The sequence below is a fragment of the Drosophila gunungcola genome (genome assembly GCF_025200985.1).
Source record: "Drosophila gunungcola strain Sukarami chromosome 2R unlocalized genomic scaffold, Dgunungcola_SK_2 000006F, whole genome shotgun sequence".
NCBI classification, from domain to species: domain Eukaryota; kingdom Metazoa; phylum Arthropoda; class Insecta; order Diptera; family Drosophilidae; genus Drosophila; species Drosophila gunungcola.
In genome coordinates this window covers 4,878-286,752 of record NW_026453168.1, presented here as the reverse complement: position 1 = coordinate 286,752, position 281,875 = coordinate 4,878, and the positions used below count along the sequence as shown (strand labels likewise).

The 281,875-nt window shown below is 40.4% G+C and overlaps 31 protein-coding genes and 1 long non-coding RNA gene across 59 annotated transcripts in view; 16 read left to right on the top strand and 16 right to left on the bottom strand.

The window, feature by feature from the left end:
• The window catches only part of LOC128254901 (neogenin), a 35,908-nt gene extending 14,020 nt beyond the window's left edge, over window positions 1-21,888 (bottom strand). For 6 of the 8 annotated variants that reach the window (XM_052984257.1, XM_052984258.1, XM_052984259.1 and 3 more), the window contains exon 1: window positions 21,097-21,888. In XM_052984257.1, the coding sequence (XP_052840217.1) occupies window positions 21,097-21,364 (268 nt within the window). In that variant the 5' untranslated portion in view covers window positions 21,365-21,888. The remainder of the gene's footprint in view (window positions 1-21,096) is intronic. The other 2 variants (XM_052984261.1, XM_052984262.1) reach the window with 2 other exon arrangements.
• LOC128254912 (uncharacterized) lies at window positions 4,379-5,059 on the bottom strand. Of its 2 annotated transcripts, none has more exons than XM_052984276.1 (2): window positions 4,670-5,059; window positions 4,379-4,608 (listed from the first exon to the last, which is right to left on the bottom strand). In XM_052984276.1, exons 1-2 carry the CDS (start codon window positions 5,057-5,059, stop codon window positions 4,435-4,437), a joined length of 564 nt encoding a protein of 187 aa, XP_052840236.1. In that variant the 3' UTR covers window positions 4,379-4,434. The 2 variants fall into 2 exon arrangements, with proteins under 2 accessions (XP_052840236.1, XP_052840237.1); XM_052984277.1 differs by having other exon boundaries at window positions 4,679-5,024.
• Window positions 21,889-29,053: 7,165 nt separating the features above from the next.
• Window positions 29,054-31,524, bottom strand: LOC128254905 (uncharacterized). Its single transcript, XM_052984269.1, has 3 exons — window positions 31,243-31,524; window positions 30,104-31,182; window positions 29,054-29,896 (listed from the first exon to the last, which is right to left on the bottom strand). The coding sequence occupies exons 1-3, from the start codon at window positions 31,355-31,357 to the stop codon at window positions 29,240-29,242; spliced, it is 1,851 nt and encodes a 616-aa protein (XP_052840229.1). The 5' UTR covers window positions 31,358-31,524; the 3' UTR covers window positions 29,054-29,239.
• A 116-nt stretch (window positions 31,525-31,640) lies between these two features.
• On the top strand, window positions 31,641-32,280 carry LOC128254915 (NADH dehydrogenase [ubiquinone] 1 alpha subcomplex subunit 6). The gene is made up of 3 exons (XM_052984280.1): window positions 31,641-31,858; window positions 31,929-32,044; window positions 32,099-32,280. Exons 1-3 carry the CDS (start codon window positions 31,729-31,731, stop codon window positions 32,225-32,227), a joined length of 375 nt encoding a protein of 124 aa, XP_052840240.1. The 5' UTR covers window positions 31,641-31,728; the 3' UTR covers window positions 32,228-32,280.
• A 10-nt stretch (window positions 32,281-32,290) lies between these two features.
• Window positions 32,291-42,553, bottom strand: LOC128254960 (uncharacterized). Its single transcript, XM_052984356.1, has 19 exons — window positions 41,972-42,553; window positions 41,810-41,906; window positions 41,333-41,749; window positions 41,116-41,271; window positions 40,945-41,058; window positions 40,507-40,875; window positions 39,020-39,769; window positions 38,777-38,956; window positions 38,620-38,715; window positions 38,406-38,441; window positions 38,061-38,306; window positions 37,012-37,909; window positions 36,799-36,954; window positions 34,394-34,875; window positions 34,018-34,329; window positions 33,773-33,964; window positions 33,613-33,714; window positions 32,879-33,557; window positions 32,291-32,824 (listed from the first exon to the last, which is right to left on the bottom strand). Exons 1-19 carry the CDS (start codon window positions 42,371-42,373, stop codon window positions 32,569-32,571), a joined length of 5,940 nt encoding a protein of 1,979 aa, XP_052840316.1. The 5' UTR covers window positions 42,374-42,553; the 3' UTR covers window positions 32,291-32,568.
• LOC128254911 (tigger transposable element-derived protein 6) lies at window positions 35,144-36,264 on the top strand. The gene is given in 3 exon segments (XM_052984274.1): window positions 35,144-35,541; window positions 35,591-35,708; window positions 35,710-36,264. Coding segments are annotated over 3 exon segments (684 nt in total). The 5' UTR covers window positions 35,144-35,422; the 3' UTR covers window positions 36,157-36,264.
• Window positions 42,554-43,311: 758 nt separating the features above from the next.
• LOC128254910 (INO80 complex subunit E) lies at window positions 43,312-44,466 on the bottom strand. The gene is made up of 3 exons (XM_052984273.1): window positions 44,156-44,466; window positions 43,522-44,099; window positions 43,312-43,465 (listed from the first exon to the last, which is right to left on the bottom strand). Exons 1-3 carry the CDS (start codon window positions 44,387-44,389, stop codon window positions 43,369-43,371), a joined length of 909 nt encoding a protein of 302 aa, XP_052840233.1. The 5' UTR covers window positions 44,390-44,466; the 3' UTR covers window positions 43,312-43,368.
• Window positions 44,467-44,873: 407 nt separating this feature from the next.
• Window positions 44,874-46,117, bottom strand: LOC128254909 (uncharacterized). Its single transcript, XM_052984272.1, has 2 exons — window positions 45,703-46,117; window positions 44,874-45,645 (listed from the first exon to the last, which is right to left on the bottom strand). The coding sequence occupies exons 1-2, from the start codon at window positions 46,104-46,106 to the stop codon at window positions 44,949-44,951; spliced, it is 1,101 nt and encodes a 366-aa protein (XP_052840232.1). The 5' UTR covers window positions 46,107-46,117; the 3' UTR covers window positions 44,874-44,948.
• Window positions 46,118-46,442: 325 nt separating this feature from the next.
• LOC128254903 (peroxisomal ATPase PEX6) lies at window positions 46,443-49,868 on the bottom strand. 2 transcript variants are annotated; one of them, XM_052984267.1, is made up of 6 exons: window positions 49,780-49,868; window positions 49,546-49,675; window positions 48,976-49,488; window positions 48,102-48,857; window positions 46,610-48,044; window positions 46,443-46,558 (listed from the first exon to the last, which is right to left on the bottom strand). In XM_052984267.1, the coding sequence occupies exons 2-5, from the start codon at window positions 49,564-49,566 to the stop codon at window positions 46,641-46,643; spliced, it is 2,694 nt and encodes an 897-aa protein (XP_052840227.1). In that variant the 5' UTR covers window positions 49,567-49,675; window positions 49,780-49,868; the 3' UTR covers window positions 46,443-46,558; window positions 46,610-46,640. The 2 variants fall into 2 exon arrangements, with proteins under 2 accessions (XP_052840227.1, XP_052840226.1); XM_052984266.1 differs by lacking the exon at window positions 49,546-49,675 and having other exon boundaries at window positions 49,780-49,820.
• Window positions 49,869-50,124: 256 nt separating this feature from the next.
• LOC128254904 (transcription initiation factor TFIID subunit 5) lies at window positions 50,125-52,467 on the top strand. The gene has a single exon (XM_052984268.1). It carries the CDS (start codon window positions 50,179-50,181, stop codon window positions 52,291-52,293), a length of 2,115 nt encoding a protein of 704 aa, XP_052840228.1. The 5' UTR covers window positions 50,125-50,178; the 3' UTR covers window positions 52,294-52,467.
• On the bottom strand, window positions 52,464-54,016 carry LOC128254907 (periodic tryptophan protein 1 homolog). The gene has a single exon (XM_052984271.1). The coding sequence runs from the start codon at window positions 53,922-53,924 to the stop codon at window positions 52,545-52,547; it is 1,380 nt and encodes a 459-aa protein (XP_052840231.1). The 5' UTR covers window positions 53,925-54,016; the 3' UTR covers window positions 52,464-52,544.
• A 230-nt stretch (window positions 54,017-54,246) lies between these two features.
• Window positions 54,247-54,773, top strand: LOC128254744 (5-hydroxyisourate hydrolase). Its single transcript, XM_052984017.1, has one exon. It carries the CDS (start codon window positions 54,380-54,382, stop codon window positions 54,719-54,721), a length of 342 nt encoding a protein of 113 aa, XP_052839977.1. The 5' UTR covers window positions 54,247-54,379; the 3' UTR covers window positions 54,722-54,773.
• Window positions 54,774-55,118: 345 nt separating this feature from the next.
• On the top strand, window positions 55,119-94,253 carry LOC128255189 (uncharacterized). 4 transcript variants are annotated; one of them, XM_052984753.1, is made up of 8 exons: window positions 55,119-55,981; window positions 67,950-68,081; window positions 74,896-75,083; window positions 82,963-83,626; window positions 83,685-83,772; window positions 89,696-89,839; window positions 89,927-90,443; window positions 90,512-94,253. In XM_052984753.1, the coding sequence occupies exons 3-8, from the start codon at window positions 74,903-74,905 to the stop codon at window positions 93,478-93,480; spliced, it is 4,563 nt and encodes a 1,520-aa protein (XP_052840713.1). In that variant the 5' UTR covers window positions 55,119-55,981; window positions 67,950-68,081; window positions 74,896-74,902; the 3' UTR covers window positions 93,481-94,253. The 4 variants fall into 4 exon arrangements, with proteins under 4 accessions (XP_052840713.1, XP_052840711.1, XP_052840710.1 ...); XM_052984751.1 differs by lacking the exon at window positions 89,696-89,839 and having other exon boundaries at window positions 55,120-55,981; window positions 74,899-75,083; XM_052984750.1 differs by lacking the exon at window positions 89,696-89,839 and having other exon boundaries at window positions 55,120-55,981.
• A 75-nt stretch (window positions 94,254-94,328) lies between these two features.
• Window positions 94,329-95,924, bottom strand: LOC128255190 (caspase-7-like). Of its 2 annotated transcripts, XM_052984755.1 has the most exons (5): window positions 95,784-95,924; window positions 95,678-95,713; window positions 95,365-95,584; window positions 94,898-95,306; window positions 94,339-94,686 (listed from the first exon to the last, which is right to left on the bottom strand). In XM_052984755.1, exons 1-5 carry the CDS (start codon window positions 95,820-95,822, stop codon window positions 94,608-94,610), a joined length of 783 nt encoding a protein of 260 aa, XP_052840715.1. In that variant the 5' UTR covers window positions 95,823-95,924; the 3' UTR covers window positions 94,339-94,607. The 2 variants fall into 2 exon arrangements, with proteins under 2 accessions (XP_052840714.1, XP_052840715.1); XM_052984754.1 differs by having other exon boundaries at window positions 94,329-94,686; window positions 95,365-95,713.
• A 313-nt stretch (window positions 95,925-96,237) lies between these two features.
• LOC128254877 (protein LTV1 homolog) lies at window positions 96,238-97,965 on the top strand. The gene is made up of 2 exons (XM_052984226.1): window positions 96,238-96,328; window positions 96,388-97,965. The coding sequence occupies exons 1-2, from the start codon at window positions 96,326-96,328 to the stop codon at window positions 97,861-97,863; spliced, it is 1,479 nt and encodes a 492-aa protein (XP_052840186.1). The 5' UTR covers window positions 96,238-96,325; the 3' UTR covers window positions 97,864-97,965.
• Window positions 97,966-99,359: 1,394 nt separating this feature from the next.
• On the top strand, window positions 99,360-108,968 carry LOC128254610 (glycine receptor subunit alpha-2). Of its 11 annotated transcripts, none has more exons than XM_052983766.1 (12): window positions 99,434-99,667; window positions 101,391-101,488; window positions 101,599-101,751; window positions 102,320-102,396; window positions 103,815-103,914; window positions 103,993-104,147; window positions 104,452-104,541; window positions 106,380-106,535; window positions 106,628-106,992; window positions 107,354-107,482; window positions 107,561-107,665; window positions 107,845-108,968. In XM_052983766.1, exons 3-12 carry the CDS (start codon window positions 101,690-101,692, stop codon window positions 108,043-108,045), a joined length of 1,440 nt encoding a protein of 479 aa, XP_052839726.1. In that variant the 5' UTR covers window positions 99,434-99,667; window positions 101,391-101,488; window positions 101,599-101,689; the 3' UTR covers window positions 108,046-108,968. The 11 variants fall into 11 exon arrangements, with proteins under 11 accessions (XP_052839727.1, XP_052839726.1, XP_052839729.1 ...); XM_052983768.1 differs by having other exon boundaries at window positions 99,443-99,490; XM_052983770.1 differs by lacking the exon at window positions 99,434-99,667 and adding an exon at window positions 99,676-99,914.
• A 249-nt stretch (window positions 108,969-109,217) lies between these two features.
• On the bottom strand, window positions 109,218-113,095 carry LOC128254609 (periodic tryptophan protein 2 homolog). Its single transcript, XM_052983764.1, has 10 exons — window positions 112,982-113,095; window positions 112,816-112,928; window positions 111,495-112,760; window positions 111,093-111,432; window positions 110,895-111,040; window positions 110,686-110,833; window positions 110,388-110,622; window positions 110,166-110,327; window positions 109,602-109,818; window positions 109,218-109,540 (listed from the first exon to the last, which is right to left on the bottom strand). The coding sequence occupies exons 1-10, from the start codon at window positions 112,997-112,999 to the stop codon at window positions 109,339-109,341; spliced, it is 2,847 nt and encodes a 948-aa protein (XP_052839724.1). The 5' UTR covers window positions 113,000-113,095; the 3' UTR covers window positions 109,218-109,338.
• Window positions 113,096-113,379: 284 nt separating this feature from the next.
• LOC128254614 (pre-mRNA-splicing factor Syf2) lies at window positions 113,380-114,487 on the top strand. Its single transcript, XM_052983777.1, has one exon. The coding sequence runs from the start codon at window positions 113,501-113,503 to the stop codon at window positions 114,179-114,181; it is 681 nt and encodes a 226-aa protein (XP_052839737.1). The 5' UTR covers window positions 113,380-113,500; the 3' UTR covers window positions 114,182-114,487.
• Window positions 114,488-114,499: 12 nt separating this feature from the next.
• On the top strand, window positions 114,500-114,981 carry LOC128254615 (uncharacterized). The gene has a single exon (XM_052983778.1). It carries the CDS (start codon window positions 114,500-114,502, stop codon window positions 114,929-114,931), a length of 432 nt encoding a protein of 143 aa, XP_052839738.1. The 3' UTR covers window positions 114,932-114,981.
• Window positions 114,982-115,154: 173 nt separating this feature from the next.
• LOC128254612 (proteasome subunit beta type-5) lies at window positions 115,155-116,246 on the bottom strand. Its single transcript, XM_052983776.1, has 2 exons — window positions 116,001-116,246; window positions 115,155-115,938 (listed from the first exon to the last, which is right to left on the bottom strand). The coding sequence occupies exons 1-2, from the start codon at window positions 116,145-116,147 to the stop codon at window positions 115,234-115,236; spliced, it is 852 nt and encodes a 283-aa protein (XP_052839736.1). The 5' UTR covers window positions 116,148-116,246; the 3' UTR covers window positions 115,155-115,233.
• A 93-nt stretch (window positions 116,247-116,339) lies between these two features.
• LOC128254792 (uncharacterized) lies at window positions 116,340-120,460 on the top strand. The gene is given in 5 exon segments (XM_052984091.1): window positions 116,340-116,523; window positions 117,280-117,341; window positions 117,404-117,643; window positions 117,646-117,834; window positions 117,888-120,460. Coding segments are annotated over 4 exon segments (2,811 nt in total). The 5' UTR covers window positions 116,340-116,523; window positions 117,280-117,281; the 3' UTR covers window positions 120,210-120,460.
• A 65-nt stretch (window positions 120,461-120,525) lies between these two features.
• On the bottom strand, window positions 120,526-122,910 carry LOC128254793 (deubiquitinase DESI2). 2 transcript variants are annotated; one of them, XM_052984092.1, is made up of 5 exons: window positions 122,729-122,910; window positions 122,280-122,465; window positions 121,909-122,217; window positions 121,428-121,516; window positions 120,526-121,345 (listed from the first exon to the last, which is right to left on the bottom strand). In XM_052984092.1, exons 2-5 carry the CDS (start codon window positions 122,415-122,417, stop codon window positions 121,264-121,266), a joined length of 618 nt encoding a protein of 205 aa, XP_052840052.1. In that variant the 5' UTR covers window positions 122,418-122,465; window positions 122,729-122,910; the 3' UTR covers window positions 120,526-121,263. The 2 variants fall into 2 exon arrangements, with proteins under 2 accessions (XP_052840052.1, XP_052840053.1); XM_052984093.1 differs by lacking the exon at window positions 122,729-122,910 and adding an exon at window positions 122,532-122,695.
• A 226-nt stretch (window positions 122,911-123,136) lies between these two features.
• LOC128254834 (transmembrane protein 170B) lies at window positions 123,137-124,366 on the top strand. The gene is made up of 2 exons (XM_052984144.1): window positions 123,137-123,496; window positions 123,550-124,366. Exon 2 carries the CDS (start codon window positions 123,695-123,697, stop codon window positions 124,085-124,087), a length of 393 nt encoding a protein of 130 aa, XP_052840104.1. The 5' UTR covers window positions 123,137-123,496; window positions 123,550-123,694; the 3' UTR covers window positions 124,088-124,366.
• A 50-nt stretch (window positions 124,367-124,416) lies between these two features.
• Window positions 124,417-125,430, bottom strand: LOC128254832 (crossover junction endonuclease EME1). Its single transcript, XM_052984142.1, has one exon. The coding sequence runs from the start codon at window positions 125,367-125,369 to the stop codon at window positions 124,440-124,442; it is 930 nt and encodes a 309-aa protein (XP_052840102.1). The 5' UTR covers window positions 125,370-125,430; the 3' UTR covers window positions 124,417-124,439.
• Window positions 125,431-125,514: 84 nt separating this feature from the next.
• On the top strand, window positions 125,515-125,937 carry LOC128254835 (H/ACA ribonucleoprotein complex subunit 3). Its single transcript, XM_052984146.1, has 2 exons — window positions 125,515-125,670; window positions 125,732-125,937. Exons 1-2 carry the CDS (start codon window positions 125,617-125,619, stop codon window positions 125,870-125,872), a joined length of 195 nt encoding a protein of 64 aa, XP_052840106.1. The 5' UTR covers window positions 125,515-125,616; the 3' UTR covers window positions 125,873-125,937.
• On the bottom strand, window positions 125,880-126,823 carry LOC128254833 (transmembrane protein 223). The gene is made up of 2 exons (XM_052984143.1): window positions 126,305-126,823; window positions 125,880-126,238 (listed from the first exon to the last, which is right to left on the bottom strand). The coding sequence occupies exons 1-2, from the start codon at window positions 126,705-126,707 to the stop codon at window positions 125,946-125,948; spliced, it is 696 nt and encodes a 231-aa protein (XP_052840103.1). The 5' UTR covers window positions 126,708-126,823; the 3' UTR covers window positions 125,880-125,945.
• A 755-nt stretch (window positions 126,824-127,578) lies between these two features.
• On the top strand, window positions 127,579-136,870 carry LOC128254735 (activating transcription factor 7-interacting protein 1). Of its 4 annotated transcripts, none has more exons than XM_052984001.1 (5): window positions 127,581-127,779; window positions 130,889-131,052; window positions 131,115-134,430; window positions 135,541-135,998; window positions 136,066-136,870. In XM_052984001.1, the coding sequence occupies exons 2-5, from the start codon at window positions 130,941-130,943 to the stop codon at window positions 136,512-136,514; spliced, it is 4,335 nt and encodes a 1,444-aa protein (XP_052839961.1). In that variant the 5' UTR covers window positions 127,581-127,779; window positions 130,889-130,940; the 3' UTR covers window positions 136,515-136,870. The 4 variants fall into 4 exon arrangements, with proteins under 4 accessions (XP_052839963.1, XP_052839961.1, XP_052839959.1 ...); XM_052983999.1 differs by having other exon boundaries at window positions 130,886-131,052; XM_052984002.1 differs by lacking the exon at window positions 127,581-127,779 and adding an exon at window positions 129,771-129,986.
• A 2,290-nt stretch (window positions 136,871-139,160) lies between these two features.
• LOC128255188 (uncharacterized) lies at window positions 139,161-200,630 on the top strand. Its single transcript, XM_052984749.1, is given in 10 exon segments — window positions 139,161-139,492; window positions 143,942-144,322; window positions 178,136-178,188; window positions 181,130-182,138; window positions 182,653-184,176; window positions 198,431-198,593; window positions 198,647-198,852; window positions 198,854-198,928; window positions 199,182-199,385; window positions 199,448-200,630. Coding segments are annotated over 7 exon segments (3,345 nt in total). The 5' UTR covers window positions 139,161-139,492; window positions 143,942-144,322; window positions 178,136-178,188; window positions 181,130-181,223; the 3' UTR covers window positions 199,706-200,630.
• Window positions 200,631-201,595: 965 nt separating this feature from the next.
• LOC128254831 (uncharacterized) lies at window positions 201,596-202,222 on the top strand. Its single transcript, XR_008267581.1, has 2 exons — window positions 201,596-201,988; window positions 202,057-202,222. It is a non-coding gene; the product is annotated as an uncharacterized LOC128254831 (long non-coding RNA).
• Window positions 202,223-209,055: 6,833 nt separating this feature from the next.
• On the top strand, window positions 209,056-274,576 carry LOC128255128 (SH3 and multiple ankyrin repeat domains protein 1). Its single transcript, XM_052984658.1, is given in 15 exon segments — window positions 209,056-210,019; window positions 235,505-235,573; window positions 241,472-241,963; window positions 263,681-263,806; window positions 263,874-264,205; window positions 264,270-264,438; window positions 264,774-264,968; window positions 265,408-265,474; window positions 266,818-267,267; window positions 268,308-268,609; window positions 268,611-268,936; window positions 269,010-270,992; window positions 271,061-271,865; window positions 271,867-271,947; window positions 271,949-274,576. Coding segments are annotated over 13 exon segments (5,808 nt in total). The 5' UTR covers window positions 209,056-210,019; window positions 235,505-235,573; window positions 241,472-241,795; the 3' UTR covers window positions 272,753-274,576.
• On the bottom strand, window positions 242,102-243,035 carry LOC128255129 (uncharacterized). Its single transcript, XM_052984659.1, has 3 exons — window positions 242,753-243,035; window positions 242,405-242,528; window positions 242,102-242,345 (listed from the first exon to the last, which is right to left on the bottom strand). The coding sequence occupies exons 1-3, from the start codon at window positions 243,017-243,019 to the stop codon at window positions 242,254-242,256; spliced, it is 483 nt and encodes a 160-aa protein (XP_052840619.1). The 5' UTR covers window positions 243,020-243,035; the 3' UTR covers window positions 242,102-242,253.
• Window positions 243,213-243,867, bottom strand: LOC128255130 (uncharacterized). The gene is given in 4 exon segments (XM_052984660.1): window positions 243,213-243,308; window positions 243,366-243,449; window positions 243,452-243,500; window positions 243,561-243,867. Coding segments are annotated over 4 exon segments (435 nt in total). The 5' UTR covers window positions 243,783-243,867; the 3' UTR covers window positions 243,213-243,228.
• Window positions 274,577-281,875: the final 7,299 nt, after the last annotated feature.

Below are 281,875 nucleotides of genomic sequence, written 5' to 3'. Positions count from 1 at the left end.
AGTCAAAGCCGCATTGCCACATCCTGAATGTTGCCCAGATACCAGACAGTCGTCGTGGGTCCGAAATGCTGCACAAATATAATTATAAACGTCTGCCTGGCCATTAGGTGCTACGTTAAAAGCCCTCACCACCCCTGAAAGCCAACCTCCCCCCCCTTTTTCTGATCCAATTTGGCTTGGGGCGTGGCATGACCACACACTTAACCCCCCAATTGGTCTAAATTTAGTCGGGCCGGCTGGCTGTCTGGCAGGTTCATGCAAATTGTCGCATCAAGTGAAAACATCAATGGGGATTTTGGGCGGAGGAGGAAGCAGCAGCTTTGATTTTGATTCTATTTTTTATCTGCATGGCATTTGACATTTGCCAGTTCAGTTCAATGGCCAGGGAAAAGGCAATCAAATTGATGACTTTACTCCCCCACCCTGGTTTCTGTGGCTACATTTCAATTATGCTAATTACAAGCAGCCATCAAACACCTAATGGCCATGGGCGAGGAGGATTTATGTAAGTCCAACCCCCTTTTTCTCCCTTTCTCCAGCAAATCCAACTTCTGGCCGTCTCTTTGTTTTGTCATTGAGCTATTGCTACTGCGGTTTGGCTGCTAATTTATGGGCTTGTACTGAACCATTCCATAACCCCTGAGTGTACGCCTTCGCCGTCTGTAAATAAAACATAGAACTCGGAGTCCGGAGCCCGGAGTAAAGTAGTTTTTACCCCTCTGAGGTTGTAAACATGCCGCACACAAAAGATTCCCAGTTTTTGCCCATGAAATTCTGCGCAAAACTAAAGAAAGGAGCATACAGGAGATATCCTTCTTTTGTCCTCGAAATGAAGTACTCAAATTACAGGGCAATATGCAAGTGTGTGTGCCATAAAGCTGTCTACAGCAATCCGATAATCATCTAAGGGCTTGCGCCACTTCATTTCGGTACAACAAATTTTATTATGCAGAAGAGATTTCTTTTTCCTTTCATGATTTTTTTTTAGTTTGCGTGTGAAGGAAACACCGCCGCAAAGTAGGATATGTAGATGTCTAGATATGACCGCATTAAAAATAAACTATCCTTTATTGTTCATGTTTCTTAGGGGAGGAGAAATGCCGTAGGCTTTGAAAGCCTAGTCACAAAAGACTTGCTCTGCATACAAAAAAAAAACAGTGACGATGACAGCCAACTCTGCTGCAGATTCCCCAGAAATAGGCAAACGAATTCCCCTTTTCCTGCTGCTTCCCCTCAGACTTTGCAGCTAATTTGCCTCTGGCTAAAATAATGCTTAAGCCAAGTAATAAACGCAGATTTTTTTCCATCGTTTGGCAAGCAAAATCTTGGCTTGACTTTTGTTTACTTCAGAGGGCAAACAAGGAGGAGCAGGCGACTTGATCCATTCCTCAAGTTAATTAAAGTTTTATCAAGCCAAGAGGTAAGCACGCAGACTGCTTGAGGCATTTCCTGGAATGCAGCTGTCTTCTGTTTCACTCCAACTCAAAAGCTTCATGTTTTATTCAATTTGATCTGTTGCTTTTGTTGTTCTCAACTGAGTCGTAACTAGCTAAACTGAAGTTGTGAAGTACGAATACCATCCGCAAAAGTGGTTTCAAATGCATTTCGCCTTAAATGCTGCTGGGAGTTGGCCCAAGTTATATCATCATCATCATCTTTATTATGGCCATCATGATATTCAGGTTGTGTCATTCCAAGTTTACTCGTTACCGTCTTCGATTTCAATCAATGTGCAGCAGCTTATTGAGATCTTTTCATCTTTCCATCTCTCCATCTCTCCAACTCTCCTTTCTCATTTTCCTTTCAGCGCGGGCTTTTGTTTTCCCTAACCTGGCGTTTTCCACAGCACCGAATTCAACAAAAGGAAATTCATTGAATAGAGAGCGGGGCGCAGAGCTAAGCCTTCAGCAGTTTATGACGCGTCAGTTTCAATCAGTTCGTGCTTCAGTGGATCCCTTCGACGGTGGCGATGATGATGATGACGATGATGATGGCGTTGCAGCTGCTATTCAGTGGAGATTAAATGGAAAATCGTTTGAAAAATATATGTATTTAACTAGCAGGATCAAGTTCACTCGACTTGCAGATTACCAAAGCTGTCCATACTTGATTTTGAAAGCAACATCTTAACTCAATTCGTTTTTCCTTTTGAACTTGATTCATTTAACAATGTATTCCTATTGAAAAGCAATTTTCATTCCATACCTGCAAGCGAAAGAGAGAAAAGTCAATTAGTAATTGATACATATACATAAAGTTAATTGGAAATAAATGTAATATGGGCAGCATAACCTCGATTCTGCCATGTGAACGCTTTCCCCAACCGCTGGTTACATGGAAATCGATAAACGGGGTTCGATTACATGACCGATAAGATATGATATAGCATAGCTGTGGAGACCACACACATAACTCGGGGCGGTACAAAAGCTGTAACTGCCGCCATATTGATAACTTTATCGATGTGTGTCAGAGAGCGCGGCTGCCATTGGAAAATTATAAATCAATTTCCAGGCATTCAGCGTCGATCGGCCGTGATAAGATTGCCGGGCAGGGAAAAGGTCGGATCACAGGGCTTTAGCATAATTACGAAACATGGCAGCCGCGCGGAAAGGGCAACTTAAGCGGCTTACTCCACACGGTTAGACCATGTCTCAGGTTGTATCCGTGGATGTGTGTGTACCTTTCTGTGCCTCTGTGTGATGTTTTAATTAAAGCAACCGACGACGACTGTCCGGTCGTCACAGCGTCGCCAGTTAGAAGGCACAACTATCGGTCAATAACTTGGCCCAGGCACGCGCCACATACAGTGGAAATATACTAACTTGAACCAGAACCAAAGGAATTATAAGTTTCTTGGAAAAAATTATTGAAATCTAAAAGAGTTTTACAAAATAAAAGGCAAAGAGATGAATTTTATTTAAATGTCGCAATTTCTTTTATAATTATATATTTTAAGTCTTGTTGATTGTTTTCTTCTTATGCAGTTGTAATTGATAAGTAAAATTTAATTTTTGAAATTTGTTAATTTATTTGAGCCTACTATGAACTATTTGTATGGTTCGCTCTATTAGGTTTCCACTGTGCACGTCCAGCGGTCCGGCTATGTGTGTGGTGTTTATTTAGGGCTTAGCAAGAGTCATCACATAAAAGAGTTGCTTGATTGCTGGGCAAACGGAGTCCCAATTGAATTTTACCCGCCATCTAACTCGGAGAATGTTCAATTATTCGAGGACAAACTAGTTTTTTGCATGACCATCGCAAAAGTCCGGAAAGAAATGGGTAATCTTGGGAGCGGCTCTGCTTTGGCCTGCTGCTCATCCATTCCATTTGCCCTGGCACATTTAATTGCAGCAATCAAATGGTTTTTTGGGCGGTGCCACCTGAGAAATTTCCTCTGGCGCATACATATATCATTTCATTTGCCTTTAATTTGACACATGACGTGGGGGCCTCTACACTTCCTCGACTTTCTCCTGTTGCTGCCATTTGCAAAATGGCCGCCCTAACGGTTGTCTAACAAAATGGCCGCCTGGCTTCTTCCGCTTACCAGCCTGCACATAAAAACCCCATACACTCACACACCCACCCAGAGTTCATTGGTTTCTGAGCGGCATTTTTCACTTGCTCTGGCAAATGACTTTGGCCACATGCTGGGGCTCGCTTTTCCCCCCACTGACTGACTCCAACATTTTCGCCGCATTTTCTCACATTTTCCCAGCCCGGAGCAAGTCGCTAAGCTGGGCTAAGTTGAGCGCTTTTCCGCTGCCGGCGTTGCCTTTTCTTTGTCCTTTGGCATCCAGCGACAACGAGGACGTTGCTGTTGCGCAGCCAAACTTTTGCATTATGAAATTGTAAATGTTAGCCAACAGACAGTCAACAATTTACACTCCTCAGCCAGGTGAGTGTTATCTTTTCATTTACAAAATTCTTACTCTTAAGATACTTAAACAACTGACTTTGATTCTTGATGAGTTTAGTAACTTATTTTGATGTTATTTATTTTTAAGCAAACTTTGCTTCACGTAAGAATCTAGTGACCAACTTTTAGTAATATAATTTTATCTCAGTTTTCGTTGCGGAATTTGGTATGTGTTCGTCAGTGTTATAATACTACGCACTTCTGCTGCCTCGAGCTGTCCGAACGTTTTAGAAAAATCGTTTGCAGTTTGCCGAGGGGGAAAACAAACTTTTCACCCCCTTGAAACGAATTTTCATCTGCACATATATATTTGGTTTGTGGTATGAGAAATTAAATTCTTATCTTTTGTTCAAAGTTTTTGCACAGTATTTGTTTTATCAACCTATGCTATTTTCATTGCTTGGCTTAAGTCGATTTAACTGCAGTTGAAGTCAAACAAATAATCAAAGCTTTAATTCATCTTCCGTATTGATTTTGATTTTGTTGATTTAGGCAAATATAAATTAAATCTTCTAAAAACGTATATTTGGATTGTTGTCCACGTTAATGTCAAAGTATGCATTGATGACGCCTCGCCACACGCCTTCGGTGGCCACTTTAATCATAAACATGTAGCTGCCCTTTGGAAAGGGAATTTTTGCGTACATTAGATCGGCCAAAACAAAGTCTTTCAGGATAATGTCGTGCTATGGAAAAAGGAGTTAATCACTTTATTATCCGAGTGTGGCATCTTTTTATCAAAGTTACGTTACTTACGTTGAAAGGACAAGTGTGGTTTAAATTACTGTATGGCCTCAAAGCCTTGAAAAACAAGTAGAAAACACTCAACGGATTCGGATGTCTCATAAATTGGCAAAAGTCGAGGGTAACGTTAAATAGAAATGGATGGTATCCCGACAGCTTCTTATAGACGCCAAAATTGACCGTAGCATTTCTAATAGGAAGTTGTAAAACTTTAATGTGAATATTCTCACCGATGATGCCACGTCCCAAAACCTTTAGACGACATGTAACAACCTCAAAATATAATTTGTCATATATTTCACATTTAACGTTAGTATGGCGGGTAACAATGTCTCCATTGAGCTCTAAAGCCATTAACAATAAGCCAAACACTGTGTTTACTGTAAACTTCATGACAGAATTATTGTCGACCTAATACTCGATTCTTCAAAACTATACTAAACTCATCAGCATTGTACTGTGTTGTATTACTTATACTTATTATTACAGGTTGAATTATTTTATAATTTATTAAGTTTAGAAAACAATTTTCTGATTAATGATTGAAGTGCCATTGTCATTAGGTGAACAAAAATGATCGTATTGAAATAAAAACTATTCGTGCGTAACTCGCAAAAATGTTGTCGGATCAACCAAATTTGTCTAACTTTTAAGTTTAAAATTTTATTGCCAACATTTTTCATTTATTGTTGTCCACATTTTAAAGATTTTATAACTTGATCTTTAAGATTAAAAAAAAGTTTATGTTTGAAAAATGTTCTATCCCAACAACCCAATAAATAAATAGTTTTAATTTATCAATATTTTATCTGTGTGTACACATACTTTACTTCAGAAAGAATGGATTCAGCTATTTATCCCGACCTGAATATTTTGTGTCATTTTCATGGATAAAATCGATTTCCCAGCCGCGGCAGGGTGATTGAATGACGGGATTGCCGGCCGAGAGATTAAATTGCATTTTCCAGACTCATAATTATCCGGGCCCTATGCCAATTTCCTTTTTGGAGGGAGGTTTTCTTCCGGGAACGTGTGCCACAGTTACTTTGTGTAAATATCCATTTTTGGCCCTGTTTTCCTTTTTCTAGTCTGTTCTGTAAACTTATGCATCGCTGCGCTTTGACAAGCCATAATCCCGTAGCAGTAAAAATATGGATTTCATTTCATGTTCCATATTTTATGGCCCCAAAGCGAAATGAGAACGATGGAAATGAGAAATAGTTCTCCCCAGTGCTAATGGCTAGTTGTTAAACTTTCAAATTGATCCATGTATTTCACAGTCGGATGCGGCTGCAGTGCACAACGCATATTTTCCTGCCCCGCGTTTGATGTTTTCTTGGATCCGTAAAAAATAAGAGGGCCGCTCCCCGAGAATCGAGTATAAATCGTAATGTCAAAGAGCGCTGGAGAATATAAATTTATGATTTATCGAAAGCATATGCGCGTTACCTCCTCTACAGGAAGTACCCAGTGAGACTTTGTAGAGGCGAGTTTTTCCAATTATTATTAGCATTTTACAATCGCTTGGGCATGTTTCGAATGGCTCTTTAGTGCACATCGAAGACCACACCCCCTTGAAATTCGGCGAAGAAAACACTGACAGATGTCCCAGAGACCAGATGCCGATTCCTGGGGGATCTAGCCAGGAATCAACTTCGATTTGTCCAAGTCAAGTGACGAGGATTACGAGTAGAAACTTTTCCTTCAGAACTCACATATATATATAATTTGTACAATTGAATCAAAAACTAAGCGGAAGTTGGGGAAATAACAGCAGCTGCTGGTTGTGGATGTCGGAAGCACTCTCCTAAAATATCCAGAAAATTGTAAATTATTTTCTCTGTCCGCCTGACACTGACTTATGTGCAGGTTAAGTGCCGCTGACAGATTTTGACACATTGCGGCAATGTCACGAAGCGAAATGCATATTCAAGATTTCGTTGAGTCACTGACTGTTGCTTTGATTAGAGCCAAAATGCAATGTGAAAGTCGATTGAGTTGTGGAAATGAACACTTCTTTAATTAACATATGCTGCGCGTCCTGTTGTTGTTTGTCTTTTCCAACAGCTGCTGCGGTCTGCAACTTTTCCCAAGCGGTATTTGTTGTTTCGGTTACCGTTTATGCTGTCGGTGGTTGCCTAACAAATTAATTTCATATAACGTCCGCCCGTTCATGTATGGTATATACAGCTGCGGTCAAAATATAAGCATTTTTTTTTCCATACAGTTTTTTAATGATTCTGTGGTTATTTTGCTTATGGGTAAGCATTAAAAATATTAAATGAACTGATGTTCTAAATAACACCATAAATTAAATAATATAGGGTTGATTTATAATTTCGATTTGTATGCTATAATAATATAGGCAGGGAAATAGCTATATTTGGTTGTATTGTTTTGGCCTTAGCTGTATATGAACATAAACTCCAACATTATAGTTCATTTTGCACTCGGGTTACATGTGTGTGGAATAGTCGTTTGGATGGATCCTATCCTATCCCATCCTTGGCAACAGTTCCAATTGAAATTAATGTTTTATGGTTTCTGCAGCGACCGCACACAGCACAATGACAGCAAAAGGGAAAATACGACAGCTGGACATTGGGTAGAGGGGAGTAATTTCAACAGTTTTGTGCCTTCTTGTATACCAACTCGCTTTTCCTAATGCCAATTTGCCATGGAGAGTTTCCTGAAAGTGACAAAAGAAAATGCCAATCCTTGGGCCAGACTTTCTTTCCCTTTTCTTAGTTCTTCTTTCTTTTTGTTTCGCTGTTGGCCATGGCAAATTGGACATTCTTCTTCAAATTTCCTGTTTATGCTCCATAAAATCCATCGAAGCGTTTAATATTGGCAACTTAAGTTGCTGGAAATAAGGGAAGCGGCAGGAACAACGCGCCAAGTACGTGGTCTGGGATTCAAATTGGTTTCTTGAGGTATGTACTATATTATATGTAAAGTGATGGAAGCGTCTGGCATTGAATTTATTCGACATTGTCTGAGTCAGAGTAGTCAGCTGTTTGGATATCCACAGTATATCTGCCATGATTTAAGTGAAAAAGTTCAGTAACATTTCAATGTATCTTGTGCCAGAGTTGAGAGCTCTAATTTAATGCAAGATTTTGCATAATTTTCACAAACAGACAGGCTTCCGTAAGTAAAACCGCTATCTTTAATACCAATATTGAAGGAAGTACTAGTTTCTTATTTCTGAAGTTGGTTTTTATATACGTTTATTATATAATCAATTAAAGTTTAATTGGTATTACATGAATGTTTTGGATGTTAAACCCATAAGGTTTTTGAATTATGCACATCAATAGTTTGTAGTTTGCTTTTCATATAAGTAAGACTTTAAAAATGCATAGTTTTTTAAAAAGTTTTTCACCAAATATCATCTGACTCAGGAAAATATAGTTATTGAAGTTCGACTGTATTTTGTCACCAATAATTTGGAATGAAAAGTTTGTCCGGCAAAAGAGAGAGTTGAGTTTTCATCATAATCAAAGCCATTTTTTTTTTTGCATATCAGTCCAAGTGGGTTTGGTTCAGGCCGGATTATGCAACTTGTCTGGGGCAGCTGGAAAATGCAGTTGCATTTTTAGGTTGCATTTTGCAGTGGCATTTCGCAGTTGCATCCCACGCACGACTTGGACGACTGGCGCCTGCCCACGTTTAGGCTGTTAATTGAATTTTTCGGCTAACGATATAAGCTTCATAAATAAACGTGTACAATAATAATAACAAAACCTATCGAAAAGTGTACGCCAAAAAAAGAAACGGGTTTTATTTCGATTTGATCAAATTTATGTCAATTTCAGAAAGTGTTAATTGCTGTTGACGTCGATTTATGTGTCGCATAATTTTATCGGGGATAATGACAGCCAACCGCAATAACAAGTGCATACTTAGTGGCGCATTAGCAAGGAAAACACTCCAAAAAGTTTAGCTAACTGGAATGCAAATTGAAATTGGCACATGCAAATGGAAGGGCAGCAAAGTGGAAGGCGGAATATTTCCAAAAAGAGGGGATTACATTTGTTTGATTTATATTTGATGGAAATGGAATTTGAAATGAGTATCTGTCGAACATTTTGTTATTTATCGTTTCGGTTGCATACAATTTTCCATGATTTCGATTGGCTTTTATGTTTTTTTTATGTTCTATTTTATTGAATTAGAGATATTTAAAGAATTTAAAACGTAGAAAAGTAGAACAGGCATTTCGACAATAAAATTTAGTTTTAATAAAACTTACTTATATAAAAGCCAAAAAAATTTTTAAAGTTTTCCCAATTATCATCATAATTTTCCCATTATCACATTTATTTTTGCAGAGAATGAAGAAAAGAGAAATCCAATTAATGAATAATGAGTTCTGTAGTTTTTCAAATAAAGCAAAAGTTATAAGCAGCCCATAATTCAACCTGAATGCGTTCACACCTCCAAACAGACACACACTTTAGCTAACTTAATTTTAAGGCTGAAAAACTTTTTACAAATAATTTCTTTCTCCCCTTTTTTGTTGGCTGAAGCTCCCACACAAAAAATGGGGAGTGTCAAGAAGGAGTGAGAGGGCAATTTTGATAAGACAGAGCCAGATATTTGTGCGCTCCAGTTGGCAACAAATTATGAAAATGAAAAATGCCATCAAAGCAGCGTAAATCATCTGATTTTGACACGCTTTATTATTTATGGCAAGGGTCGCCCTAAAAACAAAAGAAAAAGGGGGAAAACACACAGCTCTTGACTCTTAAGTACAAATCAGGCGGCAATAAAGGTGTATAAAACAGTTCAGATAAGTGCGATTATTGTTGAAATGACAGCTTTTAAATCATATTTAACTGTCTGAATGTTATGTGCCGCTCCATATTTAAATATAGTGGTATTTTCACCATTACGCATAGTTTATCCATTATGAATCATCAGCATTCAGCAAAAAGATGAGCCGGAAAAGCAGCAGGAACAGGAGCAGGAAAAACTGAAAGCACTTGGCATTTGACTTCTGTCCCCGGTTCCCGTTTCTGAATTTTATGGCATTTTATTTTAGCTCAACTCCAACCCAACCCAACCCCACCCCACCCGGAAAACCCACACATTTCGAAGGCCCTCTGCCACTTCTCCCGATGTCTCGGCGTTTGGCCCCGTCAAAACAACATTTCTGCGTTGGGCAACCGCAGAGAGTCAAACAAACAACAGCGCCAGCGACATCGACTGCACTTGAAGAAAATCACTATTTAAGATTCTTGATAAAGGGTTTGATTTCAGGCAGTTGAACATAAAACATAACATACGATTTTGATAAGGTGCGCTTTGAAAATAAATCTAGATCTTATTTCTTAAATTATAAGTTGGCTGTAATTTCAACGACACACCGAATAATACAACTTAAGTAGATTTGAGGAACGACATTCGTATTAATAACAAAAATGGATAAATATTCAATTTGTAATTTAAAATGTTATTAAAATATAGTGTACCGTTCTAGAATACCTATGTTTTTTCAATTCTTATAATTTAAGCTTTTAAATGAGCCAAAATAGTTCCCTGTGCATGAAATACACTATGGGATATATATAATAAAGTGAAGCTGTTGAGAGCCGCGTTAGATGACGATGACGATGCTCACAGCCTGCGTGGAGGGTTGGGCATGCGGATGAGGATAAGGAGCAGGGGATGAGCAGGGTGCCAGGGTGCCAGGGTGCCAGGGAACCAGGGTGAGGGAGGATGGATAGCGAGAATTCTCTGTGTAGCAAGCGTCTGTTGCAAAATCAAAAAAATATTGTGCGTTAAAAGGGATGCTTGGTGGACTGGGCCAACAACTACCAACAGCTGAGAACAGGCTAAAAACGGGGGTGGGTGAAATTGAGTCTGGATGGGGGAGGAAAAATCGATAAATGCCTCGAACATATGAATTATGTGTCTGTGTGCACGCCTCGACCCTTCCGTCCCTCACTCCTCATCAGATTTCCCGGTCCACTTCGAGATTCAGCTGCGGTTCTTCATCGGGTTAAGTTCAAGTGGCAGCTCATTGCACTACGGCCAGAGATACATTTTACAATTTCGCATTTAATTCTCCAAAGCCATTCGCTTGGATTGGGTTTTATGGCCTGGCAGCAATTGGCGCCCACACACGCAGTTGCTGTTGCTATAGCTGTTGCTGTTTGCCAAACTGGACAACAGTATTTTGTGCTCTGCCCACGATGGCATGAGCTGCACTGACCGCATTAGATAGCAAAACCCCTTCGGCTCTGGTCAGTCCAGTCCAGTCCTGTATCATGAATGTTTTTGGCAACTCATATGCAAATATGTTGCAAATAGGCAAGGGAAAATGGGAACAGGTCGAGTGCTGCTGGCTGAATCAATGAATGTGTTTGGACAAGTGGCAGCCATTGCGTCACCCCGAATCCCTTATACCATTCACCGGGGTCCAAGGGCACTAATCCGTAGGATACGAGTGCTCGGACATTCAGCATGAGCAATATATACTTGATTTCTATTTCATAGTCAAACAACAGTGTTGGGAAAGATACCTATTAAGGTACAAAATGTGTTAAGCTTTTAATATTGGAAAAAATAATTAAAGATAAAAGATTTTGGTAGCGATTTCCAAACTTTAAAACCTTGAAATTGTGATAAAGTGTTTACTTCTTCAAAAATCCTTGCTTATTTCAGTTGGAAATTTGAATTAATGTTGATAGATGGGCACAATTATATATACTCATACTTCCCATCACTGGTCATATTTTTCCATACTCCCATTTTCCAACCGCAAACAAAATAAACAAACCCCAAGACTTAATTAAAATTGAATAGTACAACTCTGGGGAAAATCGTTATCTCGTTTATAAATTAAGCGGCAGAGAACAGTTGAACTTATAACCTAAAGCTGCTGGAGCTGCTGGCCACAAAACCAATTTGGCCCGGCCAACTGGAAACTTTCATAAATAGAAAGCGTTTCTGGGATGCATTGCATATCCAATTGGTAAACGCTGATACGATTGTCTGGATGTCTGACTTGAAGAAAAAATACAAGAAACACTGAACAATAAATTTTTCATGCTTAACACAAACGCACCATGTACATGTACATATATTTATTTATGACAGCACGCAGGTCGCAGCCACGACTCCAAGTTCGATTCGAAATTGACCCCCGAAAAAGTTATCTATAGATCGCCGACGTCTGACGTCTGCGGTTTCCCCATATATGAGCTGATAAATGAAAAATCTAGCGCAACGTCGCGTCGTCCAAGTCGATTTCGATTTCGATTCCGACTGCGATCCGATTCCAAGTTCCAAGTTGGTGATAAGGCAATCAATAAGGCAAACACACAGCTCGAGGTTTATTGAACCCCCTTGGAAAATAAGGGGCCCACCTCCGAACCATCTGGCCGTAGTGCAATTAAGTGGGTTTTCGTTTATTTTTTGGGGCCCTTCGATTGCAGTTTTGTTTATTTCTTGCTTAATGGTGATTTATGTTGCGGTTCGATGAGTTTTTCGGGAGGCCTTTGGGGGTTTTAGTAAATTGCCAGTCGAATATCTTAAATAAGTTTGTTTAGGAATCAGTTACAAACATATTTAGATATAATGATAATGCGGTAAATATTTGCGAGCGAATCAAAGTCCCCAAAAAGTCAGAACCCAAACTTACTTGCGTTTGAAAGATGGGGACACACACACACACACACACACACACACACATGCGATTGGGTGTCAACCAAAATATTTGTAAGATAATATTTACACACGACTAATGCCGCTGATTCGGGAATAGGTGGTGAAGGAAAGATTTGGACAAAATATTTGTGCGTGTCAACAAACCACGATGATGATGGTGCTCTTCGACTCAAATTGAAATTCATTCCACGTTTGCCGGAGCGTGACCGATCCCGATCTCTATATAAATGATTTGATTGACATCAATAATTGCATGTACACACATTTCCATGCATTTGGCATAGGTTGTTGGTAGCCAACTACCGAAAAAAAAAAGTAAATGGGCAATTGTAGAATCCGTATCAATTTGCATATGTCTCTAGTGACAACGACGGTGTTTGCATGAAAAATAAACAGAGCTCTGCTGATTGACGTTGAACGTTTCCCCTGAAGCATAATTAAATGCATTTGATGTGCTTGTCCTGCCAACAGAATACCATTTATTTGGAAAATTATTAAAATTGTTTTGGGCTATCATGGGGAAAAAATATATGGGCTCACCAAATGTTAATTGTAATTGGTTTTGTGTTTCATAAATGGAAGTATTTAATTAATTTTAAACTGTAGAATCTAAATAAGTATTGTAAGATACTCTAAAGATCCGTATTTTCCGAATTACATAATATATTTATAGGTTTGTTCTTAATTCAAAGAACAGGTTGTAAGTATGTAAACTTTAATTTGTGTTGCGTAAACGGGAAACTCTATATTTTTACTGTAAGTTGTGATCTTAACATGCAGGTTATCAGAATTTGAAAGATACATTACGTCCGAGTTCACGAGGTATTAAGAAATCGATTCTCTGGAACCCCCAACACTGTTTCCATTTATTCGTCTGGTTATTCTCTTTCAGATCTCGTCTCATCAATCACGTTTTGGCAGCTCCACATGCTTTCCATCCAGCTCCCCCAGTATTGTACTTCTCTTTCTATTCCCGTCTACGTGACTTCCGTCTTTTGGCTTGTCCATTTGTCCCGCGAGCTTCGGAATTCCCCTTCCGATTCCCTAACTATATTCTCTGCGGTTCAGGGAGTTCTCTAGCTTCTTCTTCCCATACTGCCTTGCATTTATCTACTTTGCTGTTGTCATGTCAAACACTCGGCACAAAAGTTCAAGTGCGGGTTCTCGCCGCCTTTCCCCATTTCTCCCGGCAATTTCACGCTTGTCAGGTCGGCGAAAAAGTTCGTCTCTTTATTTTTTTTTTTCTTAACTTTACCTGGCGCCAACATCCCACAACCCTAACAGTGTGAAATTTATAAACATCAGCAAAGTGTCGCAGGCAACACAAAAGCTCATTTGTCGAACGAAAGTAAAATCGGCTTAGAGGCCAAACTATGCAGGCATGAGTGGGTTAAGTTCTAAGAACTTTATGGAACGACTCCAAGTATCTGCCCTCAGACAACTTAATTAGATAAATGCTCTCCTCCCTGTCAGTTTTCTAATTTTCTAGTTGTAAAGTGATCCGAACGCCCACATACTGCGCCCTAACTATCGTCAACATTATCGTCATTATCTCCATCACCATTGTAGAGACTAGTGAAGAGCCCCCTCCTCTCAGCTGACATAATTTTATGCTCGACATTCAATTAGAAGTAGTAGGTGTAGGTGCCATCATCCTCACTGGAACTGCGGAACTCTGGCAAATGCAAATTGTGAGCAGACAAAAGCAATTTGTGTCATTGCCAGCAGCCATATACACACAGTTGCAGTCAAAATAATAGCACTGATAGTTTTGATAACCAAAGGCATTTATCTTCTAAAAGATTTATATTTTGTTCATATAAAACTGTTGTCAAAACTTAAAAATATGTGACTTTTGAATTTGAAGTTCTATATAAAAGTTAAACAAAGAATCACTCTCTTATTTTTAAAAGATTTATTATTTTTGTTTTAAACTTTTATAAGTTACTTAAAAAGTATACAACTTTTTGTTAGTAATATTATTTTGACCGCACCCGTATGTGAATAAAGACATTTCTGTGGGTAAAAAGAGATGGAGAAACGCATGAAGGAGACGGACAGAGGGAACTTGTATTTTACCACCTCATTACAAGATTTGCATATTTGCCTCTGCCATTGTCTGAGACTCGAGAACAAAAGCCGAGCACAGACAATGGCTTCTCCTCGACTCAAGGATATTTTCGCACTCAGAAAACTAGACCTAAATTTAGAAAACCACCGAGAAAACAGTGACTGAAAACATGACTTCCTGCCACAACTTTCGCGAGTCAAGTGTTAGCCACTTTTGAAGCTAAATCTTAAAAGCCTCGGATAACAACTATCTGCTGCAGTTGTTGGTGTTTTTGGGCATAAGCCACCACTCGCTTGTCAAGTGTTCCTACATAAAGTCGCTTACCTAATGGCCAAAGCGTTGAAATCATCGTTGGCTGGTTGCATTTCACAGGATTTTATGGCAGATGTACACCGATTTCCCGTTCGCCCGCTATCCGCTCCACTCGGCTCCATTGACAGCTCAATTCCACTGCCGCAGAATGTGGAAATAGAAAATGTGCGGCGGATAATTGCCATTAATCAGGCGAGTCCACACATGGACATGGCACGTCATAAGCCGCACAGCACACTACATCTAATCCAGCGTTTGCTAAAGGTTCAAAGAACAAAAAAGTCCGGTCTTGGGGTTCAGTATCTTGGTGGGAATGCGGGAGGAGGCGGCGAATATGAGAGGTAGGGAATGGGCTTGAGCTTGGGCTTGGGCATCTATGATATATGCAGCACTTAGTACCTACTTAAGTTGCGCGAACGCGGACAAGGCTTCAGATAAGATCACACACACAGCTGGCAAGAGCAACGGCAAAAGCGGCTTGTGGCTTATATCCACTATACAGTGGAACCAAAAACATTAGTACATTTTAAATATTTACATCTTTAAAATTGTGAAAGACTGTCAACGGGAACGAAACAGAAACTATATTACCCATTTTGTAGTTTTATTAAAAGAAAAAATGTTTGTGTTAAATTTGCTTAGCCGCAAAAATCCCCAAAAGGTTTAATAACTAAAAGTACCCAAGTGACGAACAAAGTGTGAAATGGTGATCGCAACAGAGGTAAACATTTTCATAAAAATCCCTCACCTAAGTGAATCCCGGGAATCTCCAGATCTCAAATCAAAACCACTGTGCCAATCTCCCCCACCAAAACTGAAACTGCAACCACACGACTTCGACAAGAACGTCGACTACCGTGGCTGCAGACTCGTAAGTGGTATAAAGTACGTGCATTTTGTAGATAATAATAAAATAATAGCAACGGCTGCTCATTCAGCTGGGGAGTCGAGAGTCTTGGCGCTTGGATCGGATCGATTCGAATCCGATTGGATAGCATTGGATCGGAACAAAGCGAAGCTGGTGACTTGGTCTTGTGGCTGTTGTAACAAATTACTTTTGGCTGGGCCCGCCGACTTCCTCTCCCCTGCTCTTTGGCGATCCCGTCCAGACATTGTCGTCGCCATTGTAACTGGTCGTTTTTCATGTTCTATTTTTCTGAGGCAATTGCAGCACATAGATTAGCTCTACAGATAATTGCACAGCGAAAATCAGATCGGAAATGATCTGGAAAATATCTTTTAGTTTGTCTTAAGATCATCAAAAGCTAATAAAAACTTTATGACTTTTTTTTATGCCCAACAATCAATTAGCTTTCTGCCATTTAGGAAATATTAATTTATTAATGAATAGAAATAAATTAAGTACAATAAACATCCAAATCACAAAGTGAATCTTTCTCTTATCTTTGATCATTTGCAATTAGTTATATAAAGTCATCGTATCACTTTTGTGATACCTTTTGGTAAAAATGCTAATCCAAAGGTTATCTTTATGGCCATTTAAATCAAAAGTAGATAATTTAAAAGCAAAGTTGTTGAGCTTATCTTTATAGACAATGTTACGCCTTTAGTAAAGATTTTAAGTATTGAAATTAAATTTGATTACCTAAAGTTTTAATCACAAACTTTTTATGAGAGACAACAGCAGTTAACTAATTTTTCCAAGTGAAAAGCGGTCGGACAAGAGGAGGGCAGGCGCTTTTCCGTCGCCAATCAAGCGATCGATCTACTTTAAGGCAGCCATGGCCACAGTTTATCGCCGGCCAGCGACTGCATTTTGTTGACCGATAAGTCCGAAGGGGGTTAAGCGTGAGGAGTGGCGAGTGGGGTTTAATGGAGAGCGGGGGGATAGGGGAATGGGCAGCATGTCAAGTAACTTCCAAAGCCAAGACCAACTTCATTTGCTTGCCAACCAAAGCGAGCGACTTTTTCAATTAATGTAGCCCATGGGCACGCGAAACCTGAAACCAGAAAATGCAAAAAGAAGCAGAAGAAGCGCAGATGCAGAGTGCTGGAAAAAAAAACAATGCAAAAACTTTGTTTACTTTGCCCGCTTGTCTTATCGCTCGCTCCACTGGCCACAAAATAATTACCGAAGCCAGTTCCCCGGAGTGGAGAAAATCATCCGGTAGAATTGAGTTCTTTTGGGCAGGGCGTGGCCACATCACATCACATCACATCACATCACAGATCTTAAAGCCTAGAGAGTCGGTCTCTGAGCTGGCCTGGCATGGCCTAGCCTGGTCTGGCCAGCACTTTGGCACTTTGGCTAAATGACTGCATTTAAAAAACTGTTGCCGACTTCCGTTTCGGTCGTTTCACTCCTTTGGCATCTGCTCGAGGTGATTAAGTGCGATTCGAGGCGTGGAGGCAGATAATTTCTGATATTTTATAGCCCCGGTGTGGAGTTGGGAATGGTAAATGCGAAATGCGAAATGGGAAATGGAGGAGCCCCCTCGAAAGAGGTGTGAGATTTGCGGGCCAGGCTTGTTTTAACGGCACTTTAAGCCACTCACTCAGCCGAACAAGTTAAGTACGGCAAGATCGCTTGTTGTTGAAGTGGGTTGGAACTATTTATTCACTGGAATCTCTAGCCATGTCCTTCGCCGTAATGCAGTCCGCCACCTACGGATCACCCACGCACCTATGCAAATTGGCCCTAATCCTTGAGGAAACGCCCCCACAAAAAGTACAGTATGCTTAATGCAAAACGATATACATTGTTGCTAAGATACGTTCATGGTCAGAAACATTTCCTGTCCTGCCCTGAGATCGCCTTTCGTTCTTCCTAAATCTCCCTCGAATCTCCTTCTTCTTTTAGTCGGTCAAAATCTGGATTTTGTGGTTGCGTGCATTGAACTTTCCGAGCATTTTGCGTTGCAGAATCAGTTTCGGCCTGTTGTTGTTCTTGTTTTTGTGGCGGGTTCAAGTGAATTATTCATGTTGTCATGTCGAATCGGTGGAAGGCGGGAAGGTTCGAGTTCGAAGCTGCAAACGAAAATGCATTCTGCCAACGCAGCAGCAGTAAAGCACAGAAAATAAAATGTTTCACAAGTCATTCTTAAATTAAATTAGCCTTTGACTTGTTTATTATATTTTAATTTTAAACTAAGTTCATTCGTCAATAATAAAATAAAAAAAAAACTGATTACGATTCAACACAATAGTAAATGCTTAAGAAATTTAAATTAATCCAACAATTAGAATTTCTAAAACACTACAAATTCAAGGTGAATATGGAACAGTTGTAAAAGCCATTCCTAAAACTAAATAAAATATAATTCCCAGTTCAAAACATTTAATATAGCTCAATTATATTGAAATTCATTTCTTTCACTGTTTATCAATGTTGCTGAGTATGCAAGAGCTCTGCTCGTTTGTTTTTTGGTGTCGAATACGGTTCCTCCTGCTGTTTTCCATAAAAATTCCCGCAACATGAGTTTACCAAAATATATGCAACATCTAGACGTTGTCTCTGTTTTTCTGCATGAAAGAATAAAATATAACACAATTTTTTTTAATTAAATGACAAGCAAAACTTTTGTTTAACCACAGTTCACTCGCAAAACGTTATTCGTGCAACTTGTAGGGACAAAAGTTATCATTGTTTCGGAAAAAACGCTGAACAATGCACATCATAAAAAAAATAAATCCAAAAACGAACATGACACCTCACATCTACCATCGATAAGGGGCACAAAAGTGAGACATTCCCAAGTCCTTGGAGTGCATACACCTTTACATATATAGTCCCTCAAAACCAAGAATATCGAACGACGAACAATTTCCGCCGCTTTGTCAACACTTCAGAGTGACGCCCGAGTTTTAAACATAATTGAGAGACTTTGCATCGGTCCGTAATTAGTCTGCATTCAACGGAGAAGAAGTGACCTCATTCGAGACCTCTAAACACTCTTTCTCCGATGGTCCCTTTCTTTTCCATCTTTTCTCTTTGTCACATTGCGACACATTGCCCGGGGGCTATGGCCACCATATGGAAATGTTTATTTTGACAAGCGCACCCTTGGAGGAAAAAAAACGGAAAAAATGTGGCCAAGAATATGAAAAGGGGTGCGAAATTAGAATAACATGTCACTCATATATTGTATCACGTAATGCGGCTAAATATGCTTCTGGCCACGGGGAAAAGCCAGTGAAAACCAGGGAAAGCGACTCGCCCAGGACACTAAACAATTGCCACAGTTCCCAGGGTAAAAGCAAAGAATTATGGCCAGAAAAGTGAAAACAAAGAACGCTAGGAAATAAACACGAAAATGAGAACAGGACATCGCACGTGAGGTTTTTGTTTGCGGTACTAACAGTGTCCTCGGGTATATTAAAATAATTTTAAGTTACAAGTAAATTATTAACTAAATCATCTTAGATTTTTGAAAAAAACTCGATTCGCTGTACAATTAATTAATTGACTATTAAGCTTTTAAATAATTCAGAACATTACTCTTTGATTAAAAGATAAATTTTAGTGTATTTTAAATCACGTTTTATAGACATTTTCCGCCATTATCCATAACCATTTACTAAAAACTGATTACTAGGTATTAAATGGTCGATAGTCCTTCCAAACCTTTTTTGTCACCATTTCTTTTTTGAGCTGGTTACACCCATTTAAGTAAAGTATTTTTAATTACCGCCCCACCACATTGAGCTTGAGCTTATGTGGGGGAATGCTTTTAATTAAATCTGGCATAAAGTCCTGCGACTTATGACATGCCATGACCTAAAAATTGGTTCAAAGATTTTTTATTCCATTTGCATATGACATGCCCGACAATTTTTTACGACCAGACTTTTTGGGGTCTTGCCTTTGGAGCGCTGGCATTGATAAATTTCGCAGCTGATAAGACGGCTCCCCCTTTCATGACAATTTTCACTTTTAGGGGTTGCTTTTGCTCGAATCGAAGGAAAAAAAAGAAAGATTCAGCGCAGGACATTTAATTTGTTTGCATTATTTGCGCTTTTAGCGGGGATTTCCATTATCCCTCCCTCATTTCGTGCGATTGTTTATTTTCTCGAACCGAAAATTGAAATATGATAAGCCTTTGAACCACCCCTGGCTTAGTTCGAAACCAAATCAATCAGTCGATGCTTTGTGCAGCTGCCTACCGATCTTTTTTAATCTCGATTTGGGACCCTAAATTTGACCTGAAACTGTGGCTGATCCCGAATCCTAATTGAATTTTGCCTGTACTGCTTTTACCTGTCTTACCTGGTCCTTTAAGTTCACTTGTTCCCCAGGCTTGAGCTAATGATAATGACTTCCATTTTGTCTGGGGCTATTTCTACGATTTCTGAACGTATTTTTTCACAGGAAAGTAGGGCTCAGTTGGTGTTTGTTTTGGCTCATACAGTTGTATACATGGAGGGTAATATAATTGGATAACGAGTTTCTGTTTTAAATTCTTGTTGTGCAGTGCTTCGTTTATCTCGTTTCAAGCGAAGCTCATTAGTAATGTTCGAAATTTGAGGCACTATCGGTGCAGATAGCCGTTTCGCAACCTTCTTATTTTGAGTTCTTATCTGCAGGTGATATGATGGGACGCAATTACGGTGAATTACCCCGAGTGATTGGCACATGTGGTTCGACCTGTGAAGGGTTTTTTACGAGTGCAAAAACAGCGCGAGGTGCGAAATATGACTGCTTATCAGCTGCGGTTGACATCACTTCGCGATCATGAGTGCTTTTTGGATCCAAATTCCTGCTTTCTGGCACGTCAACCAGACATTTTGTCGCCAAAACTGGACTAGCTTTATTATTTGTTAAATACATACATATGCGTTAAAGTTTATGTTTTTCACCATACAACTATTAAAGGTACAATAAATTTAGTATCACAACGCAGAATAAAGTAAAGAAGAGTTTGAGTTTTAAAAATTTAGAGATGATGCAATTTGATTAATTTAATTTGTTGGAATTATACGAAAATTATTAATAGGCAAATCATCTAAGAGCTTTTTGACTTTTAATATAAAGATGGATGGTTTCTGTTTGGTTAAAATAAAATTGGTTTGAAGTGAATTTCCATTAAAACTATATTGACAGAAAAATAATTCGGGTTTAAAAATGGAACTGTATATCATCAGCCTCACATTGCACAGTGTGTAAGATGAACCAAAACTGTTACTTCTAGTGGTTGTAAAATGTTAATTGTGTAGACTTGCTGTATAAGCTATACAGCACCTTTAGGATCTCCCTTATGTTGGGATCAATTAAGCGAGTTTAATTTGTAGACTTTAAATTAGGGATCTTATTTCAGATTTTAGAGATTGTTTTCCTTTAGTTTACCTTTAATATAGTGTGTTCACACTTTTTCTCTAATGTAGAGCTTCAATTTTAGACTGAATTTCTTACCTTGACTTGCGAAACTGCTTCCAATCAATTGTAGGATCAAATAACTGCCGACTAGCCAGCTCCAAATTGTCCTGCTGTGTTTGTTTACTTTGCGGGCCATTTTCTGTTCGATTTTTCGCTGATTAAACTGGAAACCGTCGTTTACAATCGGAGGTAATTTGAATGGCTCAGTTTTATTATTTATTTTTTTGTTTACCACATTTTGGCTTTCGATTTCCGACAATCGCCGATTACACCTCCTATTCCTATCCTTTGCACAAACACACATACACACGCGTAGTTACGCGACGCACACAGATACCTCAGCTCACTCCACCTCCACTTTTGTTGTGTATTCTTCAACGATATGCTTTCGGTTTTCTTATTTTGCTCTTTTCGCATCAATCGAATTTATGTTTACGCGTTTTTGTTTTGCCGGCATTCGAGTTTTTTTTGTGGTTTCAGGTCTGTTTGTTGTTGCACGCCTGCAAGCGGGGCATTTTTACAACAACAGCAAATACTATCAACAAATTGCACACATACTTGAGTAAGTAGCGTTGTCTCGCTCTAACCTGCGCCAGGCATCGGGGTTTGCAGCAGCATTTTTTAAAATTTAAATTTTCGGTTGTTTTCTGTATTAAATATACGCGTTTTTATTTTATTTCCGCCTTCACGTGCATTTGTTGTTTTTTGTAATTGACTTTTAGTGATTTTTACTATTGGTACAACGCTTTTTAGGCGCAAATTGGCTTTATACATGCGCGCAGCGACGTCGTCGGATCCGAAAATTTACGAGAATTGCGCGGTGTAGAGGTGGACAAACATCGATGCCAACATCGATGTCGCCGATGTTTTCAAAATATCGGTCCTATCGATGTTTGGCAGAAACCATCGGTGTTTATCCGTCTCTAATGATTGATTTTCTAGCAACGCTGGCAATTCAAAAGTTGTAATTCGCAAAATTAAATTAACTATGTATAAGTTACTTAACCAAAATTACTTAGTTTCCGTTCAATAAAACTTATTATTTTTATTTATAAGTAACTAAGTAATCGGAAATCCGAAGTTTGTATACCATTGCAAACCAAACAAAATTGGAATATATAAACAGATTTTAATGCTTATATTTTTATTAAATTATACATTTTATTTTTAATATCTTAAAATAAATCTTAATCTCGAGTTATACGAATGCTTATATGTTAAACAAACAACAAAGTTATGTTGATACCTCTCATTATTTTCTTACTATTTTCATTCTTTCTTTATATAATAGCCGATTCTTATAAAATTAAAACCGGCGCTCGGGCGTCTAAAAACATATTTCTGTATGTACATCCATGTCAAAACTTTAATTCAATTTGCATACCACTGTTTCAAAAGTTTATTGATTGTAATAGTATGTCATTAATTATGGAAAGGTTTCCTCTAGATTGCTCTAAAACTGAAATACCTGTTTTTGTACTCGCCTGGCGATGCCGATCAAGAATATATACGTTTTATGAAAATATAAAACCCTCTGCAAGAGTATATCAAAATTAGCTTAATGTTAGAATCAATTTTTAATGAAAACAACTTTGCTCACTGTAATTACAAAAAGTATTTAAAATAATTTTTTTAAATGGTCTAAGAGAAGGAACTTTGACGATCTAATTAAAACACCTTAATTACGTTCCTAACTAAATGCGTTCGTTTCCACTTATCCCCAAACTTTTCTCGCTCATAATAATATTATTTTTGGAAAATTCCTTTGATAGAAAACTTTATCCACCGGGCAATGGGAAAACTCCTGTTTGATATTAATTTTTTCTAGCTTTTTGATTGCCAACCCGCAAGCGACCAAAGCGCAGACAGGCTGCGGTTAAAAGTTGTGACTCCAAAAAAATGAATGTGCCAAAGGAACTCTCATTTAAAAGCCAACGTCCAACAACCCGCAACTTTAAAAACTGAAAAACTGAAAAAATGAAAATATCAGTTTACGCCTCGGAGAAATGTGAGTGCAATAAAAAATCTGTCCAAGGCCGACGATTTGTCGGATGGTTGGGGGCGTGGCGTCGGAATGATAAATTTCACATTAAATGCCAGCGCTTAAATGAAAGCGTCGTAAAAATAAACGACAGGCGAAAAGGAGGGCCCACATTTTTTGGGGGCTGTGGGCCCGAGAAATAAGTGAAATAAAATTCCCTCTCAGATGGACTTCATTAGCGTATCCGTATGCCCAAAAAGTGGGTCAAGTTTCGAGGACTTATCAAATTACGAGCCGCAGAGATTTTACGCTGCTAATTGCAGGTTTTTAAAAAGCCACATTTCCCTGCCAAGCGAAACTGCAATTTTCAGTTTTAATTAATTCGAGTTGCCCCGAGTCTGCCAGCATTTGTAGCATTTATAGCCCTATCCGTATCTGTGCGTTTGTTCTGCCAGTTTGAAGTTGATGGCGACAGAGTGAGAAACTTCTGCGCGCCCACAAAACGCGGCGAGATGCTGATTCCAATGTGCATCCATTGCATTCAAAGCTTTTAGGTGCCAACATGAAAAGGCGCTTAAGTGAATTAAGTCTGGGTGTGGTAATATATAAATTAAGGCATGCATTTCGGACATGGAAAATGTTTAAATACATTAATGGTTATCTGGCTTTCAGGAAATGTGCTCGCTTGCTAAAACCGTTCTCAACACACTTGTTAAAGAGTTATAGCTAACAAAAACATTTGCACAAACTGTAATGTACATACTTTCTGATCAGTTTAAGACCAAACGATTATTATTAAAATAAATGTTCTTCTTTAATTTGAACTCAAAAATCCAGAAACACACTCCTTGCCATAATTCTTATTGAATTAAAATTTAAAATTCGGAATATAATTCCGGCTAACAATTAAGTCTTTCTGTGTAACAAATCTTAAAATAACGTTTTTAAACTTTTTGTTACCGTGGATAAATAAGTTTGTGTTTCCAACAAGCATTGTATTTTATTTCGAGTATCTGAAAAATATAATTATAACCATTTAAGGGGTATTGAAAATTGAATAGGCATATAAATAATTTTGTGTATTGAAAATAGTAAAATAATATTAATATGAAGTTACGATGGACAGTAAGTATTACATAAATATTTGAGAAATCATAACAAATGAGGGCCTACCTTAATTTGAATGAATTTTCCACCCTCCTATTTTACAAGCGGCTTAAACTCAAACCGTTTGCAATTTCCCGGCCTAATTGACGGCGACAGGCGGCGCAGGCAGCAAATTGAGACGGAATAGCAACAACAACAAAATATATTGCAACCAACACAGTGACAGCAACAACAACAGCAACAAAAACAAACAACAACAACAACAACAAGGAAAGTTAAATTAAGTTAGCGTCTGCAGACAACAAATCTCGGTTTGTGTGTCTGTCCATATGCTAATTGCGCATAAATCAAAATCAACTTGTAAATTTAATATGTCGCTATGTTTTTCTTGTTTCCACTCCTTTTTACTCATTTTTTTTGTGGCGCTAAGCGATGATTTATGCTGATGTATTTTGAGCGCCAACGTAAGTAAGAAAAAATAGCACGTATTGCAAAAATATAATCAATTGAAAATGCAGAAAAACAGAAAAACAAGTTGTGACTGACAGAAGAATTTAATATCAAGTTTTTAAGTTTTCTGCTTAATATTCGGTGTCAGAACTTATAATATGATTAAATAATCGATTAAAATATTAAATAACTTTATATAAATAGAAGGTATATAGCTGAAAGTGCACAAAAATAACTTTGTAATAACTATGTAGTTAAATATATAATAATTTTTCTGAGCAAATAAGTTTTTAAATCATTTTTTTTCTTTATAAAATAGCATATAAACTTCTGGCAGAATTGGGGTTTCTTCCTCTTGAAAGAAGCTAATTGATAGTCAAAGAAAGAAACCTACAAATTTAATTGTCACACATTTAAATTAGTGGGAAATTGCCCACACCATTTTCCCCGTTTTTCAAATGTAATTCTCAAACCTGTAAACGAGGCAATGGACACTGACTAATGACAATTTCAGGCCCTGGCGACAGTTTGACACTTTTTTGGATGTGGATGTGGATCTGGGTCTCGGTCTTGGTCTTGGTCGTGGTTATGGTATTGTGGTCTATGAGTTGGGGATCTGAGTGGAAAGGGCAGATCAACTTTTCTCAAGGAAAACAAACCATTTCTGCCATCGCGTGTAGTTGCATGTGTGGAAACGAAAGCAAAATTAGGTTGCATTTAAAAAGTGGGGGCCACGAGTGGGATAAGGGGGTTTTCCCAGTGCCATGTCCATATCCATTTCCAGATCCACACCAAGTGCAAGTATGATGTATGTGGGTCTGTCTCATATTTGAGTGCAGCGAGCAAAATAAATGAGTTTGTCAGCCGGCAGCGACATGATTTGATAATTGGTTTTAAAAGAAATTCGAAAGCTAAAGTTGCAGTTAAAGTTGTGGGGGAAAAAAACAGGAAATGGAAATGACTTTGGCTTTTGAATTTTTTTTTTTTTTTTTTGACAGGGGAATGATAAGTCAACTCCTATTAGCATGTAAATTAATGAAAAAATTAAATCATTTGCGGGAAAGAAAGCATTTATGAGCAGAGCTATTAATGAATTAAAATTATTGCACTTAAAAGTGGCTTCTCTTTCCATGACTTGGGAGCAATTTATGTTACCTAATTAAGTTAAGGGAACAAAAATAAGGGAAATTTTGTTGGTAAACAGGCAATTTAAACCTATTAATCTTTATTATATTATATATTCTTACTTTAAATATATAAGTATGTGAATATGAATATATAAATATATTCAAGCTTACTATAATGAAATCAATAAATTAATTATGCTAATATCTTTTATAGTTTTGGCCAATATTGACGCTGGATTATGACCTCTCTTGGGCCACAAAACTTTTGGCCATTGACTCTTGAGTTTTGGGTTCTTCGGAATTATCTTAAACCATAAATGACTTAACAGGGTCGCCAAATCTGACTCACTGATGGCGGATCAGAATTTTGGACTTTTGGGTGGGGCCCTCACCCAGATTGCGACTCATTTTCAAAGTTCGTTGCGGTTATGCAAGACCTCCCAAATCCAAACCCAAACCCAAATGACGCATATTCATAAAAATAGAAATAAAATCAGCATAATTTCTGACACTTTGTCAGTTTGGTGATGGAATTCCAGAACGGTTTAGCACAGTATTTTAATTACACGCCCTCACAAATTAAGGCCTTTTCCTCCAAATTCTCAATGGTTATTATACCGCCTCTTGGGCGCCCATAATAGACTCATTTACTTGCTATCCGCTGGGGAAGCTGCTCAAATGCAATCTGGCTGACTGCGGTTGTTTTGTTCAATATTCTGCTGCATGTTGCTGGTTGGGTGTTGCATGTTGCTCGTTGCAGCTCGTTGTTGTCGTTGGGGCGTGCAGTTGCACTTTTCACTGCACATAAATTAAAGTTCTGGCTCCCCTTATTGTGGGAAATATTTGTCGCATGCCAAAAAATTTTACAAGCAACAGCATTTTCCACATGTTGGTGGCTGAAATTGCATTTCATGGCCTGTCTGGAGTGCTGGTTCCCGTTCCCACCCCGTAAATGATTTAATTCTGCGCAGCTGTTGCAGAAGGACGATGGCTTGGTGGCGACAGCAAACGATATCCTTGGCATTGGTCATTGGTCGAGTCAAGGCTAAGGACAAATAGGAGCAGCTTCACTGGAGCTTACACTGGCAGCAGCTGGAAAATTGGAGCCAGGAAAAACTAAAGAAACACAAGACGTGTATACCAGTTTATAAGTAAAATACTATTTTAGTGCACCAGAGGACACATGACTAGGACTCTTTAAGAATTACAAAAGTTGATCCCAAGAGATAAATAAAAAATAAATATAACATTAATTATATAAAAAGTCTATTACATGGCTTAATTAATATGGATAATTCAAAGGTCCTCTTTCATAGTTAGAAACGATTTTTTTTTTAATTATTTATTTTTAAAATTTTCTGTGACATTCTGTTTCAAATACAATTTTAGTACAATAATGGATAGGGCTATAAATAAAATGTGCCTTTAACAATAAGTGGTGTCAACTTAACCACCTTTAATATACTTGTTGTTTTCTACAAAATCTTTTATTTTCTTTAAAATGGAAACCAGTAACCGTAACTAGAATTCAAGTATATAGACATTTACTCTTAAGCGTATTTAGTAAGTAATACAAATTAATTCCAGTTGCAAACTCAACTATATTCCCAACATCTCTCATCTCATCACATGTTTTTGCTTTTGGGTCTGACAGCTTTTCGCCTGGCGCAAAGGAATTAATTAAGAGGATTCTGCACTTGTTGGCAATTGTAGGCAGGCAACGTTGGGCCAATAAATCCTTGCTGCCTGTCACAAAATTCCTTGGAGTCCTGCGCCTTTTGACAACCTGGAAGGTAAGCGATAAGCACCAAGATACTCACTTCAGCCAAGGGAAAACTCCCTTCGTGATGTAGACAAATTAGTGCAGCTTAAATTAGCAGGCGAGTAATTTGATTACGAGTTGATGAAAAATGTTTCGTCTTGTCAGGGAGATTTTAATAGGCAGCAGGCAGTTTTAAATGAAAACTCCCCTGAAGTTTTCACATAATTAAAACACAATTCGAAGTGCAAGCAGACAGACGAAAATACAACAAAAAAAACCATGTTTGTTTTCGACAAAAAGACAGCATTTTCCTAATTGCCCATGGAATTTGTCTGTTTTTCTTTGTCAAATTTTCACCCAAATATTGGCATTCGTGTGACAGAGATTTTGATTGCAAAATGCAAAAGTTTCACATCTCAGCCACAGGCCAAAAATGTTGAATAAACATTTAGACAACAAACAATGATGACTTGCTCTAAATGGGAAGGGAAATGGAAGAGAATGTTATTGATTCAGCTTCTGGCTTAATTAAGTGGCAGGGTGAAATATCCCAAAAATGATTTACTATATCGAGTGCGAAAGTGCATTAAAGCGAGTCAAAGATAAACACAAGGCAGCCCTAATGACCATATATTCCGTGCACATGTAGGTAAGTAATACTTGTGTGCGGCTCATCAATCATCTGCTGTGTGAAACTTTTAGCGAAAACGTTTAAACGTGACTTCCGACTTTGGGGAACAGAATACGAATACCGAGCGAAACCCGTAACTGGAAACCCCAGACTGAGCATTAATCGTGTTGTGATGTTACTTCGGCCCCTAAGTGAAATATTTATTACAGCCATGTATTTTGGATTTCTATCTGTGCCGGCGCAAGGTGCCAACTCTTGTGGCCATTTCCATTTGGGGACTGGCCCCCAAAATTGTCTGCTGAACCCGGCATAAATCAATTATTTTGGGATAACCGCTTAACGGCCATTTTCCCGCCGGCCTGCATTCATAAAAGGCAAGCCCCTCGATCGCTCCCTCGTATCTGATGCATTCACATGCTCGCCTGCACTCGTAAATTGCATTGAACCCTTTTAAGCGTTTCGCCAATTCGATTTGACCTTTTGGCTGAACTTTTTGCCTGTTTACAGCTTGAAACTGCGGGGTAAACACGTTTACCAGAGCGTAATTGTCCATAATGGGAGCAGGTTAAAATTTTGAGCAAAATATCTAAAGGTATTTTATGGCTTTTAACTAGATTAACATTAAATGTTAGCATTAAGTCCTGCTGCAGTTTACTATGGTATTAAAAGTGCACTATCTCAGATCGCAGAAACTTTCTACCGATTTGGTAGTTACAATTAATCAAATTTATAAATTTCAAATTAATTTTTTTTGTGTCTCTTAAATAATTACCGCAAAGTAGCGCTGCTTTTATGTTTTTAAAATTGAATCATGTCTTTGTAGTTTTGAAGATAAAGAGGCGCCATCTACTGGGCAAAGTGCTGCCCATCATGAGACAACCAAAGGCGCGCTTTTCAAAATGACAAAATCCGATTTAGATTTTTTTTAGATTAGATTTTAACCATTACGTTCGTTTAATATATTACTTTTACAGAAATTCTTGGAATACTTTAGAGTATCTTACAAAACGATACATGGGATTGTGGGTAACGAGATTTTATCACGTTGGATTGCAAGTAATCCAGTTTCACAAAACGACATTAATAAATATCTCGAATTTGCGTTCAACATGCGGCTTATTTTAGTGATTGACTCTACAAGTGGCCTGGTGGCGTCTCTTATCGCGTCGCTGGCACTCCGCGCTGCAGTAGGACGCAGTGAAGCAGCAGTCGAAGACGGCCTCCTCCAGGCAGTGGTAGCACCACCGCTTCCGCTTGACTTCATCCAGCTTCTTTTGCATGGCGGTCAGCTCGTTCTGGCACTTCAGCAGATCTTCGTGCGCCTGCAGTACTTCAGCGGTTAGATTATCATAGGTAACGGAGTCAGGATTCGTTGCTCGAATCGGCACCGGCGATGGGGCATCTGGAGTGGTGAGATTAAGCCTTCGCTTCTTCGCACTGCCTGGATTGGCCGGAGTGGACGGCCTTCTTCGCTTGGTAGCCGTGGCGGTTTCCGATGATTCAGTGCAATGCGACAGGGCTATCTGTATGAGATTCTTGGCAATGGTGGGATTAGCATGGAAGCCAAACAGCGAAGCGGAATAGTGGGACAATATCATGTGGCACTGCAGTTCCCTCAAAGCGGCGCTCAGGGCTTTCGAGTTGCGGGGCTTAAAGTGCGACTGAATGTCCGACTCGATGGGAGTGATGTCACGTTCTGAAATGAGTGCCCGGGAATGAGAGCCTCCAAAAAAGCGTACATCGTACTTAATTGGATGCTTTTTGGACACGCTCATAACCTGGTAAAAACAAATATAAAGACTTTAAACTTTAAAATTAATTATTTGCTCGTCATGTTTCGCTTTTGTTCGTTTTCTTGTCCTTTTAAAAAGTAAGGCTTTGCTTGTAAATTTGAAACATGAATAGTGTAAGTAGACGAACTGAAAGTGTCACTCAACTGAATTTGAATTAGGAATCTACTGCCTTAAAAAAGTTTGGCTACCTACCTTTGCCGGCCATGGTGGCGAACCTGTTTGTTTGGCAAAGACCAATTCGTGCCTCTGGAGGCATGGTTTGGCGAACCAGAGGTCCGAAAGGCTAGCTTCGTTAGAGTACCGAAAGCAGTCGGGACATCGTCGTATTTCCCGGATGTCGTGCGCCACATCTCTCACCAGCCACTTTGTGGCATTGTACTCCTCACTCTTGGGGCCAAAGAACACGGCAATGTTGTGCTGAAGATCGAGCAGATCGACCAGGAACTCCGTTAGGTACGTATACTTCTTCGTCTCGATATTCCGCTCGATGTTGGCCATTCCCAAGATCTTTGACTTGAAAAGAACGCGCTTGACCAGTGCCTTGTCGCGTTCGTTCCAGTGCTTGTCCATGTATTTGGCCACGTCCATGGTTATCCAGGAGTGATGCTTGTCCCAGGAGTATTTCAAAAGGCAGCCTAGTTCTTGTTTGTTCAGCTGCGGGGGATTGTGAATGGCGGCCAGGGAGAGCAGCCGGCAGCGGGTGCAGCGCCCCAGATCGCTGCCCTCATCGCAGTCCAGGCTGCTCTGCAGTTCGTTCTTGATCCCGGCCTGCTTTCGCTGGCGGGCCCCTTTCTGCTCGCTCACGAAGAAGACATCGTCGTCCCACTCGGGACTCTCGTGCTTGAGAAATTCCGGAGTGGCTAGGAATTCCGGAGTGGCTAGTAAGTCCTGATTGATGTTGCTATTGTGATCGAGCAGGGGCTTTGGCGTGGACGTCTGGCTCGCATTCAAATTCTGGTTGTTTTCGGGATCCGTGTCCGATTCGTTGACTGGGAACCGATAAGGTTGACCCTTGTCCGACGGCACCGAATAGTTGGGCTTCTCTGGATCCTTGCGCTGGCAATCCTCGTGGAAGGAGCGCTCACAGGACTCGCATTCCATGACCTCTCCTGCCAAATGGCACTCGAAACAGTAGGTATCAGTTTTAGAGATGGGCAGGCTGCTGACTTTCTGGCAGAAGGTCAGGGTCAGCCGCTTGGCTCTTCCGCCGACTGCCCTCGGGACTAGGATGCCCCGCTTCGTGGCATTCTCCACCGACAAACTGGCCGCCCCTGGACAAGATTGATTTGTTATTAGTTCGCATTGGCCAGCCAATTGGATTGGCCACTCACCTGCACTCATGAAGTTCAGCAGGGAGCGCTCCAGGATAGACGCCGGCTGACCCACGCCCTTCTTCAGCTTGTGCATCCAAATCCGGATGGCCAAAGGCGGAAAATCGCTGGCCATTTCATCTGCGTTTTAATTAAGAGTCAATCTTTGGCCAAAGTGGCGGTGCTGCCAGACTGCTAGTTTGGGTGAAGCTGAGGCGTTGCCACCCCGTAAAAGTGGCTATACATTTTTTTATTTGAATTGCTGAAATTGTGTCCGTTAAAACAAACTGTTTATTTAAGCAATTTTATAGCTTTAATTTTGTTTTTGTTTTATTTCTGAAAATGGAAATTGCATAAAACAGGTGATGAACAGCTGACCAAATTTTAACTGATACCCCTAATAATTTATTTGAAATATTGGTATTGTGAGCAAGTAAAACCTGGCCACACTGTTCTGCTGCTAGCACTTCGGTCGTAGGAAAAACAGAAGAAATAAAAACAAATCAAATGGCCGGACGTGAAGCCGTGAAGCGAGTCGTGCAGCAGGTGCGCCCCATCCTGTCCGTGGATCGGGAGGAGGCCCGCAAGCGCGCCCTCAATCTGTACAAGGCCTGGTACCGCCAGATTCCCTATATCGGTGAGTGCTCCTGGTTATGTCATCAGAATCTGCATCCCGACGCCGAATAACCCGCTCTTTTCCCTCGCAGTCATGGACTACGACATCCCCATGACCGTGGAGCAGTGCCGGGACAAGTTGCGCGAGGAGTTCGTCAAGAATCGCAGCGTCACCGACATCCGGGTGATCGACATGCTGGTCATCAAGGTAAGACCCTCCGCCAAAGATTCCTATGGATAGTAACTCACCCTCTTTACCCAGGGCCAAATGGAGCTCAAGGAATCCGTGGAGATCTGGAAGCAGAAGGGCCACATCATGCGCTACTGGAAGGAATCGCAGGAACCCAAACCCACGGACTTTCTCTCAAAATTCATCCAGGGCGTTAATTAGTTATTGCAATTGAAATAGTTTAAATACAAAACTCCTTCAGAGTGTAAATCGAACTTGAGAGCATTTTGTGCGCTTCAGAAACGCTGGTTTCCTTTTCTTGTTTATTGAGATTGTGACTTCAAAAATATCATGGTTTCACTGTGGATACATGTAAAATGTACGTTTTGGTCTGAGTTCTCTGAGCAAAAAAGTTGTCCGAACTGAAAAGGTTTGATATATGTATAATGCATTGTCGGTTAGGTTGATTTGTAAAATGCAGACAGTCTTCTAGCTCTCATCAGCTATTATTCGTGCCGTTTGAATTTATAAATTCTATGCAGGTTGATGGATTGGCGCTCGCTTTAGGGTATCAGGTCAAGCAGGTTGTCCAGGGCGGTGGAGCTCGCGAAGAGATCTGTGGTTATGTCGTCGTAGTCCACGCCCAGACTCTTCAACTCCGTGAAGCAGTCCTCCGTGAAGCCGGGAATCTCCAGAGAGTTGTTCGACCTGTTGAATGCATCGTGCCGATTGGTGTAGCCCTTCTTCTCGCGAAACATCTCGGCCAGCCGCTCGTCGCTGAGCTCGATGCCATGCACCTTTTTGGAATGTTGCCGGAATCTGAAATTTTGATTGTGATGAATTTCTGGTGGAGGCTTTGAAAATATTACTTACTTGCTGCGATCAGCAAACTCGCCGGTGCAGTTCTGGCACTTGTACGGGTATTCCTTGTGCTCGTACTGATGCTGACGCCTTTGCCACCTGTTCTTCGTCTCAAAGTTGCACACCTCACAGCGCCAGACCTTAGGCTTTTGGTGACTCCTCTGCTCGTGCTCGCGCATCAGGGTCACGTTTTGAAACTGGCTGCCGCAGGTAAGGCAGCTCACCTGCTCCTCGTTCACGTGGGCCCGTTCGTAGTGCACCCGCAACTCCGCTGAGTTAACGTAATTCAGCGAGCACTTGTCGCACTGAAAGTGCCGCTCAGAATGCCGCTTTCGATGCATGGCCAGGGTGTCGGCGCTCTTGAAGCTCCTGTGGCAAATCTCACACTCGTGCAGAGTTTCCACGGCATGCTGTTGCTGCAGATGGAGTTCATACTTTCGCATGCTGCCGAACTCCTGATCGCAGAAGGTGCAGTGGACAAAATCCTTCACCTGACAGAATCGCTGGTGGCTATGTAGGCTGGCCTTCTGGTTGAACACCTTTTCGCAGACCTTGCAAGCGTATGTCTCCGTGGGCGACACCACTACCTGCACCGGAGTGTGCACCCTTGTGTAATGCTTCCTAGCCGACCGCTGATCCTTGAATATCCTGTCACAGGCTGGGCAATTTGCCTGCATATAGCAGTACATTTCTGTAGAATACAAGCAATTAAGTATGGTTCTCTTAAGCACAATCTTTGCGCCTACCAAAATCCCCATCTATTTTATGGTGGTCTATGAGATGTTTCTGCATTTCATTCCTGTCTTTCGTCTCATAACTATTGCAAGGTCGGCACTTGAAATTTTGATCTACAATGAAAGACTCTTTTAAACATGCACAAAGATGATATTGTAAGAAGCTACCCACTTTTGTTTAGTCCAATTATTTCATCTTCGGCCATAGATATTTTGTGAATACTTTTGTAATGATTTCTTAGCTGCTCCGCATCGGTATGCGTATATTGGCAAATATTGCATTTCAGAAGTGGTATGTTTGCCACCATGCTGCTAGTCGTGGCTTCCTGAACCAATGGTGGCAAAGGACCATCTCCCCCAGCGGCTATAAAGCAGAAAATGTTTATACTAAATAGACACAACTCATTTTTAGCTTACCTTTTAAATGGTTTTCATTGTTGGGCCTCTCCTCTCTCGGACTTTGACTGCTGCCTTCATCGTTTAGTGTCATATATAGAGCGCGTTGTATAAGATCGCACTCGACATCCAAAATATCTCCGTTTTTGTTATTGAAATTATAGTTGTTATTATTCTCGCCGTTTTTGCTGCTGTGCACTGTGGCGGCAATAGCTGCATCTCCAGACGTAATACTGCTCTCAAAGAAAGTCTCATTGTTCTTGGCATCCGAGCCGTCGTTCTCGTCTTCTTCCTCCAGATCGTTGGTGTCGTACTTGACATCGAAAAGGATGACTTTTAGGTGGGAAATGACAGGGGATATTAGTAGACATAAAGCTAAATCAGAAGATGAACCCACCTTCATCTTCTTTGGGCGTTTTCTTGCTATTCGCCGCATCGACATCCAGTCGGGGCACCTTCGCTCCTCGCATGTACAGGACATTCTCCTCGATGGGTCCCGTCGTCACACCCTCGTAGCCCTCGACGAACTGCTCGAACTCCTGGCTAAACTGATTCCAGTGGAGCGTCTCGCTGCTGGCCTTGCGCTTCAGTTCGCCGGTGGGACTGGGCAGCTTCACGCTCTGGGCCTCGGCATACAGCTTGAGATTCGATTCCAGGGCCATCTCCACGAAGTGCATGGCCACCTCCAAGGCGCGGCAGCAGCGCACGCAGATCTGCATGGGCCACAGGTAGCCACCGGGACTGATCACACGCAGGTCCAGGTTGGTGCACTGCTTCAGACTCTGGGCGTAGGTGCGGGACTTCTGCAGATTCGGAATCTCGGCGCTCAGTTGAACGGTTTTTTCGGTCCACCGACAGACATGCTCGGCACTTGGAACCCTTGTTCAACTTGTTCATGGCCACCAGCGCGGGATCCGCAGCGGATGTGGCGGCGTCCATGGCGCTCCGTTTTGGCTGGAACAGATACTCCTCCCCGGCTGATTATAAGTTTGTTGTGGTGCTTCAAAAATATATTGGGCTGGCAATGTGTATTTAATACCGCTCTTTTGTGATTAAAAATAGTGTGACCGTGTTTGGGTTGCAAAAAGTTCTTGCGCCGGCTTGATTTTGTGGCTTATTTTGAGTAACAGGGGCGCTTGCAAATGGGGTTTTAATATGTGACCCCTCCCCTGACAGAAAAGTGTGCAAAATTTTCAAAATCATTTTACTCATATACCATTTACAAAAAAAAAGCATTTGGTGGTTTGAAATGTGTCCCCATATATTAAATCCAGCTTACGCCACTGTCATTACTTGGTTGGTCACACTTCACCGAATGTATATGACAAACGGACGGACACTCCCTTGAGCGGACAAGGAAATATATTATTTCTGCAGTTGTGTTGTACTAACTATAGCAAATGAAAGTGTCCCCTGCTGTTGGTCAATGGATATGTTACCGCGACGACCCAGGAAACCAAAAAAAAGGCTTAATTTGGAAGAGAAAATGGAAGTGATCCGGACCCACGAGCAGAATAAACTAACGGTGCGGGACTTGGCGAAAAGGTAACGATGTGGATACTCATAAATAAGTAATAATTTCGAGTCCATACAGATTTAATATTGGAAAAACCCAAGCTGCTGAAATTCTGAAACACAAAGACTCAATCCGCGAAGGATTGACAACCGGAGAACTGAAAATGAGCCAGATGCGGAGGAATCCCCTTAGCCAGCAAGGGCGCCCAGATCGACGAGCTGTGCTTTGACTGGTTCTCCAGAGCCAGAGTCGATAACATCGCCATATCTGGCGAGATGGTGCGGGAAAAGGCCAAGCAGATAGCGGAGGAAGTGGGCCACGACGGATTCTTGGCCTCATCTGGATGGCTGCAGAAATGGCGAATCAGGCACAACATCGCCTACAATGCCACAGGTGACAGCCTGGAGCTTCAGGAATTTGAGGCCGTCCTGGTCAAGAGCGAACCCATCTCGAACAGGGACGACGATGATGAGCCTTCGCCGGTGCAGTTGCTGGGTCCCATCATTTCCATTGACGAGGCCATGATCCAGTTGGCTCGCTTGAAGGAGTTCGCCAGAGATGACTTTGTGTCCTACCAGCAGCTACTCAGCTTAGAGAATCAGTGGAGCTGGAAGTGGAACAACTTCAAGAAGGAGGTCCCTTGACCTTTGCGAACCGATGGTTAGTAGTATTCAATTTTTTCTCTCGAACCTAGTTTTATTTTAAACGTGTAATATATATATATTTGATGTATCACATCGATTGTTTTCAAAGATCTTTTTTTTTTGGTTAAAAATCATGGAAAGGATAAACTAAATGATATTATATTAATATATTAAGGACATTTATTGCTCGCAAATATATAAAATACATGACCATCATGGAAGTCCCTTAGCAATGAGAAAAAAAATACATAATATAGGATTCTTTAAGACTAATTGTGAAGCTGTTTACTCTTTGGCCAAAGCAGAGCCAGCTGGTGGAGATTGCCTCAGTCGTGGTTGAGGCCTCGTGCGAAATTTAACAATTTAGGCGATTCTATAATATAATTGATAATTTCACTTGACGATTGATTGATTATTTCACTAATACAAATCGATGATCGACAGATTCATCAAATTTTTTATATTTCGGCTTATGTTAAATGAGAGTTTAGGATTAATGCGCATAATCTACAACTTAAAATTGAAAAATTCAAGACATTAGATGTGCTAAATCAAGGATGAGGAACAGTACTTAGACTATATTAAACTTTGTACATTGTGCGATTTCTTTGCTTGATTAATGAGAGCATGAATTGAAACTACTTGGAATTGTTGGCTGCGGCATCTGTTGCGGTCTCCTCCTCGCTTTCCTTTTCGTCGTCGAGCGGATTGTTAGAACTGCCACCAACTGAAGAGAGAGTACCTATTTCTTCGTCGTTTAGACGGATATTGTGGATCTTGAGAATATGGGTTTGAAGTCTACATAGGGAATAGGGAATTAGATGTGAAATTGCATATGAAAGGTCATAAGCTCACCTTCCACGCCGCAAATAGGTGCGATCGCACTCTGGACATTTATACGTTAGCGCGTCCTTGTGCTCGCTCATGTGATTTCTCAAATGCACACTGTTCACTTGTACCTTGTTGCAAACAGGGCATACGTGCCGGGGGGCCGTACTCCGGTGGGTGGTGTTCTGATGGCGAACCATATGGTGTTTGAAGGCGAACATCATATGGCAGCCTTCAAACGAACACCGTATCGTCTTGTCCTTGTTGTGTTTGGCCTTCGTGTGCCGCTCCAGCTCAACGTTCGTGACAAAGGTTTTGGGGCACAGCTTGCAGGGCTTCCGATGGACGTGCCGCTTCATGTGGAACTTGAGCAGCGTCAGCGTGCGGTAGGAGGTATTGCAAATGGCACACTTGTGCTGGAAGCCCCACCGCGCCCGCTCCGTATTGGAGTGCATCTCCATCTCGTGCTTGACCAACTTGCCCAGCTCGTCGAAGGCCTTGGTGCACAGCTTGCACACGTAAACGGGACCGCGGGGCAGACGGGAATTGGAGCGCAGCGCCTTCGATGGCAATGCAGCCAGAGCGGCGGAGGTGTCTAGCAGTTTGTCGCTCCCGTTGAGCGATGAAGCATCCGTGCTGGTGACTTTGGAAATGGCATGGAGATTTGGCGTCGACTGCTGGGTCGCGTCCCCCATGATGTCGTAATACATGTCAAATGTGGGGAAGGGGTTGGCTGACGATGAGGCTGTGGTTGTGGTGGGTGATCCGGAGGATGAAGCTTCCGCTGCTGCTGCCGCTGATATTGCTGCCGCAATTGCTGTTGTCGTCACCGCTGTGGCTGCGTCCAGTGTCACTGGATCGAGTTCTTCCTCTGGCACTGCCGGCTCCATTCTTAATGCTGATCCATCATCTCTGCCTCCACCTTCTGGCGAGAAGAACAACAATCATCAACAACGATCGTTGTTCGGGTTCAAACAGCATTTTTAGTTTATCAATCGTATGGTGCGTTCGCGGGTGTTGGGCATAGTTTTAATGGGAATTTGAGTTCAATCTTGCAAGGCTATTGAGGCTCTTACCATTGCCACCGCCATTGCCTTCTGAGTCAGCCATCGTCATTCTCTCAGCCCCACCGTCCGTCGGCATCATCAGATTGAGTTTGCCATCCTCTACGGCCGGGTTTTCTGTGGCTGTGGTGGTGGCCGCCGAATTCGGCGATTGCGTCTCAATAATTGTGTCCACCAGGTGACTGCGCTGCAGATGGCGGCTGAGAGTGCTCTTTGCCGCAAACGATCGAATGCAGCGTGGGCACTCGAAGGGTAATTCTGTGGAGAAATTACGAAAGTTAAATTTTAATGTTAAATTTTTCAAAATTAGAATATAGGTATAATATAAAAAATATAAAAGACAACATAGTTACGTACTGCGTATAATAAACACCTCGTTGGCATGCACAGACACTGAAAGCAAAAGACAATATAATATATTAATAAACAATGTATAAAATAATAAACCAACACTTTTAGTGACAATATATCAATTTTAATTGATGGGCATTGCAAATTATAAATCACCATTAAAGTGTGCCAAATTTGTCAAAATTCAGAATAAATTGACAAACGAAAGCTTTAAACTTACCACCATCATTGATGCCGTGGTGGGCATTCAAATGCTTTCGCATGTCCGCATCTAATTCGCACTCAAACGGACATTTTGCACACATGAGCATGGGTTCTAAGAGCAGAGATAAATGGCTTAAGGTGTGTATTTTAAAAAGTTCCAGCAACGAACTTACTCTTGACACTGCCAACGCAGAGCGTCTCAATGTTGGTTCGGGGCACGGACACCTTATCGCCCTTGGCCTGGACCATGTCTCTTGTGGGCATTCGCTTGTGCACGGTTTTGTAGTGCCTGATGAGCAGTCGCTTCATGTTGTAGAGATTGGTGCACAGCTCGCAGCGATAGGGAGCTAGGCCTGAAGGCAAAATCAGATATATTAGTATTAGGTTAACAGAGCCAAGTGGCTTTTGTGACTCACCCCGATGCACAAACATGTGGTTTTCGAATTTGTACTGGCTGGTAAACTTCTTGTTGCAGTAAATGCAGTAGGGCTTCTGCAGATGCTTCGATTGCTCGTCATCGAAGTCGTCCACATCATCGTCGTCGCTGGTCAATAGCAAATTCTGATCCGTTGCAGCATCATTGTTGTCATTTTCGTCATCGTTGTCGGCATCCTCCTCTTCCTCCTCCTCCTCCCCCTCCTCTTCGCCCACCGCATCGTCCTCCTCCTCGAAGTCCTCGAACAGATTCTCGGCATCAAAATCAATACTCATATTATTGTTATCGATCACAATATCATCACCATCCACCACGGGCATATCATCCGCCGGTATAGTGCATATGGCGGCCACATCGGTGTTGTCAATGAAATCCTGCATGTCGCCAAACATCGAGATGTTGGACGTATTGGCGGATGGCATTTGCTGAACGGATTCGTTCGCTGGAAGATTGGTCTCTGGGATTTCTGGAAAAATTCCAAATGCATTGCTGTCGGTTCCGCCGGTGGATTCCCCCACCGTTGTCTCTGGTAACGAATGTGTTACGACCGTGGAACTGGAGGTCGGCGCATAGAAGAGCGGCGTGGCATCTACCACCATGTTAATGCTGCTTGTTTGAGGAATCGTCGTCGATATGGTGGGCATAGCCGCTGGTTGCTGCACTTCCACCTGCGCTGCCGCAACAACTGACGGATCAGCAACAAGTGGCTGACCTAGATCAACTGGTGGATCTGCAAAACATTACATCACATTCATGCCAAAAAGGTAAAATATTATAAGGAAAGTCTGGAAAATCAACTTAACACACACTTTAAAAACTGTTTTACAAATAATTAGGATATTTTGCAAGCATGAGAAAATGAAAATAGTCACAAAAATCACCAGATGAATTGATCCTGTTTAGGTCCTTACCGAAAGTCAACAAATGTGATCTCAATCTTTCCATTGCATATGTTTTTTCTATTTTGAATATGCAATGAAAGTCCAGCTTCTGTGGAACTTTTTTGAATTGTCATTAGCGCTTAGGCTGAAGACAATACCCACAGTCCTACCCGCTAATAAATGCCAAAGACTAAATGCGATTATGATTTGAGCTTAAATTTACTGATAGAAAATTACAACGGATTGTAAATAATTTTAAATTGCATTGCATTGTTATCTATTTTTTTAATGTATACGTTATTTTTACTTTTGTGTAAACTTTTGGGTTTGTATGGGTTTGCAGAAAATTACCGTCAAATGAGTTAATCAAAGAGCAAAACAAAATATCTAATACACTCATTGAGTTGTGGTTCCAACGAAGGAATTGGTAAAATAACTAACCAATAAATATCAAATAAAAATGTTTTCACCAACTCAAGCAGTATAATAAAAAGATTCATTTGCGACTCATTTCATAACCCTCGGAAATACCGGCGAAAGACGAATCCAGTTCGAATTCCCTGGTTAAAACGATCTCAAGACTCACATTTAATGCCCACTTGGATGTCGGTGTGATCTGATTTCCTAGCCGGCGGCAGCTCATTGGTGGCCACTACAATCGGTGCCTCATGGACAGTGCCGGCTCCCACCTCGCCCGACCAGCTGGGACGCAGCTGTACCTCTGTGGGCTGGATCGTGTGGGATTCGGTGTAGTGATTCCTCAGCTGAGTGGGCGTGCGCGTCTCAAAGAGACACATGTCGCACGAGAACACGCCGGTCTGCTCTACCGGCGCCGGGTCCTTGATGATCTTTCCGTTCTCATCCAACCGATGGTGAACCATTTTGTAGTGCTGGATGAGATCGGCGCTCCGCAGCGAGTAGAAATCGCACTGGTCACAGAAGAACTTGGGCAAATCTGTTCGAAGCAGAGGGACAGAGATTAGTAGGTAAAACAAAATCGAGCATCAAGGAGGAATCAACTAACTGCTATGGGTCAACTGGTGAGATTTTAATCGCGGAATTGTTGAGAATGTTTTGGGACACAGCTTGCACTTGTGCTTGTAGATGTGAGATCCGCCAACGGTTGGCTTTGGCTTGACTGGAATCGTATAAGAGACTGTAGTAGGGTGATTCAAGTTTTTCAACAAAATCTTACCTCTTATCTGCGGCATAACTTCCTCCACGATTAGCTCGTTGACATCGATATCCATTGGCTCGTTTGCGTCATCGCCGGACAGAAGCTTTTGCAGGCTAATATTAACATTGGAGGGATTGTTCGGCTTGCTATCGTCAATATACTCTATGACCACGCCTGCAACGGATCGGTATGAGTGTACATTCTTAAGATCTTACTCTCAGCTAGCTAGACCCACCGCTTCCGTTGACCTGCTGCAGTGTGCCATCGGGCAGGACGAGGTACTCGGTGCCGATGCTCACATTGGGCGTATCCATGGGTGGCAAGGTGGAGGTGAGGGTGTCCACTCCGGGCCCCGCCTCACCCATGCTGACGGCCAGCTGCTGCTCGATGTCCCGCAGCTGGTCTGCATCGATCTGCGGCTGTGGCTGCACGTAGTCATCGGGGGCCAGCACAGTGGGAATTAGCAATTCCATGTCCTCCAGCGTGCACACCGGTTTGGGTTCTTCATTAATGGGCGCTGGCGATTCCTTCGACTTAATATGTTCGTCCGCCTGGCCAATGGACAGACCGTGAAAGGTCATATAGTGTTCCAGTAGAACGCGCTGTTTCAGCGTGGTGAAGATGCACAACTTGCAGTTGTAAGAGATGCCCTCTGCAATGGGAATACCATGCTATTAGGTGAAACACTATTTGTTTTAGGCGAAACCTGTACCTGCATGCTGGCGTATGTGCTGCTTAAGCTCTAGGCGATTGTAGACCACCACTCCGCACACCTGGCACTCGTGCCGCATTGTCTTCAGTGTCTCAGGCTAAATTCGAAAAAAATGGTGGGTAATGTAGGCTGAGAACTATGAACCCATTGAACCAAACACACCTCTTTAGCGACTGGCTTTGCCGGCCCCTTCTCTGGCTCCTGGCCCAAGGAGCCATTAGGTCTTCTCTGACCCTTGGAACACAGTTTCCTGCACAGAATCTCATGGGCACGCAGTGCATTCTTCAGGAAGTAGTAGGCCACCTGCAGGCTCTTGCTACACTCAATGCAGATTAACTGCGGAAGCTCCGGAGCATTTTCAGCGCCCACGCAGAAGAGCAGGCATCGAAGGAGCGGGATCTTGTCCCCCGCATCCGCGGGATCAAGGCTGCGCGCCATCGCCACCGAGTCTAGTTTTAGGTACTCCGCGTCCGTTTTCAAGCAGCAGCGACACGAAAACTTATAATCCACCTCGGAACCCGACACTGCGTCCGAGTGCGAGCTATTCCTCTTGTTCAACGCCATCGTTCACGTGCTGCTCATCTGGTGGCGCCCGTTTCGCCTGGTGCCCTTCACAACGGATTAGCTGCTAACTGCCCACGATAAATCTCGGTTTCACAAAAAATTGGATTGTTTTTCTCCACTCGCGTCGCGTCGAAATAATTTCGCAAGACAGGGTTGTTTCGCATTGGGTTTTTGCTCGACCGGGTTGGCAGCCTAGCAAAACAGGGCTGCCCTCCCAGCCGATTGGCAGCGCCTATCGATAACGCGTTCATTTCGCGCCCTGGAATTCTATACTATATCATTTTCATAATTTTATCAAATTTTAAATATTTTTAATGGATTTTTAAACTCAAATACATTTAATTTCAGCAAAGAATCTTTGCCTTTACAAACATCCTTTCTTTAATTACTTAGGTTTTTTAAATTTAATTAGATTTTACGACACCATTTTTTAACATGAAGACTGCCACCAAAGAAATTAAATGATAAAAGTAAAGTAGTTTTTTATGAATGTCAAATAAAAGCAATTATAGTTTAAACGTATATTTTTATGTTGACCATTTCAGCAGGAATGAGATAACTATCAAACCGACGAAGTAGTTTAGTCTGTGACTAAGAATTTAAATAATATGTACTATCAATAAAACGTTTGGGTCCTAGTAATGGTATTATTGTTTGAGATTTTTAAGGAAATTAAATTATTTAACTTTTTATTTGATTAACCAAAAGAAAGTCGTGTTTAAAGAAAAACTTTTGAGTTTATACAAATTAAATTATTACATTTTTTATTTGATTAACCAAAAGAAAGTCGTGTTTAAAGAAAAACTTTTGAGTTTATAGTTAACCAGAAAACGCGGCGGGTTAGGAATGCTGTCTTTAGGGAACCTCAATTGATGTCAGGTGCTTTAATCCTGGAAATTTCTCTGTGGTCTCAGGTAACTCAACTAAAGTCTTAAAAATGTGGTTCTTGTTAGTTTATTAGCAAAGGCAAAGAAGCAAATAGCTTTGTGTAAATATTAACTGGTGTACTCCATGGGCACGCACTCCTCGGCGGCCACCTCATGCGAATGCGAATCGTCCTCCATCAGATGCTGCAGGCTTTCATTAGGATAGCTAAAAAAACACATGGCATTACATAAATACATATTAAATCAACAACTTTAAGTTACCACTTGGAGGGACTTTCATCGCTGAGCATTGTGGTGGGCACGGTGGCCGAGGTGCACTCCGGACTCATGAGCTCGAGGGGCGTCGGTCGTCGCTCCTGAAGCTGGCGAGCAATCTCCGCTTGGCTCAAGCAAGGCGACACATCTTTGGGTGCAGTCTGTAGTTGCAGCTGCTGCTGCGAAGGGGAAACTGTGGCGGTGAGCTGTCTTTTGGGAGCAGGAGCAGCAGCAGCAGCTGTGTGGATTCCATGATTGGTTGGCAACATGCCGGTCAGTACTTTGCGCCTTCGTCCTCGTGTGGCACCAACAGTGGTCATGTGCGGGGGCACTCCCGGAGTTCCAGGTGTCCCCTTGTCCTTGTGCTTCCGCCGAATGGCGTCCTTTGGTGTCTGTGACCCTCCTGCAGCTCCGGACGTGGACGCAGGCTCCGAATCGGAGCTGTCGGTGGCATCGGTGTCGCTGGAGTCTTTGGCCGGCTTCTCGTACAACAGCAGGCGGTCCAGCAGGAAGGTGCGATCCCGCGAGACCTTCAACAGGCGTCGCTGGTTCGTGTGCAACAGATCCTGGAAGTACTCGTTCTCCTGTAAACACAAAAAGCTGTGACTTGCCGTGGCCAAGTTCAACTTTAGATATTTACATAGATGAGGAACTTCAGCTTCTTCTTCAGGTTCTTGTAGCGCTCCTTAAAGTCCGTCTCGTTGGCTCCCAATCCCGCGGAAACGGAGGACGAGCTAGCGAGTGCTGCTCCGCGGGAATTTGCCGGGACGCGATCTCTGGCAGGCGTTGGCGGTTCCTCGTCACTCGGTGGCTCGTCCTTGATGGCGCCCTCTTCCTGGTTGGCCAGGGATCTGCAGTACCAGCCCTCCAGCATTGTATTTTAATGCACTTCGCCTTTTGTTAATTTTCTTCTCGTATACATGCCACGAAGAGATGGGAGTTAAGCGATAGTTGAGAAGGCCGCCAGCTTATCGATAAGAATTGTTATCGATGTTGTTGATTAAGTACCGTTATAAATTAACCTTTGCGAGTTTAAATTTAATTGTAATAAATTTAATAGGGTTTTTAAAAAATGATAGCTTCCTTAGTTATCCTTAATATGTATGCTGCTATGTAGGACTAAATTTACAGACTAGACTCTTTGAAGACTAGCCCTAGTCGCATTACTATTTGATTGAACAAAGTTAAACATTTTTTTGTTTTGTTTTTCGAAACCTTTTTCTTTTGAGTAGTTGAACAAATAGTTGAACAAATAGTCATAACAGACTAATTTGTTTATAGTTTTAACATAATTAAGTTCCGACAATGACCGTATAGTTTTATTAACAAACAAATAAAATTTTAAACAGAATATAATCTCTCTTGTATTTTTTAAGTTTATCTTTATTAAATACTTTATTGTGTGTTAACGATAAGAATAATAAAGTATATGTTTATAGCTTGGCATATTGCCACTCATGAACAACCATTGACGATTGGATGTCCTTAAGAGTTTGGCAACCTATCAGCGCCATTGTGATCTCGAAATCCTTCTTCAGCACTTTCAGCATCTCCTCCACGCCCTTCTCGCCATTGTAGGCCAGAGCCCAGACAGCCGGACGACCCACGAATACGGTCTTTGCTCCCAGAGCCAGGGCCTTGAAGATGTCGTTGCCCTGCATGATGCCGCCGTCCAGCATAACCACCAGATCCTCACCCACGGCTTTCACAATCTCCGGCAGAGCTTCGATCGAGGCCGGAACCGTGTCGATCTGACGTGCTCCGTGGTTGGACACAATGAGTCCGGCGCATCCGAACTCCCTGGCCAACACGGCATCCTCGGCAGTCAGCACACCCTTCACCACAATGGGCAGCTGGCTGATGCTCTTCAGCCAGGCAATATCTCTCCATGTAATGGTGGGATCGAACTGACTGGACACGTACTCATTAATGCCAGAGGCGCCCATGGTGGCGTTACCCACTCCGGTGGCCTTAACGCCCTGGAAATTGGCCAGGGTTAGGTGCGATGGCAGGCTAAAGTTGTTGCGCACATCGGCACGACGGTGTCCAAAGATGGGGGCATCAATGGTCAAGACGAGGGCTTTGAAGTTGGCCTTCTCGGCGCGGCGCACAAGTTTTTCTGTTATGGTACTAAAACAAAGGTGATTAAAAGATATAAAAAACATATATATAGGCGTCTCTTCTTACCGATCCTTGTAGATGTAAAGCTGAAACCACTTCACGGTGTCCGGCGCACCGACTGCCAGATCCTCCAGCGAAGTGGTAGACAGGGTGCTGAGTATAAAGATGGAGCCAGCCTTTCCAGCCGCCCTGGCATTTCCGATCTCGCCATCCGGATGTGCCATTTTCTGCATCGCAGTGGGAGCAATGCCCAGCGGCCACTTCATCTGCTCCCCGAAGATCTTGCAGCTGACGTCCAATTGGGAGACATCCCTCAGACAACGCGGACGCAGACGCAGCCGGCGGAATGCCTCGCGATTCAGTCCCAGGGTGAACTGCTCACCGGCTCCACTGCGGTAGTAGTCCAAAGCATTCTTCTCCAACTGGCCAGCGGCCTTCTTCTCAAAGTCCTCCACACACACCAGAGCCATGATTGTTACGTAATAGGGGAATGGAAATATTCAATGTTTGGGAACACCTCTCGCCGCACCACCCAGACTCGAACTAAACCCACTGAGATTAGGGGCCAGCATCAACAGCTTTTGCCTGGCGGGGTCCATAAACCGAGGAATCGCGATAAGCGCGCTGTCTGCCGGTTGCAACTGATAAGGGACCCCTCTTCATCCCGAGATTACAGAGCACAGATCAGCGCAGAGATCATATTAATAAGAAGACGCAGTAGGGACACTCTGCATGGGGGGTAGCCACTGCCGGAGGTGATAACCACTTTCGTTTTGGCAGGGCTAAGGTTAACCGTCATCACGTACCTCCTGCAGGTTCAGATGCGTTCAACGTCCAATTCTCACCCTCCGGTTTCCTATTTCATGAGGGGGTTCCACTTACAAATGGTTTGAACGAGTGGATGCTCGCTGCGAATTGTGAACTATCAACGGGTTTATTGAAAAACAACGTAAAATGTCTGTAGAAAACTCACTCTTAGAACTAGTTAACCATCGTCGGGCACTTCAAACACTGTACGACGCCTTAAGGTTGTTAAAGTACTCCAGATCCTTTGCGCTTATCGAGGGCACAAACTTGTTGAACGACTTGGTGAAGTCCTCCGCCTCCACAATCACGTTCTCCGGCAGCAGTTCCTTCTCTGTTATTGCTCCACTTAAGTGTCTGTCTATGATGCGTCTCACAGCCGAGAGCCAGGCATTCGAGCAGATGGAGTACAGATCTGCTCCGCTCATTTCACTCTTCAAGCGCTCGGCAATCTGGTCCATGTCCACTCCGGCTTCTAGGGCGAATCGCTGGGTCTGGGCACGTAGCACGGCTGCCTTGTCGTCGGCCGTGGAGCAGGGTCCCACGTAGAAAAGCTTGTCGAAACGACCGGGACGTAGAAGGGCGGGGTCAATAAGATCCGGCCGATTGGTGGCGGCCAGTATGAAGATGGGCTTGCTGGTATCGCCATCGCTCATGCCGTCCATCTCGGCCAGAAGTTGCGACACCACCCGATCCATAACGCCTCCAGAATCACCAGCCACACCGCGGTTGGGAGCCAGGGAGTCCAGTTCGTCCAGGAAGAGCACACACGGTGCCGCAGAACGAGCACGGGAGAAGACCTCGCGAACATTCTGCTCGCTCTGGCCCACGTACATGTTGAGCAGTTCTGGGCCCTGCACGGAGAGGAAGCTGAGGTTGCACTCGGTGGCCACAGCCTTGGCCACCAGGGTTTTGCCTGTTCCCGGGGGACCGTAGAGCAGGATGCCCGATCTCCTCAGGTTCTTGCCCATAAGATGGACATGCTTGAGCGGCAAGCCAATGCTGCTCTGGATCTCGTCCTTGAGCTTCGCAAGACCACCGATATCCGACCAATAGACCTTTGGCACCTTCGGCGCACCCAAGCTGTCGGCGAAGGAACTCTGCATGTCGGTTAGGTTCTTGGCGAAGTGTGACATGTCTAGCGTTTTCCTACCCAACCGATTCCGTATCTTCAGGCGAACGGCACTGTCGTAGAGCAACTGCAGGTCGCCCAGCAGAAAGCCCTGCGACTTGGAAGCCACTTCCTGCAGCACATTGAGGGTTTCCCTCCAATTCGAAGACACGCGCGACATGAACTGCGACTGATTTTCCCGCGAAAACAGGGGCAACATATCGATGGCCTTTTGATTGTAGATAACATCATTAAAAGTCTCGCGCACATGCATCCAACGGAGGATCTCGAACCGCTCATCCTTGCTGGGCATCTCAATGCTTATAATCTCCAGGAAGAGACCTTGAATCATGGGTTTAAGGTGCCTGTCGCTGGTCAAAGCCACCACCACAATTGGGTGCTTCCGATCCCGGGTGAAGAGCTCTTGAACCTGCACATGGAAGGCCGAAAGCAGACGCAGGTCCTCATTGCCCTCGTTGTCTATGCCAAATATCTGTAACACACATATATATATTTAATATTTTAACTACGTTGATTGAATACCACCCACCTCGAAGTTATGGAAACATATCAAGAGCGGCTCACTGACTTGGCTCTTGGCAAATACCGCCTTAAGCTTCATCTCCGTGTGCGATGGAACCTGTGAAACGATCTCCGCGCAGTCCGCACCGTAAACATGCATGCCCAACTCCTGGGCTACTGCATTAACGAGCTTCGATTTGCCGGATCCTCGTTCGCCCTGCAGCAAGAAAACCGGAAAGATGTGCTTGGAGGACAGACAGGCGGACTTCTTGGGCAGAAAGGCGTCCACCGAGGAGCGCAACAGTTGGTAGGGTTTTCGCAGACCACTCGGGTAGTTCTCCACGATGGCCACGTTGTCGAGCAATTGGCGAGGCAGGAAACTGTGAACTGACGGTACTTGAACCAGGTTGCTGAAGTTCTTGGCCACCACCGCCTGCAGCTCGAACTCGCTGCCCTTCGTCTCCAGGTGAACGCACTTTAAGTGCAAGTGGCGCAGGTTGGCGAATATCAGGTAATAGTGCGCATAGGTTGCAGTGCCCAACAGGTCGGCGTTCACCTCGATGCGGTAGATATGGCCACGATGCAGCAGTCGCGGAGTGTTGAAGTAGTTGCTCAGGATGAGCTCCGTCAGTTCGGCGGGCAACTCATGCGGATCCGACAGCAAGTACACATGAGCTTTGGTGGCTATGCCTGGTATAGTCTGCTCATCAGCAAACTGCTCTAGTTGCACCCAACAGTTGGAGCGGACTTGAAAGCGGTCCAGTATGTTTCCATAAAAGTTTTCCTTAATTGGTATTTGAAAATTAATGTTATAAATAAGATTTTTGTTTCATTTAATGGGTTTCAGGACTCTCAAAACAAGCTCGTTTGTGAAAATATTAAAACATTTAAGAATTACCCACCTGGACATACAGACAATTGGGTTGACATTGGGCCACCGGGAGTATCTGGGCCACTATGGTGTGCGGGGCCTCCTGGAGCATTTGCTTGATGACCGTTTGTGGCGTGGATCCTCCATCGCCGGACAGGGGCTTACAGACCTTTTCCCTTCCTCCTCGGATGACCAAGTTGACAAAGTTGACGTCCGGCGACTCGGCATAGGTGTCGTACACCTCCCGACTGGCGAACACCAGGTGCTCCGACTTGATCAGCTCGTTCTTGATCAGCAGATCGTAGAGGCGATTCGGAATGGGGGTCAGCTGCAATTTGCCCTTGTAATATTTGGCGTAGCGCCAGTATACGGCGTATGTCAGATATCCGGGGTAGAGAAACCAGGGCCACTTGGGCGCCAGCACCTGCACGGCGGAATTGTAGCCCTCGATTAGCTCTAAGACGCGTCCGGAAAAGCTGAATCTCGGCTGGCCAGGATCCTGTTGATCGAACGACACCGAATTCCGCTTGCCCGCGACCTTTTTCTGCGGAAACCAATCAGGAATTAGCTAATGGGGTTAATATATTAGTTGTTGACCTACCGCAGAATCATTTTCATTCATTTTTCACAAAAATATGGACAAACACAACAGAAAGCACGAGTACAAGGGTTAATTTCGAGAGGCGGTGTCAAAGTTCAAGGAGCTGGGGAGTGGGCGCCAGACAAATACACTGAAATAAGCAATGGCAATTCAATCCAGTTAATGCACAGCGTATTATTACCCTTCGCAAAGGAGATTTAGCCAATTTATTTGGCCAGTTACGATGGATTTTACCTTTTTTATGATTACTCTCCTCTTCATTACGAATGTTTTGGTTCAGGTAACAAAAAAACGTAAAAAATACCAAAAGTATTTTGGCAGCCCTGCGCCGGCTATAAGAACTACAGTAAAGTCTCGCTAGTAATGAATAAAGTAAAAGTATTATATATATGAAATATATTGATTTTTTTTTGTCTTAAATTGAGGTATAAAATACAAAACAAGTATTGAAAAAATTAAAATTTTATTGTATGATCCAATTTCTGTCGACCATAGTTTACTGTACCTATTGACGCATTTAGTATATTTTAGTATACTCTGCAATGCATCGTGGTATTTTTGACCCATCCAGACCTGGTCACACAGCCACGCAAAACAAAATAGTACAGATCCCCGTGTTTATTTTCCGCGAAAATGAGTCTGGAAATGAGTAATATCAACGGCGGGAACGGGACTCAAACGCCCCACGACAAGCGGGAGTTGCTCTGCTTACTGAAACTCATCAAGAAGTACCAGCTGAAGAGCACCGAGGAGCTGCTCTGCCAGGAGGCCAATGTGAGCAGTGCGGATTTGTCTGAGATCAGCGAAAGTGATGTGCAGAAGGTGCTCGGCGCGGCTCTGGGACTTGGAGATGACAGCCGGGAGCGGAAGCATGTTCCGGTTCCGCAGCAGGACCACAAGCCATCGGCGGTGACGGAGGCCAATGCCGCGGAGGCGCTGGCCAAGTTCATCGGCGACGATAGCTTCGATGCCCAGCACTACGAGCAGGCCTACATGGAGCTGCGCACCTTCGTGGAGGACTCCCTGGACATATACAAGCACGAGTTGTCCATGGTCCTGTACCCCATCCTGGTGCAGATCTACTTCAAGATGCTCGCCAGCGGACTGAGGGAAAAGGGCAAAGACTTTATTGAGAAGTACAAATCCGATCTCGATGGCTACTACATAGAGGGGCTGTTCAATCTTCTGCTCCTGTCCAAGCCGGAGGAGCTGCTGGAGAACGACCTGGTGGCCGCCATGGAGCAAGATAAGTTTGTGATCCGCATGTCCAGGGACTCGCATTCGCTGTTCAAGCGCCACATCCAGGATCGCCGGCAGGAGGTGGTCGCGGACATTGTGTCCAAGTACTTGCACTTCGATACCTACGAGGGCATGGCGCGCAACAAGCTTCAGTGCGTAGCCACGGCGGGCTCTCACATTGGCGAGGCCAAGAGGCAGGACAACAAGATGCGGGTGTACTATGGCCTGCTCAAGGAGGTGGACTTCCAGACCCTGACCACCCCAGCGCCGGCGCCGGAGGAGGAGGACGACGATCCGGATGCCCCGGATCGCCCCAAAAAGAAAAAGCCCAAAAAGGATCCGCTTCTGTCAAAAAAATCAAAATCGGATCCGAATGCCCCCTCCATTGATAGAATTCCCCTGCCGGAACTGAAGGATTCGGATAAGTTACTAAAGCTCAAGGCCCTCAGGGAAGCAAGCAAGCGTCTGGCCCTCAGCAAGGATCAACTGCCCTCCGCGGTCTTTTACACGGTGCTCAATTCTCATCAGGGCGTCACTTGTGCCGAGATCTCAGACGATTCCACCATGCTGGCCTGCGGATTTGGAGACTCCAGCGTGAGGATATGGTCTTTGACGCCCGCCAAACTGCGTGCCCTGAAAGATGCAGATGCCTTGCGGGAGCTGGACAAGGAGTCGGCGGACATCAATGTGCGTATGTTGGACGACCGAAGCGGAGAGGTGACCAGAAGTTTTCTGGGCCACACCGGACCCGTATACCGCTGTGCCTTTGCCCCCGAGATGAACCTGCTGCTCTCCTGCTCTGAGGACAGCACCATAAGATTGTGGTCCCTGCTCACCTGGTCATGTGTGGTCACATACCGTGGGCACGTTTATCCGGTGTGGGATGTGCGCTTTGCGCCGCACGGCTACTACTTCGTCTCTTGCTCTTATGACAAAACCGCCCGACTGTGGGCCACGGACTCCAACCAAGCGCTGCGAGTCTTTGTGGGCCATCTGTCGGACGTAGATTGCGTGCAATTTCATCCCAATTCCAATTACGTAGCCACCGGGTCGAGCGATCGTACAGTGCGCCTGTGGGACAACATGACCGGACAGTCGGTGCGCCTAATGACGGGTCACAAGGGTTCGGTGACTTCGCTGGCCTTTTCCGCCTGCGGACGGTACTTGGCCTCGGGATCGGTGGACCACAACATTATTATCTGGGATTTGTCCAGCGGAGCACTGGTCACCACCCTGCTAAGGCACACCAGCACCGTGTCCACGATCACCTTCAGTCGCGATGGAACTGTCTTGGCGGCAGCTGGCTTGGATAACAACCTGACTCTGTGGGACTTCCACAAGGTCACCGAAGACTATATCAGCAATCACATTACTGTGTCGCACCACCAGGACGAGAACGACGAGGATGTCTACCTAATGCGCACCTTCCCCAGCAAGAACTCGCCGTTCGTCACCCTGCACTTCACGCGTCGCAATCTTCTCATGTGCGTGGGTCTCTTCAAGAGTTAGGATCACAGGTTAGCTTAGTCGGTATACGTAAAGTAGGCTTAAGTAATTCCCGGAATGTTTAGGATTAAAGTTTTGTAATCCATTTGTGCCCCTTCCCCCTGGAATGTCTTAGATTTTTAAGCCCAAAAGTTTGTGTATGCATAACTTATCAATAAATTTTAATCGAGAGGAAAAGTTGCTGATTTGGGTCCTTATACATAGTTCATATTTATTTAAAAGTCATACAATGAATACGCAACTGGAGGAATAACCTACTCCGCATCGGCCAGGCCGAACGTCCGGCGCACGGCCACTGAGTTCTTGATGTTGAATATCGCACAGCGCGGAGGCTTCTCCCCGCCGAAGGCCAGGGTGTAGGGATCCTCCGGACACTGGCGCATGCACTGCAGACGACCCATGTTGAACTCGTGCTCATAGACGTGCTTGGCCTCCGTGCCGTTGAAGTTCCACACCTTGAGGGTGCCCTCCGTGGAGATGGAGGTCAGCAGGTTGGGCATCTGGCTGTTAAAGCACACCCCGGAGATCTCCTCGTTGTGGGCCTTCAGGGACCAAAGCACCTGGTCGGGCGATCGCTTGTCGGCGTAGTGCAGGCTGCCATCGTTGGTGCCCACGATGAAGTAGTCGTTCTGGGTGGGATGCCACAGCACTTTCTCCACCTCGCCATCGACTTTCCACTGGATGCTGGACGAGTTCACCGCGTCGGAGTCGCGGCAGTCGAACAGTCTCACATATCCATCGGCACAGCCGGTGAGTATGCTCTGGGCCTCCTGCGGATGGAACTCCAGCGACTGCACCTTCTCGCCAAAGGCTGTGATGGTCGTATGTGGTTGGCCCTCGTCCATGTCCCAGAGTATCACGGTCTGGTCCACGGACCCGCTGGCCAGAATGTGCTCGAAGTTGGTGTTCCACGAGAGATCCAGCACCGCGTCCTTGTGTCCATACTGCTCCTTGTTCTGCTTGCGGCTGCCCTTGGAGCCCAGCTTAAAAGTGGGCTCAATGGAGTCCTGGATGTCCAGATCCCAGATGGTGATGATGGGGTCCATGCAGCCGATGGCGCACATGTTGCCCGTCTTATCGCTGCCCGCATCGTGGTTCATCCACTCGATGCAGAGCGGGAAGCTGGGCAGCAGAAAGTCGTGGTGCGTGTAGAGGGCTTCCTCCTCCTGGTTGAACACCCACACCTCCATGGAGGCGGCGTCGTCTTGGACGTGGCCCACCAGAATCAGGTTGTCGCTGGGCTTGATAACCTCATCCTCGGCCTCGGAGTCCTCGTCCTCATCGGGAATTTGCTCGCCGGCATCCACGATGTTAGCCAGGCTGGTGACATTGGCGTTCTCCTCGTTGTCGTACTCCTGGAACTGGAACTCATCACGAGGATTTCTGTTCTCACTGTTGGCATCCACATGGTCGTCCACATCCATATCATCGCCGTCAGCTGCGTCACCGTCGCCCTCCTCCGCCTCGTCGTCGCTCTCCTCGTCCAACTCCTGCTGCGTATCGCCAATGATCCTCGCCAGCTCCGCCTGCGTCAGCACGATCTTGTCGGGCCTGTCCTTGGCCACGCCCCGTGGCACGAAGCACAGTGCGGGCACAAAGTCAATGCTCGCCTCCGGTGGTCCTTCCTCTGCCATTATTTAAATTGTAAAACAAAGATTACCCCACTAAACGCAATAGTCAACACGTGCAGCTTCAAACGAGAAAGGCAGTGTGACCGAAGCGAAATCATTTCAATATTAACAGTGGTTCAAGAAAATATACTAAAATGTAAAATAGCCTTTAAACAAAATTGTTTTTTTCTAATATATTAACCCTATAATTATTTAAGCCTTTTTTTATTCGTAGATTACATTTTTAATTAAACAAATTTGTTCACTTTAATGAGAGATTTATTTAAGTTATATATTTATGTTCGGATATCTTTGGAAACAAGACCCACGAATTTGTTGTTAAGCGGAGTTGATTTATGGATGCAGCGAGATTTTCTTATCTTTTCGCTATCAGAACTTTTCGCAGGTTAATGCAATCAAAGATTTAGCTATCTCCATATATACCTCCGATCTTCATCAGTCTAGAAGTTGCCTTCAGAATGGACGCGCGTAAATTTTCTACACACATATTGGACACCTCAGTGGGAAAAGCGGCTGCCAATGTCAGAGTAACAGTTTCCTTGCTGGACGAGATCCAGGAGTGGAGATCACTCCGGGCGGCCCAAACTGATGCCGATGGTCGCTGCCTGCTCCTGGAGCCTGGTCAATTTCCCAGTGGAATCTACAAGCTTACCTTTCATGTGGGTGCCTATTTTGCAGAGCGCGATGTAAAGACTCTGTATCCAGCAATCGACATCATTGTGGACTGCAGTGAAAATCAACACTATCATATTCCTTTATTACTCAATCCCTTTGGATATTCTACATACCGTGGTACATAGAGTTTTATAATCTATATTGCAAAGATAAATAAAACAATCGTTTAAATACCTACTTAAGTTTTTTTCAATTGTAGTTTGGTGCTCTTAATTAAAATACTTTAAAATTATAATTTTTTATATATGTATATGTTTTTTTAAACATTTTTGTTATTTTAAGTATCAAAAATATAAGAGTGTAGAAAAACAATGATTAAAACTAATTAAAATGTACATAGTTAAGACGAGATAACAAGGAAATAAACACACAAACACGACACAATTTACAAGTTCTTAAATTTTTCATCGCTAGCTTTTGTCACGACAGAATTTTGTTCTTCGTGCGTAATTTACCGTCAAAATTCAGTCCCGCGCTCATCTCTATTCGCCAAGTGTCTTACCATCTCTAGCCAGTATTTAGTGTAGTTTCAGTTTGTATTTCGCGGGTGGTTCGTGTGTGCGCTCCGTTGTCGGTGTTTGGAATTGAATGTTTTTGAAACGGCGATCGGGCGTTGTGCTCGCCGGTATTTATAATAAAATAAAATCAAAATTAAATAGTATAGTACCGTTGCAAGCTATAATTGGAATGTGAGTGCCGGGTACCCTTGAGTTCTACGGATCTCGTTGGATTCTGCCTCCCACTGAGGCGCAACAGTTGTTTCGGAATAAGAATCTGTATGGAAATGATATCAGTGTGTGTTTTCAAAGAGTTAAACAATAAGTTGGATTTGTTATTGGAAAGTACAAACACACAGCAGCACTACTCCCATAGACACACACTCGATGCGGCCGAGCCAACAAATCCCCGACAAATCTTAAACCAGTTTTAAGATACATATTCTTGGTGTCAGTGTGTGCATGTTGATTTTTTCTGGCATTGTTTTCGTTTTTATATTTCGTGCTGCTGGCTCTGCATCTTTTTTGTGTACCCTTTTCGCTTGCCTCTGCCTCTAATCGCGTTTCCATTTTCTGGCCGCCGTCCAGATCCGAGGTCTTGGTTTTGGTTTGGGTTTGGGTTCGTGGTCCGGCCGAGCAACAAGTACCCTGCCTAGTACCTATACCTATACCTATATCTATACCCTTACCCATACCCATACCAAGTGCCAGCCCGCGTCTCGCTCCGTCTCCCACCTGAAAACCCGAAAAACACGGAAAGAAACGAGCTTAGATTCTAACGAGATCAGCACGCCAGTTGGTAACTCTGCCCCAATTGGTCCAATTTGACTGCTGTGTACGAGGCACCATTAAAACTCCGGCGTAGAATCGCACAAATAATTCCAAAAGGTGAGTTGGTGGGATGTACAATATCAAGGGTCTTGGTGATCTCGAGTAGTAATGAGAAATTTATAAATTGATATTTGCTGTATATATTGTTGACTAAAACCTGTTGGAATATGCATTTCAAATCTTGGGTTCCAAAGACAACAATTTTTGGATTGTATTTAATATATATAATACACATATACACACATTGATAAATATTTTATGATTCAGAACAATAGAAAAATGTAAACATTATTTAGAACAAGCTGAATTTTTGTGTGTTTCTGAAATTAATTAAAACAATGAAATGTATTGATTGTGCAAATATGTCGTCAGAACCAGTTGAACTACAAAAGCATAATTAACACTTTCATTATTTATTCGGGATACAAGTTCTACGGAACGTGGGAAACAATTTAAGTAAACTCTTTGGCAACTAATTTGAAATTCAATGCTGACTAAATTTCGAAAATATTTTCGTTAAGTTGTCTAGCCCGAGGACTATTACCTTACTGACTATGCGATATGTCGGGCAATTTGGTTTACCTAATAATTGAAAGTTCAGCGCCGCATTAAACCGCAATCAAAATGACAACTCGCTAACGGTCAATTAATCATAAATCTCAATGAATACGGCAAAAAGGCCGAAAATTGTGTATATGTAATTGATAATCGATCCGACGATAAACACTTTCCTGGCCCGCAGCTCTGGCCAAAATCCAATCATTAATAACTGTAGTCAAAAGATAAATAAAACTATGGATGCGAATACCGTTACATGGGGCGCTGGAAAAGTGTCAAAAATCGTAACCTACGTGGATATAATTTGCACTGACGTAAAGCCAAAAAACCTAATATGCGATGATCGTTAAACGCTGTAGGCAAATTAGAGAGCGGCTCAGCCGGCCAAAGTGCAGAAAAGAAGGCAAAAGCTTAGCCGCAAAAACAAAGCAGCAGCACCAGAAAAAAAAAAACAAAAACCTTTAAGACTGCACAGTTGGGGGGTAAAAAATGGGGGGAAATCGCCACTGCTTGAGCATGTTTGTCGTCGAGTTCAGCTGACATCGCAAAATGGCAAGAAGCCTCTCTAAGATACACAGAAAAAAATTAAGAGTTATGCAGATTGCTTAGACGATTTTAATTGCCATCTTAATAATAAAATATAAATGTTAATTTCTTCAATGTTATAATACATCTTTTTAAAGTATAATGAAACAAAAAGTATTAACTATTTCTGATGCACATATAACAAAGTATTCTCTTTTAAAGATAGTATTTTTTTGTGGCCCATTCGTTCTTTTATCTGCATTTCCAACAAAATGAAAAAAATATATATTAAATCTGTTACTGTGTAGCTAAAATGGCAAGAGCAAACAGGAAATGAACCCGCATGCACTTTTTCAAGTACCTTTCGTTCGAATTCGTTGGCCGATTGCATCGAGTTGTATACTCGAGCACCGAAGTTGGAGCTCCGACTTGAGCTTGAGCTTGGTCTAAAGTAAATTTTGTCGTCGTCTTGTGTTTCTTAGTTTGCTTTTAAGTTGTGCAAGTACCCAGCAGTTTTAAGAGAGGTTCCGTAAGGGTATACTGGAACATGGAGTTCAGAGAACAATGCGAAATGTACGAGAACTTAAATGCAAATTCTCACCAATTATATTTTAACCTTGAGTTATGAAAACTTCTATGTCTGGGGTTTTCAAATCGGTGCATTCGTCTAACTTACTCTTAAACATTCTATTTTTCAAAGATAATTTTGTAGTAAAAACTTTGTTTTCAAAATTGAAATTATTTGTATTTTCTTTTATTTACATTTAATCGTTTTGCTTGTACAAAGTTAACAAGTTAATACTTATTTGCTTACTTGCTTAACTGGACATTTTTAATGAAAAATATCACAGTTCAATAATATCACTTGCCCTTGCTTATAATTATTTGCATGGACTTCTTTAAAATAAATAAATATTTAAAGATTAAATCGAAAGACTCCATCTCCCACGCTAAGCGGTATCTTAATGGCGAACCCTCTGGCTTAGCCTTACCATTTAATTTTATTTTACTGCATTTTGTTTTGTTAATTTCCATGCAATTTCAGGGCATTTCATTCCGCTTGGGCGTAGTTGTTCCCGTACCCAAGTCGTTGTTTTTTCGCAATGTTTGCGCAGTTGTGTGGGCCTGCATTTGTATCTGAGTGCGGGGCTGCAGGGGTGCGGATGTGGATGTGTGAGTCGACCAACCTGTTCGGGGCTCAGGGAATGAGTCAGCGCTGGGGGTTCGCATCCATCCATGAGATACAATTCGAGTAGACTCAGTAAAGTGTTTGCCGAGGACACCAGGGAATGCAGGGTCCTTCTTCCTTTCTGACCTGCACTCAAGCGTTTATCCGTCGAAGGTTTTGATTATTTTGTTTCTTGTGCCCTTAGCAATGTCTCATATTACTGGGTGGATGGAGTCGAATCCCCTGCCATCCGTATCTTTCCGTTCTTTGCTTTGTTCATCGCCTCTTTGCTTCATTTCCCGTCTATGCATGGGGCAACTCGAAATGCGTTCAATGTGTAGTTTCCGATAAGCCTGCATTATGATATACTTAAGGGGCGAAGCCGTATTGAGTCTCTTTAATTTTGCGGAGCATAAAGCTATTGGAACAAATGGTTGGTACCAAGAGGCACCTGCAGATAAATAAAACTGATTTTTGTGTTAATATTCCAAAATAAATACATGTTTTTATTGCAAACAAGAACGCAAAGAAACTTTAAAAAAAATTAAATTCGGTTTAATCATCATAAAAAAGTGCGAATTTGGAAAATATTTATTTTATGAAATTTTACGCTCCTAGCATTCATTTGCATTCTTAATATGATTAGTTTCTGAGCATCATTATGAAACTATTCTGTTTTACAATTACCTGATTAATTCGTGTAAGACAGACGACCTTGACAATCTCTGCCCCCAGCGCTTGGCATAATTATCGTGTTTGGGTTTTATTCCACACGCTTCTCCCAATGTACCTTGGTCCTTACCTTCCTACCTACTTACCCGCACTCCAAATTGGATTGCAGCAGGTGGCGTGACTAAGACATTCCGCCATGGCAATGTGAGTTTTTCAAAATTCGAAACCAATTTCAGAGCTACAAAGCCGCTCTTTTTCTTTGTGGCTCTCCATGCGCTTTATAGTTCGCTAGCTGCTGTTGCTGCTAACAAGCTTTATTTCAGTCTTCCAAGCAGGCTTTTATTTTAGCAAATTTTTTTAAATTTTTATTTTTGCACATACACACATGACCACTTTTATGGTTTCGACATTAAAAATGTGGCGCAAAATTCAAACACTGGAGCGTAATTGAACAAGCTTGAGAGATGCTTCATGGGTGTGGTAAATGGGGGGTAGGAAAGGGGGTTGTATTAGCCGAAGTCAGTCGCGCACTAAATCCCAATGGTAACGCACCCATTAATCACAAAAGAGAAACAATAATGCTCGGACGGGCGAAAAAGTGGTAAAAGCCGCACAAATACCCAAACAAAGCGAGTTAAAAAATGCAAGCCATTGCTTTAAGATGTTCCTGAAAGATACCAGCCGGGTGTTAATTAATAAGTTTTATGTCTTGCGATATGTACTCGAAATTATAAAAATACAAGCATCCAACTATTGTGAGTCAGTGGCGACTCTCACATAGAATAGAATGCGATAACTTTCGACGGAAATTCTCTATAGCATCAAGTGATTTTATTGTCTGACATTTTGGCATTTAGGCATTTCGGGGAGTGTTGGATTCGTCACCGACCATATAATGTTTAATTAGTGCGAATTGCGTTGTGCAAAACAGTTAGCTTCTGTCTTGGCCAATTTTGTTGGTTAGGGGAACGGCTGTAATGGGGCAATTAAAAGCATTGTTAATGGGATACAAATGGGAGAGGGATATCCCATTCCTACAAACAAAACAAGCAATGTATGCAGCTAATTAATTAAGAAAAGGTTAATGTGGTAAGGGTGAACACAAGCGAGAGTATTAATTATTTTCCAAACGAAATCGATAGGAACTTAAAACCTTTTCATCGTATATTGACAATTATAGAAAGATACAAATTTGTTTATGATCATATTCTTCAGGTTATTTAAAATTTTACCTTTCAAATGAAAACCTATATTGGCATTAGTTATTTTAGTTACATAAAAAAAAGGTTTCTTATTTCCTTTAAAAGTTTACATAGTTATTTTCAAATACCTTATATGAACAAATTCTACTATTTTTATAGAAAGCAAAGCTTTTAAAGTGCATAAAAGTACAAAATGTATACATTTTTATCCACTAAAGTATATCCTTTAACACTTTTATATTCAGCTTAGTATCGTTGTCGATTCCCCGCTAACTCAATAAGAATGTTTCGGTTGGGCCCTGCCAAGACTGTTTCAAGTAAAGAGCTATTATTAGCAAGTGCTTATGCCCGTTTTGGCCAGCTCATTAGCCATTCTGGGCACAAGCCAAGTAACATAAAAGGCATAAAAGGCAAAATACACGAGTACGGCCATACGTCTATAAGCCATTTCATATTCACACCATTCACGATGGTTTATCAGGTTGCATGCACGCGATTCAAATCAATTGCCACAATGACACACATACAAATTGTAATGCTGCGGACACAGATACTTTTCGCAGCCACTGTGTGTGCTTGGGGCCCAGACAATCGTCTAATGCCCAAACCAGAACGATGACGAGGCAATCCCGTGAAGAAGACCTTCACGGTGGCAAACAAGAGCTGTACACTCCACAATAACAACAGTCGCATTCTATATTCTACGTCATCCAAGGAAAAGGGGTGGTGGGAGGTGGCTAGAGCGAGACAATTGCACGTGCTTTGCATGTTGAATTACAAAATAACGAGAACACAAACTTGTAACTCACTTTACAATCGACAGCTACGCAGAAGCTCTTTTCAGTTACAAAGCAACAGGTTTCGTTTATTCCATAACACTGGGAAAAACGTAAAATGTGAAATCAAAATAAAACTTAAGTATAAGTATTAATTTGGAAATTTTAAAGACTAAAAATAGATAGTACTTTAAAAATCGCTTTCTCAATTTAAATAAAATGATGCCCACAAAAACCGCATAGAAATGGAACCAGTAAATATCAAACTCAATAAATCATAAATAAATAATATTTTTAAAATTTTATTTTAAAATATTTTTTACTTTCAAAGTCTTTAAAATCATTTGTTATTTAAAAGTAAAAACAAAGGAACCAGAGTATATTCACAAAATAAAGCTATATTAAACCAACATTTTAAATCATTTGAAAAACTGAATTCTATGTGGATAGTTATGATTTAATACTTTCCCTTTTGGAGTCAGAGTTTTTCGCTCAGTGTAGTGTTGTAAAGAGGAGTTTGTGGGAAGAACCGCCCACAAGAGGGGGCGTAACGCTGTTTCTCTTTTAGCGGTTCTTTCTTTCTGCATAATTACAAGGCCTCTTCGGGGGCATCAAATATTCAATCGACACAATGGCACACATTCGACCTCTATTCTCTCCTCGCTTTGTTTTGGTCAGTATTTCTTATATTTTTATTTCGACTGCTATACTTTTATTTAGGTTAATGCTAAAAAATTGTCATAGCTGGCGGACAACTTTCATTAGGGCAAAGAAAAAGCAAGAAAAAAAGCCTTCTGATCGTTATAAACTTTTGCACTCCCAAAGCTGACTTCTTCACCAAGATTATGTCCGGCTTGGAGTCGAATATATACAGGCATATATAGATAGATACGGACAGAGTGGATGCTTATGCTTGTAATTTCACTTTTTATAGTTTACAAAAGGTTAAAACGATTAGGCATTAATGTTGGCCAATCTTTTTGATGCTTTTCTTTTATAATTTGCGCGCTATTAGCGTACTTATATTCTTTTTGGGTCACAGCTATTAAGTATTTTAGGTAGCTGATGGGTGTTGTGTGTGTGTCTAAGGTCGTATGTACCATGAAAAATACCTAACGACTTACAAAACTCAGTTAAAACAAATAAAAAAAGTACTGAAACATTACTAGCCTTGAATCATTTCTTATAGCGTTAACACACTTAGCTGTTTTTGGTTTGAATAATAATGCAATTCAAGTTTTTGTTTTACAATCTTAAGCTGAATTTAGAGTGTTCTTTTCATTCTTAGAATTTTATTTTAGCATCATTTTATTTATTAAAGTATAAACTTTGAAACTGTCAAAATACCTAAAATGTACACCAATATTATCAAATTAAATTCAATAATAACATAATCCAGAATATCTCTATTTTATAATATAGTTTAATTTAATAACAAACTTAAGTTAATCTCAAACAGCTAATCAAACATGTGGCATTTGAATTTTACATTAGCGCAGATTGCCATCACTTTCAACGCTTTGTTTGGGTCTCAGCTAATGACCTCCTAAGCTCAAGAAGATAAAATATTAATTTGTTTCCGATTTCTCGGACAGCTGCAGCAAAGGCAAACTTTAATAAATATTCATGCTGTTTAGACAGTCACTTTCCCTTTTTATCAGCTATAATATTAAAGGAAGTGCTAAGAGGAGCGACCTTTCATTCACAGAATTTTTAACCCAAGAGCGATAAGGCCTGGAGAGATATATGGGTGGTACAATTATACGATCCAAAGCATTCTCTTTGGATCTGCTTTCTTATCGCTCTGACAGCATCCGGGCCACACCCACGCCCTCAGATTGGATTGGAAAAATACTGAAACGAAAACAGATCCCATCGCCATAAAGCACAGGAATGTTCAGAAGTCATTTGGCGGATTTCATGCTCCGTTGGCTTTGATTAGACGCGTTCGATTTGTTTGTTTGTTCCGATCATGCCAACAATTAAATTCAATGAAATTTAATTTCGCAATTGAATTTCATTTTCAGCATGCTTGCGAATTACTCGAGCGTTGAGGCTTAGCTAAGTATTTGTTTCCCTCTCACTTTTCCCTTTCGCCTCCTGTTTTCCGATTTTCGCTACCCCACTAAAAGCCAATGTATCTGTTATTTTTCCTCGTTTACCGACATCTTGTATGCGTATGCAAAAAAAATGGTTTATTGGGAATTTGAGTGGTTAGTCAAAGTACTCGAGAAAAAACTTTTTTGGACATTATTCATAAATTTAAGTTCCCCATGTTACACATTGTTTATCTTTAAGCAAACCAATTTATTGAAATAAGTAATATTTTATAGGCATGTATAGTATACTCGTATTTACTTGTTTAAGGTTTGATTGCTATTGCTAAATGAAAATATCTACTTAAGAAAGACACCCGTTTTGTAAAAAGATTTACAATTCCATGATAAATTCTGTCAGCTGTTTTTAGTGAAAAATTGACACAATTTTAAAGTGTTTATACAATTGCAGAGTATAATAGATATTTTAAATATTGTAAGTTGCTTGAGATGATGAGACATGGTGATATATGAAACATTAAACTTTTAATAATGATCACAGCAGGATGTTTTGCTTTATGGCCCATTCAAAAAACCATATAATAATGAATCAACAAACCCACAAACATCCGCTGAGTTTGGCGTCCAGTGTCTTTAATTTGACAACAGGTTCCTTGGCTAGAAGGAACCCATCTTACGAACCATACAAACAATACAATTTTGTGTTGACTCGATTTCCGCTACACATGTTCATGCCCCATTGACTTACACTCGAGTTGATCAAAATCGAGGGGTTTGGGATTGGAAAGACTATGACGATGACGATGACCAAGAGGGGCGAAACCGATTTCCACAGCTTTTCCGTACTCGTTTCATTGCCGATCATTCGGGTTCGAGGTTTTCGATATTCTATTTAACGGCTCATCGGCTGTTCGAGCAGAGAACGTCTACGGATCATGCCCCCAAGACGGGATCTTGAGATTTTCCTTTGTTCCCAGACCGCTTCAATCTTAATGTGCGGTTTGGGTAAATGACTAACGGCCAGCTAAACTATAACTAATTGGTCCCAGGTAGTGGGTAGTTCCATCAGTTCATGTATTATAGATGGAAAAAAGTCTGTGGTTTCTGGCCGAAATTTAAAAGACGCCATAGATGGTAAGAAAGTATTTATATTGAAGCCTGTGATCTTGATCATAAAAACAGTACCTATATTTGTTAAATTTCAAATTTCAAATACAAAGTGAGTCAACCAAACCGATTTATTTGCTTTAGATTTGTTCATATTTTACAAGATATTGTAAATTAAATAGGGCTGGTTTATTATACAAACGATTGGTTTTTATTACCGTTTTTAATTAATTTATTGTTTTTTGTGTTTGCCCGCTTAACCAACTTTGAAATCAACCCAAGATCATATTTTCAGCACAATTAGAGCATATTAAGTGTGGCAAGAGCGAGTGAGAGGTGTGCAGGGCGAGACAAGGAGGGAGAACGTACTTGTTGTTACTATTTTTTTCTGTTTTGAGACTGCAAATTAACGCAACAATTAACAGAAACGAGTTTTCGAGCCAAGGGGAGCAAACAGAATGAAGTGAAGAATCTGGCTATGGATGATCTTTCGAATTTTTATAAATTATTGGGTGAAAAAGGGGCAAACATCGGAGAAAAAACGAAGGGGAAAGATTGGAGTGGCAAAGCAGCTTTATTGAACAACACAACTCTTCAACTATTTATGCCGGACCCCCGCTGAAGTGGCAAGTTCTGTTGGATTGGGCTTGCTTCGTTTTGGATTTGTTTTTAAAGAAGGGGATCGAAAACCCAGCCAAGCGATGGATAGAAAGAGTCAGAAAACAACAGAAAACAACACAAAATAAAATGGAAGAGAAGTAGTAAATGTTAATTTTATGCCACATCGATGATGACTTCGATTTTCCAAACGAAACTTGAAAAACTTTGGGAACACATGAGGAAAATCTTTTTTCTTAGTTGTAAGCTCCAAAAAAACATTGTTGATTTTAGCCAAACATATTTAGAATTTTTATTCTTTACTTGACAAAAATTAGTGAAGCAGCTTAAACAAAAGTTTTAATTGCGTTTATGAGTTATTATTAAGTTTTCGGTTATTGCGCCGTTGAGTTGTCTTTTTCGAGCAAGCCTTTGGCTTGATGTGGTCTTGTGGTTTTCCAGTTTTCAGTTTCTTGTTCAAGTTTTCGGTTTTGCTCTTATTACTATTCCACTTGGGAGCTATATGGCATTGAAGTGTTGCATTACCCCAGACTTTAGGCAAATTCTGTCTTCGCTTAATTCGCAATCGCTGGCGTCATTTCTGCCCCACGAAGTTATGTGACAAATTTTCCATAAATACATTTGGCCAGCAGGCGAGAGAGTTCAGCAACCTCCATCCGAACTGACCTATTTGCGAGGATTGCCAAGCGGGAAAAAGTGAGCGAGAAAGTGAGCCATACCATCCCGGAAAAAGCAGTCCAATTTGGACGCTTTTCTTGGGAAAATTACAGCTTAAAAGGTCTTATGGAAAACACTATTTGCAATGCAAAATAAATAACCTAGCCTCAAATGATTTGTTTAAGGAATATTATTATTACTAAAGTTTAATTTATTTCATTGAATACCTTGCAACTATAAATATTCGATTTAAATTTAAACGCAAACACGTGAGTCATATAACTTAAAGACTTTTTAATGTTAGTACATTTTTATAATATATTCCACATACCTTGTTATTAATAAACAGCAGAATCTTTTGAAATCTCATAGCAGACAATTATTTCTTTCGCACACTTATTATTGTGTGGATACATTAATGGGCGTGCAAAGTTTTTCTCCCCTTCTGCATATTGGTTTATTTTTGTGGGTGTGCGGACAAAATGTTTTTGCACTGATGAGTACGAATATTTTATTTTGCATTTTTGGATTTTCTCCGACTATTTTCAACATGCTTAAAATATTTTCTTGTCTAGAATTCGACATTCTTGCAATTTAGATATTAATTTTACGCTAACTGTTCTTTTGCCGCAAACGAAACTCATTAAGAGAAAACCAAACAAATAACAAATGAAATTCAATTAAGTTTTATGGAAAATGACGGGAAGAGCAAACCAATTTGAGTGCATAAAATTAATGGCAACAGACCGTGATAAAAGCGGTTTAAACCCGTTTAGAATCCAAGCTTGGATAATTTATTCATGGATTCATCATTCGATGCATTGTTCGATATCCCAAAACATAAACTTTTACTTTTCATTATTGTTTCGGAACCATTGTGAGTGCTCATCTCGGAAGACCCTCGAATCTCGGATCTCCCCCTGCAATTAATCTTCGCCAGCCCCGAACAATCCAATTAGATAACCCCGGGCCTACTCACGTGTGGGGGCAGTGAAAGTTTACGGCTCGTTCTAAGCCACTGGACCAGTCCGGAATACGGAGCCTCGGACGATCGCTATTTGCATAAAACACTCATCTAATAAAAGCCCTGTGCAGTGGGCAGCAGCTCGAGTGCTCGATCTCGAATGGAACGGATTGGTATCGTACGTGGAAATGCGTAGAAATCAGATCAAGTTTTTTTTACAACGATTGATGATGATGGTAGGGTTTGCTGTCTTTATATGTGCAGAGTTTCTCTGTGAACAAACAATTTTATTTTAAAGATGGCATCGGAAATGGTAAAGTGCACAGCCATTACATTCATACTTTTTTGCTTCTGCCTTTTGAAACTAAAATTACAACTATTCTGGGTGTTATTATTTTACCCATAGCTCAATTTTGTAGTTTTTATTACATTTGATTACTTATTTTATAAAATTTTATTTAACCAAATATTTGCTGTCATTGGCAGGAACGGATATGACTACTAAATGATATAATGAATCTAAAGAACTTTTAGAATTAGGTAATACCATTACAACCAATTTAAAGTTGAAAGGCCGGCGACAGCATTCCAATTTTGCAGTATAGAATAAAATTTGAGTTTTTTTTGGGCCTATCCTTGTAACCCAAACCCTTAAGGTCCTTTCCGCCACGCTAACTCACTTTTTTAGGCGTTATTTAATTGCATACCTGCTGCAGGCGAGTTTTACTTTCGCATAAAGGTCTGACCTCTTCCTGCCCTGCGATTCCCCCCACCCAGCTATCTACATTTTTGCCGGGCCATTTCTATGCAAATCAGCTGAGAACACGCACACATCAGTGGGGGTTCCCATGAAGGGATGTCCTCATATACTTATAATGGGGCACCGGCTTTCAATACACCGCATGATATGCGATATGGATATGCAAATTCAAAGGGGTTAAGGTGGGAAAAGGGGGCGGGGCGCGGCGATGCGAAGGCCTAGCCCAATGTGCAAATTCCTTTGGCCACGGGCTTGGCAAGAACGTGACAAAATGAAGTCTGTTTTCGGTATTCAAGCCTTACGTAACGCGCCGCCTGTTCGAGCCTTTAGTTCTAAGCCATTGTAGTGCCCGGGGATAATCAAGATTTACGTTCGACTTTCGCCGTTATCACCGGCCAATGGGCTGGGAAATCCAGGAGCCGTCTACGGATGGCAGATTGTGCCGGGGTCATGTTCGCTTTTTGGGTCATTGACCGCCCAATGGTTGATTGATTTTAATGCAGAAGAATTGTTGACTGCACAGAGGCAAAATAGCTAGTTTAAAACAGTTTCTGCTTCTGCTTTCTATATATTTAACATTTATTTACTAAACTTATATGGTTTTACTTATAAATAAGTCTTATTCCTACATGAAATCGTTACCTAAAATTGGTTCTTATATTTATTAGTTCAAAGTAAACAAAATATTAACCTTCTTATTTTGACAATTATTGATGATATTTTGTCTTTGTGTATTGTTTTTCTACAAGTACACATTTTTCTTGGCCATAGATCACTGTGAGTTTTCGATGAACATGAACTTGATGAGTTCATAAATAGCTTACAGTTCTTGGGGATACACATGCCCCACACATGTGTCCCTCGAAACCAGCTGATCCAACCTTGGAACTCACATATTTCGATTGCATCACTTCACCCTCAAATACCATATACTCAATGTATTTTTCCTGCTTCTTTTCAGACCACCAACAAAAGAGCTTCGAACAATGTAACGACAACTTAAACGATCTAAACACAATCGAAAGGCGGAAAATCATCGTATTGCCCAAAAATAAAATTGAACAGACCTCAGAAACCACTCCAGCGAAATCAGGTGAGTTGAGCAATAATTTGGAATTGCTTCTTTGATTGGGAAACACTCTGAGATAAATAGCAAATCATCATAATGATTCGCTTTGATCTGCCTTTATTTAGCTGCTTAAGTTTTACGAAATTCTTTCAAAATACTTTAAAGAAAATAGAGCAAAATTATTCATTTAAATATGCCCCGCCAGGGGAAAAATAAGCAACCAGCTTTTATGTGTTTGCTTAAAACTTTGGGGTACGACTTTTCGTCTGTCTCGTTGGCATTAAGTAAATTTATGTCTATGCACGGAAGAAACTCCTCAAATGCCACTGGTACGTGCAGCATTACAATGTTTAATGTACGAGAGTATATATATTTTAATATATATACTTGTTCGCACCTGGGCTTCGTCTCTGTTGTTATGGTAATGTGAGCTTCGTTTTGGGGTTTCATTCTGATTACAATAACATTTTTGCCTTCATTGTTTGCAGGCAGCCAAAGACCTTGGGCTCAGATCGACCTTGAATCTGTGTGTAATTCAAACCGAATAATCAAACTGATTAACCCATATTCCGAATACCATTGAAAGCTTAACACCTTCTCGTCGGAAAGAAGCAATCACTCAGCCAAAGAAAAAGGGGACAACCTTGTGGTGTCCTCAGTTTTTGATGCCTCAATTTGGCCAAACCCATAAACTGGGCCTTCGACTTTGCCGATTTCGTTGCCTAAATTCAAGAAGGTGGAAAAGGCTGAACACTTGCGGAAAATTTCCACCAACTTGGCCATTTTCCAAAAGCAGAACACACAAGGATTCGTTGCTGAGAGGAAGGAAGTCGCTTCCTTTTTGCCTTATTTGGTTATTCGGTGACGGACTCCTGACAATTTCGTTGACTAGGTCAGGCTCTCTCTTTTTGCATGGGAACGGTTGTGTGTAGGCTTCACTTTTGGTTTCTTCGGGATTAAAAGCGACTGCGCAAAGAGAATGGGAGAGTTATGGAAGGTCCTGGCAACATTCATTTGGCAACATTTTATTATTATTTATAATAATATCGTTTTCTGCTCTAAATGACATAGATTATTCTAGTCAACTTCTGTAAAGGTTTTTTTTTTTAGCATTATATATTAAGTAGCTATGTAGAAGAGTTTTGTTGACTTAATTTAAACTATTTAAACAAGCTTTTTATCATTAAAGCAGACTCCGAATTAAATTAATTAAATGTGGAAACACCATTAGGAACACAAATAATTTAACTTAAAGAGAAATTAGGTCTAGAAAACTTTTTTATATTACATAGTTTAGGATTAAATCATTTACTTTATTTCGGGCATTAAATAAACATTTAAGTTTCAGAGTAACACTTAAAGACATTTCGAAATTTTTTTTGTATTCCAACTATTCTACTAAGAGTTCTTAAAAGCTCCATTATTCTGTGCAACATACATCCAGTGCTTGTCAAACTTTGGGAGCAATGATGCTGCGATGCCACCCACGCAAAAAGAGCAAAAAGAGATGGAGAATTAGAGAGAGATATCTCGCAGTTGCGCTTCTTGACCTTGGGCACGAACGCACTCAAAGACCCCCCGAATCCACCCTTTTACCTCCGAAATGACTCTATCCTTTGGTGCTACGAAATCCGGACAGAGATTCCGCCGATTCAGTCGCTCACTTCGCCAGCAGCCACAAGTTGTGGCCACGCGGACGAAAAACGGAGGCAAACAGTTAAGATTTTAAAGTGCTTTTATGGTGAACCTCGAAGATCCCCCGCAATGTCAGCTAGTCCCACCGATTCGGATCTGGATCTGCAGTATGTGAAGGGCTATAAAAAAGAGGGGGAAATTACATTTCCATCTGGCAGTCAATTAAAACAACGCAAAAGTAAACAGCAAATAAATCAACAACAGCATCAGCCAGTGTTCAGAATCTCTGAATCAGCAATTGCTGCGTCATCATCATCATCATCATCATTGTTATGGCAGCACACTCTTATCAGAACTTTGGCTGACCCCCTCCTATCGATTTCCATCGATTTCAATCGATTTCCATCTATCATACACAGATTGATTGATAAGAGGGCGGGGACGATTTCATGCGCCTCTCAAATGGGCCTCGGGTTCAAAGTTCGCATTTGTCAAATGGAGCGAAAATAGGGACTGTATAAACACAAGCGCCGTTTCAAGAGCCCGGTCTAATAGAAGGAGATGAGATTAAATGGGCCTAGAAAAACAAAGGTTTAGAATGGTCTTAGTGTCCCCTGGGTCGGTAGATAAATTATAGGCACTCGTCTAATAGCTTCTTGAATAAATTTCCATTTAATAAATAAGCATTAACCACAGATCGAAAATAACAACTCAAAGAGTTTGTTTTTAATGGCTGAAATAAGTCGTTATTATTTTATTAAAAAGGCTTTTCTACATTTACATTTTTCTTTAATTTTAAAAGTATTTGCAACATGTTTATTTAAAAAGCATTTTTTCATTTACATTTCTCTTTAGTTTTTTTAAAACTATAATATTAGCAATTTCATTGGTTTTGTATCTAAAAGCTTTTTGGTTATTGCTCATCTGTGTAATAAATTAAAAATATTTCTCACTTCCAAACGAGTCAGTGGAAAAAAAATATACACTAGTAGCTGGTACTTGCTTATTCATTTCCTTATCAGCGTCACGCCCACTTGGTAATACCTGTCCAACATTTCGCAATGGTTGAGGCTGGAAAAATACACCTCATGTTATCTGAAATATTTATGTTCTCCTTCCCCATCTATATATACATGTTTTTACTCAAGTTGTATTTTGTATTTTGTATTTTGCCTCATAAAAAAGCAAAAATGGCATTTTCTTAGCGTTTCCAATTAAGATCCTCAATAAAATGGCTGGAAATCCATTTAATTTAATATGGCAATAAAAAAAATGAAAGTGTGGCAAATTGTATTTAATAAAACCGAAATTTGCATGCAGCCGCATGTTGAATTTCCTTTCGCCTGTTACTTGAGTAATTAGAGTGCATCTTAAAGCCTCAGCTTTGTCATTTTTACAGTTTGAGACGACCTTCAAGTAACCCAAGCCGCCCCCGATTCGCGTTTTGTCCAAAGTCGAAGGAGCCTGGTCATTAAAATAGATGACAGATCCATTCAGTCACCGGCAAATAATAATGCGGTAATACTCCGGAGGTTGTGCACCGTGTGATGTGCGATGAGCATGCACTTTTGTTCACTTGTTTGCTTTTCTTTCTCGGGTTGTGTGAGCTTTCCGGTCAGGGGCACTTTCCTTTTCAATTTGTCCAGCTCTTTAGCTTGGCCATTATGCCACTTGGCCGTTTTGCAATGACGCTTGCTGACCAGCTCGCCATTGGGAATTGTGCTGAAGTGTCGGTAATAAGTGTCTGCACAGGGAAAAAAAACCTCACTCAATTTTTTTTATCATGCAAATAAAAACTAAATAAACAGATTATCCAATTTTAAGGAAAAATTTGATTTCTTTCAAATACTAATGCTCTGCAATGTGGAATCTTATAAATTAAAACTATTGTTTCATAAGAACACATTGTAAAACTACAAGACAAGTTTAAATAAATTTTAAAATACACACTAATAAATCGATTAAACTGCATTATATTTAACTGATTAACAACTAAAATATATACCTTAAAATCGTATGTTTAAAAATTTTAAAAAATTATTCAAATTCACTGCTGATACAAAACAACTATAATATTTATCTCCGTGTAGTTAATGTCTTAAACAAATGCGAAATTCTGGCATCCCGCTTGGGGCTTAAGTTTGCTATAGAGTTAAAGCCATAATCGGCTTCCTGGCCCATTGTCTGGGCCTCATCGTAATTAAGTTGGCAAATTTGTGTAATGAGCAAGTGCAATTATACAGCCCGCTCCGTGTTTGGGCCTATGCAAATGCCACACATAATTATAGTTTGTGGCCGCTGTAGATACAGTGTTTTGTTGTTTTTTTTTACTTTGGTTTTGGCTTTGTTTTTCTTTGGTTTTCGTTTTCATTTTCCCTCTAGTGTGTGCCCACTTTGCCAAGTGAGTTGCGAGTAAGTAGCGAGTGTGTGCTCATCTGCGAAATGCAAATGAAAGTCAAAGTTAATTTGTTAGATTTTCACGTTGAGATACAAGCTCGCGAGTCCGCGGGCAAAAACTGCGTGACGGTGATGAGTTACTTCTGCGGTTACGGCTTACAAAAAAAAAACGATAAAAGTGCCAGACCACGTCTGAATTTTCCGTCTGCTTCGAGTCTCGTCTCGGTGGAAAAACGGTGGAAAATCAAAGGTGGCATTTTCACTGCGGCTTGTCTGCCTCGAAACTGCGGCATACTTTCGGGCTCTTAATCAATTACCGCAGCGGAAATTTAATTGGATTGAAATTGGTTGCTGTTCCTCAGACTGCAGGGAAAACTCAAGCTACAAGCAAATAAACTTCCACTTTAAATTCAAAAATATAAAATTAAAATTAAAAAATTTTAAAATAGCCATAGCATCAAGAACAACAAAAATGGTCGATTAGGTAGTTGTAAAAGATGTTATTAAAACAACTTGGATAAACATTTCCATTATATAAATTCGAGTATATCTGTCGCAAACACACTTGACTCATAAACTATAGTATTTAGCGTACTAATCCCCCCTACATGTCCAGCTCAATTGGCAGCTTAAATGAATTTCGCCTTGGCATTCCCCAAGTTCAATGCCAAATCGTATTTAGTTAGCTGTTCGCCAGCCCATTTCTCCCCCATATATATAATTTATATACCACTCGGACCCCCCCAGTGCAGTCATTCCGTTTAATTAACCAATGCTCAAAACGAAATGAACATTTTGCAGTTGTGTTGGCTGTGCTGCTAATTTGTCTGCTCCAATCAACATCGTCGTCATCGGGGTTTTATCATCATTACGGAGCTCTTCATCATTTCATCAACGCTGCTGCACTGCACCCATAAAACCCACGGGTGTCGACACGAATCCGCGGCTGCAGTTTCCATTTCAATGCGCAAAAAAAACGCTTAAACTGCAATTTTCGCTTGCTTTTTCAGGGGGAGGATGGCTAAAAGGGGGTGGGTTCACCCCCACTAATTAGCACATCAAATCCTCTGTGCACACCGAACAAGTCCACATGGTTTTGGTGGGTGGCTGGGGCTGGTTGCCTTAAAGGGGTCAAATGTCAGCTTAGCGCGTTATTTGGACAGCCCACCTAACTGGGTTAACTAACAGAATCTTTGGAGCGTTAATCCCTCGCCCTCAACCGCACTAATTACTCTCTTTGCATACGCAATTAAGCAAACAGCCTAAAAGTATGCAGCTAAAAATGGGGAAAAAAATTCACTAATCACATTAAAACAAGTAAGCTTAATAATCAGGGATCATCTGTACATTTTCATAATATTAAAAAAATATTAAAGAACGTTTTATACATATTGAAAGTTTAATGGAAAAATATAACATCCATTTATCTTAAGTTTTTGATCAAAATTCGGCATTTTGAGTCAAAGAAAGTAAATAGATTTATCGAATTTCTTGTCATTCATATTCAATCGTTTGACGTTCTTGTTTTAATTTTTCCATTTTATTTACATTAAGTGTAATTTATCATTATGCTGAAATTTCTTTTCTTTGCCCACACACCATGGACTGCCTTGCCTGATGTAATATAAATCTCGCAACGTCTGTGAGCGTTCGGCATCCCCGAACTTGGCATGAATCATCCGCCCGGGAACCCATTACTCACGTCCCATTCGTCCGGCGCCAAAACAAAGCCAAAGACAGCCAAAGACTATAAGATGGCGAATGAGCCAAAGGCATATGCTCATCCACAACGTCTGCAGGCCACAGAGTTCAGATGAAGGGGCACATTCCTAGTTGAAAATAGCTTTCCTTGAAATGCCTTTGGCCTAGCTGCCGCGATTCGATCCAAACAATATGAGAGAATCCACCGAACAAATGGAAAATGCATTCTGTTCTTGCACGGCCACGACATTTATTTATTGGTTGATTCAGGGTGATCAAGTGGGTTGACTGAACTGACAATAGGCAGGGCCTAAGCATCAGTCATTTTTGCCATTTAAATGCCTGTGATTCACATTAATATCTAATACTTTGGACACATGCTCATTTATTTAAAACCAAAAATAAACAGTTTCAATGAGTTGTCTTGAAATTATGTATTGTATTGTATTAAAATAAATTAAATGAACAGAACTGATTTTACCAAAAGAAATTTACCTAATCATATAACTAAGTAAAGTAAATAAGGTATACCTATACTTAGTTAGTCCATCAATTTCCTAACATCTTTGGAAAGTATTTTCTTGGCATTTGATTTTTTTTAAAACTATTTGTACTCCTTTTTTTATCGTCTTCACATGTCAGCTAATTATTTTAATTGCGACCATCATATGTTTATCTATGTTTAAAAAGTCAGTACAGAAAATTGAGCAGCCTTAAATGAGTAATTGCTTTAATAAAGCCACAAAGTGAACTAAATGCTTCAACTTAAGGACTCTTCGACCCAATTGCCCTGTCACACTGGCATCTGGCACCTGCCACCTGGCACCTGGCAGACTGAGTTTCCGCCAGGTTGTCGTGGCTTTTATCGCGAATGCAATATGACATTTAATTTCCTCCCCGAACACCGCCATAATGGGGATCCATTAGTGCGGTGTCGCAGGATGTCAGTGCAAGTGAGTGATGGGTCGAGTTGCGAGGAGTTCTCCGTAGAAACCGACGCGGAAGAGTCCGCACTTTCATCGCATAGGAGAAATTTCCATTGCACTAATACCGCATTCTTGTAGATGGCAATTACAAATAGTTTTCCCCTTGTTTTCGCCCCCAGCAGCAGCATGTCTCACGGCTTGATGTCGTGTGTGAGGGAAAACTCGCCGCCGCTGGAATCGGAGTTGGATGCCAGTGCGGGGGGACTATTGTCATTGCCGGAGACCCACACCCACGCCCACGGCCACGCAGTCACCTCAACGCCCATCTCCAGTCCAGGAAACGATGCCCACCAGTCCCCGACCGCCGGTGAGTTACCTAATTGCTCTCATAACACCCCTATGATATAAGCAAACAAACAAATCCCGTATTCCTGCCAAGGAATTTCTCGTTAGCCCGCGATATTAAACCATTCAAGTACGGAATGTGGGATTATGAAATTGCCTGGGGCCTATGGTCTCGTTCTCCGGGAATCGATTACAATATTGAAGATTTCTTCCTCACGCGTTCATCATTTCGAGAAAATCCCCCAGGACATGGGTATGAAAAAAGATTTTCTGATTGCCAAAGGCTTGGGATTTGGTTTGATTGCCATCCCCAAAGGTTGAGTGTAGTTCGGCAGGGGTTAACCTTTGCTTGATGGATGCTTTATGGCTTGCTCTTCATTGGAACTGCCGAAATTTTCATACCTTAAAGGTTCTGGCCAAATAAGTTTCCACATTATGGAATACTATTTGCGTAACATAATGTGTTAACCAACAAAATGGAAAATGGGTTTTATATTTCTTTTCAATAGAAATACCGTTCTTCATTTGGTTAAATAAACAATTTTATGCATAGGTGCATTGTTGAAATTTTTGTTTTCAAACCTAACAGTTTTCTAGGGAGAACAATCACTGAGCGTAAAAAAGCAAAAAACTTGAATAACTTTATTATTATGAATTTATTTACAGAAGAGCAAATAAGTGCTAAATTATAAAAAGATTAAATAAATGTTAGAGTATACCCAAAGTACTCAAAATCAAGCTTAGCCAAAAAGTATCTTGTTAAAATCAAATGTATTTCCTATATTCAGCTTGTGTCATAGATTCGATTACATCACTTACAGAGAAATGCCATTGATCATAGGGAACGAGATAGGCCATCTGCTCTTCCTTGAAAAAAACTAAGTGAGCCATCTTTGTTTGCAGTGGTTTTGCAGAGTTCAGAGCTATGAACCCCCTGCAGATACGGATAGTTAAGAAAGTGTGCAAAAGTCGCAACAAAGCCGCAGTATTGTGAGCACCCTGTAGGGTTAGGGCTTATCCGACTGGGCCAGATGGTTTGTTCGAAGCCCAAGGGAGACAAATAACACCGTTGGAAGTCGTTCGTTAGCTTGTTTCGTATGTGCATAATTAGATGGATGTTTCGGCTTTCGGTTTGTCGACACCACCTCCCCCTGCCACCACCCAGATTCAAATACAGATGCAGATACAATGAGCGAGAGATAAAAGTCCAAACCATAATACGTATTCAGATTGAGCCACAGGCGCATGGAGTATACAAACTACTTGTACATGTACCTTAGTTCACATGTGAACCGGCCTTTGTCTATTTGTTTTCGTTGGGCCCGCCCTCATATGGCCACCGACAACTGAATAACTGGATAATGTTTATATAATTGTGGGTAATACTAGCTGCACGTGCTAATTAACGCCCCCGACTTTCTACTGTTAATGCAAATGGTTCTTGCTTTGGATTCGTAATGGGAATAGGAAGCTTTATCCATTTCGGGTCACTCGAAATGTGGTTGTTATGACAACACCCACAAAGAAATGCCATCAACAACAACGGACCGCGTACACACAACTAAATTTCAGCATGAATAAATGTGCATAAACAGAAGGTTCGTATCGGATCGGTGGACAGTGGGTGAAATCGCAATGCAGGCATGAAGGTCATGTTAAAAATATTTCGAATCCATTTGTTTGGCACAATTCTCCGGAAACTTTTCTAACCAAATTCGCTTGGATTTGTTATTTTTAAATAATTCTTCTTTCGAGTCGTATAACCTAACATTTTCAAATAAAGTTTCACTGTTTCTAAGCTATTAAAAAACGAATTAAAACTGTTTTTTTTTTTTGTATGTCGAAACAAAATATAAGACAACAGCAGTTCAAAATGTATTTAAATAAAAAACCAAGTTAAAGATGATTTTCAAACGATTAGATTTCTTTAAAACTTAAGAAATACAAATGATGAAGGTGAGAATTACTATGCTGCTTGAAATTGTTAATGAATTGAAAATAAGATTTCTAAACTAAATAAATCTTTGGTATCTTTGTATTGTTAAATAAAAGTATTTTCTATTTGAACCTGATGTGATGTTGATTTGGTTTGTAATTTTTAAATAGTGTAGGGTATAATTGCAAACATATGGCTTTTATATTGTATTAGTCAGGCTTGGTTTGCTCTTTAAATAGTCTTATTGGCCCACTGTGCAGGGCCTGCTGTTAACAGACCAACAGCGCTCTGTTAGCTGTTCAGACGCCTTGCAGACACCTGCAGTGGGCCAAGAAACGCTAATCAGTCGGAATTGGCAACACAAACTGGCCAATGAGCCCAGTACCGCACTCGCCGCTGTCGATGACTCGATTCAATTCATTTTGGCCGAGTTCAGTTGAGTACGCTGGTTCGGTTTTTTCGGTTTGGTGGGGTCTGTTCGGCCTTTTCGCTTCGTTTCGTTTGCGTAGATTTCAATTTCAGTTCCCTGAGAGTGAGTGCTTGACTGTTTGAGTGTGTATGGGTATTGGGGGGTCTGTTATTTCGATTTCCATGGCGGTTTTTTGCGTTGTCCCATTGATTCAATTCATTCTGCGCGCTCCGCTTCACCTGAACAGGTGAGCAATATCGCTGACGAACGCGCCGGTTATTGCGTTAATTGCATTGTCTTCACTGTTGCTGATTGCAATTGCAACATCCAATCGAATCCGTAATCCCCATTCGCAATCCGTTTGCGATCAGCCCTAATCCCAGAGATACAAAGTTACATGCAAAGTCGAAAAAGTTTAATCAATAATATCGGAAAAAATACTCCACTCGAGTCATCGAACTAAGTGCAAAGTTGTGTGTGCTGTGAAGTGAAGTTAAAGTACAACAGATACATATACATATGCCATATTGTGTCTTCTAACTGAAACACGCTTGTTTACAATATCCAACAATCAGTAAAGTAAACAATTCGCGGGAATTCTTCAGTTGAATAAAACATCTGCCGCTATTTTCGGCTTTATGATACATATTTAAACAGGTAATAAAACTTTTTGTATTTTTTTCGACTAGAAAGAGGTGAAATGAATTAAATTTTGTTTATACTTAACCCCGATTTTTATTCAAATAATTTGTAAGGCTTATCTGGACTTTTTCCGACTGTTGAGTGCATTAAAACAAAGCTAGTTCAGAATTGTATAGGCCAATTAAAACCTTCAACGAGCATATAACTTAACATATCCACACTTGCCCCACAAACGCATGGGCCATTATATAAGTTGACATCAGTTTGGTGCTTATCAAGCGATGATGATGATGTAGTTTGGGTTCAATCCCAGCTCGCGCCTCAAATAAACCTCGTTACGAGGAGCTGTAGATTGGGGCAATTGGCCAGACGCCTCTAATTGAAGTGCCAAACGAGTTGTGTAATCGATTTACTGCGTATCGCTTGTTGTTGTGATTTGTCGCATTTGAGTGCGAACACCTTAAATAAAGGCACTACGTTTCGACCAGGCTATGACTGATAAGGCCATGGCCATCGGCACGCAGACGACTGATTGCACTCGACGTCTTCTGGTCTAAAGAATGGCGATAGTTCTTCTCTGGAAAAGGCACTGATAGACCCTTTATATAAGCGTAATAATAATACGGAACGCAAAGCCCGAAAGTTGCCCAACATCGCAAAGGTGTCTATTTTCTAATCTAACACATTTTCTGTAGAAATCTAGTTTATGTACACTTATTATTTACAAGTACTTTTTGAAGGGCAATAGTATGAAATATTTGACGATTTCTAAAATGAGATTTGATTTTTTTAATACTTTTTTATGAAAATAATTGAATATTTGATTCCGAAACTACAAAAATACCTAAACAATAATAATTTATTGGTATTGATAACTAAAATTTTTATACCAATTATAATAAATAAATAAAAGCATTTTATTATTCCGTAAATTGAGCAAAACTTTAAAATACTCTAAAATGTATAAATATGTGTGAAATATATAGATATACAAATTAAATTAGTGTTAATATGTATTAATATTATTATTTAAACATTAGATCGATATATATGTTTTTTTTGTGTGTACAATATGAAGCTTTTAGACCCATAGGGATTAAACAATTCAAGTTATACACCATAATAAACTAAATACTTAAAAGGGGAATTTTTTTGCGCCATTTTCCTTTTCTTTTGCCATCTTTTATAGACTCCGATAGCTCTTGTCCTCAAATATTTATAGCTATCGGGTATAATGTCTAATCTATATAGGCGCAAATGCACCGATACTAGAAGAGAGCTATATCTCGGTTTCTATATGAAAGAATTACGCAGCAGTTGATTCAAAATTCGTAGATTATTCGCAGTGTTGATGTAATTAATCATACGCCTTGTTGGTCTTTTTGACCAACGAACTCAACGAACCTTGGCTAAGCCATCGGCATAACATTCAATTCTCGAGGTTTACAGCATTGCAATGTACTGTATGCACGAGTAAAGCCAACATTTGAAGGCCTCGAGACCCGTTTTTGTTTTTTGTCTTTGGCTGCGGGAGTTGTGCAATTCTTGGAGCTTTTGTCTACCTCTTCGGGGCTTCGGGTTCTTGTTCTCCACGGTGTCTCGCTATTTTTATTCCACGCAAGTGAACTCAGCACTTGTTAAGCGGATAAGCTGCCCACGTGTGTGCTGTTCCAAGGGGGCGGCCAGGCGGGAAGTGGGCGTGGCCCACTTGACCTTACCCAATACAACAATCCCAAGAGAGCTGGTCGAGCTCACATCCGCTGGCAAAAGGTCTCCCATTACTGCAACTGGCTGAAAAGTTGTTCGCCATTTGATTTGCACAATTTGCATGTTGAGTGTGGGGCAACAACTTTTTGCCAATGATTAATTAATAAATAACGAACCCACTTGCCAGCAGCAGCAGCCGAACCTTTTTGGAATCAAAAAGCAAATTCAGAATCGAATGGCAATCGGTGTCACTTGAACACCTCGCAAAGCCCACGTGGGCACTGAAATAGCTATTCAGGCGAACATTAATCCCAAGGCATCAGGTTGCCAAATTGAAAGGCCCCAAATCAGTTTTGATGAATTACCAAAGCCAAGCCAAAGATGACAATGACGCTGATTTCGCCCACATTCGCGGCATAAGCGAAACCCAAACTGATGACAGCACACAAAGCGAAGCGAACAATACGGGATCTCAAGTAATAACAAATCTTGCTCAATAGACTTTAGATAAATTAGAAATAATGTAGCCACAATGCTGATGTAATCGGGATTGCCTCATAAAGTGAATCACAACTGTGTTTCGACTGAATAGGCTTACACTTTTCAATTAAAGCCGAATCTTTGTTAATTGCATCAAGAACTTTTGCCAAGTGAAGATGTAATTTCATTTGCGGGGCGAAAAAAGTCTGACTGCTGACCCAATTAGCCATTCCATAAATAAACAATTTTTACTTGTCAGAGAGAGGGTGGTAATGATATATCCCAACCCCCTCGGGCGGTTAAAATTCCATTAGCCAGGTCCCCAAGCAATTTCGGAGACGAGCGGGCAGACAACCAGACACCCCGAAGAGCAATAAATAGAATGACGTGCCACGGGTTATATTTATAAAGCGTACTACTTCTTTTTTTCATGACTAAGCAAGCGATGACCAGCCCCAACGCAGGTGAAATTAATCATTAAAATCAAGCCATCACAAAAAAGTTAAACATAAATGAAGTATTCGTACCCATGACTACACATGTGTTTGGCCATATACAAATATATATTTTTATATCTGTAGTATCTTTTGCTGTTCGCGTGTCGCGGCCCCAAAACGTGACTGTTTTTTTTTAATTAGAGGTCGAAGAGGTTTACTTTCTTGGCAGAGTTCTTTGATTTGTTTTGTTTAGAAATTCTTGTACATACTTCCGTTCAGTGGGGTTCTTTTCTTTAATTAATATATGGACTTACTTAAGCGGGAATGCAGACTTTCCATTGGGAGACGGGTATTCGTTTGGTAAACTTTCGTTTCTTGTAAATGACACACAAAGTGTTGAGGGTGACTCACTTAAGAGACTTCGGATTTCAGAGATGACTATAGAGCTCATCAGTTTAACGAGGCACGAGAAGTGTTTATGCATATTATTGATTATAATAGTTTTACTCATAACACCCAGTACAAATGTTTACTCATTTATGCTATATTTGAAAAATATTTGGAGTATGTTGATGTATATTTCTGGAAACTTGCTCGAATTTTCAACTTTCACACAGCATATCCAAAAAGTTCGAAAAGGATAGAGGTAGACTAGGAAGTTACAAAAGTATATTAAATTGCTTTGTTAATCAGAGTCAAACATAATAAATTAAGAATTTGGATTTGTTTCTATTGATAATTTGAGACAGAACAATATTACCATTAATAGCCAAAACTACTCTAATTTTAACATTCTCCAAGGTGTTCGGTTTCATTTTTTATGCATAAAATTTGATTTTTTTAAGGTTTACGGCCATAAAATAAAAGTGTCAATAAAAGGCAATCAAGGCATTAGAATTCGATTGATAATCGCCTTACATTTTAATCGAATTGCACCGGCTGAACCCATTGGGAATTGTGAACGTTGTATACGAATAGTATATAATGCAACCCGTTTATAAAGATAAGTTATGACCTTGTCGAATAATTATTAAAGCTGATTTTGCACGTGGTGTCCAATCGGTCTTATCAACTCTACCCCCATATAAGCCATCTCTGTCACTCTTCCAATCTCGGTATATTTCCCGTTCATTCGGCTGGGAACTTCCACTCATTGAGAGGATTTCAGCTTTTGCCTATTTATGGTCATGTTTTTGGTACAATTCGCTTCGTTTTCGCCCATTTATTGTTAACTTCTTATCGGTCGTGTTGTTCTTGATTTAAAATGGTCTTTACTTATTGGCGAATGACAGAACAATTCTATAAACAATTGATTGGTTCAACTACGAAGTAACTGAGGAAGTCAAATAGTTTATATGACTTCCGACCACTTCCTCGGAAGCTATCGAAAGCTGTACGACACATTTAAAGCATTTTGTTTATGGGCTTGTTTACGAAATTTTTTGTTTGCAAATCCAGTTTCCTTTGAATTTCATTTCCACACAAGCACTTATTTAAAAAATGACTTTACAGTCAGTCAGTCTTAAAGAGAGTGGTTCGAAAGCTGCCAGAGTGATAACATAATTCCACTGCTGATAATCAAATTTCCTGTCCCTTAATGTGAAAACCTAAATCCTAAGAGATTTTTGTCTCACTCTGGAATATTTATGCCCCAAAATGTCAATCAAAGGGGAAGCTATGAAAAGATTGGTTGACTTGACAATATTAATCAACTCCAATAATAATAAGTAAATGCAAATTGGGTTTTAAGGTTATAGTTTAGATTTTTTTTTTTTTTTTTTACATTCCAGAATATATATATATATAATCTTAACCATCATCAATTGGAGAGTCGATCATGTCGGTCTGTCCGCTCGTCCGTTTCTATCGAAACAAGACTCAGTTGTAAAGATACCTCAATGAAACTTTTCCCATTTTTAGTCGAAATGGGCGACTATATAATTAAAATAATCAAAATAATAAATTAAGTAAAATTAAAACTCCTTTGTCTTTCAATTCGTTAAATATATTTTAAATTACGGCTTGAGCTTTTAAAAATCGGAAAACAATGTCATATAGCTGAGATAGGAAGGATCCCAAAATTTGGCTAAAAATCGACCAATGTATTATTAAAGCAAAATATATTATATTATTAGGATATTTTGTTTGAGAATTTTATTTGGTATGGTAATATTAGGTTTTTACCAGCAAGCTGTTGGAAAACTGCCTTCCTTTCCATTTTATTTGATCAAAAAGCTAAAAATGTTTACGTCTTAAGGCAGTTCCTCATCCTTGTTCTTGCTCCTTGCAGATCAACAAAACCAGCAACAGAAGCGTCGCCGATTCCACCCGCTCCGCAACTTGCGTCGCATTTTCCGGCGTCGCACCATCAACAGCTCCGCGGAAAGTCCTGCGGCCTGTCAGTCGCCGGGACCCGGATCCTGCAACACTTTGCCACCACCCGCCAGTAGCAGCAGTGAGAAGAACCTTCGCAGTGGGATAGCCCTGCCGCCAGGATCGCCTCTGAATCCGCAACAGCTTACGGAGAGCTACCAGACCCAATCGCTGCCCAAGTCAAAGTCCTACGGCTCCCATCGCGATGAACTGCTGAGCGTGCTCCTTGGCAAGAAGCGGGCCAGTAAACAGGACCACAGCCAGGTCGCTGGTCACTCCCAGCCCCAGTCCCAGTCGCAGTCCCAGTCGCAATCTGAACAGGAAGTCATGTTCCAGGCCCAGCGACAGCATGGGGGCGTGGCCGTCTTCCCCGACGCCCTCGGTTTGAGCCGGAGCAGCTATTTTGCGGAGCATAGAATCCAACAGCGTCATATGCGCAGCGTGGGCGACTCCTCACAGGAGCTGGAATCCGGTTCCGGTTCGGGATCAGGATCGGGATCGGCATCGGGACCCAGTGGTGCCGCAGACATTTCCGACAGCCAGCGCAGCCTCAGCGAGGGTCGTCTCCTGGATGTGGACGGGTGAGTCCTTGCCCTCCTTGTCCATTTATAATAGTGGTAATATAATGTTGCATTCCAGGGATTACTCCCGAGACACCTTATCCCAGTCCCATGATAGCGTCTTCTCCGAATCAGCAACTGCCAGCAGTCTGTCCATAGTACTCAAGGTGAGTTCCTAAATGTTATGGTAATATCAAAGGGTTGTGTCTTTGTACTTTGTTAGGAAAGCTCCTCAAAAAATAGTGGTTTGTTCAGATACTTAGAATAAATATCTATTTAATTATGGTGAAAATAAAAAACTACAAAAAGAATACACTACTGACTATGAAATTAACACTTTTTCAATAGATGCGTTTTTGGTTTTTTTAAGTAAGAGTTTATTTTTTTGATCATGTATCACTTCATAAAATATGTATTTCTTTTATTTTGTGTGCAATTGAAAGGATTTTTATAATCCAATTTTTTAATTTTGATTAATAAGGATTTGGATTTATGGCATTTACTCTTCCTATATTGGTTTTTACTTTCACTTTTTCTCGATTGAGGTTCACGGCCCTTGGGTCACTGGGGAATTCATTTTTTTCCGCTTTTGTTATCTGAACATTTGAGCTGCAATCAATCTAAATTGATTTTAATCAAATTCAATTGGTGCCTTTGTTGGCATATCTGCATTTGTGATGACCGAATCTCTCGCAGCGTTCGTTGACTCACATTCGATTGTGTCTTTTGTTTGATTGCTTCGGATTTTGAATGGCTGGTTGGGAAAATAACAACTTTGTCACCACATTGATTAGCTGACTTATTTGTGATACAGAACATCTATTAATTGGGCTATTTTTTCTCTTGAAATGAGTTAAATGACCCACGTCATGACTTCTTATGTAAAATTTCCCAAATCGGGTTAGTGTGCATTGATACAACTTTGTGGCAACTCCAATCAATTGCAAACTACAAAATAAAAACGCATAAAAAGTTGTGCCAAAAGAAAGTCCAAAATGAAATAGTCTGATGGTTATCTAATAAGCCGAAACCTCATTATTTACATCATTATCACCATTACTGCATAAGTCGGTTGAGCGTTTTTCACTTCTTTTTTGAGTGAAACAAAAAAAGAAAAACTATAGCCAACGCACGCGTCTTGCAACTGGAAACTGAAACCAATGTTAGATGTTACACTGAAGAAAATATGATATTTTTATACCCTTAGATGGATTTGATTTTACAAGTTTCGAAAAAGTCCAAATCTTAAGCATTACAAATATTTATCCTAGCCGAAAGTCACCGTCTCGTTACTGTTACTCAAGAATCCATATATTATAACTACTCTTCAATTTAAAATTACTTTTCGATATCACAGAGTAAAATATTTATTTAATTGTTTTTATTGAAAATAGCTTATAAGATATCTTTGTTTCTGTTTCAAAAAACTTTTTCAATTAATTTTTCGATATTAGGTTAATCGCTTAAAAGTGGTCAAAACTAATTTATCTTTATGGTGATGGTATGTTTTCTTTTTGTGCATCAACTGCAGTAAGTCTTCGCACCACCCGCCAGCCACTGCACCCCCTGGAAGTGCCGCTTTTCCCGGCGATTTTCCACCTCTGGCAGCAGCGCGTGGCAATTTGCGGCTTCTTCTCCAGGCAGTCGGCTGTTACTTCTATTGCTTCTTCGGTTTCTGGACAAACGAGTTGCCAGCCGATGGTCGCTTGGCCGCTTCTTGTTATTCCACTTTTTTCCACTTGGCCAGTCCACAGCTCCTCCTTTTGCCGCCCCTTCACCCCTCGGGGCAGCCAGCTTATTTGCCAACCTGGTTAGCAAATAAATCGCATTTCTTTCTGTTTCTATGCTATTGAACTCCTGCAAGTTTTCCGCTAAATCAGTTTGCATCGAGACTTTAGCCAGTGAAGACAGCTCGTCTACTCGCCGTCCTCCGATTCCGATTTCGATTCCGACTCATGATCCTCGGGATTCCTGGACACTAGCCAAGTGAAGAAGTTAGCGAACCAGCGATTAAACGATCCAACTGGGTAACTGTGGTGGAGATTGGAAGAACTGCGATTTCATAGTTATCGGCTGGTGTAGACTATTCGATTATCACGATTTGACAGGCGGAAGTGCTTAATGTTTGAAGGAATTTTAGTGATAATTGATTAGCTTGATCGATTGATTTTGAACGACAGCTATATTTATTCAATTCTGGAATTGGTCAGGAAGCTTAAAAATTAAATCTCAAGAATCTATAACTTTAAGAAAATATTTCAATTTGGAACTTAAATTGATTTCCTAAAGCGAAATATTCCATCTTTGGTTGTAAGAATTCTTTGCTTAGTTCTTTAAGATTGAGGATGTTTACTCTACTGAGGCAATTCACATTTCTTTTTCCAGTAAAAGGTTCCAGTTTTAAAAATACAAGGAAATATTCCATCTTTGAACATAAGACAAATTCGCTTTGTTCATTAAGATTAATGGACTTAGAGGAAGTTCATCAAACTGAAACATTTTAGAATGCTTTCCCAAGAAGAGGTTTAATTTCTAAAATGGCAGGACTTCCTCTCTTTTTCATCGCTTCCCCAGTATACACATATTCTAAGACCCTGTTAATCCTCCGGCCAGTCAAGTTGACTTGGCGATTTTTCTTTGAAAAGCTGAAGAGCAGGTCGGGAAACGAGCTTAGGTCTATAAATATTTACCAGCCAGCAGATGTGATCCCAGAGTCAGAGCCAGAGCTCTTGGCCAACCAGTTTGATGAATTAATTGCGGATAAATAGAAAGAGAAAAACATCTACACGATGGCCATGATGGAAAAACTAAATGACAATGCAGTCGAGCAATTTGCAGGAGGGGATGGGGGAAAAGGGGAACCTGGGGTGCAAAGGAGGGGGCATTTAGCCCGGACGACTTGGAATGACAGCGATATGGTAACACGGTAACACGCATTGAAGTCGCCTGGGAGCGAGCATGGTCGTCATCGGAGTTGGACTTGAGATGCGGATGGGGATGGAGATGGGGATGGGGATAGGGGCAACATTTCACACGCTTCTCTCTAATTGACCAACTCTGGCGGGGATTGGTGATAGGGGACACACTCCTCAGTAGTACCGCTTTCCTAGCTCCCGACATCTCGAAATTTCATTTCATCGGCCTACATTCGTTGGCAGCAACATGAGATCTGTGACACTTCCCGTCTGGGGACTCCACTCCACTCAACTCCAATGCACTCCAGCCATTATGCAATGACTGCATTTGCCTATCGCTCAGATTTCCGCATCCATTAGGAGCACTCCAGTGTCCAATGTCCAACCAACATCATGGGACTGCGCATCCGCGTTAAAATTTTTAATTGCATTTTTTCGCACGCCGATGGGCGCATTCTGGAGTCGGCGCAAAAATGCGGCCCATGTCCATATCGGCCGGCCACTTCTACTGGCTTTGCCCACTTCCCGGCCCCACTTTCCGCCACTTGGGTTGACAGCCGAGGAGAAATTGATTCGAGCCGATTGGCTTTGATGTGATGTGAGGCAGCCCGGGGAGCCAGTCTCAATGGGTGAGAGTTTGGAGAAGGGTTCTCGCAGTTTCACATGGCCTAAAATTAGGTGTCTGCTTTGGAGAAAGCCGTGCTGGCAATTTCCTCCTAATACCTAATGGCTTAGAATGTGTAGCTAACCAAGTTAATCAATTGGATTGAAATAAAAACTAGATAAATATAAAGCCAGTTTTTGTAGGAACATTTTAGACTATGGCTGGAAACCAACATGACGATTTGAATTAGAAAAAACTTTTAGTACCTATTAAAGTAAGTGTTACTAAAGGACTCAGAATAGGTATTCTACCTGTAATTTACCCTAAGAATTCTAGCCAAGTAATACATAGCTTATATATTTTCTAGCTTGCTAGGCCTGATAATTATGTTTTTAATTTATATTATTTAAGCAATTTTCTATTAAAAAAAACAATATTCAATTTTGACTGGTTGCAAGTGTATCCAGTCCGTACATTTTCGTAAAATATTAAAACCATTCCCCTGAGTTTATCTTACTTCGCAGTGTTATCATAAATTAGATCTGCCATTAATTTGCATTTGCTCCACATAAGCAACCCATTAAATAATATATTCGAAGTCAGGGTCAAATCACAATAAACACTAGTGGCCGATTGGGGCTACCAGCTAAGTGCACACACTTTAGAGCGTTTATCCCACTTGCAGATGGCGAGCATTTGTTTGAATTGCAACTCGGACAGCGCAATGATGCAATTGCGTTTAATTCAAAGCGATTGCCATGCCTCCCACTTGGCCAACTGCTGTCTTGTGCTGTACTGTGCCCGTTCTCTGGCCAGAAAACCCCCTCTTTTGGGATTGCGGTAACCAATGTTGGCGGTTGTGTGTGGCCATGTTGGGAGCCGACTATCCACTGGCCACCGGCTGGCTCCACGTTTCCATGTTTACCCGTCTACCCCCCTGTCCAGAGTTGGCCCACTCGCCAAGTGGGCCAATAAATCAGTGAACGTGACGGGTCGAGTCCGCTCACCGATTTTCCTACTCAAATGCGAAGTGGAACTCGGCTGAGAAGTCACTATCCGGTGCAGGTAGCTCTGCTGGATAATGGGTTAAGGGTCGCAGGACGGACAGTAGGTAGCCTGCCATTCGCACCGCGGAAAATTCCCCGAAATCAGCGCAGCTGTGCAAGATTATGTCAAGAATTTGTAGTTGCTACGGGAATAGAAATTATTTTGCAATATTTAAATACTAGTAAATTGTAAGGTTCAGCTACCTCATTATAAAAAGCTGAAAACTCAAAGATATTCAATTAACTAGTCATATAATTTTATTTTACGAAACATGGCGCATTATCAAACATTTTTCATTTTTTTTTTCAAGCCATCTGTAAACTGTATATTTATATGGATGATGTTATAGGATAATTGCTTAAATATTTATTTAACATATATTTGATTAATTTGGTATTATGTTAATTAAAAAGAAAAGTTACATTTAATAATAGTCATAAATGCTTAAATCAGCTGTTTCGCGGTTTATAGCTACCATGAAGAGCTAATCACGAATTTTAGTCTGATTATTTGAAAATTGTTTCAAAAGATAATAAAATGGAACAGACATACATTTATTTTTGTTTGGGATTATATATATATTTTTTATTTAAACGTTAAGTAACCAATTGAATTGTTATAAAACGTTTTAAGAAAATTGCGCAATAATATTGTATTATTTTGTTCCAATCTTAATTATAACTTTATAATTAATAAATTTAAAATTATAAGAGGTGTGATCCATTTATGCATAGGGAGGTATGCGCGCAGATAGAAAAGATACATCCCCCTGCAGAACATTGAACTCGCCCCCAAATCCCCAATTGCAGTTTGCTTGACTAGAATTGATGGGCGAGGTCTTTAACCTGAACCAGCCCGGCACTTAATCCTCGGGCAATGAGCTACCAAAAATAGCAGCCCCACTAGAAATGAGTCCAAGAAACAGATGGCGGCGTCACGCGCCGCAAACACTGATACTGATAGATGAACGACATGGGATGCGAAAAAGAATGGAACCCGAATCCCGGGAGTGGGAGGGATCATTCCTCGATTTCGGCTTCGTTTGTTTACTTTCGGACAGAGTTGTACCCTTGAAATGCAGTCGAGAGCTGACAATAAACAGATCTCCAGTGCCTGCCCTGCGCACCCAATTATCTTCGTCTAGGTAAAAAGCATATGCGACGCCATTTCCATTCGCATTTCCATTTTCGTTTTCATTTTCATTTCACTGCTGAGGCGCATCTGCATGGCAATCTTCAGTTGCACATTGCACTTGGGTGTCGCCAGTTGCTGCCGCTGCTGCTCGAGTTGAAAGTGAAATCTTTGAGATCGCGTGATCCGCTTGGCAGAGACATTTCCATAGATTATTAACCCAACAATGGTAGCCGGAGGTTCGGGTTCTCTGAGGGCGCAGGCCAATCCCTTCCAGCTTTCGTTTGCGGTAAGAATTTCGAGGGGTTTCCACTTGGTTGTTTTGTATGCGGAATTGCAGAAATCGCCACAGTTACCCGGCTAAAGCAGTCAATCCGTAACAGTCATTTGTAGCCTCGTCTGCGCTGTGAGGTCCGCCAAATGATCGACTTCAAGCAGAATCCCTTCAAGATGAAGTTGGGTGGCTCTTCCATGGGGGAGAGTCGCCTGGGACGCAGCTGCCTGCGGGCTCGCTTTGTGTTCCGCTGGAAGAGCTGGGTAACCCAATCAAAACAACACCCTGAAACTACCATTCTCACCCATGAATCCGAATCTGTTACTCAGAGTTTTGCACTTCCATTTCAGGCGGAACTCACGGATGTCCTGCGCAAGCGACGCAATCGACCCGATGCCTCCGACGAGGATTTGGGTCTGCCCCGCAGTCCGGCATCGCCACAACGCCGGGCAGCGGGTGGCACAAGCAGCAGCAGGAACACCTCCGGTGGGGGTCACCAGTCGCGCGGTCACCAGAGCGAGGTGTCCTCGCTCAGCCTGTTAAGTGTTAACAGTGCCGAGGCCGAAACGGAGGACAGCCAGAGCTCCCACCACCAGCAGCAACACCAGCGTCACCACTCGCGGGTGTCCACCAGTTCGTCCATCTCGGTGGGCTCGGATATACTGCGATCCCATGCCGAGGACGATGTGGATGCCGTGGGCGGGGAACGCCATCGCCTGTCGCATGCGGCGGCCAAGCACAAGATGGCCATCAGGCCGGCCAAGAAGAAGGGTCCCACCAGGCAGCATCGCATGACCTTGGAGACCTCCATTCCGGAGGCCAACGAAGATGTCCTCAAGATGAGTCCCGGACTGAGAGCTGTCCATGGTGGGTAGTTCGCTGCTCTATTAAAGGGTAACCAAGACCTTACAGCACCTTTTTTGTTACCATTTTAGAAGCAGACCTCAAGAGCAAGACGCGTTCGTTGCCACCGAAAACTCTGACTGCCATTGCGCCCCCGGTCCAGGTGATCGCCGCCAGCTCGGTGACCACCAAGCGAACCAAGACAATCGAGCAGAGCTCCACTATCACCACGGTGATGAGCAAGAGCTCAGCCTCCGCCACATCACAGATGTTCGGACTTAAGAGTCCGACTCACAAAAGCAACACATTGCTGGAGAATCGCGGCGAGTCCTCCACGGACGGGGATGACTTCCTGGCCAACGAGAGGGAACGGGAGAGCGAGAGTGGCTTCCTGCGGCGCCTCATCCACCGCAACTCGAAGAGATCCATAGCCAGGGCCAACGATGGCGTGGAGGACACGGACTCCAGCCAGAGCGTGGCCAAGAAGCTGCAGATCTCGACCTCCTGCCTGGAGGCAGCTGCCCGGGAGTCGCTCCACGTGCCGGACAAGGCGCGCAGTGCCACCTCCCACGAGCAGCACGTCCAGGAGACGCGCCAGACGATCAAGCGGGAGATTCACCACGAGGGCAAGCACGGCCTGAACGCCATGGTCAGCAACTACGGTGTCCATCCGCAACCGCCCACAGCACTGAAGCCCAAATCGGGCCCAGCTGCCAGGCAGCGTTACCTGCCCAAGGAACTGGGTGCTGCTCCGCCAGAGAAGACGAACGATGTGACCAACCTGCTGTCAAAGAGCTCGCGGGGCAACGACACCTTTCAGTCCACCACTTTGGTGCGCGAGCAGCAGACCAAAGTGGAGAGCTCCACGCACTTCGAGCGCAAGCCGCGGATTGTGGGCCTCAGTGCCTTCCAGCAGAAGCTGTCGCGCTCCAGCGACTCAGTGGGCCAGCACTCCAGCTCCTCCAACTCGTTGGAGACCAGCACGGACGAGCCCTCGCCACTGTACTACGAGGAGAAGCAGCGCAAGACGGTGGAGAAGTCGCGCAGCTTCCGCAACTACGAGGACGAGGCTGTGGACTCAGCGGCCGTGCACAACAACATGCCGAGTCTGCCGGACCTGTCGCTCAGTTTCCGGCTGCCCGCCCACTACAAGCCCGGCACGCCCCAATCGCCCTGTTCCCCCATGTCGCCCAGTGCCAAGTGTGTGTCGCTGGGCTTCGAGATCAACGACAACAAGCTGCTCCAGGCCCGAGCCGAATCCGCGGGTCAGTTGCCCTCGGTGGCGAGGAGCTCGCCGCAAAAGCCCACCACCACAAAGCTAATTGTGAGCAGTCCGGGAGCGGCGAATATCTCGCAGATCGAGCAGAACATAGACCTGATAGTGAAGTCCCCGATGGTGAACATTCTGCGGAAGTCCGGCCATGTGACGGAGAAGCTGCCCAAGGAGCCGTCCACTCCGCCCAAGCAGCGACCCAAGTTGCTGGATCTGGGAGCCAAGGTGGCAGCTCCAGCGGCGCACGCAAGTCCCAGTCCGGCCAGCCCATTGACCAAGAGTGCCAAGCTCTCCAGCAGTCCGCCTACCACTCCGGCCAAGGGCCAGAGCTCCGCCAGCGGCAGTCGCCGCAACTCCAGCAATGTGGAGGCCACTGGCGAGCCGGAGTTCATGAAGATCCAGCTGAATCGCGTGGACCAGGCGCGTCTGCACAACAAGACCAATCACTTGGTGCTGGCCAAGAACCTGAAGTCGCCCAGCGAGCGAAGTCAGAGCAGCGATGACCTCAGCTTCCGGCGGAACAGCGGCGAGAATCTGGCGGGAATTGAGATTGTGGAGCATCCGCAGCAGAAGCCTCCGAGTCCGGTGGTCAGGCCGACGATCCTGGAGCCCAGTTTGAGCAGGCAGTTGCGATCCGTGAGTGCCAATAGTGTGAGGACGAGTTACGGCAGCAGCAGCGAAGGATTGGCCACACCGGGATTGGTCACACCGGCCACCACTCCGAGTACGCCCAAAAGCAATGGCTTCGCCAAGGGTGTGCCCAGGGACGTTAAGGAGCACAGGGAGCAGCCCAGTCCCAGGGACTCCGGGAAGAGCAATCGCCTTTCGCTGGAGGATCGCAAGCGGTTGTTCCTCAGCGAGGAGCGTTCGAAGGTGGCGGAGCAGCGCAGGAAGTCGGTTACAAAGGCGGATAGCTCTGCGCCACCCACTCCCACGGTGACGCCAGCCACACCCGCCATTCCCCCCACTCCGGCCACGCCCACCACCGCGACCGAACTGGTCGAGGTCAATGGCAACACCTCGCCCACCTCCAACCCCGTGGTGCTGCGCAAGAAATCCTTTGCCAGCTGCAATGGCAACCCAAGTCCCTCCAAGGACGATCCCACGCCGGAGCTGATGAAGGTCTTTGCCCGCCGTTCGCTGAAGGTCAAGGACGACGATGTGGTGACCCTGGCACAGGTTCAAGGCTCCGCTCCCGCTCCAGTGACCACGGCCAAGAAGCTGCCGTCCAGCGGAGGCGGAGGTCAGAGCGTGGACAGCGACAAGGAGAACCAGTCGAACAGCGAGGAGAAGCTGGACAAGCTGGCGCCCAAAAGCGAGGCGCAGGTCAGCCATCATCCCAGCGGCAATCGCAATTCGGTGGCAGACTTCCGCAATCTCAACAATAACATCAACAACAACAACAACAATCAGCAGCAGCAGCAGCAGCATCAGCACCAGAAGGTGCCGCCCAAGGTGGTCACCTATCTGCCGCCCATCAAGGTCAGCAATCAAGGACGCAATAGCCTGAACAACAACATCAGCAACAACAATGGCAGTGTAAGGCCCGCTGGCGAAAGGTTCTCGCTGCAACTGAAGCAGTTCAACCCGGCAGCAACTACTCCAACGTCTCCGGTGGCAGCAGCAGCAGCAACAACCATTGCAGCAACGTGTGCAGCGGCAACAGCGGCAACAGCAGCAACAGCACCCAACAAACCCATCGAGCGATCAGCCACGGTTGGCGAGTTCAAGGGAATCCACCAGAGACGCGCCGAGTGGGAGCAGCGGGCCAAGGAGGCGCTGAAATAGAGGATGGAGGAATGGACCAGACTGTACCTAGCCTAGCTGCAATCCAAGTGCTTTTGTCTAGTGATGCGCTCTCCTTCAAGCGAACCCATCCGATTGGAAGGCAACAAAATTACTAAGGGAATTATCAAATTATCATTATACAATACACATTAGCTAAAAACCTGTAAAGAATCGCAAAAGAAATCTAAGTTGAGGGTGCCGGACAAGGCGAGGTCATCCAAAGACAATAGCGGCCTGCTCGGTTCCGGCTCCCAAAACACTGTAGGCAATAACTATATAACGATCTTCAAAAAGTGACTAGCGTATACTTATTTTTAGACTATCTGCGTATCATTTACATATTGAAAATTAAGCTTCGTTTCGAATTCGTTCTATTGCATGTCGAGAAATGTTATAAAATAAACAAAGAATGCAACTAACTCTTAACTGACAAAAAAAATAAAAACTGTAAGGACTGTGAGTATAATTACGAGAAGCAAGGAGCCTGATATTCGAAGCATCTGATTTACGTTAAGTTGATATTTTGCAAGCTTTTAATCGGTAGAAGAGAATGATTTTACTAACTAGGCTTAACTATTATTACTTTTTAGCATCGTACCAATTGTTTCAACAACTTTTTTATTGCATAATCTATGATGTCTGCTGAGATTACAGATCCACGAATTCATATTCATACCCAAGTGTATTTAAAACATTGCGATTGTACAATTGTTGTTAAAGAGACAAGTTTGTAAATGTACATAAAACAATAAACTAATAAATATCCGAGTAAAGACTTGATTCTTTTCTTCTCGTAACTTTTCATTCAAAGTTTTGAAATTTTTTTTATTATTTTTTTTAATTCTTTTCGCACACAGTTCAAATGATGCTTCCCATGAACCCTTGCAGGCTTGGACACTGGTTACACTTGGTTACACTGGTATAGCTTCTAAATTGAATTGATTTATTCTAACCTGGTCCTATATCTTAATTTTGTAAAAGTGCTTAGATTAATTGCAATAAATTTCACCAATATACTTTTAGTTATGATTCATACTTTTTGAGTTCGTTTTTGTTATTTGTTATTTAATGCTATACAGTTAATAGGTTTAGTACCAATATTGTTCTTATTTGAGTTTGGTCATCTGTTATGTTGCATTTTGCACAAAGTCTCCAAAGCAGAATCCTCTTGAAAGATTTTTGTTTACTGATGGTATTTGCTTCCATCTGTAAAACCGTGAAAATAAATTGACAATGAATAGGCCGTGGAGTTCACTCGATGATACGGTACGTCCAAATAAATCTTTCACCACAAAATGTGTTTATAATACTTCTTATAATATTTGATTTAGAATTTAAGTATTTAGTTTACTGAATTGTTGCATGTTTTGTATAGGTACCAAAAAAAAACAACTCTTTTCCTCTAACTTATACTTACCCAATTAAATCAGATTGGACCTCAACCTTCACGTTTACATCCTCAATGATTGAGAGGAAGTCCTTGGTAAGGCCATCTTGATCCATCACATTGCACAGAGTTTGGATGAAAATCGATCCATTTGTCTCATTGCGATAGCTCTCGAAACCTTCGGTGGTGCTGTAGCACTTGATATAGGATGAGGGATTTCTTTTGGTATTACAATCTGCCTTACAATTCCCTTTGCAGGCCTGGACTATTAGGATCTTAGGTTTATCTGCTAGGGTTTCATTTTCGTAGAGAGGAAATAGAATATCATCGTCCAAGTCGTACTCTTTATCGTCGCACGCAAGGATCTTTTCTTTGCGGTTGCCATGGCTCAATATAACTATGACCAAAGCCGACAAATGGTAGAAACATTTCCGAGTTACTGTAAAGTATTTATTATTAATATTATGAGAACAACATTGGACTCCTTCGTTACCCACATTTTGTGACTGTATCCTTAACCATAGAAAATGTAGGGTTGGGGACTACCTCAATTGTGCACTTCATCTTCTCAAAGGTTTTTCTCAAGGCATCAACATCCTTTGAGCTACCTTTTCTGGTCTCAGTGGGAAAATTCTCGTGGTTGAAAATGTATACAGCAGGGGGCTTTAGTTTGTCACCCGAAGGCTCAAAGTACCCTCGAGCATCGGAACTTTGGGCCTTGAGATAATATGAACATTTATCAGGTGAAGAGCCATACAATTTGCTGACAATATCTCTGTGAAGGCTCTGCAGGCTACGCTTCTTACTTACTTGTTCCTCATCAGACTCCTCATAGAGTGTTATTATCTACATATTTAAGTTATTAGAATTTTAGGCAATAGGTTTCTAGCAATATACTTTCAGTTAAGTTACATACTTTCTGATGATCCTCTTCTAGGGGTCGCCAATTGTCCATTGCTATTGGTTGCCAATATACAGCCGACTGTCTAATGCGGTCAGTTTGCAAGACAATATATACAATAATTTTTCTTTCTAGTTCGACGTTATCTTGCTAATATACGACTTATAACTTGATCGAACTGATTCATTTTTTACGTTCTCGCAGTGGCGGCTACATGGGGGTTTTGGGTTCCAAAAGTTAATCAATTTAAAAATATATTTATTTAGCTCGGAATAACCTGGCCATATTGAACGGTCGACTTGGGAGAAAAACAATTAATACAATTTTAGAGCGCTGCAAAACCCATAATAAAACTTAACTTTTAACTAAAGTAGTTTTTTATTTGGCGCTTTGTTTTCTAATTATTTAAACGTTGTCCAACACTATTCGCAACTACGCATTGGCAAACACAGTGTGACCACAAGCGAACTGGGCGAAAATCCCTTTCTGGGTGGCAGCTCCAGCAGGCACATGTGTTTCTCTGTATTTACAAAAGATATTCCGAAAACAATTCAATAATGGTGGGTAAAACACATAAATCCTGGCCAGAACCGCACTCACCAGCCATCTTCCACCGCAGGTTAAGGGCAAGAAGCCGTACATTGACCGCAAGAAGGCGGTCACCTTCCATCTGGTGCACCGCAGTCAGCACGATCCACTGGTGACCGATGAGAATGCCCCACAGCGGGTGCTCCTGGAGGCGGCGGCCCGCCAGCAGAAGCCCACCAAGGATGAGCCAACCGCCGATCCCGCCCAGCGGCAGGAGGAGCTGAAGAAGTTCGGCATCCACTTCGACGACGACTACGACTACATGCAGCACCTTAAGAAGCGCGAGAACGATGTGGTTTGGGAGTTCATGGAGAACCCCAATCAGGCCAGGAAACAGCGAGCGGATCCGGAGAAGCCGGGCCCAGCGCCGAAGCTGGTCCTGCCCAGCTCCGTATTCGCCAGCGAGTTCCAGGAATCCGAGGGAATGCTGAACAAGGCGGCTCCACAAACCTTACGGCTCGACTGGGATCCGGATGTGGTGGCCGCCCTGGACAGCGATTGCGAGAACGAGGATCTGGAGGATGACTTCGTGATGCAGGCCATGGCTGAGCGCGATTCCGATGACGACGAGGAATGGGACGGCGAGGAGGAGGAGGGCTCCGACATGGACTTCGATTCCGACGATCTGAACGAGGAGGAAGACGAGGACGAGCTGATGGATCGCCTGGCGCCGCTGATGCGCGAGCGTCGCTTCGACGACGAGGAGGTCAAGTCGCGCTTCACCGAGTACTCCATGTCCTCCAGCGTGATCCGTCGCAACGAGCAGCTCTCCCTGCTGGACGATCGCTTCGAAAAGTTCTACGCCAGCTACGATGATCCGGAGCTGGGTGACCTGGCCCTGGAGGATATCGAGGGCAACTGGCACCAGAAACATCCGGTTGTGATGCAGTGCTTCAAGGAGTTCAAGAAGAAGGACAAGACCATTGAGTACAACAAGGAGTGGGATCGCGAGCGCATCGAAAAGTATCGGAACGTGGTCGAGGGTGAGCAGGATCCTACGGAGGAGCTGGTCGAGTACGAGGTGGACGACCCCAAGCAGAAGAAGTGGGACTGCGAGTCCATCCTCTCGACCTACTCGAACATCTACAATCATCCCAAGCTGATCGACGAGCCGCGGCGCAGTCGTCGTTCCAGTGCCAGCACAAATCCAGCTCCCATTCAGATCGATCCCAAAACCGGCCTGCCCACGAATGTCCTGCGTGGTGGAGTCGATGGCCAACTGACAGCCAAAGCGTTGGCCAATCTGGCCGACGAATCGGCCGATGCCGCGGGTCCCAAATCACTGTGCGCCAAATCGGTGCTTTCCACATTGAGTATCCTGTCCATCAGGCCCAAGGACGAAACCGCCGAAGAGAAGAAGGAGCGCAAGCGCCTGCTGAAGGACTATCGCAACGAGCGTCGCATCGAAAAGAAGGCCAACACGGAGGCCTTCAAGGAGGAGAAGAAGCGGCAGACGCACGTGAAGATCAACCAGCGAACCAACCAGCAAGGAGCCTCCATTGTCTAGCTTAAGTTTCCGGCTCTCATTCTTCTCTAGGCTTAAATGTGAATTGCATACACAGTCGTATATATTAAGTGATATCTATAAACGAAGGATTGGATAAACCGACTAACTGTTGCCGTGATTATGGGCATCGTCGTTCATCAGAATTATAGGCACACGCCGGGAGTTGGAGTCGGCCCGGGATGTCGCCTTTTGTTGGCGTCATCGTCAGTTGTCAGTTGCCAGTTGGCCATTAATCAAAGTGGCCGACTGTGCCGCACGCGCACAGGCTATAAACCGCAACAACTATGCCACATCGCGATACCCTGGAAAAGGACGTGGCGAATGTCCTGCCTGGCAGCAATTAGCTTAACTGACTGCCTAACTGACTGGCTGGCTGACAACAAGCTTAGACTAGCGTTTCGCTAGCTGCTAACTAGCTCGACGGGCGGACGGACACCAAGCGGAATCAACAGCAAGACAATCGAAGCGAAAATAACATAAACTCCGTTTCATTGTCAGTTGGCGAGCAGCAACAGCAACTACAAGAATGTCATAACAAAGTGGCTTTTTACCCTGCCGCATGTCCATATGTACAGCGCGTAGCAGCGCCTACATCAAGTATATGCACGACATGGCTGTGTCAGTGCGCCACATGCTATATATTATAGTCGCAGTCGGTCGGTCGGTCGGACGGTCGGTCGGTCGGTCCTACAAACGCGATTTGTATTTACACAGCCATATAGAAATTTCCCACGAGGGCTGAGGCCTGGGGGCCATTCTCCATTCAGGCCTCGTTTCCAGCCCTTGGGCAATGGTTAGTGGCAGGTGGGAATGGGACGGGATGGGATTCGCTTTGGTGTGGCAGTTGTTTAGTGTTTTGGTTATTTTGTGGAATTTTCAAGTCAATTCGCATGCACTCTGTTGGAAAACCCAACCGATGTCAGTCACCACTAACGGCTGGGGATATATCTAGAACCCCCCAAGAATGCAACTACATACAAATAATGTTTAGAAGTGATCCAAGATCTTAAAAGCTGACAGAATAACATGACCAGAGATTTGAGATATTCTAATTCACGCAAACAAAGGATAATTTAACTACCACTGCTTTGCCAATATTGCATTATATTTTCTTATTTAGTTGTTCTTTGTTCTCTTTCTTATAGATTCCATTAGACTAACTAACCTAACTTTACTTTGAAGTCCTTGAATAAATTACTCATGATGGATTTGTGACATTTATGGGAAACAGCGAATTTATTTGATCATTCTCATATGGCGACGAGGTATGGGGACTAGAAAATCCCAAACACACTTCCTGGTGGGGGGGGGGGGGGGTGAACCCAACACCAATTTGCCCATGCAATCGTCGTCCTTCCAGACCCCCCAGTACCCAGTACCCAATCCTAGTCCTCGTCCGAACCCAACTCCCATCGTTGTAAGTGGAAACCCGTTACAGTTGGTTGTCGTGCCTGAGCCTCCATTGAACGTTGGGGGATTTTTTTCGTATGTCGTATTAAAGTTGGCAAGGCGAGCGGCCAAGAAATTCGCGTATTTCCACGGCTCAGTTCCGTTCAGTTCAGTTCAGTTGAGTTTAGTTCCTGAGCGAAGGCGAACGGATTCGGGCGCGCGTCGTTCCCGCAGCGCGGTAATTCCCCATATAACATCTGAATAATATACAATAGTACCATACGCCCTGGGATATATGATGGGTGTACTGCGGAGTTCGCGTGAGGCGGGCGTTAAAGTCGCGTAATTTTAGGCCGTTTTCGGAAATGGAACCCCCGCTGGAGCATTAATAAATGCCACTAACTACATAATTAATGTAATTGCTGGGGACGGCTGTCTCGATGATCGAAAATCCCGGTTTTATATAACAAAATACGGCGGCATTTTTAAATGTCATTCCATTAATTTTAATCCAACGCTGGATCTTTGAACATAGCCGCACCGGCAGGATCCTCCGCATGAATATTAATGGCTTTTTGGCTCTCAGCTGCTCAGTTAGTGCGTGCTTTCAATCAGAGTGTGGCAAAAGTATCTGTGAGATGTGACACGTTATGACATATGGTGTGAGTGATTTAGGCATTCCTGTCCAAGATCCGTATCTACATACGTGTGTGTGCCCACACCACTTGAGGCCGGGCTTAGCCGGATACGGTTCATCTCACGATCTGCATACATCCGCGCATATATATCTATACTATCTATCTGTATGGTCGTTCAAGCGCTGGCAGATCTGGAAGTGAAATTTTTAATTTGCGCAAAAATACCCATTGCCAGTGCCATTGCCAATGTCAGGCCGCAGAAGTAATTTATAGGAAGTGGATGTCCAGGCAATTATGTGTGTACTGCTGCTGCTGATGCTGCTGCTGCTGGTGGCCAGGAAGCCTGCAATTGAAACCCTCGATCTGCCTGTGCTCCCCACTCTCCCCGCGCGGATCCCCTCGGGTCGTATCTGCCAGATATCGGTCGCATAAATAGTCGCATAGATTGAGCTGTTACACACCGGCCACCGCCGTAAAAGCTGTCTGTCTGTCTGTTCAGCGACTTAAGTAAAATTGGCACGCGATTCAATTGAATCTTGGCGAGAAGTGTGCTGTGTGCTGTGTACTGTGTACTGTGTACTGTGTGCCCTGTGCCGGGGCAATTTCCAGTGCACCAGTATTTTGCCATGCCTTGACCGCTGGCGGAGCTCATCCGCCGCTCCAGCTCCTTCCTTTAGCCCCTTTCGTGTCCACTTTTACAGTGGGAGTTCCGTATCTAGAACCATCATTTATTAACCGACTTATGAAATACTAAAAAAGCTTATGTACCTTTCATTAACAGCTTTGTAAAATGATTTTCTTGTTTCAAAAACTATCAAATATTTTTCTCTTCCTTTAATCAATACTGATCAAAACTATTCTTAGCAAGCTTTAATTTTGAAAACTTCTTCAATGAAAAAAAAAAAAAAAATTTTCTATTCTATGAAACTAGTTGATTTAAAACTATGTATATACCACCTTTAAATCATGATCTACTAATGAAATTTTTAAAAAGTCGTTGACCACTTATAAGCAGTTTTTAATTTAATTATAATACGTAATTTTTTTTAGCACAAAAACTTTAAGAGTTATTTAAAACATATTTATGGGACTGATTTGATAAGAAATTATAATTTAAGGTTCTTAAAGGCTCGAGTTGTGAAACAACATGAAATAAAGCTTAGTCTCCTCAGAATTGGCCAGTTCAAGCTAGGGAGTTCCCACCGTAGATATCAGTTTACGGTGGCAATCCGCAATCGTACGCCCACACAACCGGGCGTGGAATCTACATATCACAGATGCGGATACAGATACTCGTATCTAGATGAGCACTCCGTCGCCACCAGAGCTCGGCTCTTGTTTATTCGAGTTCCGAACAGCAGCCGAGCCGGAGGCAAAACCTTGCGCACAACGATAACCCATCCAGGATCCACTCTATATACGATCTATGCTCGCTCTCTCTCTCTCTCTCTCTCTCTGTCTCATTCTCTATATATAATCGCATATATATCTTTTGTTCAGTGTTCGTGTCGTGTACAAAGTGAAAGCCCCTAAAAGAATTGAAAAAAAAAAGAAAGAAAACAGCCAGGGAGCAAAGCATAAGCAAGTCAAAATAAAATGTAAGAGTTGACCGCAAAGTCCAAAAGAAATTAAACCCAAAAAAAAAAAGAAAAATACAACACAAAAAGGCAGCAAACCAATGCAAATGATCGAAAATATTGTGTTACAGAAACCGAATTATGAAATTCCCACGTCGGTGTAAAGTGAGATGATTTGAGGTCTGTGTTACAAATCCTTTCCCGTGCCGTCGCCCCAACATCATGCTCGACAAATTCAACACACACGCATTCATATCGTTTGGACTGGGATTCATACTGATGTGGTAAGCTCGAGTTACTCCTTTTCCCTTTTCCCCGATCCATTTCGCATTTCCCATTTCCATCTGGAGCTGTGCGACTCCAAGTGCAACCCCCACGAATCCCAGACCCAGAATCGTTTCCAGTTCAAGGGGAACCTTCGTTTAGTACTGCCAAATCCAAAATCGGTTCGGTTCGGTTTGGTTCGGTTTCGGTTCGAAATATCCATAGCAAGGTCAATTGGATCACAGTCAAATGAGAATCCTGCACGGCATTTACGGCCGATTGGAAAGAAGGAAACTAATATTATTCGCCTGCCAGGAGGTTAAACGGCGCAGCAGAATCGAATCAAAGCACCCGACCAGCACGAAGGAAGTTAATTTCAAATTCAGACTTAAATTGACAAAGTTTGCTACAGTTGCATGTGGCAGACATTGCTCTCTCTCTCTCTCTCTCTCTCTCTCTCTCTCCAACCATCCCTCAATTAGGGGGTTTCCCCGAACAACCCATACCCCCCACACAAAAAAAAAACTAAATAAAGAAAAGGACTGCATTTGAATTTCCCCCATTTGTTTTGTGCTGCTCATTTTGCAGGCTGAGCGAAGCCACGGAAGCCCACATGAACTACACAGCCAAGCCGCGAGTAGTTCTTCCGCCTAATTATGTCAAGGGTAAGTTGAACTATACCTCTACCTATACCAATACCAATACCCATACCTATAGCTATACTTCGATACCCCCGTAATCCCAACCATGTAGAAATTGTTACGAATGGAAAATCGTACTCCTCGGAGGTGTCCTTTTCGATGCGGTCTCCTTTTGCTTTTAATTGCTCCGAATTGCCCCCCACTTTATTTTGCTTTGTGATTTCTGATTTGTTTGCACCATGAAACCACCAGCCATGGATATGGATATGCGTGTTCGGGTTTTTTTTTCTACCTTTCCACTGTTTGAGTTTTTTTCTCCATTCATTTCGTGACGCGGCGAACTTCAGGGCCTCCTCCGTCTATGGCATACTGGGTTAGGGTTACGGGGCTACCCAGTCTCACCAGTCTCACCAGTCTTACCAGTCTCCCAAATGGGACTTTGACGTCATCCGGCGTATTACGATCGATTAAAATCAAAATAACATTTACCGGCGTCAATTGCCTGCCAGAATTACCGAAGAATTTGTGTAATCTGCAGATCTGAAGGAGCGCTCACATTAAAGTTCCATTACTCCATAAATAGTTTGTTGCAAAAAGTAAACTCTACTGAGTTCAACCTGTATCCTATATATATACTAAAGCATTTATTAGCTTTTGGTCTCGTTCCATTCCATTTATTATTTAGCCTTCTTCTCGTTAACCCTTCTAAAAGTTGTATTTTAAACTATCAACTCTACAGTTCAATAATCGCAATATTGACCTCAAAATACCTAATGCATTTAAATACATTTTGTGTTTACTAAAAATCTTTAAAAAGCGAACAATCTGATTATTATAAAATCAAAAATGTTGTTTAGGCAATTAGTGAGATTTGTTAATAACAAGTTTTGGAGCACATTCAAGCATTTAAGTTAAATGAAATATTTCTTTAAACATTACAAGTAAAAGTTGCAATTAAATAAAATTAAGTTAAATAAAATAAAATAGTTAAGATTTCCGAAAAAAGAGATAACTTAAACACAATGTTTACAATCCCAAACTCTATAGATTCTCTTGAATCCAATAAATTGGAAATGCGAACTTACTGCTTATGCAATATGTGCATTTGGTTGCCAGAAGCCACCTGCGAAGGTTTGAATAATTTACCGAAATTACCCAGAGGCGTGTACTCTTCATTTGAGGCAATTGCTGGAGCTAATCAACACCTTTATTTCTATCGATTTTCGCCAGTTGTGTAATACGCATTAGGACCCTGAACTTGCCGAGGAGTCAGAGTAGGAGTTGGGTGTTGTTTTCTCTATTTTAGGGGAGTCTTAGAAAGTCACGAAAGTTTGCACAACATTCAGTAGAGGGGGAAATCATTTGTGAAACTATTCCTTAAAAAGTCTTTCAACACCAAACGTGAAGGTGTGCTAACCGGAGATCGCCTTGATTTATTGCAGAGATACGACCGCCCTCGAAGAAGGGCTCCCCAGTGATAGTAGACTTTAGCATATTCGTTGTAGATATTAACTCAATTAACGTAGAGGATATGGACTTTAGGTAAGTGGTTGCGTATCTGGAGAGACCTCAATCGGGAGATCATAATGGAGCATATAGCAATACTGTGTACATTTTCAGAGTAGACATGTTTATACATCAACGCTGGCTGGAGTCGCGTCTGGAGATCCCAGATGACATCTTCGAGGAGGGCGACGACTACGTGACGCTGCTTCCAGAGGTCTTTGAGAATTTTTGGCAGCCGGATCCGTACTTTCTCAATTCCAAGATTGCCGGTACGTTCACACCCACCCAAAAACCGTATAGATAGTTATATCCAAAGCTTCATGTTCGAGTAGTCTGTGTGTCGATGTGTTCTTACGTTTACGTATCTTGGACCGGGATTCATGCACTTTGTCCAGCTGAGCTCATCACTTATGTGTCTAATTTAACTCTCTAACTCTGGACCGTTTGTATATAGTAACGAATTACTTTGTTTTCCTTTGTTTGTTTGTTTTTTTCCTAATCCACCGGTTACTCAACCGAACCACTTCTACTACTAACAAATCGCGAACTAACAATACCGATACTTCTGCATAGGATACGGAAGTCCATATGTTGCGTCCACTTCCATGCTACGCAATAAGGGCGAAAGAGATTCGAAAAACTTTCATCTAAAGAAAGATATAAGTATATCAAAAATGACTCTAGATCTGTGTTTTGCCACTTTTGTGTTTTGCCAAAATCCATCGAAATCGATATATCAGTATCAGTATCAGTATCAGTATCAGTATCAGCGCATATCTTCCATCCAATGTATTCTGTATATTCAACATTCTACGAAACCTATCTATACCGACTACGTATTGGGCCGATTCAAATGAATTCTCGTGCCATATAGTCCGTTGTGTGTATATATATCCATACATCCCATTCCTAGCGAAAAACCGAGTGTATATTTAAGTTTTTTTTTGTATAATTTCCCAACCCAATACCGGACCCGCCCACTCGAGCGGCTCTCATTACACGCACGAATTCCATTCGGGCTCCAATGCCATGGTCAAACAGGACACTCCAACCCACCGTAGAGCTACCCGTACACCCACACACCTTCCTTCATGACCATCGCCCACGCCCACGCCCACACCCACGCCCGTATCCGAAAATGAAAATTTGCAGTTGCACCCGGAGTCCTGATAAGATCTCACCTTGGAATCACGAGGGCAATTTAGTTTTTTCCATTTTTGGTTTCCCTTGTCAACATTTACAAAACCAAAATCGATTGTTGTCACGATTTTGTTTAGCACCACAAGTTAAAGTATTTAATTTTCGTTTAAACAAATATATATATCTTGATATGGGATAAGAGTACTTCCTTTTCAGTACCAATACTATTTTATTATACCCTTGCAGAGGGTATTATAATTTCAGTCAGAAGTTTGCAACGCAGTGAAGGAGACGTTTCCGACCCTATAAAGTATATATATTCTTGATCAGCATCACTAGTAGAGTCGATCTAGCCATGTCCGTCTGTCCGTCTGTCCGTCTGTCCGTCCGTTTATATGCAAACTAGTCTCTCAGTTTTAAAGCTATCTGCATGAAACTTTCCCAAAAGTTGTCTTTCTATTGCAGGTAGTATATAAGTCGGAACGAGCCGGATCGGACGACTATAGCATATAGCTCCCATAGGAACAATCGGAAAAATAAATGAAAAAAATTATAACTTTTCTGTTTTTTATTTTTTTGTTTAGTTCTTCGACATTTAGTAATGGTTAAATATTTCCGATTTACGGATTAAATTTCATCAAAGTCGGACGACTATATCATATAGCTCTCATAGGAACAATCGGAAAAATAAATGAAAAAAATTATAACTTTTCTGTTTTTTAATTTTTTGTTTAGTTCTTCGACATATAGCAATGGTTAAATATTTCAGAATTATGGTTTAAATTTTATCAAAATCGGACGTCTATATCATATAGCTCCCTTAGAAATAATAAAAATATATAAAATAACTATCAAATAATTGAGCTGCAAATCATCATAGCTTCAATGTTTTTAAACATATACGAAAGTAAATCATAATTTTAATGTTTTCAAAAATGTTTAATTCTTGCAATAGCTGCAAGGGTATATGAACTTCGGCTTGCCGAAGTTTGCTTTCTTTCTTGTTTTTTAGTTAAAGTTACCTTACTATTTATATAGTTTAACCCATTTCATTTACATTCATTTGTTGTTACGCTCTTATAACTAAGTTAAATTCTATTATATTTTTTTTTTTAAACAACTAAATTAAGTTTGACCCACCCATTTCAACCAAAACTCATTCGTCGTTAGTTAGAATGTCGCGCTTAAACCTAGAAAATAAGGCGATCACGATCACGGCACCACCAATCGAGCCACGAAATCACTGAGCCACCACCGAAATGCGCAAAGAAATGAGTCTATCGATGCCAATGCCATAGTTCTAATCAAAACCCATTTGTTCCGCATCTCTGCAACGTCTTCTCGATGTCTTTTCGTTGTAGAAATAGCGACACTGACCCACAAGTTCACGTCGGTGACGCTCTACAAGAACAAGACGGTGCGGTATGCGGCCCGGATGCACGCGATCATCGCCTGCCAGATGGAGTTCCAGCTGTACCCCATGGACATCCAGGTGTGTCCCATCTACATCGAGAGCTGTAAGTGGTCCTGTCCCCGTCCCTGTCCCCGTTTCTGTCCCTGCTGTTCCATAGATTTACATAACGCAAGTTCATCCCCCTCCCACCCGAAGTCTCGTCGAACAACCAGAAGGTGAAGCTACGCTGGTCGGACTCCGGCGTTACCCTCAATCCGGAGCTGAAGCTGCTGCAGTACAATCTGGGGCAGCCCTTGGAGCTGGAGGAGAGCGACGGCTACATGCCGGAGAAGGTGGGCAACTTCTCCCGCCTCACCGTGTACTTCCGCTTTGAGCGCCAGATTGGCCACCACCTCATCCAGACCTTCGCCCCCTCCTCGCTGGTGGTGATGCTCTCTTGGTTCAGCTTCTGGCTGGGACTGGACGCCATTCCGGGCCGGGTCACGCTGCTGGTTACCTGCATGCTGACCCTGGTCACCATGTTCACGGGCGCCGACATTCCGCCAGTGGCCTACGTAAAGGTGGGTATAAACTAGTTTTAAAAATCGTTTTTTTTCTGTTTTCTTTCTATTTTAAGAGAAAGAGAATAAGAATAAGAATAAGAATAATAAGAGAGTATTTTAGTCAGCTCTATAAATGATTTAAAAACCCTACTGATTTCTGTAGCCCCTTGGAATATTTTACGAGAATCAATTTTAAAAATCAATCAAATTGTAATAAAGGGAAGTTTTTGTATAATATATATATTTAATAAAGTTGAAGTCATTAGGAGCACATCTCCCAAATATCACTCCTAATTCGAGCACCGGCACAAATTTTCTAATTTGGATTACAACTTTAAATAAGCTCGTAGGTTCTAACCGAAGGGATCGCTCGTTTCAGGCCCTGGATCTCTGGATGGCCGGCTGCATGCTGTCCGTGTTCGCCGCTCTGGCCGAGTTCGTGGTGGTGAAAGTGCTGGACGTGCAGTACCAGTACCAGGTGAACCGCATACCCAAGGTACTGCCCATGGTAAGGCAGCTGTGGGGATATCGCTTTAATAAGTAATGCCACCCTCTTGTCGTTCCGATTTTCGTTTGACTCGTGCAGCGCATCAGCAACATGGAGAAGGGTCAGTGTGCGACGGTGGCCAGCTGGGAAGGAGGAGCGGTGCGTTCGCGGAAAGCGACCCAGACGCCCACGACGCCGGGCCAGGTGAGCTATTCACTGGTGACGGGCGGGGGGAACCATTGCACCTGTCACGACCACACATCAAATTTTCAATTAAATGGGACTAATGGGGTGTACACTGTACAGTCTTAGGCAATATTCAAAAAAGAAAACGAATGATATTGTATCCGCTTATAAATATTTCGTTGCAATTAACCTTTTAGACCTCGCTGCAGGGGAATGGTGGACCACCAAAACCGGCCAGGCGTCAGAGCCTTCTATCTGTGGCCTGGACGGATACGGATACTGGCGTGGAGAAGATCATGTGGCGCGAGATCGACAAGGTCTCCCGCGCCGTGTTCCCCATTCTGTTCTTTGTGTTCGTGCTCCTGTACTGGCCGATACTGCTGATGAAGTCGTCCTAGGATTTGGGGAGCTCCAGACTGCACATGTCTGGACTCCGTTAAAAAGCCGAACGACCGCGAAACTGATGATGGAACTACTACTGAACTGGATTTAGCGCCCAAGTGCAATGCCAGAGACCGCGAGTCTTTGGATCTTAATATCTGCAAAGAGAGCTAGCAACTCCGCAACTCGCTCCCTGTCATCGAAGTACAAGAAACCACAAGGAAAGTCTACAGTTACCTACATAAGTGCGTGCATGGGTATTACTTCACTACACCTAGATCGGGTGCATCAAATCGAATGTACTGAGTATAGCTTAGATGTCGACGACTATTTGCTCACGGAGGATGTATTGATCATTTGAGTATTTTCTTTGTACAGATCCGATCTTGTTATAAACGATACCTTTATTATTATTTAAATCTATGCCACGAACGAAGGAACTATAAATCTCTCGAGCACCGCGCACTCCCACAGTGTTATAGGCTTCAGCTACTCTAGGCATAAATCAAGGACCCACATCGATTTACCCAATTTTCAGTTAGTTCTGCCTTATATACACCGGATATTGAACAAATGTATATCACTGTGCTAGTGACAATACCCCCAAATCGAAAGGGTTGTCCCTACTTTGAAAGTATACACTCTCTGCAACTGCGAGCTACACGCATAAATCAAACATTTTCTGGCAAACGATTTTAATTCAACTTTTGTATTAGGCTTAAGCAAATCAGCCAAGACATGGAATTGGTGCTTTACGGAGATAATAATACAATGGCCTCTAAGGATATTTGGAATGTAAATAATGAAACAGTGAACAGTGAATGCTTTTAGAGATTTTTACATATTTAGAATTATTTATCCATTATAGCGCATTTTAATGCAAACATTAGAGCTGTGGCTTTTACATCTAATACTAAAATCGACCTGTAGTTCAAACAGCGCACATCAGGCAGAATTTTTGAAAATATAAACATATATATATTTGTTAAGCTAAATCGAGTTTATATTTGATATGAAAATACGGACACAATGTAAATAAATTACATCATTACTATAAATTACATGCATATATTTATCTAGAATTGTAATTGCTAGCAAGTTAAGTTTATATAAATATCTATATTCTTTCCATCTTTTAAGTTATGTTGTTCACTCAGCTACTCGTAGTTCAGTGAACCCTCTAATAATGTTATCGAAAAGCTTTAAATTTATTCTTAATAAAAGACAAGGCGCGTAAATCTATCAAACAAACTTAAAGTTGGTTTTTGTAACAGAATTAACCAGAGTGTTTAAGCTTGGGTATATACCTCCTATACGTCTTCTTCCGATTCACTGGCACTCTCCTCCTCGTCGCTAAACTGCGACTGCCCGTTCTGGTCATCCTTTGACCTGATGAGTAGCATTTCCTCATCACTATCTTCCTCCATGGCACTTGGTTTGCCCTCGTTTTCCTGCTCCAATTTGTCAGCCCTGTCTAAGAGTACTCTCAACGTATATTTGTTATAGTCGCAGCTATAAAATAATAAAGGGTCGTCGGTAAAATGTGTTCACTCAAGGAAATAGTTATTCTTACATCTTGTTGAGCATTTCGTACTTCCTCGACAGCACCTCGTGCAAGGACAGCAGTCCCGTGTGCTGAAAGACTCCATCCTGGTTGCCGTGTTTGGTCAGCAGACAGCAGCTCCACTGCAGATAGAACTCGATGTGCGGCGTGGCCTGGAGATGGCGGGCCAATTGTTGAAGCAGTCGCTGGGCAAACTCCGGCGACAGATCCGCACAAACCAGCTCGACTGAAAAAAGGGAAAGGAGCAAGGACTCAGTATGCATGCAATGCAGACACGTGCTGGCAGAGCTGTTTATGGCCAGCCATTTGCATGTAGCGTATAATACGTATGCAAGTGGTATTGGAAGGGGTTATTAACCAAGGTAAGCGCTGGGGCGAGGACCTTGAAACTGTTTATTAACACAGCAAAAGTGCAAATTTGCACATTCGATCGGAGAACGGAGTCAGGGCAAAGGCGACCGCCTCTCTGGCGGAGTGTGTCGCCGCTATTTTTAGCAGCGGCAGGGCTGAAGGTTGCCAAAACAGACAAGGCCTGGCCCCCAAATACAGCAGGCGATTTAGCATTTCACTCACTGTCCTTATACGGCACTCGCTCCAGCACTAGGGCAATCAAATTGGGCTCGTTTAGCTTCAGGGACATGACCAGCGCCTTGGTGTAGTTATGCTTTTTGAGGCACTCGTGGACCGCTTTTGGTGTGACTTCCAGCGACAGGTCAAAGGGATCGAAGACAACGCCTGAGGACATCAGTTATTAATTTAAGTACCAAGCACAGTGTAAATATGTTTAGATCTTACCCTTGTCCAAGGCATATATACAGAGTCCTTCAGTTCCGGCCGCAGCAAATGCCTGACCCGTGGGTGAGAACTTCACGGAGAACACTCTAACCTCCTGCTGAAATCGTCTGGAGGACAAGTCTCCGCTGCGAACTCCCGGCAATCTAATGGCCACCTTGCCACCCTCCAACTCTTCACGGTTTTCCACCAGGGCCATGTTACCAAACTCACTTAAATGTTTTCGACTTATGAAGTCCTGCCAAATAAAAATCAAAAGTTCTATTCGAAATATTCACTGATGGTTTTTATAAATACTCACATTAAGACCATCTAAGCTGTGGTTCTGTGTGATTTCGAATTTCTTCAGGAGTATAGCCTCCCTGACGTGGTATATACAAATGTTGGCCGACTTGCCAGCAGCCAGTATGCATTCGCCATCCGCGGAGTACTCAATGGTCGAGAAATAACTAACAGAACATTAAATTAATAATTAAATAAATTTATATTATAAGTTTCAAAGCTACTCACTTGGCCTGGGCATTCTTTTTCGCTGTTATTATATCGGTTTCCAGGCGGCCCCCGCTCAGATCATTGCGACCCTCTATGCTGGTCACTTGTCCCGCAGATTTGATATCAAAAATGGTTATATTACCGCTCAGAGTGGCCACGGCAATCTGGAAATATTGCCATGATTTACTGTCCCAAGAATCCTGACGACTCACTTACCTCCTCACCACTGGGACTGAAGGCCACGTTAGTAACATCTGAAACAGCATCGATAGTTTCGTGCTCGCTGTTGCTCTCCAAACAGTTCCATATCTTGACGGTCTTGTCCCAAGAACCAGACACCAAGCTGGATGAGGTGGCCACTGGGGAGAATGCTATGGAAGCAACAGGTCCCTCATGGCCACTGATGATCTCCAGCAATTTGCCCGTCTTCACCGACCAGAGGAATATGTCAAACACGTCCTGACCACCAGCCGCAACCAGTTCGCCAGAGTAATCAACTGCAACGCAGGAGAACTGAGCCGGACTTGGCGAAGTGAAAGTCCTAAAGTTGCGGTATCTGAAGAGGATAAGAGGAGATCATTAAACTCTTCTTATTTTAAGATCTAAAGCAAAACCCACCTGTTTACATCAAAAGCACGCACTGTGCCATCCAGAGAGCTGCTGACCAGGAACTTCTTGTTCCTGCTAAACTGGATGCCAGTCACTCCACTCGTGTGCTCGCTGAAAGTGACAAAACAGAAGCTGCTCTGCGTGTTCCACAGCTTCACTTTGGAGTCCTCGCCACCGGTGGCTATGAACTGACCATCCGAGGAGTAGGCAATGCAGGTCATCTCGCTGCTGTGCCCCTGCTGTTTCATAATGTACTGTTCGCTCTGCCACTCCCATACTAGAAGTTGACCAATCTCCCGAGAAGCCAAGGCCACCCAGTCACCCGTGCAGTTGAAGAGGGCCGCCGAAATGGGATAGTCGGAGATGCTCAGCGAGTGAATCATGTTGACGTCGGGCAGTTCATAGAGGTAAAAGGCTCCGGAGCTAAAGGCGACGACCAGCACCTTGGTGCGAGTGTTGTAGTTGGCTGCCGTCAGCTGCACATCTCGCTGCTCCTTGCGCGGCTCATCGGCCAAATAATGACGGGTAAGTTTCTTGTAGAAGAAGGGATGTTTCTTCTTCTCTGCCTCATCCTTCAAATCATTGTCATCATCGGCTTCTTTGGCAGCCTCGTCCTTAACAGCTTCTTTTTCCACCACATTTTCAACGTCATCTTCAGACTCATTGTCGGATTCTGCCTTTTTATCCCTTTTTCTCTGAGGAGGAGCAATGGCCGGCCTCTCCGCATCCTCCAAGTCGGAAGGAGCCATGCTGCACTCCCACAAACACAGCTGACCATTGCGACTTATGGTGTTCAGATGCAAACTGTTCGCCTCGAAGAAGCAGGCCACAATGGCATCCGTGTGGCCACTCAGATTGTAGGTGCGGAAGTTCGTCGTGTAGTTAATGGCGCAGATTTTGGTGGAGCTATCGCGACAACCGATGGCCAGGAGACGAGAGTCCGAGGACCAGTCCAGCCAGGTGACGTCGTCAAAGCCGCCCAGAAACCTCCGCCTCAGCACGAAAGGATTGTACTCTCCGGTGATCTCACCCGGAGCACAGAATATGAGCACTATGTTCTGCACCGCCACGGCGAAATATGCGCCGTTGGGACTGAAGCAGATGCACTGGACGCCCGTCTGGAACTTGTGCCGATGTATCACTGTACAGGACATCATGCTGATGAGCTGAGCCTCTCCATTTTCGTTGACCGCAATCAGCAGACTTCCATCTGGCGACAGAGCCAGGTTCGTGTAGTTATATCGTGATTCCAGGGACAGGGTTCGGGATTTGTTGCTACAGAGTAGTGAATTATACACATACAATCCTTTGGTAATGGGAAATAACTCACTTTTTTAAATCGTAGACTGTTATCCTGTTGCCGACCGGACTGATAACCGAATTTCCATCTGGCGTGAAAACCAAGTTTCCATTGCGATATATTGTGCCCAAAAGGTTGGAAAACTGTAACACCAGATTTAAATGTTTTGTAAAGATAGATCGTAATTCAAACTTACTTTATAGGAAAACTTCATTTTGCGGCTGGTTTGAAGCGAAAACCACGAGTAAAAATATAAACAAAAACTCCCGCACGTGTTGAGGTAAACAGCACATGAAGTTATAAAAACACTAACGCGTTTTAAAATACCACCGCACAGTATATACCTGATAAGCGAAAAAAATAGAAACATAGACTGGTGACGAAAGTCGCAACTACAATGAATAGCAAATTAAATTTCAAATTTACCTAGTACTTTATTATTTTACGTATGCCTTATCAAAGTTTCTAAGCTATATATTTTAAACTGCGTATCTTGAAAGCAATAAATGCAATTAACTTTTCCATTTTGCATTACCAAAGCCTTTTAGGTGTTTTTTACTGTAACAGAGTTGCCACTTCACGGAACAGCTGATTTTCCTGGAGCTGCCAACGCGCCTTAAAACCACAAAGCGAGCTAGAAAAAAAACAAAGAAAGATAAACAACGTAAATTCACAAAATTTTATAAAAAAAAACAAGTTTCCCGAACAAATAGCAATGGAAGCGACCAAAACGGCTGCAGAAAAGCTGGCGGAGCGTAAGGCGCGTCTTCTGGAGCTGCACAAGAAGCGGCAGGAGGCCCGGACGGACAACCACCAGGAAGTAGTGGCGGAGGACGCCCGCAAGAAGCTGCCAAAGAACTGGGAGGCACGAAAGCGCCAGGCGGAGTGGATCCTGGCGGACGACAAGGCGCGCTCGGATGCGCAGGCAGCTGGCAAGGACTACGAACGGCTCAAGCTCCTCGAGGTTTCAGCGGTGGATGCTGATCGCATCGAGAAGAAGAAGAAGCGTAAGGACAATCCGGACCTCGGTTTCTCCACCTACGAAGCTCAAACGGCCAGACAGTACAACAGATTGGTCAAGAGCATGCCCGCCCGCGACATGGCCAAATACGAGAGGCAGAAGGAGGAGCTCGGCGATGCCTTCTATGGCGGTGCCCACACCACTTTGCATTCGAGGACGAAGGACACGCCTGGTGCCATCAACAACATGGTGCAGGACCTGGAGCAACAGATTGAGCGCCGCAAGAAGTACTCCCGCAGGCGAATTTACAACGACGACGCGGACGTGGACTTCATCAACGAGCGCAACTCCAAGTTTAACAAGAAGCTGGACCGATTCTACAGCGAGCACACAGCGGAAATCAAACAGAATTTGGAGCGCGGAACAGCTATCTAAGTTTAGTCTTTCGTTTAGTAATTTTAAGGTCAAAATTCGAAGAGTACCTAATCTGCTTTCTGTACATTTACTTTTGGTATATGTATGAGAAGCCAGTAATAGACCATTTTCTTTTATATAATCTTTAAAAAACTTAAAGGTAAAAAAAAATGTACATTGCATTAGATTCCTAACTTTCTAATGTAATTTCTCAATAATTTTGTTCGGATCGACGTTAAATTATACAGATGTTTTCTCTGATGGGTAAAAATAAAATTAACAAAAATAAAGAGCGAGTTGGCAGCTCTGCCTGAAAAACATTTCAAATCTCTGGAAATAATGCAGCAGTTCAGTTCGCGGGAGAAGTATTTGGTGTCCAACACTTTGAACTGCTGGCCAGTGATGCTGCAGGGTCAGCCGGTGCTCATAGATCTGCACAACGAGACCTCCGTGGCCGGGATAATCGATGTAGCCGACGGGCACATGACCTGCGAACTCACCCATGTAGTTTTCTTCGATCGCAATGGGGGCCAGCATCCTTTTGATAACTTCATGGTGCGCAACCGAATGATCCGGCAGATACACATACCCACCCACTTGGATGCAGAGCAGGAGCTCCGTCAGGCCATGGAGAGGGGTGTCCTGCGAAGAAAGCGCGTGGAAACCAAGAAGGGAAAGCGCACTTTCAAGCAAAAACGAGCGGAAATGCGACACAAGGAAACCCTGCAATTGATTTCCCAGCAAAAGGAAAGGACCCATCAAGAAACCTAGTAATCATATCCAAGAAGAATAATATATATATTTGAAGAAATACAAACCAGTCTACGAAGTGTTTCATATTACCCTGCAGGTAATCAACAATTATTCTTTAGACCGCAAAAGAAAGATTATTTATTCCGATATGCATACAAGTAGATATTCTGTTACTATCAGCTCCAGTTAAGGGAACCTTTAAAATAGTTTCCTACAAAAGGAGTAAAGCAAACTACAAGCCTTGACTCTATCATGTTTATTTATTCCAAGAAATACAAACTTCGTTTGATTGAATATCTTATATTCTCCTACTATCGAATCTACTGAGCCGCCTGCTGCTGTTCCTTCTGCGCCTGGTACTTGTAGTGCAGCTCCATGCAGTCGGTGTTGGAGATGTTGACCCAGCCGTCTTCCTTGATGTGATAGACGCGAATGATGCCGCCGGAGTAGGCATCCCTGAAGGTGGCATGGTAGATGGCCCGACGTCCCAACTCCTGGGCCTCCTCGTCCTCCAGATCCCAGTGATAGCCAGAGTCCAGCACTCCGTAGGCGAACAGGGAGCCACTTCCCACAGAGAACAGATTGCCGGGCGTGCGGGATCCCTCCGAGTCCACGTAGTATAAACCAGGACCGCGCTTATCATAGCCAGCCAGCATCATGCCCATGCTCAACCCCATGCCTTTGTACTCGTGGGCAATGTTGGCCATGATCTTGCTGGCCGCCGCCACCGAGATGCGTTCCTTGTTGCGCAGCTCGTGTAGACGGCACTCCTTAGACAGAACGCGATCCCAGTACACACAGTCGGCGGCGCCGCCGGCCAAAGTGCCCAGCATGAACTGGTTGATCTCCACGATCTTCTTCATCGACTGTGAACCAATGTACTGGCCACCGGTGGCACGAGAATCCACCGCCAGGAGAACGCCGCCCTTGAACTTGAAGCCCAGCGTTGTGGTGCCGTGGTCAAAGTCGATTTTGATGCCAGTCTTGCCGGCATTGGCCTGGATCTGGTTGAGGTTGTGCATGGGCTGGAAATAGTAGATATTAAATAGTGGTATTCTCACAGGATTTCAAACTTAATAAAACTCACGTTCTCGAATGGCGGAGCAGCCAGTGTGTAGGGATTGGCCAGATTGCAGGTTAGCCCCCTCAGGTCGTCCTCCGCATCCGTCGAGGACCAGGCAGTGGGCTTCATGTACGGAGCATTGGATATCTTGCAGATTTCAGCCAGTGCCATTTTGGTAGTTTCTTTAAAACGATTGGAAAATATGAATGCAAAATGCCGATGACAAACAAAATTGGTGGCCCTCTTAGTGTGACCCCTTGCTGTGTAGCCAAAATGCCAGACTATCGGAAAAAGCGATAGCTGTTGGTAGTACGGCAACCCTGTTCGAAACCTGTTGCCAATTTTACCTGTGATTGGCTTTCTTTTAGTCTCTTTTAGGCCTGGCTTGAAGCCAAATTAACTCTGGGCGTTCCACCAAACGTAGGCAAAATAGTGCAAAATCGAGCATAAAGAAAACGCTTTAAGAAAAGCATGTGTAAATACGTCGATGTGAAAAATAACAATGTGTAAATAACGGCGCGAAATCGCAAATTGAAATTATTGAAAAGTAAGTTAGGAGTAAAGAAATCCAAGGCGCAGTTCAAGCCTGGTTTTAAGGCCTAGGAATTTACTGTGATTGTGCTAAAAATACAAGAAACCATATATGTTTATTTATGTTCACGAGAGGAAAGATATAATCAAAACTTTACAAGGTGTTTTTGGAAATTCAAACGTCTTGTTAAAACGGTTGTGTTAACTCCCACTTGTGTTTGTAATTGCAATAACTACGTGGTACGCCATTACGTGAGGCACACAGACACACGCATACACGGCAAAAAATATAAGATCAAAGATCATATCCATATGATCCTAGGTCAAGTTTATATTCCGTCATTAACGTATCTCTTCTGCCAATTTAAATATAAATACTTATATATATAATCAAACGCAATTTTTTATGAAAACATGGTAAAATATACCTAGAGATTTGAAACATTTGGGTAGTTACTTAATTATTTAACAGGAACGGAATTAAATTAATTAGTATCGTGTATAGTGAACATTTTTTTAAAACTCAACGTATAAATACTAGCCCATATTTCGAAACATTTTTTCCTGTGTAGACGAGTTGTCTCGTCTTGAATTTGACTGGTTTTAAGACATTTTCTCTAAGATTCTTTTGGACCCGTTATTATTGACAAGTTATATTCATATTGGACAGGAACTAAGCTGACAAATAAACAACTAATTTTATATATTCTTAAATATAAATCAAGTTTTAATTCTCAAAAAATAATTAAATAATTTTTCAATATCAACACAGCAATGCAGCATGGATCCTCCCGCATTCCGAAACAGGAAGCTCTGCCAAATGCCATCTCAGGGGTGAGTTTATCCACTTAAAACCACCAAGTTAACATTGACTTAACCCCTGCCTCCCATTTTAGCCCGATTCCAGTAACTGGACTTCGTTACACGAGGCGGTTGCGGCTGGGGATGATCGGCGGGTGGAGGGTCTCCTGTTCAGCAACGCGGACCGCCTGGCCAGGGAATCTCAGCAAGGAAACACCCCACTCCACGAAGCCGCCAGTCGGGGGTTCAGCCGATGCGTGAAACTGATCTGCACACAACCAACACCACCCACTACCTCGGGGGTGGGAAAGTCAGGAAAGGGGCAGAAGGACAAGAAAAGGACAAGGATAAGAACAAGGGCAGGGCGAGGGTGGCCCACCAGACTATCGAAGCCCTGCACAACAGTGCTCTGAGCATAGCCAACAACGAGGGGTTGTCAGCCCTGCATTTAGCCGCCCAAAATGGTCACAACCAGAGCTCCAGGGAATTACTGTTGGCCGGAGCCGATCCCGACGTCCAGAATAATGTAAGTGGTGGACGATGTAAATTAGAACTATATTCAACCAACTCCATTTCCAGTACGGCGATACTCCGCTGCACACCGCCTGCAGATATGGACATGCCGGAGTTACCCGCATTCTTCTTTCCGCCCTTTGCGATCCTAATAAAACAAACCTAAACGGTGACACCGCTTTGCATATCACCTGTGCTATGGGTCGCAGGAAGCTCACGAGGATACTCCTGGAGGCGGATGCTCGTCTGGGCATTAAAAATGCCCAAGGCGACTGTCCCATGCACATAGCAATCAGAAAGAACTATCGCGAGATCATCGAGATCCTGAACACGCCGAAGAAGATACGGAACCGCAAGGAGAAACCCAAGGACGGTGGCAGCAGATCGGACAAGGACAAAGATCGAGAAAGGGACGTGGTGGACAAGGGTATCAACTGGTCACCATATGGCTGTCATTACTTTCCCGATCCACGCGCCTTTCCCTCACCGAAGCTGGAGACGCTACCTAAGGAGCCGCTTAAAGCGGGCGAGCAGTACTTTCTGGACTTGGCAGGCCATATCCACAAGGGTCCTGTAAGCGTGGGTAATACCTGCTACTGCGGTCCCTTTTTCCGGCACATTGAAAACAAACTAAACTGCAATCGCAAGAGCTTGAAGAAGTACGTCCACAAGACCAAGGAACGGTTAGGTCACAAAGTTCAGGCACTGGCCATCAAAACCAACGATCAAATTGAACAGCTCACAAGGACGATGATTGAGGACAGGTTGAGATGTGAGAGCAAGAGGCAGCACCTCAGTGAGTTCTTGAGAAGAGGCGAACCCTTGCGATCCACCTTCGATCAGCAGAACAGGAACTCGAGGATCGATAGAACACTCTCCAGGTGTCGTAGTCTTGAGCTCTTGGAAAATAACCACGGGGGTGGTAGGCTCACCAATTCCAGGAGTGTGGATGTACTTGAAGACCAGGCAGTGGAAGCAATAGTACACCGATCAGCGGATGCTCAACTGGACAGCGATAGCGATGATGATTCCAATGCAGCTAGGGAGGAGGAGGAGGATGAGGAAGAAGGGGAGGATGGGGAGCTGGTTGAAGAGGAGGTTGAAGCAGGGGATCAAGAACCACAACTTGAGCACTCAAAGCTGGATGAACTCAAGCTGGATTTCCTCAAAGTGTCCGAAAGATTGGGCGTGCTTCTGGAAAAGACCACCTTGATCATGGAAAGGGACAGTGAACAGGAGAGCAAGAACCAGCTGTCTTCCTTATCGCCACCCTATAAAACCCATCCCAGAGCCGAATCTGCCCAACTCCGGGAAGACAAAGAGAGTGTGAATAGTCCCAACTTTGATGAGTACACCAATGTATTGCGGCGCTATCCGAACTCCAGCGAGACGTCCAATCCCTCCCAGAACTCCAACAGCTGGGACTGGGAGGCATCTCCCACGGGCAGTAATCCGCAGCCAGATTACCACAAGTACTATCAGCGCATTGGCAGAGGGGAGAATATGTTGAACTCCGTGATTAAGGCACTGAGGAAAGATGCCTCCTTTGCGGATCTCGGTAAAGAAGAGGCGGCTGTAAACGAAAGTGCAGAGAGAATGGGTGGCGACAAGTTGCTCTACAAGGAGCAGGCCTGCGAGGCAGCTGGTATCTCCAATCTGATGAAGCGACAGCCCCTGTGCTTAGAGGACAATTACCCCGCCATGTCGAATCTGTTCTACTCCAATCCCATCATGGAGTATGCCGAGGAAACGGAAGTGCGGCAGAATGGCAATGAAAATATGAACAAGGTTGAGATCCGGAACAGTGAGATCAAGTGCCTGAAAAAGCCAAATGCAGGGCAGGTTCGGGACATGGTAGCTCAACTGCAAAACACCATAGATTCCAATCGACAGGATTCCCAGACAGCCAATGTTATTGCGGCAAGATCACACTCCCGTTTAAATAACAACTTCCAGCACATAGAGGCCACCTCTTCGAATCCCTCGCCCACCTACAGTATCCCTCACAGGAATACTGTCCAGTTTGGTCTGCCCGAGAGACAAATACCCAAAGATGCCTACTTCCATGAACTGCCCCATCGGCCACCGATCCCGCAAAACCTGCAGCGAAGGATCCACTCCGGCTATGTACCAAATGCGAGTTTCTATCGCAATGAAGACCCTTACGTGGAGAGGATGCCCCAACCAAATGTTCCCCTGCGGCAGGGCGACTATGTGGGTGCGATCACCTACAGGCCCCTTCAGTCGCCCACCTTCCAGGCCATTGTCCCGCCCCATCCAAACCCTCGACCACGAAACTGGCCGCATCCCAGTCTACCGCCTAATGATATCAATCTTGACGAAGTGTCGGCCGTTGGCCTCTACAATAATGTCTCGAGTTTGGTTTAAGTTTGCTAATTCCCCATGTGTTCCCATTGTACATAGCTAAGCCTAACATATTTATCTTAATGGTAATCCAGTTCTAAACTAAAGCAAGAGTTAACTTATTTCCAATTGATTAATCTAATCTAGAGAACTTTAAAATATACAAATACAATACAAAGTTATTACCCACTAGATTTTATTTGTTTTTTTGGAAGGGCTTTTGATTTTTAAATCACTAATTTATTAAAATTGCATGTATTAAACAGTTATAAATTCTCATGGAATTTTTTGTCATTATCTAAAAGAGCTATTAATTAATTTTAAATAAAACACAACCGAATGTTTTCGATCAAAATATATTTGTCTTTAAAAATGTTTAATAATAGTATTTATGCATGTGTAAATATCAGAATGTCAAGTACATATATTTATTGATAACAGATCATTTTGGTGTTTTGATAGACATGCGGCTTATGAACTCTGTATAATGGTGTAAACGAAATCAACCAGGAAATCATCTCAATAATCGAGCTCAGATGGTTGGTGGGAATTCAAAAAAAACAAATTCCCATCGCTGACAAAAGTAAACAAGTAAATTGGGCAACATTTTGATATCGTTCACCAATATGTCTGCGGTATTGTTAGTACAATTTAGCAAGTGCCTAATGATGATTTCTCGATGTCTTCGTAGTTAATTTAAAATTCTATAAATGACACTGCTGCTGAACGGCGCCTGTTACTTAAATTTACCGGCCACTTAATAATATCTTAACTCTGAATAGTCGTATTACAAATACAAATTACAATAGCCAATAATTTAGTCACTTCGCATGTGTGTATAAGTATGTTTCTATGTAGGTATGTTCTATGTAAGTATGTATATCGCCTAATTAAAGTCTATTAATAATAGTTGTTGCTTTTTGTTTGGGGGCGTTGTTGGCTTGAAAATGGATGTGACGTGAGTAACCCGGCATTTCGCGCTATGTAACTTAACAATGTTGGTCTTAGGACTGCAGTTGGATGTGAACTATGATCGCTTGAGTGTCGTCAAGTGACATAATTTCGGTCAGGTAACGTCTCAAAGGGGACTGGTGTCTGAGTCTTCGCGCTCTTGGATTGTGGTTATGCTCTGCTGCAAGGCGTTTGGTGTCAGCCATTCTCTAAAAACCGGTGAGAATAAAAAGATATATTTATCAAATTAATAATCATGCACTAGAATTTATTGCATTTTCAGAGTCTTACTTTGGCAAACATCTTTGTAGAAATGGCACACAGGAGCTGAAATGCGCTAAACGATTGACCCAGCTGGGTATTTCTTGGCCGCAAAGTATCTAAAATAATAAAATAAAACAGTAGTTTGTTAGTCAAGTAAAAGCCACTACATTTTGCATGCTAACAGGGTTTCAAAGTTCTCATTTTAATACAACTTTAACGAGGTGTAAAATTCATTAACAAGGAATAGACTTGACATGCACCGTGCCCTCAATGAAAATTACAACAATTGGATAAGATAATGAGAACACGATTGATTTCTTGTTTGTGATTAAATGAATCACGACAAAATGTTTCGGTTGTAAGTTAAGGTATCTGGCATTCGGTGATTCATTAGTCAGCACACCCCAAAGTTGGTTTTCATATCTCTAAGGAACCACCCAAGCGAAATGTGGAACATCAATGGAAAGTTTTCCGATCTGTAAGCGGCACGGCTAAACCTATATCTTACCTGAGTTAATGAGCCCGAGAAGTGGTTGCAGTTGTTGTTCATGAGATGGTATCGGTCGCCCCGAAACTGGTTACCCAGCTCCTCGACGATCCGGCGCACCTCCTCGTACGTGAAGTCGGTGCAGCCGATTTGGATGCTCTGCCGGAACTGGAACTGATCGCCCAGTTCGTCGTGATCCCGCGGTGAGATCTCGAAGACCCCCGTAAAGGGAAACGGGTGTCCGCCGTAGGCGAATTCAGTGCCGAACGCTTCTACGCCGGAGTGGAAAACGCCCAGGCCAATTGAGGTGGTGTACTCGTTGATCCAGTACTGCAAGTGCAAAGTTATTGCATATGTAGGTATAGGAATGTACTGCGAATCAGAATACCCACCATATCGTAGACATTGAGTATAACAGGCTCGCGAGTCCCCATATTGGATGGCAGAAGCTCTTCATTACCGATCTCGTCTTTTGGAACACTGAGACAGCTCGGAAACGACAGATTGCACGGCAATCCGTTGGAGAACATTGATTAAATGCGTCGTTGGTTTTGTGGGGCTCGATCAATATGTGAAGTCTGCAATGGGGGCTCTTAATTAATCTCGATTCGCGAGCATACGCTGGCTTAAAATACACTTCATACATGTGTGGTATAGGACGCTTTGACTTTAACCGATTCTGGGATCGGCGGGGCACACATATATCAGCACATATATAGTCGAGAGTGCGTAAGATACACGGGTACATATGTGTACATATATCTGGATGCAGTTATATATGTATGTACGTGTGTGGGGTCGCCTCGAAAGAAATGTGTCATAGCAGCAGGACGACTTATACCTGTTCAAGAATCTCTCAGCATCCCATACTCCAAAACAGAAACTTAACAAATCATAAGAGGCCAAATTATATGTTAAAAAGTTGCTTTTCAACTTCCGCTTTTGTTTTTAGTTTACACAAAATTTTTTTGTTTATGGATTGGTTGCAGAGTTGTCACTAGTGCTAAGATGGTTCTTGCGGAACTGGTTCGGCGATAAATATGGCTCGATAACGATAAGTAAGCTAGGTTTGACAAATTTTAAAATGGAAATAGGGCCTTAATTGGCTGACAAATTTTTAATTATGATAAAAATTGTATTTTGTATACCGTTCTTTCAATACTGATGCTGTATGTTTCCATTAAAGCAAACGAACTAGTTCTCAAATGAGTCACAGCTGACTGCTTATCAGAACTGGTCCATTCCCGAATCGTTTCATTCCAGTTGCTAAAGTAAATCGCAGGCAAAAACACTAAAACAGTTATTTAATTAACGAGAAGTGCTTTGTTTTGGTCATATTTAACAGTTATGACTGTTTAAGACCAATAACTTGATATTTAAGCCAGATTAAGGATTCACTGCCGCCAGCGAAGGCTAACTTTGTGCCGTGACAAAAGTCCAATCGATTGTTGCCCGAAATAAAAATAAACCAAACAAATGTTAAAATACAACGGAAAACGGAATTTTAAACAATGTTGTACCGGATTAAGGAACTAGAAAGGACTAAGTATTTATTCCGCCTATAAAGTAGGCTCGACGTGGGTGTGGCTCATAGCATACGCGTGTGGGCGTGAGTATAAGTAAATACCAAAAGGTCAAATCTGATGGGGCCTGTTGTTTCAGATACATGAAGCACGGGTGATACATGCTATAAGGAAACAATCCCACAGACATGCGGCTGGAAACTCAACTGACCAACTCTGAGCAACGGAAAAGCAATAATTAGTAATAAAACTACGCATACTTCCATTTGGGAAAAGTTTTAGCCATGTTTTACGAGGGCTACGACACCGATGAACTGGACACCATCGCCGATGTGATGGGACTTCGGTCGCAAGCTCGACTCAATACTTTCCGCGAAATGTGGTACCATGTCTTTCTGTGGGCCCTGTTCTCCTCCATTTTCATCCACACCTGCGCGGCCGTGGTGGCCTTCGTCACGCTGCGGAAGCACAAGTTCGGGCGGTTCTTCTCGATCCTGATCCTGGTCATGGGATTCCTGTCGCCGGCCTCGAGTGGAATTATCAGCAGTGCGGTCATCGCCTTCGTGCATCGTGCCTCCAGCCTGCCCATGTCGCCCATATACGCCATGATCTGGGGTCTCGGACAGACCATAGTGTCCGCCTGCCTCGGCTTCACCCGCATTTTGGCCACGCTATAGAGTACGGACTGATGTTTTCATGGCCAAGTCTCTCTCATCTCTCGCTCAATCCAATGTTCACAGAGTTCTGGCCTTCCACCAGACGTATTATCAATTCTTCAGGTGTGCAAACAACAATTAATTGAATTCATAGTTATGTGTATAGGAACATTGTGATTTTAAAATTATACCTAGTACGATGAGAAGAATAATGTAAAATATTTAGCTCTTACCTTACCGTTTAATTCTAATTGTACATACTTTAGGACGCAAATATATAAGAGCAGATTCTAAAGCTAAGATGTTTTTAAGGGCTTTTATTATATGAGAGGATACCGGCTTAAAAAATGTAACTTAACATAAATATCTATATTTAGATCAGAGTATTTGGATCCTTAGCATTGTACAAAGTATACAGCTTGCTACTGAGAACATTTCCGATACGTCGCTCGGTGTGAAGAGGTTGGGGTCCATTGCAGCGCTTGATCTTTAAGTCGGCTAGGCTTTGCACTGCCATGGGATCACTGGAAAAGTGATCTAGAAGTTTCTTGGGACAGGGATACTGCGCTATAATCGATTCGGCCACCTCGAGAGTGACCTGCGGCAATCGGTTCAGATGCTGCTGCCATAGGCGGCCATAACCATTGCCCTGATCCACACGGACGCACTGCTTCTTGTCGTTGGCCAGGTACTTTTTGAAACTGCCCAGTGTTTCGTTACGTTGCTTCTTATATGGAGCTTCGGCTATGGCTTTTGTGTAGCGCTGGAGAAAGGCCAAAAAATCTTGGCTTTCGGGATGATTAAGCTGCTCCACATGGAGCTTCTGGAGCAGCTGCATCTCTATCAAGGCGTCCTGGCCGGCTGAACTGCCGTGTTTGCTATGACGAAGTTTAGTTAGGGCTACCGTATACTGGCAGTCCGGAAATGAGGCCTGTAGTCTGGGGCCCAGGCAAACCAGACTTTGATCCTTAACAGCCTTTTGAAAATCGTATTCGGATAGCCATTGGACCACTTGGTTCTCACGCTTCCAGGTTTCATCCAGACCAGTGGGACTGGTTCCCAAAGCAATTGTCCGCTGTCCCACATTACGTTCCCATAGGATGCAGTAGCTCACTGGCAGGGTCCTTATTTCATACTTTAAATCCGTGGAATTAAGTTGCTGCAGCATCTCCTGGCCTAAGGGAATGCCCATAAATCCGGTATCTATGACCATCCGCACATATTTCATGCATTCTCCCGGTTTGATTCGTTTTTGTTGCTCCCGTAAAGCCTGTTTGTGTAGTTTATCAACTTTATTCGACATGGCTCACAAAAATCCGCCAAGTCGGATTAGTGATGAAAAAAAGTCGATTAGAAATGGGTTATATCAAGGTTTTGTTCCATGGTTTGAGGAAACACTAAGTTCCCTAGATATCGAAACTAGAACCCATATATTCGATATACCAATAATATCGTGAGTAGCCCATCTCTAACGGTATCACACTGCAACGCACGCCACACGTGTTTTTTTTATTTACTACGACTTTTTACACAAGAGAAAACCATCCAAAATGTATCTGATGTACACAATTAACGAGAACGGCGACCGGGTCTACACCTTGAAGGTAGATAAGAAAAAACTCAATTGTTTTTGTTCGCTTTTGTGATAACTTGTTGGTTTTATAGAAACGCACCGAGAATGGTCTTCCCACTTTGTCTGCTCACCCAGCACGCTTTTCGCCGGAGGATAAGTACTCCCGCCAGAGGATCACCATCAAGAAGCGCTTCGGACTGCTCCTCACCCAAAAACCCGAACCCATCTACTAATCCGGAGTTTAATTTTAATTAGTGTACATCTTTATCTACAAATAATAAGTTACAAAATAACACAACTACGCTTTTAAATGCGGCGCTTCAAGCCCGCCGTATAGTCGAACAATTGGGGATTCCGGAACTCGCCACGCATATCCAGTACATAGTAGAGGGTTTTGCCTTTGACCTTAATAGGCAGTTGCACCCTGGCCAGATTCCGTGATTCCTCGGCGGAAACACATTTCAGGGGCACTGTCATAATACGATTGCGGTTGAAAGGACCATAGGTCACAAAGGAAACACTTTGACCTCCCTTCCTCAAGATGAGAAAACGCACCGAGCGAAGCGTAAACATCCAGACGGCGAACAGAATACCATATCCTAAAGATTCGCAACGTTTTAGAAGGCTAATATGCATTTATGTATGTGTAACTCTCAAACACTCACCTATCAGAAAACTGCAAGCTGTGATCCCATTTCTGTACTTATTATCGCCCAGATTTATGCGCTGGAACCACTTTAGATCTTCTCCCGGTTTCTCCACCACCGGAGCATCCTTCAGCGTAGTAAAGGCAAAATGCGACAGATATGTCCAGAAAACAAACTGGCAGACGCCGAAAAAATTCAGCATCTGGTAGAAGCGCGGATTCTCATATTTAAAGAGTATTATGTCCTTGGGCACACTGGTGCTCACATCGAAGGGGGCTGTTTGGGAGGAGAACCTCTTAATCGTGGAACTAACCGGCGATTTGGTAACTATAGCCGGAACTGTCAGTCTTAAACTCTGCAGACTAAGGCGCTTAATAGAAGTGACGCCATGACGTAAAGCAAAATTTAGCAGGTTGCTCATCTTAATTGAAAACTAGCTGCATTTGTTATTATAAAACAATTTAACCTACAATCTACAGATGTTTTTATTTTGTTCCACTTGCCATTGGTTCAATTGTTCGTGAACCGGAATTAGTTTTACGCTGCGGCGTTCAGGGATGGCACTTGCTAATTCATTCCACTAGTTCGAAACTTTGTAACATTTAACCAAATAATAGATACTTTTAGTTTATAAAACCGTACTTTTATATTTACGAATCTTTTTTTTAAATAGTACCCAAACATATTTGCATGGTACAATTACTTCTAACCAATAAAATTGTAACATGCGATCGGATTTTAGTTCCAATTATAAGCAACTGGTTTTTTTTTTCATCCCTGGCACTATTGCTGGTTCAAAACTAGAGATGGACGCGTTTCTCTCGGCTACAATGTTATAATAGTTTATCAAAAATTTATTAAATCAAAGATATTTCTTGAAAGATTTTGTTCGATCAGAGTTTTAAATCACTTTCCTATCGTTTGTGAAATTTGCATTTACATATTTCGAGTATATAATAGGTATATATTTATTTCTAGCATACCGATTATATTTACATATTTTTCGTGTCATAATTAGTAACCAAATCTTGACTTTTCAGATTATTATTTGATTAAATATTAGACATTAATTTAAAAAGTTGGAACTAGAATGCCACAGGTGTAAACATTTTTACCAAAAGAGTTTAAGAGGCATTTATATTTTGAAAAATCGATTTGGCAGATCCGTATTTTCATCTCAAATTGCGGTAACGAACCCATCGCTATTCTGCATGCCGCTTGTTTGCAATCTGGGCGCTACTATTCGGAACCAGTTGTGCCTGGACTGGTTCTTTTCGGCACCTTTTGTTGTTGTCTGATTTTAGTCTGTTTCATTCTTCATCGTTTAAGGGCATAGCGAGCGGATTCGCCTTCAAATTGTAAACAAATTGCCAAAAAACTGTTAAATTCATTCAAATCATCGACGATTGAGAGTTGTGAAGTGGGTAATGTCATATTCCAATATTTTACGTGACTCCAACAGTTAATAAACGAGTTTATCAGATCATAGGAAGGTACGTGCAAATTTTTTTTCTTTAAATTGTTTAAATTGTTTATTATCTATGCAAAACACTGTCTAATATATTTGGCATTTCTTAAACTAAATTAATGTTTTACTTGGTAGTTGGGTTTAGTTTAAGGGTTTTCAAACGCTATTTTAATGGGTTGGGTACCATACGTCAGATATGGTCGAGTCTCTTCCAAGGCATTTGTGTTTTTAGGGTTGTCAGGTGGTTGCAGTTGACACAGGTTAGATGAAATCGGATATATATCTGGATTGATGACGGTGCTGAAATATAGACTAGGATAATGTCAGACCCATGTATTAATCGACCGCAATGTAATGGCCGCGATAAAACCTATGACCTGCCGGTGGCAACCCTACTCGGCAGCAAGGTCACAATAATGCATTTAATGGCATTTTAGTTGCACTAACTTGGGCATAATGCACTTTATGTAAGATATGGAGCAGGCATTATTCAAACTTGGCAACCCTGAAAACATTAAATTGTACAATAGGTGAATAAAAACGTTGCGACGTTTTGCTTTTGCTGTTGCTTGCCAGGTTGCTGGTTTAAGTTTTTTCGGGGTTGTGTCTCTATGGAAAATCTGATATCAGATATCAATAGAGGGCGCTGAGGGGATTTCGAAAATGTTCTTGGTTTCGTAAAATTTCCAAAATCTTGGATGTTTTTCGACCTAACCTCACTCTGCATCAAAATCGATACGTAACCTAAAAAGAATGTGAACGCGTTGCAAAATCGCACACATACACATTCTGGTATACATACAAACCCACACAGATACTCCGTTGCTAGAGCGGGCGGGCTAAAGTGCGTAAGCGAGTGAGACAGCTATAATAGACATAACGTCCAACTCGGGCTTAAATAAATTGCCAAAACAAAAATATACCAGTTATTTTCATTTGGTTGCAAAAACATAAAAGGTAGTATTTTTATTTTGCATTTGTGTGCATGTGGATAGGTCTTATTGAACCATCAGATAGAAAACTGCATGTTTGGTATCTGAAAACTGTTATAAAGGGAAAAATTTGTAATCCGCTGAGGCATTATGCAAACCCTGTCTTTAAGGATCAACTCTTCATATAGAGCGGGTACCCCAGGTTTAAATTTCAACCAGCAGACAAAGCTAAGAAAGCCTCAATTTTTCGTTTGCTTGCTGCAGTAGCTGTTGCTTCTGGGCCTGCTGCTGTATCTTTGTCGTGTGGTATTCGGCGCTACGCGAACTTTATTTAATTTTTACATACAGACAATTTATATAGCCACGTGTATATATGTTCGGCCTCTTGCTCTCTCATAATTGCTCTCCGGCCGCTCTCTCTGTCCGTCCCGCTCGCTCCGAAACTCTATGCGAAACCGGTATCCTGCCAAGGTCCTAAGAGCATCGGAAAGACCAGACGGGGGAACCCTATGTTCTAAGTTCCCTAATTTTGAAAAGTTTTTTTTCGGCCAGGAACATTTTTTTTTAATATTTTTTTCCAACGTTTACCCCATTTTATTATGGCGACTCTTAAATTATGTTTTTAATTGTTGTCTTAGTTCGATAAAGATATGGATTGTTTTTAATCGTCTTTACTTGACTTATGTATGTCCCCTTTTTTATGTTGCCATTAATGGGCGGCCATATAGTCGTCCCGCTCCAATGGCCTACGTCCCCATCTTACCCTCCCGCTGATGAACAACAAAACGCGTTCTATTTGCGCAATTGCGTTGCTATCAAACTTTCTTATTGAATTAACGAAGATCCCTGCTTTGTCTCTGTTCAATTTTCAGACCAAACCCCCCTTTCATTTTTTGTTTTCATTATTTTTTTTTTATCTACCAAAAAAGAACTGCCAACTTGCTGTGGAAAAATGGGAATTTGTCGAATATTACTTTGCCCTTTTTTTGGCAAAGGTTAAAGTTCGAGATGTTGAAGGGATTTCCTTGGCGTCCGGTTAGAGCTACATTATCGAATCTTATCAAACCGAGTCACGCCCTCCTGCCGGCTATCTCCCTCCTGCTTTTCCTTACGCCCCTTTTGCTTTGCCGCTCTCAGCTGTTTACTCTCTCGCTCTCATTTTATTCGTCGTCAGCTGGTTTGGCGTTCGTCTCGTTCATTTTTGCCCGGAACGCGGTAAGAAGTTCAAGTCATTTTGATTTCTCCAAGTGTAGTTTAATCGAAATAAATAGAATACTTGCGTTTCTGGACGTTCAAACTTGTAAGTCACCTTTAACTATTGTTACTATTACTTATACATATATATAAACGCCTGACAAACCTTTTAACTCAACCTAACCTCACTTTTGTTAATGCAAAATTTTATATGTCATCATATCACTGATAGTGTTTAAGGTTACAAGTCAATTTCTCCTCCCCCCTTTTTGCATCTTTCGTTTTGCTTTTCTTTCCTTTGCACGACTATTTATCATCGCTTTGCTTTTGCCTTTTCGGTGCAGTCGTCGCGACGTTGTGTTGTTATTGTTGCGTTCGGAAAGCGACGAGCGCTTGGAACAACCAACAAAAACAACAACAACACATGGTTAGACTATAGGTAGATACACACCGAATCGAACATAAAAAAGAAACAAAAAAGCTATTGGTCTTGAGTTATTTTTCTGGTTTCGGAGTTTTCGGATCGTACTTCTATCTAACATATTATGATAATCAATTCCTCGGGGTATTAAACCCCTAGAACGCTTATCTCGGCGTTAGATTAAGGAATAGACTTGAATGAATTCGATAGGGGCTTATTCAAACGTACACACATGATTTTGGTTCGGAGTCCGATTTGAAAAAATTCATTCGCCCAAGACAAGCTTATTAAGTATAATTCCCAAGTTATTACTTTGACATTTTTAGAGAAAAGAAAACTATTGCCAAAGCTTATTTAGAGCTTTTTTTAAAAGCTTTGTAATTTCTGATTATTTTTTATTTTTCATTAGAACATGGTGAATACTCTTCTATTTCATGTTTTTCCTTTGAATTGTCAGCACTAATAATTCCTTGATATCTCCAAGGGGAGAGCCACTGTTATTGATTTTATCAGGGTTGCTATGTCGTGGCCAGAGTTGCCCCTTATATAGTCGCATACTTAAATGGTGTTTTACTTTCTTTCAGCAGTTCAATGTTTTCAGAATAGGCTGATATAAAAACAAAAAAAGAAAGGTACAAAATGATGGAAGTAAGCCAGAACGTTGAAATGAAGGATCTGTCCTCAGAAGGCCCTTTAAGGCGTACTCTATCCACAGACCTCGGCAGTAATGGTGAACCCCTCTCCACCCCTGGTAAGTTAAATTCAATCAAATGCATAAATATGATTTAGGGTATATCGACATCTGGATTACAGCAATTGTCAATAAATCAAGTCGGACGTCCAGGGATGAAGATGACCTGTGTGAGCTCACCAATGGTGTCGGTGCCTCCGACAGCGTCAAGGATATTATTCACGAACCGATACCAGGATCGGAGAAGGAGCGCAATGCGGGCAGCGATTTGGACGCTTTGCTGGACAAGATAAGCTCCATTGTGGACTGTAGCCCCAGGAATTCCGACGATCTGGATACAGTCGATAAGAGCGAGGAATGCGACTCTGAATCGACGAAGGAAAAAACAGCTGATGAGACGGAGGAAAAGCACGCCGAATATAGAAAAGTAAGTGAAGAAGAGGTGCGGGAATCTACAGAAAGCGAAGATCGCGTGGAGCCGGATTCCAAGTTTGAGACTGAGGAGAAAGCTATAGGAAAAGACATCAAAGACATCGAAGAACCCGCTACAGCCGAAGGATCGACGGAGGAAACCGAAGATTTGGCTGAGGCGACAGAGAAGTCTATTGGAAAAGAAATAGACGAGGAAAAAAAATTGCAAGAGAAAAATTGGGTCAAGTCACATTCTGTGGATAACAATGAAAAAGTCCCGGCAAAGGTAAATAGCTCCTCGGATGATGTGTTTATGGATGCTCTTGACAGCATTTCCAGCTCCGATGAGTTTGATGCCTTCAGTTCTCAGGACAGCAAGAAGCCCAAGCAAAGCAACAAGCTTAACGCCGTTGATAAACCAGTTGCCAACGATCTGGATGAGATTTCCTCCGATGATGAAGATATCCTTAAGCACGAGAAAGTTGAGAACTCTGATGAATCAGAAAAACCCAAAGCGGATATCATAGATTTGGATTCGTCGGACGAGTGTGTGGTTTGCGAGACGCCTGCGGAGGAAGTAGCCAAAACAGAGGATACCGTTGAAGTTACTCATGACATAGTCGCAGTGAAGGAAAAGAAGACTGAAGAAGCGACTATCTCAGAAGAACACTTAGACAAGGCCGATGATGAGTCTATTAAAGCTAACGAAGAGGAAGATAATCCCACGGAGCCCACGACAGAAGACGAAGAGACAAAGGTAACTGAAGAGCTTGCAGAGCCCAAGCCAATCGCAGACGAGGAGTCGCTGTTAGTTGAAGAGCCCGAAGAAGAAACGGTGGAGGTCAAGGAAGCGGAAGAAACCGTAGAGGACAAGGAAGCAAAAGAGCCCAAAGAGGTTGCGGAGACGGAAAAGCCTGAAGAGGTTAAGGATACAGAAGATCTCGAAGAGGTCAAAGATACAGAAGAGCTGGAAGAGGTAAAGAAATCGGAAGAACTGGAAGAGATTGAGGATACAGTAGCGCCGAAAAAGGCCAAGCTATCGGAAGAGACCAAAGAGGACAAGGGAAGAGAAGATCGGGACAAGGTCCAGTCAACAGAAGAGCCGAAGGAGCCTATCGTAGTCGCAGACGAGGAAGAAAAAGATCCCAAAAAAGTAAACAAAACGGAAGAAGCGTTGCAAACTCAGTCCCAGAAAATGAACGAAACGACGATAGATGATTTGCTTATGGAGGTGGACGAAGATATCCTCGAAAGGGAAGAAAAGAATGCGAATGAGGATAAGCCCATGGCTATATCAAAAAACAAGAAGCCCAAGGTTAATGGGGTCTGCGAAAAGCCAACTGTTGACAATGACGAGGACTTGGCTAAGGAGATACCTAATGTTGAGAAGGAAGGCAAAGAGTCGGAGTCCGATGATGAAGTCATTTTCTTTGAGCCTATAGATAAGACCAACAAGGCTGACGCTTCCTTACAGGCAGGTAGTAAAATGTCCGAGAAACCCGAAGCTAAAGAAGACGAAATTGTTCTTGTGTCAGAGGATGAGGATGAAGAACCGCAGGCAAAGAAACTGGAAAAGGACCTTCTTCAAAGTTCAGCGAAGGAAACGACTGCCAAAGGACTTCCCAGTGATTCATCAGCTGAATCGGCTGAGGCCAAGGACCTGCTATTGGACAATTCCGACAATGCGTGCGATCAGTTTGAGAAGTTAAAGACCCACGCCAAGGCGAAGTCCACTGCCACGGAGGATGGGAACAGCAATTCGAGCAACCTGTTGCGGCCCGCCGAAGAGGTCGAGGAGTCGGCATCGAAGCGAGTGCGTCTCAGTACCGATGAGAAGATGGATCCCGATCTGGAGACGGAACTACAAGCACCCCAAAAATCCACCATCGAGCAGGATGATGAGAAGGAAATTGTCAAACGGAGCCACGACCATCTAGACAGAAGTCCGGATCGGGAAGAGGAGATACCCAATAAGAAACTTAAGACTGAAGACTCCGACTCGAACAGCTCATGCGACGGTACGCTCCAAATTGATCTGGACGGCCTGGACGACAAGGCAAAGGTTGAACCGGCGGCATCCCCAAAAATTGAAGACGTAAAAGAACTTAAACTTGAGCTCAAGCCCGAACCGGAAATCAAAAAGGATATTAAGCCGCTACGTCTGGAGTTCTTTAAGGCCTTCCGCCGGACCTTCGACACAATGACCCGCGATGATCTGGAGGAGCTGGTGCTGCAGAAGGTCGTCGAAGGAATGCTGGTCAAAAGTGAGTTCGCGGACATCCGTTTGCAGCTGGACAAATGCGAGAACACACTGGCCACCTACCGACGAAAGATCGCCGAGGTGTCCAAGCAGTTCCTCGACTTGGAGACTGTGCACAAGCGGGTGCTCAAGGATCTGGAGACCAAGAACTCCCACTTCACGGCACCGGTCCGGATAACGCGTGCCGTTGGCCTTCAGGTGGGCATCCCGTTCAAGGCCATGAAGCCCACGGTCTCTGCTCCGGAACAGCCGCATTCTGCAGGCAGTATGTTGGCGCCCAGTGGAACGCCCCCCAAGGCCAGCACCTCGCCGATGAGATCGCCAATGCGGACCAGACCACCTGTGCCAGGTCCTGCTTTTCCACCGGGATCATCATCCGCACCCAGTTCCAGTACCACTCCGAATCCTAGTTCCCAGCAGCAGCAGTCACGGTCCACCGCCAACATTGCTCAAACCACTGCATCGTCGGCCAATCCTATGGCTCCCGTGCGCCGGGGTTGCCTGCAAAAGGTGACACCCCAGCGACCATGTCCTGGTAACGTCCTACCCGTGCCGCAGACCAACAATCAGCCAAACGTGCACCGCTTGCAGACCTCACCGCCGGCAGGCCAGAGAACTATGCATGCATCGAAGCACACCGGAACCACTGCCTCCATGACGGCCTCGTCGGCCACAGTGGCGGCCAAGGTGGCCGCCATGAGGAACCGGAACTCAGGCAACTCATACGTGACGCAGAAGCAGCAACAACAGCAGCAACAGTACCAAACGTAAGTATTTTGTGGTATTGCTTTCAATTCGAACGGTTGCATTCTTGAAAAAGTAGCGTTTCTTGATCACCATAAACAGCAGAGTTAATATGCACTCTATAAATTCATTCGTTGAACCAGTTGTTTCAAACTCATTATAATAAATCTTTATACATTGATACATAACTATAACTTGATACAAAGATTAGAGGTACTAAGAGCGAAAATGATATCTTCAAGTTATCAAAATGACATCAAACCTTTTTATACCCTTGCAGAGGGTAATATAATTTCAGTCAGAAGTTTGCAACGCAGTGAAGGAGACATTTCCGACCCTATAAAGTATATATATTCTTGATCAGTATCACTAGACGAGTCGATCTAGCCATGTCCGTCTGTCCGTCCGCTTCTACGCAAACTAGTCTTTAAAGCTATCTGCATGAAACTTTCCCAAGAGTTGTCTTTCTATTGCAGGTAGTATATAAGTCGGAACGAGCCGGATCGGACGACTATAGCATAAAGTTCCCATTAGAACAATCGAAAAAATAAATTAAAAAAAATTATAACTTTGCTGTTTTTTAATTTTTTTTTGTATTTCGACATATAGTAAAAGTTTAATATTTCCGAATTTCGGTTTAAATTTCATCAAAATCGGACGATTATATAGTAAATTATTATATAAAAATTATATAATAAATTATAACTGTGTTGTTTTTTAATTTTTTTTTTAGTTCTTCGACAAATAGTAACGGTTAAATAATTCAGAATTACGGTTTAAATTTCATCAAAATCGGACAAATATACAAAATAACTATCTAATTATTGAGCTGCAAATCATCATAGCTTCATAATTTTAATGTTTTCAATATTTAAGGGTATATGAACTTCGGCTTGCGGAAGTTTGCTTCCTTTCTTGTTTTATTGTATATATAGGAGAAAATATGGTGTGTACCTTGCAAAAAAAATCTAAGGAATGGAAAAATTTTTTTAAAAATGCAGAGGTCAATAATTAAGAAAGTCCGTCCATTCAAGATCATTTTCAAGGCTGTAAGCTGGAAACGTAAATAATTTGTGAATATTTTTTAGTGACTTGATTTTTTTTTACTAACTTTATAACTTAATATATTGCAGAGCTCGTCCTGGTCCTGGTTCCGGCCTAGGTCCCAGTCCCGCTAAACAGACGCCCAAGTGCACGACGACAGTGCGCGCCAAGCAGGCACCGCTTTCCGGTGCCACCGTCTCGGTGCCTATGTCATCTGGCGCCGGCGGCGGGGAATCAGGAACCGGTGCATATGGGCAGCAGCAGCAGCCCAGCTTGGCGCCGGCCAAGCCCAAGGAGAAGGCGGTCATCGACCTGACGGACGAGGATGATGCAGCGGCGGCGGCGGCTGCTGCGGCAGCAAAGGCATCCCAGGCGCAAATCGAAGCGAACGCTCGTCTGCGACAGGCGGCCAATGCGACGGTGAAGCGGAATGCCCAGGCAGCGGCTGGGACAAGAGGAGGTCGTGGAGGCGGAAGTGTGGTCCGAGCATCACCGATGCAATTGGGTCGCGTTAATGCCCGTCAGATAGTCCAAAATAATGGTGGAGGTGGGTTTAAACGCGCTCATATTGTTCTGTCTATTTTATACTAACAAATTCGTATCATAATCAATAGGTCAACGAAGTTCACTGGGTTCAAACGTAACCATGCAGATACGTTCGGAGAATACACCGCCGGCTGCTTCACGTTTGAGATACTCGCATCCGGCGCCGCTGCCCTCGTCGCCTGCCCAGCCCTTCAATCCCTCCTGGAAAGTGCCGCCGTCGCGACCCGTAATCCGGATCAGTTTGCTGGACACCGGCATCGTTATCTCCTGGACGCTGGAGGACACGGGTCCGCGGTTCGCGGAGTGTGTAACATACCAGATCTATGCGTACCAGGAGACGATCCACGAGCCCAGCACGGAAAGTTGGCGGCATGTGGGCGATGTCAACGCCATGCTGTTGCCCATGGCCGTAACGCTGAATCAGTTCCAGGAGAACCAGCGGTATTACTTCGCGGTGCGGGGTGTGGACAACCACCAGCGGTTTGGTCCGTTCAGTGTACCCAAGACCTGGTCGTAAACGGGCTGCAGTGTTAGCCATTGGCCTCTTCCTTAAGACTAGATAATAGCTTCAGTACCCACATGTAATTTATTTATCTCCGCATTTCAAGCTTTTGTTGATCGCGTTAGAACTTTGTTTCTCGAAAATAGGCTGGAATTATGAGTTTAGTTTTAAGTTTTACAAAGATTTTTGGGGGAATTCTAAGGAGTTATAATTTAATACGCCAAGCAGCCAATCCTTTGAAGCTGCAAGTCAGACAGCAACAACAAAACGATTGTATTTTATTCACGTTAGGTTATCACTTATCACTAATAATTAAGTTCAAAACTTACATGAATTTAAATATAATACTGAATAAATATCGAATGGATAAAGTTTTTGTTGTTTTGTATCTCTCATTAGAGTAAGTGAATTTCTTTTGATTTTCATAAAAGCAGACCCCGCAATAAACTTCTAGAATATTTATTTTTGTTTAACCATGTTATAGTCGTTCCTCGAAAAGTAAGAGGTAGAAGGGAACGTTTTAACCCTGCACAGTTTACATCAGTTTACAGTTTATTCATGATCTTCACTCTGCCTATATAAACGTTGAGATCTTGAAAACTATAAACGCTACAGATTTTTGACTTAGCATGCTGATTTTAATTATGTTTATTTCAAAATTTTTCACGTCACTCTGAGACATAGTAGAGACTAGTTATTGGTCGGAGTATGCTATATGTTACTCTATTCCATTGTTATGTGGGGACATGTTTATTTTGAAATTGATAATCTTACTAACGGGTATCTACTAGTCGGTCTAAACATAATTTGTATTGGATTTTTAAAAGTTTTTGAAAAATCTATTTTACAATTTGTTTGCTATAAAATTCGCTGAGTGAGTCATTGCAAAACAATTATTTTATTTAACATAATTTCGTGTGTAAAATTACTTTAGAAATCTTTTCACTGATTAGTATTGTTATTTTACTACTATTAGGTAACAGCTGTTAGTCGATGTCTGCCAATTGCCAATGATCCTTAAAATCCTAGCTCAGCAGCATATTCCATAATTAAACTTCTTATTGAAAATTACCCGAAGTTTGATATAAGCAAATATTATGCGTGTAGTTAGCCTAATTGGTGCCTGAGGTCAGGAGACATTTTCGCTATGTGGGAAACAGGAAAAATTGACTTTAATCGATGGCACATAAAATATAGATAGACGCTCGTTTACGTGAGTGTGCCATCCCGTTTGGGGGTCACAAGAGCGACCGCCGCAGTGATACCTGCGGCGCTACAGTATCACTTGTCTAAATCCAAATTTACTTAAGACAACAATTGTGTATGAAGTGAGCATAACTTACCACATAAACAATTATTATCACACAGATCAATTATCATACATACTCACATTAAATAATAAAACATTTTTTGTTCTACAACAATTTTTGATTGCTAATGAATGTTTTATATCATAAATAAGTTTAATCGAAATTGTAAAGAAGGGTAAAGAAGCTCCACTGTAGCTACTGGGGGAAGCGAAAGTGGCAAGGGGGGGTTCTGACAGTGGGGTATCATGGTGCATGTTAAGTGATTCTGCCTCCATATCCTTGCTGCCTCGTGCACTTGACATTGGCTTTCGAATCGGGTTTGTCGCGACATTTTTGCTCATTCATGCGGGGTAAAGCCAGAGAAAGGGAAGGTGGGTGGGTACGCCAGGGGCCAAGGTGCAGGATTGACCTGGTAATGGCATAATCGACCCCCCCCCTTCTGTCCTTCCTTTTCGTTGGCTTGGCCACGTGCCGTGCTCTTTCGGCTGTTTCTGCTTTTTCTGCTTTTCCTGCTGCACTTTAAACAGCAGCCAAAAAACCTTGACATTAGGCGGCCGTCGACGAGAAACAAAACGCACACAGATACTTGGCCCGTCATTTATGTGGAATTCGTTCGGCAAAAAAGCCACTGTACTTAAGCTATCCTACCCATACATTTATATTTAGGACAAAAACTGTGAAATACGTTTCTTTAAAATGTCTGTAAATTTTGTTTGTTTTTGTGTGATTTTTATATGAAATTCCACAGACATATTTTTATATATTTTCATAATAAATACCAGTTTTGTATGTAATTTGTTGTTTAATTGGTAAGTAAAAACACATATACCTCAAGGGTAAGATAATTAAAAAGTTGAGAATTGTACTATTAAAATAAACAATAAACTTATTCGCATCCTAACATTTCCATTCATACTACAATGATTTAAAATGTAACCCACTTTAATTATTTTCTTTGTAAAATTGGTTTTAATACCTATCGGAATAATCCCGTAAGCCCTTTGTATGCCATCAATTAGTCGGCAGTTATTTCGGTGACACCGACACTTGAGTGACTATAATTGAAATACCTGTATGTTCAGTCCCCACAATTGCAATTGAATGGCTGCAGTTGTTGCTGTTGCTGCCGATTCTCGCATAATAACAAAAACACAGATGTTCCGTCAGCAGGTTGCACTTTGAAAGAGAGAGAGAGCGGAAATGGAAGTGGAGAGCGATTTTTCGCACGTTCATTCCCAAAATGTCTCTCGTTTTCGCACTGCGCAGGACTTGCTGCACGGCAACACTGGCCGTGGAAGTGCGAGGAAAATGCGGTGGAATTGCCTTTGTTTATTCGCTTGCGGAACGCGTTTCTCGACGGTTGGATCGCTCGCTACGCAGGAAGCGAAAGTGGTGGCAAAACGTGCAACATCCGGCGGCAAACGACACAAAAATAAATAAATCGAAGCCAAAAATCAACCAGTAAACACACCAAAAAACAAATAGTGAAATTAGATACTAAAAATCCCAATAAAATATAGTATACGTTTGAGCTGCTTGTTGATGAAATCATGAATCAAAATTATTGCAAATAATTCAAATTATCAAGTGCTTTCCGAACAAATATATGTCCAAATTTAAAGCGCATAAAATCCAATATTAAATATCGATTATAAAAAGTTAAAAAGTTTGTGGAAACAATTTGTAAGTGCCTCAAAAAAATCCCCCTTAACTTTAACCTTACTTTGTGTGCCACATTCTCTTTTTCTGTGAGTGTTGGTGTTTATGTATGTTAATTAAATTACCGTTATGTGTGCTTACCATAACACAGAAACACACATACACAGAAAAACCAGCTCTATCAGAGTAATTATAAAACACAAAAAAAAAAAAAAAGAATGGAACAAACAAAAACAACAAAAGCAAAGGCCACTGAAAATCCATTTCCCATTTCCTTCGGCCTTTCCTCGCTTTCCCCAGCCCTCACTCATCATCGCATGTTTTGCCCGCCCTGACACTTGGGGCATATTTCTGTGTTAACTGGGCTGTGCGTGTGTTTATTACTGCGACTACGGCCATTGGCACGTACATCGGTCGGAGGACCCTCAGTCCGCCGCCCATGTCCTTGCCGTGCCCCCTCCAGTCCCGCCCCTGCTTCGCCTACTACTCACAGTTATTAAGCGTCTTATGGCAACTCTCAAAGCGGCCCATAAGTATGCTATAGTTTTTGTTATTCCCCTGAAGAGCAGCCCACAAACACTCGGAGAAAATAGCATTATCCTAATACTCCTGTTCGTGCAATAAAACTAAATATTATTATCTTAATCAATTAATTTAAGTTTTTAACCAAGGAAAACTACTTTCATAAATCTGTTTTTAATACCTGTCTAATAAAAGCGAAAAGCAAAGCATGCTTGTCGATAATGAAATTAACATTTAAATTGATTTATTGTTAGACTAATTAATACATTTTTATTATAGAATTTTATTATAGATCATTCTGCTTTAAAGACTTATACATATTTGAACTTAGGAAGTATTATGTACCTATTTTTCTTTGTGCAGAGCAGCAGGTGCATTTGACTCAGAATTTCAGGTGAACGATGCAAGCTTCTGACCAGAAATCAATAGAAAATCAAGCTTAACGCTTATGGATATGGTTCTGGGATAGTATGGTCCCCAGCATCAGCCATAGCCGCTTTTATTGCCCTTTGTTACATTCACCATTTGGACCACTTTTATGTTCGGCCCTTTGCACATCAAATTGATGATAAATTGCAAATTGCGGCCATAAAACCCCAAGAGAGTTATTGAAAAATTTCACGGAAAAGGTCGTAAGGTAGCAAAAGCGGAATGCATTTCATATTTATGTTATATGCTTACAAACATTTCATTAATATTAAGAAAGCAATAGAAATAAGGCTTCAGCAGATGTTGATAAATAATTTGCAATTTTTCTAAAAGTGTTCTGAGAAAACAAGCTGAGCTTCTGAGTATTAAATATTAAATTGAAAATATGTATTAATTTTATGATAATCTAGAAAAGGAAGTGGCATTTTTTATGCAGTTTGTTGTTGTTTGTTTTTTTTTATCTTCATTTTTTTTTCAACTAATTCTTAGAGGACTACTGTTTCATTGGTAACATTACTGTTTCCGTTACATAAAATGGATTCAATGAGTTTTTTTAAGCTTGGAAAATCGGTGATTTCAATACGTAATTTGGTATTTCGTAGAGTAGAGAATGAAATTAAAGAGATTTATAAAAATTCTCTTAAAGGTTGTGAGCCACTTTCCGCTGCATTCGCAACTTTGATCTATCATTCCATGTCTGCGGGGCTAGTTAGACTAAAAGCTTTCTAGTGTCCCTTCAATTAGGGGCAAAAAATCGCGCTTCACACATTAAACATTAGTAGTGTTGCTAGTTAGCGGATGAGTGGGGCAATCGCGATGGCCCGACTCAATTAAACGACATCAATGCAGTTTGTACTTTGTTGGGGGAATTTGCAGGGCAATTTAAGCAGGGCAATTTAAGCTGGGCATTTGGGAGAGGGATGGCGACATCTTCGACTGGCACATGTCCGTATGCAAATTGCGCCATAATCTCCACTGAGCGTCGGGCATTGAGTCGTCGCCTATTGATTATCAGTTTTGCATACTAATATGCCCGAGTCGGTAGTGCATTGAAATCGAGCCAAATACAGTGACAAGCTCTGTCCCACTGTTTGTTTTTCTCTGTCCCTGTCGCTCCATATGCCCGTCTCTTTCCCACTAGATTTCTGGCAGCGGCCAGGAGGATTCCCCTCGTGTGAATGTTAGTGTGTGCGATGTGTCCGGGCTTAAGTAGCTGTGTGTGAGTGGATATAGTATTTCGGTTTTTCGCTTTTCTTGGCTTTCGATTTCCACCATGGCCTTTTCACGAAAAATTGTTTTTCCCTGCGGTTCTGCTTTCTATACCCTCATCGTGAGTATTTTTATTTTGAGAAGAAAAGAAAAGCTATCATATTGTACTTACTGAAATTATATAAGAATTCTTCAGTCGCTTGTGAATTATTGTTAGTAAAGAAGAGCCTTTTGGTGCTAAGAAAAATCCCATGCTTTTTTTAAAAGATAAAATTAATCATTACAAATTGGTGCATTTCAATCATTACTTATACCTCGACAGAATAAGGTGATTTGTACTGAATATTTGATAGTAACACAACCACCAAGTATCAATTCACTCAAGGCTTATTGATTGGTTTATTCAAAATAAGAGTCACATTACTATTTAATAATGTATTAATTATTCGCAGTATTTTCAATAAATTTTCGTGTCATAAGAAGAGAAGGCAATCTACATTAAATTTGTATTTTCAGGTTAATCCAGGTTTAATATACTAAGAAATTCGAGTTCAAAAAGAATTAGAGTTTATTTTTAAACGTAAGTTAACCTCTTTTTACAAATATCTAGCAATGTTTGGTTTAACCAGTTTCAATAAATTTCGTAGACAAGTAACCCAGAAAGGGCTTCGGCTTACACTTGCCCCTTATTTTTGGCTTGTTTGAGAAGTGCCAACGTCGTCGTCAACGTCGCCATTGTTTTTTCCCTGCTTTATCACTCCGTAGTTCCCTTTTGGTGGGCGGAAATGGGGAGGGTGGTGGGCTGGGTTCTATCACATTACGTATACGCATTTAGTTCCAATTTTTGCCTCTCGTTCCATGGTTTTTGTTTTTATTTTTATCGGTTTGCGTGTGTAAGCGAATGTTGTGCTTGAGTCTTAGTGTGTTTCTGTGTTTGCATTGCCAGTGGCGGTTTTTTTTTGCTTCCGCCTTCCATCGACTGTTTCCCACTCGCTTGTGTATTTCCGCTGAAGTCATAATGGGAAACAGCTGATAATACACGCCCCCTCCCACCGCCCCTTTATCGAGAACATTCTCTAGGGACACAAACAGGGGGCGGGGAGGCCATAAAAGAGTTCTGGTAATGGTAGTGTTTTTTAGGCTTCATGTGGTACATATCTCGTTGATGTTAGGCCATCTCTGGTTCCAGAGTGTTTTAACATTGATTTGCCTTGAAATCGGTTGACGGCTAGGTTTTTTTAACACAAATTAAATTGAAATTTGTAAGCTTACGCCTTTTAAATACTAAAACATTATTTATATTTTAAATAATAATTAATAACAGTACATTTCTTGTAAATGACACTTGTTTTAAATTCTTTCAAAGTGAAACCAAAATATCAAAATATTTTACCAAATTTCAATACATGACATTTTGAAAGAAAAACCTGCCCGATTTTATTGGTTGTATGGTAAAAATTCACTCAGACTGAACAATCAGGGAAATAGCTATCCTCCACTTGCTGAGCAACCCGATCGGCTTCAGCAATCAATCATCCAACAACCCAAGAAATTCGACTAAAACATAAAACAAAATAACTAATTCGCATCGTTGGATATCGATGGGCGACTCTAGGCAGCTGTCAGTTGGCATTAAAAGTTGTTTGAATGGCGAATTATAATTGCATTTGGTAATTTTTTTTAGTGAAGGTTATCCCCAAATGGGAGAAGGGGTTGGGGAGATGAGAGTGATTTATGGTGTGAAGAACGCATGGCACACAGGGCGTATGATAAATGTCTGCAGAAAGCTAAATTTGTTAAGCATGGAAATGAAATTACAGAAGTGCTCAAAGCAAACACAAAACGCAAACAAATACAGTCTCGGATAAAAATGGAAGTCTTTCAAGAAAAGCTTTTTGAAAGCATCACTGTAAAACACTCTCATAAATATCTGTAATTATTTATGAAAAAAATATAATAATAATAATAACATATTTCTGGCCAAAGCAATTTAGATTTAAGGTTAAATTTTTTTAAAATTTATATAATTATTTATCTTTGCATTGGATTCTACTAAAAAAGCTTTATAAATGTGTAATTAACTAAGACACACTCAAATCTTCTCTAAACTATTATTTCAGTTAAGAAGACCTTTTTTGTTTTATAATCTTCCCAATAATTTCATCCGTGTATCCAAACTCACACATTTGCAATATTAATGATGCAGCTGCTTATGTAAATTGAAAGCAAAAAGAAAACCGCAAAGCATCATCGCCATCATCACCATCTGCATCATCATCAACTATAAAACTGTTTTTATTCTACCATTTCCAGCGGAATCAGAGCCACAGCAAGGAAAGCTGGCAAACAAACGATATGCGTATAGGCCAGGCCGAAAAGGACAAGATAACAAATCCCCCAGCAGCACTTAAGGCATAAATCTCAAACTCAATCAACCATCCGAGGCTGGGAAAAAGAGGGGAACAAACTCGCCAGACAGAGACAAACGATCTAAGTGGCTGCTGTTCATCTGGATATTGGGGCAAAGTCGGTACCAGAATAAGGAGCAGGAACGGGAGCAGGAACAGAAACAGGAGCAGGAGCACCCCCATCATCATCATCCTGCATGTTGATTTCAGCTGAAATTGCGACCGCAACGAAGGACAAACAAACTCACATTGAAGGGGAAAGCTTTCAAGGACACATCATGGCCAGGTGAGTTGGCTTTGGCTTCTCTAAAGTGTATTTTGCCGGTAATTTATACATTCGTTCGCCTGTCAAAATGTTTCCAGTTCAATGGAAACGAAAGCGAAGAAAGAAATTCGCATTTATCATTGGTTCGCCGAAATAAATGAAAATGTGGCTGGGGTTGGCCGACATTTGTTTTGTGTATACTTCGTTAAATAATAAAAGTGAAATTGCTTTCAACTGGTTTTTCTTATTGAAGCCCATGTAATCGGTGAGGGAAAAAACACAGATGTTCTCTAGGAAAATCAAATCTACGGGGCTACTATAGCATTTTATACACTTTTTATAGAATCCTTTTAGTGCCAGACTATTTAAGTACAATGCCTCACACTTTAAGGTTGTGTTTATCGACTGCTTAGTGACGCTGATAAGAAATATACTTAGTTTAAAGTCCATAATTTGGCAAAACCTATTTGGAAAATATAATCAACCAAAAAGGGACTGGAATCAATAAGAAGGATCTAAAAAATGCTAACTCCATTTCGGCCAAATTAGAATGAAAACCAGACTGTTTGTTATTGTACTAATTTGTACTGTTTCTCAAATTAAAGTTCAGCAGTAGGTACAACATGTAACTGTAGAAAATTTAATAGAATAGAAAACAGCTGCCAATTATGGCTAATAGTTGGCAATGGCCTCGGCCATAAGTTTTACGACTGTTAATGTGCGATTTCAGGTCCTGGCCGAGTGGTGGGCCTAATGGCGGTCCTTCGACAGTTGGCAGTGTGCAGCTAGCGAAGCTTCACTGCCTCCACTTATCGGCGATTTGTTTTTGGGCCCAGGCCTTGTTGTTCCGACATTATCAACCTTTTCTACGGCTTTAACACTGCTAAAGTATGTTAAAATTAAAAAAAAGGTAAAACAAAACTGATATTGAACCTGATATTTTTTTATATGCTTAAATTAAAATTTTTTAAATAAAATCTTTGATATTTTTTTACCAAAATATATTTTTTTTTCCCCAGAAAAGTACTTTTTTATAAAGTAATTGTCTTTCTTAAAATTATTTCTATTCGTTAAATTAAGCAATTCATTTTTTGTCGGAAAGTAAATAAAAAGAAAAGGAATTGATTGGTTGAGCATTGATTTTATTGATTTATTTGAATAATTTATTATTTAAATGTGTTTTTAATAAACCTGGTAACATTATTAATTTAAGTAAAGAGTGGTTTATGCATTATTCGAATACAATTTTCTAAGTGCATAAGGACCTATTTATTCCTGCTTAAACGACTTTCTGTGTGCAGCAGAAAAACAATGGAAAAATTTCAAGCGGATATGGATACATTTCCGGCGCGTGCTAAGTACGCACCAGCGAAAAGACAATGAGAAATTGTTTGTCATTAATTTAATTCCACTAAGGAAGACGTGCACACAGTATACATGCATTAAAAAGGCGTCTCGGTTTTAAATTTCATTCGCTCCACCCATCAACATGGGAGTGTTTTGTCAGTTGATCTCGTCCTCCGACGGTTAAAAGACAAAAGCAAATAATGTGAGGAGGTGGAAAACAGTCGCAGGGTGAGAAAGGTGGCCTTATTACAAAATAATACAAATGATTCGGGCGGGGAGTTAAAATGGAGGGAAACGCCAGAACTGGATATTTATGGTTTTTTTTCGGTCCGTGAAATATATAACAGATTGCTTTGGATTTTTCTCAGATTCAATAAATTGATCTTTTTATTTAATTATCCATAATTTTTATTTTAATGGGTTTGCTTTAGTTATCACAAAGTTGCAAAAGAATAATTATTGTACTTATATTAAATTGTGCTTAACACTTCCAAACAATGACAAAAACGTTTACCTGGATTTATATATGTTTCAAGGCATTTAAATCATTGATGGTTAATAAGGGTCTCTCATTTAATTTAAAACGAAACACTGATCTTAAACTAAAATTAGATTTATACACATTGGATGACAACCTCTGAAGGTGAAAATATAAATAGCTATGTCATTCATTACTGTTACTCACTGAATTCCTCTATCAAATCGTGTTTAACATTGTGGGGGTAGATCTACAAGTGAAAAGGGACTAAAAGGAAACTGAGGCCAACATCTCATGTGTTACTAGTCGAATTTTGATTGGCCATTGCCAACAACAGGGATAATTTTCCTCATAGCCCCTGATACCCGGCCTCACCTTCTTTTCACCCGCTTTTCACCTGCGTCAGAGCCAAGATTAATGGGTTTTCATGTAAGGTTTCCATTACGTATTCATTTGTTTACTTATGTCGTTGATTCGGTTTTGTTTCGTTTTTTGCTTGACTTGGTACGTTTTTTCTCGGTTTTAGAATGATATTCATTACTGTTTTTGAACTGTCGCTTTCTATATTAGTTGACATTTCATTTGATTATGGTAAGTTTTTTATATGTAACATATATTTGACAAAGTTCACAAAGAAAAAAACTTAGTTTATTGACACTTAGCTTATTGTATGTAAGTCAATTGAAAATAAATAAAAAAATATTGCAAACTAAAATCGGTCGGAATACAAAAGAAAATACAAGGCAGATGAAACTTTCAGTAAAAATTCCCTTGGACCGTAAATGCTTAAAGCTCCAACTTAAGTTGAAATATTCATTTCAGAAATACTTTAAGCGTAGCCAGATTTTTCATTTTTCAGTTCAGTAAAGTGAAAGTTATTTTCCCTTGATTGGATTTGAAACTTGAGTTGAGTGCGATTTTTTAGGCAAACGAAAAAAGGTAATCGTTCACCCGTAAATATTTCGGGTGGAACTTCTACGATTTGACCTTGTTCTCGCATGTATGTATGGTGGTTTTTGGAAAGTGTGGGTTTTCTTGGCAGTGTGTGCGTGCTTCTGAGTGTGTGTGCTTTTGCAGATTTCAGTTGTCGCTTTGATTAGGCCTTCTGCGAGAACGTGGCCCAATCCTTTACGCTCGGCCTGACTTCAATTGACGTTAAATTCGCCGCATGTCCTTGCTAGTTCATTAGCAGAGTCCTGCCTCCAGTTTTCCCCTTTCAACCCATTTTATGCATAACGAAAATTGTATTTTGGTAGCAATGTCATTTGGCTTTGTTGCCCATTTTCATGGTGGCTCTTATGTCATGACCAACAACAATTAACGTTTATGTCGTCAGGGGTATTTCTTTATTTATTTTTTGTCCCCTTTTTTTCCAAGGGTTGTTGGGTCGCACCTTTAAAAGAGAATTGAGAATGGGAGCCAAAGAGAAAAAGTGGGAGCCAGCGAAGCCTTAGGAAAGTTTTTATTCAGCTTTTTCAGCAGCAAACGAAGAACAAGTTTTAAAGGCAAACTTAAATAAGCAAGGACACAATAATCCCTTCGCTTGCGCAGCTTCAAATGAGCCATCTAGGGAAAGTAAAGGGCAAGTCGTGACTCTCGGCCTCGATTCCGAGTTCGGCCACCTAAAATAACAGACCAAGTCCTGATTTAATGACGTGCTCTACAAATATCCTTGAATACATTTTTTTTAAAACTATATCAGGGAGCTTATAATTTAGAGTAAGATATAGATATAGTTAATTACTAACAATAGTGAATTAAATATTATAGGGTCATGTAAAAACCCTTCAAATTGTATCATTAAAACTATATTTTTTATATGAAATAAGTTTTAATCTATGAGACATAATTCGGTGATTACTGATTTTTATTTTTTGCATGATTTAAGAATTTGTAATTTTTAACAAAATAAACCTTTACTAATTACACACACATTTTTCCAAAACTCTAATTGTAGTAAGGTTCATTAGATGTTATTATCGAATTAATATTGTGCAGGCGACTTATCGAGAAGGTGTGAACATTTGAAAGTGTTACAAATCTATTACTGATCGCCTAGCATTAGCAAGCATTTATAGATGGCGCAATTAAATGCAATTAATGGGTGAAATAATTGCAAACAATTAAAACCGCTAGCCAACACTTGGCCGGATTATTGAGGCAAAAACGTGAGAGACGGAGCGGATAACTTTAAGTGGCCTCATGGCTGCTGATAGCCACCCACTTTTCCATCCATCCATTGAAAGCTGAGGCGGTCGAAAGTCTGTCCTTGCATACAAAACAACTCATTATAAAGCAAAACAAATTGTGGCAAAAATTTCAAAACGTAATTTCTCTAGATTCCAAATGTTTTTCCGCAGTCCTGGCAACCTTTCGTTGGACAAAAATGGGGGGGTAGATGTTATTTGTCTTGAGCTTTGCGGAGACATTTTATCAAGCTTAGGTGCGGGTCCAGTCGGAAAAGCAGGGAAACAGCTTTTTCAGCCATTTGAGTTATTTAAACTGCGCTTGCGGTTAAATTAACGCGATTCATATGAATTTATCGCTGCCCACACCCAGTTTTCTGCTCCGGATTTTTTTTCGTTGTCTTAGTTAACTTGTTTCCTTTGTCGAGCTGTGTGCACATTTTTGGCTTTTGTTTGTCTTTGCTCGGGGCCAAAATGAAATTTTCCACGGCTGTTCTGGGGGCGTGTGGAAATCTTTTTGGGATTTGCATACTCACAGCGTGATTTCTGGCTTTATTGCCGTGGCAGGCGACCCCGGAAAACCCGCTCCATATTTCTTTCTTGGTTTTTTAGTTGTTTTCGCGTTTTGAAGGAGAATCGATTTATTGTTTTTTTTGTTTGTTTTTGACTGATTTTACGTTGCGCGCGTGACGAGCGCAGACTTTGTTACGTGCTATTACATGTTATTGATCTCCACCCACAGCCCACTTTATTTACTTTATTTTTACACCCTTTGCCGCACACAAACTTGCAACTAATATGTAACCTTTAATAACTGCGGTCTGGTCCTGAAATTTATATTAGAATATGAATTAATAATTTGAGGATGAATGTGAACAATTTAATTAGCCCGCATTAGAGATATAAATTAATAATGGCAATATATATGTAAAGCCTATAACACATATTTGATGTGCAAATAAATTCTATTAAATATTTATCCCTTTATTATCTCATTTTTATTTATTTTCAAAGTTTGACATATTTTTGCATAAAGAAAAGCTAAGTACAGATTTACATTAATAATTTAAAAATAAGTACTTGTGTGATTATTTCTTAAAGATACATTGCAATAATGTAACTTGTAGCTTCTTTAATCATATTTCGAATTAGTTTTAAGCATACACAGACTCATATCAATTATGTACATAAAAAAATTTAAATTGACTTAAACTCAATTATAACTTATTTAATACGATAGTTATAAATAAGAAAAAACAAAAGCCCCCAACGCTAATTCATGAATAACATAATGCAGAAATTAAAGAAACTTCTTTGATTGCGGTTTTGGAATAGAATGCTTTGTTATGTGTCAATATATAGCTGCCCTTAAAGTAAATAGCTTTAAAAAGTACACAGATGCAGACAAATGAGTTCGATAATTAGCAACACACATGCAATTTAGCTCGATAATTCCCCTTGTAAGGCATTAATTTCTCATTTTTAGGTCATTATCCATATCAAATTACGTTGGTCAGATGATAAATCAATGCCAGATTCGTATTCGAGCTTAGATATCAGTTACCGGGGAGCATTATTTATGTGACCAGTGGTTTTTTGTTGCTCGCCAGCTTTAAGTTTTAAGGACCGTGCAGCAGGGCGTATGCGCAATAATTGGATTCGCATGGCAAATGAATGATTCATTGGGTGGTCAAGATGGCATTTAAAGGACAAACCCTTTGCTCGACAGCCTGTTTGCTTAGCCCTCCAAGAGAAGGCAGCTGGAATCGCTCGGAAGAAAAACACGGGGGCCAGAGCTTCAAGTTCTAAGCGCCGGAGCATCTTTCAATGGCAACGGCTGCAATCAGCAGCCAGTGCGTCCTCGTCTTTGTCAGGGATAAACAGAGTCCTTGTGGAGGAGGCTTGGATCGGGTGGAGACCTCTAGCATCTGGCCAAGCGAAATGCACACCGAGAAAATAATTTAGACCCATTTGTTCCAAAAGCTCTTCGTACTGGATGTCTGCATTTATTCAAAATTGGACTTGGTTGTATTTGCTTACTACAGGAAGATTTATTACAAACCGTGCTCATAATTTGTACTGTTAGTTTCCTTAACTTGAAAATGTTACTTACATTTCCTTAGTATTTCTTTTTTTTTAAGTTAACTAAATAAAATTAATATAAAAATAAGCATATATAATAAAACGGAAAGTATAAGACCTAAACCAAACCTAAATTAATAAACAATTAATTTATTTTCTTATTAAATAATATATTTTGTTTTAAGTCAACTAGGCTTTTCACAAAAAGCACACTATTTGAAACACCTGTATTGGTTCTTTCAGTGTAGGCCTTGGGCCCGTAATCAGAAATGAAAAAGTGAAACAACAGAGAGGCTGGGATTGCGGAGGAAATAAAGTGCGGAGAGTTGGAAGAGTGGGTGTCCATCTGATGTGTCCATCATTCGGTGAATGCCGGGGATTAGTTGTGTTGATGGGACGGCCGATGTCCCGTGTCCCATGTCCGATGTCCAATAGCTGAGATCCTTGTGACCAGGAACGTGTCCTTTCCTTTGACGTCCTTTGTCGGTTGATTGCGGTTGGCCTTCCATAAATGGACTCAGGATGACTTAAAGTCCCCAGTTTATGTAAAATTTAAAACGGGATTAGAGCGGCCATGGGTCGATTACCAAAAAATTGCTGGGTCAGGCTCACATCTATTCCTTAAAAAAACAGCTTTAATTTAAGGCCACGTATTTAATCGAAATGATTTTTCTGCATTACTTTTCGACATGGTTTGTAAACTAATGTTTCAAAAAAAAAAATTAAATATTATATATGTTTCATTAAAGTTAATATTTTGTTTATTAAAAATAAAAAACAAGCAAGCCTTATGGCGTAATTCCTAGAAAACAAATGGCTTGTTAATGTTGGTTAAACTTTATTGTTTCAAAACTTCTAGAAATTATTACCTTTAATTTAAAAGTCAAGCTTACTTAAAACCAAATGAATTGGCTGAATTAGTTATGTACAACTCCCACCAATTTTGTTTGAACTTTGCTAAAGCTGAAAAGTTGCGAATGTTTTGCCGCATGATCCCGCTTCTGCCCCGGAATTTGGGATGCAGCTCATCCATCCCCTTTTTGGATAATACCCCTCCTTGTCCCCGATTTTGCACCCGTTTGTCACTTATCGCGCCCCGCAAATTTCTGCTGCTCATTATGAACTCGGCGACACTTTTGCCTGCGAATAATAAAGGGGGACATCATTATCGCTCCTCGCTGATGCTGCTGCTGTCATCATCATCAAAAACAAGAGGACTCAGTTGCACCACCTCCTTGCCACCTACACCCCCAGCCCTTAGCCCTCATGCCTCAGCCCCATTCCCACCCCCAATCCTGTGGCAAGTGTTGATGTTGTTGTTATTCCGTTTGACTTCGAATTTCTGCGGGGAAAATGTGGGAAATATGGGGGTGTTTGGGTGAAAGGGGGGTCTGTAATCAACGGGCGGCAGTGAATGAAAGTTGACAGGAACAAACAGTCGGCAGCGGGTTCGTCCTTGTCCTCGTCCTCCCACCCGTTCTCCACAATCCCATCGGACATTTCTTCAATTTTATTGCTGCAATTTGCTGGGAGGACCGCTCTGGATGAAGACATTGTTTCGAATCCCAGTCTGTGATTTCTATTGCACCGTGAGAAATACACGGTGTTATTAGTTCATATTTCATAAGAACCATTCTGACATTTGAACAACAAAGAAATAAGTATGCCTTGAACTTTAAAAAACTCCATATATTTCTTTACTTTTTACATATACTCAGAAGAACAATTGTCTAAACCGAAATTTGTAAGTTAATAAACCTTTATTAAAAGGAAATCGAATTATTTTTAGGTAGGTATTAAATTTTTAAAAATATGATTATTTTACCACACAGTACTTTAGTTATCTTTCACCAAGTTTTATTTTTGTTTTAAATGTTAATAATGACTGACCAATTCTGTTAATTTTTACTCTCAGTGTACTCTAGACCATTTGGTTATCTTTCACTTGCCAAACGCAACATGAAAAGGGTCCAAATTATGCCACGGTCTCCAGTTTTCCTTTTTTGCGGCTGCTGGTTCTGTTTCCTTGTTTTGAGTAATTAAATTCCTAGGCTTGTTAATACCCTGAATAATCACCGTAATTATAAAGAAGTCCAAGGACTGTTCGAGAAAAACCAAATTCACAGTCGACTGCACTTAATGAGCATTTAATGAGTTTCAGAGAATGATCTGCGGACATGAAAGCAAAACTCTGGCAGAACCGTTTAAAAGTATCTTGCATTTTTAATAACCATTTGCCAGGTCGTTTTATCTTAAAGTACTTTGCCAAGAAGGGCATTTTAAAGAAAAGTTTCTTTCAGTATACATATATCTACCTTGTTACATACCACATTCATGAATATATATTTGTTTGCTCCCGAAAGTATGCAGTGGTATACGAATTCCATATTAGTTTATAATAATAAACTTAATGCACAACTTTCTTTAATGGCACTGCTATGTTCACCCTTCTTTTGATTATCTCTTTATTTAAAACCCGGTTCAGGGTCTAAAATATTCATATTTTTAGTTTCCTCGCTAGCCTTTTAGGCCTGCGAAATATCAGCAATCTCGATTTTCCTCATCCTGCAGTAATTGGTCACTCCAATTATTAATTATATAACCTACTTTTGAGCTATTTCATTTCAAGGCTATAATAATTTTACATTGACATATTTGTTTTAGTTAATTGAATAAAATAATATTTTCTATAAAAAAAAGGTTACATATAAATTTATATAGAAAATTTATTGTTCCTGCCAAAAAAAATCTTTTTCATCCAAACATTCTATTAAAAAACTTATCCCTTGCCCTCAAATTCTACAATATTAATAAACATATTTTCCAAATGTAATTATTTTTAAATTCTTAAAAATCTAATTTTCTTTATATTTTTCCTTACTTTTCTCGTTGAATATTGCCTAAAAGGGAAGATCATTTAAAAAAATGATAGAAAATTCCCAAAAAGATTTTCAAACATTTGTTGTTGCTATTTTCGAACAGCTGTTGGGCGGTAGTGTGACCGCACGCCACATACCACCTTAATCCCTCAGTGCCCAGATCAACGGCAACACTGCGCCGACGCTCTCGCTCTCACTGCCACTCATTTCATTTCCAATTGGGAGAGCGGTCGAAGCAGTTGGGAAAGCGCGTGTAAACAGCAGGGAAATCGAAATCGCATTTGTGTCTTGTTTTTCTTGGCCAAAAACGTACAAGCTTGGCCAAAATTTGCTGTGCAGAAAACTGCAGAATGCAGAATACAGCTGGCGAATAAACACACCGATACGTGTACGTGTGAGGGCCTCTCGCGCGCCCATGTGTATATGTGTGTTCAGTGCTTGAAGAAAAATTGTAAAGAAAATCATACAGCTAAGAAAGTGAGCAGAAACAAAACATTTCCCGAACGTGAAAAGTGTGGTGAAAGTGCAGCGAAAGCCAATGAATAGCAAAAGCAAATAAATGCTTTTTTTGCGCTCAATTTGAGTTTTTATTTTTGTGAAAGTCTTGTGCTCTTTCTCCCACTCTTTCTTTCCCTCTCCTGCGTTCCACGCTCTTCACAATCCTACGAGCACCAATAAGACAACAAAATCAAAGAGAGGTAAGTGTTTTTATCTTAAAAAGAAGTCATTTTCTCCAAATTAGAGTGGAAATGTCGCCATCATAACTTTATTATTATTTTCGTGTTTTATTATACTGTTTTTACATTTTTGTGGAAAAACGAGACAGCAATAAAAATCTCAGGGCGTTGCGAAATTTGTTTCTTTTTTATTTTGCTTCGTTTTTGTTGCTGCCTATTTGGTTTTATTTTCTCAATGGCCGCCGAGTGTTTTCAGCTGTGTTGGTGAGAGCGAGAGAGCGCAAGTGAGCGGGAGAGACCTAACGCGTCAGCTGTGTTGTTTTATTTATCACGTTACTTCCAAAAATCAACAAGAAGGAACAAAATCGCTTGGAAATACGTTTTTAAAGGCCTTGCAAGCTGTTAATTGATTCCAGCCGCCTTTCAAGTTTGTTAGCATTAGCAGCAAAATGCAAAGCGAGCTAAAAAAGTTCCACACCACTTGTATATTCGCTAAAAATCTCATACACAATTCACTGTTTTCAAACAAATCGACTACTGCTCTTAACACCCCCGCACCACTCTCCGTCATTCTTTTTTGTATGGCATTGCCAGCTTTAAAAATGTAGGTTTAAGTAAAATAGTTTAAAAAGTTTGCAATTTACGAAAAAAAAAATTAATTTATGAAATTTGAAGTATTTAAAAATTTTAAATTTATATATTTTATACATTTGTTTACACAAAGCACAAAAAATATGAATCTTTGTGCTGGTATTAATCCTAAATCAAAATAATTAATTTTTTTTCAATCCATATTTAAATATTATTTTTTTAATTTTAGCAAATATGTTTGCGTAGAAAATATGTTAAGAAAATTAAGCTTATATTTTATAGGAAAACGTTTTCTTTTTTTCCTTTTTTTTATTTTTATTTAAATTTTTTTAAATTTAAATTTTTGATTAGTAGTTTTGCTTATGTGCACTCTGTAATTCAATTCAATTCAATTCAAATATTATAAAATAAACTTGCCTCTGTTTTCCCCATCATTTTAGAGTTTTTTACCGACTTCACTTGTTGACATTGAATTGTTTGTGTGTCAAACACACTGGCTGTTATGTTTGTTTATGCACTGTTTCAGTGCTGACAAAGTGCAATAAATTCACTTGAACTCTCCCGAGAAAAGCCATCACCCCACTTGATCCGTGTGCGTTTTCTATATTTAATTTGTTAATCAATTGATGCCTATAAGGCTATAATTAAGTATAAATATAAATGATTCTGATGTTTGTCGTGTGCAGCTTGAAACGGTGAGTGTGTAATTCCTTTGGATCATTAAATTTAAATTGATGGGCTGATGCTTTGGGTAATTTGTGGTGGAGAAATTCCCGGAGATCTCCTAAAATTTTAAATAATCTTGACTGTGGCTATTATAATTTCAGTATGATTGAGTTAAAATACTGAGAAAAAATACTGTGGTCCGAAAAGTGCACACTTGCGTTTTTGGTAGAATTTCTGATTAAAACTGGTTTTAGAACCATGTGCTCTTGATCATAACAAATTGGCTAGTCTACCTAGCCAAGTCTGCTTGTCTGTCCGACTTTCCGATTGTGCATTTGAACACCTTGATCGAAATCGGAGACTGCGCAAATCATAGTCATTGAACTTGTAATTGTACGCGGTCTAAAAGTATTTTTAGTTCTCTATAGGAGGGTCTTTTTATAGAACATAAGTTGTTTGCAATCTTACAAATAATAACATACAATTAATATAGTTGATTCAGTTAAAATCCTGTGCCATTTTATTATATCTGTTTTTTTATATCTGCTTTAAATAGCATTAGGGTGATAAATAAATAACATTGTTAATTACATCCAAAACTGTACTGTAATGTTATAAATTTGTTTTTCCAAAAAAAGTGATTCAAAATATTTTTAGCCCCTTGAAAGGGAACCCTACTTTGCAGTAGTACAATTATATCTAAAATTTTGTATTGTTTAATAACAACAAATTTATTTTTCAATTATAATTAATAAGATTTTTATTGATTTGACTGAAGTATTTCAAATGTTTAAGCCTAGCCCAACAATTATTAAAATGTCTATTTCCAGACTTTAAAACCGGTATAATATATTCCATTAAATAGAACATAAAGCTGTGAGCGCCTAATGATCGAAGCTCGTGCCAGCTCAATGTTTATGTATTCAAATCTATGCCTAAGCTCTTCATTATAAAATAAAACCTTTTCATTGATTGATTGGCCAGACGGATTTGGCAATCGCATTTCCACGCATGCGACACAATCCAATTGAAAAACAAGGCACAACCTAAACCAAACAAAGCAAAATGGCAATTAACAATATTATCGCTGTCAGACAGAATTTACATTTGATGCCCTAAGGCATTGTAAATTTGCTTATCTAATCGCAACAGACCAATGCAACCAGAACCCAAACTCACACCAGCCTAGCCCAGCCCCAAAGTCGTAAAGTTTCCAAAGATTAAAGGCAACGCCTAGGCGAAATTACTCGCTGTAATATTTCAGTGAATCACATGTCGTACTATATTTAAAGTGCGCTCTTAACAACTGCATAAACAGGAGTAATGCTTTTTTTTTGCCTAACCAACTAAGTGACTGAAAGTCACGACCTGCCATAATATTGGTTAAACCCCACTTGATCCCCCGTATCGTTCGATGTTTTGCACTGAAACGTGCCTAACCAAGGGCCATTAATCAGCTAACAAAATTGTTTACCTCAACCAGAACAACAGTCGTCGCCATATTTGGTCGATACAGTGTAATTTCGAGTTGTCAAATCAGATAATCAGATTGTTTTAATCTATAATATTAGTTATTACAATTTTTGTTTTATAAAGTGTTAACGATTTTATATATTTTATAGGTGGCTTATAAGACAATGTTTATAAATCTTGATTAGTAGTCACTATCTTTAAATTCAATATACAATTGGAACAACAAATGCATTTATACTTTTTTAATTGTCATTCATAAGCTGAATGTGGAACAAAAAAGATAATCTTAATTATGGAAATATTCGAATAAAATTAGATGGTGGGAAGTTTTTGACGGCAGAGATCAAATAAGTTTATTTAAGCAATTTTTTCATTAAAAATTACGAAATTGGTTTTCAAAGAGATAAATTCGATATTACTTTATCGCAGTTTTTATATTATCTTGAAAAACACTTGATCTAAAAATAAAAAAAGGAAACAAAGTAAATTTTTAATTCTGCGCTAACAGACTATAGTTCTTTATAAAACACGCCCATAAAGCCCATTTTAGATCCCTGATTTTGGATCCCCAATCTCTGTCTTTGTCTTCCCTTTTCAGTCCGAAATCTCGATATGAAACGTGAACCGCCCATTAGCATATACATAAATGCATGCATTTAAGTAGGCACGTTAACTTATACCAAAACAAAAACGGATATATGTATATATATATGTTTTGGTATTGAATTGTTTTAAACGTTATCTCCGTTATGACTTGGTCTAAGGTCACTTTAGAGCTATAAAATCGAATTTGATACGCTTCCGAATAAACAAAAATGTTTTTGATGGAAACTTTTGGTAGAAATTTACGAAAAGGTTTATTGAAGTTTAACAGATTTATTCAGCATTGCTCAGTCTGTTTTTCCTCTTACTATGTATTTTAGTGTAGTACGTAAAGCTGTGCAAGACTGTTAAATTTTTATTTTGATGTATTTTTATTTCCGTTATTTATGTTTTTAATACAAATACAAACTAAACATGACTCTAAATTCAAATCAACCTTTTTAGAGTCTTCACTGTACCAAATTCCCACTTTTACATAATAAGATAAAATCGACATATTTGTTATGTATTTCTCTAGCCTTAGAAGGGAGTTCAACATTAAAGTGTAAAAATATTCTTGACACATCATGAAGTTTCGAGGCGGATTGGGGAAAATTCAGTCAGTGTGACAACAATTGGTAATTAAACGGCCAAGTCAACAGGTAGAACAGAGTCGCAAAAGCAAAGCGAAGCTGAAATTACGGAGAAACAGAAGCAGAAACGGGGGTAAAAGAGAAGGCTGACAGTTGGTCAAAAAGCCAGTCACTCAGTTGTTGGCCATATTTTTTGCGGGCCCAAAAAGATAAGAGCTCCGGTTGGGTTGAGTTCAGTTGAGCGGCCGACTCTTGAGCTCTTTATGGAGAGCTCTTTAGCTTTTGTTGCTTGTGCCTTCATTTTTGCTGAGGCAGCAGCCACAGAATTTGTAACCTCAGAGAGTTGTCTATTTCGTTGCTTATTTTTCGGTTTAATGGTCAGACACGGCTGTGTTGTTGCCGAAATGCGTGAGCCAGTGAAAAACAGGTTTTATTTCAGCCAAGTCGAGAGAATAACAAAAATCAGTGAAAAAATAAAAAAAAAACCTACACGTAAATAAACAAGCCGCCACTTTTGAGTTGCCAATTGGTTTTGCAGTTTCAAAGTTTGCTCAGCCAAACTAGCCAAGCGGAGCTCTATTTTTATTCGTTTTCTTCCCTCACACAAAAAAGGAATGAACATTTCTAGAAGCTGACATAAATTATCGTAATTTTATTAAAATTTTCAGCTGGGAGCTGGCTGGAATCAGGGTCTTACATCTGATGAATAGCTAATTTAAAATATGGACTTTTTAATATTAATAATGTTAATTTAGTGATACATTAGTGTCTTTAAAAGTTTTAGTTAATAGGCGGATTTTAACAAGGAGAATAAATAAATTTATAATTGGCTACGTGACTTTGTTTAAAAACCATAAAAGCTAAGCCCCTTTAAAAGAACAAAATAAATATATATAGTATAAAGTTCATTAATATGTTACAAGTACCATGATTTTTGGGCTTCTTCATGAATACCATAATCTGTCTGCTTACTATTTAGTTTATTGTAAAGAAAAATCTAGATGTTGATTCCCGCAGAATACGCAACCTTGGTTTTATATTCATTGAGGGTCCTCGATTTGTCGGTTTTTGAAATTGATTTAAATCTACAGATGTTTTTCTGGAAGCCTCTTTTTTTGCAGCTGTTTGTCAGTTGGTTTCTTTTTCTTCACAATATATTTTCATGCACTCACACTTTTACGTTTTAATCTATGCTAATATATAATAATTTTGCTGTGTTGTTTATGAGTTTTTCTATTTACCGTAGTTTTTTTCTAGGTTTTTGCTTTGCCTTTTATTTATTGTTTTGCTTTTTACGTTTATTGAATTTGAATTTCTAATTATTTTCATTATTGCAAATATATTCCAACGTTTGTTTGTCTCTTGCCAGCGAAGCGGTGCTGTCTCTGTCGCACCCACTGTGCGCTAATTGTATAATTGCACCGCCTGTTGTTTGCGGTCCCCCTTTGACCCCCGCGATCGTTAACCCGTGTGGGTGGTTTAATTTATTGCACTTTTGTTGGGTTTTCAATTTTAGACGTCGATTCGTATTATTTTACCCCAGCCCAACCACATTGGGGTCCAGAAAGTCGCGCTGATAATGGGACCGTGCGACTTTGTAAATTAACCGATGAAATGTTTCGCTAATCAAAAATGTTGTAATATTTTCGATTATCGCTCGAAGGTCGCTTGACGGAAGTGTGTCGTATAAAGTGAGGTTGTAAAATCAAGAATAAAATGTCAGCATTTTTCTTTTTAGATGCAGATGGAATCGGGGAACTGTGTAACTAGTTTTGGTATCTCTTTAATGGCCTATTGCATAGCCGCGTTATTATCCAGCAAGTTCTTATTCGTTTCCTCATCCATCGGTACTTATCAACAAATTACATAGTCTGTGAAGTTTAATGCGACATCATATGGTGTTCCCCACCTGCCGCGTTCTCTCATATCTGAATCCATTTAATTCAGGTATTTCGCCTGCAGTGACGCCGCTTCCTTATTGACCATCGAACTGAAAGCATAATTTAGGTGTCGCAGCAAAATAAGCTTGCTGCGGAATTTGCATGGGAATTTGAAGCAGTCAAGTCAAAGGTTAATGGTCTGATCTGAATGCGAAACGTTTGCTTTTTAAACGGAACTCCAATACACGGGTTAAATAACAAAGGATAATAAATCTTATCGAGATATGAGCTCGGATCATAATACAGCTGTTATCGCTTTAATATAACGCTGCCTCAAAATAACAAAGGCTAAATTATGTGTATTTGAACATCTTATCGGCTTTAATGCGAAATTTAGGCCGTATTTGACTATTCTAGCTGTATTGTGTTTTTCAAAAATTGAAGCTTAATATCTTTAACTAAATCTGGAATTCAGTCAGTATCCACATATTCTGATTTTGTTAATTTCCAAACCATCAGTACTAACTTTTGGCATATCGCGGATGCACTGAAAGAAATTCAGCTTAATCTTTACATGGCAAGTTGAATTATTGCTAAACATAATTTCAACACAAATTTCGCGATATTTTTGGAAAAAACTATATTTCCGTTGGCCTTTTTTTCTTGATGAACATCCCTAACTCCATGATTTCCCCTTTGGGCAGTCTGTAGATACTGTATCTTATCAATGGAACTGCCGGCCCATTTAGGAGGTTGCTCCGACTGACCATGTTGTTCAAACAACTCCTCCGTTCCTACTCCGCACAAACCTCCTCCCACAAAGTGATCGGGCAGAAGTTGAACAAAAGTCTCTGCCAATTGCCTTTCATTTATCATCATATTTCTTGCGTTTACCGCACACATTTCACCATTCGGACGTGTCATGTTGGCCTGGCCAAAAGAGTAGAGTCTGCTTTTGTTACTGGCATTGGATTGTGACCCACTTTCGAAGCCTGGCCATTCCTCATTCCCATTTCCCATTTCCCATTTCTCATTTAACATTTCACATTTCGTTGCTCGGCGCAAATTCAAACAAATGCATTTTTGCGGCACTTGGCCAAGTTTTTGTTTGTGGTCGAAAGTGAATGTGTGCGTGTGCGTGTGTATCTCGTGCCTTGTATCTTCTGGTGGCGAAAAGAAAGCCGTTTCCTTGGCTTACTTGGCTTTCACTCGCATCACGTTTTTCCTGCCTAACCAAGCACACCGACTCGGTTGCAGTTTGCCAGCTCCGACCCCAACCCCGCCCACCTTTTTACCCTCTCCTTTTAAACGCCCATCCCCCATCCAGACTTTTCGATCTCCTCCTTCGTTTTCAGCTTTATTGCCTCGGATGCCATTGCACAGCTGCTGTAAATATTTTCATAAGCACGCACTTCGCTCCCCTGCTTATGATGCTGATGTGGTAGGTCCATAAACATTCTCGGCCCCGATTATAGCCATTGCATTTAAAAGGGCGCGGCCCGACTTGAAAAAGGGTGCAATTTATTGAAGCAGTGGTATTCCCAGTCATTCAGCAACCAGGAAGTAAGATGCGTGTTCGTAGATAATAATATATCATTTATCAAGCTTATTTGTTTTAATAAGGAAACGTTAAAAACAATTATTAAGTAGCATTTATGATTTATACTCTTTAAAACTAGATTATAAAAATTTAAAAATAAATTAAATTTACTATATTTAGATATTTTTATTGAACATGAGCTCTTCCGTATACACACTATATATATATATACACACCGCACATTTATGTTGAATTTAAGAACTATTTATAAATAACATTAAAATGAACTTTACTTATTTTAAAATGATTGCGTAAAATAACTATAATCAAGTTCTTTCCTAAATTTTTTGGTATATAAATATGTTTATTTTAATTGTCGGAACAACACAAGGTTGAAGTGCAATTTGCCTTTGACATTGAAACACAAACTGATAAGAAATAAAACTGATAGCTCCAGAGGAACTGACCGAAACATGCATTGAGCTTTAAGTCAGGGTCAAACATTTATATATTTAATAAGCGTAGTATCAGCTTGCTTGGTTTTCTTTAATTAATTTGTGTGATTAAGTTTTATGTTTTATTAATGCACCTTCGGCCGTTTTAAAAAATAATCCAAATTTCCCATTTATAGAAAATTTATTTGTTGAATCCCACACTTGAATTATTAATTCAATTCTCTACTGCAACTGGTTTGCAACTCTAATGAACTGTTCAAAACGAATCGAGTAATTTGCATAATGATTACAATCTGTGAAGTATGTATAAAGCATGCAAAAAATCCTTCAATAAAATTTCCACTCCTCCACTGAGTCAAACCAAATGGTAATCTGGCTATTTATGTAATTTATTAGTCATGTACTTTGAATAAATTCAATAATTGCTGGTAAAACCTTTAGACCTTATACACAATACTATACATACGTTTGTGTTAAATTTCTCGTCGCTTTTCATTGTTTGCTATTCTTTCTGTTTGTTTTTTACTATTTACATTTAGGTTGAAAAATCATTAAATCATTTACAAATGATGACCACAATTGAACATGCAAATCACGCTTACACAAAAAAGTTAATTTATTTTGGTTTCATCCATAAAATATTTAATTGTATTACTTGTGCATTTGTGCATCAAGAACGAGAAAAATATTAGCGAAACGACAAATTAAATAAAAAAATACATATGGGTAATGTATATAACTGCATTCTTTTGTAATCCTAAAAAAGAATAAATAACAAAATGCGATTGCGAAAATTAAAGAAAATAAAAAGAAATAACATAAAATTCAATCGTTTAAACATGGCAAACTCTTTGTAAAAAAATTGTATTAAGAACTTAAAGTTAAACAGTAGTTAAAAAATTAAATAAAATAATTTAAAACATTAAAAATTACGTTAACTTCACAAATAAAACGATATGTATAAGCCTGATTCCATTGCCGCATTAGTGAACCTTTTAAATGTGCCTAAATCTATTGGCGCAATAGTATTTAACTAATGCTGCTCCGACATGTGAGTGGCACGAAAAGCTGATCTGGAAAAAGGATATGAATTAAAAATCATGAGTATTACCGAGTTTACGGAGTTTTTTGATGCCCAAAAGGACAACCATAATGCGACCGAGGCTTTTGCCAACTTGGACGACATGAAAGGGGAAGTGATCGTGTTGTTTGAGGGGTTTGCAAAGGAGACCACCACAGCTTCTAAAAAGAGCAAGGATCCCCGTATATGTGAGAGTATTTTCCTGCCAGAGATCCAGCAGTAATGCATTGTGGTACTGCGACCAGAATTTGCAGCGCGTACTCTTGTTTTCAGTCATTTTAATACAAAATAGATTTTATATTCGAAAGAAATCAAAAAATGCGCCAGCTGTTGACTTCAACACAACTAGGTGGCACGAACAAAATATCGTTACACATCGGTATTTTCCGGTATTTATTCTAAAAACTTTCGGGACGATTGATTTTTTATCGCATTTATTTACCGCATTTATTTTTAATGTGGCATTTAGCCCTATGGAATTCCCTGCGTAAATAAATGCGCATTAGGCTAAATGGTCCAATGAAATGGTTCAAATAAAACATTTTTGTTACTTAAGTCGGTTTATTGTAAATAGTTCATTAAGTTTAAAATTGACTAATGATTCTTCAAAATGAAAGAAAAATCCCATAAGTACTTAAAGTTTTTAATATTTCCGTTGAACAGCATTTGTTTTCTTTAAAATACTGGTATTTCCCATTGGCAATTTTATTTCTCGTAACTTCACAACCGCAAGCCACACGTCTTTGCAAACTTTAAATCAATTTGCAACTAAGACCTGTTTCAAAGGGCCCCGATTCTCCCGCCAAGCCGACACTCATGGTTATTCAATTGCCTTGCCAAAAGTCAACGTCATACTCAACGACCTTCTTTGTCCCTTGCTACAAATTCCCAACCCCTTGTGACCCCCTTACCCACCAACTGGAGTCAACAGAAATGCTTCATTAATTGCTGCACACAATGGAGCAGCAGAGGATGGGCAGAGGAGCGGCAGAGGAGTAGCAGAGTCAACGAAAGCGTTCCCCGGGCTGCGCTTAATTTGCTGCTTGCTGAGCCGGCGACTTCGACGTCGCCTTGTCGGAGTTATAAATATGCAATTATGTGCCTGGGCCAAACAACATTGTGCTCAACATACCCGAAAGAAGAAACTTTTAGCTGCCTTCCAGCTATCAGCATTATATCCCACTCTGCGCAGTTTGTCTCCGCATCCACTTAAAAAAGAAATTGCTTCCAAACTCAAAAACTACTTATGATATACGTTTCTTGAGATATGAAAAATTATGAGTCCCAGCACTATATTCAAATTTGACAATTCGACGATTCGAATAAATCATAGAGTAACAATATATTATGAATCAGAAAAAAATTTCAAATAATAAATTCTTGGAAATAATATTCTTAGAATTATATTACTAAGACATTTTGTGATTGAAGCTCATTGAAATCCAATAGCAATTTAAATTTTTTTTTTGTTCAAGACTCAAGAACAAATTTTTATATTCGGGGACATTTCCCACTCCATTAACAATATATGTACATATATGTATATCAGCAGTTAAATCGACCTAGCATTTCCGTCTTACGGACTGTTCGTGCGTCCGATTCTGTACAAAATAATCTCTATCTTTCAAATAATCTTAATCAAATTTTCCCGAAAAGTTGAAGTCGACCTGTGACGGGCCAGATTGTATGACTATGCCGTACAGCTGCCACGGTAACAATCGAAAAATGTTTTAAAACGTACATATTATTAGTCGAGAAATATTTTTATTAGTCATGATATAGTCGAGCAATAATGATCATAAAATTTGTATTATAGCTTCAATGACTTTGATATGCTAATTAAGTTTCCTTTCTTTGTTGGTTTTGTTTTTAATAAATCAGTTTAACTTTATACTTGATTTTAATGTGCTAGTTTCCTAATTCTTAAGACTGCTATCTTTCCAAATTTAAACTTTTTTTTCCAGTATGCTCTTTAGCTGTTCCTCCCTTCAGTTTCCGCTACTTCGACGCTGAGATCGCGGCCGGCATAAACAAATCTTGTTACACAAAGCTTTTTAAATATTTCATGGATGCGCTCGTAAAGTGCAGCAAGTGAAGGGGGGGTGTGAATGGGGTGTTGTGTGAAGGCCTTCAAAGGGTGCGTTTATGGGAGGAAAAGCTGCTGGCAGTGGCCAAAGTTTATTAGGCAAACCGTTCGGGCCTGCATCGTGGGCTTGGGGGAGTGCAACTAATTAAACAGCTGGCAGTTAGAATCTCCCGCTCCTCCTCCAAAACCCCGTCCAGTCCCCGTTTGCCCCGCCTCTGCAGTCCCCCTTTTCCCAGGGAACTTTTTAACGCGCTTATCTTGAAGCTCCCTCCCTTTCTAGATCGGGAAAAGGGGGTTTCTGGTTTCTGTTTGCTTAACAAGTTTGTCCATAAAGTTCTGCCAAACTGCCACATGCCATTCCCGCCTACTGGCCACGTCCCCACCCGATTCCGCCCCCCAATTTACCCGCCCGTGTCCCTGCCACACACACCACTTAAGCCTTTGTCTGAATAAAATTTTTAGTTCAGTTTGCTTCTTTGTGTTACTTTACGTAACATTTTTGGGGTTACTTTGAATAGGAATTTGACTCAAATGAAGAGAAAAATGTATTCAAATATTTATAGGATCAGCAAAATAATAATAAGTGAAATAAAACGTTTCTGAAACTCAATTAAATTTAAAAATAGGTAATTACTTTTTTTGCTAGAGTATACCCCATTCGGATTAAGCATATTTATAACTTTTGCCCCCCAGGCTGGGACTTCAATGGCCTGCCATAAACTCTGTTCGCCGCCCTTTCTTTCTCCTTTCTTTTCCTTGAAAAGAATGCAATGAAGTGAAGCAAACCAGAAAACAAAACTCTTCTTTCTCGGCATTTTCTTTGTGCGTTTTGGACTCTTTTGTTTTGGTTTCCGCACGTGAGCGAGCGTTTTTTATAGCCCCTGACTGCCAGCATCCCATATTCCGCATTTTCCCCCTTTCCCACATTTTCCCGCGAGTCTGGAGGTTTCTCCTTGGGTGAATGCACTTTATGGGACTTGCGGTGTCCGTTATTGTAACAGTTGCCTCGGTTTTCGTTGTTTTCGTCCGGGGAATGAAGCTAACCAACTGAACCCGACTACGCGAGTACTTTGACTTATGACTGCATGAATGACTAAATGACTGAATGACTGACTGAATGCCTGAATAACTTAATGACTGAATGACTGTCTGAAAGAGCAAAGGCTCGGATGTTGGACAGCCGGGGTCGTGCTCATTAAACTGCAAATTTTTGAGTCCGAACACTCAAAAAAATGTTCCCCAGTTTCACAAAGCACAACAACTTAAGTAAAATTTATAAATAATTAATTATATTATTTATTTCTTTTAATAATCATAAGGTCGGTTAAAAGAAAAAATGTCACATTTTTATCAAATTTTTCTTTCTTGTCTCATGATTTTTTTTAATTTATATTTATTAAATTTGCTAAGAGACTGGAGGAGCCAATTGAACATTTTTTTTAAAACACAGGTACTTGATAAATTGGTAGCTTATACTTGAAGACTTAGATATTTTATAAAATTTCTACAAGACTTTTAAATTAAAACATTAGCAATGTACACACTAGAACACGGTATGATTCTTAGGGGACTTGATGATTTAATTTCTTTGACGATTTATATTGTCAATAAAAAATCTTCTACCATTTATCTAGTATAAATATTTACTTGTAGTCTACTGTTGATTCACGCAAGGCTCTTATTCCAAGGAAATACTTGTCATTTTTAAGTTTCCCGCGCATCTTAGATTTATCACTTAAGAGTTTACATTTGTAACATGTAGGTATTTTTGGAGAGTGTGCGAGTTATCCCTTTTACCTCATTTCGTCTTTCCCCCCTGACATTCGGATTTCGTGTGCAATAATTCGCAAAATGCAAAACATTTAAAGCAATTTTCGCGGTTAGCCGAGGCGATCGTTAAGATGAGCCACACAACAACTGCGCCTCAATTAAGCGGAACTGTAACGATTTTTGTGCCCGGCTGTAAATGCTTTTAAATATTTGGGAAATGTAGTAAGTTGGGTGGGCATCGTGGAGCGCGGCACGGATCATAAACAATTCAATGCCTCGGGTGCAACGACGCAATGATGTTTCTGCTGACCCCAACCAACCACTCACTCGACAACCCCACTCACCCCAGTCCCATTACAAAAACTGTACAAATCTGTTGACAGTTTTCGAGGCGCAAATATAAATTTTAACCAGACAATCGTTGTGCGCAGTACACTTAAAAAAATGTATAAACTACAAGATTGAAACCCCTTTTATAAAAAACTTAAAATCAAAAAGTGCATGAAAAATGATAATTGTTAGGAACAGCAAACATTTTGTAGTAAAAGTATTTCAAGAAATATAGAGATTAAAAAACAACATGATTTTTTCTGTGTATATAGAGAGTGGGTGCTTAACAGGGGAGGGATATTGGCTATCGGTGGGAGGTACTTTGAGTTAAGCAAGCCGCGTGTCTGGAATTTTCAATGAATAGCACGCATACGCCGTGGGGTGCCGCTAGTCAAAATATTCTGACCAATGCCTTACCATATTTATTGCAATGCCAAAAAAATAAAGACGAGCGGCAAAACATCGAGCGTGCTTGCCACCTCGCATAGAGTAATAAACGTTCAAATTAATAAGCCAAAAATGTAAACATGAAAGCAAATGTAAAAGAACTTACAATTGTTGACTGGAAATTTTTGTATGTATCTAATTAATTTTGTGAGTAATTTTCCATTATGTTTGGTTTCATGGATCTTTTACAAGATAATTGTTTCACATAATATTTCTTTTTTCTTATTAATTAATTTATTTTCCATATATAATGCTTACGAATATGCCTGTTTTAAAATATTATTTGTTCATTAGAATAAGTTTATAGACTTTTGTTTTTTTCGCATATCTTTTCTAAATGGCCTTTTCCTCACCAAATATGTACTATAAGGCTATTAGAAGAATCAGTTTTGCATATATGTATGCAAAGACAACTATATATTTGATGTAACAAACTAGTTTTTATGAAATGATATAAAAGCTAACAATATTCACCATCTTTGGAAAATTTTCATGCTCAATTTGTGCCAGATTTATTTTCATTTACATACAATAGTTTTCCGTGATAAGAATCCTCTTCCATAAAAGAATAAACCTTGGGCTTTGTCTCCTCGCACTTGCTCTTTGGTGTTGAATGCACTGAAAGTTGCTTAAGGCAGTTTTGAATAATGGTTGATTAGGAGTGCCACCTATAAAAACCAGTAAAGTGAAAGGTGAAGGGAAACCAAATGGGCCTTCGAATGATATATGATGTTGCTTGTACATTTTACGCTCGATGGCCATGTTTCTGTTGACTTAAATATAATACACATTTTTTTAAGCCTCTTTCTCTAATTAACAAACAAAGAGGCAATCAAAAAAATTCATTAAGATGTATTTTCATGCCTCCTGCTTTGCTCTACAAGTTATGTTTTCATTTTTGTTTTCCAGCTTTTCACGATGCCAATGACAACGTTAAAATCAACTTTCCTTTGAAGTCAATTAATTTAAGAGTCGTAATCAAATATTTAAAATATTAATATGTCAACACGCAGCTGCAGTTTAAATTAAATCTTTGTATTCGTTGGAGATAGGCTGTCCCTGACTTTGAACTTGAATGCTGGAATAAATTTGTATACTTTTATTTTTATATGCTGCTCGCGCAAACTTGGGTACAATGCTATGGTTTGTTTTGTTTCACTTTTTCGATTTTGCCTCTTTTTCGCATGTAATTTAAATTTATTTTACAAGCAACCGCTAATGAAGTCACCGGAGCGAATCGTAGAATTGCGTAAGTCTAGACAAAGCTCTAGGGTGGAGGCGATTACTGGGGATTTTGGGGGTTACGAGGGAGAAGGAGAAGGCCATCAAACAGCATAACAAACACGAACATTAAACTTTTCAGCTGAGTCATTTTCAGATAGATAGAAAAATTCAATTGCCTCGTTATTGAGTATATGCATATGGCACCAAACTAACTTTTTGATTTTTTTTTTAAACCTTTAGTAATTTGATTAAAGTTACAGTTTTTGAAAGTAAACATTAATTAACAAATCGACTTGTGTATTAAACTGGGTTCTTCATGGGCAACAGAAACTATATTAATCTAAAAAGTTGGTCCAAAAAGAAGCACGTTTAAATACAAGCTGTTCCTATAAAATTTCAACATGTTCCTTATCAAAAAATGTTTAAACGAAGAAAACTAACTTATTGACTTTAGAAAAAATATTTTACTACCTAATTTCCTGATTTTCCTTATCAATTAATTATTTTTAAAACTGACTACAATAAGCTATAAATTGCAAAATTAAAATTTAAGTGTTTTCTTTTCTTTTACGATTTTTTAATTACAAGGTGATTTTGTGATCTAAAACAGATTAATTTGCAGAGCCATCGAAATTGATAACCTAAATATAACAAATATTTAAGGCGTCACTGTGTTTTCACAACTGCTTTGAGACAGTGTTTTTATCGTTGATTGACTGTCAAGTGATTCATGAACTGATTACATTCGATTATAGTCTTTGTTCTGGAACAAACTGGGTGGGTGATTCAGTATTTCTTTGTTTTTTAATCGAAATCGCAATCCAATGAACTTGCAACAGCAATGGCTGAACATTTTTTTATCCAAGGGCTTAATGCATTAGCGCTTCAATCACCATATCAATAATGCAATTCATCAGACAATTAATAATTCAGCTCAAGTAGACAATAACTCAATTAGGAACGAAAAATGATTTTTGAATAAAAAATGCAAACTGCAGGGGCATGAATTGCATTGAACGGCATTGGGGCGTCAATTGCACAATAATTGAGTCTAAACTTGTCGCTGGGCTTTTCAAATTGCATTTTGTTTTCGATTTATACACATATGCCTACCATACCGGGCAATGCAATTTCGATTGCAATTGCAAATATATTTTTAGTTTGCTGTGCGTAACTTGGTCAAAGCTAAAATGGTTGGCAAATCAGAAAAAACCAAAACCGGGGTAAGGTTGCGGCTAGAGCAGAGAAGACCTCGAAATCACTTCGCCGGAATGCTGCAAATGTTTTGTTTATTTCTGCACGAGCTTTACAATTTCCCATTCGCGGCAGCATATTTGTTTTCGGCGTAATCAAAAAGCCAAACAAAGTCTTTCCGCCTTGGCCACCAGCCAGAAAAGAAATTCTTAAACATTTATTGCCCGCCCGATAGCTTCAATTAACGGTGTGCCCCGGGCACCCACTAAAAGTCAGAGACCAAAAATAATAATATTTATGGAAAAAACACACGTCTGAATCATACGAATTTGCGCAAATCTAGCAAATGGCGAGGAAATGCAATGTTGGACATTAAAATAAATGTCGGAACAAAAGTTTAAAATGGCATGAATCGTTCAAGAAAATAATAAAATGCTAAAAAAAAAGTTTATCACAGTGCTAAAAACAATTTTATTAAGTAACCAAAATAAATATTAAATTCGTGTGCTACAGACTTTATTTAGTTCATATTTATCCTAATAAAATACAAATAAATATCGGTAAATATACAATTAAACAAAGCCACAACTAAATTAGTAATTCTTTCAGTAAACGTTTTTCCATTAATCCGTTCTTAAACTCTCATTCTGGTTTAAATTAAACGTCAACACTTTCAGTCCGCCGCCAATATTGTAAAATGAACATTATTTACTCGTGCATCACATGTTGAAACTTCCGCTTCAATTGACTTTTCGGTTTATTATTGCAGTTTTTTGTGACTTTATGCACTTTTTAATTTTTATGGCAATGTTATGAAACAGCATTTTCATTTATAATGTGGGGGAGTGTGAGATGACTATGGGGCTTTGGCGAAAGCAATCCATTTTCCATATTTGCCTGCAGAGAATGCCATTTATTTTTCATCATTTTTGTAAATTGCTCGTCGGGGCATTTATCCCCCAACCGAAACTCTCGACTATACTGAACTCAACCGAACAGAACTGAACTGAAAGACCGTAATCAGTCACAATTTGTGCGGCAGCTTGCACAACTCAGGCGATCAGCTCAAGTGTTTCCATTTGCAACTGGATTGCAATTGCATCAACATCAATCAGAGTTTGTTGCTTTGACTTGTCACCCACACTTTCCATGCATATGGACATCTGGAGGTGACTGATGGAATTTCAAAGTTGTACTGTCTGTTTTCCCATATTTACTTACAATTCCACACTTATCGTGTTGTTCCTTTTAAGCTGTTTACTAATTTATACATACTTGCTCTTTGTTTATTGCAGGTAAGACGAACAAATGATGGATGCTACTTGGACCAATGACAGTTCAAGATCGTGCAACTACTGATTGCTGGTACTTGTGTAAGACTATTATTTATCTATAAATAGGTATCTCAGATATTGATTACAGTGTAGAGGCTCCCACGTAGCCAATTCCCATTGACGTCACGGAGGCCTTAAAAAAATACACAATCACTTCACGCATTGTAAATAATTAAAGCACGATTTACTCACGATTCATCAACTGAAAAGTCTTATATTTTGTCGATTGTCATATTTAAAGTCCCTATATAATTAAGGGTCCTTAGTCAATAACTGCTTGAAGTCATCGAATATTTAAGTTATCGGCTTAAATGCCAGTAATTCAAACTGCCTGGGATATCCACTTAAAATGTTCCACATGAAAAATTTTAATTTGATTTGCGTGGCATTTTGTAAGCTAAACTGAGCCAAACTGAGCTAAACAATGCGTTGATTGTAAGGCAAACAATGCCAAATAGTTTATAATTTATGGTTTAGTTTATATTCGTGCTTCTTCAAGTATAAATATTGCGTAAACGGATTTTAAGGAAGGACAACGCCCAAAAGCAGGCTGTGTTGATGTTTCAAGTCGCTCAAGCATTTTTCAGGAACTGTGGTGGAAATGTTTCAATTTGCTCAAAACAACAACACAACAGTACCGAGTAGAAACAAATATAGTGGAACTTTATGCCATGCAATATAACTATAATTTAATTAAATTTTCCATTATATAAGCATTTTTAGTTTCAGGTCATATAACCTTAAATTTCAGGCAAATTTTTGAGTTTGTAAGGCAATAATTTTTCTGGGTGTATATGTTATATTAATATAAATTGTAGCTTATCAGATAAATAAGTGCTTTATTTTTTACGTTTTTAAAATTGTAATATACTTTGAAGTACAATTTTCTTCGAAAAAATTCTGTCAATATAATATGGTTATCCATTCACATTAGGTTGATGAAGACCTTTGAGTTGTGGTCAGGAGTCAGTTTTGTGCACGTGTGCGAGTCCTGCCGCAAGGACGATGAAGAGGGGAGCTGACTGACACAACATTCTAACCGCACATGTCCCAAAAATACATAGATATACCGACACCCCCACGCAAACAGGAATGGCAAATATATGCTTTGCAACTTTTAGGAGCAGGTCGTTGCTTCTCGTTTGTGTGTGTGCTGTCAATATTTTATAATGTCATGTGGCAAATTATGGTCTCTGCGAGTATGCCGATGCTACAGCCGTATACAGTTCAATTTATTTACTTGCCATTTGTTCGATTATCCCAGCGACAGTTGTTGTTCTTAAAATTCATTCGGTTTTCGAGATAAATGAACATTTATGCGCTTAATTGAATGCCATGTAATGTAATTGAATCTATGGGAAAATGAAGTGCTTTAATTAATTTGTTACTGACTTATAATTTATACGCACAGAACATTGCTCATACGCCCCGTGGTGCAGGCTCTCTTGCGCTTTTGTATTCGAGAGTTTTAATTGCACATTTTTCAATTAAAAACTATGTGAGAGGGTGCATTCGGTTTGGGGGCGTGAGCTTGCAGATTTGTTTATACAATTGCATTGTTTAATTGAATTTACTGTAACAAATGAGAGGCCAAAGGCAGCGGCGAAAAACCAAACCATACAACAGCATCAAAAGTTCACAAGTGCAATTAATTTTGGGCTGTGTGTTTTCATTCTGTTTCGTTTTTATTTCGCGAGGCGCACAGCTCGATTTCAGCTTTTTGCTCATTTCTGTTTTCGGATTTTACTCTCATTTAATTTGGCCAGATATAAATCAGCAGAAAACGGTGACAATTTAAATGATTCTTTTTATGCCGGTATTTATTTACTTGAGTAAAAACGTGATATGCCAACTGAAGTGCTGGCAAAAGTAGTAACAAAATATATGGTAAACAAAAAACATTTGGAAATTGTGTGTAAGTTATGTTTGAAAATATTTATCTTTTACAATATCTTGTAAATATTTCATTTTAAAAATTTTCGATTTAGAACACCGCAAAATTAATTGATATTTAATAATTATTCAGCATGTTTTCCTTATTTTTCGAGACAATTAAAATCCTTGTGGCTTAAACTTTGACCCAACAACTAAGGATGCCTCAATTCCACTTTGATTCAAGCTTCACAAACTCGACAAAAAAGTAAAATGCTCTTAAAGTTACCAGTGGCAACTTTTCTCGTTCATTTTCCTCTGGCAAAAGTTTGTTTTTTTTAGAATAGTTTTGCTTCCGCTTGTGTCTATCATTCAGCTGCTGTTGTTTCATCTGTCTGCTTCTTTGCATTACATATTCCTTGGCTGCCGGAGGAGCCAGGATCTGTGCTTCCGCCCAAAACTCCTCCCTTTTGCCATTCTGCCATACTGCTATTTTATGGCAGTTTCGAACAGGAAATGTTAAGCACGGAAATCATGCGCGCCCGACTATGACAACGACATCGAAATGCTTTTTCTTCAGCTCTTCTGCCTTTGTGCATTTCCCTGTTATCTGACTGGCTTTGTCTCGGCATGCCGGCAATGTTATATTGGAAAAGTCGGCAATAATTTAAGCCAAGAACATTTACATTTTGCTTACATAAGATTGGGGTTCAACCTGTCAGGATGAATACTTTTTAGAATTTTCACAGCGATGAATATCAGTTTGGTATTTCTATTTCAACTTTTTTTATGAACGATACCAAATCTGTTTGGTTTCAGCTCGTCATGATGGGAACTTTCTATCTTAAAAAGCTTGTGAAAAGTTGTTCGTTCACTCAAACCATGTATCCATTTCCTAATTTCTTACAGACTGCATGTACTTTTATAAGTTTCATAAAATTTTTCCATTTTTCACGCCTTTATAAACATTTTCAAGCTATCTTTAGCTCAAAATCAAGCTATCTTTCGTTCAAAAATTTGACAAGCTTAAAAATGTAGTTCCAAACCAATTTTTTTGCTCTTAAGCTTGTTAGATGAAATAAATTTAAGAATTTCAACAGCTATTTCAAGCAAATAACTTTTCCCTTCCATTTAGTTCACAATTTTCATTTTAATGGCAAAAGTGTGCCCTTCTCAACGCGTTGTAAGAATATTAAATTATTAAAAAAAAGCAAATAAAATCTGCTTTCTATTCAGTCTGTCAGGAAGCATAATTTTCTGAATTTTCTCAGCCACCGCATGGCAGTTCTTTCATCAAGCTCTCAGAACTTCTGCTATTGGCACTTTAATGGATACACATGAAAGGAAGTGAACTGTGCCAGAAGTGGGTGCAACGATTGGGTGGAATAGGGCACGCAGAGGCAGCAGATGTTGCAAGGAAGTGCGGTTGCAAGACGTCGCTTTTGTGTTGTTTTGTGTCTTTTCCCAGCGACATGAAAATGGCGTCAGCTGCAATAGAGCAACTTCCTAGACCCCCGAGCTAAAGCTAAATAAACGGAATTGAGATTTTGTTAAATGCTGAATGCTGATTGCCCAAACCCTAATAAGCCTTGCGTGAGTCTTTAACTTGTGCAATTTCCTCGGAAAACATGGCCTTAAAGGCAGTCATTAGCGAAGCTTGCTATCCATCTCCCCAGATTGGGTGTTAGCTTTAAAAGTTTTCTGTTTGGCCGGGTACGGGGCGTATACGTAATGCACTTTCAGCTTTCCTCATTCCTCACACTTGTATCTTGTTTATTTAATATTATACCATCTCCCCATCTGTCTTGTCTAGACTTTCGAGTGCTTCTCGTTCAACCGCCCACCTCCCCCAAACTGGGCGTGACGGCTGAAAGAGTTTCGAGGATTCGCGTGGTATCTGTTGGATGTGCAATGTAAAATCTCATTTTCGAGGCTCAATTCCAGCGGGGAGGGTCCCGTTCAAATTGCAACTTGACTCGCTGCAATTCTTTTCAGGTGCCAGGTGAGACTGACTGCCTTATGTCACGTACTTGATTGCGATTCTATTGGCCCGGCATTGGTTATTGATGAACCGGTCCTCTACTTTGACTCGTGGCTATGCTTCTGCCAAGAATCGATACTCTGTATTGGCAAACTTTGCTGCTTTTGAAAGCAATCCTTAACAAATAAATAAAATAAAATTGATGTTGTAAAATAAATAGAACAGTACTAATGAGGAGAACACTTTGTAACACTAATGTCTGAATTATCTGGGTAGTAAGGGGTGTCAGCTAAAAGTTTAAGTAAATCGCAAATTCCAAATAAACCATATCGCTTGATTTATGTATACGCAAAAACAAATGCTTAGTCCTGAAATGTTTGGCTTCCGTTTAACTAAAAAAATTTTTGTCTGAAAAATATTTATATGTTTCCATTTAAACAAGTTAATAACACTTATTAGCCTTGGAGCTTTATCACATATAAACAGCTTGCACTAAGTACACACAAAGTAGAGTGGTGCTACTTAACTGATATAAAATATTTTTGTGTTCTCTTAACTTATTATAATCTTATTAAACAAGCAAAGTGTGCTAAATGGAATTGTCATTTTGATGTGAGATTAGGCTTAAGCATGGCTCTAGAACTTTTGTTAGCCATCCAACCATGATGTCATTCAGTATTGTTAGAGTCTTTAATTGGATTTAGGGGCCTGAAATGACTGCAGGCTGGGCTTAAAGCTTGACTTAGCCAGGACTTAATTGAGATTCCACCTTATGGCGCAAAACTGATTAATTTGTTACTCGTGTGAGTTCTTTGGCTTGGCTTGCTGCAGGATTGCAGGCAGCCTTAAACGGAGAAGCAAGGACTTAAGCCGATTATGCGGTGTGGCTGTGTTAATCCTCTCGCTGCCCTTCTGCTGGACATGAGATATTGTCTTGCCTCTCATCCGCTCTCTCTTTTGGCCAAGTCAACCCTTTATTGAAGCTAATTAGACAGAGAATGGTGTTGCCGTCGCTTTCTCACTCTCACCATTTCCCCCAGCTCCCTTGTTAAATATGACAAATATCACACATACGCTCTGTTGGTGGCCGGCAGTAGTCAGCAGTTGATAAATCTTTCTCAAGCTGTTTGTGTTTGCCCAGTGACGTCAGCAAATGCGTGTTATTTGCTTTTTTGATTCCCTCTTCATACTTTTAGCTGTGATTACACAACTTTCTACTGTCATCGGCCAAAGCGGATCACCGTTGAAACTTGATAAATGAATCGATAACTTGTGTCCCTGACTTTACTTGGCTTCCTCCCTTCTTCTGTAATCGATGGAAAACCTGTCAGCCAACTGGTAGTTATGTCATGAGCAGTCTGCAATTACAATTAACTAAATTTCCCCTTAAGTGTGTGGGTGTAGGCGCACCATGAACATGGAGTAGCACAATTTTCAGGGCAACCTGAGTGTCTTCATATAATGCATATGCATAAGCACATATGTGCATATGTGCAGTTGTTTGTGTGACCACTTGGCCAGGCCTAACCCCGAAGTAAGTGGCCGCAAGCCTCGAGTATTGTTGGCGGGTCGCGAGTCTAATTAGCAGCTTACACACACGCACACAGCGACAGACAGCCAATTAAAATTCCCTTTTAGCCAACCGTTGATGATGGCCAAAAGGTAGTTAACTTAAATTAAGACCCGAGTCTAACAACAATTAATTGAGGCTTTGGAGCGGTCCATTAGAATTTGTATACTCCAAAACCAATTTCGTCTTTGGTTAGTTTTGAATAATAATAATATACAGTGTGTTTTTATACCCTTGCAGAGGGTATTATAATTTCAGTCAGAAGTTTGCAACGCAGTGAAGGAGACGTTTCCGACCCTATAAAGTATATATATTCTTGATCAGCATCACTAGGAGAGTCGATCTAGCCATGTCCGTCTGTCCGTCTGTCCGTCTGTCCGTCCGTTTATATGCAAACTAGTCTCTCAGTTTTAAAGCTATCTGCATGAAACTTTCCCAAAAGTTGTCTTTCTATTGCAGGTAGTATATAAGTCGGAACGAGCCGGATCGGACGACTATAGCATATAGCTCCCATAGGAACAATCGGAAAAATAAATGAAAAAAAATTATAACTTTGCTGTTTTTTAATTTTTTGTTTAGTTCTTCGACATATAGTAATGGTAAAATATTTCCGATTTACGGTTTAAATTTCATCAAAATCGGACGACTATAGCATATAGCTCCCATAGGAACAACCGGAAAAATAAATGAAAAAAAATTATAACTTTGCTGTTTTTTAATTTTTTGTTTAGTTCTTCGAGATATAGTAATGGTTTAATATTTCAGAATTACGGTTTCAATTTCATCAAAATCGGACGACTATAGCATATAGCTCCCATAGGAACAATCGGAAAAATAAATGAAAAAAATTATAACTTTTCTGTTTTTTAATTTTTTGTTTAGTTCTTCGACATATAGCAATGTTTAATTATTTCAGAATTATGGTATAAATTTTATCAAAATCGGACGTCTATAGCATATAGCTCCCATAGAAATAATAAAAATATATAAAATAACTATCTAATAATTGAGCTGCAAATAATCATAGTTTCAATGTTTTTTTTTAGCACATACTCAAGTAAATCATAATTTAAATGTTTTCAAAAGTATTTAATTAATGCAATAGCTGCAAGGGTATATGAACTTCGGCTTGCCGAAGTTTGCTTTCCTTCTTGTTTTTAATTCAGATGTATTTATTATTATCACAAATAATTAATTTGATATATATTTAAAATAATGTATGATACTACAATGATTTATAAGTTCGTAGTTCTCTCATCATCGTAACACTTAAATTATATTGCTACTCATATAATATTTATTTAGAATTATTAACACCTATCTATTTTAATCTTTTTAGTGCGCTTTCGTGTCAATTCAATTTCCTGTCTGGCATTATTTTATTTTCCGAAATCTCAGTCTCACTACAAACTGATTTAAAATATTACATTATTCAACAATTTGATACATTAAAATGCAAATAACATTTAAAAATTTAATTTTAAATAACGCATTTAAATTATTCATTTTTTTCCAGGTTCACCCAGGAATTCAGGGATTCTATTGCATTTGCTGGCCATTTGAATTATGGTAAGTGTTGCTTTGGTTTATTTATTGATCGCCGGCGGTAATTGACTGAAACAATTCAGTGTTTTTGCCGCTCGTTCAGTTCGGCTCTTCATTAATTCCGTTTCGGCCAATTGACGTATGTCAATTAGTTTCCCTGCTGTTGCGATGATGAAACAAAACCCCATTTGTTGTTTGGGATTTGCGACTTGATTGCCTGATTGCGGTGTTGGAGATGAAGTTTCATTGCATGTCATGATTGGGTGATTTGACAGTTTCTCGTAGATATAATTAGCACCGGATGCAGGGTGAACGAGTTGCAGAATTAGTATGGAAAACAATTGCCTCCTCTGCATCGTTGCTTTCATCAATCTTCGTTTGGCAGCGACTTCCACTTTCCCCTCCGCTTAAATGGCGTTAAATGTAAATGAACAAAAGACAAATTTCGCAAATTCACAATGTGCGCCAAAGGTGATTAATTTTGCCAAGAGACATGCCACTTGCCGCAGCCCGAAATTCAGGCAGTCAGTGTCAGCCGGGCGGCAAATGTGTCTTGTAGACGTCCGCCCCTGCACCTCCACTTTGCGCCCCATCACACCCTCGCCCTTTTGTGGCAACGCTTATGTGGGCGTGGGCAAGCAATTTATCTTTCACTTTTTCAGTGCTGCAGCTTGTGGCTTCTCTTTTTCGCTCTACTTTCTCAGCACGACAAAAGAAAATTACAGAACAAATTTCTGCATCAGTATCATAATTATTAGTGCATTCATAAATTATTCCTTTTTACATTACAACAATGAAGCAATAAAGTAATAATGCTTAGATTTTTATAAGTTAACGAAATTAAACTTAAATTTATGATTTTTTTATTATTCTTTATTCTGATAAATAGTTTTCTTTTAACGTTGTGCTGCTATTGGGGAATAAATAGAACAATTTTTTGATTTGTTATACTTCGAATACGGAATTAAAGGGAAACTGTGAAGATATGTACTTTTTTCTTGGCGTGTCTTTCAGTTTCTCAGTTGAGCTCGGCAATTATGCGTAATTCGCATTTTTTCGCTGCATACTTCGGTGCGTTGTGCTGATGCGGGATGATGTGGGCTCTGGACTCTGAAGGTTGAGCACTTGAGGGGCGATGGCTAGGGAAAGGCATGCCAAAAATTAATACAGCCACATACCTCGAATGGCGAACTGGCATGTGCAGCTTAAGCCAGCTGCGGCTTCAGTTTCCACTGCCATTGTAATTAAGTTGAAATTAATGGAAAATTCCTGCACTTTACCGCAGAGTTCAGTGAAACAGTATGGCCAAGATAAAGGCGAATGCACACAGTGCGGCTAAAATTACGAACGTAAGATATGCGAACGTAACTTTTATCAGGCTGGTGATCCAGAAACTTTTCTTCTTTCGTTAAATTATCCATTACTATAATTATTTTTGCCGAGTGTGCCTTTTAAAGTTTATCCAATAAAAACATTTTTTATCCAATTCTAGATGCTCGTTTTATCTAAATTACCAAAAATTGTATTTTTCCCTTTATTATTTTCAATTTGCTGACCATGGGGAATATTTTTGGGCACACTGGCAGTGGCACCTGACCAGGCTCAAAGAGAAAAATAACTTAATTGACTCGATGGATGCTGTGGAGAGAAGCAAATGGGCTGATATATCCTCCAGAGACATCTCCCCTGCCCACACTTATCCCCTCTTTTCTGTTGTACTCTGTTCGCGGGGCGAGGAGTTTGCGAATTGAAATTGGTTTCCTTGTTGTTGCATTGGCATCGCAATGCAAATTTCTTTTCTATAGGATCTGGTTGCGAGTCGAACAATTTGCCGATTAATTGCCATTAAATTGGCCTGGTATAGTTGGAAATTTAAGGGATTAGCGGCCGTGGTTATTCACATGAAAGCCATGGTAAATGGCAAAGGGCCCCAGGAGATTTTCTGGCCATGATGGATGCGAAAGCTCAATCAAATTTGATGCTCAAATGAGAAAGCAACATTGAAAGCCACTCAATATGGCTATCCATTCAGGCTTATAATCATATAATCAAATGTTGTTCAGTGAGGCTTATAATGAAATAATCAAATATTATTCATTCACATTTGTATGAAATTCTCCGGACACCACCGTCATTTTAATTGTGATCCATCGATTAGCTAGAATCATTCGTTCGTTTATGTTGCTTGCCAACAGTCACAAAAAAAAACGTATTTTTGGGCAGTATAAATTCCAATGGGAAATCCCTGCACAATAGCAAATGCTATTCTAATCAGAATCCAGAGTCTCCGATTCCCTTTCGGCCAATTGCCATAAATCCAATAAAGCCGTAAATGCAAATGCGGGTGCAGCTGCCAGCAATTGCATGAAATTGGGAAGGTAGCTGCTGTTTCTATAAGGAATACTCTTTGAATGAAAGGTTATATTGGTTTCATACACCCTTCAAAGGGTAATTTTACTTATGAAGCTCTACTTCTTTGATTTTTAAATAGGAAAGAGTGTTAGAACCATTTTTATTTTTTGAATATATGTACATATTTAAAATATATGACATGTTTTCATTGTTTACTAATTTTTGATTAAGTAAAATTGTTTTCAAATTTAAACCAAGAACAAAATTTAGAATCAAAGTAAATTAAATCAAAAACAATCAAGAGAAGAATTATTATATCAGTTAAATAATATTTTCTGTTTATCAAATACTAACTCAATACAAACGGCTTAAGTACAGTTTTCGAATTACCATATTTAAGCAATAGCGTTTTAGTTGAGCTAGCTGTGCCGAACATTTCTGTTTGTTACTTTTTGGTTGACTTATCAGATTCGAATAGAGAGCAGTTGAAAAATCTCTCTACTATTTATAGATCGTTTACCAGCCACAAAACATCCTATCAGAACTTGGAAAAATCTTCGGATTGCCAATTGAATTGAACAAAACTAATTGCTAATTGTTTTTTCTATAACAGGCCTTTGTCAACATGACGGTGCCGTCGCCAGCCACGGTTAAGCTGAGCAGATTCTTCACCACAAGCCCGCTGATCGAGAGCAATCTGGGCCAGAATGCGGCCACCAATGGCGATGCCATCGATGCCAGCGTCGACGGGATTGCAGCCGACTGAAGTGCTTCCGGTGCAACAGGTGCATGTGCATGCCACGCCCTCCAATCCGCAGGAGATTCACCAGGACCGGAGTCCACACAACCACCACGCCAAACTGCCACCGCTGGAACTGCTGGTGGAGAACAAGATCAGCTACAGCAGCTACCAGCAGCACAATCAAAACCGCTCCAAGCGGAGTTCCCTGACCAGTCCCTCGTCCAGTGAGGATTGTGTCAGTGCTGTCAGGGCTAGTATCTTTGATGACGCCGCCGAGAGTTTTGTGATCAATTTCCCCTCGGAGTCGGCATCCTCGCAGCACCTGCTGCCCTTGTCGGAGACTGTGCCGTTGCTCACCCACATCGAGGCCACGGTGGTGGATAAGCAGCGTTCCATAAGGCTGAACAAGAATAGTGCCTCGCTGATCTTTACCAAGAAGGAACTGAACCAGGGAAACCATCAACATCACCATCACCATCATCATCATCAGCAGCAGCAAAGGCGGCAGCACCACAGCAGTCTCTACGGAGTGGGCAGGAAGCCCACCAAGCACCTGCCACCTACCAGAGGTCAGCATCAGCGTCGAAGCCTACCGCTCAGCTATAACAACAATCTGGTGACCACAGCTCCAACAGGAGGAGGGGGAGGCGGAGCAGGAGCCGGTGGGGCAGCCAAGCTTGTGCCGCTTAAGCAGCAGCAGCATCAGCACCAGCATCAGCACCAGCACCACGGAGCAGGCCACACGGCACCACCCACGGCCAACGTCGTCGTTGCTGCTGGAGCGGGGGCTGCGGCTCCGTCCGCCCGCAAGCAGCTCTCCTACTCCTGGTACGCGCCCGTCTACAGTGCCCTCGAGGAGGAGCTGGAGCAGGACTCGCGGGTGGGTGAACTTAGATTTTTACACATTCTAAACAATTTAAGTAATTTAAAAATTTTTAAAAATATAATCATTTTTAATGTATTTTATATTTTTATAATTTAAATGTGTAATTTTAAAATAACTTATTGCTCTAAAATATTCAAAGCATTTTAAATTAACTTACTTCACATGACTTATTTAAATATAATTTGTTTACCAGATTTTAAGACATAAATCCTATTTTATATTCGAATTTCTTGAATCATGCATGTTATTACCTGATTGCAAAAGACCTTAAAAATAAATGCAAAATATTTAAATTTAAAAGTTTGTTTTGCTCTTTAAGAGCTTCGAGCTCTTAAGCACTATAAAACTCATAATAATATAGCTATTATTAAATTACTTTTTCTACATGTTGTAAAGTTATTTAAATACAATTACTTGAAATAGTATAACTGAAGGTCTGTCTTTTTAAAACATCGAAAATTTAAAATTTAAATGCATGTACTCACTTTCCCAATGTTTATCCCTGCAGGACTCCTCGCCAATCCACAATCTGGCCAACACAAAGCAGCACCAGCGCTCCGCCAGCCAAAAGGCCACCACCGTCCTGCATGCCACGCCCCGCCACGACCACGCCCTTGATTCCGCCGACGCCGAGACGGTTGCGCTGCTGGACACGCAGGCGCGCAGCAAGGTCATCATTTCCTCGGCGAATGGCGACGCTGGCGGAGCAGGGGCTGGAGGTGGATTTGGTGGAGGCGGCGGAGGATCTGGTATCGGCGGAGCTCTGGCTGCGAATGGAGGTGATCTGGAGAGTTCGCTGGGACTTTCCGGCGGTGGGCAGTTGCCGCGAAGGCGTCGCTTCGAGAACTTTCTCAAATCGCTGGTGGGACTCAAGGCGAGCAGCAGTCGCGGAGGAGGTGGAGGAGGAGGAGGAGGGGGAGGTGGCGGTGTCGGTGTCGGTGGAGGCGCAGCTGAGCGAGAACGACCCGCCTCCCCAGAGATACGAATCACCCGCACTCCCTCCGAGCAGGATGTGGTGCTCCGGGATCCCTCTGGCCGGCAGCTAGCCAACGGCCAAGGACATGCCAGCCTGAGCATCAGCGGTTCGAGCAGCTCCTTGAATGTGGTCCAGCAGAAGATATGGCACCTCATGCGACGCGAGGGAAGCGCCAGCAGCCTGCACCAGGAGAAGTCCCAGTCGATTGTCCAGTACACGGGACTGCGCAAGTGCGAAACAGTCCTGGCCCTCACCCGTCAATCACAGTCGCACGGCCAAGTGCACGGCTTGAGCCAGAGCCGGAGTCAGGGACATTCGTTGGCTGTCCATGGCAGCGGGATATTCAGTTCGGGTGGAGTGGAGCAGATCCGACCACTGAACCGCCTGCGTAACTCTGTGAGCAGCATTAATGGCGTGGGCACCTGTTCACGTTGCTCCAGCTTGTTATCCCTGGCTGCCTCCGGATCGCGTTACTCCCTGGCCAATGGCTTTGTGCCACGGCCGAGCTCGGCCCACAATCACCACGAAGCGGGAGTGGAAGGAGAGGAGCAGCGGCGGGCGCAGGAGCCGCACATCAATGTGAATGCCCAGATCAGACTAAGCGGTGGAGCAACTGCCAACGCGACCAGTCCCAGTCCGCCGTCCAATGTGACCACGGCCACGCTGCACTCCAGTTCCGCCAATAATCTGAATGTGAATCAGGAGGAGCAGCAGCCCACGTCCACGCCCGCCACCACGCCTTGTGAAGCACCCGGAGGCGGCGGCGAATTGGGACCCTTTGGAACCAATCACGCTTATCCACTGACCGTGAGCTCCCTGCTCTCCATGGCCAGTGCGAATCAAGCCGCACAGGCTTGCTGCGTTCGGGATGGGATTGCGTTGAAGCGCCGCGAGATGCTCGGCTCTGCCGATGCTACGCCCTCGGTGGGCACTCCGGCCACGCCCACCACCACCACCACGTTCCAGCCCTTCACCTGCAAGCTGTGCCTCATCGATGTGGAGGATGTGGGCGAAGCCATGGCGCTGCAACAGTGCGGCTGCCAGTTCTGCATCGAGGTGAGTGCCATTTCCAATTTTTTATTCAAATTTATTTATTTATATATGAAGAACTAAAGAAGCATTTTTATAGAACTCAAACCAGTGAGTAATACAATATATAATAAATATAAAAAACTTAACAAAACAATGAAACATCTGTTCTAAGTCGAACTCCAACTGCTAAAAAAACTATATCTGTTTCTAACCACAAAACTTTTAAAAGCACTCAGCAAACATCATACATATATGTGGTATTTAAACAAGTTGGCAAACAGAGGATTAGCACTGTAACTTTACTGTTGAACGAAATTTGCGCAAAAACGTATACGCCACAAAAGGTTAGGTGCTGAAAATATAGTTTGCAATGAGTTTTTCGACATCACCCTTACAACATCAAGATATCAATAATAAAAAAAAGTTGTAGAATATAACTGATACCAATTATGAACTTCATAAATATTGTCGCAAATAAACTTCTGTACTTTATTAGGCCAGTCAAATATTTCTAGCTTTGCCAGGGCTATGATTTTTATGCGATAATAATTTCCATTTGTCTTTCCGACTTTAGATAAAATTGTGATTTTATTCGCCCGCAACACACATAAAAATAAGTTTGGGGAAATTCCTTTAAGCCGCAGAAAGATTTTCTTTGTGGTTTTTCTCTTACTTCTCCCTATTGATTGGTTCCCCGCACACACACTCACAGTGAGCTGCATATGTTAGCTTTCTTATTAGGGAATTTATCCCCCATTTTTCTCCGCCCAGTTTTCCGTTCCTTTCCTCCTTTTTTCCAGGTGCACCAATGGGGAAAATTGAAAAATGACGCACAGGTAGACGCAATATTTTGCAAGTGTTAGGACCGAGTTTCTGGCTGGCAGCTTAACCCAAAGCTGAATGTTGGGCATAAATAATCAGAAAAGCCAAATGTATTTTCTGATATTTGATAACTTTACGTTTATAGATTAAGTTCGCACATGTTGCGGTGGGTTCTGTTAAAATTTTTGTGTACATTTAGGTTAATATTGGGAGGGCAATTTGAAACATTTGCCCGCAGCTTAAATTCGGCTTACTAAACGTATTCAGATTTGTAATTACTTTTAATGCTATGGGATTATGGAAAATGGTAGGAATTAAATTCTATTAGAGGTGAAGCAGTTTCTGTTTTAGTTGAAATAGTTCAACACGAGTGTAATTGTGTTTTTCATGTAAAATTATTAAAAGCTTTGACAAGTTAAATTCATGCTCATTGAATTGAATGATTTGCTGTAAATAATATATAAACTTGTTTAATATCTTATCAAACGTTCTATCTTATCTGCATATTGATTACTAGTAAATCCAAACAACACCACAATTAAATACATTGTTAGAACAATAGAGAAAACTACACTTCACTTTTTCTTAAAATTCGTTCTCAAATGTTCTGCATTTTACCGGCCTGCAGCTAACGATGTTTTTCTGCTGCAGTCAGTAAAAGAAAACATTAAGCTGCATTTGCAAAGCTAATCCACATCATCATCTGCATCTGCATCTGCATCAACATCAGCCTCATTTATTCCCTCAATTTGCATAGCAATTTGCTCGAGGAGAGGAAATATGGAAGGAAGTCGTCAGCAACAAGGGGTTAATGCTGCAAGGTGACTCATCTGAGATGCTAGCTGGCTCAGCGTTTCCTTCCATTTTCGCCGCTACAAAGTAATTTCAGCAAAATGCGCTGCGTATCCTTGGCATCCTGTTCGTCCTGCTTTCGCACTCACAAAAGCCAAGTCCCCAGGCCCGGGACTTCTACTGCCTTCACTTTACTTTGCCATAAACAAATTGCATTTGTCTTGAAGGGGAAAGGGGAAGAGGGAGGCTGGCACAAATTGCATGAAGCATTTTAAATAATTAAGTAAATGATTGGGGAAGTGCAGCAGAGAACAGAAGCAAAGGCTAAGGCATATTCCTTTTTTTTAAGCTGCCAGTGAATCTAATTTCATGTGTCTAATGTCGAGAATAATTCTTTCTTGCGCATAAATAAATTAGACTAAGTTCACACGTAAGGGCTGCATATAAAAAAAAACTGAAAGAAAGAAAGAACAGAAAATAAAAATGTACAAATCTACAATAAAATATTTGTAATTTTAGCATGATTTAAAAATATATACAAGTATTAAATCTTGTGTAAAAAAAATAATCAGATTTCAAAATAGATTTTTTTTGTTTTTTTTAAATTAATTAAATAATTTTGTGTTACTATGCTACACCAAAAACCCGATCCGCTGTTATTAGGGTTTAAAAATAATTAAACCCGCCATTTTTTGTCTGAACACAAAAACGAAAAACAGAAAAGAAAACATTTTTTTTTTCAAATTTTCTAAGCACGGTATTATATTTTTCCTTTTTTAATTGTACTCCAGATCTAGGTTCTAGTTGACAAATTTTTCGTCAGTGCAATAAACGGAAAAATAAACATTCGGCAACACTAGACGAAGGCACTAAATAAGCGGGCTCTAGTCTCGATTTTGCTGTTCCTCTTGTTGCTCAACTTGTGTGCAGCTGAAATTTATTGCACGCACACTCACCCGAACACCTGGCTGAAACATGTTCGCTGGCAGGACGTGAGGACCACGCCCCCGGCTCGGCTCATCCATCCCAGGAGTTCCGGCTACGTGTCTAATGGCTACAGATGTACTGCCATGTTTTCGTGTCCTGGCTGGGGCCATTTGTCAACCTTAAACTAAACTGCTGCCGTTCGAGGGTCTGCCACTTTGTTTGCTCTTGCTCTTGCTCTTGCGGTTTTTCCATCTTCTTTTCCCGTTTGAGCAGCAAATTATTGCCAAACATTGCTCATACGCAGCGGTGGCCGCATTCGCCTAATTGAAAACCAAACGAACGAAATTTCAATGCAAACAACATTTTCATTTGTTTACACAGCGCTCTTGTCTCTTTCCGCCTTGATGTTCCCGTCTCGCTCCATATAACATTTACGATTCACTGAGTTGACAAATTTTCCGCTCTTGGAAAAAAACACACACAGCAACAGCGGGAAAAATACTAGTCAGACATCAACAAAATGGCCAGAACAGCAGAATCCACAGCAGAATATTCCACTATGAAACGGTATGTCACTCTTATGCAGCATCATCATAATTCACGTTTAGTCTGGGGCGCACACACCCAAGGCAAATGGTTGATAAATGCTATATAAATTGAGCTGGAGTCGCTGCTCCCGGGTGAAACTTACGCCACAAACTCGTATCTTTATGATGTTTCGCTCGCAGTCTAGCATTTGTCGCTTCGCCATTAATTCTTATCGCAGATCTGGAGAAATGGAAGCTCAATGTAGTAAAGTGTTTTGTTTGGTAAAATTTGTTTTTGATGCATAAAAGTAGAATACAATTTGCTAAAGGAAATACTTTTGTTCAAGTTTCATTTAAGGAAAATTGAAGAAAAGACATTAAAGTTTACTTTATGGATTATTATATTACAAAATTTCCTTAACTTGTTGATAGTTTGAAGCACATTATGCTAAGTATGAAGTAATTTAAAAAAGTCCCAGAAGAGTGAGTTAAAGCTTTGTTTCCGTAACGATTAAAATTGATGACAAAATGTGGCACTTTTTATATAATGGTCTATAATACTTTGATTGTCGTTTCTCCCAATTTTTCTGGGCTGTGATTTTGCCTTTTTTTTGTGGCACGCGTGCAGCTCAAATATTTTGCAACTGGCTTGCTAAGAGCAAACTCTTCACGTGGCACTCAGAGTTCTCATGGTTGCCCCATCCATCTGCATGTTACATCACGGAGGCGGGGGAAAAGTGGATGCGGGCTGCTCCTCCGCTGACTGCGCATGAAAAATGGCGACGCTTATTAAACATGCTCGAATGGACGGCAACGCATCCTGATGACGAGGAGAGTGGCGCTAGAAGAGCTATAAAACTGGTAGAAATTTATGCACCAGCGATGAGGTTTAAACTCTGCCATTTGATGTGCCACAAGCGGTGGGTTAAAGTGGGAGTGGGGGAGTGGGTCGGATTTGTATGAGCACCACTGCCACTAGCACTCATTACTGTGTGCGTGTGTGTAATAAATTTAGAATAACAAGAGGTCCAGCGACAGTGGGTCAGGAAAAATCGGACAAAGGCAGCCAGACAAAGTCGTCGTCGTCGTCGTCGTCGTCTGGCCTCAATTTCTTGTCTCTTTTAGCGGCTTTGGATGATGACGTGCTCCCGGGAGCTCGGACCATGGGTTAAAGTTTTCCCAAGCGCCACAATGTATACATTTTATGGTAGTTTATGCTACTCGCTGAGTTCCCAATTAGAGATGTCGACGCTGTTCGGCTGAACAAGACTTCACATATATTAAACTTTATTAAACTCAAAAATTAAGTATCTGGATTTTTTGTGCGCCTTTAGTAATACAATTACATTTGTCTCTTCTTTTTCTTGACTTAAAATAGTAGTTTCTTGGCATCACTGTCCTAAAATTATCCTTTTTCATACTCATGTGCTGCTTTGTTGAAATTACTTTTACCTTTGGTCTGGAGGCATTCTCTATTTGTTTAGCTCACATTCGACTCTGCCAGAAAGAGCCCTATTTTGCAATTTGTTTGTTGCTGTGTACTGCAGCCTCATTCATTACTGGATGCTGCAGAATTCTCCCGTGCTCTGTTTCGGTTTCCTTTTTGTGTTAATTGAGCTGCTCGGCTGGTGTTCTTGCTGCCTTTTCCGATGGCCACAAGCTGAAAAGTAAATTAACACGGAAAAAGGGAGCCTGAAACACGAGCAGCCACCTGACTGTACCATAAACGCTGTGTATACGCTATATGCTATATGCGCTTTATGTGTGAATGGAATTTACACATGTGTAGTGGCAGGTGGAGGGGGGAACCACCGTCTGCGGTGGTTCTACATGAGATGGGGGATTCAATGGGAAAAGCCAAGCGAAACAACACGCGAGCAATTAAAATGCTCGACAACAAATTGCTATCAAGTACTCAAAATTCAAAAGGGAAGAGACAGCACTACTGCCATAGAAAGAGATGAAAGCGAGACGGGAAGGATTTATGCATAAACAAATAAAAACGACCATATATTCACTGGAGTTGGATTACATCTCGTAGAGTGTACAATTTTTCAGGGACTGAATTTTCGGCTATTTAAAATAATTGTTTGAAAACATAAGGCTGAAGCTATCAAAACAGAGACTAACGCATTAATTTGTATTTTATTTAGCAACTGTTGGTTTCAATAATTTAGTAATAGTGCCAAAAAATAAAGACTTTTATTTCCTTTATTATAATCTAAATTTTAATCTTAATCTACAGCTGTTGATATCAATCAAAACTGCCAATATAGCCTTTAACATTTCTTATAACAATTAAAAATTCAAATAAATTTCAAAGTGTTCGTCTTCTCGTCTTTGGCTCAAAGCAATAAAATCATGAAAAGAGCTCAATTTAAATCTTAGAATGGGCAAGCCCCAGAACTAGGATCAAACTTTGCAATCTTTTATCCTTGGCCTCCCTTAATTTTGTATTTGATGTGGGAATTTATGAGAAACAAGGACTGAAATGATTTCATTTAGATTTACTCCCGCCAGAAATTGGCGCCCCATTGTTTAGACCTTTCCCTATAACCCCCCGCAGCTCCCAACATTGTGGAGTATCTCCCTGAAAAGCCAGTGAAAATTTATGACTGCCAGCAAAGACTGGCTCAAAACGAAGACATTCGCCATGGGAAAGTGAGGCCAAAGACTCGCTGGGGTCTCGCTTCGTAATTGCAGTCAACATTTTAGCATTTTCAAGCAAAGCGAGAAAACAAATAAAATAAAAAAGCAAAGGAGAGCACGTGACTGGCATAGAAACCATTGGGATGGTGACCTCGAACCCCTATCTCCATACCCCTTCCCTCATTTTTTCTCTCTCTGTATCTGCCTGAAAAAAATACTTGTAAAATGTAAATGTTTATGGCTGGAGAGGCGCGAGAAAAGAGCTCTTGAAATGGACTTTAACTGGGTGGGTGGGCGTTCGCTTGCACAGGAAAATATTGGATTAAACAAACATATGCAAAACTAAATATATATAATGTATAATTCAAGTAAAAACAGAAAGTCCAAACGTTATTTCATAAGCCCACACCTGTCATATAAACTTTAACAATTAACACATTATATTTAAAAATTCAAAAGGTATAAAGATATTTTAAGCGAAACTCCTTTTAATAAATTTACTTATGATTAATGTCCAACTTGAATTTTTGAATTTGAATTTTTATTTTTTACAATTTTTCCGAGTGCAGCAATAGCACTCTTTGAGTTTTGGTTATGAACTTGTTGACGTTGGGATTCCACTCTCCTCCAAAATGCAAAAGCACTCTTGGGACGCAAAGGGAGGCGAAAGCAATTTCCGGGAGATCAGCCATTTTTCCTGCCCTGCGCGTCATTTCCGGTTTCTCAGTTTCCAGCAGTTGTTGCTTCTTAGTGAGCGCATTTGTCTTGGCCAAGAATTAAAGTGTATTTCGGCCACAAGCATTAGGCTAACGTGTGGAAAATTGGCCAAATCCGTTTCAGTATTGGCCTTTTTTTTTGTTTTTGCTTTGCTCATTTGGTATGCAAATGTGCGTCAATAATGAATTGTTTCTCTAATTTTTTTTTTTCTGGTTTGCAACGAAGAAATTGAAATTGAAATTGGAATTTTGGACGCGTAGCAAATTGGCTGGCAAATGTTTGCTTGCTCTTTGTTCAGTTTGCCGAGCGATTATGCAGCAAATTGGCAGTGAAATTGCGGCTCAACCAAGGGTCAAAGGCTGCTTCTGCCCACAGCTCGTGTGTCCTGTCGCCCGTTGGACTTGTATGTGTCTGGTCTGGACAGAGCGGAAGTGTTGGGCTTATCGCAACGGAAGTGGACAGCTGCATTGGTCAGTTGGTTGGGCACTGCAGTAGTTGGTCCTCTGTAATCGACAGTCAGTTTAGATTGCTCAATTGCCCATTGCGAGTGGCCCTTGGCTAAAAGCCATCCGAGTAGGCCCAATAGATGTGGCCATTTAATGAGTAATATTTGGTTGCTGGCACACTCTCTTATTTGCGCATGGCTTTTGACCAGGTCAATTTTTCTTAAAAGTTGGAAAAGCAAAGCAAATTCAAATCAAGTTCATTTGAGTAACTTTCATCTTTTATCCATGAACTTCATCACCTGTAAACTTAATAATTGTTTGAAAACGTTTTCAATAACTTTTCTACTGCTTTTTAAAGGAATTCATTGTTTTGTTTATTAGTAGTTGAGTGAGTAGTTATGATCAGTATTGTAACTACTTATTGAACTTTAACCAAAGTTTTCCCCTAGATAACTTTTAATTTTACGGAGATTGTAAATTGTGCTCAACAATGTTGCAAGTCAAGGCGATACCAACAAAGTTAAGTCAGAAAATCACGGGTGCTGTTTGTTTTGTGGAATTTCTGGTAGTTTAACCTGTGGTGGCCTAGTTAACCTGAATGCTGACGTTGCCGCAGGCTCTGAATCTGATTGGAAGTGAATTTGTGCTGACCAGGCTTAAACGGAAAATGTAACAAGGAGCGCATTGTTGCCGAGCTGGAAGGTTTGTGGTAACTATAGATGATGTGGTTGCCATTGTATTTTGACCTTATCAGAGCAGACGAAAGCTAAATTCTTGGCTTTTCCCCTACCCGCAAAATACCATTGGCTTATCAGCCAAATTCCAGCATTCTAATCTGCTGCAATGCCCGAAACTTTTACAAGGATATTCATACATCTGCTCTTATAGTTGATGGCATGCAGCCCAGTTTGCTTTCTGCTCTCACGAAACAAGTTGCAAACAAGCACAAAACTTTGCCTCTCGGCTGTGAGATCGCAACAAAAGTTGCTCCTCGAGTAGAAACCGCTACTTGCTATTTTCTTTACGACTTCTTTTAATATTTATACTTTTTGTTGCCCGCGATGGTTTTGGGTAGTTGGCCTCACAAAAGTTTAGACTTTGTCGAATCTAACCGAAAAATGTAGAAGGATTTCCTCCACCCTCCTTCACCCTCCTTCTGCGGGACATGTGCAAATAGAGAGTTTTCTCCACAGCGGTACAATGTAACTGCATAGCTGCATGGCTGCATGGCTGTAAATATCATTTACACCAGTCAGATATTTGACTTTCGCCCTGCGCTTGCCAAAATTGAAAAAGTTTTCCCGGCTTTTGTGCGAGTGCGTGCGCAAGTGTGGACTGCATTTTTCAGCGTCTTTTCCTTTATTTTTAATTGACTAACTTGACTAAAGAAGGGTGCCAAACTTCAACATAAGGGCTTTGGGATAAAAAAAACAGGGAACGCATACGCTCTGTCAAATTGAATTTTGATTCAATTTGCGATGGCATCAGCGCTGTCAACGTTGCCAAATTGCATTTGCACATTTTACACGTGACTGCCGTTGCAGCAGCATATTTTCCCCATTTCGCGAGGTGTCAAAAAAACCCGTTCACCTATGAATTTGAAATATTCACTAAAGCAGTTGAGTGCGCATATATATTTTTCGAATTTGCCGCCTCGCAGGACTCGAGGATGTCAGAGGTGGCAAATCAATTCGAAATTAATGCATAATGTATAAAAATGGTTAAAAGATGCCATATTATCAGAGTACCAAATTTCTTCAATTGTTGAGTTAATTAAGGCATATGTTTAAGTGATTTGAAATCTATATAGATGTATCTTAAATTTCATCTTTGTAAAATATACAAAAATCTATAATGTTACTTTTATGTTTACCATATTTAAAATTCACTTCTGACCAAATATTCAATATGAAATTGTAAACAAACATTTGGAGCATGCAATTGATGAATTTTTGTATTTTCAAATGCATTTCAGGCGTACATTACACAAATATTTGATATTTAAAATTGTTTAGTTTTAAGCCTTGGTAAAAATGGTTTCATGTTTCGTACCTGAATACAATTTGTAAACTGCATCTCCTTATTCCCGTATTCGATTCAATCATGCAAAATGATTAAACGTAAAATCGTGAGCACTTATTGCCATGAGATTCAACTCATATGAATAAAAGTGCTTTTTATTCGCTATTGGAAACTGTAAATTAATTCAACTACATAAGAGCGAAATTAAATAGCCATCCAATAAAGTAATGTGGCCTGTGAAAAGCGCTCAAACAAAACAAAAACTCTTGATTTTTGCTTTGCCTGATAGCTACGGATAATATTTCCTGCTGCTGGAAAATCAGTCTATTAAAAGCCATCATTTCATTTTGTTAACTGGCCAACAGGGCTTTCACAAACGGCATTTAAATAAGCCAGCAGAGTTTGTATTTTTGTGTCTAGACCGGAAATGAAAAACGTTATTGCTAACGCGCCAGGTGTTTGGACATTGTGTCGAGTTCCGCAGTAATTCCAAAAAAATTTCATTCAAACGAAATGAAACGTAAACTGGCCCAAATTCCAATGCCTGCCTTTCAAGTGCTTAGCATAATTTAAATAATTTTTTTAGCCACTGAAATAACGCAAAAGGGAAATGGAATAGGACTTAGCAAAATCCGCTTAAGTGAGACGCTTGGCTTAAATATAAACTCTCGCTTCGTCGGTTTTTTTTCTTTCTTTTTTTGTTATCAAAATAGTTGCTGGTATTATCAGGGACTGGCATTAGAGCTGGGTTTCTGTCATGGACCAAGCATTTCCAATCAATTGAAATTCAATGCTCCAGTCCAGAACGGAGCGGAAACGGAAGTGGAACTTTGGACATGCAATTTAAATTCAATTTTACACACACAAACAGAGAAGTGAGAGGGTGCCAAGGATGAGCAGGTGGATAGGGTGGATCTTAGCCATGAGCTGCTTGCCGTCTTTTATGACGATTTCCAACACAAATACGTTTCATTCGATTTGGCCAGGACGTGTCCCACCCACTGGGACAGTTCGGGGTCAGGGACCCAGAGAGCCAGAGAGCCAGAGAGCCATCGAGGCGACGATGGCTACCATTATTTATGGGAATCGTTGGGGAGGTTTAACAATGGCAGTTACTCCTTTCGCTCCGCTGGGTTGTTGTAGGGTATCAAATATCTGATTTTTCAATGCAACTTTACAGGAAGAATTCTTGTTTACTAAAACAAATTGGCATTGGAATAATAAAAGTATGCATTTTTAAATTAAATTTTCTTTTTCATCTATATGTAGACTAGACTAGACATTTTTTTATTTTACAATTACATAAATTTCACTTAAAATTTTCAATCGTTTAAGTTTTTATTGGTGAGCTGTCAATAGTGTCTAGTTTTTATCGCTATACCCTTCTACTGATTTTCTATCTTTTGCTGCCCCTGTCGCTTGTTGCGCTTGCATTTCAATTGATGGCACCATCATTAAACTTTCAATGTTTATCCCCACCGACGCTTGCTAAATTCTAAAAACAAACCGCATGAACTATAAACTTCCGCTTCCTCCCCTTTCGGTCACACATACAGTCGCAATATTATGTTGCAAACAAGTCACAACAGCAACAATATCGGCCACAATTGCTAAGCGGATTGGGTTACTTCCGCGTATAATATCCTGGACGCTGACAATGTTGTCCTGCTCCTTTGTGATGGGATTGACTTAATGCCAACTTGGCAACTTGGCTGGCAACTATAAATAGATCAGACCACACATCTGCCGTTCTTCCAAGACGCTTGAGACAATATTACACTGGGAAAACACGTGACTTAATTACAATTCGTAATTACCTCTCCGAATATGTTATAAACAGTCATATATAGTCTTAAGTTTATATACAGTAGCCAGCAAATAACAAGAAATGGCTGGCGAATAATTAAAAAATTTAATTATAAAATATAGGTTTCTAGAAATTTTTAGATTGGTTTTTATTAAACCACGAGATACTCTTTCTCGATGCTTTTAATTGTATTTTTAAATCATAAAAATTTTTGTAATATTATAAGGGCTCTGAGTAATAATTATTATAAGGTAACTGTTTCATAAATTTATAGATAATCATTATTATTAACAACGATTAAAAAAGCACTAATTTGAGGCCATATTTTTTTTTCTGTGAAACAATTACCAATTGACATTCAACACGTCCCCTGCCGCTGTTGCCGATGGCCGTGTAAATCAGGCTAATTAAATCAGAATGCGGCATTAAAAGTTTATGGTGTAGTCCTGTGGGCCAAGGCAGCAGGACATTAATGTAATCATTGGCCATAAATTTGCATTTATGACGCGTCTTGCGCACGTTGTCGTAGCAATTCATTTGCCGGTCAGCGATCCTGTCATCTCAGAACGGAGGATGCGGACGCGGGCAAGGACGAACTGGCATATTAATTAAAGTGTCGCCGCTAATGAGTTAGATTAAAGCGGGCAGATGCGCGTGTTTCCCGGCGTCAGTGCCTCGCTTTCATTCCGGGCGAGCGTGCGTGTAATTGGCAATATCTGCTGGCCAGGATTACACCAGACCACGTTTGCTTGTCTGTGTGTGTGTGTGTGTGTGTGGTTCAGGATGTGGGTTTCGAGTCTGAGTCATTCATTAAGCTCTTTATGCACGATGTCGCCTAATGTGGCCGGATTGCTCTCTCCCAATTTATTGCGATAACCAGTTAAGGCGCAGAAAAGTATGCTTCAATAAACTTGATTGCAACTTTCTGGTAAGGATCTGCCTTTTGTTGGCCAAATTAAAGCCTAAACGACATAAATGTATAAAAAGACTTACTTCTAACTAACAAGTTTTTTGTAAATAACCTTTGGACGAAAACTTTTTAATAAAAAATGTGTATTTAATTTAAAACTTAATTAAAATTTATTAATTTCTACTTTGATTTATGTTATTTGATTGCATTATATAATAAAAGACCATTTTATTTATATAAACAGTGTATAAATATTTTTGGAAACTGGTTTCTTCAATACTATGAACATAAGAACAGCCCTGTTGAAAAGAAATTACACATTTTTCCGTCTTGTTTTCTTTTAATTTTTTTTTGCAAAAAAAATCTTCTCTTCGATTGAGCTGCTTTCTAGCGTAAATAATTTAAATTGACGAAACTTTTGCATTCAAAAGCGGAAATCCGCAGACAAAAATAAACAAAAATCAGACATTTTATTACAACATTTCATTTTGCTAAGAATGGCAAAGGGAAAGAATGAGGAGATTGAGGAAAATATATACAGCAGCCATATATCAGAATTATACAGCAATAACTATGGAAATGTTTATAACGAGCGAGTCATCTGTCTTTTTCTGAGAGCTGCAGCTGATAAAATAAAATAAATTCGCATATTTAATGTACATTTTCTGCGTCTTTGCCCTGCACATATTTTATGTCCTTAAACATTCACCAACTGACATTATTAATACTAATTTATACACAAGCCTGCGAATCTCTGTGTGTTTTTGTAAGCTTGTTTGCGGCAGTTGGCTTTTTAAATGGCCTACACAATTGCTGGCGCACACAAAGGTTGCCAAGGGGCTGCCTCAATGTGCAAAATTTGTCTTTTCAATGGTGCATGTGCTGCTGGCCTCATAAATGTTTTATGTGGTTATACTCGACATTTATTCGCCCAACAATACACACACATCTGTCACACCACGACTGTAATGTAAAGCCATTTCAAATGAAATTCTTCTGCTATTGATTTTCGAGAATTTAATTAAACCCTTTCGCCACACGATGTATTATCAATAAACTTCTGTGCCAAATCCATAATCCCCGCCCGTATTTGTAGCCCTGATAAATCGAGAAGTATACAGTTGAACCCACAATGGCAGGTGCATCGCAACGCCAGGAAATGCCAGCCAGCAGCTCACCAGCTGCACCACAATCCAGGCTGCAGGCCACTAAATTGTGGCACCAGCTGGCACACAGCCATCTGGCCAGGCGCTATCACTCCGCTCCCGGCTCTTTCGGCCATAACCCCCGGCTGGCTGTATTTCCAGCACCCGCCCGGCTATAAAGCCCTTGCCGTGCATTGCAAATCCGGCGGCTGTGGCTCCTGTGGCCTGACTGACTGATGGCCAGGTGAAGCCTTCAACGCCGGGATTAAGTGAAGCTGGGTGGGCGATGTGCGCACACTAAGAAAATGTGTGATATGTTGTAGAAATCTCCATTTATATAAAATCATTTGGTCTTTTATTTGCAGAAGTATTTTATTTCTGATGAAACCTTTTTCAAAGAAGTCTTCATGTTTGATTTATAACTTTTAAAATGTGATTTTATCCGTTATTTTTTTCCAACGCGGCACATTATTAAGTTTAATTTGTTATGAATGTGCCTATTTTCATTTCATTTGCTTTTGTCCCTTAATACGAAAAAATAAAATAAATTTAATTTTTAATTAAATTTAAAATTAAGTTCTCAGTAAAAAAAAACGTATGTAAAGGAAATTTTAGAGTTTAAATACAAAATATTTTTTCTGCTCAATTAATATCAACTATATTTTATTTGAAGTTTTTTTTGCTTAATTTATGTGCAATATTTTCTAATTTATAAAAAATCTAAACATGCATGAATATCTTGACTTTAAGCCCACAAGTAAAAATGTATAATAATTTAAAGGGTATGGACACGAGTTTCGAAAAGTGCTTTATTCCGTTGCTCTAATAAAAACTTTCATTTTCGCAAAATATCTAGTTTCATTATTGCAGTCAGCAAACAGAAAGTTGCTAGCAGCCCAAATACTTCCTAAAGCTGTTCAGGAAAAGGAGAAATTCACTTTTAATTATTTACGGCTAAACAGAAAGTTGGCCACGAGTAGGAGAGTGGCCGCAGGAGACACTTTTTGTGATAGGGACATAGAAAACTTTTTGCCAAATGCCGTTTGCCTGGCATTTGCCGCCCTTAATTCATTTGGCAGCGGGGGAAATGCGGAAAATATGGTTGGTGTCGAAGCATTTGAGAGTTTCCTTCGGTTCCGTTTGCAATTCCATTACTTTAATGTGCCAGGAAGGAAAGCGAAAACTTTTAAATCTTTATTTATAAAAGCTTCCGCACAGGCGGCAACTTTTGTGTGCGAGTGAAAATGAAATAATTCCAACAGCCGCAGCTTTGCGGTGGGCCATGCGGTTTTCCCTGGCCAAAACTATGCCATCTAAACTTGCTAAATGCCCTGACAAACTTTTGCCCTACTATAAAGCATGGAAGAGGGTTCCAGCTGTATATGTATATATATATATATATATATATATTATATAAATATAAATATATATACCTAGCTTAAGCTGGATTACGCTTAGGACGTGCAAATTGTTTAGCTAATTCATCGCCCCGACCTATTCTTCTCTGCTTGCAGTGCATGCGGGCCTACGTGGAGTTTGAGATATCCGAGGGCGCCTACGAGATCTCCTGTCCGGACGCCAAGTGTCCGGCCCAGGGCGCCATTTCCCTGCCCGAGATCGCGAGCCTAACCACAACGAATCTGCTGAAGAAGCACCATCGTTATCGCCTGAATCGAGGTGGGTTTTTCATTGAATGATTCTGCCATTTGCTAATTTCTTTCGTGCTACAGAAATCGAATTGGACAAGACGCGCACCTGGTGTCCACGGGCTGGCTGCGAGACCATCTGCATGGTGGGCGGGGCAGTGCAGCCTGGCCAAAACAGCGCCATTTGCCAAATGGACGAGTCGCCGTCGACATCGCAGAGCTACAGTCCGCAGCAGGAGGCGGCCGGAAGCGGAAGTGGAAGTGGAAACACAGGTGGCGAGGCCGGAAACCGGAGCAGCCGTGCTCTCGGTGTCCGTGCACTGTCCCTCCTGCAAGGACGAGTTCTGCGGCCTCTGCAAAAAGGCGGTAGGTTGTGTGGTTTGTCATAAATGTTATGATTACTTGGCAATTAAATGGCAAACAAACATTAAACGAAAACAATTAGTAAAAAAAAAACATAAATAGTATTGCCAACAAAAAATGCATTGCATAATAACACTCCAAAGTTATGTAAAACCATGTTACTTTTATTTATTTCCATTGATTTAATATTTACTTTTATTTTTAACAAAACGCCAGACATTTGTTGTTTAAATGTTTTCGTTCACTCATTCAACAGTACCACCCGAACATAAGCTGCGAGGAGTTTGGCCGCCGCCTGATTGCCGATGGCCAGGACGACATTGGCATACCGTTCGACAACGAGCTGATCAAGTGCTGCCCCATGTGCGCGGTGCCCATCGAAAAGGACGAGGGCTGCGCCCAGATGATGTGCAAGCGCTGCAAGCACGTCTTTTGCTGGTACTGCCTGGCCAGTTTGGATGTGAGTGTTGCGAATGTAACAGGTTTTGGCTATTTAATTTAATTCAATTGGATCTCCCCCAGGACGACTTCCTGCTGCGCCACTACGACAAGGGACCGTGCAAAAACAAACTAGGCCACTCCAGAGCCTCAGTCGTGTGGCATCGCGCCCAGGTGATCGGAATCTTCGCCGGCTTTGGGATCCTGCTGCTGGTGGCCTCGCCGCTGCTGCTCCTGGCCGCTCCCTGCATCATCTGCTGCAAGTGCCGCGGCTGCAGTGGCTCCAAGATCGACGAGGTGGACGCCGAGCTGGAGGAGGAGGTCACCGCCTTGCAGGGCTAGGTCGTTGCACCTTCCAACCCCATCTCCATCCCCATCTCCATCCCCATCACCATGCCCATCCGTAGGCGAAACAAGGCTGCAGCGTGTACATGCAGCTGCTGTAGTTACTGGTGGATTCTATTGTTAATGACGACAAGCTTACGTACATTTATTTTAGTTATTACAATTATAATTGTATATGTGTTAACTAAATTGTGATATTTACAGTGATTCGATTTCTAATTGAATCGACAAATTTGTTGAGAACCTAAACAAAGACAAGACGCCTTCGATTCTTTTTAGGTTCTGTCTCTACATATATTCTTTCCTCCCCTAACTACACTTATGACTATGTATTTGACTAAATCAATCTGTATAAAGCAAGTAGGTCCTCTTTCTAGCGCATAAGTTAGTCTAAATATATTAGGAGTACGCCTCGTATTTCAACAGTGCTTTTATATCGCACCCACCAACCCCACACAAAACACCCCCAACTCAGCCACTAAATCCCTTTCTCAAGTATTACGCATGCAACTAACAGACCCAAGATCCTTGGGCGACCTTGATCAACTGCTTGGCAATGCTTTTATCTACGCATGCACCTATATGCTGCATATATAGTATATGGAGGTGTATATGATGTCACTACTACTGTTTATTGAATGTATTTAAATGTAAATGTTAATATGCAGCTAAAACAAATGTAAAACAGATCGCTGCCCGCAGGGCATTCGACCAAACGTTGGCGGTGCGACCGCTGGGCGAGGTTTGATTAATGTAAATTATTGAATTATTTAATGCATATACACTCAGAACACATATATCAAAATACGTATGACATAAAAGTGCGTGTATATTTAAAGAAAACATATTTAAACTCTACTCTTAATGTGAACAACTACCGCGTATGCTGTTTGAAATAAAAATGTTAAAAGAAAAAATCGGAGTGTGTTTTTTACTGTTTATTGCTTTTGGTTGCTTTTTGCCTACATAGTGCTCAAACTAAAAATGTTATTAATACAAAATTATTTTACCCGGTTATGTTAGTAGCAGATAGTCATTTGAGTTTAACAGTTTGCCTTAGCTTTGGATTTTAAATTTGTTAACTTAAAACGGTAATTTGGTGAATAGCGGCTTTTTTTGGTATGAGCGTATGGCAACGCTGTGATTTATTAACACAAACAGTTAAATGGTTTGAGTCGAGGCTTATTTATTTTATCAATGTTCGGAACCGATAACAATCGAGGCTTAGTTCATCAAAGTTCGGAACCGATAACAAAAATGGGAAACATCTGCACGACATATGTCTGTAAGCAGTGCTAATTTTAAGAATTTTTCCAGGGGGCTGTGGAATTATCGAAAATTGTCGACACTTCTGGTTAAGCAGTTGTTTGCACTTTTTTGTAGTAAGCAGTGCTCAGTTTGACAATTTTTGCAGGAAGCAGTGTGTGTTTACTTACTTTACTTATATATTTAAACTACAATTTCGGGTTCTTGTTTCCAATGTTCCAATAAAATTCTTAAAATCTTTTTTTCCCAATGTATGTATTTACCATTTACGCATGATGGTTTCTACTTTTAAATACAACAAGAAGAAACGCTATCGTTTAGCCCCCCAAATCGTCTCCATCTTATCAATTTAAAATAAACATGCGCCAAGAAAACCACTTTCAAAACAAATATAATTTTTGGCTTTCAATTAAAAAAAAATTAATCGTACAACTTATTTTATGTATGTTAAGATGTTTATGTATGTATTATATCAATGAAACATATACAATTGCTGCTCATCTATTACAATAGGTTTCGAGGAAAACCCTAATTTCAAAATTCCTAAAAAATAAAAACTAACTGTAAGGGCATCGGGTTCACATTCTGTTTTAAAACCATTATTCATCAAAAATTCTTAAATTCGTATGAACAGGCGGGAGAGATAAGAGCTTAAAAGTCTTTGGGGGTGAATCGCGATAATCGCGGGCTGGCTTGTATTTAAGCGGATGATTTTTGGAAGCCTCAGATCAATAGTGACTTAACTTGCAAGTGTGTCGAAAGCATCGGACTCTTTTGAAATGGATCGCATCGGAATTTTGGGAATCGCCCTTCTTTTAATTGGCATAGTTCACAGTTATCCCGCAAATTCAAACCCACCTGGGGAACTTATTCAACGGCCTCCGACATCGCAGCAGTTGAGGGCATGCATCGCGTCCTGTTCTACGACCTCCGAGAACAATCCGGTTTGTGGCACTAACAACCAAAGCTATTCCAATGAGAACAAATTGATCTGCGCCTCGTACTGTGGTTTAAGTGAGTTAATAGCTTCTACAAATCTTTCCACCTCTAAACGTTTTAAAACCTTCTTCCCCCACTTGCAGATATCGGAATTGCATACCATGGAAACTGTCGAAAAGCGCCTAGAGCATCAATACAATAGTAGCAACGAATATCTTTTTCCACTATCAATATAATTAATACGTTTTTAAATTGTTTACTTTTTACACTAAATAATTATTAACACTATTAAAGTAATTCATGTTTAAACTATGGTGTCATAAAAACTAAGTATTATAATTATTAATTTTGTCAGTAGCTGTGTTAATTTTAAATTTGGTTTTTATTCAATGAGCCACAATTAAATAGGCAGCAAAATTGTTAGATTATTTTTTCTTTTATTTTCTTTTATTTCTTTACTTATGTTTCTATTCGCATAAGTATAAAGCACATGACTATTTTATTTCATCAGACCAAGTGAGACTGAAGACAAAGAAAGCTGAATTATTGAAATATTTAGTCTCATTTTCGAAGACATTTTTTTTTTAGGTAAAAAATCCTGAATATTTCCTTGATCATTTTCCATCGAGTTACGCAATTGGGGAAATAACGTGGAGAGCTGGGCGATTCCCAGACTCTGTAAATCGCCAGATGCCAAGACCCAAATCGAATTTGATTTAAAAGTGTCTTTAACTGGCTGCTGGTTGCATTTGCAATGAAATTTCAGTTGCAGTTGTATTTTCGCTTCGCTTACCACCTGCCGGGAACATTTGGTTTCTATTTTTTTTCGAGCTGGTCTTAATTTGTGGCAATTTGTCGGACCAGAAACCCACTGGGACAGCCACCAGCCACCGGCCACCATGTGCGTTTGTTTATTGCTTATTATTATTATTGCCTAATTTTTTTGGCAAGCTTGTTGCACTTTTGAAGGCTTATCTTAACTAGGTTGACCTCTTTTAATTTATGAACAAACCAGCGGCAAACACAGCTCATCGACCACGATATAAAATGGTTCTTTACACTTTAAAAAGCGGACAGTTTCAGCAGGAGATTCGATGGAATCATTATCAGACCTTGCATTACCAAAGACATCACCAAGTCGCACATATCCTGTGTTTAAACTTTTTTATATTTTAATTATAACTTATAACCATAAAACTATAGTATTTGTTAATTATCATGTAATAAAAAATGGAAATATACTATGTGAAAAAGTCGTTTAGAGACAAAAAATATTTCCCTTACAAATTTAAAATCAAGATCTTAGTAAAAGGCACCGCATATTGTCACACAAATCCCTTGCACAAATACTTATAAGCGCGTGTATTCGAGCGAAAAGCTGTCCGAAAAAGGGGGTAAAAAAGCTTGACTTTTCATTTTTAATACTTCTGGGAAACGGAAAACGAGAGTGAGTGCAGGAATCGGACAAATTCTAATACAAATGCACCCCACTCCTTTCCGCAGCCCCTCATCAAATAACGTTTAATAACATGCAAATGATGTGAAAGTGCATGGCGAAAAGCGGAGGGAAAATTGCGAATTCCACTTACATTGCAATCTCGCGGACTCTTCACACATTTTCCGCCCACTCTATCTCTGCTTCTTTTATTCAATGGCTGTCTGACACTTTCAATATTTTTCCAGGGCAAGCGTTCGCCAGGAGAAGCAGAATCGTCAGGTAAAAAACAGGAGCAGGAGCATTCAGCCAACCATCTGATTACTCCAAAAATTGAATGCACCAGTAAGAATAAAATGGTCAAAATAGAGCTTCGCTTCGCTTTTATTTAAACTTTAATTTGTAATTTGTTTTAGGCCGTTTAAGTTTCTGTTAAATAGCTTTTTTTCTTATATATTTATACACTTTAAAACACTGAATTCTTTTTATAATAACTTGTTTATGCTATTTGTAATAGGTTTAACTTTTGTTTTTATATTTATCAGATATTTTTTTACATTTTTTTTTTCAATAAGCCCGCTTTAGTTGGTATACTTATTTTTTATCACAAGATTCAACTATGTAGCCTGCATTCACGTGATGCAAAAACGCAGGTGACACTAATCCGAATGTGATGGGATACTAATCCTACATACCGAGTTCAGTGTCGTTTTGTGTTTTTTTGACGTTGTGTTACCCAAAAAAAATGGAACGTATGTATTAGTTTGCTGGTAAAACTTTACATATCTGTGATTGAAACTTAAAAGCCTAACAATTGGTAAATAAATTTGTAGCAATACGGTGCCCCTTGCCCAGCAGGACTTGTAAATACTTTCTAGACAGATGAATTACAAATAAGTAAATAAAACAGGTTTGCTCATTTTGAATTGTTGTTTGACTTTTGTTTTGTTTTTGTCCTTTAGATATTGTACAACCATATTTTTCGAGTTCTGGGAATCTGTGACCAAGCTGGCTTTGCATTAATGTCCCTTTTTTGGCACACCACTCACCTGTCACCACCCTCATTCCGTATTCCTTATTTCCTTATTCCATCTCTTAACTGTCTTGGGGGAGCTGCGTTGGCCAAAAGTTTGACACGTTAAGGGAACAACAACGTGGGCAGAGGGAAACACAGCTTCTGCACCACCTCCTTCACCTGCAACCACCCCCTTGACCCAGCAACCTTGAGGCAAGTGCTATTTTTAGCAACAACAAAACAGATCCCACAGCAAGAGCCGGGTTGCCGGTCCCTGAGGATTTGTTAGCCAGCTCCCCAGAATGGAATATTATGAATTACAATTTTCTCAGGTCGCGTAATTCGTGTAAGTGCTGAAAAAGCAAAAAAAAAAATGGGGACGAGGGGAAAAGCTGGTTTCCTGGCTAGCCAGACACAGTTCACAGCTTTCAGTTGGCTTCTAACATAAATTTATGACTTAATTCCTTTTCTGGCTGTTGCTTTTTGTCTACGAAATATTCTGCATAAATTTCTCATTAGCTTATTACAGTTTGGGAGTCCTGGAAGTTGCCTGAATCATACAATGTGACTGCGAAAGTAATTTCTAGTTAACTAATCATCCAGTTACCTTAAATTGAGTGCAGCTTAAGATGCGCATTTAATTCAAAGATGACAAATTTTCTGGATAAGTTATCTTTGGTTTATGCATAGGCAGCTTGCCAAATATTTTGTGTTTATTGCCGCGTCTTACCTCAATCGAAGCCTACATACAAAGTCTATAATCCAAGCCAAATATTTGATTTATTTGATTATGGTTTTCAGCTGCCTTGTAAAATATTTTTAAATATTTTAGTTTGCCTCTCCAACTATAACTTTCATTATCCAGTTACATAATTGCCTCAAAGAAAAAATTAATTTGCATATCAAATATCAGTTCGTTCAACACTGCAAATGGCCAAGCGCTTTGAAATGCATTTCCTGTTTGGCGATTTTCTTCTGCCACTTTTTGCTCCTCCTTTTTGCGATTTACTTTCGCTCATTTGGCCTAAAAAATATTTGATGCAATTTTCACTTTCCTCTTCGCCTATGATAAGTATGCAAATTTGTTTCCAGCTGCCTTTTTGGGCTGTCTGCAAACGTTTTCATTATGCAGCCAACGCATGCCACGCCCCTTTTCCAGCCGCCTGTCCAACTGTCAGTCAATCGGGGGCTGATGGGAGGGGAGGGGGCTAAAAACGGACAGCCGGTTTGGGCCAAATATATAAATCACGAGGTTAGTGAGATGTGAACGAAGCGGCCGAATGTTGGACTTTCACTTGCCAGCCTTATTTTTGCCCCCTCCATTTTTCTGCTTTGCTGAGCCGCAGAAAATGATCCGCGATCCTTCACCAAAAAAAAGTGAGCTTTTTTGATTATTTTACCATTGCTAAGTGGCTAACGTAATTATTCACAGATCATAAGCTTTGCGAATACATTAGCAACCGGTATGCAAAGTTGCCAGTTGTAAGAGTTGCAATTTTCACAGGCAGTAACTAAAATAAAGGGGGTTTTGTTTTTTTTTTTGGTGTTTTTTAAAAGAACCAAAATTGTATTTGAAACATTTTGAAAGCAACTAAAATGCAAAGTTGTCAGTTGTAAGAGTTGTAATTTTCACAGGCAGTAACTAAAATAAAGGGGGTTTTGTTGTTTTTTTTTTGGGTGTTTTTTAAAAGAACAAATATTGTATTTGAAACATTTTGAAAGCCTTTCCAAGCAACTAAAATCGAATTTCTCATTTACATATTGAGATAAAATGCAATATAGTAATAGTATCTATGCTATTTGGCTTCTGCTTTGGCTTCCTGCTTTATGGCGGGCTCAAAACATTTTTTTGATCGAGTGCGATCCTCTGCAGCTGGGTTTTATTTAGCGCCTGCATCTCCAACTCCTCAGCATTTTCCCCTTTTATCCACCCTCGCAGTTGATTGTTATTTATTGTTAATTCGTCGGCTGCCGCTTTTGCATTGTTTCCACAGATTTGCCACCCATTGTGGACACACAGAGAAAAATGTTATAGTTGTTAATTCGGTAGAATAATTATCACTTAATTATAGAAACATTCTGTATTGATATTTGGTTTTTGTTCTTATACTTTTGTCTTCTCCGCCATGATTTTATAAAATCTATTTACAACATATTGTTAAGCCCAGTTAAAAATCTTCTTTCTCATAACGATACATATATATAAATCAAAATATGTCAAATTGTGATATGCTAAAATATACATATGTATATAAATTTGTCTAAAAATTCACGATTTTTGTGTTTTTATTCGAAGTGTAGGTATCTAAACATCTCTCTGTGCAAGTTATGAAAGCGGTGGGCGGAGGCGGAGAGGTTTCGGGGGGCGTGTCGTGCACATTACATGTTGCACCAGCAGCACACGTTGCAGCGGAATAGCTGGCTCATAAATCGCTCGCCAACATGAAGCAACATCTAACATATAACATCTATCGTAAACTGTGGCTCTCAAACTGTGAGGCAAGCACGCACCAAAGATACAAAACGGAAAGCTGGTGGTTGGTAACAACTTGTAACAAATTAAATCAAAGAGGCATTTCCATATGAAATAGCTTTAGAATAGTTGTTGAGATAATTATTATGAAACATTGCTAGACAAATAATAATAATAATAAAAATTCAATCAATTGAATAATGCTTCTTACATTTTTTTTTTATTTTCCCAGATAATATTTCAGTCGGAAATGAATGCCATACTCCAAAGAGCTAGTTTTCGTGAATGCAAATCAACCACTAAGCTAATTATGCGTGAAATTTGCAAAGTGCAAAAGAAAATTTCTCTGACACAAGTGCACGGCATTATAAAAGCCGTAAATCGGCAGCATCAGTGAAATTGCATTTTCCTGGCCACGCTGCAAAATTTTCCATACAAAGCCTGCGCCACCCCCTTCTCATAATAGGGGTACTCCATGTGACCTCCGGGGTCATCATTTTTTGGCTCACGTTTATTGACTGAACAATTTCGTTTCTCGCAAAACGAAGAGGAACACAGTTTTGCATAAATCAAGTCAATTGAGAAAAGTGGGAAAAAGCGAAATGAGTGATGAGCTTGAGGTGAATTTAAATTATATAAATTATATGTAAAGAAGATATCTGGAAAGGCTTATATCTTTTATTAAAAAATGGATGACATAGACCATAAGGGGTGTGATATTGAAAAACAGGGACTGGAATCATTACATTAGGTTACATTAATTTTGTTTTCGCTCTAATACTCAAGGAATAATCATTAAATTGTGATGAAAAATTACTTTCTGTCCCTGATTGTTGTTTTCAGTAAAATATTGGATTTGAATATCAGGAATTACGTTTTAGGTTTATAACTTTAAATTTCGTTAGGCTAAACTGTAAAAATTACAACATTTTAATTTATCCTTAAGTGTCAATTAGCAAAACTTAAATCGCTGTAGGCCAATAAAAGTGGGCAAAAGTCCACTTAAGCTTGCAGGTTTTTGCTATAAAAACAAAACCACATTTTAAGGCGCCTGTGGAAAATAACCCTTGAACAACAAAAAAACAACAAACGAGGAAATTGGGAACAATGGACCGGCAAAAAAAGCTGTCGCTCTCAAAAACGACAACAGCAACAAAGGCGATGGATAAGCTGCTCGTCCACCCTCCTCTCCCCTTTAAGCCAGGAAAATGAAAAACGACCCGGAGGTAAATTGGAAAAAAACCTTAAGAAATGCTTGGAAAATGCCCAAGTGACCCAGAACTTGTGCAAGAAATAGTCAAGGTGTTCGGGGGAGTGGGTTGTGGGTGGTGGGCGGTGGGCGGAGGTGGCGTTTGATTTTTCAACTAATGACGAAAGTGACCAGCAAAAACCGCTCATGTTAAGCGGTAATGTTAAGGCGCTGTTGCACCTGTTTTGATGAGCCTAAGAGAGGGAGAGTTTAAACGGTTGCGGTTAACAGTGGATTGTTCTGTAGCACTATGCTAACTTTCAAGGTTTGAGTCTGAAATTTGTTCTTATAAAAGTGCGTTTTAAACAAAGGCTCAAGGAACTCAATTGCTTACATATCAGGTAAGCTAAAACGATAAATAATGTACAATTTAGACACGTATTTGTACTAGGTACTAATTTCCTAGGGTTAAATGGAAGTTTACCTATTCAAATTAAATATTTAATTAATTGTATAGCAACACTTATTTTTTTACAATATTATATTATTATCTCTACTTAGCTTTTGATACACCATGACTTGATTATGGGTTTCAATATTCACAAAAGTTTGTAATAATAAATAATAATAAAAATAATTTGAATTAGAACTTAGCACAGACTCGAACCTTTTGGATCAATCGGTTAACAGAATTCTCTCTTCATTTGAACTCGCGAGCTAGAGGTGGAAGATTAACGATAGAAGAGTAGAAACGTACCGCTGTTAGCGAAAAGTTAGAGATGGAAAAACATCCACATTGTGTATTTATTTTTATAACATTGACGTGGTCGATGCTTCTCCACCTCTAATCTGACATTTCTCTTAATAATACGTTTTGACATTTCTGTACGGAAAACTTTGTGTTTAACGTTTCGGCTGGAGAACCGGTTGTCCTATCGATATTTTGGAAACATCGATGACATCGACGTTTTCATCGATGTTTCTCCGCTCCCCTACAATTTTTGTTATTGTATTTTCGACCGTTGGATGAGCTGCATGTGTCTTCGCGATGAAAATGTTCAAAACGGTACAACACAACGATAACCGTTTTAAGTCGCCGGGAAAAAAATAAATATTGATATTGAAATTTTGATTATATTTGTCAACCGTTTTGTACGCGTTTTCCGCCGCCCAGACCTTAGAATTGTGCGAGCGAGACGATGACAGACAGCCTTGTGTGTGCGAAATAACGGTGCACGGAATTCAACTAAAATCGGCCAACAAATAATAATCGCCGTGATTATTAGAATCTAAAACTGCCAACTGCAGCTAATTAAACAACAAAAAACCGTTCGATGTGAAGTGCAAAAACACGAATAAAAATACAAATAAAAACAAAAACCGGTTCGCCTCTGCAGCAGCAGAAATCAAAGCCAAAAAGGAAAGAAACAAAAATCAAAGACAGCGAAAGAATTTTTGTTGTTTGGCCGGTGCGTGTGTGTGGGAGTGTGTCTCAGTGTGTGTGTGAGTGAGCATCTCGAAGAAGGAGAAAAACGCAAAAGTCAGTAGGAAAAAGGCGTACGTAAGGAAAAAGAGAGGAAACAACGTAGTAGGAATTTCTTAAACCCGTTTCCCAGCAAACAAAATAAAAGAGGTGAAAAAATCAAAAAAATCGTCGGCCGCAAAAAGTGGCACAAGTGAAAATTCCTGCGTTGTTCGTTTATTATTATTTTTCTGTTGCCGTCTTTTTGACAATCGCCAAAAGTGAAAATCAATTGGCGAGAGCGCGCGCGCAAGGAGCAAAGGGAAGATAGAGCTCGCCGGAGAGAGAGTGCGAGCCCAATATAGAAATCGTCCTTTTTCGGGGCCCCAAAATACCCAGCCCAAAAAAAGAGCACGAAAACTGGACGAAAAACTCCCAAAAATAACAACAGCACACGCTGATGAACTGTAAAAGTAAACAAATTGCGCCGAAACTGAACGAAATTGGGAAAAATTGCAACCAGAGAAAAAAGGTCAGTAACTGTGAAAAGGCCACAAGCCAATTGATTGCCCGGAAAATAAAAAAAATTAAAGTTTAACCGAGAGGCATATAAAGTGGCGCTAATGTAAACGCGTTTTAATAGTCCCCCATTTGACCTTCACCCATGGACACCCTCGCAAATTGGTAGTATCAAATTCGGTGTAGCAGTTAACCCTTAGCCTTGATCACCGTTAATTGGGACCCCCTCATGGTCATGGTCAGTAGGTTGTGAAAACGGCCACTTAGTGAAGTGACTTACCCTAATAGAGGGGAAGGAATTGTAAAATTAAAGAAAACCATGGTGTAATTTAGTTTTCCATAGGTTAGGAAATTATAATAAAAAAATTGAAGCATTTTCTTATATTTCGTTGCCTTTATAGCCCTAAGTTAGTATTTTTGTATTAACTGCAGTTTTATAATACGGTTTGGGTTATCGATCGTAGAAGCACACTCATTTGCAATGAATTTACGCCAACTTCTGGGTTTTTGTGCAATTTGTTGTTAACTATCGCACCACTTTATAGGCCCACCTTAATATTGACCTTCACTCGAGTGGTTCTGGTTATAAAAAGGAATTCATAAATTTCGTTTTCTTTGCAAGAGATTTGGCAATTGCACGCTCCTCTGTTGTTTATACCCCTTTTCCCCTACAACCTGCAGTTATCTCATTTGTTTTTGTTAAACTTACTCATAACGTGACTGGTTCTTGTTGGAGCTTATTGCTTTTGGTTGTAGTTTTTGGTGTTACACAAGCGTAACAATAAAATTTCAAGCTGGCCCGCCACGAAAATAGTTAAAATTTTATATGTGCTGTTATGATCATGTTTTATCTGATAGTTGTTCGCTTGTGGCACGTAACACAGTTTGTTTTAAACCTTTTCGGTGATATAGAGGCGGTATGAGAGGGGCACACACATATCACGTAGATCTGCGAGCACAGAACAATCTGAGATCCCAGAGCTGGGTCAGCGGCTGCTTTTTGTTGTAGTTGCTTGATGTTGATGCGGCTTAATTGTTAAAGCAATCTGATATCATATGAGCTGCGCCTACAGTTCGTAGCTTATCCGAGGGAAAAAATGCGCTATATTTGGGATTTAAGTAGATCCTTAACCTAAAACAAAACGGTAAACAAATTTTTATTTTTTCGGGGACTACACAAAACTCTTGACAAATATAGTCCATTCCTTATTCCTACTTGAACAACTTTATTTTAAACGTTAAAAAATTTACATACAAAGATTTATACTACAGCAAGTGGCTCATTGATTTAAATTTTTCAGTTCGCAAGATTTCTCTTTTAGAATAATTTTAAAATGTAAACATATTCTAGTTTGTTGCCTTAAATAACAAACGTGATAATATGCTTGTCCTACTTAAATCGAATCTACTTCATAGTGCGTGATCTTACTTAATTTCACAACTTTGTGTTTTTGGTCATATTCATTAAAAACAATTTAAAGCTTTTCTTTTTTTCAAATAAATCTGTTTTTTTTCTTGGCCCAAAAAAAAGTGACATTTTTGCTCAAGATTTCGGCCAACATTTCGCCCAATTTGCATAAATTACGAGTATTTGATTCATTTGAAACGCTTTGAGTCGAGAAATTCGACTTTTATGGACAACCACTGAGCGGCAAAGCAATTTTTGATTTATTTAATGAGCAAAAATGCCTCGTTCGATTTCTTCAGCTCTCTGTAGTAATCTCTATCGCCCTCTCTCTTTAGACCCGTAGGCGTAGATCTCAGATTGGTTGGCTGCCGTTGAAGTTTAACAAATTTAAAGCAATTTTCGTTGCTATTTTTGGGGTCAATTAAGTTTCGAGGGGGAGCTGCAGATACCTACAGCTAGATAGTAAAAAGGGGAGTTCAGTGTGGGCGTAGGTGTTTTTTTTCTAGATTACATTTTGCAAAAAAGAAAATTTAAGACCTGAATTAGAGGCAATGACTGCCGAAATGTTTCCTTCTTTTGCATGTCCCAAGGGCTTAAGATATATTTACAGTTGGTGGATAAGTAAAGTAAGTAAGTAAATATACTACAACACTGCCAAAAAATATTTCTTCAATTTTGTCTCTTTTTTTATTTTTTTTCCTTAATACCCTTAAAAGACAAACTCAATTTAAATACATTAAACATTCAGTGTATTTCCTATATCATTTTATATTTCCATATTTTAACGTTATTAAAACAATACGTTTTTCCAGTGTAAAGAATACAAAAAAAGCATACACAAAAAAGAGAAAACGGAAAAAGGACAACAAAAACCAGGAAAATCGATTTAAAACAGATGATTTGGCATCACCCCAGCCCAATTTGCCCCCTTTTCGACCCACTTCCTGTTTTATGTATCCCTGTGGCCTGTTTTGCTTCCCCGATGGAGGCCCTCGGCTCGTCCAGCCCCTAATATCCCAGTTCCTAGGCCAGGCCTAATATTTCACAGGCCGTTAAGATGTCTGCGAAAGGGAATGGCGGGTGGTATGGGTGGGTTTTCCCAACCAAAAACAGTACAGTAAAGCTGGCACATCGCAATACAGGGAAAAAAGTATATTTTTACAACTCCCTAAGCTGCAGAGATCAACGTATTATTTTCGTATCTCTCGAAACAAAGTGCAATCAAATGTAATTAATAAACAATATACATAGGTATGGAAAGTTTGTTACACAATTATGCTATGGTAACCTCTTCAAATTCAATCGAAATCTTCCTTGTCATAGCCAGGCTTATTTTTGCTGGCGAAATTATTTTCTTGTTTACATTGTTTAATGCCGAAATAGCTGGTTTATAAAACTTTATTAAGCGTTTAACTTTAAGTTGTTTCAAAAATCAAGTTAATGTATTACTATGAGTCCTACTATATATGATGGACCAAAGTAATTTCTTATATCAACTTGTGTGTCCTACTGTAATGCCCCTCACTTGCCCTTCACTCACCTTCTCGCTTCTGTCGTACTTTATTTCTCTTCTTGTCTTCGCTCCCTTTTCTTTATCTGCTGCTTTTGGTTGTTTTTGTTTGTTTTATATACTTGCCTTGTGCCAAATTCTCGTTGAACTTTTGAGGCCCCCAGAACAGCTGTGCGGTGTGCCCGGGCCTCAAAGCACATCTCTTTCTATCTCCCACTTTTACCGGAGTTTTCCCAGCTCTTTTCTGCGGCTGGTGTCCTGTCATTAACACTAGCAGCGACGTCGGCAGCGGATGATGCGGATTTAATGAGCAAATGATTAGCATTTTTATGTTCCCGTTCATGTTTCTCTGGCCATCCTGCTCTCTCCCAAAACCCGGGAATTCCCTCAAAGTGCGTAGAGAAAATATTGCCGACTTCTGCTACGTTGGATAAACTTCATAGTTGGCATTTTCCCCCTGTCTATTTCCCGCTGGTTCGCCGTTGTCTGTCGGTGCACTGATAAGGGAAGGCGATAAAGGGAATCAACAGCGGGGGAAAGTGGGACACGTGCAACGGATTGTGGCACAGAAATGAAGTCCCCGGGTAAAAGCCCTTAAGCGGGTCCAAATTAATGATCCCATCGCAGATTTATGGCCAACCAGATTAAAGGAAATGGAAAAGGTAAAACAAATCAAAAGGAAACTGCAAAAAAAAGTTTAAGAGTTAAGAGTTAAGTTCATTTTTTGAAGTGTACATTCATAAGTGTGAAAGTCGAGAACCCAAATCCGAACAGTATGACAAAAATGAACAAATATACCAAGAGCCTGTCAATTCTTATATGAATAATCTATTTATATACACATCGGCTACTTTAAATGTTGCCAAAATTAAAATTGGTAGTACTAATATGTACAAAAAGGATTTTCATTCGGTCCAACAGATTTTTAAAGAATTTGTCTGTCGTTCACTTCTAAATAGCTTTTACTTGCCTGCAATTTTCCAAAGTTTTCCTATTAGATGTACAAAATCCTTGAACCAATTACAAACAATGCAATGAACGGAAATGTTTAGGAAAACTCAATCGCATTACCCCGCCCCCCGGCAAATCAGTTAAAAGCAAAGTTCGAACTTTTGACGGGTCGAACAATGGGATCCAACGGCCAGAGCCAAGCGCCATACTCTGATTTCGCCTGCATCCTGTCCACATTCGCAAATGAAATTAACTTTGGCCTCCGCCTCTTTTGTCGCCCTGTGATTTCACTGCATAATGCAATTAAAAAAGGAAAAAATATCGAACAGAAAAAAAACGATTTCCCTTTTGCTTTACCACGCGGGAAAAAAGCGAATGAGCAGAAGGAAAAATTAATAAGAGCATGGGGCGTATGAAAAAAGAATCTGCCACCACAATGCGCAACAACAAAAGCAACCACAGAAGAGGATGGGCTGTGGGAAAGTCAGCAAGGAAAATCAATCTGGCACAAGGATAAAACTGCACGTACGAGCACTAAATGTGGTTCACATATTATAGATAGGATGCAAGGGACACATGTCCTCAAAACGCAAAATGCAAAACTCTTTTTTGGGTTGGCATTATGGGCGTGAATCAGGTGTGCATATATCAAAACATATTTCAAGTAGAAAGTATGCCTCGTGAATAACTTAGAGGCAGGTGTCCTCACCACTCTAGCCCATTTGTTTTGACGGAAATTTATATATTCATTTTGATTCTGATTCGATTTTAAAAATTCATTTTACCAGCCTTATTTAACCTAATTGCCACACAGCCTTTAAATTGTATGCTGTTGCTTAAGATGTACAAATTGATAGTTGTCTCAAACCTTTAAAAGTTTTAATTTAAACCAATAATTTAAACTATCTATGAATTTTTTTAAAGAAAATTTAAAGAAATAAAATGTCTACAAATAATTCGAATTAATCAAAGTAAGTTTTTTGTTTCTCAACTTCCATTTTGCACTAGAAATAAGTTTGATAATTTGCAAATCACTATTAAATACATATTTCAGTTAGAGATAAAAACTTTGTCAAAACCATGCCGGATTTATTATCTCTATTAAGCTAAAAAAACATTTCGCAAATGTGATTTATTCATTCACTTCAATTAAATTTTGCTGAGCTTAGTTGGGGTTTAATTCTGTGGGGTATCGATAAACAACACCAAGAAAATCCCTATCAATGTTCCCCAGTGTCGTATATTACAAATATTTGCTAAGAACTTTTTATTTCATTTGCAAATTGTATAATTGTTTGAGTTGCGCTTGATAATTCAGCGCAAGTTTTGCAATAATCTGCCACGCGCGTTTCCTCTGAGTCAAGGCTAACTGGTTAAAGTCGATAGCTTCGGTTCATTGCCAAGAAAAAAAAGGAGCAATCAGCGGTCTATAGGCGGGTGCCAGAACGGGATACGTGTGCAAACAAGCTTGTGTATCAAAGTCCTCTCTTTCATGAACTTTATGTTAATTTAGGGGCTTTTTGCATAAATTTTATTCTTGAACTTGTGCTAAACAATTCCGTTTTTACTTTGATGCAATTTTTAATGTTATTCCAAATAAAGAAAAAAATAAAATATGAATTATTAAAATATATTTATAAGTATACTCACATATATTGGAGATAAACAATTTTAACACATGTTATAATGTAACCATACTTATTTATGAAACAGTTATTTGCCCAAGTTCAGTAGTTTAAAAATTTAAAACTTGCAAACTTATAAAGTACGAAAAAAAAAAACCAACTAACTACCTATAAATGTAGTTCAATGCCCTAAGAATTAATACTTTTTTTGCCAGTCGCCCTTTGAATGATTTGAAAAATTCTTAATGTAATCATAGTCAAATCAAATCGTCATTACCATGTCATCAGAAACATCAACAAATACCAATGTTTATGGCTGCCCATTTTAGGGAAGAAAGAAAAATCGCCTGCAATTGTGGTAAATCAACATTTTCTTTGCCAGACGGTGGAATTTTCTTTTTGTCTTAGCACGACAACCAGGGCTTATTGTGGGTGGAGGAAGGGAGGTTTTGGCCATGCAATAAATAAGTTTGGCCAACAAATAGGAAGAGTAGAAGCCAAGAACGTGCCAAAGTTGAACAAATAAAGAGATGAGTTAAGGGGGGAGGCATTATGAGCACGGGGATTAACAGAGAAGAAAGTTGAATTATGAAGAAAGTTGAGATAGAACTTTCTCATCTGTGAATTCAATTAAAGTTTGGCTCTAAGCAAAATCCAGTTAATTTGTAATAATTTCCACAATCAAATTAAAATGAAATTTCCAACGTTTTAATCGGGCCAAAACACAGCCAGTCTTAAGCTGTGAAGTGGATAAAGAATACTAACAGTTAATTATGAATTAAAGTTACAATAAATTTCCCAATGAATAAATCCAGCTAAAAAAGTTAGGCAATAAGTCAGCGAAGTAAAACCGCAAACAATAACAAATTTCTTCAATCGGAACTGCCTCTCATCTTTCTCCACAAAAAAAACGACAAAAAAACTGTATAGTTTTATTTCCGCTTCTTAAATGCAACTAAATTACGCTAATTGCAGCTGGCCAAGAGCACAGAGTGCTTTTGAAAAGGCATAAAACAAAGCGAAATGGCCAAGAAATGTGCGAGGAAAAAAAAAAACGGCAAGTGCGGAATAAGTAGAGAAGCAATACTAAAATTGTGACTTATGTAAAGCTTCGCCGTGATTTTAGCCTGGAAAATTTTGCTTAGAAAGTGCCGCCGTAAAAATAAAACGAAATTAAATGCTGAAAAACCAACCTTCCCCAAACTACTGAACAGCGCTTTAATGGCCAAAATGAAAAAAATTCAAAGAAATTAAATGAAATGGAAATCAAATAGAAATCATTGGACAAAACGAAAGTGAGGAATTTGTTTTTGGGTGTGCCTTGACTGGTCTTCAATTTCTCATTTCTTTACAAATTTTTTTGTGTTAAATTTGGTTCCCTTGTGACGATAAGGACGCCATATCAAAACACAGAAAATTTATAATTAATTTTTAATAGGCCAAAGCCAGAAAATGTTGCTGAAAGAATGACTCGGGCCGAGATAAATTGCGCCAGAGAAATGAAAAATTGGCTTAAATATTTTATAAGCTGAGCGGCATTTGTCAAAAATATTTGGCACACCGAAGGCTTTAGAAAAGAGTACAAAAAAATAAGCTCATCAATACTAGGTAAAAAGTTTGGGGTTGTGTGGAAAAATGGCGAATTTTAAAAGTTTAATTTAAGTTAGTTTAAATTTGTAACTTAAGTTTTTTTTAAGGTACTTCAACTTGTTTGTAGTTTTTCTACCTTTAAGTTATTGATGTATCGCTTGTTGCCCAGTGATATTTATGCAGGGCTCAAGACAATTTCTGCACTGGTCTTTGGCGACAAACAGTCGCAATCCATCCAGCAATCAATCAATCAATCAATGGATCGATCAAGAGCCTCCACCGAGTGATAGATGCAAAGATAATGGAGAAGCTGACTGGAAAAGAGCAGCAACTCAAAGAAATTTAATAAAAGCTCGGACAGGGCTTCCGTGTTCTTTGAGAAATGGAGGTAGAGTGCATCTGAAGATTTTTTCTTGGGCTTCGCGCGGTGATTGGAAACCCGTTTGTTGCCAATGGCAAGAGAGTAATCATAAAAAAATACGTTAATAGAATATTAACGGAGCGCTGGGTGAAGCTGACTCTTGCAAGCCGAAGCCCAAAACGCCCAGATGGGCGTGGCAGTAGTAACAACACCACTGCCGCAGTTAGGAAACCGTCGAGCAACAGTTAGGTAACTGTAATCAATCAGAGCAGCCCAGACTAATTAGTGGGGAGACAGGGGGGAGGGAAACTGAGGGGTGGGGGCGGTCCAAGAACTAGGAGACTTAATTAAACGCAAAAAGGCCGCGAGGCATTTACAATTTTCACAAAATTAAACAACAAATTGCGTAATTTGCCTCAGCTGCATGGGCTAATAAACTGTAATGAGTGGGCGTATCAGACCAGTGAAAGGTAAGGGGCGTGGCTGTGCACATATTTGCTTTTATGCGGATTTTTTTACGTCTTAATAAAATCAGGCCCCCAAGGAATTTACTATTTGCATAATTTTCGATGAGTGAATATGGTTAATATTAACAAAAAAAAATCTATTTAATTTCAAACTAATATTTCCGATATTAATTTAAATTTATTTTCCAACCTCAGAATGTGAGCAATGCCTTCAAATACTTATTAAAAATGTATTGATTGAAGATTTCAACTTGAACAAAATGTAAACAGTTTTACTTTAATTTGTAAAAGTATAGTCAGTTTCAGTGAGGTGTTTTTTCTTAAGGGCAAGGAAAACTTATTGCTAATGTGAATCCATGAGACATTTATCTTTACATCATAAACAAGCCAAATAGGCCTATTTCGATTTGTTAATTCAAGTGAAAATCGATATGTCTTTGTTTTCATTGCACTGCTTGTCAAACTGCAGTCGTTTTGGCAGCTCATTAAACAATTTTCCCATTCTGGACTTGACAATTTCAAATTGTAATCGATTTCCATAAAATATGAAAACGAATCCTGCGCTCATCTACACAGATACAGATACAAACGCACGTATTTCCACATTAAAATGCAAATCACGTCGATGGATGGGCCTGCTTTTGTTGGAGTGTGTGTGTGTGTGTGTGCTCATAGCCTTGGCAATTTGAACGAACGTATATGGCCAACAACAAGATGTACACATTAAGATACAAGATACATAAACACATTTGGCCCATTCGCCTGTTTCCATGTGGGAGTCTTTGAGCGTGTGTTTCTGTTGTTCTGTCATTTCTTTCCTTTTTTTGTGACAGGAGAAAAAGTTTATTATGTGACTGGAAAGATTTTTTTTATGAGAACAAGGCGTGGTTCTGGTGTGTGAACAACATCCTGTTGTGAAAAAATACCTTTTGAAAGATAATCTAATCTTTATGGATCGGCGAATAAAATTAAATGGTGAATAAATATTAAAAAAATATTTGAAATGTGTTGAAAGTCTTACTTGTTCAATTCCATGCCAGAACGCAATTACTTTATAATAATGCTTAGACTATGAAGTTTTATCGGAGACATTAACCATATTCTTTCCTGGAATTAAATGCGCCAATGACTTTGATGATATAAAAATGTAATTATTTATAGGCACACGAAATATGTAAAATAAATTACTAAAATTGGTAATGAATTGTTGCAATGCATTATTTTATAAGCAATAATTTTGTTATATACCGGCCACAAATGTTTAATTAGAAACCATAAAAGTATACAGATGCGTTTTTCAGTTACACGTTTTACGACCCGTTTATGAGCCCAATTTTTCTTCTCTATCGGTCAACAGTTTATCGCAATTATGGGCTTTAACAAAAAATACATGTACACACATGTGCACAAGCATTGAAAAAGAACGCAAAAGAGTGCGCAAACGTTTTTTAATCGACGCAATAAAAAAAGACAAAAAACCAAGATTCTTTAGACGACAAGTGGCACATCAAACAAAAGCGCCAAAATGAATGAATAGGATAAACGAAGAGGAAAAGGAAGAAAGGCAAAGAAAAAACGAAAAACGTAGTTCAAATATTTGCCAAGCGGTTTTCTGTAATAAAAGGTACCAACAGAACAGGCATACATACACAACATACAACCCTGGAATTCATGTAAATTTACTGCTTTTGGGCCTTTGGCTTGAATTAAAAATCATTCATATTAATTATGCCCTCAAAGGTTTTTTCTATGGGTCTTTTTTCTCTCGTTTTCAAACCAAACTATCAAACAAATAATTCAAACGAAACTGAAATGTAAACTGAGAAACAAAGTAAACAAAGCCCAAATCAGCTTTAGTCATTTAAGGTACAAACAAGTAAGAGGAGAAGCTTTGAAACCTGAAAATTAGTTAAAAGTGTCGGGTTTGAGTTGGGGAAAACGTTGTTTACTTATAAATGAAATAAACATACCCTTTTCAATACCCACGACATGTGGCCAAAACAGCAATGAAACTTCAATTTCAAACTGTGTATATATTTTGGCCAGATTGGACCCACATGACCAGCTAGCTGTCAGTCCAACTTTTGGCCATTTATCGATTTTTGTGGGTGTCCACGCAACGTTTTTTTTGACTTAGTGAGTTGCCAAATCAAAATAATGTCGACAATTAATTTTTCATAAATAATTATGAAAAAACTTTGGTAAACATTGATTGACAAATGATGGGACAAGTTGATGGATGTTTAGCTGGGTGACATGAACGATGTTTTTGAAGGAGTGCCGGAGCAATTCGGTTGGGAAATCGAACTTTAATCGAAACAATTAACACGAAAAATGTGTTAGCCACAAAACAGGCTGCTGGTCAACTTTCCTAAAGGTCGGTAACCGGTTTTGGTATTGCTTTTTTTCCCGGCTGACTAACGAATTTCAAGAGTTTCGAGTCTGGGCCAACATTCTTTGGTAAGCCTTTCTATCTCTCTCTCTCTCTCGCTCTCTGTCTGTATTTCTCTTGGGGGGAACGCTTTAAAAAGCCGCTTTAAGTTTAGCGCCAACGTTACGTGTCCGTTAGCACTCAATAACCATTTTCTTGGGCGGCAAGTGCTCCAATCCCGGCCAAAATTCAATTCAATTTTTAGCAAAAGAAAGTTGAATGAACCGCAAGAAGGTCGTTGGTAATGCACTCAAATTTTATTCAACATCATCTGTAGGGTGGCAAAGTTTGTGCAAATTAATTGAATCAATGTCAATCAGTGGAGCTTGGAATTGCGATTGGGTTCAATCAAGATAAATGTTTGGGAATTTGGTTTTCGGCTTTAATAATTTATGTGTGAATTTTGCTCGGTGGAGGTTGAAAGACAACGAAATGTGTTGGAGACTTCAATCCCAAAAAAATAACTTGTGGAATGGATAAATGTATAATGTATATTTAACTTTAATCCTATATTTTGTTTTGCTTCTCAGGACAATAAATATTAATGGAATATATTTATTTCTATAGATTTCTTTCGCATTGTTTTCAGTTAGTTTGTGTGCCAATTGTTTCAACTTAATTATTTTACTTTATTTAAATGAAATAAATTGCATGCCACAGAAAAAGATTTAAAATGTCTATCTCTATTTTAGGTTTTTATGTTCAATTCCAACATATTGAAATTGTTTTTTTTATTGGATATTTTCCTGTCATAGAATTTCTATCACTTACTTACCATTTTATTATTTTGCATATTTTTCTGATAATTTGACTTTAAATTTTCCAAGACATTTCTCACGCAGCTCAAGTCGAGTTTTGATGAATTTTCCTTACTTTTTTTCTTTCTACTGTGTTTTATTGAATTCATTTCTAACCCATCCACCTTGTTGAGCTTTTTTTTTCTCTTTGCCACCTGTCACTCTCGAATTCTGTTTTTGTGCATTTCTTGTTTATTTCTTATTGCTTATTTGCATACTGTGCATTTTTCGGTGGCTCGACCAAGTTTTTCCTGCTTTTGCATTCGGATTTCAGGGGCCAGTAAAAAATACGTCTTATGGCTATACTCTACCCAAGAGGAATTATAAGTTTAAGCGAGCGGAATGACAAGCAAGAAACTTAGCTTCGGACAAGAAATATTGAAATGTCCAGCTGTCTTAAAGCGGTTCCCTTATGGGGCTCTCTAGAGCATCTTGGATTCGCCATGCTCGTTTATCCCCACTTTTTGTCTGGCTGCTTTTGTTGCGAAGCTTTTGATGGCTCAGCATTTAAATTTCATTTCACTTCGAAATGAAATTCATTTTTGTTTTTATTTATGTTTTTGTCGCATTTCGTTGTGTGTTTCCCTTTGTATTTGATTTATTTTCAAACTGCGCTTTTCATAAGCCAACAAACAAGTCGCTGATTGGCGGCCCTGAAAAAGGGGGAGGAGGATGTGGCGGCTTAAGCCCTTTGAAGTGCTAGTCATCTTCAAGGTTGTGATAAGGATTGAATGGTTACATAATAAATCGTTCATCGGAATCCTAATTGAATGCACTGCTGCATTATTTATTGCCATCTAATTTATTCCAACTGAATTTGGATGTGATGCAAGCTTAAACACCACCAGAAATGCAAGTTGGCAAATTAATTGAAATTGCTGGAGTGGTTTGTAATTATGTTAATTAGGCAAAATTTACAGCACACATAATAAATTCGCCTGTGTGTGCCTTTCAGTTAAAATGACAGCTCACATTCAGCTCAAAAAGTTCAGGCTTCAACTTTGAAAAGTTGCTCCGAAATGCAGGAGAAAAAACCCAGTTGAAAATAATTATACACATGAAGGGAATGTCTGGTCTTAAGCGGCGATCTTTCTGTGGTTCTTCACTCACGGTGATGGGCGTGAAATGAGAAAAATCTGAGGAGAAAAATGTGAAAAATAATAAATGATATTTAGGGCGGGGTAGCGAACATCCGGAGGCCCTTAACCTTTTGAAGTGCAAGCGGGGCCATGTAAACGATTCATTATTGCATCGTTTTCTCACAGGTTCTTGGGAAAGTGTTCGCCTCAAATATATTGAATTGAATGTAGGTGAAATATATGGCTTTAGGCATCAAAAACTTAATGAGTTTCCATACTCAATCAATCACTTTTATGTCTTAGAGTAAACAATGTTTTTTAAATTTTAGTGCTTTTAAGGTTTCGTTTGTTATTTTTTTAATTAATTGAAATACTAGGAAGTGTAATTCCTTTGTCAACAATGGTATCCCTCTGGTAAACTCTCTTAATTTTTATTGGTGCAGTCCAATCAGCATCATAGAAGAGGCCAGATATATTACCTAAATAATTGCCGGAGGCAAAAAGCAACATTTTGCAATTAACACGCCGCATGCTTGTTGAAAGCGTTTCAGTTGGCCGGGACGCCTGTGGCGGGATGCAGGCGCAGATGCTCGCCGAGACCCTCAGATACTCAGAAACTGAGATACGTTTACGGTCGCAGATGCGGAGCAGATACAGAAAATCTCTGCATGAATCTCCTCCGAGACATTGACTCCAATTGAGCAATGCATTGCGGGCGGAAAAGGGGGGCAAACTCGCTCTGGTTAAGTCATGTGTGGGCTTCATTTACAACTCACTCAACTTTTGTTTGGGATGCTGGCGGGGGATTGGAATTGGGTTTGTGACTGGGATTGAAACTGGAGTTTCGCCCACGAAGTGCAGTGCGTTGTAAACTCCTTCTCCTCATCTACTTCGCTCAAGTGTCTGAAGTGTCGACATGGAGTCTGACAATTGCAAAAGTTGTTTATGAATAAAAAAAAAATATTAAAATATGTGTAAGAGCATTTTTCAAGCATTTGTTTTGTAGCTCTGACACAAAGTGAAAGATTGTGCGCCTTAACACTCTTGATTGCACTTTATGCATATTGAATCTCAGTCTATTTGCTGCCCACTGATTTTGATCTTCTGTTTGATATTCAAGTTCAGCGATAAGGAGACGGCGGCCCTCTGTTTAACTAATTTCCACGCAAACATAAACGCCAACATCAAACAGAACTTGCAGCTCAAAGGGCCTGAGTAGCAGCTAAATATTATTTATATAAATTAGCGCAGCAAGCTAGATGCTGTTGATATGGATGCTGCATTTTCGCCCCTGGCAAAGCGAGGTAAAATAAGGAAAAATAAAGCAGAACGGAGCAAAGCAAACGATGCAATTTTATGCGCAGACGCCTAAATTGAAAGCGACGCGTAGCGGACGCAGCAGCACTCAACGAGGCGTTCTATATATACACTGAAAGAAAATTTTAGGTAAACGTAAACTGAAGTTTACTGCGTAGCATAGGTACAATATATGTGGTCACAAAACATTGATATTTTTAAAAATTAAATTTATTTGTAGTGCCATGTTAGCTAAATAAAAAAATTACAACCTAAACTGTAAGATATTAAACAATTTTTCCTGTGCAAAATCAGCTAAAAGTTTACAGTTTGAGAGCCACTGTGTGCGCCCCTCGTGCACTTTATCTTCCTCTTCATCACCCCTCTCTTTCGGGGCAGCCTCTAGGGTCATTAACATGCCCGGCAGGAAAAAAGCAGAAAAGCCAAACAGGAGAGGCACAGAATGAAAAGCAAACGAGACAAAGCCAAATTCAGATAGGGGGGAAATGAGGGGGAAAAGTTGGAGTCGGAGCCGCAGAAGAGAATGCAACCAGAAAAAAACAACGACGCGACCCTGGAGCAACAAAGCGCGTCTGCATTTGTGGGTGGTGCAGCTGGTGTCAGTGGCTCGCGGTGTATAGGTGGTGCAGCGGTGGGTCTCTGGTCTCAGGTCCCTTTGGGGTCCAAGGTGCCGGGAGTTTGCCTACGCCTATTTTCCAACTGTTTGTTGAACGTGCCGCTTCTCTTACTGCTAGTCGTCAGTTAAAAAGGGGAAACAGAGTACGATTAATCCTGGCAGTAGGGGAAAACCTTCCGAAGCGAGAATGCAACTACGAGGGATGGAAAGTAAAACTTAAATTAGAATTAGGGGTTAATTTAATCAATTACTTAATTAAGTGATAAGCAACCTATTTTTATACAGGATACATCATAACCAATAAAAATAAGTATTTTCTATGGAAAGAATACTCAGGAATTCCAGTTTGGTTTAAGGGTTTAATATATAACACTTCATCATAGTTGGCATTTAAAGTACAACTTTTCAATCATTAGATATTTTTAACAAATAAGCAAGATTAATCTGAAATATCTGTGAAATTAGAATTTTGTTGGCTTTGTCTTGTATAAAAAAAAAAACAAACAAAAACTAAAAGCCAATGGCAATTTCAGTTTCAAACACGAGTTACTCTTGAATAATTCAATAGTTTGAAACTTTGTTTACTTAGCTATAACCTTAAGTATATAATCTTGTTCGCTAATCGTTTCTCTCTTTCCGTTTCTCTTTGCAGGTAATTAAATGGTAATTTTTCATCGATTTCATGGCATATTTAGCGAAGTAAGCCAGCTCACAGCTCGGATGATGGCTCATAATCGACTCGGCTTGACTGGAAATGTGGCTAAGGCAAATAAGGCTCATTAATTAAAACCAAAGACAACAGAGTTGTGCTCCTTTGTTTGCAAATTGTGCTGGGTTCTGCGTTCTGCGAAACATGAGAACGCATATTGTTAGGATATGGTTTATAAATAGTTATGACTGCCAAAGTGAATGAACTTTGCCGGCTATTGTGTTACTTTTACTTGGTCCGACACTTTCGCAGGCCAAAGAAAAACACATTTCCTGTTCCTAATACTCGACTGACATGCAACAATTTTCAACCTTTTCATTTAGGTTCCACAGAATGGGAAGAACTATTAAGTACGATTGCCAACTTTCACTGATAATGCCAGCAATTATGTATTGCTCCAGTTAATGGCCTCACTCTTTTTCCACATCATCTTTCGTAGTAATGACATAATTAAGCTGGCTTTCTGGGGTCATTCTAGGGGGTCAAGCACGTGTCCACCTCGTCATTCTTCAATTAGCAGCCAGTGTGAAAGGTGACACGAACGTGTTAAGTTGTCAGGTAAACGATGGAAAAGAACCCATCTGGAGACCTTTTGATTTGAGTCCAGAATTAGCATTTCCCCCGACTTGAGAAACAATCTCGAGCCCAAACAATGAAGACGAATTTGTACAGTTTCTGCTTGGCTGATTCCGGCCAAAAGATCCCACCGAAACCCAGCCACTCAACAAGGGTCTAATAGCTTTTTAAAGTGACCAAAATTTGGCATGTGCCCCGCGTTAACTGGGTAAATTAAACGCTGAGGCTTGGCTAAGAGGTGGGCTAACTGGAGTTGGGTAAGAAAACGAGGGATTGGGGCTAGTATTGTTGAATGGAATCTTATTTGAGGCTTGTGGGGCATGTTGAAATAAGCATTAACCAAGAGTTAAGTAAATACCAAAGATGTTAGGAAAACGTGTAGATAAATATATTTAAGATAACAGAATTTAAGAAACAAGAATGAAGAAGCCGAAATAGATAAACAATCACATATATTTACACCGAAAAGGGGTAGTTTAGGTATATATAAAAACATATATAAGTTTTCCTATTGAAAAGTTGATAGTCTATTTGTCAAAAGCATTATATTTAATTTTATATTATATTAGTTGTTTGACATATTATGCAATTCAGGTCAAATGCTATTCAATTTAAGTATTTCCATTTAAATAAAAAATCACTGGCTATCTCACCAATTATGTTTCCTAGAATCATTGTCAAATTAATGCTGCTTTCGATACCTCATGAATATTTAATTCTCCGTCTTTATTTATTAGTCACTAAGTTCTGAGACTACCAGTTTTGCATCGAAGGTATAATTAAACATATATTATTTATATACATAGATTTTATCTATGTTTCTGACATATTTTAAATCAATTTTATTAGTGCTAAAAAAAATAGAATAAACTTGACACGCTTTCATTTATGTTATCCATTAGGCAAATTGATTTACTCCTTATATTCTCTTGGTTTAAAAAGCATTAATATGAGAAAACCACTTTGAACCAGTTGCCAATTGAGAGCAAATAAAAGTAAAATTATTGACAAAAGCTGAAAGTAAGTTTACTTTTGCTGATGTCAACAGCGCAGCTACTTGAGCTACTTTTTTTGTATTTTTTTTGTTGTGAAGCGTTGAACGATCGCTTAGTAAATTCCCAGCCCTATTCACGGCGCACTGATTTATGAAACCGAGTCAAAAACGATCCGATCTCTTTTGTCGCCGGCATTTTTGGCACTAATTTGACAAGGTCGCCGCTTGACTGGGCTTTTGTAGTCTTGGCTGGTAGAAATCACGACTCAAACACGTTCGAAGTGATTTCGTTTTGCAGTCAGTCGAGCTTTATCTATACGGGTGCCTCTCTTTTTCTGTTTATTTTGCATTTTGAGTGGTCCAAGTCGGCAGCTCATTTCGCAGATATTTGCATAAACATTTGACGGGGTGGGGTGCGAAATGGTTGCCGTGAAATGTTGTCATTCATATTAATTTAGTGGGTCAGCCGGCGACGGTGACCCCGATCGTGCGAATTTCCTGTTAGAAAGGCTCTGACTGTTCCCCCTTAATAAATCGCGTTTCTTTAAATGGGTAATGAATAGTCAAATTTGGCTTCGTGACTGCAGATGGCAGACAATTAACCCTAGAGCACCGAACTATCCCCACTCTCCCACCTGCTGTGACCAGTTCGCTTTTGAACTTTCATTCCTTTCGGTTATGCAAGCCGGTAGGATGAGGATTTCTGCCCAGATAAGAGCCGGCGAAGGCAGAGCTAATTAAATTATAAGCCAAGTCTGACGCTGACCCAAGATGAGCCAGGGAATGGGGTTACCAGGAGGTGGCCTCATCCCCTTTTTCGCCGAGAGTGGTTAAATAATATCCAAATGGATGTTTTCGGTGTTTGCCGTTCGTGTTGCTGGTGTTGATTTGGCCATAAATTTTGTATGCTTTTGACGCCGAAACCGACGACCAGAGCCGAAAAACATTCACGGAGAGATGAGGTAATGCAGCCAATAACTCTTGAGTTACAGTGGGATTAATTTGCACAGTGCAACCGTAAAAGCAAACTAAACTTTAACGATTTTAGTGGGCTATTAGTACGACCGCAGCAAAATCGATATTTTATATGACCTAAAAGCCTTTTTCACGGTCTTTGAAATTTTTGAGTAGCATACGTCGATATTTAAGTCAATCGCTGTTCATAATGTTACTTTCCGGTCTTAATTAATGAGTAATTGAATAAGTTATTGTGTGATCATTAGTTTGAATTTAATTTGATGGGAATTTTATTTGGTTGTTAACAATTTTTTAAAAATTCATTATGGGCTTGAGGGATTTTTAGCAGCTTTTAAGCTCCTTTGTGGCTTAGTAATGTTTATTACCTGGAGTTCCAAGATAATTATTAAAGGTCAATTTTGAGGCCAACTACGGATGGGTATTAAAATGCTATTCATCGAGGAACAGATTTAAAATTTTTTTACCTTAACAATTATTAAATATTAAATCAACAAGAATTGCTTCTGAGAGTTATAAACAGTTAGGTGCAATTGCAGTTTACATCAAATTTAATTATATTAAACTTAAAACATTTGTTCCACTTAGGGTAGGGGTTTTGAAACAATGATTTATTTAGATACCATATTTACTAACCCGCTCAAAACGACAGGCTTCGAAATTGCTTCATATTCCTCCCAGCGCCGTGAAGCAATTACCCCTGAAGTAACTGCACCCGCCGACTGTTTGGGTTACTCATTAGGCCGGGACACCCACTGTGCCACATGGAGCAGTTGCCTGGACGCGAACATGAATTATGCGTAGACATCACGCGGGTTGGTTAGTTCACCGCCTGCTCCTCGCCTTTTCCCTCTTTTTTTGGGGCCTGTCATCGGGCGTTGTCAACAAAATGTTTGCAGCCCAAAGGCAACGAGGGGCCAGCTGTCGGCGGCGGCATCATTTCAATTGCGTTTTATGGCCATAAATAAGCCCAACGGCGCACCGAATGATTTTTGGCCTACAGGCAGCTAACAAGGAAAATGGGAAAAGCTATGAGTGCTGCAGACGGATCGCAGCCAAGTCGTGATCACACTTGCCTGCCAATTACCCTGGCGCATCAATTCGGATGGTTTGTGCCGGCCAAGTTAATAATCTCATCAGCTGGAGTTTCCGGACTGTGAGATCGAGAATCTTCTGCACTGGCCAATTTGCATAGACAACAATGCTAAATGGGATGTAATGACGGGCCGCCTGCCGGTCTTTCAACCAGTGCAATTCAATTAATTAGCCCGGCCAAGAGCGCTTAGAGTATTTCGTACTTTTTTCTCTCCTTGGGTTTTTCTTGTTGCCACACACGCGTGTGATGAACATTTCCGCCATGGAAAGCGTCTGGTCGGATGTGTGTGTGTGTGTGTGTGTGTGGTGCAATCAAAATTAATTAAGGCACAAAGAAAGGCGGCCAGATGCTTTGCATGGCTTTTCCTCCGACCTGCCACTTTATTGCCTTTTACCGCAACGCTGCACCAATTTCCATTGCACCTGCAGCAGCCACATTGGCGATGAGGTTGTCTTCGCTCTGTTTTTTGCTTTTTCGCTCTGACAGGAACAGTGCCACCAGCGAATGTGCATAATTAGAAGTGGTTACAAGTCCATGTGATCGCAGAATCAGTTAGCTGAATCGTTTGGTTGTCCAGCAATCAGCTGGAAAACTGGCAACAGTCAATCCGACATTGTCGTGGAAAACTGCAGCTGCATCTCATCCAGCTGAGGGTGCATAAATTAATGAGTTAGGATTGTATGGCTGTGGTTTTAGTGATATGGTTCTTGTGCACAAAATTCTCTCACAAGCACAAAATAATATAATATTTGGTAATAAATGAATAAAGATTTTAACGATAAGTTTGATTTCGAGCCATCCTAAAGAATTAAGTTTGTCCCTTAAGTTCTTGTTGTTCTCATTCTTTCCCAGTGTTTTCCACATTACTACCTTTGCTTGCCAATCTTTTTTTACCATTTTTAAAGGCGAAACTTTACATTTTATTTAGCCATGAAAAGCCACATGAAATCTTAATTGCTTTAATAAGCAAATCACTTAGCGGGGGGTTTTCGCGATTTTCTCAGAGAACTTTCCCAGCGTAATAAGAGCGAGAGGAAGGGACTGAAGAAGTTGAATCCTCGGTTGCAAAGTGAAATGCATAATGTTGGCGCTGCACGATGCAGATTCGGTTGCAGATGCAGCTTGACATGCAGATACAGATGTTAATGATAATACCGCGCAGCGAAGACGACACCTGAGCACTGACTGAGAACAGACGAACAGAAAGAAATTTGAGAAATGTGAGCAGTAATTAAATGCAAAACTCGAAGCGCAAGAAGGAGAACAACGACCAGCGACAACGTCAACGATCCAAGATAATGCATAATTGCACAAGACAAAAGGAAATGCCAGCGACTCATGAGCAGCAGAGGAGCATGCAAAATATGAGAAGAATATCTAATGCCGTGCCACGGCACTCTCTACAGAATGGCAGTCCGCCACCAACAACTGCCACATCCATCCTTGGCTGGCTTAAAACGGCGTTCAAATTAATGGCCAAGTTTCACATGAGGCAGAAAGAAGCGCAGATGCCAACACAATTGCCAATGGAAATTGCTGCCATCTCACATGTGCCATAGTGTGAGTGTGTATCTGTGAGTGCGCCTTCGTTTGTTTGCGAAAGTTGAGTACAAGATACAAGTGGTTAGATACAAACTAGAACAGCAACTGCCGGGGTACGAGTTTATTGTATGTCACGATGGTGGAATACTCTATGCTTTACAGCTACTCATAAAGTGCAATTAATTGCACAAAATTGTTTCACATAAAATTTATAGTTAATTAAGGTCATAAATTCCAGTTTTTATATTGAACAGTTGAACAGACAAAATTTTTAGTTCAAGCTATTAACTCTAACAAGGTAAAATTAATAGTTCATATCAATCAATAACATTTTAGAATACACTTTCACTTAAGGGGAGTTGAATTTCTTCCTTTTATTCATACGTCGATAATTAAACTATAATTTTATCAACACGATGTGTTACAAACCCATTTATTATATTAATAACCCCCTTTTAAAGAGCATTAACAAGTATAAGTTCTTGTAACGAAGATGAGTTGAGAAAAGTGACTTGCGGGCTTTTTTCGCTGGTGTTAGAACACGAACTCCGCAACACGGGGGCAAAAAACAGAAGTTGCCACTGGGAAGTAAATTCCATGTTATTATTTACCAGCCAACGGAGGAATGTTCAAACAACATTCAATCAGAAATCGGCAAGAACAAGGCGGAGCAGATACCGCTGATACACGGTTACAGATCAAGATAATAAATTTACCACCACTCTGGGCCCGCAATTTATAAAGTTCGGCTTGTCCTAAAAAGCAGATACTTCTACTTCTTTCAGTTTCTAGCCACTGCCACTTACACAAACTTTTCTTTTGGCCAAAGCTCCTAGTTGTGTGCGCTCTGCTTTTTGTTCGGCTCCTGGGAGAAGCCGTAAATATGAAAACAGAAAGCAAGAAACTTTATTTGGGTTAGCGATTGTTTAAAAATGCATAAGGATGTGAAACTTGGAATAGCTGAAAGGAAAAAGAAGCCCGCAGGACTTTGGCCAGAGGAGCTACAAAGGCCCGAAGCAGAAAAGGGGGCTTTGCAGGAGCTCAAATAGTAAATGGAGCTGAAATTGTCACACAGAGAAAAAAGTCCTTAAACTATACATTTAAATTTTTCATGAAAAACAATTTTAAATCCATTGGAAAGCAATATTTTTTTACTGTGCAGAAAATCTACATCTAAACAGATTTTTCTTACATCCACAAGGCAAAACCAAGAAGATCTCGGCTACAAAATAGGTAAACCTAAGAAGCAAGCCCTAAAAAGAAGTAGACGCACTTGCAATTTCAGTTAAGCTTATTTCAACAGGTTTAGGGATTTGCCACATTAACTTGTCCCCATTAAGGTGTCCTGATTTGAATTTAATATGCAAATTAAGCGACAGCTTTGGGTTATTTAAATCAAGTAAACCGCTCACCCACTCACTTGGAATTCACCTGCAAAAGTTTTTAAATTAAAAAATTATGGATGGCCAAGTAAATGGCTTTCTCGGTCAAAAAGAAAAAAAGATAAATATTGAGACAGGCGGCAGGTGGGTGCAGTTTTGCAATCAAGATGAGTGGGCGAAAGTGGTTCAAGTGGTTTTGTGATTGCGAATGTAAATGCAATTTCATTAAATTGAATATTTATAGGTTGTCATTGAGCAAATTGCAGGTAAATTGAGGTTTATCCTAATATTTCCACATCGCTGATGGTAATGTATGTAGTAATGTTGCCAAGATAATGGACGGAAATCATCATTAGCCTTGAACATTATATTCTAAATCTGAAAATATATCTTCTTTTCCGACAAATTTTCAACTATTTTTGTAACTTCTAAGAATAATGATCAATAAAAAGAACCGCTTGAACAGGTTTCCAGGGAATTCTGCGCACAGAAGCCGTTTGATGAGCATAAATCTTGATATCGGAACATTATTAACGTCAATTAATTCTAACTGTTCGAGACGAAGGCCATCCATTAAGCGCTGAAGCTGCGAGGTGGAGTTCAGGGGGTGGAGAACTCACCTGGGATGGATGGATGGATGGATAGCTGGCATTTCTCCGGAGACCCTCAACCTGTTTCTCCCCCAGCTTTTCTGCAATCGATACAAGTGGCTATTCGGTCTGCTGTATTTGTGTTTTTAGTGCTTTCCTGGTGGCCCGCTGTTTTCCCTCTTTTCCACGTTGTCTCGCCTCACGATTTCCCAAATCCGATTATTATCAAGTCTCACGTGAGTGCACGCTTTGTTGCTGTTTATTTTTATTTTTACCTCTGCTCGGCTATTGTGCTTTTACAGTTGCCTTCTGCTTCTGCTTCCTTGGAAAATTGCTTTGAACTTGAAAATTTCCCACGTGACGCGACGAGAATCAAACTCTGCTTCTGGCTTTTCTTTTGCCCTCTGTTCGTGTCACATGTGCAAAGACACCCCTTGCGAATTTTCCCCTGAGTTTTCCCCGCACGAAAAGCAGCTGCACTTTGCGTGTCATTCGGCTAACGGTGTCGTCTTTTCCCTGCTTTTCCTCCTTTTGATTCTTGGCTTAAGCTTTCCTTGCTTTGGTTGCCTTTTCTCAGTCTTTTGTGGCAAGTGTCGATTGGATTTAATTGGACAGTTTTTTCGTGCATTCCATACCTTACCATACATTTTTCGAGAGGCTAAAAGGCAAATTGTAAGATTTCATATTCGTGGGTAATTTCATTTATTGGTTTGTAATTTTTGTGGGAATTTCTGTTGGCTTACAATTTGAGCTAAATGTTAAACGAAGTTTGAATCGTGGTAAAACAAATTAGCTGGGCCATTTCTTGGATGTTTTTGCATTCTTTTAAAAATGCATTCCAATTATCTCGCTCTGTAAATTAAATCATAAAACAGCACAAACTAATTGGAGCTCTATGGTGAATTTAACCGTAGCTTTGCCAGAATTGCAAAAGTTCTCTTGTATGGCATTCGTTGCTGAATAAAACGTAGGAATTATGCAGCCGCATTCCGGAATTTCCATTAGCACTCGTTGTAGCTTCTGTCGCCGGGCACTTTCAGTACAACAAGTTCGTGCCATTTCGCAGATCTTGGCAAGTCTTTGAGCCAATCCATTGCGGAGTTTACAGTGAGTCTGTAAAAAAACCCAAACAAAGTGATTTTCGTGGTGCACTTCCATTTTGTTTTTTTTTTTTGCAAAAAAAAAATCAGGTACAGTGAACACTCTGAGCTGCAGATGGCACTTACTTTGTGAGCACGTACCAAACAGAGGGGAAGAGCAGAGTTCGCGAGTCGTAAACTAGGTTTGTTAACGATTGTGGCTCAGAACGAGACTTGGCCAAGACCGGTGGCAATTAAAAAGAAGTTAGCACTTGGCCCTAGGAAAGGGCGTCAGTTCGTGGATGTCAAGTTCAGGGTTACATCAAGGGCCCGGGAATTACCTGTCAGGGTCCAAAGACAAAGTGAGTAATTAATTTGCAGGCGTCTCAATCCATCAAATCTTATGTTTTTCCTCTGATGAGAGTTCATGGGAGTTTCGCTGGGCTGTGTGGGAATTTTACTTTTGATTTAATGAGTTTTTTATGGCTTGCTCTTATAGGATTGAATTCTCTGTGCAAATGGTTCAATGAGCTCTTGGATAACTTAATGGGCAATTAAATCCTCGATTTGATTAGGGTTCTAGGCTTTTTATTTAAGTCAAGACTAGAAAATTAGGGATTAAGATAAACCGTTGAATTCTGGGTATTTCAATACGCACAGCATTTTTAATTTGTGATTTTAAAAGTCATTTATAAAGCTACTCGGCTTCATTTAACGATTAATTCTGCTCAACGATTAAATGTTCGTAGTGTAATTTATTAGGCTACTTCTCTAAACAAACTTTTAATGCATTGTTTTTAACACTAAATTTTCCCCCTTCACTCTAAAAGCCATTTATAAGGCTGCCGCACTGCATCATCCTCATCATAAGCCTACTGTGCTGTCATATGGTTTTTGATGATGATGATGATGAAACCTAAGCGGCTTATGTTTAGAAAAACCCCAAATGCAAAAGCCTGCCAACTCTCGACTCCCATGTGGCTGCGTAATCAAATGCATGTAATTTGAGTTTAATGAGTGTCAAAGTTATTAAAAATCATTTGCTCCGACCAGTTATGGTGGCTTTTCTGCCAACGGCTTTGGCTTTCGGCCAGTCAGCAGGCCAAGCTTTCGGTCCATGAAAGGCAGTGGCAAACGCAAAAGTTACAAAATCGTTTCGAGACATTTTTGGGTTCGTCATCGGGCTTAATTACTGGCCAAAACTCATTCTGCCGCCAACGATTCTGGGTAAATGAAATGTGTCAATAAATTTAAATGGCGGCGAGACCGAAATTGAGTTATTAGAGGGAGGCCGCTAGACCGAAGTGAGATATTTTAACAAAGTTGTTTTGGTGTCAAAGACAGCAGCAACAATAACAAACAATGATTACAGTCGACAGTGTCTGCCATAAGTTGTGCGACCAGTTTGCTGATACTCTACGGAAAGCCACTTGAAAATTCTTGGAAAGCCGATTGTGTTTACATAATTTAATATAAGCTGGAGTTGCTATTTTTACTTTGTTTATTCAAGAAAGGCCAGCGTTTCCAACGAAATTAGGGGAATTTGTTATGGCTAGCAAACTATGAAATTGTAGATTTTGCTGCCTTGATTCATACGTTTCTCAATGGCGGCCAAACTGGTAATAAATTTTAAATCCACAATTGATATACAAGTGTACGGCAAGTGACTTTTGGTTAATTTGCCCACCAGCCATATACTTGGCCAGTCCGAATCTTCGGTTGGTGGCTGGCTGGATTGGTCTGGACTGAAAATTGGCAAATGTAATTTTTATGATCTGTGTTGTGGGCGTTGCACACCCACGACCCCGGCACTTTTCCCGCCCCCCGAAGGCCACCCAATCACTCTGATATTGATTTGATTGTGCGCCTCTGCTGCTCTCGGCTGCTTACATGGCGTATGATTGATGGGCCTGTGGCCACGAAGGACGAAGAGGACGAGGAAATATGGCAGTACCCTGCCATCGCTGCTGCCTGCTGTTGGCTGGAGATATAAATTGCATTTATTGGGAAAATTGACAGAAAAAATATTTGCACGTTAAATAGAAATTAATCAAGAAAGCGAAGTTGGGGCAGGCATGACAAAATAGTCGACACGAAGATGCCCTAATAAAAGGAAATCAAAACATATTACAACATCATTAACCTTGGTAAAATAAATATTATTAAAAACTGCCTTATTAATCAAATTTTAAAAGTAAAAAACAAATCATTTTTTTCAGTTTCCTTTAAAACGCAAGAAAAACAATATTAATGTTGGGTATCAATTTAAGTTTTTTAATAGTCTCTTATTGAAATATTATTATAAACGATTTCCAATTTAAAAAATTTAAAATGTAATTGTTAAAAAAATCATAAATCAAATGAAATACTTAACCAGTTTCTTTTTAATTTTTTTTATTACAGCCACCACATGTCTGGCCCTACAGTTTGAGCTGCACTGGGTTCTAAGCCACTCGAGGGCAAAGGAAAGGGGTAAGTTGATTGGCTCGTGTTACTCACAGCTAAACGCAAAACCCATAATTTTTTCGCATTATAAATGTATATAACTTACATATAAGAGTCGTTACTTTTTTATGGTCGTGTTTCCATGTGTCCATCTGTATACTTGTCGGTTGTCATTTGTTGTTTTGGTTTTGAGATTTGCACTGCATTCGGAAACCGGTTGAATCGGTTTCGTGGTGATCAAAGCATTTGCATAAAGTTTTGTTCTGTTTTTCTTTTTAATCGGTGTGTCTGTGTGATTTTTCTCCAACCACCAGATTTTAATTTATTTTCATTGATTGCACATATACAACTTTTGACTTAATGGTGGCTCTCTGACGTAATTCGAGCTGCTGAAATTAGCAAAATAGTCGTAATACTTACCTTATGAACTTCTTTTAACGATCTCAGGGTTTTGAACAAGTTGTGAAATGGTACGATTTAATTAATGGATCTGTAAGTTTAGTTAATTGGCTAATTGATTGACAATTTGTTAAAAACACTATACTGGGCGTTAGGAGTGAGTTAGTTAGTGGGTATGTGGATATGAACACCTGCTTAAGACGCGTCATTGTAGTTATTTAATTAATATATGAAGGTGTGCAATGTTTATTCAACGATATTCAAAAGTTTTTAAATCGTATGTTTAAAAATTTAAAAGGTGTCTTTACTTTTTCTGTTATATAAAACCATAATATACTCCCAAAGAGTTCGATTTTCGAAGCCACTTTTGCCGATAACTAAGTCCGAACTATAACCAAGTAATTTTCATCAAATAAATGCCAAGATGTCATCGCTTCCTTTTCTTTGAATCGAATTTATTTGCTTTTTTTTGCGATTCCCCACAGATTTATCTGATTCTTAGCCAACTTCTCTATCTCTTTTCTGGTTTCGAACAGGAAGTGGATGGTTGGCCACCTAGCTAAGTGGGTTCTGTGGTTTTTGGGTGGCGCGGTTTCGGATGATTCGAAGGTAATTTGTTGCCGGTCGGTGGGCCTAGACATAGGACTGATTGCCGGACTAGACTGACAGCCGGGGCAGCAAAGGGTTTAGCTAGGGCCAGTCTCCACACACTCTCATGGTCGACGAGTCCGGGCTAATTCTGGCATTGTATTAGCCAATTGTGGTGGCTCCTCCTCATTCATTTTTCCCGGTTTCTATCTCCTTACGATTTTTATTTCAGTTTCAGTTTGTTTGGCCAGCATAATGATGCCACTTGATTGAAAATGAACGTGACTTGAAAACAAGTTTCGGGGTTAAAGTTTTCTTGTTTTGCTTTTCTCTCGTCTCGTTTCGCTACTCTGCGGTCTTCTCCACCAATTCTACTGTTCGAATAAACAGAAAATAGCAAAATAAATTAGCCAGGAGATGCTCTCAGCCATGAACTTCTGTGACATGTTTTGCTGCCTCAGCTTTATTTACCGACGAGGAGCCATGCGAAATTGCATTTAGTATTATTTAATTAAAGTTTTCTCTTCGCCGGTTGGATCTCCACCGTCTCGCTCTTGGCTGGGATGCGGTCTGGGCGCCATTTTGTTGCATGTTTCCTAACAGAATAATGTGCGCATTTCCGTTTCCGGCACACGCAACAGTGCACCGAGAGCCGTCAGCGTTGAAAATGGCGCCTTCGATTTAGCAGGGGAACAGTGGAAGATTCAGAAAATGTATTAACCGAATTTTTGTAAATATTCCTTCATAATAAATAATAAATCGAATATAGTTTTTTGCATCACAATCCCTCTTTTATTATTAAAAATTTGAATCCTATTTATCCATGGTTGAACACAAAAGGTTTGGCTTTCTCCAAATCGAATACTTAATCGTTTTTCCTATTAAATCCCATTTATTGTACTGTCCACAACGCTGGATGGTGGAAGAGTAATAGTTTGCTATTATTAAGTTTTGTGCGGGTGAATTTTGCATTCGTTTTGTTGATGCCGCAGTAGTTGCTTCCGATTTTGCAGCAGTTTGCTGCTGCCGTTACCAAGGCAAATTATTATAGCATGCACAACAGAGTGTGCCACAATAAGTGGCTACGCAAGGACCCCTTCCTGGCGCCCTCCGTCCTTCTGTTCTCAACCCATCAGCAATCCCCACAAGATTGAGCGGCAAGCCATTGCAATGACAAAAGTAATTTGCTTTTAAAGCAGCACCAACTGCAGCATGGCGCAAAGGCAATTTAAATATGCATGGGCTATTATGCATAAGCGATGCTGTTTCTCCATCCTCGGATATTTCTGCACAGAGGCAAAATTTTTACATCAAAATAATCTTGATCGAAAGTTATCAATTCGAAAGAAATTTCTCAATTTTGGTTTTTAACTAGCAGTTTAAATAATTTGGTATAAAAATTCAGTAGATAACAAACATACTAATTTCTTCCAGTGCACTTACACTTATTGGTGTATGCCACATGCAACTCCAGTCGCATTTAGTTGCGCATTCGAGCAAACCCAATGGGGCTCTCCACTGACCCACGGAAGTTGCCCGTTTGGTTCACGGACTCCAGGGACCCGGTGCTGTAACTAATTCCGAGTAAAGCCCATTCGATGTGGATTATTTAAAACTTAATTTACATGGCCGTCCTCTGCCCGCTTAAACCCTAACCTTTAGCCCCTCTCGGTCGCTCTGACGCTCGTCTTGACCCCTTCTCTTTCTGGCTCTAAGCCTGGCTGACAACTGGCTCGAAACGGAGCACATTGTCATTTTCAGTTTGTCACACTTTTGCCCAAATAAAATTTCATCGCCTGTCATAAACTCTTGAGAGGCAAGTGTCACAAGCACTTAACTCAAGGAGGTGCACCGGGTGAAGGGGGTGGCGCCAAAAGTGTAAGAGAGACAGCATTATGGTTAGGTAAGATGTGAAGGAGACAGTACTCCGAAACTGCTCAAGTGGGCCAGGTCCAAAAAAGAAATATGCCAAAAAAAATTCGTCATGTGCCTAAAATCAAGATATCACTAGAGAGCTTCATATGAAAGAGATAAAGTGCGACATACTTTTTATTATTGTAAGCAATTGATAAAGTTTATTACCAATTACACTTTTAAATCAGGAATACGATTTATATATATTTTTATAACTATTCATTTTTAATTACAGTATGTTGAGATTGACATCAGACAAATATAAAAATTTTAAGAGCAATAAAAATAGAAAAATTCACCATTAAAATTGAAAACATATATATTATTAAAGCGGCTTTTCCTTTCATCTTTCTGCAATAAAACAACGACATCACTACCTGGGCTATCTTCTATATTTCCTTGCTGTAAAACCAATTAATGTTTACCTCACCCAATAATAACTTTGAGGCTGTCAACAATTGATTCCGTCATAAAAGAGAGCCATAAAATGACTCTACCCCAATAGATAACGTGCACCTTATGCAATAATGTTTTTGCTTAGAGTCTGGCAAAAAAGTAAGGCGGATCCAGAGTGGCCAAACCAAATAACTGTCATGGCTAAGACAATAGAAAGGACAGACAACAGACAGGCCAGACATCCCTAGATATATACAAAGAGGGTGGGTAATAGCGATCGAAACCGGGGAGCACCAAAAGTTGTTAGTTTGACAGCCGCAAGACAGCTGTCTGTTCGAAAAAAAACCCACATTTACGAGGGGTAGCGAAAAAAGAAGCGAAAACATAAATTTTGATTTACTTGCCTGACAGTTGCTGCCCGAATTTCACACGCACCCCACAACCATCAAAGGTCGGGCACAATTTTCCTATTAGTTCAAGTGAAAAATCGCTGCAAATCGGTGAATAGAGCATGGGGCAGTAAATCAGGCAGACCTTGCATATGCCGCAGAACATATATTTCATGGCAGAGCAGAGAGTATTTCAAAGGCCCATTATGGGCTAAAGTATGGACCAGCAACTTTTCCAATTAAAAGCGAAATAAACTTTTGCCTCCGGAACTCGCTGGCTAAAATTTCAATTAAAATCATGACTGGCTAAGCTGGAATAGCCAATAAAAAGCCCATCGAATGATATTACCGATTTACCTGCCTGCGTTTCTTGTCTTTAAATTAAGTTGAATGACTTTAGAGCGACCACGTGGCGTATACTTAAGTATCGCAAATCGTTTCCAATTAAAGTGCCAAGCCAAAGGCAAAAAATCTTTCGGCTTATCATTTTTTTGGCCTTTTCCACTATCACCATTAATACCAATGCCTTGGCCACCTTCGCTTATCACAAACAGAAGTCTGGCGACGCCGCTCCACTTGTTTTTTTTTGTTTTTATTTTCGTTTCGTGGCGTCTTTGTTGATAATTTCACTTGAACAGCTTGGAAATTTGTAGGTTTGATTGACAGCCGAGTGCCGGCCAAGGTAAACGGGCCTGTTGTCTTCGCGACTCACTTGTTTAAACGCAGTTTTCATTTCTCGTATTTACTTTTATTGATATGTGTATTTGTGCATTTAATTAATGTATTTCGATGGAGTTTTTTGACCGTGACATATTTTCGTATTTGTTTTTGAGCGTGCCGTTAAAAACGGAGGCAGTGAACCAGGGAAATTGGTGGTATCTGTACTTAATTTTACTCTTTTTGAGAACTTTTTACAGGGAAAAAGAAACTAGTAATGTTTCGTTTAAATTTTTTTGAAGGAAAGGCTTAAATAAATATTATAAAAATTCGTGACAAAGTCCATTTTATTGCAAAGAATTTCAGGCAGATATATCAAAAGGGAAATAAATAAAATGGATGGGTAATAATTTATGTTTTTCCAAAGTTTCATTTTATTTAAAGATTAATTTCAAGTTAAAAGTAAGAATCAATAAAAGAAATAACAGGAATATTTATATTTATTTATGAGCTTTGATTGTATTTTTAAATACAAATTAATAACTCAACAAGTCTTATTTCAATTTATATATATTTCACCTTTTACAATCTTTTGCCCTTCTTAAGAACGGGTATTAATGTTAACATTTAGCTGGAACCCCTTTCATCTTTTATTAAGCCCACCCACAACTTTTATCCTCAATTAGGATATATATCTTTCTCTGCGAGCGTTTTTCATTTTACACTAGTTTTCCCGCATATTCCGCCTCTTTTCGCCCCCAAAATGCCAACACTAACTAGTTGAATGCAATCAACACGCTCGCAATTAAATGCGACAAAGTGCGGACTTGCAGATGTGGTTGCTGTTGCTGGTGGGTAACCCGTTCCGCCCACAGTTCCAGTTACCTCAACACGTCCCGCCCCGCCCCCTTTTCCATCTCCTTCAAAAGCGACAACTGTCAGCGGGCCTTTGGCACACATTTACATGCTGCACACCCCCTTTTGCACCTCCTCCATTCGGGGTTAGCGTGTGAATTAAATTTGTGCATAATTGCAGTTGCAACTGCCATTGCAGTGCTGCAGCCATAAAATGTCAATATCAAACTGTAATCAACAACGATAAATGTTTTCTGCGGCCCAACTGTTTTCTTTTTCACTTTGTCAATCACTGCAGAGACATAGACATAAAAAGGGGCTGTAAAAGCGGTGCCAATTGAGTGCTAATATGAAGTGCGTAGGAAAACTGCAGTCGGGATTTCGGAAAAGTAAACCAATTTAAGAATTAAGTTTTCAACGCTAAGTGCTGTGCAAACACGTTTTCTGTCTGGTTAAATGGCTTGCCTTTTGCATATGTAAATACAGTTTTCATGCGAATTAATTTAGTGGAAATGAAAGTAGAGAAGTTTTATGGCTTAATTGCCAAAAGCACTTTAATTATGTATGACTTATTTTGAATGCCGGACAGGAAGCATATTTTAATGGCAATTATAAAAGCGTGGGCATACATATTTTGCTTATTATGTCATATTTCAGGAGCCCATTTGCAATAGCTTATTTAAGTTCTATAATTATTTACAAAAACCCATATAATTTGTAATTTCAGAACCACCATGCGACAGACTTTACGAAACATCACCAGCGAAATGTCCAAACGAAACGGATTCCATCAGCAGAAGGCCCAAACCAGCCGACCCATTAAATAGATTGCCAATATAAAAATAAACAAATTTACGAATACTTACCAAACTCAGGGAAATACCCTTTGAAGTGCGAAAAAGGAACGCGAAAAGGAGCGGCAACGAGAACTCCGAGAAGGAGAGGGAGAAGGTTCGTTTTTCCGTGGAGAGAGTGATAGAAAGCCGCCAAAATTACGACGTACCACCCACCCACGCCCAAAGTCAAACAGAACCCGGCCAACACGGACGCCATGTCCGGGCCGGGGGCGTTTGACGATGAGCCGCCGCCGGAGCCGCGGGACGGATGGCTACTGGTGCGCATCCACGTGCCGGAGCTGAATGTCTACAAGTGTCTGCAGTTCCCATCGGAGCGGCTCGTCTGGGATGTCAAACAGCAGGTGCTCGCCTCGCTGCCGAAGGTATGTCGGTCACTGTCATTACCAAAGCCATTATCATTATCTCGCAGTGTATATAGATCAGTGCATGTCTCATGTGCGCTAGAAACTCCATAAACGGGGGAAAAACATCTACAGCTTGGGCCCTTAAAAGTTAATGAGTGTTATGCAAAATATACTTTAATTATTAATGCTCAGTTATTTCGATTAATATTTAACAATACATTTGAATGACAGAAATTTATTTTGAAAGTTGTAAATATTGTACAATCGAAACCATCAAATTGACTGCATTTCGCACACAAAATTCGATCTTAAACATAACCAGTTTCCAATTCATCCTCGTAGGCGAACAGAAGTTCCACATAGTAGGACCAAACCACTAACCAGGCGTACAGCAAAATAACTATTAAAAAAAAAAAGATTAGTTATCAAGTCACATATTAAATATGATATAAAACCCACACATTGTGATGACAGTCAAGGCTATTATCACCCAATTGTAGGCATAGACTGTCAAGGTCAGAATGTGAACCAGTATCCAAATTGGCGTAAAACCCAGAAAGGGTAAAAAGAGCATCTCATTGTTCTAATAGGGAAAATAAATGGAATAAATTAAAACCTTAAAGAAAATTTAAGTTTTATTCCTGAAAATTGATTCTTTTATAACCATTTTCTTTTTTTGGATGGTTCAGAATTTAACCATTAAATTTAACCATTAAAAAACCTTTACTCTGAATATTAGGGATACAATTTTATCACTTGCCAGAATTTTTAAGTTATAAAACTAATTTGGAAACCAAAGAAACTTACATTATGCACTCCAAGGCAGAGCATTGCCGATGCAATGACTCCGAAAAAAGAGAAAACCATAGTGGCCTTGAGGGCAGCCGGCGCTGCGAAGATCGACCGCTGGTACTCCGCCGGGAAGATGCACTCCATCATGAAGCCGGTGCCGATGGTGATGTAGACAAACCAGGTGAGGAAGATGCAGCCGAAGAGCAGCACCCCGAAACGCAGGGAATAGCAGAAGCAGCAGTTGGTGAAGATCTGTTTCAGATACCTGCAGTGACACGCCATGGCATAGGTTATTCAAAAATTGCTCTACAAATTCTAAACAAAAAATTTCTATAACTTGTTGAGTGAATTGAATTTTCGACACAGTTCGATTTTTTATCTACTTCGACCTTGTACATATAAAGACAAATTAAAAGATGATGACTAGATCAGAAAATACAAATAAGTTATTTCATTTAATTTTTGGTAGGTTATAATCAGACGACAGTAGATCAAATAGAATCGTCATATTCCACACTGCCGAGATATTTGTAGAAAGCGTGCACTATCATCAGAGAGTACACCAGCCCAACTATGGGAATGAGTTTAAAAATTAATTTATATTTGAATAAACAACACAAATACCCACCAATAATCACCACCTGGACGGTCAATATAATTGGAGGGGGTTTGACTTTCACCAGCTCGACAACGGCCAATATAAAGTACAAAAGAGTATAATCACGTATACGACTAGCCAGAGAAGAACAAAACCTCGTTTGCGCTAAATAGTAAATAGGTTATATCAGTAGTCTCCAGCTGAAGCGAAGAAAAACCGTCTCACCTTGGAGGCCGCATAGACGAGCAGGATAGAGCTTAGAGTTCCAAAAACCAGGACCGGAGACATGACGACTGGACTCCAGGATTTGTTGGACACCTCCCTGATAAATATTGTGTCGTTCGTATGCGTTATTAGCTCCCCAACATGGAAAATGATGAAGATCCCACCAATGATCATGCAACCTACGTTTAGGGGCAAAAAAAAGCAGCACCGCTTAAAGAACATGTTGTTAAAATCACAGTACCAATCACAACACAATTATTTATGAATTTCTACATGAATTTTGATTGACAGTCTTGAATGCAAGGATCAGTTGATCTTAATACATTTTTAAAATAGAGAACTAATAATGGAACTAATGAAACAACGATTCATAGATATGAAATTTATTTCTGTCTGCAAAGTGGTGAAATTTGTAACTAATCTTATTTTGGTGACCCACACAAAAAACCAATTACAGCCGAAATGCAATTCAATTTTTTTTACGACTTTTTGCTGATTGAAATTTTATACGGCTAAAGGCTGCCACGTGCCCTTACAACATGAAATTGGCTAAGCCCCCCTGCCCTCGAATGGCTGCCAAATGCCCTCGTGAAGTTTCAATTTTTTGAAGTTCAATGCAATTTTCCGGCACAACTGCAGTGTCTGAAGTCGTGCGCCCAGCCAGAAATCGTGACGCTGCAGATTCAAAGATATTTGACAACTGAATGGCAGTCTGTCAAGAAAGAAAAAAAAACCCATCTAGAAAGAAGGTTAGATTGGTAATGAAATGAATGTAACCATTACTAAAATATTTGCTTATCAAATTACAATTTTTTTTGAAAATCTTAAAAAAAAATAGGAAAACAAAGAAAGAAAATAAGAGTCCAAAAGATAAAGTTCCAGAACTAAAAAAAAGATGAACAGATAAGTTATATTAAACACCTCGGAAGTGAAATCTCCCAGTAATCTTAGAGTTCCCCAATTAAGGCGGGAGGCTAATCCTTGTCCATTGTGCTAATGAACGTTAAACAATGGCCAATCAATTGTATACATTTAATAACAATTTGTTGAGCAAATTGCTGTCGAAACATTGTCAAACGCAATTCCACTGCGGGGGCCGCGCCCATTTCAATATTGAAACCGCAAAATTGCAAACGGAAATTCGGTGCGAAACCCAGACCCCAGCCGAAATAGAAACAGCAACTGAAACTGAAACCGAAACCGAAACCTAAGCTGATAGCGAACTCGAAATCGCACAGGAATCGTTTCGATTGGAAGTGAACTGCGCTGAACCGAACACAATGACCCCCAGCTAATTGCATGGCCCGGTCTCTCGTGCCGGTTCCGTTTTCAATTTGGTCAATTCCAGTTCGACGTGGCAAGTGACAGACTCTGCCTTGTTTTTGTATTTCGGGGGGCGGCTCATTGGGGCGTGGGGGCGTGGCTGTTCTGGTTGTAGTGTCAGCTTGCAGCTTTGCAAATTATGTTGTAAATTTCGATCGGGTGTGGGAACCAAATGCTGCCTGTTATTTGCTATTCAAACTGTTTTCGGGTGATATAAGTTCGCACTGGCAGGTCCTGGGTTAAAAATGGCTTGTGTTTACTTTTAGAATTTCGTTTAAAATTTATTTGAGATTTTTATTTCGAACTTCTTTATGTCTGATATTTTTTTCCAGCCTTAGATTTAATTTTGCCTTGTGTTTTTTATTGTTTTATTAACGTAATTTGGAAATTTATTTCTTAAACAAGTTTTTTATTTGAACTTTTCGTCTTACAACAATAAATCACTCTTTATTTAAAATATATATGACTATTTATGCTAAATTATATGTTTGTTGAACCCCCATAGTTCATTCCTGATTTCCATGAGTTATTCCACCTGGCTTTCAGTTTTTAAAAACGTGAAAGCATATCAGGTTGGCGACACATTTCCTGCTTCCACAGTCGTATATCAATCAGCGTGTTGGGCGCATATCTTATCGCAGGTTTTCTCTTGCCACCGAACATAGAACCCCCTATAAACGTACCCATATATAGTCTGAAGCCCATCATAAAGAATACGATTCATGCTATCATGGCGCAAATATTTGCAGTCCAATTGAGGTCTTTCTTCTTCTCACATTTTTGCTCAACCTATTGAGAGCCTTCGATAACTGAAGAATGGTTGAGCAAATCCCGGAGACCAAGACAAACGTGAGTGGCAGTAATTTTACATTTTATCGGTCGACGGCCGTTATCGGGACACCTGACGATGGCGGCGGGTTCTATAAATGTGTTATTATTAGGTCGGGCGTGGAATTTGCTTTCAATGACCGATCCGCGATGATCAAACGGAGCTTCAATTAAACTTCACACCATCCATCAATCAGTCAAACAGTCTGTCAGTCTGTCAGTCAGTCACTCAGCCAATATGTCGCTGCTCCAGTTTGCTGTTGTGTGTGGGCCTCTGGCATCTCGACTTCCGCCTGCTAATCAAATCGAAATTGAAGCTTTTCTGATCTGTATTCGCTTTTGTATTTTTAGCTGAGTTTTTGCCTCGATTTCTGGGTGGGCGTTACTTACCGGTTTTCGTCTAAGTTGTTTTGCTTGTAATGCTCCACGGGCTTTGTTTGGCCCGAAGTTCAGCTCAATTAATAAACAACTTTAGCTCGTGGCGATAAGAAACCAGTAAGGAAAGCTTAGCTGCATATGGATTTCTTGGTGGCTCAATTTTGGTCTAAGGTAGCAATGGAAAATACGTGTAGGGAACATTTTTAATGGCATTACGATAAGGGAACGAGATATAATGGTTATTGGAAATGTTTCAATTGTTTCACAATTACCTTAAATCAATAAAATCATGCTCATACATCCCCCCCATTTAAAATTATATATTAAAGTCTTCAAATTATTTTTAAGAGTGCATTCTAGCCCTGATTCTTTAATTTTATTTTCAAAACTTTGTTGTAACTAAAACTTCAAAGAAGTTGGATAAAGTGCAAGCAAAATTCCACCGTAAATCAGCCAAAGACTAAAGCATTCAAAGGGGATTTCTAATCGAATGCTCTTAACTTTCCAACAAGAATAGACAGACAGACAGATAGACAGACAGACAGGATAACTAAAAGTGCATGAGGCAAAAAGGAAGGCAAAAATTGCTTTTAGCCAATCGTAATTGTGGTCTGCGAAAACGTATATGTGTTTGGTAAAGAAAGACTTTCCCCTACAAGTAACACCAGCAACTTTAATCAATTTAAGACATTTTTGTTCAAAATAAACACAATAAATCTTGAGCTAAAATTGCCTAGGAACCAACAATAGCAATTAGGCTTAGTAAATGGGCAATGGCCTAATTAAGCCAACTTAATGTGTAGTTTCAAATCACATGCAAAGAGTTGACTGCCTAAATGTCTTTTGGGAATTACTGCGAAAACTTTTGCGCTGCCTCGAAAATTTTCAAAATATAGACATTTTGCACAGCACTTGTGTGTATATAAGACCCTTTGTACTTCTTCGCCCATCCAATCTCTGGGCGCTCGTTAGATTTAATGACGCCGCATAGTTTGCGCACGCACGACATCATTTCAGCGACTTTTTGTCTCACTCCCGCGCCCTGTTCCCCTCCTTTCTCCTCCATCTCTTATTCAGCTTAAGTGGCATAGAGACCCAGTTGCAGGACCCATCTGCGTCTATATCTGGGGGCCCGTCTCTCTGCCCATTGAACCGTTAATTTGGGTGAGAACTTTACTTGGCCCCGCCATCGCATTATTCATTCGGGCCGCCTAGCAAAACGCCAGAATGTCACATACTTCTGTGGATAATTTCGCTCCCTTTGGTGGGAAGGGCTTTCTGCCAGGCTCAAGCCATTGTTCGCAGCAATAAAGATGCTGCCGATAGAGCGCTCCCTGCACTCGATTGGTTAAAAGTCCTCGGCTGAGATTGAATTCTCTACTAGGAGCAAATGGGGAAGGCAAAAGGAGCTGGGAACAATGAAGTGGTAAAGTTTTATAACCATTTGATGGCGTAGGGAACAATGTGTATATGTTTAAGGCATGTAAAGGTCATGGCATGTAGTATAGAACGCATAAATATTCGAGTATCCCACTCGCTGTATGCAAATTTCTCATGCGTTACTTCAGAGCATAACAAATAAAATCACAACACAACAGCATGCAGCCATAATAAAGTGTACAAAAAATAAACTTAAATTAAATGAAATTCATAAAAAAGAGTTTTATGACATTTGCCTTGCTCAGTCGGGCTTACATTGCGTATGCGTGATATGTAAATTGTATGTAGGCTAAACATGTAAATGCCATCCTATATATGAGTCAGTGTATATGTACAAAAGTAAATTTACATGCATAAAACGAGAGCATTGTTATGCGGCATGACAGCCACAACAACATCACCCATCGCCGGTAACAAGATTCCTCGTTATTAATTAAAATGTTTTGGTTTCATTAATTTCGGTGCTGCTCCTGGCGTTTTTTATTTAATTAAATGTCAAACAAATTAAAAATTAAAACGTGAAACAAATGGAACACACGTGGCCTGCTTTGGATGAATTCAACAAATTGTTAAATGGAAATGCTGTGGCATCCCACGCTACGTATACGCAATCTGACCTGCTGCACTACGTTGGATTCAATGAACAAATAAATACTGATTAAATTTACACGCCGCAATGTTTGACTATCATCTGATCCGATATCGTGTTCTGGCAATCGCTGCGAATTATTGGCGCAGGTGGCCTTTTGGTTTAAGGTTTGTGGCTGACTATAATACACCCATTAGTACTTACACATATGCCAAGATAATACCATGAATAAATAATATTTGCGGTCTTTTATTCCTGTTATTGTAAGACATTCTTTTTCCTTGCTGCAATATGTATTTATTAATTTTAAAGTTTAAGTTTAATTTTAATTGACACGAAGCCCGCAGCGACAGTCGGGCGAACACCTACGCAAATATTTGGTTGCAAGTTGCAACACTCGTTTTTCGCTGTTTTCCACTAGCGAGACAACGAGGCACATTCAGTTCCAACTACGAAATGTGTCAAGTACAGCAAACAGTAACAGATTTATGGCCAAACCCCAAGACACGCGACCAGGAACTGTTTTTCCATACACCTCGACCCCCCCTGGAGCACCCAATCTCCGCCAACTCCTCCCTTGTAATTCAATTAAAATGCAAAAAAAGGAATAAGGCGCTTCAGGCATTCGCAAATGGAGCAAGAAAAGATATAAAAACGAGTAGAGGGGCAGGGCTGCTCCAAATGGATATGTATCCATGACCACTGTGAGTGGTTTCTTTTTTGCCTGCGGACAGTTCTCGATAACATTATCGTGAACAGACTGTGACCACAGAATATTTCAACAAAATTTCTGACATTTTATCAGCAGGCAAACAAATACAAAATTACAAACTGGCAAAACAACACAAAAAAAAACCCAAATATTTCGGTGAAACCTTTTGACTGCATGTTTTACTTTTATTTCAATGTGAATTTGGGAATCTCGTGTATAATAACCATTTATTATGCTGTTTCTCAAGTTGTTAATTTTTTTTAGGATTTAAGGGGAACAATAACCAGGCTGTGTTTCTTTGTTAATTTTTTGTATTCATAATTTTTTTTGTCTAACAATTTAACAGTTCAACCAACTTAAATAAATTAAATCCGTTAGACAAATCGAATTGTGTAAGTAGCCCTCTAAACGACCTTGACTCTGAAATTATATTTGTTTCTGTGCTTTTATCGCTTCATGTATCAATGAAAGTTGCATAAAGCGAGGTAATTGACTTGAACAATAATAGCGGGACAACAACAAAAAAATGGGGAGTGCTACAGTTCAGACAAAAGCAAAAAGTAATTGTAGTGATTTGATTTTAGCAAAAAAAAAAGTAAAAAGCCACCCTTGGTGACATTCAAACTAAATGGAAATAATGGCAGAAAGTAAACAAACACATTAGTTACAGTCCTTTTAAAACTGTGATTATTAAATGCGTCAGAATCCACAGGAATTAAAGTAAAATAAATAGCTTTAATTTATTATAGCATTGGAATTTTTCTTAATTGCATTATTATAATAAACATTTTGAAGTGATAATATTTTTATTTGAATTTATGATATTTTTTTTTTGCAAAAACTACTATTTCCAGTAATTTAAAATATGCATTTGAGTTGGCGTTTAAAAAATGATTAAAAGTTACACAAGTTTATAACTTACAGGTTTGGTGTCCATTACCATAAACTTATGCTAAACCCACTAATTGCTTTTAATATAAAATAATAAAACATAAAAAATACTTGTTTAAATACTGTAGCTCTGATAGTTTTACCCCGCTAATGACTATAAATAAATCTCTTAAACCGTTCGCTTGTATAATAAAGTCAAATAAAATAACATAAAATATAAATGAAATAATCGCTATAAAAACCAACAAAAGAGGTGACGAACAACGACTGTTAACAGCGCGGAAAGTTTAAAGCATTTTGAAGAGCGCTCAAGTGTTGCAGGCAAATTGAACAACGCAAGTTCAATTCCAAATACACACAAATATCACTCGCATAAATGTAATTTCCTCTGCATGTGTGTGCCATTCTGTTTGAGCTGCCCTCTACCTAAATTATTAATGGCACTTTTATGTTGCTGTACTTTATTTAGTTCTCTCTCTGTTTTTTGCAAATTTAAATTTGATGTTGGTTTTGGGTTGCTTTTCAATTTCCGACGCCCCAACGCCGAACAATGAAGCACTTCCGGTGACTGTTTATATGTGGCTGTAGATTATGTTCATTAGTTTGCGTCAATTTGTTTAAACCGTCGTATGTGAATATAGAATGTTTATATAAATTGAGCACTGAGGCGGGTGGTAAACCCTCGAACAGCATCCACAACGGATATTATAATTATGATGATCTGAGTTTTGGGGAGGGTGAACGGAATACCAGCATTGTTGTGAAGACCCCATATTACTAACGATTAGCCATTATTGAGCAAACTTATCTTGTGCTTCGTCTTTCTTTCTCTTCTTTTTGTTTCAGGTAAGAACCCGTATGCCAGGTCCAAGTCGAAGTGTTCGAGTATCTCAATCTCGCACTTCACCATTTATGGTGTACTTAAATCACAGCTCAATTGGTGCGAATCCAGTCGACTTGAGTTTAGTAGAGGTAGTAGAAGGTGTTTGAGTTCCTCAGCAGCTTATGCCCAAATGTGGACTCAGCCTTTAAAGAATGGCAGCGCCCACACAGAGAAAAAAGATTGAGTATACAGTACTTTAAAGCTATAATTAATAAATAGTGGTTCGGACAACGATAGTACATTTTACATATACTTCATTATTAAAGTAATATTTAATTGGGTATTTGTCTAGACAACGAAAACTGATGCCAGAAAACATTTGCGGAGTATCATTGTTAAGTATTAAAATAGGATCTAAATCAAAACTTATATTAAACAATTACAAGTCTGGGTAACATATTTTATAGCGTTAAAGAAACCCTAGTACTTCAATTATTTATTTATTAGTTGCCAACTGATAATATCGTAGTCCTGTAATAAAAGCCACTTAAGTTGTGAAGCAATTGAACCAATATTTAGTTTTACAAATTCTTTACTATGCATTTTTTCTCAGTGCAGGCATAACTGTGCCAAAGGCACTAAGAGTCGAAAGAATGTGAGTGTGTGGACCAGGTTGAATGCCCCTACACCGCCGCCACGCCTATTTCTCGTCCGCCCCCTCCTATCGCTTAGCTGCAACCACTTGAGCTATTTTAACGTACAGCCAAAGCGACAAAATTGTGGAAAGGGTTGAGCTGGGGACGGGGGGTGGAGTAAGGCCAGCTCTCCATCTCTTTGGCAGAAAATATGCTGGCAATTTAGTGGGCGTGTCTCGGCCCTAGTTGAAACTAACGCCACAGAAAAGAACTTTTGACGCCAGCAAAGTGCTCGGAGCAAAAATGTAGTAAAACTCAAGAGGAGAGGCAGAATGAGGATCGCAGAAAATATCTCGAGTTCATTGCTTGTAAAATTGACTTTAGCCAAAGGAGCCAGTCGGCTGAAGAAAAAAACTGCCTGCAATTCAAACTCAAACAAGCCGCAGATAGCTCGATACAATTTTACAAACAGTTTGCCTTTCGTGCCTTTGTTTTTCAGCAGTCAAGGCAAGCAATTCCCTGTAAATAATGAAATGTTTTGGGGTGTATTTATTGGCTAAAAATTTAAAAATATTTTAACTTAATGTAGTATTTTTTTCAATTTAATAAATTTAAAGCTTAAATAATTCTTTTTAAAATATACTAAATTAAACTTTAAATTCGGGAGGTAAACTTACTTTTTGATAGGTAACACATAGTCTTTACCTTCAAGTATTTTTATCTTCACATTGGATTTTTCCTGTGGTATCTGCTTGGCTTCCTTCTTAGTTACCTTTCCTTTTGGTGCTTCGCTTTGCGGCAGTTTCGGTTTTCTCGCAGTTTTTCCGCCTCATTTGCCATAGACACCAAATGTCCTTCAGCATGGTTTTCTAGCTTTTCCAGCCTGCCAGCAGTTATCTTTTTTGGATACGAGCCGCCGCTACCACCATGCGGTTGGTTGGCCAAATTAAAGTAGCAAAAACTCGTTTCCGATACGGCGCACGTGCAGCATCGCCAGTTGCAAGTATCTAGCTCCGAGTTGCAACTGGCAAAGTCTCCAATTGCAATTTGGCAGAAAGCAAAGTGAAAAATGCAGGGGTGGGGCGCGGTTGCGGGAGAAAAACAAGCGAAGTAAGCCGAAAAAAGATTTCGCATTTGCTTGCTCGTTGGTGGCATAATTCGCGCACCAGGCGACGCCCCAAAACATACAGAGAATTTTTTTGCACGGTGAAAAAGTATTGCTTTTTTTCCATTTTACATTAAAAAGGCCTTGTTTAAAAAATCGCTACCAAAAATTTTTGAAATAAAAATGTGAGATATGGGTGACATCCAAACTTACAAGTTGATTTTCACCGAAACTACTCGTATTATTGTTTATTGTATTAGGGCTTGCTTAGAATTCAAACTTTGACATTTAAAAATAAGGTTTACGGCAATTAGAATGCTTTATTTACCTATATTTTCACAGTTTTCTTTCTGTGTAATTATGTCTCCCAACTCCAGAGGGAACTGCCTTCGATTTACGAGCTGTGAGATTTCGTGCCTTGCAATTGGCAGCATTTTTCCAGCACTTCGGCTTGTTTGTTGTGGCTGTGCAGACGCAGACTCCAAACACTTGGCTCTGTTGGTGGCTTCGATGGCCAGCTGATGGCTGTAGTCGCTGGCCATATGTTTATGGCTCAGGCCCAATCGCGAAATGTTCCCTAATTACAAGTGGCACTTTGCCGACCGATGTTGACCCAAATAGCGGCGAGAACCAGCATTCCCGGGCATTCTACTCTATTTTCAGGTGAAACAAATTCATCATTAGATGCAATTTGTGTCCCGTTCACCTCTCAAAAGAATCGCTGAACCGCACATAAAGGGCCACGAGACCGCAGCCAGCCACTCCAGAGATTGATTTAAAACCGAGACTGGGGCCAAGATCGCAGAGTGGGCAGCCGGAATGGGGACGAGAACGAGAATGGGACCAAGAACGGAGGCTAAGACTTCCAGAGCACGTTCCGTTGTCAAATATGGCTGCGGTCAGTTTTTCCGCAGCGGCCAAGAAAACTTTTTTGCCATGGCAGCTGCAACTTCAGCTCCATGGCTGCATAAATTTTCGCATTCGAGTTGCTTTTACCATTTGTGGGCACCCTTTTGCCTCCGTTTACCGTTAAGTTGCAGCCACTAGCAAAGGCCCGCAAAAATTCAAATTTAGACAATCCGCCTCGTAGAACACAATGTAACATGGCTTGGGCCCTGCTGTACCATTCTTGAAAATCGAAAACTAAGATAATACACAGAAATCCTAATCGTTGACAGAAGTGCGGCCAGCTGTTTTAGACAATTTTCACACTTGGCCAGCACCTGGATTTTATCAGCCAATGAGTTTTTGTATGTTTGCGGAGCCTGAAAATATATTTTGCTTTGCCGTTTTTGTAATTCACACCTGAAACTGCAGTTGCAGTAGCCGGGAATTCAAAGCTTTTTTGCGCTTTTGTTTATGGACTGAAGCGATATGAAGTGAGTTTCCATTTGCCACATGCCACATGCACGGCGTTAATTGGACTGCTAAAAGATTGCGCACGCTGCGTATACTTAATTGTTTCTGTTCAAAAGAAAAATGTAGCTGGAGCCATGTTGAATTTATTAGGAGGTAGCACATAAATCGATTTTTGTTTAAATTGTATTTTAATATTTTTTTTTTGTTACAATGCTTTTTATTAATAGTTATGTTTTCAATACAAATTGACTAAAAGAAAACATGCTTTATAAACAATGTTCTCTGTTAATTCAAATTGATTTTAGAAAATGTTTTATTTAATCGTTATGACTGTAACAAATGTGATTGTTTTATAATTATTTACCATATCTTTCTTAATCCCATTATATTTATAATATTATTATAATGTCTATCTGGATATACAACACCAATGCGAAGGTCTCATTTGTCTTGAATAGATCTTCTCTGATCGGCTTTTGATCATTTGATGCCGACTCGAAGGGCTCAGCCCCCGAGCTGTCACTCGAGGTTGATTTCAGCCGAGTGGCAGTTGCAGTTGCAGTTGGACGTCACCCAGCCACTCAGCTAATGGGTGCCCCTCTGCGTCTCCATATCTTTGTTGATATATCCACAGAGTACACCTCTGTTGCGCTTTCTTTCCTGTGCCGTTTGGCTGCCAGTTGACCGATGGCTGTCTATTTGGGTCACAATAAGCTGCCAGCACTGAGCGGCATCAGTCAGCGTGCTGGAGCCTCAGCAATTGTTGGAGTGCTGGAGTGCACTGAGACGGAAGTTTGTTTGCCAACTTGTTTGCAGTTAGTCGCTGTCTATAGTCCGCAGTCTATACTCTGTAGTCCGTTGTCCGTAGTCCCCTTGTCCGTTGTCCGCTCGGTGTTGCATTGATTGGGCAAATGGCTGCCAGCATCGCCAGCGGTCCCAAAGAGTAGTATTTTTAATCCCAGAGCAAAATCAGAAACAGGTCAATGTGGCTTAGATATGTATGGATGCGCCAATAAAAAGGGAAGGGTAAAATATAATAGACGGAAACGAATGTAAATATAAAAGTGCTGGTGACTTAATTGGTACATTCTAAGTTGGTAAAGATTTTTGTAGAGGGCTTAAAACCATTTTATTATTATTTTGGTTTTAATTGCCTTAAAGTTTTTGCATATTATTTAAATCATCTCATTACTAAGCTCTTTTATCTCTTACAAGTACACAAGCATTTTCTACAAAAGACTCTTTTATCTTTATGTTGATATCAAGTTTTTGGATAACGGTCCTAATATGTAGTTTAGAAAAATACTATAAAATATGCTTAATGTATCCAAATTGATAAAATTTAATTCTGTGCACTCAAACTATTGTGACATTACAATGGAACTTCAAACAAAAATTCCTTACCCAAATAAATCGAATTTTTCAAGGTATGTCATTAGAGTGCCTTTGCTCAGCCACCCCCAAAACTAAAGCAAATTCCATTAGGATTTCGTTTATACTATTTACGCAGTATAATTTTCATTGCCCTTTTCAAGGGTGACTTACTTTTTGTGCCCCAAAGGAAACAAATTGGGTGGGTTTTTCCCATAGCTCTGCAAATGCTTCTTACACAGTTGGCCATAATTAATTTAATGGCCGAAATTACCTCTGCTTATGCATGACGGAGAACGGTAAAGGTTTGCTCAAGTAATCCGCAGTGGACGGAGTGGAGTACAGAACTCCACTCGCTGACACAAATAAGCCAAGAAAGAAAGTGGCCAGAACAAATGGGGGAATGGCTTTGGCTCCCAGCCACTGCAACCGATGGATCGGATCCATTGATCCGCCTCGATCGGATCGGCTAAGTACGGTTAAGCATGGAGCACGTTTGGCATCGAATCGATTAGCAATTCGAGTGTTCAGCAAATGGTCAGTGAAAGAATCGTCGGACACGTCGCGCATGTCTCCCCAACTCCCCAACTCCGCAACTGCCGATCATTGGCATCATTATCATCATTATGGTGCCCCGTTCTTCAGTGCCTCGTGTCGTCTGTTGTTGTTTGCTGTTGTTTGTTGTGTGTCGTGTATCGTTTAGTGGCGCATTTTATTGTTCTACATTGTCCAGCGGAATGACTTTGACATAGAAATGGAAATGGCCAGTCCGGAGGCCTTTGTAATACCTTTCACTGGCCATTTTTACTGGCCGGCGACACATCCTTTCCTTCCTGCAGGCTGTGCCAGATGCCAATGCACTCTCGGCTAGCTGGAAAAGTGGTTCATGGGTTTTTCCTGCTGCCAGGTATTGCTTAAATTGTTTCAGCCACCCCTTATGTTTTGTGATTCTTGGCTAAGGGTGGTTTTACTATGCCAAGAAAAATGTGCACTACTAAACTATTTAAATATTGTTTAAAAATCTTTGAAACTTGAATTTAACTAAGGAACTGTATTATAAATCTAATTGTGAACAAATCATATATTATATATAGATAATTTAATACCAAAGCTCGCAACAAATGTATAGGGACTTATTTGCAAATGTGGACTCAAAGTTTGATAAAACTAACATTTCAGAGATGAACTGATATAACTTAATAACTTTTCTAAGTTTTATGTAACAACCTACACCTAACCAAGAGTATCCTGGCTTCGTCTTGGGTTTTATTTGCATGCCCGTTTATTTATATTTTGTTTTGTTTGTTTGCTATACAGCCGAAAACCATTTCCCTTCATCTCCCTTCGTGCGTAGGAATATGAAAATGCTGAAAGCATTTCCACCGTTCTTTAACCCCAAACGAGAAAAACCTTGGAAGACCCTCTACACTTGGACCTCCCCTCTCGGAAATTTGTCGCATGTTTCTGCTTAGATTCAAGCCTAGACAGGGCGAAATGGGGATTTCTCCAGCCTCCAGCTACAGGGAGCTCTTCTTAGGCAGTCATAATCGCCAGACACGTATATATCGCATATACATATCCGTGCATACTTAGATGGATGCATGCTGTTGGCTTGTGTTTTTGTTTTTAATGTCTGCCTTCGGCTTGTTTTTGTTTGTTTGTTTGCCGTAGTCGTTGTTGTCTGGGGTCTTGTGTCTATGTAAATATTGATTTTTCCTTCTGGTGCAGTCTCTGTTGGAAATTTGTTTAGGCTAACTGCATTAGTTTGGAAAAAAAAATTGAATGTAAAATGATATGATGGAGACGAAAAGGTATTTTATATAAGACTAGAAATATGAAAAAGATATTAACAAGAAAAAAAGAAATAAGATTCTTTAAATTTACTATTTTCATGATTTTGTGTAAGAGTAAGAAACTTTTGGGTGCAACTTTAAAATGGTTGTCGCATTAAAGAAATACCCTTGTAAGTTCTTGTTTCCAATCCACTTCCTGTCAAACTGTGAGGCTAAAGTGTGGGTTCTTTGGCTAGGCATTCCCCAACTTTGTCCACCTCCCCCCGAAAACCCCAACCAGCGGCACTTAGTCTGCCAGATGGGGCATATACCACCGACGAGGAAATATCTTGGCAACATGGTTCTGTCATGCTGCCTGGCTCTTAAGCTCGCTTTTTGGACGGACTGCCGCATTCCGTGCAACATTGTCAACGGTTAATCTCTGAAAGGTCTCCTTTCTCTTCCTCCAGGTGACGTGCTGCCCCCTCTCGTCCCGCCCCTGGCATTTTGCAGATAGCAGCTTTATTGCAAATGCCTGTCACCTGCATTCACAAGTTTTATGTTGCTCTTACCCCACCCCTGTTTGCTGTGGCATCATCATGAGCTTGTCCACATCCTTTAGCCTGCCACTATATTTCTGCAAATTCTCGTATGCTTTGTTTTTTCTTTTTTCCACAGTTTTAGTTCACCTTTCGACGCTCGCTGTCAATGTCCTTTTGTCCCTGGATAGCAAAACCCCCTGTTTGTCCAAATGCATCTGGGTGTAAAAAATATGAATGGCTGATGGGCGTTGCGTCGCCGCTGCCACGCCCCCAGTGGGCAAATAAATTTCATGTCGGCGAATGCAAGTTCAATGCACTTGACTCTGATAAATGTTCGGTGGGTTGGATCGGATGCGATGAGTTGGGGGCCTCAAAAGAAGTCTTCAGCATCAACACTTTCTTTCACGCCTCAGCGAGAACTTTTCGTCTCAGTTCAAGTTGCACTTAGAAAAAAAAAACACAATAGTTACATAATGTTAATATAATAATACCAGCAATTTAAACCTTTACACTATCATTTACTATTTAACCATATTAAAATCAGCTCTATTTTTTTCAAATTCCAATTGTAACTTATCTTCTATCCCAGCGTTTAAATGGGATTTGTTTTAATGATGTGAAACTAATTTTGTATGATGCATTTGGCTGGGCAAAGTTAGCACAGAACCGATTCTGATGCTGTAGGTGGGCATGACAAGACAAACATCTCGGACGGATACCTAAAAGGAGGCAACCGGCAGAAGCAGGAGCAGCAGCTCACAGCTTTTGCCCACGAAAATCTAGCCAAACGAAACTAGTTTCGGAGCAAAGTTTGCCCCCATGCCAAACTATATGATAACGAAACGGGGAACAGGAAGACGCAGAGCAAACCCAAGGGTTCCAGGCAGCCAGCAAATGGGATGGTTCGGGATAAGTCGGCTGTAAACTTTCTGTTGCTGAATGGCTTTGACTTTGACTTTGAAGCGGCTCGAATGGCTGCTGGCGAAAGACACGTCATTGACCTCCTGGCGGGAAAAAGAGTAGCCATCCGATCTGTACACAGAGAGAAAATATTTCTTATATTAATCACATACTTTTATATTAAGAGCTGAGAAAAAAAAAAACGAAATAAATATAGATAGAGCTTCATAAGATTTGTTGTCAAAAAATTATTAAATTAATAACAAATTACTTTACTTATTTATTTAGCAAGAGCTATTAAAATAATTTTAATATTTCTGTTCTGTATGATTAAAACATGCATTAATTCAGATATCATAAACCAAGTATCGAGTTCTCAAACAAACGAGATAAATTGAGCTGCGCCTCAAAATGCAATCAACTTGAAATTAATTACCGCAATCCGCTGTCACGGCACGCATAAATTAATAAGCTCCGAATTAACCAAGTGTCGCATGAAAGGGTAACGAGGAAGGAGGGGAGGAAGCTGATCTGTAAGGGCAAACAAACCGAACCCAAAACCATTCCAAGTTCAGCGTCGCAAAATTGCCAAACACTCGAACTCGGGCGATAGGAATGCGAATGTCGAACAGAAACCGCGACTGAAAACCAGTTTTGAGAACGCATCTCCTGGTAGGGGCACTGAAACTAACATTTTTAACATTAAATGGAAAAATTAAATTTACGAATCTTACATATAAAGAAATATTCTAATTGCTATACAAACTCCAGCACAGAGAAGCCTGTTTGATAACTTCAAACTCCATTAAATTTAAAAAAAGTCATGAGCTCGACCCCCAAAAAAAAAAGCCTTTAAAAAAGTTCAGTGTGTGGTTCAAGTTGGTGATGGTCGGGCGGCATTGTTCGAGGCTCCAAACTGCGATTCAAAGTGGCTCTGCGGTTAACCACAGGCATCCCATCTTCTGGTTCCTTCTGCTCCCTTTCGGCAAACGAGCTAAATTTATAAGATGATGTGACCAAGTCCAGGTTCAGGTCCAGACCCAGGTCTCCGGGTTTCTGTGTGTGCGAGTTGGCAGATTACATAAATTGATGTTGAAGCCTCTTGGGCTGCAACTTGAGAAGACCAGACATCAGCGGAATCGGACAATCTTCCACAACAAAGAACTCAAAGCGAGCCAAAGATGCAAGCACAATGGCAGACAAAACACTAAGTGACTGTTAAAAAACGAGTGAATTCTAAAGTTTAGCATTAGCTGGAAACAAATGGAGAGATTTTTTTAGGAGCTAATGAGCAGGAAATGATTCACAAAGTCTGACGCAGTTATTGTGCTCTAGAAAACATATTTGCCCAACAAATGGATCTTTTGTTTAATATTGGCGCATGTGTGTAAATATTTTCTTAAAAAAGTAAACTAGAACCAAGGTAATATTTCTGGAAAGTAGAACCCTCGAATGGAATTCCGTGGATTAGCACTCTGAAGCAAAATTCTTTGAGTAAATATTTGTTTAGTAATTTCAAACCATTAAGTTCGGTTAATTCAAGAAATCTTATGGCGCAAAAGTAATTTTATTGGCCAGCATTTTTTTATATTTGCCCCATGGTGCAGCATCTTTTTTCTGGTTATGCCTTTATTCTTCTTTTTCCGTTATCACTTTGCTGCTTTGTCAACTCATTTGGCTCAGAACGTTTGTTATTCAATACCTTTTTAGTGGGAGTTGGAGGCACCAATGATTTGCAAACTGTAGGTTCGCGTTGCCAAATGCCAAAATAAACCGAACACAAATGTTCAAAAATAAAAGGCATAAAAAATGTGCTGACACTAATGAGACCATAAATGTTTAGAGCTCGCCAAGCCACCAAGTTTCCCGTGGAAGGTGGAAAAAAACCAAAAATCAAAACAAATGCAAGCCGTGACTTTAGCGGCAAACTCAAAACTACAGACTGCAAACTTTGAGTTAGTGGCGACTCTAATTGCAGCAGTAAAACGAGATAACAGCTACACCGAAAACATTGAGAAAATTCATTTTTTGAACTGTGTTGGGCCAATAAACCTAACCATAGAAACATCTGACAATTTAAAAAAATAGTTAATCAAGCAAATCTGATGCAAAAATGTTGTGAGGTTCCGAAAAAAAAGGAAAGGGTAAAGGTTCTGTACAAGCCTAGTATTTATACGTTTTAAAGATAAATATTTAAACATTAGTTTCATTTGGAAACAAGAAAAATCCACATTTTTCTGTGTAGAAAAACAACAGATGGTCGGCGACCCACTTCCATGCTTGGAGGCTGTCCAGTCCATCGGACTGGCTATTTACTTTTTGCTGGCACTGTTTACGCTTACCTGCCGCTATTTCCCTCTCGTTTTGCTTTCAATCAACAAGAAAACAATTGCAACAAATGCAGCAAAAAGTCCAACCAGCATCACCAACTACTGTTTGACAATTTATCAATGATGTCTTTTGTTGCTGCTCGCATTGTTGTTGGCCGAGTCGCCTCGGGGTCTTGCGAGTATTTCTTATTGGAACAGGAAGTCGCTTATTTGCTGGCAGCAAGTGCACAGCGAACATTGCACATCGCATTGACATTTACTTGAGTTCTCGCGTCTGAGCTTGACACTCACTACTCACTCGGCGGTCTAGTGGCTCTCCAACTGTGCGACTAAGTACTTTTCATGCATATTGCCAATTGCAGTTGAATTAAATTAAACTATTCCGGCTGAGCGTGGAACTCAGTGGCTCTCATACTGTAACCTCTTCTAAGTTTTACAAAAATATTTAATATTAATATTTCGTTCTTAGGTTTCTCTTTATAAATGACTTTGATACTAATTTTTCTGCTCTCAAACTGCTTGACTAAAAAATTTACCAGACAAGCTGTCTCTCAAACTGTGAAATATTGTAAATTTCATGCAAATTGCAATTTGTTTCTATACCCTTTGGAGAGGCATTGGGTCTGCTGGTTATGTTACTTGCCTGCAGTTGCAATTCCTCCATGATTTATGAACATTGCCCCACCAACCTCCACCTGCCCCTTCCCGGGCTGCCACAAAAATACAACCGAATATGTCGAATACACATTCCGCCTGCTCCACTTTGTTGCAGCCGAACTGAATTTATGGCCACCATACAGCAGCCAGCAAAGTCGCACGGAAAAAAAACCCAAAATGAGCAAAAACAGTTTGAAAAGTGCTTTAAAGCCAAAAAGTGTGCACAAGTTCTAAATTACTTTTCCAAACAGCATCCACATCGCCCCTTTTGTAATCCCCACCGAATTTCGACGCTTTTTTATGAGCCGTCTTACGGATTGGAAAATCGAAATCAAAACTCATAAAAATGCAATTTGCGCAAACAACTTGACTTTGAGCATTCCCTTCGGACAGGAGGGCAACCCCCAAACAACCAAAAAGTTGCCATCCCTTCTGCCCTTTTTATACCCTTACAAAGGGTATTCCAAACTTGGTCAACAGTAAGCAATGCTCTTAAATTAAATTTTCTTTGTATTTTCCTGATACAGTTCACCAAGGTAATCTCAAAAAATGTAAAGCTCTCTTTGTGATACATTTTATGGCATAAGGCTACCAACTGGATCTCTTGATGTTATTGATTATATTGTAAGGAAAAAAACAAGTGAATACAAATCCTGGTGTAATTAGCATGGCTTAGAGTAAAATTATAGAAAGAATTGTTTTCAAAGGGTGTTATAGTCGTCGGTCCCAAAAGCTTTCCAAACTTTGCTTGTTTTTGTTGGGGTCTAGGCCAGCGACGTGTCTGCAATTTGCATGTGCATGACTGAGACTGTAACTGAGACCCAGGGTGCCCAGCGTTGAGGGTTGGAGAAGCCACCGTAGGAATGGGAGCGGTCCAAGGGGCAAAGGATAGAGGGCGGCGCCATAAAATCCATTTGGCGCACAGCCGTTAACGTGTTTTGTTGTTTTCAAAGGGAGTTGGGGATGGGAAATATGACGACTTGGGGGGAGTAACTGCTACTTGGGGGCGTGTTAGTTTGTGTGGTTGTAATTTATGTGCCCAAGGGTGGGTGGCTTCATAGAGAAGGGCTGCTGCTACTGCTACTACTACTGCCTGCATATGAATCCGGGGATCCAACTATATAAACAAAGTCTCGGAAACGTGACTGGAAAGAAAAAGTGCATGTAAACGGAATGGCATTCAGATATTGCCTGGCTATATGCAGATAACTTGTTGGCTTTTATTTTAGAACATTATTAAAAGGGGAGGGTCCAAAGTTCTGACTAGCAATAAGCAGGAATGGTATCAGCCTTCGATTGAGTATTTTGATAAATAGTATTTGATAAAGTTTTTTTTATTTTGTCTTCTATTTTTATCTATATCCAAGATTAGACTACGAGGAAATATTCTATTGTCTTTCCATTAAACTATTTACCTCTTATATGTGACTTAATATGCTGAAGTATCTAGAAAACTACTCTAGTGAAACCGTCAACTGTCAAGGCAATACATTATCATAGTTAATTGGAAGAAAAGCCCTTTGTTATATCTCCTCCACCAATTACCCCCATTTTCCACCCATCTGGCTGACATCCCAGCCATGGTATCCACGACAAACTGTTCACTTTAATGGCAACATTTGGCACATTATGAGGCAACATGGAACTGCCTTCGGAGGCACTTAAGGGCGTGGGGAATAAGGGCAAATAGAACACGGAAAAGCGGTAAGCAACACACAGACTCATGTGTGCACACACGCACTTTGCATAATTAATGCAGCGGCAATGTCAAACCCGTTATACACTCGAGACATTTTCTGGCAGTCTGTGCATCACAGACCGACTTTTCCGGGGTGGCACAAAGGGGTGGGGGCTGGGGAAATGGTACATTTTTTTTTGTTTAATTAAAACAAGAAATTGCCACTTAAAGGCAACGGTGAATTATGAATGCCAGAATGTCTGTTGGGGCCTGGATGTTGGTGGTTCTGTAGTTGGCGCTGCAGTCACGCGCTCATTAGCGAGGACATTGTAAAGGATACAACGCATTTTTGAACTGTGGGAAATGTGTAATATATACAAAATAATAAATAAAATCCAACAAAAAATCTAATATCTAGAGTAGTTTTATTACAATTTTTAAGTATTTAACTAAAATGCATATTATAAGTCTTAAAAGTATCGACACCATTCCAACTATTATACCTACAAATATGTTTTAATTTATTTTCTAATACAAGTTCTAACTATATTCAAATTCTCAATCAAGACTTTAAAATCAAGAATTATATTCTTCTGCAAGTAAATATGCTAGGTTTCTTTTTCTGTCAGTGTTTACATATGTGCATAAGTACAAGGAGGAAGTTGAGCAATTGCTAGGCCGGAAGTCTTTTGTGGGACTCGCACGACTTGAGCACGTCAATGGAGCACCTGATTCAGCAGTGTACACACGTACTTAAATGTTTCCCACCTCCTTGTTTTTTTTGCAGGAACTGAAGGAGAGCTTCAACTATGGCCTGTTTGCCCCACCCGCAAATGGCAAGGCGGGCAAATTCCTGGATGAGGAACGCCGCCTGGGCGATTATCCCTTCAACGGACCCGTGGGCTACTTGGAGGTGAGCATCTGGCGTTAGACATCCTTTCACGTTTTCCTCTAATTTATTACTCTGCCCAAAACTTAAGCTCAAGTACAAAAGACGCGTGTACAAAATGCTCACCCTGGATGAACGCCAACTGAAGGCTCTTCACACGCGTGCCAATCTGCGGCGTTTTCTGGAGTGCATCAATGGCGGACATGTGGAGAAGATAGCCAAGATGTGTGCCAAGGGCCTCGATCCCAATTTCCACTGCTCGGAGAGCGGTGATACTCCGCTGACAGTGGCCACGGGAGCCAAGAAGCCGAATAAGCTGCTCATCGCTCTGGTCAACGGTGGAGCTTTGCTGGATTACAGGACCAAGGATGGAACCACTGCTCTGCATCGAGCTGTGGAGCACGATTCCCTGGAGGCGGTCAGGTAGGGGAGATGACTTTCTTTTCCCCCTCCGAAAAATGCTAATTTTCTTTTCCTTGTCGCTCAGTACCCTCCTCGAACTAGGCGCCTCGCCGAACTACCGCGATGGCCGTGGCATCACCCCGCTGTACATTTCCATTACCAGGAAGTGCGAGGCCAAGATCACGGAGAGCCTGCTGCACGACCACGCCACGCTGGGCATCCAGGACAGCCAGGGCTGGAACGAGGTCCACCAGGTGAGTCGGTGACGGTCCTTGAACCCCGCGATCGCTAACAGCAACCGCTTTGACCCCGAGCCAATCCCCGGTGAAATGGTGTTGGCCCAAAAACCGTTGAACGCCAATTAATGATTGAATTCTTTCTCTCTCTCTCTCTCTCTCTCTCTCCTTTCTTGAACTCTTTATTTCTAACTCTATAAACAAAATTAAAAAACAATCAAAAAACGACCAAAAAACAAAACAAATTCGCTTGCTAATACTCTGTAACACGCGGGTTGGCATATGCATCTCTGCTGCATCCTTTGGCTGTCTCCGATCGTGTCCACGATCATGCTCACCCGTTCGATCCGCAGGCCTGTCGGCATGGCCTGGTCCAGCACCTGGAACACCTGCTGTTCTACGGTGCTGACATGGACGGCCGCAATGCGTCCGGCAATAGTCCGCTGCATGTGTGCGCTGTTAACAACCAAGAGGCTTGTGCTAGAATGCTTCTCTTTCGCGGCGCTCAGCGCGGCGCCCAGAACTTTGCCAACCAAACTCCCTACCAGGTAAAGCCCAGTGTCTCTGGACTCTAGAACCTACACAGAGAAAAATGTATTGCAAATCTAAATTTGGGAAAAAAACGAACTCCACGTATTCCAATATTAAATTTAAAATTTAATTAAATTTAAATTATATTATTGTTTTAAAAGAAATTAGTGTTATTTTTTTTTTAAGCATAGTGCATAGTGTTTTTTTCCATAGTTAACCAACTATTACAAAAATGCATTAGAAATGCCAATTTTTTTCTCTGTGTACACTCTGGATCCAAAAAAAAACGTACTGAATTTTGTTGATAACTTGTAGTTTGTAGTCTTTAAGTTGGTACTTTTGTGCTGCTGTAGTTATGCTTGTAGTGCAGTCTAGTTAATAAGTTAGTTTTTTGTGTTAATAACTTGGTTTGGTCCTTGGAATACTGGTTTTTTAATCCAATGCTGTTTCCCTTAGGTGGCTGTCATAGCCGGCAACTTGGAGCTGGCTGAAATCATTGAGAACTACAAATCTGAGGATATTGGTAAGTTGTGGCCTATTTTTAAACGACTCCATTGTTTACCACCTGAAAAACACTCGACTCGTACTCGCAACCGAACTAACTTCATACTCATCAATCTCAAACCAAAAATACCATTAAACAGGAAGGTGATTCGGATTTCTTGAAACGCCTTCCTAATTTATCCTTGTTTCTACTTAGATTCTTATTTAAAATTCGTTTGCTCTACTCAATCTATTTAATTCCGCATTATATTGGTCACATCCAAAAATAGTTTCCTTTTCCACTTAGTTCGAATCAGTTTTCCCCATCAGCTTTTTGTGCGTCTCACTTCATATATATTTCTCTCTCTCTTTGAACACACTTGCATATCATCCATCAATCATTCAACAAACAATCAATCAATCAATCAATCATCCAAATAGATCATCTAGGTCTTTACCCCCATATCAATGTATATTACTCGTATATATATAAATATCTGTACTCTTTAAAATCTATATAAAGTGCAACCTATACTTTACCCAACACATTTTCCGTATTTTGCATTTGCTTGTTTGAGATATTTGCTCCGTAAATGTAATCGAATCAAAAACTTTTGATTATGCCACACTCGAAATATTTTGGCTGTTCTTGTTCCATGTTTTGTTCAATGTTTTTAGTGTTTATCATACACACCTACATATATCACATTTCCTAGCCAGTTTGTATTGTTGGCAGGACATTAGTAGAATGTCCGTCCATTTTTTTGCTTCTTATCACAGACGCTAAACCTTCGATAAATGGCAGTAAGTAAATGTAAGTAAAGTGTGTTATTAATTCCCCGGAAAATTTAGGGTTTTAGATTATCGCTTTAATTTCTTAATTTACTTAAACATAGATTGAGTAGAGAATAAACTGGATATTGGGAATAGAAAAATAAAAATAAATTATTACATTATGAAGAAATTTCAAAATCAAGAATATAATTAATTGCTTTGTTTTTGAAAAGTAAATGCTAAACAATGTGGGTTGCCAAAGAACCAAATAGGGTTTTTGAATCGTTCTAGCGGGTGTCCAAAAAATAATATTCGTTCTTTGAAATAAATTGAAAATGACTTATAGATTTAAAATATTTTATTGGTTACTCGTACACACCTTAACAACTAGTTTCAAAAACCTAGTGACTTTAAATTATATTAAAGAATTCTTGATTTTGCAACGATTTCTCCGAAACAAAGTGCTCCAACGACAGCCAGACTTGACGACCAACTTTAACCGAAATCATTCTGCCCAATCACAGCCCACATTGACAATCCTCCTCCTGATTCCCCACTCAACCACCAAGTCACACACATTTTAAGCGAATATCCTTGATCACCACACAGTTCCCTTTCGCGGACCGCCGCGCTACAATCCCAAGCGCCGCTCGGGCATCGGGTGGTTGAGCGCCAACGGAGCCGCCGGCGCAGCTCTGCTGGCAGCGGCTGGAGGTGGCTTCGGTGGTGCGATGGTTGGCCTGAACGGTTCGAATGGTTCCAATGGTCCTGCCAACGGAAACGGGGTTGGCGGTGTTGGTCTGATGCTCAGCCATCAGAGCCACCAGCAGCACCACGGCCACCATCAGCATCAGCAGCAGCATCTGCACCACCAGCACCACCACCAGCAGCTGCACCAGCAGCAGCAGCTGCCCCACCTGCACACGCTGCAGCTCCACGGGCCCCCCTCGCCGTGCCCCTCGGAGCACATGCTGGGGGCCTACAGCTCCGCCAGCTCCAGCCTCTCCGAGGGCTCCTCCGGCCACCGCTCCCACGAGGACGACATCAGCATTGTGACAGGTGAGGAATGGCTTTGATTTCCGGTTCAACCTCATTTGCATTCGCATTTGCCTTTGCCTTTGCCTTTGCCTTTGCCTTTGCCTAAGCCTAAGTTTGTCATAAGTTTTTTGGGGAAGACCCAGCGTCTTCAATTCTTATATAATAGTATTAATAAATAGATCTACATCAAATGGATAAGTATACCGCTAACATTTACTCTGCATATTTTACATTCTATAATTCTTGAAGCATGCATTTAAATAGATTTTATATGATCAAACTGAAGTTGCATGAAGTACTGCACAGATAATATTCTAAATGTCTAAAATGTTTATTTTTCTTTATTTTAAGATTTTATTAAAGTGTCATTTACTATAAACCATAAAATGTATAAAGTCAACAAGGCTCCTGATTTTTAAATAACATCTAAATTTCATTCGAAAAATTAATGATTCCAATTTGTATACACAATTAAAGAAACCTTTTTACACATATAACTAACTGAAATCATCAAAGCTTAATATAAAATTTCGTTAACTTTTCTTCATTGTAGGATTGCATTGTCAATTATCATAAGCCATAAATATGGCGTATTTATATAAATAGACTTCTGATTTTAAAAATGACAAAAACATAATATGTATATATAAATAATGAATCCTTGTATTGCCGCATTTCAGAATTTATTCTGTCAAAATTCTGCTTTCTAAATCTGAAATTCCGGCTGCCTTGTCTTTTAAGTTCTCATTGTATTGTCTCCTAATTTTCTAAAAATTCCTTAGAACTACTCATCGGTCAACCCAACATAAGATTTTGCAATTATTTTGAGTAATACTGAAATAATTTTCTTTGCTGGACTTGCAGTTCATCTTAATATACCTTTCCATTTTCAATCGTGTCAGTATTTGTATACAGCATCCGCTTTGCCTTCGCTTAACCGGAGGCTTCTTTTGTGTGTCCAGAACATTTGCATGCCAGTCAAACGACTCCTCTGCCCCATATACATTAAACAAAACGCTTTGGGGAACAGCCCACTCACCCTCTCGTCCTCCTTCGAACAGACAAATCCCTGGGCGACACCAGCGACATAATCAGCGACTCGTCGGGCGTGGGAACCAACTCGGACTCGGCAGCCTGCTCCATCGGCCATCCCAGCACCACGGTGGTGTGCATGGAGCCGTATGTGGGCAACACCGTGGGCCACATTCGCCTGCAGCCCGGCGACGTCATCGAGGTGGTGGGCAGCACCGACTGCGGCCTGCTCGAGGGCTATGTGCGCGGCACCAACCAGTCCGGCTTCTTTCCGGCCGACTGCGTCCAGGAGGTGAGTCTGCGCCAGAAGCACATCACCAACGTGATGACCTGCCAGCACGGGCATGGCTGCTCCCCAGCAGCAGCAGCAGCAGCTCCAGCATCTGCAGCAGGCGCCGGCCTCCTCCGCCACCGCCTCCTTCCAGGGCTCGCCTCAGCTGAGCCTGGGCGGACACTCCGGCAGTTCCAGCACCCTGCTCCAGCAGCCCCACCACTCGCCCTCGCTCTCGGTGGCCAGCAATGGATCCTGCCAGCAGCAGCAGCCGGCCGAAAGCAATGGCGGCGGAGGAGGAGCACCTGGCAATGGGTTGAGCAACCGAAACAACAACCACTCGGTGGGTCAGTACAGCAGCGCCACTGCTCCGCGCATCAAGAAGAGGTAGGTAGTGGGGGAGAATCCCTATAGATAGTCACCCAAGCTAATAAAACGTATCTTCCCAATCCCCAAACAGCGCATACAATGCGCCACGTTCGGTGGTGCTGCACCGGGCCAAGCGTGGCTTCGGCTTCATCCTGCGCGGCGCCAAGGCCAGCTCCCAACTGATGCAGTTGCGCCCCTCGGAACGCTTTCCGGCGCTCCAATACCTGGACGACGTGGATCCCGGCGGAGTGGCCGACATGGCCGGCCTGCGCCCGGGCGACTTCCTGCTGACGATCAACGGCGAGGACGTGAGCTCCGCCTCGCACGAGCAGGTGGTCGAGATGATCCGCTCGGCGGGCGCGCTGGTCAACTTGACGGTGGTCTCGCCCCAGTTTCCCCACCAGATGCAAGCCAGTGCCCAGTACCTGCCGAGTGGAGCACGCGTGGGCAGCCAGCACCTGAACAGTGGGCCAAGTACGCCGCAGAGTTCGCACCGCCAGTGCGCCACGTTGCCCAGGAAGATGACGGGTCCGGGCGGAGGCGGGCCAGCCTCCTCCTCGGGGGGCAGTGTGCGCATGGCACCGATGCCACCGAGAAGGGATCCCAAGACCACGTTGAGTGTGGGCAGGGCCAGGGCCAAGTCCATGGTGGCTGGTCTGGAGAACGGAGGCGAGAAGGAGGACGAATTGCCGCACACAAAGTCCAACTCGGTGGAGTCGATTGCCACACCAGCACCGGGTGGCAACCAAACGGGACCCGGAACTCCCGTTCAGCTGCGCACGGCCAGCATCAAGGCACGGCCCACCTCGAGCAGGATCACGGCTGCCGAGCTGGAGGAGCTCTTCCAGCGGCAGCAGGGCGAGGGCAGTGCTGCGAGCGCCAGCCGCTATGCCACCATGATGACCAGCTCGCGGTTCCAGTCGGGCACGGACAGTGGAGCGGCCACTCCGCCCGCCGCCAATGGCTCGCCCATGAGGAGTGGCCCCCTGGTGTATGGCAGTGTGGCCGAGATGAAGCGCAAGACGGCGAGGAGCAAGCATGGCCCGGGCACTGCCACTGGCACTGGCACCCTGCGTGGCAAGCCCGTGGCCACGCCCACTGTGGGAGCGGGCGTAGCAGGAGGCGGTCGCGACCTCAAGCGGTTCCATTCCACGCCCGATTTGCACGGTCCCCAGCTGCACGGCTCTGCCTCTTCAATTTGGCAGGCGGCCGGAAAGGGTCACCATTCGCAGGACGATGTGGCCACGCTGCATGCCTCTCTGCAACGCTTGAACGCCAACCAGGGAGAACTGAAGCTGGGCGGAGGAGCAGCCGGAGGAGGGGCGGTCCTGCCGCCGCCCAACCACCCACCACCACCACCGCCAGTGGGTCAAGTGGTCAAGGTGGAGACACGCAGCAGTGTGTCGGAGTACGAGAGCACCATCTCATTGCAGCAGAAGCTGAAGAAGCGGACGGAGAACGATGCGGTGACCAGTGCCGCCATCGATGGCGTCCAGAGCAGCTTCAACCCGTCGGCCAATGCCAAGATCTATGCCTCGCCGCAGGAGCTGCGCAACGTGATGGCCTGGAAGTTGCGACAGGCGCAGGAGAAGCCATCGCAGGAGACATCCGCTGGCTCCCAGCAACCAGTCAGTCAGTATGCTGCGCCTACGCAGCTACGTCCACCACAGCAACAGCAGCAGCAGCAACAGCAGCAGCAGCAACAGCAGCAGCAACAGCAACAGCAGCAGCAGCAGCTGCAACAGCAACAGCAGCAACCACAACAGCCGCCCACGGTATTGGCCTCCCACTATGCCGCTCCTCAAGTGCAACAGGTGCAGCAGCCGGCACCCCAATCCCCGCCTGCTCCACCAGTGCCACAGGCAGCACCAGTTCCAGCCCAGAATGGCAATGGCAATGGCAATGGCAGCACAAGTGGAGCTGGAAATGCTCCTCCGATTCCCGAACCAGACTACAGCTGCAGCGAGTCGGATGGCGAGGATGAGAACTCCATTCTGGTGGCACGCAACACCAAACTCAACGAGAAGATTGCGCTGTTTGATGTGCCCGAAACAAGCGGCAACAGTCAGGCTAGGTAAGTGTTATCTTTATATACATATAAATATATATTCCTTACTAATCCCTGATTTAACACCTACGCAGTGGAAGCAGTTCCAACTCGGGCAGTGCCTCCATTTCCCATTCACTCTCCGTGGAGGAGATCCAGCGCATTCGCAGCAATCTCAAGACATCAAAGTCGTCGCCAAACGGCTTTGCCAAGAAGCCAGAGGAGGAGAAACCACAGGAGCAGCAGCAGCAGCAGCATCAGCAGCATCAGCAGCAACAATCGCAGCAACATTTGCAGCAACATTTGCAGCCAGGCGAAGATGAGTGCGACAACAGCAGCTCCAGTGTGAGCAGCGAGCAGGAGCAGATGGCATTGGCCGCAGGAGGGACATTGCCAGTGGGCGGAAAGCCCACCGATACCATCAAGAAGAAGCCGTCTGTGACCATTGTGGAGGAGCCCAAGACCATTCCCGATCAGCCCAGCAGCAACACCAGTCACAGCACCAAACCAATGGCCAAGACCACAATCAGCATAGGCGGCGGAGGGCATAGTGCAGCGCCCACTCCCACACTGACGGTGAAGCAACTTGTGCAGCAGCAACATGCACCCGCTATACAACAGCAGCAGCAGCAACTGGGCAGCAAGCATCCAGCAGTGACGGTGGCCAACAGCAACAAGTTCTCGCAACAGGGCAACATCAACAACAGCAATGTGATGAGTCCCCAGGTCTTGGGGCGCATTCCCAACGTGCATCATCATCAGCAGCAACAGATGCAGCAGCACCAGCAGCAGTCGAATCCCAACCAGAAGCTGATCGCCACCCAGCAACAGATACTGCAGCAGCAGCAACAGCAGATGGCCCACCAGCAGCACCTGCAACAGATTCTCAAGGCGAAGGCCGGCCGCGGCCGGAGGAGCCAGCAACACAGCGGCCCTGGTGGCCAAGCACCAGCAGAAGCTGCACAAGGGCACCAGCAGTGGACCACGAGTCGGAGATGGAGGCGCGTTCCGATCTGGAGGACGATGACGGAGACCTGAGTCCCTCGCCGCCGGCCAAGGCCTTCCAGCGCCACAATTCGCTGACCCGCAAGCAGGCGGCAGCGATTGCCATGCAGAGGGGAGCCACCAGGACCACGGCCGTGTCCCTGATGCAACTCCCGCCGCCCCTGGAGGCGGACAGCGATGGCGAGCCGTCGCAGCTCACGCTCCAGCGCCAGCAGGCCCATCACCCTTCACAGACCCACCCACATCCTCACCAGCTGCAGCAACTCCAGCAGCAGCAGCAGCAGCAGCAACAACTGCAACAGCAGCAGCAGCAACAGCCGATGGCCGCCCACATTGTGGGCATGCTGCCCAGCGGACAGCTGGTGGCTGTTGCCTCTGGCGCTGTTGCTGGCGTTCCGGGCGTTGGGGCGGCTGCGGTGCAGTCGGGCAACAACAATCTGCAGCAGCTGTGCACCGACAATCTGGTGTTGGCGCCACCGCCGCAGTTCTGCGATTGCAACGATGCCAAGCACGCGCCGCAGCCGCATCTGCCAACGAGCCAATATCATCCACAGCAGCAACAGCAACAGCAGCAGCAGCAACAGCCACACCAGCAACTGCAGCAACAGCAACAGCAGCAGCAGCAGCAGCAGCAACAACTGCAACAGCAACTGCAGCAGCAACAGATGCTGCAGATGCACCAGCGGCTGTCCGGCGGTGCTGGCGCTGGAGCTGTGGGCACCTTGGGAAGGGTCCGCATCGTGGGGTCCATGCCCAAGGCCAACCACCATAGGTTGCACTAAACTAAGCCTGGGGAATCAAATCGTTCAACCGTTTGCCAAATCGTTACATCGTTAGTTAGTGTTAGTCAACAGTCATTGCCACTCACAACGAATAGCTGCAACTGCCTGAAACAGCCGAAAACATGAATAGAGAAGACCATTTCAGACACAACTCAGACAGATCTGATATGTGGCAGTAGGATGTTCAAAGCTCGAACTGCACTTTGTTTGATTTCGAAATCATCAATTACTTTTATTATATTTATTGCGTGTGATATAAATTTATGTAGGCTGCCCGCGAGCAGCAACTAATCGCTATTTGTAATCGAACAGCAAGTATGTATGCAATATCTAATGATTAGTTAACCCAACCATTGAAAACAAACTGAAAGACAGTAGCCAGAATTTCATTCTAGAATTCGTTCTTTTAGTTTGCTTTCGAGCTGCACAATGTGTAAAATGTCAATGCGATCCTAGTTCGTAATGTTGGAAGGGCGCCAGCGCCAGGCAAGTTCATTTATTCAGTATCCATCCATTGATCATTCGTGTTCGTATTCGTGTTCGTGTTCGACTAGTGCACAAAACATTTAAACGACATTACATTAACATTACTCTAATACACAACTAGCCGTAGGTTTTATATGCCTAAAGAAAGCAGGGAGGCGGAATTTGCACCGAGTAACAATAATATTTGAATTTGAGCATTTAGCCGAATTTCCAGTCAAGTCAAGTCAAGTAAACTAAACTAACAAATACTAAGGGATTATAACGTATAATGTTTTTAAATAAAATATTTATAAAACGAATATTTCAATAGGTGGACAAGTTTATAATCGAAAAGAAGAACAAGAAAAAAATCGAAATTGAAAACAAAACGTAAATTTTTGCTAGTAAAATTTACAGATTTTTACTTTTAACAGATTTTTTGTATAATTGTTTTTTTTAGACAAAACTTAAACTTGCCAGAGTATTACAGGAGGGGATTTAAGATGAAGAAATCACGTATTGTATTGAAAGAGGTTCTCAAATATTTGCCAGCGCTTAATGCAAATATTGTCATAGGCAACCCGAAACTTATAAATGCGTTTTCACGAGTAACAATTATTATAACTAAGGCTGATTTTATTGCATAATACATACAGAACACAGAAGATATCGAAACAGCATTCGCGTACATACTGAATGAATACTAACCAAGCATTTACACTGTTTAAACATCAACTTTTTGAGGTATTGAAAGAATTGGATGGAAATATAATGAAATCGTTCGAATTGGCAGGCCGCACCTTTAGCACTAGCATCTAAGTGTTGAAAAGTTAGAAAACCTAAAACAAAACCATAAACATTAAAATACGAGTATATATTGGAAAATTTAGCATCTAATTAGGTTTTAGCACACTTTTTAGTTCTCGCAATAGTTGCTAATTATTTGTAAATTGTTTTAGTTCCACCAACCACACTACAAGCGTACATGTACACAAATATGATTAGCCATCAAGCTTGTTATTTTTTAAGTTAAACTGCCTAGTAAACCTACGTGGAGTGCTTAGTTAAGTCAAACACACACATGTATAACCGCTTGCAGTTCCCATTACCACTCGATGGGCCTAATACGTACAGCAGCAATTACGAATGTGTTGCAGACGCTATATAGGAGGATTATTGAATATGCGTACACCCACATGATAATGTTAAACGATTTAAGCACACACCGCCACACATACACTTTAAATGCAAGTATTTCAAATGGAATAATATGGAAATATTAATCATAAGTCGTAAAATATGCAATTATGTATTATGAACATGCGTATGAAGAATCAATAAATATGAATGAAAACTATAGCATCTTATTTTTTAGTTTTGCGACAGTGCCTTGATAAAAGTTCCACAATGAACATGGTATATTTAATGTCTTGTGGCTCCAAGATTTGGGTTAATTTTTTGTCATTTTTCATGATGTTACCCCTTTCCAAATTTTCGAAAAATGACTGCTGAAAAGTGACCAAAAAGCTGCAGTTTTAAATCCATAACTTTTCTTACAGATCTCCGATTTTAAAGATGTATATCTTTAAAGTCTTGTGGCTTAAGGATCTTAAAAACTGCGTTTAAATCTTGGTAAGTAATTTTGTGTCGATTTTTGTCATTTTTAATGATGTTACCCCTTTCTAAATTTTCGAAAAATGACTTTGCTGAAAAGTGACCAAAAACCTGCCGTTTTAAATCCATAACTTTTCTTACAGGCATCCGAATTTAAAGTGGTTTATCTTTAAGGTCTTGTGGCTTAAGTATCTTAAAAACTGCGTATAAATCTCGGTTTGTAATTTTGGGTAGATTTTTTGTCATTTTTAATGATGTTACCCCTTTCTAAATTTTCGAAAAATGACTTTGCTGAAAAGTGGCCAAAAACCTGTCATTTTAAATCAATAACTTTTCTTACAGACATCCGAATTTAAAGTGGTATATCTTAAAAGTCTTGTGGCTTAAGAATCTTAAAAACTGCGTTTAAATCTTGGTTAGTAATTTTGGGTCGATTTTTTGTCGTTTTCAATGATGTTACCTCTTTCTAAATTTTCGAAAAATTACTATGTTGAAAAGTGACCAAAAACCAGTCGTTTTAAATCCATAACTTTTCTTACAGACCTCCGATTTTTAAGTGGTATATCTTTAAAGTATTGTGGCTTAAGTATCTTAAAAACTGCGTTTAAATCTTGGTTTGTAATTTTAAGTCGATTTTTTGTCATTTTTAATGATGTTACCCCTTTCTAAATTTTCGAAAAATGACTTTGCTGAAAAGTGACCAAAAACCTGCCGTTTTAAATCCATAACTTTTCTTACAGACCTCCGATTTTTAAGTGGTATATCTTTAAAGTCTTGTGGCTTAAGTGTCTTAAAAACTGCGTTTAAATCCTGGTTAGTAATTTTGGGTCGATTTTTTGTCATTTTCGAAAAATTACTTTGTTGAAAAGTGATTAAAAACCCGCAGTTTTAAATCCATAACTTTTCTTACAGACCTCCGATTTTTAAGTGGTATATCTTTAAAGTCTTGTGGCTTAAGCATCTTAAAAACTGCGTTTAAATCTTGGTTAGTAATTTTGGGTCGATTTTTTGTCATTCTTAATGATGTTACCCCTTTCTAAATTTTCGAAAAATGACTTTGTTGAAAAGTGACCAAAATCCGGCCGTTTTAAATCCATAACTTTTCTTACAGACCTCCGATTTTTAAGTGGTATATCTTTAAAGTCTTTTTGCTTAAGCATCTTAAAAACTGCGTTTAAATCTTGGTTAGTAATTTTGGGTCCATTTTTGGTCATTTTTAATGATGTTACCCCTTTCTAAATTTTCGAAAAATGACTTTGTTGAAAAGTGAACTTTTTCCAAATTTTCGAAAAATGACTGCTGAAAAGTGACCAAAAAGCTGCAGTTTTAAATCCATAACTTTTCTTACAGATCTCCGATTTTAAAGATGTATATCTTTAAAGTCTTGTGGCTTAAGGATCTTAAAAACTGCGTTTAAATCTTGGTAAGTAATTTTGTGTCGATTTTTGTCATTTTTAATGATGTTACCCCTTTCTAAATTTTCGAAAAATGACTTTGTTGAAAAGTGACCAAAATCCGGCCGTTTTAAATCCATAACTTTTCTTACAGACATCCGAATTTAAAGTGGTATATCTTAAAAGTCTTGTGGCTTAAGAATCTTAAAAACTGCGTTTTAATCTTAGTTTGTAATTTTGGGTAGATTTTTTGTCATTTTTAATGATGTTACCCCTTTCTAAATTTTCGAAAAATGACTTTGCTGAAAAGTGGCCAAAAACCTGCCATTTTAAATCAATAACTTTTCTTACAGACATCCGAATTTAAAGTGGTATATCTTAAAAGTCTTGTGGCTTAAGAATCTTAAAAACTGCGTTTAAATCTTGGTTAGTAATTTTGGGTCGATTTTTTGTCGTTTTCAATGATGTTACCTCTTTCTAAATTTTCGAAAAATGACTTTGCTGAAAAGTGACCAAAAACCTGCCGTTTTAAATCCATAACTTTTCTTACAGACCTCCGATTTTTAAGTGGTATATCTTTAAAGTCTTGTGGCTTAAGTGTCTTAAAAACTGCGTTTAAATCCTGGTTAGTAATTTTGGGTCGATTTTTTGTCATTTTCGAAAAATTACTTTGTTGAAAAGTGATTAAAAACCCGCAGTTTTAAATCCATAACTTTTCTTACAGACCTCCGATTTTTAAGTGGTATATCTTTAAAGTCTTGTGGCTTAAGCATCTTAAAAACTGCGTTTAAATCTTGGTTAGTAATTTTGGGTCGATTTTTTGTCATTCTTAATGATGTTACCCCTTTCTAAATTTTCGAAAAATGACTTTGTTGAAAAGTGACCAAAATCCGGCCGTTTTAAATCCATAACTTTTCTTACAGACCTCCGATTTTTAAGTGGTATATCTTTAAAGTCTTTTTGCTTAAGCATCTTAAAAACTGCGTTTAAATCTTGGTTAGTAATTTTGGGTCCATTTTTGGTCACTTTTAATGATGTTAACCCTTTCTAAATTTTCGAAAAATGACTTTGTTGAAAAGTGACCAAAGTCCCGCCGTTTTAAATCCATAACTTTTCTTACAGACATCCGATTTTAAAGTGGTATATCTTTAATGTATTGTGGCTTAAATATCTTAAAAACTGCGTTTTAATCTTAGTTTGTAATTTTGGGTCGATTTTTTGTCATTTTTAATGATGTCTTTCTAAATTTTTGGAAAAATGCCTTTGCTGAAAAGTGACCAAAAACCTGCCGTTTTAAATCCATAACTTTTCTTACAGACCTCCGATTTTTAAGTGGTATATCTTTAAAGTCTTGTGGCTAAAGTATCTAAAAACTGCGTTTAAATCTTGGTTTGTAATTTTGGGTCGATTTTTTGTCATTTTTAATGGTGTTACCCCTTTCTAAATTTTCGAAAAATGACTGCTGAAAAGTGACCAAAAACCTGCCGTTTTAAATCCATAACTTTTCTTACAGACATCCGATTTTAAAGTGGTATATCTTTAAAGTATTGTGGCTTAAGTATCTTAAAAACTGCGTTTAAATCTTGGTTTGTAATTTTGGGTCGATTTTTTGTCATTTTTAATGATGTTACCCCATTCTAAATTTTCGAAAAATGACTGCTGAAAAGTGACCAAAATCCGGCCGTTTTAAATCCATAACTTTTCTTACAGACATCCGATTTTAAAGTGGTATATCTTTAAAGTATTGTGGCTTAAGTATCTTAAAAACTGCGTTTAAATCTTGGTTTGTAATTTTGGGTCGATTTTTTGTCATTTTTAATGATGTTAAATTTTGATTCTAAATTTTCGAAAAATGACTGCTGAAAAGTGACCAAAAACCTGCCGTTTTAAATCCATAACTTTTCTTACAGACATCCGATTTTAAAGTGGTATATCTTTAAAGTATTGTGGCTTAAGTATCTTAAAAACTGCGTTTAAATCTTGGTTTGTAATTTTGGGTCGATTTTTTGTCATTTTTAATGATGTTACCCCTTTCTAAATTTTCGAAAAATGACTTTGTTGAAAAGTGACCAAAGTCCGGCTGTTTTAAATCCATAATTTTTCTTACAGACCTCCGATTTTAAAGTGGTATATCTTTAAAGTCTTGTGGCTTAAGTATCTTAAAAACTGCGTTTAAATCTTGGTTTGTAATTTTGGGTCGATTTTTTGTCATTTTTAGTGATGTTACCCCTTTCTAAATTTTCGAAAAATGACTTTGTTGAAAAGTGACCAAAGTCCGGCCGTTTTAAATCCATAACTTTTCTTACAGACATCCGATTTTAAAGTGGTATATCTTTAAAGTCTTGTGGCTTAAGTATCTTAAAAACTGCTTTTAAGTCTTGGTTTGTAATTTTGGGTCGATTTTTTGTCATTTTTAATGATGTTACCCCTTTCTAAATTTTCGAAAAATGACTTTGTTGAAAAGTGACCAAAGTCCGGCCGTTTTAAATCCATAACTTTTCTTACAGACATCCGATTTTAAAGTGGTATATCTTTAAAGTATTGTGGCTTAAGTATCTTAAAAACTGCGTTTAAATCTTGGTTTGTAATTTTGGGTCGATTTTTTTTCATTTTTAATGATGTTACCCCTTTCTAAATTTTTGGAAAAATGACTTTGCTGAAAAGTGACCAAAGTCCGGCCGTTTTAAATCCATAACTTTTCTTACAGACATCCGATTTTAAAGTGGTATATCTTTAAAGTCTTGTGGCTTAAGTATCTTAAAAACTGCGTTTAAATCTTGGTTTGTAATTTTGGGTCGATTTTTTGTCATTTTTAATGATGTTGCCCCTTTCTAAATTTTCGAAAAATGACTTTGTTCAAAAGTGACCAAAGTCCGGGCGTTTTAAATCCATAACTTTTCTTACAGACATCCGATTTTAAAGTGGTATATCTTTAAAGTATTGTGGCTTAAGTATCTTAAAAACTGCGTTTAAATCTTGGTTTGTAATTTTGGGTCGATTTTTTGTCATTTTTAATGATGTTACCCCATTCTAAATTTTCGAAAAATGACTGCTGAAAAGTGACCAAAAACCTGCCGTTTTAAATCCATAACTTTTCTTACAGACATCCGATTTTAAAGTGGTATATCTTTAAAGTCTTGTGGCTTAAGTATCTTAAAAACTGCGTTTAAATCTCAATTTGTAATTTTGGGTCGATTTTTTTGTCATTTTTAATGATGTTACCCCATTCTAAATTTTCGAAAAATGACTGCTGAAAAGTGACCAAAATCCGGCCGTTTTAAATCCATAACTTTTTTTACAGACATCCGATTTTAAAGTGGTATATCTTTAAAGTCTTGTGGCTTAAGTATCTTAAAAACTGCGTTTAAATCTCAATTTGTAATTTTGGGTCGATTTTTTGCCATTTTTAATGATGTTACCCCTTTCTAAATTTTCGAAAAATGACTTTGTTGAAAAGTGACCAAAGTCCGGCCGTTTTAAATCCATAACTTTTCTTACAGACATCCGATTTTAAAGTGGTATATCTTTAAAGTCTTGTGGCTTAAGTATCTTAAAAACTGCGTTTAAATCATGGTTTGTAATTTTGGGTCGATTTTTTGTCATTTTTAATGATGTTGCCCCTTTCTAAATTTTCGAAAAATGACTTTGTTCAAAAGTGACCAAAGTCCGGGCGTTTTAAATCCATAACTTTTCTTACAGACATCCGATTTTAAAGTGGTATATCTTTAAAGTATTGTGGCTTAAGTATCTTAAAAACTGCGTTTAAATCTTGGTTTGTAATTTTGGGTCGATTTTTTTTCATTTTTAATGATGTTACCCCTTTCTAAATTTTTGGAAAAATGACTTTGCTGAAAAGTGACCAAAGTCCGGCCGTTTTAAATCCATAACTTTTCTTACAGACATCCGATTTTAAAGTGGTATATCTTTAAAGTCTTGTGGCTTAAGTATCTTAAAAACTGCGTTTAAATCTTGGTTTGTAATTTTGGGTCGATTTTTTGTCATTTTTAATGATGTTGCCCCTTTCTAAATTTTCGAAAAATGACTTTGTTCAAAAGTGACCAAAGTCCGGGCGTTTTAAATCCATAACTTTTCTTACAGACATCCGATTTTAAAGTGGTATATCTTTAAAGTATTGTGGCTTAAGTATCTTAAAAACTGCGTTTAAATCTTGGTTTGTAATTTTGGGTCGATTTTTTGTCATTTTTAATGATGTTACCCCTTTCTAAATTTTCGAAAAATGACTTTGTTGAAAAGTGACCAAAGTCCGGCTGTTTTAAATCCATAATTTTTCTTACAGACCTCCGATTTTTAAGTGGTATATCTTTAAAGTCTTGTGGCTTAAGTATCTTAAAAACTGCGTTTAAATCTTGGTTTGTAATTTTGGGTCGATTTTTTGTCATTTTTAATGATGTTACCCCTTTCTAAATTTTCGAAAAATGACTTTGTTGAAAAGTGACCAAAGTCCGGCCGTTTTAAATCCATAACTTTTCTTACAGACATCCGATTTTAAAGTGGTATATCTTTAAAGTCTTGTGGCTTAAGTATCTTAAAAACTGCGTTTAAATCTCAATTTGTAATTTTGGGTCGATTTTTTGTCATTTTTAATGATGTTACCCCTTTCTAAATTTTCGAAAAATGACTGCTGAAAAGTGACCAAAATCCGGCCGTTTTAAATCCATAACTTTTCTTACAGACATCCGATTTTAAAGTGGTATATCTTTAAAGTATTGTGGCTTAAGTATCTTAAAAACTGCGTTTAAATCTTGGTTTGTAATTTTGGGTCGATTTTTTGTCATTTTTAATGATGTTACCCCTTTCTAAATTTTCGAAAAATGACTGCTGAAAAGTGACAAAAATCCGGCCGTTTTAAATCCATAACTTTTCTTACAGACATCCGATTTTTAAGTGGTATATCTTTAAAGTATTGTGGCTTAAGTATCTTAAAAACTGCGTTTAAATCTTGGTTTGTAATTTTGGGTCGATTTTTTTGTCATTTTTAATGATGTTACCCCTTTCTAAATTTTCGAAAAATGACTGCTGAAAAGTGACCAAAAATCTGCCCGTTTTAAATCCATATCTTTTTTTACAGACATCCGATTTTAAAGTGGTATATCTTTAAAGTATTGTGGCTTAAGTATCTTAAAAACTGCGTTTAAATCTTGGTTTGTAATTTTGGGTCGATTTTTTTGTCATTTTTAATGATGTTACCCCTTTCTAAATTTTCGAAAAATGACTTTGCTGAAAAGTGACCAAAAACCTGCCGTTTTAAATCCATAACTTTTCTTACAGACATCCTATTTTAAAGTGGTATATCTTTAAAGTCTTGTGGCTTAAGCATCTTAAAAACTGCGTTTAAATCTTGGTTTGTAATTTTGGGTCGATTTTTTGTCATTTTTAATGATGTTACCCCTTTCTAAATTTTCGAAAAATGACTGCTGAAAAGTGACCAAAAACCTGCTGTTTTAAATCCATAACGTTTCTTACAGACATCCTATTTTAAAGTGGTATATCTTTAAAGTCTTGTGGCTTAAGTATCTTAAAAACTGCGTTTAAATCTCAATGTGTAGTTTTGGGTCGATTTTTTGTCATGTTTAATGATGTTACCCCTTTCTAAATTTTCGAAAAATGACTGCTGAAAAGTGACAAAAAT

Bases quoted from the DNA above. Each gene is read 5' to 3' on its own strand.
- LOC128254912 (XM_052984276.1), bottom strand. From the start codon at position 5,059: ATGAAGTTTACAGTAAACACAGTGTTTGGCTTATTGTTAATGGCTTTA. The intron at 4,609-4,669 runs GTAACTTTGATA...CTTTTTCCATAG, and splicing joins GTCCTTTCAACGTAAGTAAC to CACGACATTATCCTGAAAGA.
- LOC128254905 (XM_052984269.1), bottom strand. From the start codon at position 31,357: ATGGCCAGCGATTTTCCGCCTTTGGCCATCCGGATTTGGATGCACAAG. The intron at 31,183-31,242 runs GTGAGTGGCCAA...AATCTTGTCCAG, and splicing joins GCTGAACTTCATGAGTGCAG to GGGCGGCCAGTTTGTCGGTG. The intron at 29,897-30,103 runs GTAGGTAGCCAA...TGTTTTTACCAG, and splicing joins CGCCACCATGGCCGGCAAAG to GTTATGAGCGTGTCCAAAAA.
- LOC128254915 (XM_052984280.1), top strand. From the start codon at position 31,729: ATGGCCGGACGTGAAGCCGTGAAGCGAGTCGTGCAGCAGGTGCGCCCC. The intron at 31,859-31,928 runs GTGAGTGCTCCT...TTTCCCTCGCAG, and splicing joins CCGCCAGATTCCCTATATCG to TCATGGACTACGACATCCCC. The intron at 32,045-32,098 runs GTAAGACCCTCC...CTCTTTACCCAG, and splicing joins TCGACATGCTGGTCATCAAG to GGCCAAATGGAGCTCAAGGA.
- LOC128254960 (XM_052984356.1), bottom strand. From the start codon at position 42,373: ATGGCGTTGAACAAGAGGAATAGCTCGCACTCGGACGCAGTGTCGGGT. The intron at 37,910-38,060 runs GTAAGAGCCTCA...TCTTCTCGCCAG, and splicing joins AGGCAATGGCGGTGGCAATG to AAGGTGGAGGCAGAGATGAT. The intron at 32,825-32,878 runs GTAAGTAATATT...TCAAAATTTCAG, and splicing joins GAGTTTGCTGATCGCAGCAA to ATTCCGGCAACATTCCAAAA.
- LOC128254910 (XM_052984273.1), bottom strand. From the start codon at position 44,389: ATGCTGGAGGGCTGGTACTGCAGATCCCTGGCCAACCAGGAAGAGGGC. The intron at 44,100-44,155 runs GTAAATATCTAA...TTGTGTTTACAG, and splicing joins AGCTGAAGTTCCTCATCTAT to GAGAACGAGTACTTCCAGGA. The intron at 43,466-43,521 runs GTAACTTAAAGT...GTGTTTTTTTAG, and splicing joins GATGAAAGTCCCTCCAAGTG to CTATCCTAATGAAAGCCTGC.
- LOC128254909 (XM_052984272.1), bottom strand. From the start codon at position 46,106: ATGGCTCTGGTGTGTGTGGAGGACTTTGAGAAGAAGGCCGCTGGCCAG. The intron at 45,646-45,702 runs GTAAGAAGAGAC...CCTTTGTTTTAG, and splicing joins CTTTACATCTACAAGGATCG to TACCATAACAGAAAAACTTG.
- LOC128254903 (XM_052984266.1), bottom strand. From the start codon at position 49,806: ATGAAGAGGAGAGTAATCATAAAAAAG. The intron at 49,489-49,779 runs GTAAAATCCATC...TGGTTTCCGCAG, and splicing joins GGAGAGTAATCATAAAAAAG to AAAAAGGTCGCGGGCAAGCG. The intron at 48,045-48,101 runs GTGGGTGGTATT...TGTGTGTTACAG, and splicing joins TATGTTTCCATAACTTCGAG to ATATTTGGCATAGACAACGA.
- LOC128254904 (XM_052984268.1), top strand. From the start codon at position 50,179: ATGAGTCTGGAAATGAGTAATATCAACGGCGGGAACGGGACTCAAACG.
- LOC128254907 (XM_052984271.1), bottom strand. From the start codon at position 53,924: ATGGCAGAGGAAGGACCACCGGAGGCGAGCATTGACTTTGTGCCCGCA.
- LOC128254744 (XM_052984017.1), top strand. From the start codon at position 54,380: ATGGACGCGCGTAAATTTTCTACACACATATTGGACACCTCAGTGGGA.
- LOC128255189 (XM_052984753.1), top strand. From the start codon at position 74,903: ATGTCTCACGGCTTGATGTCGTGTGTGAGGGAAAACTCGCCGCCGCTG. The intron at 75,084-82,962 runs GTGAGTTACCTA...TGCTCCTTGCAG, and splicing joins CCACCAGTCCCCGACCGCCG to ATCAACAAAACCAGCAACAG. The intron at 89,840-89,926 runs GTAACCCAATCA...CTTCCATTTCAG, and splicing joins TGTTCCGCTGGAAGAGCTGG to GCGGAACTCACGGATGTCCT.
- LOC128255190 (XM_052984754.1), bottom strand. From the start codon at position 95,822: ATGGACAATTGGCGACCCCTAGAAGAGGATCATCAGAAA. The intron at 95,307-95,364 runs GTGGGTAACGAA...AATACTTTACAG, and splicing joins TAAGGATACAGTCACAAAAT to TAACTCGGAAATGTTTCTAC. The intron at 94,687-94,897 runs GTAAGTATAAGT...ACGGTTTTACAG, and splicing joins GTCCAATCTGATTTAATTGG to ATGGAAGCAAATACCATCAG.
- LOC128254610 (XM_052983767.1), top strand. From the start codon at position 101,690: ATGCTCGACAAATTCAACACACACGCATTCATATCGTTTGGACTGGGA. The intron at 104,148-104,451 runs GTACGTTCACAC...ACTTCTGCATAG, and splicing joins TCTCAATTCCAAGATTGCCG to GATACGGAAGTCCATATGTT. The intron at 106,536-106,627 runs GTAAGTGGTCCT...TCCCACCCGAAG, and splicing joins TCCCATCTACATCGAGAGCT to TCTCGTCGAACAACCAGAAG.
- LOC128254609 (XM_052983764.1), bottom strand. The intron at 112,761-112,815 runs GTGAGTTATTTC...ACTACTCTGTAG, and splicing joins ACAGTCTACGATTTAAAAAA to CAACAAATCCCGAACCCTGT. The intron at 110,328-110,387 runs GTAAGATCTAAA...TGATGTCCTCAG, and splicing joins TATATATGCCTTGGACAAGG to GCGTTGTCTTCGATCCCTTT.
- LOC128254614 (XM_052983777.1), top strand. From the start codon at position 113,501: ATGGAAGCGACCAAAACGGCTGCAGAAAAGCTGGCGGAGCGTAAGGCG.
- LOC128254615 (XM_052983778.1), top strand. From the start codon at position 114,500: ATGCAGCAGTTCAGTTCGCGGGAGAAGTATTTGGTGTCCAACACTTTG.
- LOC128254612 (XM_052983776.1), bottom strand. From the start codon at position 116,147: ATGGCACTGGCTGAAATCTGCAAGATATCCAATGCTCCGTACATGAAG. The intron at 115,939-116,000 runs GTGAGTTTTATT...TACTATTTCCAG, and splicing joins CTGCTCCGCCATTCGAGAAC to CCCATGCACAACCTCAACCA.
- LOC128254793 (XM_052984092.1), bottom strand. From the start codon at position 122,417: ATGTTCTCCAACGGATTGCCGTGCAATCTGTCGTTTCCGAGCTGTCTC. The intron at 122,218-122,279 runs GTGGGTATTCTG...TTGCACTTGCAG, and splicing joins TACTCAATGTCTACGATATG to TACTGGATCAACGAGTACAC. The intron at 121,346-121,427 runs GTAAGACTCTGA...ACCGGTTTTTAG, and splicing joins CTACAAAGATGTTTGCCAAA to AGAATGGCTGACACCAAACG.
- LOC128254834 (XM_052984144.1), top strand. From the start codon at position 123,695: ATGTTTTACGAGGGCTACGACACCGATGAACTGGACACCATCGCCGAT.
- LOC128254832 (XM_052984142.1), bottom strand. From the start codon at position 125,369: ATGTCGAATAAAGTTGATAAACTACACAAACAGGCTTTACGGGAGCAA.
- LOC128254835 (XM_052984146.1), top strand. From the start codon at position 125,617: ATGTATCTGATGTACACAATTAACGAGAACGGCGACCGGGTCTACACC. The intron at 125,671-125,731 runs GTAGATAAGAAA...TTGGTTTTATAG, and splicing joins ACCGGGTCTACACCTTGAAG to AAACGCACCGAGAATGGTCT.
- LOC128254833 (XM_052984143.1), bottom strand. From the start codon at position 126,707: ATGAGCAACCTGCTAAATTTTGCTTTACGTCATGGCGTCACTTCTATT. The intron at 126,239-126,304 runs GTGAGTGTTTGA...GCGAATCTTTAG, and splicing joins AGCTTGCAGTTTTCTGATAG to GATATGGTATTCTGTTCGCC.
- LOC128254735 (XM_052984001.1), top strand. From the start codon at position 130,941: ATGATGGAAGTAAGCCAGAACGTTGAAATGAAGGATCTGTCCTCAGAA. The intron at 134,431-135,540 runs GTAAGTATTTTG...AATATATTGCAG, and splicing joins CAGCAGCAACAGTACCAAAC to AGCTCGTCCTGGTCCTGGTT. The intron at 135,999-136,065 runs GTGGGTTTAAAC...CATAATCAATAG, and splicing joins AGTCCAAAATAATGGTGGAG to GTCAACGAAGTTCACTGGGT.
- LOC128255129 (XM_052984659.1), bottom strand. From the start codon at position 243,019: ATGGCGTGTCACTGCAGGTATCTGAAACAGATCTTCACCAACTGCTGC. The intron at 242,529-242,752 runs GTAAGTTTCTTT...TTTCCCTATTAG, and splicing joins TCTGCCTTGGAGTGCATAAT to AACAATGAGATGCTCTTTTT. The intron at 242,346-242,404 runs GTGGGTTTTATA...TTTTTTTAATAG, and splicing joins CTTGACTGTCATCACAATGT to TTATTTTGCTGTACGCCTGG.